Consider the following 255,507-nt stretch of genomic DNA (forward strand, 5'->3'; position numbering starts at 1 on the left):
GAAAGTCCATAATATTACATGGAGGGCTATTGGGGACAAGTTGAACCTATCTATCAGGTAGCTGCTCTTGTGGCAAGAGGCAAAAATATCAATTTCACTACCAAGAGACCACCTCTTCAATGCTATGAGTGTGGGGGTCCACATCGTGTAGCCAAGTGTCCTATTAGACTACAAAATAGTTGCACACTAATGCAAACCAATCAAGCGAGTACAACTACAATGCCGATACTCATGTGTACTCAATGTGACATAGATCATTTGATTGCCCAATGTCCTAATAAATCTAAATGCCTCAAAGATCAACTTAATCAAGGTTATTGAGGAGCCATCACAAAGTACACATGTGGTATCAGTAAATGTACTCACATGATCGATGCTCCAAAACCAAAATTATATTTTTGAAGAAAGAGACACAGCATCAATTGCCCAATCTCAGAAGAAGAAGAAAGAATAAAGGAAGAGATCACAAAAAGCTGTGAAGTCACACCCCAGTTCAAAGAACAACATAGGGACTGGTGATGACCCCGTGTATATGAACGACGTTGAAGAGGATTCTGATTCGGATGAGACCATGGAGACTAAAATGGTCACTAGGAAAGAAACAAACAAGGAAGATCATCATGAGCCACAATGGCCAGGACGCAACGAACCCAAGAAGAAGATAGGAACTTACCCAAACCCTATAGAGGAGATCGAGCGAATCAAGCAATTAATGAGTTTGGTGGACGAGACTGAAAGGGATCTAGAGCTGGCACCTAGGCAGTCTAGATTACAGACACAGTGTTCCCTATGCAAAATCAACCTCACAAAGACCATAGACCACTAGCAATACCTAGTGTCATCCAAGAAGAAAGTGACTTTAAGTCATCGGAAAGTGGGCGTACTCCCTTCTTGTTGGAGAGAATGTTTACAGAGGGATTACCTGACCCTATCCAAGAAATGGAGATCCCATCTTCTCCATGTCAAGGGATTGAAGCCCAAAAAGTACCGTTAAATATTGCCAAATTGATGGATTTCATGGCTTCAGAAGTTAGAACCACCATCATGTCTAAACTATATGGAGACCCCGAGCTATTCTTAGCTCTTTAAGCTTTCCTCAATGGAGAACTGAAAGTTGGGCTACCACAATTTGCACAGATGGATGGAGCTAGGGAGGTGCCAATAGAGGAGGAACACTTAGATCCACAACCCAACCTAGATGAGAAATCTATTGTTGAAATACCTGTTAACAAGCTGGGACAATACTTTGAAGGCGATGAATCCAATGCAACCATACCAATCACTACCAAGGGATTAACTTGAAGGGAATCCTTGATGGTGGCGCTGGGGTTAGCATTGTAGCTAAAATTTGATGGGAATCTATGGGAAGACCTCACCTTGGGACTACAAACATAGTGGTAAAGATGGCCAATGGGACTATTGTTAAACCTATTGGGATGCTAGAAGATCTCAAGATCAAGGTCCTTGGACACAAAATAAGGCATACCTTCATTGTTATGGATTTTTCCAAGTACACACTGTCATTTGAGATAATCTTAGGACGTTCTTTTATGAGAAAAGAAAAATGATGCATGATTGGTCTAAAAACCATGTCTCCTTGCAGTTCCAAGACTCTGTCATTCGAGTTGATCTTGTAACTGGTCTAGCACATCCTCTAGGAAGCAGATTTATAATTGATCATAGATCTGACACCACAATTCACTCGGCCCCATTGCAATATTGTTACACATGTAAAAAGGACACTGATATTGGTAAAGATTCCCCTTATATGGATGTCTACTGGGATGATTGAATCTGACAATGTGGATTGGGTCCACCTAGCAACAACCATACACACTTGGGGAAATAAGGGGACGACCTGGGTAACACCTGAGGGGGATGAAATTCCACAAATCGTACCTTTAAATATGATAAGAGCAATGCATATAACTTGTGGGGACCTACAAGGTGAAGGCTTGATTGACAATGAAACCAGTAGCGTCTCAAAAGACTATAGCTCACATGATTCGGATTTTGGATCATTAGTTGAACGCGACTCTGAGGATGAAGAATTTGAATTAAATATTGGTGCAAATATGGAAACGAGCCATACAAAGCCCAATAGTGTCCTAATTCACAATCTATCCTGGAGAGGAGAAGATACAAGAGCAATTCATCTAGTGACTCTTCACTAGAGGAAGGTCATAATCGAAAATTAGACAAGAGGAGTAAGCAATATAAGAGGCGACCATATCGAGCCAATGTATGTGCTAGGATAAATGAAAAAAAATCTAGCGCAGATGGATCGGTTATATGAGGGCATGTGATGCTCATCGGAAGTCGGTACATAATTGGGGTGAATGCCTTCAAAGCGTCATGTTGTGCAGTCCACAACCCATTGACATCGCACAACTAGAAGCTACAGAGAAGCCAAAGTTGAGCCGTATTGTAAGGAGACGACAAAAGCAAGGGCTAGCTCAACAACAAAAGGAAGCGGAAGAGAAAACACGGTCCATAGAACAACAAGATTGGAGTGTTTGCATTTCGTGTTATGGATTTTGGCTTAACTAATGCCCCTGCTACCTTCCAAAGATTAATTCACACTGTTTTTAGGAAATATTCGAGGGTGTTTTGCAAATGTTTCTTATTTGACCTTTGTGTTTGTTGAAGCCCCTACTGGAATCTATGATGAATTGCCCGATACTTCCCTGTTCCTAGTCGAGACCATGCCTGAATGGAGTGAGAATATTGTGACGGCAAGCCCACATGGATATAGCCGGAGGACATTTTTTAGGGGAACTAGCTGCTAGAAAGCAGGCTATTGGTGGCCTACCTTATTCAAGGATGCATCACTTTTTGCAAACGGGTGTGATGAATGCCAACGTTATAGGATCATACAACAAAAGGATAAGATGCCCTTACATGCTATTAAAGTGACTCAACCATTTGAAAAATGGGTTTAGACTTTGTAGGCCCAATTAGTCTGACAGCTCGTAACACTCCATCTTGATATATTATTGTTGCCACTGACTATGTGACAAAGTGGGTGAACGCCAAGGCAACATGCAAGGCTGATGCAAGGTCAATTGCTAAGTTTCTCTTTGAGAACATTATTACACGATTTGGTTGCCCCATTGAGATTGTGTGTGACAATGGTACTCGTTTCATAAATGGAGTGATAAAGGAACTCACGACATACTTCATGATAGCCCACCATAAGTCTACACCTTATTATCCACAAGCAACTGTCCAAGCTAAGAGCAATAACAAGACTTTAATTTCTATCTTGACCAAAACAAGAATCTCACCACACATATTGGGATTTGAAGCTGACATCAACTCTATGGGCTTATTTTACTGCTTACAAAGTGGCTATTGATTGTACACCATTCAAGATGGTATATGGCCAAGAAGCAGTTATGGCATGGGAGTTTGTAATTCCTAGTCTATGGGTAGCTTCACAAGAAGGTTGGGATGGTAACCCTTTAATTGAGCGTTTATATATCCTTGAGAGGTTAAATGAAGAAAGACAATTGGCTGTGCAAAATGCACTTGTGGAGAAAGATAGGAGAAAACAAAGGCTTCACCGTCATTTAAAGAACAAGGATATCAAGGTTGGGATAAAGTCCTTATGTATGGAGTTTGTAACGAGAAGAAAAAGTTGAAATATGTGAGAAAAGGACCATATAGAGTATGCGAAATCACCCCACAAGGTACCATTCGTGTGGAAACTCTTAATGAAGTTGAAACCATTTGATTCCTCAATGGGAGTAAATCTAAAAGATATTATGATCCTTTAAGCCAAGAGGAGCTACATTCCATCCATTTAAAAAAAGCAGCCAAGGAACAAGCAGTATTGAAAAAGATACAAGCTCAAGTTGAGGCCAAGGAGCTGCAGCAACATATAAGACGACTACGAGCAGCCAACCTTGGAGTTACATATGCATTTCAAGTTGAAACAGAGGATGATTGGTTGGACTATGGAACACCTCTACGATACTCTATTGAGTTAAATAACGCCTATGAGAAAGTGCTATATAATGACTTATTGGACACATACACGAAATATAATCTGTTGCCATATAGAGTGTGGTGTCAATTAGCAAAGCCATCTTTATTTGAGAGTACCATCCAAGTCAAGGGTATCAACAAGAAAAACACTATTGTTTTTGGAACCTGGCACACTTCTGTCAATTATGACAATGGGGTCGTAGCTCAAGACTTTTTGGTCATGCCTGCTAGAACTATGGAAGGCAATATAAACCTAGGACGCAAGTGGATGTTAGCGACCAAATGCACTATTGATTGGGGGACTGGGAGTGTCACAACACAGAAACCAACTCTTAGCCCTGCCACTCAAGCGATAGCCCCTGAGATATCACCTCCTAAGGGAGTACAACCCAAAACATTGCATATCCAAGAGGTTGAACCATCTGTATCTATAGACCAATCCTCTAGAGCTTCAACTTCTGTAGCTGAAACAAAGCACGAGACACACAAGAAAACATACAAATGGATCCCTAAAGCTTCTTTAGTGACCATTTTTTACACTAAAAAACAAAAAAGCCTTGTAAGAGACACTCCACTTGCTCCAAGAAATGTAAGAAAACATTGTGTTGGATTCCTAAACGACTATTGGAAATCCAAGGCTACTATGAAAGGAATGATCAAATCTAGGTGCCTCAATGTAAATTGTGTTCTTACCTGTCTATAGATCCATGTGAGTCAAATCCTATATCGATAAAGCCGATTGAAGACCGTGAGAAGGGAAAGATCACAAAATACTATACACCTGATTCGTAGCTAGTTTGGGTACCCAAGCGAGAACGACTTGTATCGCTCGACTCAAACATAGAAAAAAAAATGAAGCTTCTTGCTCTTCATGTAGTTCTTCTACCAGAACACAAACTTCTTCACAACTTCCACCCACCACCAAAAATGTACAAAAAAACAAGGAAAGAATAGCACCTCCCATTGTAAATTAATCACCTAAAACAACGTTTCAAGTAAAATCATGGGAGAGTACCTTACCACCCTTGCAACTAAATGAAACGCTTAGGGTGGTGAAAAACTATTGGTCAAAGTTTTCATCCATTACAGCTTGGAACAATTGGTTTCAAAGGTGACGATGTCGTTCCAAAAGGTATGATCTACCCAAAACAACGTTTCAAGTAAAATCATGGGAGAGTACCTTACCACCCTTGCAACTAAATGAAACGCTTAGGGTGGTGAAAAACTATTGGTCAAAGTTTTCATCCATTACAGCTTGGAACAATTGGTTTCAAAGGTGACGATGTCGTTCCAAAAGGTATGATCTACCCAAGGAAGGGGGAAGTGTTTGCTGACATCCATCATTCACTTTCTCCCCTCTTAACCTTCCTCCCTAACCTCTCAATCTCCCAATCTTGGGTAATGTATATATGTAGCCCTATACTAAAAGAAAAGTACAAGAGCAATAGCCACCAAACAAAAAGCTTGAAACCTACAAAACCTAGTACATGATCCAAAAATCATAATAACATACTATGCACAAGGACACGACCTTTTGACATGACCCTCATAATATTGGCACACTAACCATAATCTATCTGAGTATACAGATATGGCTAGTATGCTAGATTCATCCACTTCTACCTTGGGTGAGAAAAATTTTGAGGAATTAGAATGGTTGATACGTCTCTTGACCATGATTGATCCCTACTTAGTAGAGAACGTCTTTCTAATTGAAAAAGCTTACCCTTTTGAGCAAGATGACTATACACGCCTAGTGACATTCTTAGTGAACCTATGTGCATCTAATGATGAGGAAGATTTACATGATTACACGAATGGCGTGTATGGTCTCATTGATGATGACTTTATTGTTACCATATACATGTGGTAGTGATGTGTGTGAACACACTTAGGATCGCCAGGGCATTTTTCGCCTCTTTAGGAGGTTTTTTCCCCCGTGCATTGTATGTACGCCCATCATTCTAGGGCTATCTATCTTTCCACTGCACACTAAGTAACACATGTCTTGAACTTCCTTAGTCTTCTCCAAGCTGTTGTGTTTTCCTGCAACCCTAATTCTAACAATTGGTATCAGAGCAGGTTGCGTCCTCCTAAGCTTAGTTGCCAGCAGCTCTAGCACACGCTTGCTTACTTTCTCCAATTCCAATCTGCTCAAATTTTTTATTCTGGCTCATTTCGAGCTCCGTTTCCACTATATGCAGTACTGCGCAGGCTATTTTGTCATTTTGTGCAAAATTTATGTCAATGTCATTTTTTGCATAACAGGTCCCTTATAGTCTTCTACAGTTTGTGCTATATAGCACGTGTTGTTCCCGCTTTGTTTCTCCTCTTTTTGAGAAGTTTTCACATTAGGTGCAACGTTTACCATGGCTGACAATAGCACAGATGTGTTCAAGATGAAGGAGTACGAGCGGAAGTGCGACGCGAGAGAGAGTGCGAGAAGAAGAGCACAACGATATGGTGAACTCGCTCTACTGTAATGTGTAGAGCATAGTGAGTTCTTATTAGGTTTTTACAAAAGAATATGTGTACATACCTGGCAGCCCGCCCACTTACCTGGGCGACCACATTGGGCTTTATACCCCAACAACCTCCCACTTAAAGTCCAATGTGGTACTTTACGTGTGAGAGAAGCTACTATACAAGCTAATATACAAGAGATGTAGAGAAGTGATGTACTACCCTACACCTAACTGCTTGCGAAAATGCGCAAAGCTCTCTGAGGGAAGTCCTTTTGTAAGTAGATCAGCAGGATTTTCTATGGTGTGAACTTTGACAAGCTGAAGTTGCTTATCCTCGAGCATTTCCCCGATGAAATGATACTTCACATCCACATGCTTTGTCTTTGAGTGATAAACTGGATTGCCAGCCAATTGTATAGCACTTTGACTATCACAATATAACATAGGCATCTCTTCTTTGATTCCCAAATCTGTTACTAGTCGATTAAGCCAAATTGATTCTTTGCATGCCTCTGATGCTGCAACATATTCAGCCTCTGTAGTAGACTGAGTAACCCAATCTTGTAATCTAGAACGCCATGATACTGCTCCACCAGCCAATGTAAAAACATACCCTGACGTAGACCTTCGTTTGTCTAAGTCACCTGCATAATCTGAGTCTGTAAAACCCTTTACACTTAGCTCCTGACTCCCATAGCATATACGCATACTCTTTGTAGCTTTCAGGTATCTCAATATTCCTTTCACTGCCTCCCAATGTTTCTTGCCTTGGTTTGACATGTATCGACTTACTACTCCCACTGCAAATGCAATGTCTGGGCGAGTAGCAATCATTGCATACATCAAACTACCCACTGCAGACGCATATGGAATCTTATCCATTTCAGCCTTTTCTTCCTCAGACACAGGACAATCTTGTTTGCTAAGTTTCACATATGGTGGCAATGGAACACTCAATGCCTTTCCCTTCTCCATATTGAAACGTTGCAAAACCTTGTCAATATACTCTGTTTGAAATAACCAAATCAACTTCTTTGATCTATCTCTCTCAATGCGCATACCAAGTATATGACTTGCCTCACCCATGTCTTTCATGTCAAACGATTTTGCCATCTTTGACTTCAAAGCTGAAATTTCTTCCAAGTGCTTGCCAGCAATCAACATGTCATCCACATACAAAATAAGGATCAGCCAACTGCCATCCTTAGCCTTCTTTGTATATAGACAGTGATCGAACTCACTACGTTTGTAGCCTTGAGAAAGCATAAACTTGTGGAATTTATGGTACCATGCCCTCGGTGATTGTTTTAAGCCATAAAGACTCTTTAACAACTGGCATACCCAATCTTCCTTGCCTTTCTCAACAAACCCTTCTGGCTGCTGCATGTAAATTTCCACATCTAAATCACCATGCAAGAACGCTGTCTTGACATCCATTTGGTGCAACACCAAATCTAATATGGCAACCAATGCAAGAAAGCATCTCAATGTAGTCATCTTGACCACCGGAGAGAAGACTTCATCAAAGTCAATGCCTTGTTCTTGCTTAAAGCCCTTGGCAACAAGCCTTGCTTTGTACTTTGGCTGACTATCATGAGCGGTGATCTTATACCTGTAAAACCATTTACAAGGTAGAGCCTTTTTGCCCTGTGGTAATTTAACTAGCTTCCATGTCTTGTTTTTATGTAGAGCTGTCATCTCTGACTGCATGGCCAATTGCCAATTCCTGGAGTCCTTCATTTGCACTGCTTCCTTGTAACATGAAGGCTCATTGCAATCAGCCAACATGACATAGTTCATAGATGGAACAAACCTATCAGGAGGTCGCGTGATACATCCAGATCCACGCACAATAGGTGGCTCAGGCTCAGGCTCAGCCACAACCTGTGGTTCCACTCTATCCTGTCCTTGCTCCTCTTGAGCCCTGACATTTTGTCTTGCACGTGGAGGTCCATCTTCTTGGAAGACAACTCGTCTAATCTCCTCAACCCTCTCTGGTTTAGAATGATATTTGGATTCATTAAAGTGAACATCATTGCTGCGGACAACCTTTCTGGATTTGGGATCCCAAAGTCTGTACCCCATCTCACCAGAATTACCATAGCCTAGAAAGATGCACTTTCTACTCTTTGGCTCAAGTTTGTTCCTAAATTCCTTTGGAACGTGAGTATATGCCTCACAGCCAAAGACTCTGAGATGCTTGTATGAGGGCATTTTGCCTGACCATACCATCTCTGGCACTGAATCCTTCTGCAAAACCTTTCTAGGAGATCTATTTACAAGATGAACAGCTGTTGATACAGCTTCAGCCCAAAACCCATTTGGCAACTATGCATTAGACAACATACTTCTGACCTTCTCTTGTATGGTCCTATTCATCCTCTCAGCAACACCATTTTGAGGAGGATTGTAAGGAGCAGTAAGTTCACGTTTTATACCTTTTGACTCACAAAAGTCCTGAAAGGCCTTTGAAACATACTCTCCACCATTGTCAGTGCGTAAGCATTTAAGCTTCTTGCCACTCTGATTCTCCACAGGTGTCACAAACGTTTTGAAAACACTAAACGCTTCATCCTTGTGCTTGAGAAAGTAAACCCATACTTTCCTCGAGTAATCATCTATAAATGTCATAAAGTAAGAAGCTCCCCCTAGAGATAGGTTAGGCATAGGTCCACACAAATCACTATGAACAAGTGCCAACTGTGTATCTCTTCTACTGCTTCTATGCTTATGTGGCTGCTGTGTTTGCTTACCATACAGACAATGTTCACAGAATTCAAAATCATTAAATGAAAAGCCAGGAAAATAACCAGAACGAGACAAGATTTCCATTCCCTTCTTGGACATATGTCCTAACCGGCTATGCCACAAAGAAACGTTCGGCTGCTCGGTTACATTGATTACATTTTTAGAGACATTTGATACATAAATCATGTAAAGTCCTCCAGACTTTACTCCATGTGCTACTGTCATAGAGCCCTTGGATATCTTCCACATGTTCTATCCAAAAGTGGTGACGTAGCCAGCATCATCAAGTAAACCTGTGCTGATCAAGCTCTTTGTAATTGCGGGAACATGTCTCACATTCTTCAACGTGAAAGAAGAGCCATTCTGAAACTTCAATTGAACATCTCCAACACCTAAGATCTCACATGTCTGCCCATTGCCTAGCCGAACATGATCTTTAGTGGTCACATAAGAAGTAAACCACTCCTTGTTTGGAGACACATGAAGTGATGCTCCTAAGTCTATAATCCAGTCACTCAGTGCATTTCCATCAGATGTTGTAAGAAGAGCTGAGTCCATAGTATTCTTCAAGAAGTAGATGTCTCCTGACACTAGACTATCATCCTCTGCAACAGTGTTTGTCACATTTATTTCTTGAATCTTCACTAAGGACTTGTTCTTCTCACCATGGTCTTCAGCTTTCTCTTTGCCTTTTTCTGCTTTCCATTCTCTGCAGTCTCTTTTCATGTGACCCTTCTTGCCACAATGGTAGCATTCTATGTCACTCTTGCCTTTAGCACTGCGGGACTCGCTACGAGACTGATTCCTCTTTCCACCTTTGTACTTTTCTTTGGTCCTTCCCCTGACAACTAAGGCTGTTCCTTTGCCTTTGTCCATTGTCTTTCTATTGGTTTCTTCAGTAAGCAGACTTCCTTCTACACCTGCTATGTTCAAACCATCTGGAGGTGCAGAATTACTCAAAGCTGTGCGAAAAGTGTCCCAACTTTCCGGCAATGTGATCAACAGGAACATAGCTCTAACAGGTTCATCAAACTTGACACCTTGAGCTGACAACTGACTGTAGATGGTGTTGAATTCATTCAGATGATTGGACATAGGGGTCCCTTCTTTCATCTTCAAGTCAACAAGCTTCTTAAGCCAGTATACCTGTGAAGCTGCACTCTGCTTCTCATAAAGATCACTCAACTTTAACCATGCTTGATAAGCCGACATCTCGTCTGCTACATTGAAGTAAACGCTTTCTGCCAAAGTCAGCATAATGGTAGAAAGTGCCAATTCATCCATTTCGCTCCATTCCTCTTCGTCCATATCTTCTGGTTTTATCCCCTTGAGCTTTATAGGTTTTATCTGCTTCTTTTGTACCAACACGTGCCAAATATGCTGCTTCCACAATGGGAAATTGGTTCCATCCAGCTTCTTGATATTGTAAAGAGCAGTGTCTTGTGATCCAGCCATAGCTACGCTTCACAGTAGTTTACTTTTCTGGGAAAAATTCGGCAGAGTTTCCCCTGTAAACTGACCTCTGAACCAATATCAACCTGATGAACTAGTGGATGTTGCCTATAGTCTGTGTGTAGATGTGCCCGTGTCGTATGTGACATGCCTCCAAGAACTGTGAGCCGTCCTTCGATGTGTAGACAGCCACAAATCAACACTTTGGGAGTGTCGATATCCTCAGCACCTGCAGTCGTAGGCCGAAAACCCCAAATTTGCAGAGTCGGATCTGCACCCGCTGAGACCACGTAGTCGAAAATGGCTTGCGCAGACCTTTGTCGAAGCCGAACGGTGGCCGAGATGACCTCATAATGAAATTCTGACAACACCAAGCCCTACGGGCTTGCCCACGAGATTTGGGGCCGTGTCTTCGCCTGTCGAATTTCACTCCAATCTGAGTTGGTGACTCTAGCCTCCTGCAGTGCTGCCCCGAGCCTCGATCTGAGCTCTGATACCAGTTGAAGGAGTACGAGCGAAAGTGCGACGCGAGAGAGAGTGCGAGAAGAAGAGCACGACGATATGGTGAACTCGCTCTACTGTAATGTGTAGAGCATAGTGAGTTCTTATTAGGTTTTTACAAAAGAATATGTGTACATACCTGGCGGCCCGCCCACTTACCTGGGCGACCACATTGGGCTTTATACCCCAACACAAGATGTTTGCTGCTGAGGACAGATTGGATGGGGACAATTACCCTATGTGGGCTTACATGATGCAACATGTTCTTGTGTCAAAGGGCATCTAGAATATTGTGCAGGGCATTGATGTACGTCCTGGTTCTGAGGATATAGGCGATGTTGAGGATGTTGCAGGTCTTGCTGCAAGGATTGCTGTTGTTAGAGTTGTTTTGCCTATGGCAGAACAAGTTCATTGGGATGTAAAGGATGTGCAGGCTCATGTGTTGTCTGTGAAGCACACCATTACTTCTCACATTTGTCCAATGAAATCTGCAAAATAGGCTTGGGATATTCTGGTTTCTCTTTATGCAAGGCGCAATGAGGCAAAAATTGCATTGCTGCATAAAGAGCTGGAGTCAACGATTATGCATAAAGAAGATGATATGGACACTTTCCTTCGTGGTGTAAAGGATATCAATGAGAAACTTATTTTTATAGGTAAAGTCATTTCAGATAGTTCCCTTGTGCAGAATGATCTTGATGCCTTGCCAGACTCTTACCAGACTTTGCTAGTACTTGGAGACTCGTGACCCAAGGAAATCCTGAAGTTGTCAAGTTTGATACATTGTGCACATTGTTGTTGCAAGAGTCACTTTTCAGAAAAAACAGGACTAGACAGTGTGCGATTGAATAGGATTTTATTGCTGCTCAAAGAAAGGGTGGTAACAGCAATGCAATCACTTTTTATGGTTCTTTTATGAGTGGAAAATCACATGTTCCTCATGCTTCTATTGGCAACAATTCGTCTGGAAATTATGGTGATAAAGGCAAAAAGAAGATGCGTTGCCATTATTGTAAAGCTAATGATCACTTGATCAAGCAGTATCCTAAGTTGAAGGCCAAAGAAGCCAAGAAGAAAGAGGCTGGTTCCACTGTAAATGTTGGTTCCACTACAAATGTAGCTATTGTGGAGTCTTTTGTGAAAGGAGATTGTGATGTTGATGTTGATGCAGAATGGGATTTTAGTGCAAAGTGTACCTATAATCCTGATGTCCATGATGCATGCACGTCAATTGCTGTAGATTCACATGTGTGGTATTTTGATAGTGGTGCTACAAAGCACATTACCTCACATCGTGATTTGTTCACCTCTCTTGAGTCTGCCCCTCATGGCAATTCAGTTACTTGTGCCAACAATGCCTCTTATCCGGTTTAAGGAGTTGGAAAGATTGTGCATACTGCTGCAAATGGCAGTTCTTTCACACTTGTTGATGCACTTTATGTACCTGGGATCAAGAAGAATCTTTTGTCTATATTTGCACTTGCTACACTTGTTCGTGTAGTCAAATTTGTGGATGACAGATGTATAGTACATAATCTCAGTCTCGATGATGAAATTGTTGCATCTAGAATTTTATGTCGTGGGCTATATAAGGTCACTTTGTATGACAAGTGTGGGTAGAATTTTGCAAATGCAATTGTGGATTCAAAGGCTATTTCAGATACAAAACTTTGGCATGCACGTTTTGGTCATCTGAATTTTGCCAGTTTGCTGTGTTTGTAGAAATCTGATATGGTTGTTTCTTTGCCACCTCTTGAAGCACCTGTCAATACGTTTGTGAAGGATGTATTTTGGGTAAGATGGAGCGTTCTAAGTTTCCAAAGGATGGTTAAGTTAGGTCCACATGCAGGTTGCAGCTTCTGCATAGTGATGTTTGTGGGCCCATGAAACCTCCGTCCTTGGGCAATTACCTTTATTTCGTGACAATTTCCGGCTATGGCTGAAAATGTCTTGAAATGTACTATAGACACCCTTCGTTCTGATCAAGGGGGGGAATATATGTCTCATGAATTTAATGCATTTATGGCTAGTTGTGGGATAAAACACCACTGTACAGTGCCTTATACGCCTCAACAAAATGGTGTTGCTGAGAGGACCAACATGTCACTTATGGAAATGGCATGATGTACGGTCAAAACTTGAGCTTTGCCGCATTCTTTTTGGCTTGAGGCCATCATGTGTGCCCCTTATGTACTTAACAAGTGTCCTACGAAAGCATTGCAGTCCATTACTCCATATGAAGCATGGCATGATAGAAAGCCTTCTATTGAGCACACACGTGTTTTTAATTGTTTGGCATATGCTTTGGTGCCACAAACACAGCGCAAAAAATTGGATGATAAAACTATCAAATGTATTTTTGTTGGTTATAGTGTTGAAAGCAAAGGTTACAGGTTGTATCATCCCCAAACAAAGAGTATTCTGGTTTCCCGGGATGTAGTGTTTGTGGAAGATTCTGTTCAACCCTTGTTGTCATGTACTAGAGATAGGTATTGCAAGCTCACATGAAATTTATGACACTTTGTTGCCTCTTTTCAGTGGTGGAAGTTCGAATGTAAATTCCAATGAGGCAAATGTACAATCTATGGGGGTTTCTGAAAATGTTACAAATCAGCCTTTTATTGATGCAGATGTACATGATGTATTTGATGAGGAAAGGATTGAAAATAAGCAGGCTAAAGGTATGCCAAAATGGCTGGTGCATACATTGCGTGACAGTAAATTGGATGCACCTTTGTCTAGTCTCACTCATTCAGGCTCTTGCCATGCATCTTATGCATCGGATTATTATGCTTTGCCTATTTCTAGCTTACATGATGTTGAGGAACCTCTGTCTTTTGATGAAGCACAAAATTCAAAAAATTGAATGGCTGCCATGCAATCAAAATATGAGGCACTTATAGAAAATGACACATGGACTTTATGTGATTTGCCTCTTGGCAAAAAGGCCATTGGTACGAAGTGGGTTTACAAATTGAAATGGAAGCCGATGGTGAGATTGATCGCTATAAGGCTCGACTGGTTGCAAAGGGTTATGCACAACAAAAAGGCATAGACTATGAAGAGACTTTTGCTCCCACTTGTCGTATAACTATTGTGCGTTTTCTATGTGCATTGGCAGCTCACTTTGGTTGGGGTGTACATCAATTAGATATTGTTATTGCTTTCTTGAACGGTGACATATTTAAGGAAGTTCATGTAACGCAGCCTTCCGGTTTTGTCAAGAAAGGACACGAGGATAAGGTGTGTAAGGTGTGTTAAAGATGAATGTGACATCACCATCACTGACATATCAAGCCATCTCTCTAACATGTATCATACCCTCATCTGCATTAGGCATACATCTTCACCATTGCCTCATATTTCTAAAACAACGACACCTAATGTGCCCTATGTGACCGCAATGCTAACGACGCAAGTATCGACATGAATGAGACCTACGTCTCTCACGAGTCATCACTATCGACTTTGAAATGTCACATGTCTACTATATGGATGTCAAGAAACCAAACTATGGTGAGAAATCTTACAGAGTCCATTGGGAGGAATCTGACAGAGATTTTTGTCACACATCTCTGCTATATGAATGCCAAGAAACCAAATTATGGCGAGAAATCTTGGGAGAAATCTAACAGAGACTCTCTTGTAAATTGAGCAAAATCTCAATCATAAACCATGCCAAAGTGGCAACAAAGTGGGAGATCACTCAACCACTACATAATCATAACCATGATAAACGCATCAATCCAATGCTCACATATATGTAAATAGCTCTACAATAAGTATACAATGTAAAGTCCACAATTTGCAAGCATAAACGATGTCACTAAAGCAATTGATCCCAATCTAGGATAAACAACTCAACCAAGTGGTAAGCGCATAACCATATACGCAAGTACTGAGGAAACACGATGCTCAAAATGAATCCCATAAGAAAACTGCCTACAAAGATCTAACAATGGTTTAAAAACGAGCCTGTAATCTGTAGCCACACAAGCATATGCAACTCACACTCCTATGAGAGTGGATACAAGGAACATGAATTTGTGTCTGAAACTGACATGTCAAAGTAAAAGTTAAAACTCGATCACTGTCAAAGTGGAAGTCACACTTGACACTAAACCATTAGAGACTAAACTGCAAATAGACAAAAAGAATGGCAAGAAACTAGGAAAAAGCTAGGAGAGTTTCTCTTTTTGAACAAAATTTGAAAAATCTCACCAAAACCAAATAATTACTGAAAGCAGACACTAAGTGTCTCAATAGAAAAATCACATATGGTATACATAAAGTGCCAAAACCCTGCCAATGTAGCTCACTCTTGAACAAGCGGATCTATGGATAATTGTACATGTCCAATATACTTGTAAATTTGTGAATCTGATATCTACGAGTTGTATTAACTAGCTCACGTTGTATCGGCATTTGCATACATAGCATAAAACTACCCAAAACCGTGCTAGAAATGCCCTTTAAAGTAACCCACACCGTCATGTATGAGCACAATACTTGTGCCGCACAATTTGCAATAAAAAGAATGCAGTATGTGAGCAAAATGTTGTGATCTATCACACTACCTCGTCGATAAAAAAATCGGACACATAGAACAACCAGCCGCTTGTGGTCGTAAAGGTTATCTAGGAGCCGAAATCCCTCGTGCAAAATTGGCTCCAAAAGGGTATGTCGGAGCCATATGTGCCGGATGTATGCCACGAAGCAGAAAAGGGAGAATCTTCGAAGTCGAAATTGCCAAGGAGACAACGTTGGAGAGCCAATGCTGGTCTCTCTTTATGTGTCTCCTGCTAAGTCGAGCCTAGGATGCCGGGGAGAAATTGCTAGAGCAAAACCACTCCAAAATGGGTGTGAGAGGAGAGTTGTTTGGCAAGGCTATGTTGGAGGAAGGTAGCTGATGTCAAGGCTATGCAAGAGGAGAGCCAAAAATGTTGTCTCTCACTCTTGCTACATCAAAGTTGAGAAGAACGCTCGATGCTATCTTTCACTACTAGTGAAAGGGCGCCAAATCTCCAAGTCGGTGTCAAATCCAAGGAAAGATGGTCTTCAAAGCCAATCTGCTCCAAATATGCTGAGAGATGTATAAATCTCCCTAATGACAAAAAGAGCGTCAAAGGTCAAAAAACCAATAGTCGATGTCGTAGAGAGTGTCCTCACCGATGCCGGAACAGAGCCGAGAGTCGATGCCTCTCTCTCTCTCTCTCTCTCTCTCTCTCTCTCTCTCTCTCTCTCTCTCTCTCCCCCCCCCCCCCCCGCCCCATATGCCAAGGTCACCAAAAAGAGAAGTTGCCAAGAATCATAGAAGAGGCCAAAACTGAACGAACCCGAAGTCAGAAACCGAACAACGTCAATGTCGAGGAAGGTACATCGGAGGAGAGCCAAAAAAATGATATCTCTCAGTCTTGCTAGGTGGAGAGCCGCCGATGTCGGCTCCAAGAGTCTCTCTCTCTCTCTCTCTCTCTCTCTCTCTCTCTCTCTCTCTCTCTCTCTCTCTCTTTGATCCTCGCTCGCTCTATCTCACAAGTGTGTGTGTGTGTGTACCCTTGTCGAGAGCTCTCTTTCCGATGTCGAGAATCGGAGAGAAAACACACCCTTCTCCCAAGTTGTGCGTGTATGCGCGTGTGCACACACACTCCCTTTCTCTTCTTGTGTCGAGACTTTGTGTCATAAAATATAATATCTAATTAACCTAAATGATTTTCTCATATTAAATTGACCATTTAACGTGGGAGAATAAACGGGAACAAGAGTTAGAATATAGACATGTGCTTATGGATCTATCTTGACACGGGGCGAAAGTCAATGGGTCCAAATGAGAGATGGTATGTCAAAGAGCAATGCTAGCTAATGGAGCTTGAAAGACCTTAGAGTTAGCTTCATTAAAGACCTCCAAAGATTAGTGTTAAAAGTCCTTAGACCTAGGGCCTTAGGTTAAGCTAGGCCCATGCATTTGGTGTTTAATAATTAAGATGCTAGGCATGCTTGATGACTAAGGTCCTTGGCCAAGTTGACCCTCTACTTAAGTGTTCCAAAGTCAACAAGCAACCCTACAAAGGGGGGGGGGGGGAAGCCTACAAGCTAGGGGCATGAGAGAGAGAGAGAGAGAGAGAGAGAGAGAGAGAGAGAACCCATGCTCATGCTAAGCCTATACTTACTGACTAAGGTGCTTGAGAAGCTTCCCATGCTTGGAGGGTAAGGTACTTGAGGGGTTGAGTCAAAGAGATGCCCTACAAAGGAGGGGGTGAGCCCCAAAGCTAGGGGAAAGTTTGACCAACCTCTCAATCACCCAAAGGGAACCCCTTCCTCAAGGGCACAAGGACACATGTCAAGTTCCCCCTATGCTTAGCCACATGGGGTGGTTGAAAACTATTGGCTAGGCTAAAGAGGGGTCCAATGAGAATTTAGTTATTTAATTAATTGTCTAAATCATTTTCCAAGCCCTCTCTATCAAAGGGGAAAGGAGGTCACTTGTCCAAATGCTACCATGGTTGCTTGATATGCACTATGCATGTGATTGGCTAGGATTGCAAGGCTCCAATCAAATGCATGCTTTAGCTACAATGAGGGGTCGACCAAAGCAAGATGGGGGTATTCTTAGGGGGCTCTCTCTCTCTCTCTCACACACACACACACTCACATGCTCATTCTCACTTGGTGAAAGTGCAAGAACTCCATCTCCTTCTCCAAGCTTGCTGAGAAGTTGAGAGCCTACACCAGCACTCTTGGCTATGGAATGCAAATCCAACCAAGATCCATGCTTCAATGCGGCTCCCCCGTACAACTCCTTGATTCTATGAGTGTGCAGATGTGTGTGTGTGTGTGTGTGTGTGTGTGTGTGTGTGTGTTTGTGTGGTGCAAAAAAACGGAGAAAAGAAGATTCACAATGTGTGTGTGGAGCAAGCCTCTCGGGAGAAAAAGTGATAGTGCTCCTTATTTACGTATAAGGTAGAGGAGTCAGAAGCGAGACGGATGCCAGCAATATCACGCAACACCCCCCTAAAGAAGCACAATATTGCTTGGGTTGTTGGCTTACATAAGTTGATGTGGGGTCCTGCTATTCGTTGAAACCAAGGTTCAAACCCCGAGTGCGTGCGTCCCTGAATTGGCCTCATGCCCCCCCTAATGTCTTGACGATGTTTTTGCATTGAATAGCGTACCAATCTGTCACAAATGCTCTATGTGGCAGTAACTTTAGATCCACCTACATCATTTGAAACCTTGCTCATTGTGCATCTTTTGTGCCTCTTGCAACACAAAATTGACCATGGAGGGAGAAAATACAAGGTGCGCAAGTTGTTAGGGTAAGCCCAACTTGTGCACCACTATGGGAAAGCCCTCTAGCCACTTAGGAAAGGATAGATGATGACATGGCCCAATAGCAAAAGGATGAAACCCATTTAGCCAATGCTTGTAAAGCACCAAGCCTATAGTGGGGCTACTTTCTTATTAATCAATTGCACTTTGACTCTTATCAATTGTGTCTATACTCTCTCTCTCTATGCTTTTGATTTTGGCATAACATAACCCTAATCACCATCTCTCTAACCCTAACTCTAACACCATGGTTAAGCTAAGGCTTCATCCTCCATAGCCTAATGCTAATCATCGGTGATTAGGGAGTAAGCTTTCGAAACCACTAACCTATCAAGTGGTATCGATGGTTCATACCTAGGCCTAATCAATTTGCTCTCCTAGATCAGCGACATACTAATAATTACATTTCCGCACAAATTCAGTTATTGTCCCTCTTTATGCTCATTTTTCATCCCATTTTTGCATTAGCATTACTCTAGGTGCATTTCTCATTTGCTATTGGAACTTGTGTGTGTGTAAAGTGCTCATTGACACCATTTTGTAGAGCTATTGAATGCCCAAGGTTTGATCTTTCAATTTTATGTGTGAAATCTACATGTTTTTAGCCCCTAAATGAGTGAAGCTCTGCATTTTCTTTTTATTAGCACTTGATTCACCCCTCCAAAGTTAGGTGTGTGAGTGTGTATGAATCCCCGATAACTCAGACTTAATAATCTAATTTAGGAGGCCTCTCACAAGCAAACAAGCTTGCCTTGGTGGCTAGTGCACTATAAATAGTGTACTCATCGAAGTGGTGGAGGTTCAAAACATCGTGGCCTAATTTTGGTAACTAAGCATCTCGGGTGGACCTCACAATAGCAGTCAAACACGTTGTATACCTTGGCTGGGTCCGCAAAAGCCTATTTCCACGGCCATTGCCCACACGCGTGACATTGGACGCCAAAAGCTGCCTCCATTGTGCTTCATAACATCTTTCGGGTCTGGTGGGAATATAATCTTGCGAGCAAATCCCAAAGATTTAAAGCCCCCAAAGCGACAAGCCTCCGAAAAAAGGCCTCAGGTCAAGAGGGTCTTCCCACCACAACTTTCACTTTGAGCTTCACCTCTTTAGAGGTTATTCTCACGGACACTGTCTGCAGAATTCCTTAAGAAGAAACTCCCACACCTAGTGAGCAAAAAAAAATAAAAAAATTTGACAAAAGCTAAAGACTCTTTCCCATAGAAGTTTCCCCTGCCACTAATGTATATGCTTGCACACTTTCTCATGAATGAGACACATATGCACAATGCTCACTCCAAAACGTATGTAACACATGTGTATAAAGTCACTACACACACAATGTGAACCATTTTTGTAAAGTATGGAATGCATATGCACAAAAGCACAATGAGCACCGGATTAGACACTGCCATCAAAACAAATGGTAAGACCTTCCCGCACATGATGAGCACACACACTGGCATACACATGATGCACACCATTTTTGCAATGTATGTGTGCTTTGTACTATTGGAGATGGAGATTACATCCTCAACACAATGTACCAATGAAGATAAAGAAGAAGACAACAATGACATGAAGATAAAGACGACAACAACAAAATGAAGACAAAGCAAAATTTGATGATGACATTGACGAACAACTTTGCAGATTTGAAGAAGGAATCAATGACACGTTTGACCCTCTGACATGGAGGAAACTACATAAAAACCATTTGAAAGCACCTCATTTGTATTTTTACCTACCACCTAGTTGCCTACAAATCTCTAGAGGAGGTGCACACTTTGATCCTACACCCAACCGACAATTCTTTGGGGAGGATGTTGTGATTTTGGTCTTTCACCCAGTTGACAATTCTCTGAGGAGGACACCTTTGTATTTTGGGTGCTACATTTGACACTCACTGAAATGATGCCCATCTACACCAAAACACATGAAAGCTTTGTAAACCCCAAGTTTGGCTTAAGGGGGCGTATGCTAGGGTAAGCCCAACTTGTGGCACCACTATGGGAAAGCCCTCTAGCCACATGGGAAAGGATATATGATGACATGGTCCAATAGCAAAAGGAAAACGGACACCATGGTTAAGCTAAAGCTTCACCCTCCATAGCCTAATGCTAATCATGGATGATTAGGGAGTAAGCTTCAACAACCACTAACCCATCACAAGTTAGTCATCCTGCTCTACTGGCCCCTCTACGGTATGTATAATGAATAAGGGCAAGTGTGGTTAGTGGACAGTCGGACACCAGATGTCTGGCCTAAGCAAAGACACATCGCCTTTACCCCAACAAGGCTAGGTTTTGTCTTGGCAAGCTAAGGACTTTATGTTATCCTCTTGAATTGAGCGAGTGATAATTTTTTTTGATTGATTCGACAAAGGAATATGTTAACAATACCACTTGCATTCGACCTTTTCCAGTACACTTAATTATTCTTTAAAACGGATCACAAGAAAAGAAAGTTGAAGTGGTGCAAATAGAAGTCCACATTACCCACTAAAGTCTAAGTGAAAAGCAAAGTAGTTTCTATTTTTGGTACATACACACTACAAGTTTGACAGAGGAGAGAGAATACCAAAATTGGGTTGCTGTGAACACACACTATTGGTATCAATCACATTCTTGACATTCAAGGAGAAAGACGCTCCAAGAGCATCCTGACCCAAGTCTTGCCCCCTTTTAAAGCCAACGAATCAGCCAAAAACTTCATCAAAGCAAAGCTGCAAGGATATTTTGGCTCTTCAATTCTATACTTTGCTACGAATTCTCTTCTACACTACTTTTATTACTTCGCTCTAGCTTATTTATCTACTCATTGTCTTTCTACTAATGTATATCATATTCAATTGGCTAAAGAAAGAGGTGGAAGACAAATATTGAATCAAAATTGATCGATGGGGACCACTAGTACTTAGTATGGTGTCTCGTGCCGTTTCTTTGATCATTGTTTCAACCATTTACTTCATGTGTAATCATTTATTTATTGAATTGAGTTTTGTTGAAAATATTTGAGAAGGAACAAGGAGGCCAACAAATATCATAATTAGACTTACATAAGTGCATTTTTTTGTGAACACATCTCAAGGATCTCAATGGAGAGACTATGAGCACCACACTTGTAGATGCCCAATGTATTTTGAAGAAACAAGGGGGTGTTTCAATTTGTCTTTGAGAAGGGTTTATCTTCTTACCAGGGTGATGACAAGTGGTGCTCAAGACATTTACCCATAGAGCTTTGCCATCTAAGATAGAGGACTACCTGTAGACATAGAATACATGCAAGACCTACACAACAACCATTGGTCATGAGATTCCTGAGAGTTCCTACACAAGCGCCATCAATTTTTGAAGCACCCAGTAGGTCTCCCCAATCTCGGAAAAATAAAAATTCTTTCAAAACATCTCAAATGCATGAGTGAAAGGAGAGTCTAGGAAATGAAAAGCCTCGTGGAATTGGAAAGTCAAAGGACTTTTCATCTCTATATAAAGAAGTGTTCGACCCTAAAGTGTGAATTGATTCATTTATTTTTTTCTTCTTTACATTGCTTCTAGCGTTTTCTTTCCTTTAGAGCTTCTTTGCAGTATTCACTATCACAAGAAGATTTATAAATTTTCTCATGTAGGAAATCGAGGTCTTTTTCAGTGTTTTTCACTATCACAAGAAGATTTATAAATTTTCTCATGTAAGAAATCGAGGTCTTTTTCAGTGTTTTTCACTATCACAAGAAGATTTATAAATTTTCTCATGTAGGAAATCGAGGTCTTTTTCAGTGTTTTTTATACAATGCCTAACATCATAAGCTTCTGCTCGAGAGGCACTACATACCTAGCTAGGTATTATGCGTTGCCTCCCTCATAGAAGCTCATGATGTTGAGGTAAGTCACTATGAGAGAATTTGTCCAAAACTTCTTGTGTATGTAAATAGTGAATTTATTTCTTTTGAAACCATTAGGTATATTTGTGTTAGTAAGGAATAATTTTAATTTTATTGAGCTATTAGTAAGATAGTGGATGGGTATCTCCTAATTGCTCTAAAAAAAATAAAGTCAACCCATTTCTCATGAAGTGTCTTTGTAAGTTATTTTTACAAAGAATACAAATAAGAAACAAGAAAGAAGAGTATACAAAGAATGCATAGAAGAAACAAGAAAAGAAGAGAATGGAGCTTAGGCTTACCCTAAAGCCATCCCCTCATCAATATATCACACGTGCATGTTCAATGGAGCATACGCTTATCCTAAAGCCATCCCCTCATCACTATATCACACTCGCATGTTCAAATGCGATCAATGGTGGAGGAGACAAACGGGGGCAGGTCAATTGTTGGTTGTTAGAGCTGGCAGCAAGTAGGCATCCCCAATTCACAAATTTGCCTTGAATTTTCAAATCTGCCCGCATTTACATGACATACTCAAATCCTCTTCATTTCAATGAATGCAAGCGGGCATCGTGGTAAGAGCACATGGCTTATAGTGAGGAGGTCATGGGTTCAAGACGTGGGGCGCGGACCACCCCGTTTAACCTTGAATTTACATAATGTCTCAAATTTACAAATGTGCATCGGACGGCCTGAATTACTTAGGTGTAGATCCCATTTGAAATTGCCGATGTGAGATAGTGTGGAGGGGTCCCTTGACTCTCCAAGTACCACACAACTCTTGGGCTTTTATAAACTTCACACTTTGTAACCTTCACATTCATATTCAATTTTCCTTGTTTGCACAATTAAAAAGGATGAACATTTTTCCGAAATTGTGGAAACCTACTAGCACGGACATACTACTCTTATTTGGCTCGTTCCCCTTTTCATTTCATGGAATCTTTGGAGATTCCCCTTGCTCCATAAGGCAACAAAAATTGTATTCGAGGCCTAAGTAAAACCATTAGGCAACGATATTCGATCTCTAGTATTTGTAGATGCACTAAACCCATCTACGCTAACCAAGGCCCCCCCCCCCCCCCCCCCCCCCCCCCCCCCCAACACACACACACACACACACAGAGTCGCGCGTGAGAGATGACCGAGAAGTCTTCACGATAGTAAGCCGAGAGAGAGAAGAGAGCGAGAGGCAAGCATAGTAGGCACAGAGAGAGAGAGAGAGAGAGAGAGAGAGAGAGAGAGAGAGAGAGAGAGAGAGAACATAAAGAGAGGCCATATGGACTACCCCCTCCTACACACCTTCCTTCCCTTTTCTTTTGCTTATAAGCCCTTCCCCTTTTCTTTCCACACTAATACATCATTTTTTGAATTTTTATCTCGGCTGGTCAGCACATACTAGCTCCTTCATCTGTCATTAAATGCTACATCACTCCTCCGTTGGTGTTCTAACTTCTACGATCACTCCTATGACACATATTCTCACACATGAGGGCTTGTTTCCACGCTTCTCAAATGTGCACATTTGTGTGACGAGCCAAACATTTTCAACTCAAAACTTCACCCAAACCACAATGGGAAAAGTGCAGGCGTGAAATCAACATTTAAGATATGTCCAATCACCTATTTTGAGGCCTTTTATGTAGGGAGCATGGGACCTTGAGGCCTGAACGCTGATGGCCACAAATCTGAACATTTGGGCTTCGTGGAAACAGGCCCTGAGTTGCAGGTTTTTTTTGTTGTTGAAAAAAGTAGAAATTAAATTAGAATGAGCAGCATAAAATGATTTTAAAATTTACATTGATGGTTTTACATTTTACAATTCGTATATACGCTCGTCCCAGTCGCCTTCCCTCCAGTAGCAGTGTGTAGTACAGAACGGTACAGAGAATGGTGCTATTGAAGAAGCTTTAATGGGACAGCTGAGAGAGGGCACTGTTCTGTGCTAACCTCAGAGGCATCAAAATAACATGCGAGGTATGTTGTTTGTGTGCGTGTGCGTGCACAGAGAGAGAGAGAGAGAGAGAGAGAGAGAGAGAGAGCTCTGTTGGGCCAAACACTAATTTGCCGCAACGGGCAAGCAAACATACAGCAAAAATACTGAACAGTGGATAGGCCTCAGCAGGCAGCAAACAGTGCATAGCCTGTTGCCATGTTGCACTGCAAATAAGTTGAATCATGGCAAGGATTAGGGTTGCAAAGGCCGGTTCCGATACGACAGTGAACTAAAGCACTGGCAGTAAATTAATGACGTGGAGGTGGCTTGGCAGCAAGCGCCGGGCTATAGAAGCATCTGGGAGCAAGAAGTATGCGATAGGAGCAATAGAAGCTCGGCGTAGGGTTTCCCTCTCTACTCTCCCTCTCTCTCATTGTGTGTATGAGAGAGAGAGAGAGAGAGAGAGAGAGAGAGAGAGATTTCATTATTGTCCTCGGAGGTCAAATATGACCTATGGACCTCTTATTAGAAGAGTACATAGAGAATCATGACTAACGTGGATACAGCAAAATTGTGACATGTCACTTAGGGGAGGAAGAAGGTGAAGGTGGCTTGGGAGTTTTTGGAGCCTGAACTCAATGATGGCCTTGCCACCTTGATAGACAGCCCATTTATTGGCTGCTCGTGCTTCTCGAACCTTTTGAAGTTCTTGCTTGTCGACTTTGAGTTGGGCGGGGGTCAAGGTCTCACTTATCCATACTTAGCTGCCCTTGAGAAGTCATGCTTGTTGTAAAAGCGCTATACTCGCCTCTTTAGTCTTCAAGACCAAGATGCTTTGGTTGGTGCGTTTGTCATGGTGAACCTTCTCAATCGTGTCGGGGTCGAACTCGGTTGGGTGAATGGCCTAGTTGAGCTTGACTAGTGTCGAGGTGTAGTCGTCATTCTCTCCCCACCAAGTAGAGACCGATGCGCGGACAAAGAGTGCCAGTCCTTCCCGTCGGCGACGTTCTTGCATGCACTCTTCTACCTTGGAGGAGATGGCGACGGTTGCTTCATGAACTTGAGTGTCAAGGTTGGCCACGCTTGTGGTGAGGGTGTGTTCGACTTCCTTTGCCTTGGCGATAAGGTGGTCGTTATCGCTTGCTTTTCAGACTCCAAGGAGGAGAGACGCGTCTTTGGATCCACCCATGGGTGGGCACAAAAAGCCGTGTCCGCTTAATTGGAGAGAGAGAGCCGCCACTGCATCGCAACTTGGATAAGCCCAGGAAATGCCTTGTACTATGTAGGTCAAGAGAGCCAACACCGCTTGCTTGCTTGATGGGTGGACCGAATTCGTTTCTTGTGGGAAGAGACTCTTGTTTTCTTATTAGTGAATGGACGAAAGCCAGTGTCGAGCTTGACAAGGCAGGGCCGTCGAGGTCGGTGGCTGGAGTAGCGACACAGAACAAAGCCGTCCCTGCTCTACTTGTGGGAAAAGAGAGGATAATGGAAATATCCAGGGCAATGAAGAACAGAGCCTTTTGAGTCCGAGCCAAGGTGCATCGGAGCTGGGCTGGGCTCGAGGTCGCAGATCGTAGTAGAAGCAATGGAGCAAGAGCGCACATGAAGGGTGTGGCGTGGGAAAAGGTGGGCGGAGGCGGGGTTGTGAGGTGTTGAGGGCTCTCCCACAATGCTGCCTCCTCACCCCAGAAAGACTGATGAGATGATTAGAAAGTTCTGTCCGAGATCCACTGTATGAGGCCTTCTCTATTTTGGCAAAGTCGACGATGGAGAAGCGTAGAGTTAGGGAGAGAATATACGAGAGAGAACAAGAGAGAGTTTGCTGAACCAATAACTTGACAATGAACTAGATGATAATACAATGGAGGCAAAGGTGCACTTATATACTAATCTGGGATACCTCAAGTAACTCCCGTTACGAATTGCCCGACACACACCCATGTCAAATAAGTAAAATGAATACCGAAACGACAAAAAAACAATGGGATCACATCGGGCATTCACTTGAGATGCATAAACTTTAACACCCTCTCTGTAGCTCATAGTGGACATATGTAGGAAGACGAAGTCAATGAATAGGCTACCATGGAGACCCCAACAGAAGATCTCTGACTAGAAGGAGTATTGGATGCACCTTGGATTTGCTACCACCAACTTGTCATCTGAAAAGAATGCCATCTTTAGCACCGATTGCCCCATAGAAAGTTGAACATGTAGACCACACACTGTCCAAGAATACCCATTCAGGAACTGTGAACATATCACATCCAAGATTTTACAAGATAATGAACTTTTCAACACACGTTGTCTATAACCCGGCCAACAACAATGAATTGTGTGGTATATGTCATATTGATTCCTTGCCAGATGCAATGTGCTTTGAACTCCGACACATGGGTCCAAATCAAGTAATGGAAGCTCCAATTACCCCTCTCTGTTGCTCTTGTGCCTTTTTTTGGCTAAAGCATGTTGCAACCGTTGCCACATGTGCCATGCCAATTTGCTGGGTGCTCGTCCTCGTCAAGTTTGCCTTGCCTTTGTCCCTTCTCGACACTCGAGCCTTGCCCTTGGAGACTAGGACAACTTCCTCCTCCACGATAAAATAGATGAGGTTGTCAAAACCCAGCTTTTCCTTTGTGATTTGCAAGCGTAATGCCCTGGCTGTCGTCTCGTACTCCTCAACTTCATAACTAATAAGGCCGTTAACTGAGTACTAGTCAAAGCACTATTCATAAACGAGAGTTGATGTTGGATCACCCTAGCTGGTCGAGGCCATCGTCGAAACAATCTTCTGTCTTTGCCTTTGCTGCCAAAAACATTTCCCTTTGGCCTCTCATGGCAATGCGTTTCAAAACGACTTGCAAGTCCAAGACCACCAAACTGGTTCTGCTCTTGACATTTCAAAATCTAGTCCCCCCCCCCGCGGGCGTGCAGCGAACGTGGGAACATGCGTCTCAAGATGCAGTCGGGCTAGGCAGCAGGGTCTAGGCCGGTGGTCTGGCCGGAAGATGTCTCAAAATGCAAGAAGTAGAAGGCTCCAAGAGTTGCAACCGGCTGCAACAGATGGTGCGCCGAAGGGTAGGGCATTTCAAAACGTAAGGTGAAGTAGCTAGTTGACACTGCCCCGTTGAAATAGTGCTTTAAAACTGTGCCTAAAATACGTCAATGTGGAGGTCTCTGTTTCGTGAGAATTTTAAAATCCAGTTGTGGGAGGAACACAAGCACAATTCAATTACAGGGCGTCTAGAAAACACAATCTCCCAAAGCTCCTTCACTTCAACTGCTCCTCCTTTTCTTGTTGCTTCTTCTCCGCGTTAGTTCTTTCTCCCACTATTGAAGTGCACACTGCTATGATACCATGTTTGAGTCAACGAGTAAGGGAGAGAATACACGAGAGAGAGAGTTTGCTGAACCAACCAACTGGGCAATGAATTAGATGATAATCCAATGGAGGCAGATGTGCGATTATATACTAGAGTGGGGTACCTTAAGTACCCTTCTTAGAAATCGCCTGACCCATACCCATGTCAAATAAGCAAAATAAATACCTAAATGACAAAACAAATAATGGGATCACATTGGGTATTCACTTGAGATGCATATACTTTAACACAGTCTACCCTCTCAGTTTTTTAGGTCGGATTTTGGAGCTGTTTTTTCTTGACACAGGCTACTTCATGGTTCATCTATTTGATACCCAGTCGATGTAGGCATTACGGCAGCGTAGCTCCCATGAGCTCGGGTTCTCATATGGTGATCTTCACTCCCTTTGTAACAAACTTGGACACCCCAACTCTAGATTCTACCGCGATACATTAGAGATTCACTTTAAGACAGTTCACAAAAACGACATGGCCCGACGTAGTTCCATGCCCAGAGGTATTGGCCCCAAAGACTGGCGCCCCTTTCGGTATTTCTTTTTATATTAAGCCGTGTTCAAAGTACAAGAGAGAGTCGGCAGGCGCTCACTCTTAGACTCTGCGTCTAGATGCTCTGAGTAATGAGTGCCCAATCAACTTATTTATTGGTACAAGGGATGCCCAAAAGCAGAGCCCCAAAAATTTCATCTCAAACTCAAAAGCAGTAGTCTCCAAAAGCTTTAATGCTAAAAACGATAAATTCCATAAAGCAACTGGCTCCAAAAACTGCCAAAAAGCAGCCAGCGCAATTTCCGGAAATTTGTGCACTGCCACGTCAGCATGTCAGCACGTTTTGCGGAGAATGCCATGTTAGCAGTTAGCAAAATCTACGGGCATCCGTACAGTTTGCCTTGTCAGCCTGTCGGTGCATTTTACGGAATTGTGCCACATCAGTGGGGTATGTCCAGGTTGCCACGTCACCAGTTTGTGACATACCCCCTCTCGAAAGAATTGTAATTGCCTTCGATTACGCCTGCAAAAAACATACAGAGGCCATAAACTGTCTTAGTAGATACTGACTGTTAGTACCGACGCACGAGAGACAACACATCTAGCACATGTACCAATCGACAATCACATCACTTGACATCACAGAACATCACATGACAAATCACATTTAAATTCATGCCAAATCTTAGACCATGATTAATCGGCAACGTATTTAGTAATCACATCTAGATCCAGTTGGGACCTGACAGATGTCCGATTAAGTAATCCTTATTGCAATCATGTCTACAGAGATTTATGAGACCAAAATGCTGCAATCATTTCGTCTTTCAGTTCTTGCACTCAAACAAGACAAGTACAAATCAATTAGTATCATTTTCATTTTTGGGAATTCCAGTTCATAAAGCCATACAACAGAATATTGTCAGCCCAACAGTATCACTAAAACTTAAAGGGACATCAGTGACTCTATATCAAAAATTGGGGTAATCAGCGGAGCGATTCCCCTCTTGTGCAAGCCCGCTGCACCAGATTCACCCATGCTGAAATCGGGGTTTTATCATAGTAGACTATGCTGAACCAAATGCTTCAAGGTAAAGTTCCAAAATTTGAGGAGTATCTGCTAGGTCCTCCTCCACCATCCACTTCGCATCCAATGCAAGATAGTTCTTGAATTTAACCAAGAACCGCCTTATCACTTTACCTTTTATCTTTCTATCCTTGTGTGCCAAATATCTGCTCTAGAACGTGTATCTCCTCGCTTTCCTCCACTTTGGGTTGCTCATCTGGCTCCCCAATCATCGGGCACATCACCTTTAAAAGGCTTCAAGAGACTCACATGAAAAGCATTGTGAATCCTCCAAGTATCGGGCAGCTTCAGTCTAAAGAAGACATCATTTATCTTTTCTTTTATCTGGAAAGGGCCATAGTATCTTATGCTTAGCTTTGGAAAAAGCCACTCCTCGCAACTTATAAGTTGGTGGGTACTAGGAAATTAACTCAAAAGAGGCAAACTGGACACATGGCGGCTCCAGATGCATTTTGCAGATTTGCATGAAGAGGGGGCGTCCATTTCAAGACAGGGGGCTGATTAAGTGCTACAGTGTGTGTGAGTAGTGGGTGCATGTGATCACAGCTTTAATGGAAAGCTTGCCTTCTCCGTTGATCTATGTAGCGCGATGATTTGCTCTCGCGTATCTCTCTCCCCCCTTTGCACATATGGTAATGCCCCACTAGTTGGGCTTCTCAGATGACCATGTACGGTTCTGGGGGTTTTATGCGCGTTTGCCAAGGCAAGAGCCTTTTGTATAGGAACCTGATTAGCTAACTGCTAATCCCCTTCAGGTACGCACAGTTCCATCGCGAAGGAATGCGAAAACAAAGAGTTTTCTCGTGTGAAAACTCGTCCGATTTACAAGGGAACTGTCCCATTGCATGCGGGAGCACCTGAGACATGCGTAGGCGTGCTCGTTCCGCTCGAAACGGTCCAAAACAGAGAATTACAGCCTGATGTGTTTTTCTGCAGGTTTAGGGTTTTGTACCTAAACTGTAGGGAATCTCTAGGGGAGCCTCGAAAAGGCCTTGGGATGCGTCTACAGCGCAGGAGGCACCTAAAAGTGGCAAAACAGAAAATTACAGCATACTGAAATTGACCTGCAGCTCACTGGAAGCTTCCATACTGCAAGGGAAATTGTCCTTGACGTGTACTTTTGACCTATAGGGATATTTGGGTCGTTATGTTGGCGACATTGGGTCAAAAACCTGCGATTACAGCCATGGACAGGTTTGGACAGCTTGATGAGGGCTAGGTGCAAGGATTCGGATCGTTTATTTTGTTAGGGGAGCCTTGGGAAAGCATTGGGTGCTTGTACAGGCCATTTTGGAGAGATTTCCCGTGAGGAATCTTGTCTAATTCAAGGGGCAAGTGACCCTACAGGTGTGAGAGCTCTAGGCTACCCAGAAAAGTGATCGGCACGCAGATCGGAGCGCGAAACAAAGAATTCAACGAGCTGCAATTTCTCGCCAGGTTTTGCAAAGCGCTCTAAAGTGCGTGGAAAGTCAATGTTTGCTTGGGATTTTGTCCGTGGAGACTTCTACTGTGGTTATGTTGCCGAAATCGGGTTGGAGTAGAGGACTTTCAGCCCGATAAAAGTGCGACATCTTGTGGAAGTTTACAGGTTTTTCTCAAGTATAATAAGAATAAAGAAATACCGAAAGGGGCTCCAATCTTTGGAGCCAACAGGGTGTGGTTGTCTGCTTGGTAGCGCTCTAGTTGCCAGGCCGTGGTTTGTCTTGAAGTGTTGAATTATAATCACAGGCTTATTCGTGAAGTTTCTTAGTGCGTCTAAAGTAAAGTAAAGAATTTCGGGTGAAAGCCTGTAAGGTGCAGCGGAAGTGAATGTTGAACTTTGCTCAAGATGAGTGATCCGATCGTGCTCAAGGTTCCTTCTACTTATGGAAGGGAGATGCCTTCCGTTCTTTAATGAGAGAGTGCAATGGACACAAACAAAGTGAATGGACACTGTGCGTGAAGGTGCATGAGACTGAGAGATAGAGAGAGAAGAGAATACGACACCGGGAAGTTGTCAAACCCTCCTCTGAAGGCCCCACTCTCGATGGCGAGAATGGTCTACTATTGATTGCACAATTTGATACAATGGCTGATGCTATGAGTCTAGATGCTTGCTATGTCGAGGTCGACGGTGTGGACGACGACGATGAGACTAGGGCTGAAAACTGAATGCTTCGAATCGGTAACTGTTGCACCAAGTCGGGGGCTGATCTGCCACCTTGATGGCTGAAAAAAACGCTGCTTCCTATGGCTGAAAACGCTATTTCTTGTGGCTTGAAAACGCTGTTTCTTATGGCTTGAAAATGCTGGACAGCAAGCCTTTTTCCTGTCATTGATTCGCTGTCCAAAAACACTGATTTGCGGCCCCTTTTCCTTGCTGAATTAGCCTGCTGAAAAACGCCGGAAGTGCTGCTATAAAATGCTGGCAGAATTGCTCCTGGAAGCGCCTAGTGCAGGCTGAATTCGCTGATGCAAAAACACTTGTATGGCTGAAAAACGCCAGTCTGGATGGCTGAATCTGCAAGTTGTAAAAACGCTGATCTGGTTGATCAAAACGCTGGTCTTAGGGGATTCTTGTTCTTGCTGAGAATTGGCCTGTTGAGCAATGCTCCTGCTGCCTCTTCTGCTAGAAAGTGCTAACTTTGGTTTGCTCTTATATTATCTTAGCAAAATTGCCCTACCTAGTTCCCAACAAAAGTCACTTAATAAATAAGTGAAAAATGTCAAAAATAGGAAAAATAGTTTTAATGCACTGAAAATTCCCTTGATGGATTCTGATGGGAATGCTGACGATCATGCTGTGTGAAACTGAAGGATATGCATTTAATCTAAGTGTCTGGACATGCACGGTCTGCGAACAGACTCACAAAAGTGCCAGATCAATTCCTATTCTAGACTGACTTGACTGAACTGAACCCTAGTCATGCTGTAGCTTGTCCACGGACACATAGGGTTGGATGTGTCACGTGACATCTCCTCCTTTTCAAAGTGAGGTACTGGTAGTGAACTGTATGGCGTCGAGGGAATCGCCAACAACATCCGAAATCCTGGAAAGGACTCGTCGTCAGCCCGCTCTAATGTGTGGGTTGTGCGATACTTGAACTTCATAAAGGTCTGCAACGCTTGCTTCTTTGGGCCGCGCCGAAAGCGACACAAAATCATCTGTAGCTCCTTCAATGCTTCAACCTTGTCTATGGACGTAGGTCCACCTTCTTCAAGAATCTCCAAGGCTGAAAATTCCTGAAACCACTTCCAACACAAAAACATGAACATACCCATTCCAAGTAAAGTGGCTGGAAAAAATCTGGTCTTCTCAGAAGACTGTGCATGCAATGTAGATGAACAAATAGACGGAGTGCTAACCCGTTCACCACACACACACAAACAATGAGATCGAATCTTGTGTTTCTGATCTAAATCAATCACCTGTTGCAATTCACAACGGAAATGCCCATGCTTGGTGCTCATACTTTCATGTGCTCTTTCTACAACTGTGTCGTGCCAAGGAAGAGACATGGAATGTGACTTCCTTGAATGCATACTTTTTAGCTTTTCATGAACAATCCGCACACGTCCATGTTCATTCATGAGTGAAACGTGCTCAACGTACAATATGTCATGCCTAGGAAAAGGGATCACATAACGACGCTGACTAAAATACAGGAAACGATCACAAATGAAACACTCGAACAATGCGTGTTGACGAATGATTCGAACACATAGTACTTCCTGTAAGGGTTCTTTGGACCTAGGCTCGAGAGCCAAGATCGGTTCATCGTGTTTGATCGAATCTGCCTTGGGGAGGGGGGGTGTGGTGGACCTCGACTCGAAAGCCAAGATTGGTTCTTCGTGATTGATTGAATCTGCAACGAGGTTAGCTACACCAGAGAAGGTATCAACTAACACATCATCCTTGTGAACAATCACATCGTGGTCATACAAATCATCATGCTCGTGAGTAATCACATCTCGATCATGCAAATCATCATGCTTGTCATTGTTATCCAATTCATCATGCTCATCATTATTAATTAAATCATCATGCTTATCATCATCATGCAATTCGTGTGATCATGCTTTGGAGAAGACGAGATAGAGAGAGTCTCCTTCTCTTGAATTCGTTCAATCTTCACCTGCACATTAGAAATGAGAGATGGAGAATGAACAACTTGCTCTCCACGAATGACAATGGGAGAGTCACTTTTGGCATTGAAAGTGAACGTATTTTTCGCCCAACCAATGAGAGGGTTATGCTCACGAAACCATCGAATGCCCAAAATCATATCACATCCTGAGAGAGGAGAGACTAAAAATTTTCTACGGAAAGCAGCTTGTTGAATTGTAAAAACACATCAAGGCACTCTTTCGTGATGAGAGAGTCCATACCGGGAGCGAAGCCAGAGACCTCGAGAGGAGATTTTTGTCTAACCTCTAGGCGGGCTTTCTCAACAAGAGAGGGACTGATCACATCATGCATACTGCCTGGGAAAAACGTTGCCCCGTCATATGACAATAACATTTAATGAGAGGCTTATCAATGGGAGGGTCATGAGAAACTTGGGGCACACTCGTGTTCTCATTTATTGCATTGACAGAGGAAGTGGATTCTGTGGATTCTTTAGATTCATTCGATTCAAGTGTGACAATGAAAACAACGACCTTCCTTAGAATAAGTGCTTTGCTCTTTCGACGTGATGTATCCTCCTAAAATTCCATGTGCTACCTTTTCATCTGGAGTGAGCTTAGGTGTAGCAATTGTGTTAGCTTTACCCTTAGGTTCACTTTGAGAGTTCTTTTCTGAGAGACTATTGGAAGATTGGTTAGAAGAGTTACTGTTCTTACAATTTTACCGTTCTTACCGTTCTGAGGGTTCTGAGAAGTCTGAGAGGTACTTGTGGAAATCTTGTTTTCCTTAGGCTTTTCCTTGTTGTGCTTCATCTCCTGTGCGAGAGCAAACGCTACCGCCTTGTTGAGGTCGATTGGATCAAGCACCTTGACATCATACTTGATATACTCGTCCAATCCATAAAGGAATGCCTCCTTGCGCTCCGCATCCGATTTGCGTGATTGAGTGCCGAGCTGCAAAACACGATTAGAAAAAGACATAACTGGCATACCATTTTGCTCGAGACCGCGCCAATCGTCCTTCAATCGTGCTAGGTACTGTGGGGGCATAAACCGCGCCTTGAGCTTGTCATGGAAATCAGCCCAATTGAAGGAAAGGGGCGTGAATTCGTCGGCTTCCTCTATGTGCGCGGCTAATTGGGCCTCTTGCCATGCGTGGTACCAATTGATGGCATCACCGGCAAGGTACATAGCTGCCGTCAAAACCTTGCTATTTCTTGTCTTCTTAGTTGTCGCAAAATAAGCATTAAATTGATGCAACCAAGAATGAATAACCGTAGCATCCATCTTACCGTCATACTTACTGAACTGGAGCTTCTCTGTGACTGGGTTGTTGGAGTCCGAATCTCAGCTTGCGCCACTTGATGAGTTACCAACATCTTTTGCTGGCTCGGACTTCGAGGTGAGAGCCTCTTGGACCAGCTCTTTCATGCGTAGGTCCCTTTGCACTTCGCGTCTTTCTTCGGCTTCCAAGCGCGCTTGCTCAAGCCGCCTTTCTTTCTGCTTTTCTTTCTTTGCGTTCATCGCGCTTGCGTTCCAAGGCAATGGGAGTTGCTTCTTGTCGTGCCATCATGTCCATCATTGATTTCATCAAAGCCTCCATAGGATTTCGTGCAATCCCTGACGTAGATGGCGTAGGGGGAGGGTCAGGAAAACCTCCATGGTGAGGAAATTCTTCTTCACTACTCTCATGCCCATCACCTCCATGCGAAGTATCGATTCCGCTTTGGGTGATGACCATACACTGTGATCTTGGTTCTTAAGTTCACGAGGAACTTGGGTTCTTGTGGGTCTTGGGTTCTTGAGGTTCTTGAGGGTCTTGAGGTGCTTGAGAATCTTGAGGTTCTTCTTTCGCTTGCAATCTGTGTTAGAGAAGGATCTTCTCTTCACCCGAGTTCTGCTCTCTTCCGCGGGCGCACCCCTTGGCGGCCTTGCGCTCACACCAAGGTTGCTTTTTCCCACCTCACGTCGATTGGCCGGCCGCTAAGTGCACGGTCCGCTCTCAATGAGTGAAAAGAGGCACAAGGGGAGGCTGGACAAGCCCTTCTTTCTTGGGTTTCCTGTCACTCTTCAAAAACACGAATAGGAATCGACACGCCCAAGTGAACTTGGGTTCGTGCGACCTCAACAAGCAAAAAAAATTATGTGGTTCTTGTGGTTCTTTCCTTGAGTGATACAGAACACTGCCTAAGCTCTGATACCAATGTAAGGTGCAGCGGAAGTGAATGTTGAACTTTGCTCAAGATGAGTGATCTGATCGTTCTCAAGGTTCCTTTTACTTATGGAAGGGGGATGCCTTCCATTCTTTAATGAGAGAGTGCAATGGACACAAACAAAAGTGAATGGACACTGTGCATGAAGGTGCATGAGACTGAGAGATAGAGAGAGAAGAGAATACGACACCGGGAAGTTGTCAACCCTCCTCTGAAGGCCCCACTCTCGATGGCGAGAATGGTCTACTATTGATTGCACAATCTGATACAATGGCTGATGCTATGAGTCTAAATGCTTGCTATGTCGAGGTTGACGGTGTGGATGACGATGACGAGACTAGGGCTGAAAACTGAATGCTTCGAATCGGTAACTGTTGCACCAAGTCGGGGGCTGATCTGCTAACTTGATGGCTGAAAAAAACGCTGCTTCCTATGGCTGAAAACGCTGTTTCTTGTGGCTTGAAAAGGTTGACAGCAGGCCTTTTTCCCGTCGCTGATTTGCTGCCCAAAAACGCTGATTTGCTGCCCCTTTTCCTTGCTGAATTAGCCTGCTGAAAAACGTTGGAAGTGCTGTTGTAAAACGCTGGCAGAATTGCTCATGGAAGCGCCTAGTGCAGGCTAAATTCGTTGGTGCAAAAACACAGGTATGGCTGAAAAACGCCAAGCTGGATGGCTAAATCTGCAAGCTGTAAAAACACTGATCTGGTTGATCAAAACGCTGGTCTTAGGGGGTTCTTGTTCTTGCTGAGAATTGGCATGTTGAGCAATGCTCCTGCTACCTCTTCTGCCAGAAAGTGCTAACTCTGGTTTGCTCTTATATTATCTTAGCCAAATTGCCCTACCTAGTTCCCAACAAAAGTCACTTAATAAATAAGTGAAAAATGTCAAAAATAGGGAAAATAGCACTGGAAAATTCCCCCGATGGATTCTGATGGGAATGTTGATGATCATGTTGATGGTCATGCTGTGTGCAACCGGAGGATATGCATCTAATTTAAGTGTCTGGACATGCACGGTCTGCAAACAGACTCACAAAAGTGCCAGATCACTTCCTATTCGAGACTGACTTGACTGAACTGAACCCTGGTTTGTCCACGGACACATAGGGTTGGATGTGTCACGTGACAAAGCCAAAGCCCACCGGCGCACGGGTTGGTTTCATGGTTCCATTGCCGGGATATCAATCACTTTTTCCTCAAGAAGTGAGCCTCGGTTGTTTTGGGTAAAGACACAGAGTACAGGAATGCAGGATTACACTATGGCCGACAAAGGGAAGGGCATTATGGAAGAGGGTTTCTCTTCACAGGACATATAGGAAATTCCGCATGTTCGCCCTGCCAAAAATTGGTCAAATTAGGGCTGATTTTATGCTGCGTTTTAGGGTTTGCAAGTATGAACCAAGATGAGATAGGGAGAGGTCTCACGATGGTAGATTGGCCACTAGATCTCCTGCGGGAGTGATGTGGGTCTGCCAGGTGACACGCTGCTTGCGGATTCTCTGAGTCGATTGCTTGGATTCTTTGACGCATCGGTAAATCATATTGAAATTTGAGCTTACTTGGTCGTGGGTGGTACGTCACAGTGTTGTGGAATTATGCTCGTTTTGCGGAGGCAGCAGCCTTTTGCACACGTAAAAGTTAAGGGACTGGTTGCAAAGATGCTACTTGGTGAAGTTCAAGAACTCTCCATCTATGGATGCAAACTGGATGGAAGAGCATGAACTGTCAGAGTCACCAAATGTATTGCACCTTTACCTTGAGGCCTTTGGGTTACAGCCTATGTATGCCCCAACCCAACGTCTGCAAAGGAGGGGTAATGATAGAGCAAGCACATCAAATGTACTCATGGATTCAGTGCAATAGCAGTGTACATTGTTTGACAAAAGTATGAAGGTCTCATTAAGTCATTTGTACACATGTTTTGACAGTCATTCTTGCGGATACATGCGATGATTAAAGGGTGCTTACCACACAAGATCATCTATGGCATGTATATATGGCACGCAATCGAGGACGTTTGCGATTTTAAGAGGGTGGTATGTCACGAAGACGTGGCAATGGCTAACTTGAGTTGTTGGTTTCTTTCTGATGATTTTTGTTTAATTTTTGGGATCCTCTTTTTGAAGTTGCAAATGACTGGACATTGCGTGGCCAGTATGAAATGGCCAACGACCGAGAGTTTCACCTGCAGTCGGGAAGGGCAGGTCACCACAAGTTGGTCGGCTATTCGGCACTGGAATTCGAGTAGTAAAAGGGTGTCTAGGCTCTGTTCAAAGTCATTTAGGCCCCTCGCGACACTTATAAGTTGGTGGGTACTAGGAAATTAACTCAAAAGAGGCAAACTGGACACATGGCGGCTCCAGATGCATTTGCGAGATGCGCCCATTTCAAGAGAGGGGGCTGATTTCAGCCCATTAAGTGCTACAGTGTGTGTGAGTAGTGGGTGCAGGTGATTACAGCTTTAATGGAAAGCTTGCCTTCTCCCTTGCTCCATGTAGCGCGATGATTTGCTCTCGCGCGTCTCTCTCTCCCCTTTTCACATATGGTAATGCCCCACTAGTTGGGCTTCTCAGATGACCATGTACAGTTCTGGGGGTTTTATGCGCGTTTGCCAAGGCAAGAGCCTTTTGTACAGGAACCGGATTAGCTAATTGCTAATCCCCTTCAGGTACGCACAGTTCCATCGCAAAGGAATGTGAAAGCGGAGAGTTTTCTCACGTGAAAACTCGTCCGACTTACAGGGGAACTGTCCCATTGCATGCAAAGCACCTGAGACACGCGTAGGCGTGCTCGCTCCGCTCGAAACGGTCCAAAACAGAGAATTACAGCCTGCTGTGTTTTTCTGCAGGTTTAGGGCTTCGCACCTAAACTGTAGGGAATCGCTAGGGGAGCCTCGAGAAGGCCTTGGGATGCGTATACAGGGCAGGAGGCACCTAAAAGTGGCAAAACAGAAAATTACAGCATGCTGAAATTGACTTGCAGCTCACCGGAAAGCTTCCATACCGCAAGGGAAAGTGTCCTTGACGTGTACTTTTGACCTACAGGGATATTTGCGTCGTTATGTTGGCGAAATTGGGTCAAAAACGTGCAATTACAGCCATGGACAGGTTTGGACAGCTTGGTGAGGGCTAGGTGCAAGGGTTCGGATCGTTTATTTTGTCAGGGGAGCCTCGGGAAAGCAGTGGGGGCTTGTACAGGCCATTTTGGAGAGATTTCCCGCGAGGAATCTCGTCTCATTCAAGGGGCAAGTGACCCTACAAGTGCAAGAGCTCGAAAGCTACCCAGAAAAGTGATCGGCACGCAGATCAGAGTGCAAAACAGAGAATTCAGCAAGCTGCAATTTCTCGCTAGGTTTTGCAAAGCGCTCTAAAGTGCGTGGAAAGTCAATGTTTGCATGGGATTTTGTCTGTGGAGACGTCTACTGTGGTTATGTTGTCGAAATCGGGTTGGAGTAGAGGATTTTCAGCCCGATAAAAGTGGGACATCTTGTGGAAGTTTACAGGGTTTTCTCAAGTATAATAAGAATAAAGAAATACCGAAAGGGCGCCAGTCTTTGGGGCCAACAGGGTGTCGTCTGCTTGGTAGCATCTAGTTGCCAGGCAGTGGTTTGTCTTGAAGTGTTGAATTCCAATCACAGGCTTATTCGTGAAGTTTCTCTGTGTGTCTAAAGTAAAGTAAAGAATTTCGGGTGAAAGCGAAAGCCCATCGCCCCACGGGCCGGTTTCAATTTGTGCAATGAACAGTCTTGCTAAATGATCCGGCTTGACTGTTTTCTTCATTGGAATGAAGTGAGCTTGCTTGCTAAATCTATCGATGACAGTCCAAATGCCATCATGCCCATTCTGTGTCTTCGGGAGATAAAAAATGAAATACATAGCAATACTTTCCCAGGGGCGGGTGGGGATGGGTAAAGCCTGTAACAATCCTTGTGCTGTTAAACTTGACCTTCTAGCATACCAAGCAACTGCGTACAAAATCGTCCACATCCTTCTTGAGTCTCGGCCATAACAAGTAACGCTCCACACCTTTCAAGGTGGTGTCAATGCCGCGGTGACCGGTAAAAGGTGGACAATGGCATTCAGTTAGAACCTTTTCCCTCAACGGCTGTGTAACGCACAACATCGTTTTCTTGATCAAGTAGCCATCCCGTATGGAATATCCCGCTACTATCTCCCCATTCTGTATTCTAGTGAATACATCAGAAAAATCTGGATCTGTGGCGTATTGATCGACCATGTCCTTGAAGCTTCTATGGTCAATCGCGGAAATAGCCAAGACTAACGGCTTCCGGGACAAAGCATCTGTCACCAAGTTCTTCTGTCCTTGTACATGGACAATCTGGAAGTGAAACTGTGACAAGATGTTAGCTCACTGCATCTGCTTTTCCGAAAGCTGCTTCTGTGACAAGAAGTAGTGTAAACTCTGATGATCAGTGAAGATCGTAAAATTGGCTCCGAGTAGGTAATGTTGCCACTGAGTAAGAGCATGGATAACTGCCAAAAGCTCTTTCTCATAAATCTGTGCTGTCAATTTCGGCCTTGAAAACAATCGGCTCTCATAGGCAATGACATGGCTTTCTTGCGTTAAGACCGCACCCAGACTACGACCACAAGCATCACAATATACTTCGAATGACTTCTGCAAATCCGACAAAGTCAATATCAATCCCGTAGTCAATTTCTCTTTCAATGTCTGAAAGGCAGTCACCTCTGTGGGTCCCCACGAGAAGGGACTCCTTTCGGTGTCAAAATGTGCAAAGGAGAAGCGACCTTCGCAAATTTTCTAATGAACCGTGGGTAGTAAGAACATAAGCCCAAGAAGCTTCTAACTTCGTGAACATTCTTCAAATCGAGCCAATCACGTATAGTGTCAATCTTGACCATGTCCATCCATACTCCTGCTGCTGAGACGATGTGTCCCAAAAAGTGTATCTCCGGCAGGAAAAATTCGCTCTTCTTAGCATTGATAACTAACTTGTGATCTCGCAATGCCTGAAAGACCTGAAGCAGATGGTGTCTATGTTCTGCCTCATCCGTGGAGAAGACTATAACGTCATTAAAGAAAGTGCCAACAAAAGATCTGTACTCTCTGAAAATCCTATCCATCATTAGGTTGAAAGTCACTGGAGTATTGGTAAGGCCAAAAGGCATCACCAAAAATTCATATAAACTGAAATTTGTCCGAAAAGTTGTCTTGTAGACATCTCCTGGCGCGATTCTGATTTGATGATATCCGCTTTTCAAATCAATCCTGTTGAAACAAAAGGATCCTTGTAGTCGGTCAAGAATATCATTGATCCTCGGAATTGGAAATCTATTCTTGATGGTGATTTTATTGAGAGCTCTATAATCAATGCACATTCTCCAAGATCCGTCTTTCTTTAAAACCAACAACCACGGAGAGCAGTAAGGTGAAGTACTCGGCTGGATAAGACCCTTTTCCAAAAGATCTTTCACTTGGTTCATAATCTCTTTATTCTGGGCTTGGCTAACACGGTAAGGTGGCCGGTTCGGTGGTGTGCTTCCAGGTATCAGATCAATGGTATGATCCTCAAGACGAGATGGTGGCAACTCGCCTGGCAGGCCCTCAGAAAAGCAATCGGCATGAGTGTGGAGAAAATCTTGGCGTTCTTTTTCGAGGTCAAAACATATTCGACCTTCAATCATCATTCAGTTCTCTCCAGAAAATCGAGTAAAGAAACTAAATTTCATCAAGTACAATCTCTTTGTCCTTCATTTGTCAAAGTCGCTTTCTCAGCCCAATAGTCAACCACAGCGTGAGGAGGATGTCACAACCTTTGTAGAAGCCCTCGTGCCCTAAATACCCCTGACATTGCAAACAAAATTTGCCAATGATCGGTGTAATGGCAACATCCCATCCGGGTGCCGCTAGAACTGCCTTCGCTTGTGGCCGCAGCCTGTCGGGCGTAATTCCAAGTCGAGCAGCCAATTCAAGTGAAAAGAAGTTGGCCTTGGCTCCATCAAAGAAAAATGAGGGCTTTCTGATCTTTCACTTTGCCCCAAGGGCGACAAAGTTTTGTACTTTCGTTCATCTGATTTGATTCGGGCCCCACTCAATGTGGTACCAATTCTGCTTTCATCTGTCTTTTCTGTCACGTTCCTTTGCTGCTCTAAAACTCTCTAGCTTGTCTTCAGTCTGTTCTTGTTGTGCCTTTTTGGGGCACTTTGAGAAGATGTATCCAAGTTCCCTGCAACCAAAACACTTCCCCTCTTTGTAAGGTGCAACGGAAGGGAATGTTGAACTTTGCTCAAGATGAGTGCTCCGAACTGTGCTCAAGGGTTCCTTTTACTTACAGAAGGGAGAGCCTTCCGTTTCCTTTAATGAGAGAGTGCAATGGAAACAAACAAGTGGTGAACATTGTGAATGAAGGTGCTGAGACTGAGAGATAGAGAGAGAAGAATACGACACCAGAACGTTGTCAAACCCTCCTCCAAGGGCCCTTCTCTCGATGGTGAGAGAAGTCTATTCTATTGATTGCACAATCTGGTACAAGATGCTGATGCAAACGTAAGTGATGCTATGTCGATGTCGATGGTGAGGACGAGGATGATGACGCTAAGGCTGAAAACTGAATGCTGCGAATCTGCAATTGTGGCACCAAGGCGGGGCTGATTTGCGGTGGATGCCAAGGGCGGTAACTGCATGCAAAATACTGGGCTGAACTGAGGCTAAATCTGGAAATGAGTGGCTGTAGTGATGGCTGAAATTTGTTGCTTGAAAACGCTGGCTTACAGCTGTCTTCAAAACGCTGGCTGCTGTCTTCAAAAACGCTGCAATGCAAGGGCTGCAAAACGCTGAAGTTATGGCTTGCAATTGCTGAATTTAGGGTTGCAAGATCGCTGTCCAAGGCTGCTGAGAAAACGCTGAAATGCAGTGTTGAAACCGCTAGATTGTTGGCTGTGGAATCGCTGATGTCAAGCTATGAAAGCGCTGGCTGTAAAAATGCTGGTCTTAGGGGGGACTGAAAACGCTGGCTTCTTGCTGAAAAACGCCGGGCTTTCTGGTTCTTGCTCGAGAAGTTACCGGTTGAGCAATGCTCCTGCTGCCTCTTCTGCCAGAAAGTGCTAGCGCTAGGTTTCTATATATACAAACTTAGTAAATTTGCCCTACCTAGTTCCCAACAAAAGTAATTTAAAACATAATAAGTGAAAAATGTCAAAAATAGGGAAAATAGGTCTATGCAATGTAAAAATGCTCTTGATGGGTTTTGATGGAAATCTGATGATCATGCTGTGTGCAGAAAGAGGATATGCATCTATTCTAAGTGTTTGGACATGCACAGTCTGCGAACAAACTCACAAAAGTGCCAGATCACTTCCTAATCTAGGCTGACTGTCCCGGGACTCTTTCTCTTTCTACTTACATTGTGAGAGGTCTGTTGGGTTCTCTGAGTCAAGATCTCATCAATGGGGTAGGTCAAATTTCCCAAATGTATCGCGAAGCCCTGTTTCGCATGACCCATCAATTCTTGAATAGAATTCTACTTTTGTTCCAGGCAATAGTCTCGGATCTCTGTAGGGAGTCCGCAGCAAAACCACTCAATTTGTTCCTTAAAAGAGACCCTCTTAAACGAAGAGGTTGGTAGAGAAGAGTTCCAAAATCTCTCGCAACAAGCGTACAAAGAATCTCCCTTGGTCATCCGAAGATAATTCCAAGCGGTTTGTATATTTCGTTCGTACTCCTGAGTTAGCTAAGAAGAAATAAAGAGCCTTTTGAATTTCAACCATTTAAGTGGAGCTTCCTTTATCAGAAGAAGAGTGGACCACCATGTTCAAGCATTTCCCTTGAAGAAAGATGTAGCCCTCCTAATCTTGGAGTGTTCTGAGTAATGCCCTCCAGAGAAAGCTATGTCAAACTGCTGAATGAAGGCTAAAGCCCTCGGAGCATCGCGGAACCCAGAAAAGGATTCAAACTTAATCGATTGTCCACCTTCTTTGAATTCTTTTACTTTCTTGCTTTTATCTTCGAGAAAGTCATACGGGTTGGCTTTGTAAAAATGCTTCTTTTTTTGCATAAAACATGTGATCGTCGGAGTCCAAACTGTCCGAGGACGACTCCTTTGTAGAACTATCAGAAACTGGGCGAAATATGGGCTTCTTTGCCTTTTTCTTGTCCTTTCCAAAGCTTTGCTTTTTGCTTCGCTTTTTGCCTTTTCTGTCTTCCTCGCTCGAGTCAGAAGAGCTAGAAGAACTATAAGAAGAAGAAGAAGAAGAAGAACAGCAACAACAACTGGGTAGCTCTTCAAATCGTACACGCTTCTTCTGCTTTCTCGCCGATGCAAAAGAAGATTGATGACCCAAATAACCCGGGAAGTCAGTCTTCTTCTTGTGCTTTTTATCTTGCTTTTTGGATTTATTGTTTGCGTCCATAAGCCGGCTGACCTGTGTCTGAACCACCTCTTGTAATTCTTGCTCTGTAAACATCCTCGGAGAAGGAGGTTTCTTGATTGCAGTTTGATGGGTGGATTGTTGAGACAAAAAAATTGCAAATTTTGGATCCTTCGCAATTTTAATCATCTGCTTTGTTGCCTCATCAACATGCTGTCGATGGTCCATCTCTTCAATTTCGAACTGAGTAGGCCGAGGTGGCCCGTACTCTTCCTCTGTTTGATCATGCAAATCTTCTTCGTGATCTTTTTCCGCATTAGCAGATGTAGCAGAAGTAGATTGATTCTTGTTTTGGAATCCATAAATGCCGCGAGAAAAGGATTGGATTTCCCGGTAAAAGAGAAATCGGCCGCGCTCTGATACCACTGTAACAAACTTGGACACCCCAAGTCTAGATTCTACCACGACACACCAGAGATTCATTTTAAAACAGTTCACAAAAACAACACGCCCGGCGTAGTTCCATGCCCAAAGGTATTGGCCCCAAAGACTGGCACCCCTTTCGGTATTTCTTTTTATATTAATCTGTGTTCAAAGTACAAGAGAGAGTCGGCAAGCGCTCACTCTCGGACTCTGCGTCCAGATGCCCTGAGTAATGAGTGCCCAACCAACTTATTTATTGGTACAAGGGATGCCCATAAGCAGAGCCCCAAAAATCTCATCTCAAAATTAAAAAACAGTAGTCTCCAAAAGCTTTAATGCTAAAAACAATAATCCCCATAAAGCAACTGGCTCCAAAAACTGCCAAAAAGCAGTCAGCGCAATTTCCGGGAATCCGTACGTTGCCATGTCAGCATGTCAGCGTGTTTTGCGGAGAATGCCACGTCAGTAGTCAGCGGAATTTGCAGGCATCCATACAGTTTGCCACGTAAGCATATGGGCACATTTTATGGAGCTGTGCCACATCAGCAGGGTGTGTCCGGGCTGCCACGGGACCAGTTTGTGACACCCTTGGTATCTAGCATTCAATGTTGTTGAGTTTGAGCAGAGCCATGAGATCTTAGCTACCTTCTCTTTCCCTGCCATATGGCTTGAGTATCGTCCTTTATGACGCGAGCGCCATGCAGGTCAAGTTCTACGTTCTAGGATTCGAAGAGTTTCCAGATACCTTTGGTATGGTGTCTATTTGATAGACCCCTGTTACACACAACTGTCACTGCCATATGCTCTTGTGCACGAGACTGCTCACTTGGCTGTTGGGTGCGGACTCTAACATGCTGTCAGAGCATAGATCTGGTGCATTGTCTCCTGACAAGAGAATTGATATGGATTTCGGATGAGAAACTCTGCCACCGCATGATCACAAAGCATACGTAAGGCTTTTCTGAGGAGGGAACTGCACTCTAGAGAGGTCACCCAACATTGCCCTTGCTGCCCAGAAAAAACGCTAGGCGTGATCTGAAAAACGCCATGTAGCTGAGCAAAAACGCTACAAAGGGATCTCCTAGATGTCTGCCAGCCGTGGCGGATTAGCCCCCGAAGGGTGCCCCATGAGGGCACCGCTGGCTGGGTAAATTGCAGTGTCAAAGAGAGGTACCCCACCTGCTCCCTATATAGGGTATTAAGCTGGCTGCCCGACCCACTCCTCTAGCCCACGAAAATAGGAAGAAAAATAGAGGAAACATAGGGGAAGGGCACAAGATGCCCATAGGGCTCAAGGGAAAACTAGGGCATTGTTGGGAAAATGTACTTTGAGCCTGCACGAGCCCACATGGGCATGGAGTGAAAGCTACACATGACTGGAAGACCTCGACATGAGAAAACCTCCTCACTCTAGCCGGGCACAGCCACGAAATAGCCCTCACTCCCTACTACTTGTCTTTGGGATATATCGGGATTGACTTGACGAATCCAGAGAGATGTTATAACTCTAACAAACTGTTTGAATAGTCGTTATCGTTGCAATTAGTGCAAAGGTCTGGTCATAGTCTACTCCTAGTCTCTGAGAAAATTTCTTGGCATCAAGACGTCCCGTGTGCTTATCCAAAGACCAATCTATTATGTACTTTGTCTTGTAGACACACTTGGCCGCGAAACCCACTCCCATGTGTTATTCATCTTGATGGAATCAAGCTCTGCTTGCATGGCCTCCTTCCATTGCGGTTGTGCAAGGGCCTGTCACAAATTGCTGACTTGTCGACCATTGAAGACGAGAAGGGGGTTAGGAGAACTTAGGACATCCTGATCCTAACCCTAGCCAACCCGCAGATCCCGTCCAAGGGCCTAAAACCCTAGCAGAAGCAGAGGAAGAAGAAGAACTTACCAACTTACTAGAGATCGGCCGAGTGGCCTAATGATAAAATGGGTTAGGATTTTTACTTGCAGATCTTGGCCAAGGGGCCTAAAATCGTGGCACAAGGATTGTAAGAACTTACCAACTTACTGAAGATCAACAGAGTGGCCTAAAGACAACATGGATTAGAATTAAAAATCCTAAGCCTAACAACTTATAGATCATTGGCTGAGGGGCCTATACCCTAAATAATGTAGATTACACACACAAAGGCCAACTTTGCATAGCAAATGATGACATTGCAACGTTGTACAGACAGCCTTATGGGCGCTTGCTTTTGGACCAATAGCTTTTAGAAGTAGTGCTTTTAAAGTGAGATGCTTTTAGCAAGCCAAGGGTCTTTAAATAACTGTGTTGAGCACTCTCTGTGGCATTCTACCTTGTGGAGAAGCAGAGCGGAGCCAACCAGTTGTACCTTGTTGAAGCAATGTAAAGAAATATCGAAAGGGGTGCGAGAGTGTGGGGTCGTTGCAGTTTGGGAGTGGAACTCCGCCACTCCGTGTCGTGTGGATTCTCTCTCTCTTTTAGTTCAGTTCTTTGAAGTGCTAAAAGTAAGTTCTTTTTAGATGGCACGCGGTGCCGTCCCGTTACAGTGGTATCAGAGCTCCAGGTGTGTGCTTTTCTGAAAGCATATGAGTCCCACCAAGAAGACATAGAACAAGATGGTGCTTCTAGATTCTAGATAATTTTTTTTCCCCTTTTTAGGAGAGAAACCGGTCCTACATCAACCTATAGATGGAAGCTTTGGAGCGGGATGAAGAAGAAATGACAAAAGAAAAGGGAGTTGAAGAAACAGGAGTTCGGTTTTTACCTAAACAGCTCTAAAAACATGCTTATTGCAGATGCCTCTAATAATCTTTTCAACGATTGAGAATTTGGATATGCAACATAAGTTAAAGTTGATCTTCTTAACGACCCATAGTCATTGTGTCACGTGCACATGGCTCTGTGTGCCATGTGGACATGCATCGACTTCGAGAACCAATTTTCCACTTATCCCTAGATAGGAGTGTCTAGAATCCTAGGAGGATTAGTACCGGCAATTTTGTGAGCCTGTTCACAAGTCCGGACGAGTCCATTAGATTAGGTTTTCCAGTTTTGGAACCCTCTTGCATAAATGGATTGTACAAGTGTTTTGATAGGTGTTGATGGTCTGGTAGCAGAGCACTTCATCCATGCTAGAGATATGCTTGCAGCTCTCCTGGTTATGATGTTTAATCGAGTCATGTATGAAGGCTTTGCGAAGACTTGGAGTTTGTCTATGATTGTGCCTATTTTCAAGTCAGGAGCTCCCATGATTCCCACGAATTATCGCACCATCATGGTTGGTCACACATTAGCTAGGTTGTATACATCCGTTCTTGAGCTTGAGCTGAGTAGATGGGCAGAGCGAGAGGGCATAGGGGCACCAGGGCAAGCAGGTTTCAGGAGAGGTTTCTCCACTCTTGACCAGATTCTGACACTCAGAGCTATTATTGAGGATGGTAGACACCATGGCAAGAGGATCTATTGTAGCTTTGTGGATTTCTGCAAAGCTTTTGACACAGTGCCCAGAGCCAGACTTATACGCAGACTACAGGACGTGTGTGCCTACAGAGCTGATATGGGGGATTCTGACTCTATACAGGACAGTGATGGGGCGGGTACGCACCACTGAGGGAATGTCTGACATGGTCCACTCCACTATTGGAGTAAAGCAGGGATGCCCCCTATCCCGACTCTTTTTGCGATGTATGTGGATGGGACTATGTAGAGTGTCAAGGGGATAGGGGGGGAGAGCTAGCAGGGACATGGATTCTGTTGTTACTATACACTGATGATATTGTGCTGATTTCTGACTCTCTAGAGGGGATGCAACGTCATTTGGATGCTCTGCATACATTTGCTCGTGACAGTGGATTGTCTGTCAATCTAGGGAAAACCAAGGTTATGGTGTTTAACACCACACCACAGTGGGTCAGGAGGTCGGCACCCACATTTATGTATGGCTAGGAGACCGTGGAGTACACAGATGCATATACTTATCTTGGAGTAGTCTTCGGTGGACCGGTGTTTCACAAAGGAGAGCATGAGAGACTAGGCTGACAAGAGCATATGCAGCTTTGGGGGGACTGGAGAGGATGTGTTTGCAGGTTTAGTTTCAGGAACCACGAACAAAGCTTTGGATTTTTGACACTCTGGTGACTCCAGCTATGCTCTATGGAGTTCAGGTATGGGGACCCTCAGTAGACCACCATGGGAGATCTGGCAACATAGATGGATGGAGATATATGGAGAGGCCTCTGGTCTTTATGATCGCTCGGATGATTCGGGCTAAGGCCTCAGTACCACATGAGATAATCCGAGCCGAGCTAGCCGCCCCCCCCTCGTGGTGGAGGCATTGACGAGATCAGTATCCTTTATGCACGGTCTATGGGATCTCCTCAGAGACAGATACGCTCGGCTTGCCCTGGAGTCATCTCGACAACTAGCTCTACAAGGCGATGTAGCATGTTGGTATGGACAGATGACAACATGGTTTCAGTCGCATGGTCTCAACATGGATAGATTACCTCCGCTTCAATACTCCCTGGATGCACCCTCCCTGTGTCTCACACGGACAGAGATCACTAGACTCCTACGTTAGGATTTGATTCAGCTAAATACCAAGAGCACATGGATATAGCCAACACAGGAGTTGGGCACAAAGATGGCCTTCTACAGAGAGCATCTTCTCCAACTCACGGAGGACGGCTTTGTAACTAGGCCTGCATACATGGATACACATTTATCTCATGGGATAAGATGCGCTATTGGACAGATACGCACATCCTCATATGAGCTCCAGATCGAGACCGGTCGATTTCGAGGGGTGCCGGCAAGAGCTAGGATATGCCACCTATGTGACTTAGAGCCAGAGACAGAGTTGCACTACACGTCACTGTTGGACGTACTATGAGATAGGCGGCCGCTTCCACTGCCTGTTCAGAGAAGGGTTCGGACCTTTTTCTAGAGTCATGAGATACAAGGATCAGAGGTGTCTCGGATTGTTTGTGCTAGAGCTGCGTAGACTTAGGGAGAGCTTGCTGAGGACATCAGGGGAAAGACAGCCTCAGAGACGCATCACAGATTTCTTTACACTAGCCAGAGGAGAGCCAACGGAGCAGTCATTACAGCAGATCTTAGAGCCTACTCATACTAGAGGTACACTGCTTGAGCGAGCCACTGAGCTTGGCAGATCTAGACGTCCACGACCTCGGGGGGTCTCCCACTACCGACGAAGGCTGCAACAGAAGATACAGATCACTCTAGCTCGACATGCAAGACGCCCAACCAGAGTACTGACCATGGAGGAGGTCGATGAGATCCGACAGCGACCGATGAGAGATTTCATCTGAACCCACAAACCCCCCCCCCCCCCCCCCCCCCCCCCATTTCCCTTCTCCTTAGTGTCTTAGTGTTAGTTCTTTGTAACTTTCGAATTTCCGTACTCAGACATGGTATCAGATTCACCAATTGTAACTTTTTTGGTCTCATAGGTCATTTTGGCCTCTTGAAGACGTTAATATAACATTTCATTTCATTTCATTTCTCTCTCTTTGGTGTCTCATAGGTCATTTTGCAAAGCCTTTGAAGACGTTTAATATAACATTTCATTTCATTTCATTTGTGTGTGTGTGTGTGTGTGTGTGTGTGTGTGTGTGTGTTTGTCACCATGTATCGTCTTATTGTTGACAAACATGACTCTATAACGTGCACTTGTTTTTTTAATAGGTTGTAATTTTGGATCCCTAAATTAAATACAAAGTATGATATAGTGAAGTTTTTGTTCGAGTTGCAACCACGTTAATAATCTAGAGTTTTTATAGTGTTGCATATGCCCTATAACCTTGTAGTGTATTGAAATTTTCCCTAATGCTATTGTTTAGTGTCAGACTTCTGTATGGCTGAGCCTAACTTCGCATCTCCGGAGTCGGGGCAGAAACTTAGCATGCAGACCTCTGTGCTGAGGCAGGCTCACATGTATGTGTATGTGTGTTTGAACTTTGGTGGTGTTGAGTGCATTTGTTCATACCTGATTCTGCACCCACAATGGAGCAATGCTGACGCTAGTGGTGATGTAGTAGTGCTAATTATTTAGTCAATAATATGCATGACGGAGCTGATGCTAGTAGTCTCTCTGCATATTGCTCAATCCTAATGGTTCAATAGAGCAGAGAAATTGCTCATAGTTGATGGTGCTCACATAACCAAGATGAACTAATGACTCATTTAGGCCTGTGCACAATTATAAGCAGTTAATGAAAGATTTTCTGTTTTCAGGATGTAGGACGGTGTTATCAGCACGACATCAACTTCTTGTAAGGAAGTTTTCAGCTCCTACCGCTTCAGTAAACTTGGATTGGCATGAACTTTTTGAAGGACTTTTTGGAAAGTCCTTGCCAACCAGATCAAATGAAAAGCAGCCAATAGGGTCTGCAACATTTTTAACTGACATATTCAAAAAAGCAGTGCATAATAAAGCAGCCAAGAACAAATCCTCACAGCAGAGGCTTTCAATAGAAGATTTACAACTTTTTGATGATGTTGGACTGCCTCCAGTTTTTCAACATCTGATCAAAGACTTGAGCGTGGATCATGCTGTTCTGTTGTGCACTAAACTCCCTGCTAACTATCTCAACGCGGGAATCAACACGCTTATAAGTCTTTTATTAGAAAGGGTACAGCAAAATGATGCTGATGTCACAGATCAAGGTGTGCTTACAGATAGGATTTTTAAACTTGTTGAGCTCTCAAAAGGCAGGAACTGTTCTCTGTCAGAGGAAACAAGGCAAAGACTCCTGAAATGGCTTCCAAACAGTGGAAATACGCTGATGTGCCATAACATTTTGCAGGATTTGCCTCAAGCCAAGGACAGAGAGAAAATAACAAATGACCTTTCTATTGCTTTCGATTTAGTCGATCGAAATTACGTTCTTGGTAATGAACACATGCTTGATACGGTTTCATTTTTACTAGTTTTCCACCTTTTTACAAGTTCAAAGAGTTTTTTTATCAAGGAATTTCCTCGTGAATTATCAGTGACTATGCATGTTCAACAACACCCTCTTTCTGTCTTACAGACGCCGAATGCAGAAAAATAAGGGGGTTGCCCAACACTTTTGACAAGGTTGATTCTACAGACTTTACTACTAAAACAAGGCTGCTAGGTGTATTCTATGCGCTTGGAAAGTCTGCTTCTACAGGAAAAGGCAAAGACACTTTTATTGTGCTTGAGAAGCTTCAGCTGAAAGGTAGCAATCCTGTACATTGGCGATGATGCCAAATATTTTGCTTAGACTTTTAAGTAACTGTTAGTTTGTTCATGTGTTCGCTAAATATTTTTTATTGTTGAAAATAACTCTCCCCTTCTTGGTATAACAAACATGTTAAAGTTAATGTTTAGCACCTTCAAAACATTGCAATAGCCACTTATCTGAGCATTATGCAGCTTTCAGGTTTTCTGAAGACTAGACTGAAATATTTCAAAAAATTAAAACATGCCTTTTTCCCATAGCATTGTGGATTTCTTAAGGACTATACTGATTTTTGATCATGTTTGTACACATACCTTCAGCAGCTTTGAACCATGCCATTTTAAGTTGCACTTTGTCTAAAATGATATGTTGGATTTGATGCTTAGTGTCTTCAAAACATTGCAATAGCCACTTATCTGAGCATTATGCAACTTTCAGGTTTTTTGAAGCGCAGATTGAATTTTTTCAAAAGATTAAGACATGCCTTTTCCCCATGTATTCGGGATTTCTCAAGGACTAACTGATTTTTGATCATGCTTGTGTATATACCGTCAGCAGTTGCACTTTGTTCTAAAATGAAATGCTGGGTTTGAAGCATGTCATTTGCAGTTGCATTTTGTTGCAAACTGAAATGTTGGGTTTGAATATTGTAAAATTATCTTCAAATTTGTTTTGGACCTATCTTGTGCCAAACTGCTGGCTTCTGACAATGGCACTGCACCGAATTCAACAAATAATTAGGGTGGAAACTCCTAGTAATTGAAAGAGTTCAAAGCCACATGCGGAGGAGCAGGTTACAAAGTTACACTGAATGCAACAAATAATTATTTGTCGCACCGAATGCAACAAATAATTAGGGCGGAAACTCTGAGTAATTGAAAGAGTTCAAACCCACATGCAGAGGAGCAGGTTACAAAGTTGTCGATGCAGGGCTTAAAATCTGACTTATAAGCTAAAAGTGAAGCAATCAATCATATTCTCACCTTCTGAGCCCCAGAATTAGGTAATTTTAGTAGACATTGTGTGTGTAGTCAAAAGAGGGGGAAGTGCGGGTGCAAAGTGATTGAGTTAACTACAGTCTGTAGTGTCACACTTTTCCGATCAGAAGTTGCCCGCTAGATATGGAAAAAGAGGGAGAAGGGTATTTGGGGTCTGTATGGTATGCGATGTGGCACAGTCACGCTAACCGTTTTACTTCCCCACTGCCACCCATGCTACATGCATCACAGGTGAATTCGCAGTGTGCATCTTAGTGGAAGGCAGTGGTCCGCATTTAATGCTGAAGATTGCACAAGCAATCTTTCCCGTCCCCCACCTGCCCTGCAGGCCTCAGTCTTCCATGGTACTACCTCAACCAGCTGCTGCTTCTGTCTTCAAGCTCTACCTGCACAATAGTGATTCTATGGTATGGCGGCAGTTTCCTGATGCTTTGTGATTTATTCACGATTCAGTGACAAGTCTTGAGGCTTGCTGCATTGTGTGCAAGGTTGTTTACATTTTGCTGCAGATTTTCTGAAAGGGAACGCAGAGACTACCTCCAAGCATCATACTGTACTGTCTCCTTTTTAGGGAAGGCTGCTTTAGGGTTCAGTTAGAGACATCAGAATCTTGGAGCAAGTGAAAGAGGCACTTGCAGATAGAACCCTTTCGAGTGACACAGGGCATTCTGCTATTTGCACATACGGAGACATGATATAGAGCTCACTTGCTTGGGCGAGGGTCTTGCAGGGGCAGTGAAATTATGTGGAGTTCTCATTTGCTAGAGATTGGTAGGAGTGTTGGAGTTCTTTTAGGTGCGGGTGAGTGTCTGATGGTGACCACTACTCTTAAAAGGTTTTGTTCTTCATTTGGCTCTCAGGCTGCTGCTTTATCTGTTGGGAAGGAGGACATATGGCAGCTGCATGCACCCACTGCTCAGTACTCTAGGTACGTCAAAAAAGAAACGAGTGGGTGTCAAGTGCAGCGGAATTTGAGAATAAGGAGCCTGTGCTAAAATGGCCATAGAGGCCCCTTTTTCAACAAGGTCTTGTACAGGCACCAATCAGAGAGGGAGAACTCCAGGTGTGACAAACTAATAATGTGGCGGATGTACGGATGCATGCTGACGGGGTAGGCTGTACAGATGTGTCCTGACATGGTAGTTTGTACGGGTGCACTGCTGGCATGCACCTATATGACTGGGCAGCAGTGTATGGATGCTGGAGTGCTGATGTGGCAGCATCATCGCAGGTGCTTTTGGTGTGTGCCACCGTGGGACAAAGTCAACAAGTTGCATTTGCTGATTGAGTTGTTTGAGCAGTGAACTATAAATTAAAGGCCTAGGTGCTAGTTGTAACGAGATTCTGAGTGTGGTATCTGCAAGCAGAGCAGTTGTATTTTGTTAATCAATATGATAACATCATACTGCCAAGGGCGCCCAACTTGAGGGCCAATCTTTTTTGAGAGGAACTCAACATTTTGCAGTTTCAAGTCGCGTTTCAAGCCTTTTTTAGTTGATCACTGCTTGGCATGTGGAGCTCGCTCATCAACACTTGTCTTGTTCTCACATTACCAAGCAATCCAATCCAGCGACTGTTTTGGCTTTGCCCAATAGCGGAGTTCCGGAACCAGCATCTTGCAGACAAAGAAGAAGATCATAAATGGATAAAGAAGATGAAGACGATTTCTATGTGACAACGTGAAAGAGCGAGAGAAGAAGAAGACCTAAGAGATTTCTACAAAAGAATACCGTATTTTTGATACATATGCGATAGCAGATGATGAAGAACGAGAGTAGGAAGGATGTTTTACCATGTTATGATGGGTTTGGTTAGCGGTGACCACATGTCACCACATGCTGACCAGTGATAAAAGTGCATGATTGCGCGTGTAGAGCCATAGAAAATCATCTACAAATTGTTTCATGGTTAATTGTGTTTTCTTTAAATAGCATAACAAGCAAGCATTTTATTGCTTTTAAAAAAATAAATATTTTTCAAAAATCTCTCAAATGATTGAGAATTTGAAAAAGCTGCAGAAGCCATGTGATTCCCTCATTGAGCCCTATGCTTTATCGCGAATAGATCTCAATTTTTGGTCTCTTGAAGATTTAGGGTTTTCAACTGTAGAGTTTTCAGCATATGTTATACTTGCCATTTCTTGACACTTTTTGTTTGAAGCATATTTGTCAAGTGCACCGGAAGGGTTTAAGGATTTGAACTCAGATCTAGTACTTAGCACAAACACAAGGCTACTTTAATTCAGAGAACTGAATTAAACACAATGAGAGAGAGAGAGAGAAGAGAGATGAGTCATGACACCGCATGTTGGTTCCCAATCATTGAAACCGGCCTATAGACTCACTAAAGGGCGGTAGACTTTGGCTTTCACGCGATCTTTACTTTGATTAACTCTACCTACTTAATGACACAAAGGAACTTCGCGAATAAACGTGGAAATGGAATTCAACACTTCAAACAAACCACGGCTTGGCAGCTAGAGTGCTCCCAAGGAGACAGTGACACCGCATTGGCCCCAAAGGTTGGCGCCCTTTTTAGTATTTCGTCCAATTTCGGCAGCATAACTGCCGAAGGAGGCTTCACATCCAAAATCCCCATACCCTAGGTGACTTCCCGCGCGCATTAGAGCTCTTTGACAAACTTGGCGAGAAAATGCAGCACTCTGTTTTTCGCCTCTAAAATGCACCGGATCACTTGTTTTGCAGTTCCCTAGCTTCCACGAGGCTCTCGGGACTATTAGGGATTAAAAAGGGTCGAAACCCTAAACTTGCAAAAATACACAACAGGATGTAATTCACTGTTTCGGGCTCCGTTTTGCGTGCCGGTCGCATCCGTAGCAAGCCCTCGAGGTCCCGCACATGTAGGGCTACTTGCCCTTTGATTTGGATGAGATTTCTCGCGTGAAATCTCTCGAATCAACTGGTACCTACAGGGAACTAGAAACTAACTAATTCAGTACCTTCACAAGAGGCTCTTACCTCGACAATCGCGCATAAACCCACACAACTTTACATACAGATGACCTTGAGCTGGGTATCACGTTTCTGTATTCAAAAGGGGAGAGAGGTGCACGAGGGTGGAATCATCGTGCTACATAAAACAGAGGAGAAGGCAAGCTTTCCATTAAAGCTGTGGACTTGCACCCACTACTCACACACACACACACACACACACTGTAAGCTCACAATGAGGAAGAAGGCAGCCCCAATCAGCCCCAATCGATTTGGGCGTCCCCTCCCAACTGAGGTGTCTTGCAGATTTGATCCGGAGCTGCCATGTGTCCAGCTTGCCGTGTTGAGTTAAATTCCTAGCACCACCAACTTATAAAGTGTCGCGTGGGGCAGAAATGATCCCAGCCATCCTTTTACTATTTGGATTTGAGAGCTCGATTGGCTGGAGCAACTCGTGGCAACTTGACCTTCAGAGCTGCTGGGTGGAACTCTTGTAGCAGGGCTACAATGTCACTTCATAGGACAGGCAGACAGTTGGACAGTTAGTACAGTTGGTCTAGGCTGTTTCACACTGGACGGACCCTCTGGGCTGGGAGTGACACGTGGCAGTGGCAGGGTACCGACGGTGGTCTAGTGGACATCGTGGCCAGGTCACCACATGGCTGACATTTATGAGCCGTTGGTGGCCCTTTATGGTGGTACATATGAGTAGTCGTTTTGGGCCATTTCGATTATCTGGTACGTAGTCGTCTAGAGAGAGTCTTACATAGAGCACTGCTTCACCATCCCCGCACATCTGAGCCTCGACACCCCATTTGTACCTGTGAGTCCTGGGCTGGAGCTGAGTGTGCTGCCACGCCAGAATCTGTACATGGTTCTTTGAGCTAGTCGAGTCCACATGTTCTGGTCCACTGTTGTGTCTCTGTTGTTATCCATTGTTCCTGTGTTTCATTCTGTTTGAGAGAGTTTCCATTTGTTTGAGTGAGATTGTCACGCACATTGCACTGAGGGACACCCACACGGTAGAGAGCACGACACATTATCCGCGCTACAGGTGCTCTCATTTTGGCGATCACGGTGGGACCTCAACTGAAGTCTCACTCTGTTGAGTAGCTGGTTTCTTCGCTTCGCCTGTGCAGCCTGTTGGTCTGGTCCAGTTTCACCCTTGGCAGCTTAATCTAGCTGGTCTAGTCTCCCGCCTTGTTGGTCTGGTCCTCTCTCGCCCTGGTCCACCCAGTCCTAGTCCTGGTCTAGTCCTTCCTCGTCCTGGTCCATGCCAGTTGGTCTAGTCACTCGCCCTGGTCTAGTAGAGTCTAGACCAATGTTCAGCCAACTGAAGGTTGTCTTGCCCAAGTGAAGGTCTTCTTGCCCAAAGCTTGGTGGGGTTGGCGGTTACTGCATGACACATACAAGGAGGTCATTGGAGCGTCAGTGCACTACTGAGTCCTCTGAAGTACTACCACAGACGGCGTCAACCCTTGGTGCCCAGTAGAAGCATATTAACCCCATCACCTATACTTACTCATACGGCTACCTCCATTCCTTCGACCGGTTCTACATCCTCCAGGTCACCTTCTCCTGTAAGGCTCTCCCCCATTTTGTTACAGCAAGCTAGTGAACAACAGACTCAGGAGCAAGAGGCCATGGAGGAGCTCACAAGTGTTCTGGCAAAGGTGAACATCAAGTTCCCTATCTTTAAAGGTCTCTCCACAGAAGATGCAGACGACCATGCTCGGAGGTTTGTCTCTCTTTGCATAGGTCGTGGCCTCAACAGAGAAGACGCATACCTGGTGCTCTTTCCGTCCACCTTGGATGGTCTTGCAGATAAATGGTACAGTCAGTTTGTTGAAAACCACTTTACTACTTGGACCATGTGAAGACAGCAGTTCTGTGAAGCTTTCCGACCGGGGGATTATCAAGAGAAGATTCTAGATGAGTCGGCCAACCTGTTGCTCCAGCCCAAGGAGACATTTGCAGAGCTCATGACCAAAACAAAGTCCCTGGTCGCCAAGCTGCCTCAGCAACCAGGGGAATTCATGGTGAAGAAGTGGGTAGAGAAGGCTCTGCCTAAGACTTCGCAACAAAAGCTCAGAGAAAGTCTCCGTCCTGAAGCCAGTCTGGAGGACTTTGTTGCTACTGCTACTAGAATAGAGGGAGCAAGAAGGCAGTTCACTGACTCTCCTCAGTTAGATACTGCCCCTGTACTCGTGGACAGTCCATCAGACCCCTTGACTTCTTTACGAAGGGAACTGGAAGCCCTAAAGTTACAGCGGGCCCTTCAAGAAGAGAGATCCTTCTCTCTTAGACAGGAGAAGTCTCCACATCAAGAGGCTTATGATCAACTTAAAAGAGAGTTAGAAGAGCTCAGGTTTCAGCAGGAGACTAAGGCTATGGTATGGTGTAGTTCATGCCGCTCTCCAGGACACCCTCCACAAGACTGTCCCCTTCGCTCTTATTGCCACTTCTGCGAAAAATCGGGTCATGAAGATAAGGATTGCTACTATCTAAAGGGATTGCACAAAATACAGCAAAGTCTTGGTCCTACTCTCCAACAGGGATTAGCACTAGCATCTAACATGGTTTCCCACTACGGCCATCCCAACTACATGCCACCTTTGCTCAATACCCCTGCTGTCCAAGGTATGTCAAGTACTTTCCCGACTCAAAAGTTTTTATAATGCTAATGCCACCTCAACCCCTCAGAGCTTCTACACTTCAGCCTCCAACTCCATGCAGCAACCACCTCGTCCCCCGTTTCGTCCTTCCAATCGGCCCATACTCTGCTACAGATGCGGAGAATACGGGCATTATCAGAGCAAGTGTCCTTTACCTGAGGGGTCTCCTCTTTGTCGTCATTGCCCTGATTCGAAGGATTACTACAGTAAGGATTGTCCCACGCAAAGGGAATCCACGTCTTCAGGCTCGACTCAGAACCAACAAGAATTCACCTTCCCGAAGATAAACTTGATTACTGTGAACACCGTGCCTCAACCATCACCTGCTACTCATGTGGTTAAGCCACTGCAAGTGGAGGAGCCTGCTGGTGTCCTTACTCGGGCACAAAGAGCAGCTCTTGGTCTCAGTTTGTCCACAGGTCCACCTCACCAGTCCCCACTTCCTCAATCTGGTCTACCTGACCCAAAGGACGAGTCCTTCAAAATTGCTCAGAGCAAACCAACTTCTGTGTTATCTGACATTGATGGAGCCTTCTTGGAAGCAGTGGCTGACTTGGAATAGATTAAGGTCCCAAAGGGAGCCCAATTCGAAGGTGCCAAGCCCACAGCAGAAGCCATTTTGAAGAATCCTTTTCAGCAGGTGTCACTATACGACATGCTAAGGCTCGACGCAACACTCAGAAGTGACACCCTGTCAGTCATTCAGTCTCTGTACCCGGGGGTTGGGCCTAGTGGCGGGCACCTCCCTGTACAGCGCTCAAAGTCTTATTTGATTTCCTATCCAACTGCTCACCTCATCGATTATAAAAGTCCTCGTCTCACTGTATCTATTCTTGGGCACCGGCTATCCGGCGTCATCGTTGATGGTGGATCTGGAATCAATTTGATGCCCCAATTCACTATGATGTCCTTAGGTCTACAGCCTACCCGACCTGCTCCTTTCACTGTTACATTGGCCGATCAGAGAACAGTCTACCCAGTGGGCATAGTCGACAAGGTGCCTTTGAAGGTACAAGATTTCACTTTTAACTTGGATTTTGTTGTGGTTCGTCTTCCCCAGGTTGAGGGCGGATTTCCTTTGCTCATTGGAAGGCCATGGCTGCGACACACTAAAGCACTCCATGATTGGGGAAACGATGCAATGTGGATACATACTTCTGGCTCCCCGATGCAACCGATTCTTTTAGAAGGAGGTATGGATCCCGTGGTGCAGCAAGTTTCTTTGTCAATGGAAACCAACCTTGAACAAGAACAACCTACTACACCTGAAGGGTCAGACGAAGATCTGCTGGAGTGGTTAGAAGCTACCAAATCTATGCCGTGCTATGGAGTCTCTATTCACTCCTTGCCTAGAGGTACACCCTCTTCCATTGTTTCCACAGGAACTAACCCCAATGAGCCACCTGAGCCAGCTCAAAGGTTGAAGGCCATAGAAGTTACTCTGGATGCGCCCTCGGGGGAAGTCTTTGAATTTGGTGAGCCTATGGAGGAAAATAGAAGTGGGAAGAAATCTCCTCGATAGAAGTTCACCCAACATCAAAAATCAACCCCATTGGTGTCTGCTTCTCCCACAACAAAGCTCCCTTCACAGAGCTCGTCCTGCCTGATGAATTCCATTCTCTTTATAGTTGTCCTGCTCATGGTGGCTGCGCTCTGTAGCATCTCCTCTTTCAACTAGGGGACCATGGATTTCATCTACTGCCCTAGCCCCCCTACCCACCCCCTCTCTTACCTTCGCCCCTACCCTCCCCCTCTCTTACCCTCGCCCCTACCCACCCCCTTCACCCTCGCCCCTACCCTCCCCCCCTCGCCCCTACCCCTCTTCACCCTCGCCCCTACCCACCCCCTCCCCCCTTGCCCCTACCCTCCCCCTCCCTCGCCCCTACCCTCCCCACTCTCGCCCCTACCCACCCCCACCCCCTTCACCCTCGCCCCTACCCTCCCTCGCCCCTACCCATTCCTCACACACACTCGCCCCTATCCACCCCCTCCCTTCCACTTGCTCCTAACCAGCCCCCTATCTATGCTTCCCCACCCTCTCAGCCTCAGCATGTTTCCCCCCCACCCCGCAATTTTTCCCTCCCCACTCCGCATCATAGCTGACTCTCAACTTTCACTTGGTTGCCATCCTGGAGCAAGTTTTTCCTCACCCCACCCTGCATGATAAGATGGCTCGATGGTTGCCATCCTGTTGCTGTGAAGGCCTTTCTGTTCTGCCATCGTGATGGAGCTTAACCTTGTTTGCGGTGTTACTCGGGCTTATGGTCATCCCTCCTTTCGAGAAGAGTGTTGTTGCAAAAAGTGTGGCAAGGTTCATTTGCAACGGCAAGCATGGACCAGATCATTTTCCTATCACTATGGTTAGGGTAGATAAAGATGCGCTGGTATCTGAGCTTATCTCTTTGCTATAGAGTATCATTTTTTGCCAATTGGGATTCTTGGATTATGCAATCATACGGAGTCCCGCCTATTCAAAGCTGTAAACGTTTGCAAGCAGTGCAGTGTGTCTAAAGTCCACTTTTGGGCCTAGAACCTATTTCAAGAAAGATGTACAGATGCAGTACCTAATGTTTTCTTTCACAGTTTACTTCAGTATTCCTCTCACCGGGACGGTGAGCGGTCTTGTGGCGGGCAACCTGTAGTAGGGCTACAGTGTCACTTCACAGGACAGGCAGACAGTTGGACAGTTAGTACAGTTGGTCTAGGATGTTTCACACTAGACGGACCCTCTGGGCTGGGAGTGACACGTGGTAGTGGCAGGGTACCGACGGTGGTCTAGTGGACATCGTAGCTTGGTCACCACATGGCTGACATTTATGAGCCGTTGGTGGCCCTTTATGGTGGTACATATGAGTAGTCGTTTTGGGCCATTTCGATTATCTGGTACGTAGTCGTCTAGAGAGAGTCTTACATAGAGCACTGCTTCACCATCCCCGCACATCTGAGCCTCGACACCCCATTTGTACCTGTGAGTCCTGGGCTGGAGCTGAGTGTGCTGCCACGCCAGAATCTGTACATGGTTCTTTGAGCTAGTCGAGTCCACATGTTCTGGTCCACTGTTGTGTCTCTGTTGTTATCCATTGTTCCTGTGTTTCATTCTGTTTGAGAGAGTTTCCATTTGTTTGAGTGAGATTGTCACGCACATTGCACTGAGGGACACCCACACTGTAGAGAGCACGACACATTATCCGCGCTACAACTCTCGGCCATTGTACGTTTCACACTAGTTATACAATGTCCGACCATTTGTGACTTCAACAAGAGGGTTCAAAAATTAAATAAAAATCAAGGGAAAGAAACCAACAACTAAGGTTAGTGGTTGTCACAGCCTCGTCCCCTCTTGAAATCGTAATCATCCTCGATTACATACCAGATATACATGCCGTAGATGATTTAGTGTGGTTAGCACGCTTTTATCATCACATGTATCCACAAGAAAGGTCATGAAACATAGATACAAATGACTTAATGAAACCTCATACTTTTGTCATTTCTGTCTATTATAGAAGTGAGCATTATACCTTTAGCGTTTGTCGAGCAACGTACACTCCTATTGCACTTGTCACATGCACATCTAACCCTATCTGCATGTGGACAAGCTGTATCTATTTCTAGGGTTTAGGAAGCCTAGGAAGTGTTCTGGCACCTTTGTGAGCTTGTATGCGGGACGTGCATGTCCAGGCACTTAGAGTAGCTGCATACCCTTTGATTGCACAACCCATATCATTGGCATCAGTACCCAATATTCAGCATGACCATTTTCCACTGCAGGAACCCTTTTTTCCCAACTTTATGTGAAACACCTCTTATAGTCATTTATTTAATAAGTGACTTTTTGGCAATTATAAATCGTGGAGCCTCACAGATGCTGCTCGACCCAGCTTTATTCACGTATGTAGGTGACCCAGGGGGCGCCAATAGAAGCAGAAGACACGGAGGAGCACGAACCTCAGCGGTACCAAGCAGTACCTGCATGACCCAGATTTCTGCAGTGTTTTTCTCAACAAGAACATTACCGTTTTTGGATTTCAGCGATTTCAACCATCAGCTTTTTCAGATTTCAGTGATAGCCTCGCAGATTCCGCACCTGATACTTGTAGCAGAACCTCACCGGTCACCCCGTCACGGCAGATCCATCAGCGGTTTTCTGTTTTCAGCCCATAAAACGGCCAACGTTTTCAGTTTTCAGCCACCCTCGACTTCCTTAGCAACTGATCAGTCCGCACGATTCCGACCGCATTAGCTTACCTAGCGTTTTCAGATTTCCGGAGTTCAGCCCTTAGCCTCGTCGTCGTCGTCGTCGTTTTCATCGTCATCGTCGTCGACATCAACGTCGTCAAGTACCACAACATCTAGAACCATTGTACCAGACTTGTGCAATCTAAAGCAAATACCTCTCTAGCAATAGAGAGGGGGCTCCTTGGAGGGGGGTTTGGGACCCCATCTGGTGTCGTCTCTCTCTCTCTCTCTCTCTCTCTCTCTCTCTCTCTCGTAGCACTCTTATGCACTTTGCACTTACAGTTTTCCACTCTGTTTTGGTCATTGCACATTCTCTCTCTAAGTAGGGAAGGCTCTCCCTTCCGCTAAGTAAAAGGAACCTTGAGCACTCACCGATCACTCATCCTGAGCTTACACCATCATTCACTTCCATTGCACATTACATTGGTATCAGAGCTCCTTGGGAGTGTTCGGTATCATCACTCAAGGAAAGAAGCACAAAGAACCACAATTTGTTTTTTGCTTGTTGTGATCGCACGTAACCCAAGACTCCTTGGGCGTGTCGATCCCAGAAAAGAAGGGCTTGTCCAGCTTCCCCTCGTTCCTCTTTTTCACTCATTGAGAATGAACCTTGCACTTAGCGGCGAGCCAATCAACATGAGCTGGGAAAAAACAACCTTGGTGTGAGCGCAAGGCTGCCAAGGGGTACACCTGCAGGAAGGAGTTGAGCTTGGGTAAGAGAAAAGCCTTCTTAAACACAGATTGCAAGCCAAGAACCGCGAGTGCTCAAGAACCCTTAGAGCCCATAGTCGAGTACTCAAGAACCCCAAGACCCTGAGTAGTCAAGAACCTCAAGGACCCTCAAGAACCCAAGTACTCAAGAACCTTAAGAACCCCAGCACCCAAGAAACCCAAGTACCCAAAACCTCAGTGCATGGGCATCACCCGAAGTGGAATGGATAATTTGCGTGAAGGTGATGAGAGTGGAGTTGGAGTTGACGAAGTTTCTACACACGGAGGATTGTTCCCTGATCCTCCCCCATCCCCATCTACGCCACGGATTGCACCAAATTCTATGGAGGCTTTGGTCAATTTGATGATGGAGATGATGCTACAACAAGAGGCACAACGCGCCGCCATGGAAGAAAGAAGGGCAGCTATGGAATGCTGATGTTGAACCAACTCCCACCAGCTGTATGCAATGCTGATGTTGAGCCTTAGCAAGACTCTTGGTGAGGACATCTGCAGGGTTATCCTGTGTATGGATATTAGTCAAGGTGACTAGACCATCCTCCAATACCTGACGTATGAAGTGGTACCTCACATCTATGTGTTTGGTACACGCATGAAACATGGCAATTTTGGCTAAGTAGACAGCACTCTGGCTATCACAACCCAACACGGGTGTATGAGCAGGCATGCCAAGTTCTTTTGCAAGTCTGCCCAACTAAATGGCCTCCTTTGAAGCCTCGCTCAATGCCACAATTTTCTGCAACCTAGAACACCAAGAGACTGCACCACCAGCAATAGAAAATACATATCCATTGATAGATTTCTTGGTATCCATGTCACCTGCCATGTCGGCATCACAATATCCATGCAACTTTTAAGTCACTTTTTCCATAACAAATACACTTTGATTGTGTACCTTTCAAATGTCTCAGAATGCATTTGACAGCTTCCCAATGCGCTTTGCCAGGATTCGACATGTATCGACTAACAACTCCCATTGCATAAGCAATGTCGGAACGAGTGGCAACCATAGCATACATAAGAGAACCACAAGCTGATGCATAAGGGCTTCCCTTCATTGCTTTCAATGCCACCTAATCCTTTGGGCAATCTGCTTTGCTAAGCTTAGTGTATGAAGGTAAAGGTACTCCAAGAGGCTTAGCATCGGCCATATTTAATCTGTCAAGTACTTTTGCAATGTATCTTTCTTGAGATAAAAGCATCAATTTCAGCTTTCTATCTCTTTTAATACGCATGCCCAAAATATGCTCTGCATCACCCAAATCCTTCATAGCAAATGCTGAATTTAGCTTATGTTTCAGAGCATCAAGACTAGTCTTATGTTTCCCGGCAAGCAGCATGTCGTCAACATAGAGAACAAGTATGATGGGACTACCATCTTCATCCCTTTTCGTATACAAACAATGATCTACATGGCTGCGTTTAAAGCCTTGAGACAACATAAAAGTGTCAAACTTGTTATTCCACTGTCGTGATGATTGTCTCAAACCATACAGAGCCCTTTTCAGTTTGCATACAAATTCCTCACGTGTAGGAACTACAAAACCTTCAAGTTGTTTCATGTATATATCCTCTTCAATGTCACCATGCAAAAACACACTCTTTACATCCATTTGATTCAATTCCAAATCAAGCATCGCAACGAGAGCAAAAAGGACACGTAAAGTTGTAAGCTTTACAACAAGATAAAAGATTTCTTGAAAATCAATTCCTTCTTTCTGTGCATATTCTTTTGCAACCAATCTTGCCTTGTACTTGGGTTTTTCATCCACAATCTTAATCTTGTACACCCATCTGTTAGGAAGAGCCTTTCTCCCTTTAGGCAATGGCACAAGACCCCAAGTATCATTTACATACAAGGATTTCATTTCCTCTTGCATTGCAAGCTCCCACTTACTGCTTGTCTCACATGACTTAGCCTCTTTATAAGTAAGAGGTTCACCCTCATCTGTCAACATTACATGATCCAAAGAGGGGTTAAATCTCTGCAGATGCCTTCTCAAACGAGTTGACTTGCGTACCCAATGATCTACATTCTCAGGTAACGGTTCTACATCATAAGGCAACTCATTTTCAGCTCTATCATGTTGTTGAAAATCATTCAGCCAATTCAGGTGGCTGTCCATCTCATTAGGAGCATCAATATCATGTCCTACCTCTTCTGACTCAAGGTTAACCGGCTGATTATCAATTTCAGCTTGCGGTAATGCATCATGAGGCTCTTTTTCAACATCAATGGGTGACACGGAAGGCTGAAATTTGATTGTTTTCTTGTCAGCATCAGATTTTGTAGCATTCTTAAGCAATTTTGCCTCATTGAACACTACATCTCGGCTGCAAATTACCTTTCCAAACTTTGGTAACGACACTCTATAGCCCATTTCACCTTCTTCCCCATAGTTCTCAAGTCATTGCGTACATGAACGAAAGCTTTGCAGCCAAATACTCTCAAATGATCATAAGAGGCAGGTTTGCCAGACCAAACCTCCTCTGGAATGTCTTTTTTTAGCGTACTATTGTGAGAGCGATTGCAAATATGAACTGGAGTTTTCAATGCCTCCCCCCAAAACTCCTGGGAAAGATTAACGGTGGACAACATGCAACGCACTCTCACATAAAGAACGATTATACCTCTCAGCCACACCATTAGAAGACGGATTATAAGGGGCTGTCAACTCCCTTTTAATCCCATTTTCATCACAAAAATGCTGAAATTCAGCAGATACATGTTCTCCTCCATTGTCCGATTTGAGACATTTAAGCTTAGCACTCTTTTGAGTAGTGACAAAAGCATTGAAACTTCTTAAAGCATTTAAAGTCTCACTCTTACTTTTTAACAAATGCACCCATCCTTTCCTAGTACAGTCATCAATGAATGTAACAAAATACAATGCACCACCAAAAGACTTAACAGGTATAGTGCATACATCGGAGTGAATAAGATCAAGAGGATTAGCTTTGCGGGAGACATCAGAGTAATAAGAAGATTTCTTTTGCTTTCCATAAAGACAATCGTTACAAAAATCCAAGTTTTTTCCTTTTACATCAACCCTCTTCAGAGAGGAAAGCACATCAATACCCTTTTGGCTCATATGGCCAAGTCTCTTATGCCACAATTCCGTGTGTGAAGCAACTTCAGCAACAGCAAGAAACATACCAGGCAAAGCTTTGCATCGAAGATGGTACAGAGTACCTCTTTTAGACCCTTTTGAACAAGCATAGAGCCCTTAAGCAACTTCCATGAACCCCCAACAAAGATGGTAGTATAACGATGTGCACCTAACTGACAAACAGATAGTAAACTTTTCTTTATGCTTGGTACAAACCTGACATCATTCAACACAAGCTCTTGACCATTGTTAAGAGCCAAACGCATGGTACCCATTCCCTCAATGGTGCAAGCAAAATTATCAGCAAGGTACACCTTGTCATAATTGCCTGCAGCATATGTAGCAAAACACTCCAAAGATGGAGTCAGATTGAATGAAGCACCAGAGTCTACTATCCAAGATTGGGATAGGCCATCATTAGCACTAAGCAATGCATCAATGACATCTTTCTTCGAGATAAGCATGTCTTCTGCATTAGCTATCACCAAATCTGAGGGGCATGAAGCTGCAACCAAAATTTCCTCAACGTCTGACAACTTCTCAATGACCACACTAGAGGATACATTTGCATTCTCAGCATCCCTGGAGGAATCACCTGCTGATTTTTTTCCTTTTTTCTCATCTTTCTTCTTCTCTTGCGTTTCCTTCTTCCTTTTCTGCTCTTTCTTGAAATACCTGCAATCAGGTTTCTTGTGACCCTACGTTGATAACAAGCGACATCCTTATCCTTTTTCTTGCTCTTACTTCTATTTTGAGTCGTGTTGCCCGCATCACGCTTTTGATTTCTACCTCTTGCAGTAGTGTAGGCAGAATTTCCGTCTTCCCCAGTAGACTTGCATCTAATCTCTTCATTGAGAATAGACCCTCTCACACCGTCATACGTGAGGTGAGGCTGTTGCTCAAGGAGACAACCAATGTTTCCCAAGTATCTGGCAATGTCATAAGCAAGAAAATAGCTTTCAGCTTATCATCGAATTGCTGAAGCCCACTGTCCTCTGCAACTAACTCAACACACTTGTGAAAGCACTCAAATGCTCAGAAGCTGACTTCGAGTCATCAAGTTGCATATTCACAAACTTTCGCATCAAATGCACCTGGTTCACAGGCGTGGTGTTTTCATAATTGGACTTTAGCTTTTGCCATATTGCATAAGCAGAGTCCAAACGCTTGATGTCCGTCAAAATGTCATCATTGATAGCCATTTTGATGTAGGCCATAGCCTTTTCATTTAACCTGGCCCACTCTTCGTTAAACAAACGTGGTGGCTTATTCTATTGCAATGCATCTTCACAATCCTTCAAGAAAAGGATACCTTACATGCGTTCTTGCCAAAGATCGAAGCCTTGACCATCGAACCGTTTGATTTCCATCAAGCTTTTAGTGTCAGATGTAGAAGAGGAAGAAGCCATCTTAATTCAACCACAAGTGTGTATACAAGAGAGATGCAATAGGCTGAAAATTTTAACAATTAGTAGTAACCACAAAACTTTGCATACAAAGAGCCACAGTTTCTTTACATGAAACAATCCAAATCAAATTTCAGTTGAAATGTGAAATTTCAAGCACCTGTACTCAGCTTTTCACTCAATTTGTTGCGACAAACATCAATACATGTGATCCCACAACTTTGGTACACGTGCGTATTGCTGTTTTGACCTGTAATAACTTGTAAATCACCTGTTTTGACCTAAAAACAACCTGTTTTGGTAGTTTTGGTGACCTTTTCGACCTCGGAAGCAAGGGGCTTCGCGATGGAAGTGAAATTGATCGCGGGAGAGCAATTCCTTGATTGGTTAAAAGATGATTGACGTGGTCTTAAGCAAAATGGATCTCTTGTTATGTCTTTTTCTAACTGTATTTTGCAGATTGGCGTTCATTGCGCAAGTCGGATGCCAAACAAAACGAGGCTTTTTGGGTTAGATGAGTACCAAGGTCGACACGTACGATCGCGTACGACGGGTACACGTATGAAGACGTGCGGTACTAATCGAACTAAAAAAATTTAGATGTACGTTGACGTAACGTACGATGAAAAAAAAAATCATACGTCTTTTACACTACGAGAGAGACTAAACCAAGAAGTTTTCAAACTCACAAGTTAGAACATGATAGATCATATGAGTCATGACATAGATGTTAGTACTTAGTACTAAGTGCTTGCAACTTAACTCTTACAAGTTAGAACATAAAAGATCTGTACATGGACATTGGAAACGGCAATGTCCGAAAAAAAAGAATCATGATCTCCAAGTGCTGGCGGCCATAGTAGATCCGCTACCCGAGCCTCACCGCACATTGGTCATGGTTGTTTGAGCCAATGCAGCCACGGAACGTACGAGTCGTACGGTGTGGTACGGAACGTACGAATCGTTTCGTACGTCGTACGAGGACAACCCTGACGAGTACATCAAGTTTGATGTGCAAGTTTTCAACGTGATGGACTACGACGCCCTCAAAATTGCTCTGGCACAAGAAATGAAGCACAACAAAGGTAAGCCGAAGGAGAACAAGTCGAGTACCTCTCAAAATCAACCGAATGGTAAAACCATTGGTAAGCATGACGGTAATTCTTCTTCTCAATCTTCTTCTACACCTAGAGCACAAAACTCTCACAATGATGATAAAGGAAAGGCTTAAACTCGAGAAACCCCTAAGTTAACACCTGATGAAAAGCTGCTCAAGGTATTTTAGGAGGCAGGTTAACTTTTGAAGAACGAGCTGTCTGTCCAAAAGAAGAAAGATGTTTTGAATGTCACACTAAAGGTCACATTAAAAGAGTTTGTCCTAAGAAAGCACCAAAAGAACCCACAGAATCTCCTAAGAAGGGCAGCTAATGGAGCTTGAGCGTGAGCAAGCACGCATAGCGGCTGAAGAAAGAAGGGCAGCTAAAAACATTTTAAAGTTAATAATGTTTTGTTTTATTTAGTTTTGTTTCGTAGCAAACAAAGTGATTTAGTTAGTTTGTTTGTTTGTTTTTGTTTTTCTTTCTTTTCTTGTGTCCCTTGCTTTTATAGTTCTATGAGTGCTTTATTCCCTCTTATAATTCATGAGTTCAGACTTTTCTGAACTTATGAAGCTATATATATATATATATATATATATATATATATATATATATATATATAGAGCTTGAGCGTGAGCAAGCACGCGAGGCTCAACGCATAGCGGCCGAAGAAAAGCGGGACCCACAAAAGCACAAAGTGAATGTCCCCAGTTTCTCATGGTCACGTAGATAAGTCTCTCATGCAGTGTTATGGTCATTTGAATGGTCAACGCATTGTGATCTTGTTTGATGCGGGTAGTATGCATGATGTGATTAGTGACTCACTCGTGAAGAGCGCATCTTTAGAAGCTCTTCCCATAGATCCGATTGTGATCTCTGGATTTGCTCCTGGCATGCAGTCTTCTTTCACGTATGAATGTCATGATGTGACAGTGTTAGTTCAAAATGTCGGTTTTCGTCATAGATTTGTGGTTTCTCCTCTTAAAGGATGTAGTTTGATTTTTGGCATAAGTGGTCCATAGACTGATTGGAAAGAAAATACTCTCTCTCTCTCTCTCTGTCACAACAGAAGGAGCACCTCCCGTGGTTCTTCGCTGTGACAAGAACATTCCGTCTTTGCTTTTAATCTCTCACTCTCATGTTTTGACAGAGAATAAAACATGTAGTCTCATAGTTTCTCTCAGTACAGAGTCCCACAGTCTAGAAAAGAATGAGTCATTGCATGAAAAGAAATCTTTTGTTGTCATTCCTTCTCCAAAGTACGACACACATTTTTTGCATGATAGAACTGTGATTGTTCGTAAGGGTTATCAAGTCTCCAGTCTGTACTGAGTACACCTTGGGGTGACCATCAAGCTAGATGGTTCCAGTCTTGTGAGCAATTTGGTGGTTTGGATGATTGTGTTTCTAGTAAAGATAACCTCATTGCAAATACGATCAGTCACGCAGGACCGATCTTGGCTCTCGAGTCAAGGTCCAAAGAACCCATTCAGGAAGTATTTTTTCTTCACATGGTTAGTCAGTATGCATCGTTCGTGTTTTTCATTCGTGACTGTCTCTTGTATTTTCGCCACCGTCTTTATGCATGCCATATTGCACGATGCACATGATTCCATTACGGATGCGCATGGATGTATGCAAATCATTCTATAAAGATTAAGAGTTTGCATTCAAGGAATTCTCAATGTTTCACGATTTCCGTTTTGTCAGTCGGTTTTGCATGTTCATTCCTTGGCATGACATAGTTACACAAAAAGCGCGAGCATGATTGTCCATCAAGCATTGGCATTTCCGTATTGGGTTGCCACAATTGATAGCTTTATGTCAAAAAGTCAAGTTTTGATCGCACTTTTGGTATGTGTTTGGTGAATGGTTTGACACTCCGTCACATTGTTCATCTGCATGTCATGCATAGTCACTTAAGAATAGTCTTTTTTCAGTCACTCGATAAGGAACAAATATGTTTATGATTTTGTGTTTGAAGCGATTTCAGGAATAAATCCTCAATGGAGATTTCTGAAGAAGATGAACCGGAGATCATAGACGAAGTTGAAGCATAGGAGCTGTAGCAGATTATTCTGTATCGCTTTCCTTGCGGGCCAAAGAAGCAAGCATTGCAGACTTTCCTGAAGTTCAAGTATCGCGGGACCCACACGGTGGACCGGGCCGACGAAGACTTCTGCGCAGACTCCCAACAATTGTTGGTGGACAATATGGAAGCCATGCAGCTCGGTATCAATACCTCACCTTGAAAAGGGGGGATTCCACGTGCATATCTAACCGTATGTGCATGTGGACAAGTTGTATCTATTTCTAGGGTTTAGGAAGCCTAGGAAGTGTTCTAGCACCTTTGTGAGCCTGTATGTAGGACGTGCATGTCAAGGCACTTAGAGTAGTTGCATACCCTCTAATTGCACAACCCATGTCATTAGCATCAGTACCCAGTACTCAGCATGAGCATTTTCCACTGCAGGAACCCGTTTTTCTCAACTGCATATGAAACGCTAATAAGTGAGTTTTTGGCAATTATAAATCGTGGAACCTCATCAACCCAGCTTTATTCTCCTATATAGGTGACCTAGGGTGCGTCGGTAGAATCAAAAGACATGGAGGTGCACGAACCCCAGCGGTACCAAGCAGTACCCGCATGACCCAGATTCCTCCAACGTTTTTCTCAGCAAGAATCTTAGCGTTTTTGGATTTCAGCTATTTCAGCCATCAGTGTTTTCAGATTTCAGCGATAGCCTTGTAGATCCTGCACCAGATCCTCGTAGCAGAACCTCGCCGCAGTCATCCCGTCGCGGTAGACTCCAGATCCATCAGTGATTTCCGTTTTCAGCCCATGTATAAGGCTCTCTAGAAGTGGCTGGATCCTCAAACTCAGAGCATTGGTATGAATTTTGGTAGGCTGAGTTGAGGATGGTTATGGGGCGCCACTGTCGAATCTCATCCAAGGAGCCACCCTCCTTGGGAATGAGGTAGATCAGACCCTCACTCATGCTGTCATGCATCTCTCCTGTTTGCAAGATGTACTGAAAAGCACTATAGAGATCTGGGCCAAGCAAGTCCTAGTACTTCAAGAAAAAACTGGGAGTCAAGCCATCCTCATCTGGATAGCTACCACGGGGAAGTGCACCAGAGTTACCGGGGAACGCCCCCTAGCCCCCGTTCCGGCGTTCCGGGGGGCAGTTCCCTTCCCGAACGTTCCGAAACATCCCGGAACGTCTAACGTTCCAGGTGGCCAGTGCAAACCGGAATGGTCGTTCCGGAACGCCCCTGGAATGTTCCGGAATTCCCCTGGAACGGCCAACGGCTACAAACAAATTTGGCAAAAATTGAAAAAATTGAGGTAAATGTTTGGGCTTCTTTTTGAAGTGTGCAAGGCCTCAAGGATTCATAAAATGCACCCCCCTCCCCCTTTCTTTCCACAAGCTAATCCTCAAGGGTCAAGCTCTCTCCCTCTCACACTCTCAAGATCTCTCCCTCTCAAGACTCACTCTCTCAAGGCTCAAGGCTTCAAGCCTTCAAGCTCTCTTCCTCTCCCTCCCACTCTCTCAAATCTCTCCCTCTCCCTCTCACTCTCTCGAGTCTCTCCCTCTCACTCTCTCAAGCTCTCTCTCTCTCTCATCTTCATCTAGTCATAGCAAGGTTGAATGGTCTTCAAAATGAGTTTTTTGTGAGTATTAGAGTCAAAGCACTCTAATACTCCTTGTGTTTAAAGGAGCTAAAAAATGCACTATTTGGGTGTTTTTTAACCTCCCATTCCGCGCCGTTCCCGTTCCGGACCCCTAGCCGTTCCCCCGTTCCGCAGGGATCCCGTCGCCGTTCCCGTTCCGCGTTCCGGGTGAGCTGTGTGCAACTCCTCAAGCTAAAGTGGCAGCTCAAGCCTCTGACACATCTCCTTAGTCACAAGGCAAGGCATTTGTGTCCACACCTGCTCCCTGCATGCATCCTGATGCTCTGACTAAGGCTCTGCAGACAGTAGCTCACGGTAAAAGTCAGTAGCAACTGCACGCATGTCCTCTGGCTCAGAAGCAACTGACTCGTCGAGCCTCCTCAACTGACTGACCTTGGCATACGTATGCCGAGGTCCCACTGCCTCGAAGAAAGCACCAGTCACTTTGTCACCCACGTGTGTCCACTGAGATGCCTGTCGATAGAAAGCAAACTCATGGCACTGCTCCTCTGTGCTAACAAGCTTCTGGCGAGCCTGTTGTAGCTGCTCCTCCAACCAAGGAGTGTCTGGATGCTGCTCTTGCATCCTCTGCAAGGAAGCAACGTCCCGTTTGAGACGCTGCTGCTCCTCTCTCGCTGCAGCCAGGTGAGCCAAAGATTCATGGAGAAAGAAACGACTAATCTGAGCTAGTCCTAAGGCTACTCTGTCAGCACGAGAATCCTGCATGTCCAAGCTCTCTGTCCAAAGAGCCTCTACTCGCTCTCTGAATGCAAAGTCCAGCAAGACCCTCTCAGGGATGCGAAGCATCATGCTCCCCCTCCTCTGCTTGTCTGCCACTGTGAGGATCAGTGGTGCATGGTCCGAGAAGGAAGTCCCTGCCAGAATGCCAACTATCCCACCCGTCACTGAAATGGTCTCTAGTGTAGAAGCGATCTATCCGCGATAGATTCACTCCTCCCACTTTGCAGTCCGAACGAGAGAAGGCCAGGCTGTCTGGGGGCCTCAAAAAACTAGAGTACTGCCACACATCCGAGACCGTCAGAGTCATACAAAACCTCGCCCAAGCTACCAGGTTAACTCCATGCATAGTAGCATGGCTACACCAATCCTGTTAGAAGGGTCCTCCAACATGTTGAAGTCACCCCCTATGCACCAATGTTCTGCTTGCGGCAGAGACTCAGCAATCTGTGACCAAAACTCTGCTCGTGCACTCGCCACATTGGGCTGTCCCTCTCTCGCCAAGCAACTTGTGGCAAAGGCGTTGCCAAGAGATCTCCTAGCAGCCGGAGATGGCCCTGCCTCTTGGGTCGACTGTGGAACTGGAGCGGGAGGGGGGGGTGTAGGAGCAAGGGGAAGAGGGGGAGAAGAGGGGCGGGGGGGGGAGCAGCAAAGGTAGAGGGGCGAGGGGAAGAAGCGGCGGGAGCAGGAGGCGGGGGGGGGGATGATGAGGAGGGGGGGAACTCTGAGGGAGGAGGGGCTGTCGAGGGTGAAGCTGAGGTGGGGGCTGGAGCGAGGACCTCATCCTGCTCAAGAGGACCGAAACGGTTTCCCGTGGGAACCCACTGCTGCTAGGCAGGCTCCTGAGGACCACTCTGAGTGCCAGGCTGTCGTTGTGGCCCCTGCCGTCGTCGACCACGAACCTGCTGCCACCCCTCCTCCGTTGGAGCCCCGGGCTCGGAGGGTGGCTCTGCATGTGTGCTCTGTGTCTTTGCCTGTGGTTGCTGGCCAGCCCTTGTAGGCTGGGGCTGAGTCTGTGGTGTACGTCGAGGCCTCCTCCGTGGACAGGCCTTCGCAAGATGGCCCATCTGTCGACAAATGAAGCATTGGTTCGGGAGGCTCGAATACTCCACGCTCTGTCTAAACCAACCCCCACTCATCCGAGGCAGAAGAATGACCTTTGGGAGAGTGTGAGTGTCCCTAACCAGAACGCGAACTGAGGGAATGCTAGCCGTTGGCAGCTACTGAGGCTGTTGTGCGAGGTGTCTCCAGGACAGTCTCAATTGCTGAGCCTATCCTGGACAAAAGTGGTAGGTACTCCCTTTGCAAACCAGGAAAGCAGACGGAGATGGGGATGTCTGCCTCCTCTACCAGAACATCTGAAGTAGGGTCAAAACCATGTCTCCACTGTCGAAAGTGGGCTCGAGCTGCTCGGATGGTCAATGGACTCACGGTGATGACCTTGGACGCCATCTCGGGGGTCTCAAACTCAATCTGGAAAAAGAGTGGGTAAAGCAATTTCTCTGCAAAAGGACCCCAGCAAGCACTGTCAAAGAACCAGCACTGCCAGAGCCAATCGACAGAAGAACCTTGGCGTGAGAAAGGCAGAACGAAATGAGCCGGGGGGGGGGGGGGGGGGGGGGGGGGGGTTTCAGAGAGCAAAGAGAGGTGGGGGAAGGCGGGATAGGAAGCGCAGCGGGTGTGGGAGAGGGCAGCGGGTGACGGCAGCGAAAAGGGGGGCAGCGGGTGAAGTGGCAGCGGGTTGAGACCTCTTTCTTTGCATAGAGATATGGGCCGTCACACATGGTCATCTCCATCTTCGATGGAGAAGCCTCTTAAAGACGGGAACTTGATGTTGACCTTGGCCAAAAATTGTATGCAAGTAATCATCCGTAGGTGAGGGGGGTGAGGTGGGAGTCGGGGAGAGAGAGGCTGCAATAGGTCGTGGAGAGGGGGTTGGAGGTGGAGAGCTAGCACATGGACCCTCAGGTTATTGGGGTGGCAATTAGCTGTCATTGGGGGAGGAACGGCGAGCTGAGATGAGAGGAATGAGAGGTAATTGGGAATTTTGACTACCTTCTGTAACTACAGACCCATTTGCATATTAGCATGAGATGTCGCCTATAGTGGCTAGCTATCAAGAGGACACAAGAGCTAGCTACACGGATGGTGATACAAACGTTCCCTCTAATTGTGTATGAAGGACGCTCATCCTGTGAGTGCTTCTACTACAAACAAAATAGTTCCAACCTCAGCTCTTATGCTCAATTGTGGCTACTTGGGCGAGCTCTTCATGGTCCTGCTGATGTCTAAGTGGCTCATCATGGAGGATATACTGAAAAGTTTGTCCATATTAATTTCTAAAAATAGTAGCTCAAAATAAAGAAGACCCATTTGCATAATAGCATGAACTGTCACCCATAGTGGCTAGCCATCAAAAGGAGTAAGGGCCAGCCATATAGATGATGAGGCAAACGTTCCCTCTTGACTGTGTATGAAAACACTGATCCTGTGAATGCTTTTGCTACAAGCAAAAGAGTTCCAAACTCAACTCCAATGCTCACTTGTGGCACTGGAGCCGTACTCTTGATCATACTGCATATCATTGACGCTAGTGCTCTCCATGAATCTTCAGCCATCATAAGTATGATTCAACCTACAGGCTACTGTGCAATCTAGGTAAGTCCTCGTATTGGGACTGCATGTGGCGATGTAGATGTGACCAAAACATGGAACGACCACTCCTGCAACTGCATGAGTGAGCATATCCTCTATCGGTTCCCTAGACCTGTACATCTTCATGTCAGGCTGACGTTTCTGTCCTCTCTCATGGAGGACATGGCTCCAGTACTACCTCCTCCAAATTGATTTACAGGATCCGTTGAATTTAGAAGTTTTTTTTGGCATATATTGATCTGTGTGAGACAGACGTGTACACACATGCTTCTTCAGTTGTATCTACTTGGTGAATAATGTTTTAAGTTTTTATGCAGAGAGTTGTGTTATCTGCCTTAATTTTGTGTTGATTGAACATTTGAAGAAAACTTCTTTGCTAGCTGATGCCTGGTGAAGTTATTTCTTTTAGTGGCTTGTTGAACACTTTAACATGTTGTAGGAATGCCAGAGGATGATTTGAGGGAAATGATAGATTCATTCACAAAAGGATTTATGGAAATACATCCAGTATGATCTCAAAATTTGCATTTAAGTCAGCTTTTCTTTTTTTCCCTTCATTTCTGTCTTTTCGTTCTAACAGAGTTGCCTTCCAGAATTCTAGGGATATCAGGAGGGGTGTTGAAGTTTTTAAGAGGATTACCCAGTCACTAAAGTTAAACACGGTTGCTTCTTACAATATGCTGATTTCTCATTGTGCGAATCATGGGGAGGTAATTGATTGGCTAAGAAATCTCTAAAAGTTCAAAGTTTGATTGTTTGTTGAAAACACTCGTAGTTATTTCATTACCCTCTTTGAAGAACATAATCACTTTGAGGAGCAGCCTGATTTGAGCACTCTCAGAGAAGTAACATATGTCATCTCACATCACTTATTTATCTTTCAAATCCATCGCAAGGGTTCCTAATGGTTCACTCTGAGCAAGATGCTTTTCTGTCTGTCTTTGGCTGTTGTATTTAAATTCCAATTCTTAAAAAGCAGAAATTACTCCTGGTGCAACCAAGATAAGCAAGACCAAAGCAGTTCAGACACACGGATCTAGGTTTCAAGTATTCCACCTATTTACACATAAGTACAACCTCGTCCAGTTGTAAGTAGTGTTATTTGATTGTAAAGCCAAATAAGAACTTCTGTGAGGGAAATTCCTGTTAAGATCATCATTCCTCAGCTAGCAAATTTTAGTACACGGGCGAGGTATCTAAAAAGAGTGTTTTCTCATTTTCTGAAAGAAAACGTTTATTTAAACAATGTGACCAAATACTATCTAGGTGGAAAACTTCTGTTGAGGGACGTGACTGCACATTGTGCACAAAGGCATCATCCATTAATACCAAGACTATTTCCTCCTAGTGCATACCTGCAAAAGGTGTCTCTGTTTCAAACAAACCAAGTACTATTACCTGTGTCTTAATGTTGTTCTATTCTATAAAAGTCTTGTTTTCGGTTACATATTATAAGCTTAGAGTTTGATAAGAGTAAGCAGTATGCCAACCATGCAAAGACAGGTCAATTACCCATTTTTGCACTGTTGTCTAGTTTGGCTGTCTGTTAAGAGTTCCTGCTCTGCTGATGTTCTTCTTCTTGACCTGATTGCTCTTTATTTTGGCCTTTTGACTAGATTGACCTTTGCATAGATCTTATTCAGACCATGAAAGTTCGTGGATTGGAACCTTGTGCCTCAAGTTATGAACCGTTGATAATGTTTTTTGCCAAAACGCTTGAGATCTTCAAGGTGTGCCTTTTGAACCCATTCATGAAATATTTTTTGCCTTGCCACCATGGCTGAAATCAGTAACTTGTATAAGGTGGTGATGCACACTCCCGGTATGCATTAATGCCTGCTTGTCTTGATCAAAAAAATATGGATGGGTGAAATTTTTTCTATTCTATTTGGTATGCAGGCTCCTTTATTTGATCTGAGACATTAAGTAACAGAAAAGATTTGACAGAGTGAATAGATTGTAGTATTAATGTCTACATAATGCTAAATGGTCAAAAGCTACAAAATATCTGAATCATGATACAACTGTCTGACTAAAAGTACAGAGAAAATAGAAAGCCTATAAGTAGCACTCCAGAAAAAGTACTAATAAAGTTGGGATACAACTTAAGGCTGGGAAGTGAGGTTACAGAACCGGGAAGTAGAAAGAAAGGAAAAAAGAAAGCTTTATTAACGTCTATTTGAGGCCAAGGTTGGCCTATGAGACAAAATCCATAAATGTGTGTATCCTCTGGATATCCAAAAAAGGATAAAAATGCTGGAAAAAATTGATACAAACTGCTGGAGGTGGCTATGATAATCTCATCAGAGATGGAATGAGTACATGTGCATGTATAAGGAGGGGATGGAGCTCTATTTTTAGTGGATGTGAAAAACCTATATGCTAAGAGAGTACAACCATGATATGCAAAACTAGCTCCATCCGGTACCAAATTAGGGGCTAGTATATAACGCATAGGTGGGGTCGGAGAATGCTCGCTGTAGAGAGGATAGGGCTTGCTCTCTCTCTCTCTCTCTCTCTCTCTCTCTCTCTCTCTCTCTCTCTCTCGTTGAGCGACCCCAACATTCTTGTCCTTGCTAGCTCTTCCCAATATTTTGGCACAAGTTATGCAATGTAAGACACTTTGTCGATGATCTTTTTGTTCCTAACATTCCTTCTTTTCAAATTTCTATGTACTTGAATTCAAGTTCTGTAGGTGGAGGAATTTATCCTAAGGAGTTTTGTGAACGTTAGTTGTACCTCAAATAGTGATTGTTATGCCTTTTTAGACCTTGAGATATTTCAAATTCCCTTGGGTTTGGAAGTAGATATCTATGATAAACGCCGTGAACCAATGTAAATATCATCCGTATGCCTAACATTTCTTCGAACATCTCTTGTTCTGCTAAATATGGTGTCATTTGTTCTCAACTATTTAGATTTTCTCGTCTTCGTTCTAGTGAATGTGATTTTGTTGTTCAATCATGCCATCTTATCTCTTTACTTGTTGCAAAGGGTACTCATTCAAAGAATCATGAAAAATGTTCTTTCGTTTTTGCATCGTAGTAAAGTTATTTTCGATGTTTCTTCCTTTGGTATGTTCAAAACAATTAGTAGTGGGGAGCTTAAAAGGCCACTTAATTTTTAACTTAGTAACACACTAATTTGCTGTTTTGATCTTTAGTGATTTTAATATTTTTGCTCTTACTTGAGAATTACGATGGTTGAGTATGCCTATCACCCTCCAGAGGGTGATAGAAACTCAATTCGTTGGTTTTATAGAGTAAGGTCAAATCATGAATGAACTCTATGCAAATCTATACCTACTCTTGGGCAATGATGACTTGAGTAGGGATTTCATAAAAGTGGGGAGTTTTAAAGCCCACTTAAACATGGGCTTTTAAGCTCACGTAAATTTAATAAAAGTGGGGAGCTTAAAACACTCATTGTTTAACGTAGTAACACACTAGTTTGTTGTTTTGATCTTTAGTGCTTTTAGTATTTTCGCTCTTACTTGAGAAATACTAGCCTTTATTAATGTTGAGTATTCCCAACACCTCCAGAGGGTGATAGAAACTCAGTTTGTTGGTTTTATAGAGTATGTTCAAATCATGAATGAACTCTATGCAAACCTATACCTACTCTTGGGCAGTGATGACTTGAGTAGGGATGTCATAAAAGTGGGGAGCTTAAAAGCCCACTCATTGTTTAACTTAGTAACACACTAGTTTGTTGTTTTCATCTTGAGTGCTTTTACCATTTTCGCTCTTAGTTGTGAATTACTAGCCTTTATGATGGTTGAGCATGCCCATCACCTCTAGAGGGTAATAGAACTCAGTTCGTTGGCTTTATGGAGAACATTCAAATCATGAATGAACTCTATGGAAACCTACACATACTCTTGGGCACTGATCATGTGAGTAATAAGGATGCCATAGTTGCTATCAAGGGTATGCATGATAAAGGTGATAATCTTATTCTTCTTATTTGGAGAAGCAGCAAAGTTAAGGTTGCATATTGTGAAGTTTTGATCTTTGTACTACTTTGGTTATGTTTTGCATCTTCTAGGTAGGTTCGTAGTATTCAATTCTAGTATTTAGCTTACATTAGTATTTAAGATTTTTTTCTTTTAGAAGTTGTCCTGTGGAGTTTGTTTTCTAGGATTAAGTCTTTCTGATGTAGGCTAGTAAGCTTCTTTATTTTATTTTTCTTATTTTGTTTTCATTTAGTTTTGTTCAATAACAAATAAAGTGACTTAGTTTTTCCTTTTTGTGTTTTCTTGTTGTCCCTTGCTTTTGTATTTTTGTGAGTGTTTTATCCCATCTTGTAATTCGTAGTTTCAATCTATTCTAACCTTATGAAGCTATATTCAATGATCTAAGACACAGAGGAAAATTTTTTGCTATCCGCTATCTGCAATGGTTCAAAAAGATCCGTCTAGGGAAAGCGCTAGCCTTGATGAAGACATCCAATTTTGACTTTTTGTGAGAAAATAACAAGGATTAAAAAATCCCATGTTTGGACACTATATATGCTCTAAGTTCTACCTTGTCAAACTGTGAAACTCACGTTTTTGGGTTCAAGAAAATACTATATACCTGATGCTTCTCAAAGACCTTTTGTAGATAATCAAAATGATTCTCAATGCAAACAAGTACTTGGTTTCCTCTGGCTTGCACATGTTGTCTCACCCACACACATGTACAAGTGTTGGAGTAACTCAGCTGTCTGCGTGCGGCCCCAAAGGCCTTACAATGAACACACAACAGATTGTCTTTGTCACAAAATATTGACATGTCAAGCGACTGAAGACTTGAGCCGACTTGCAAATACTGGCTGAGGGGTCTAAAACCTAAGAGAAGAAGTAGAAGCAACAGAAGAAGTTTCACCAACTTAAAAAGTCTTGCAGTGGCCTTATTTTTCAAGAAGTTCCCACCAACTTATGGGACCCCGTCCGATGAAGTGCCTAGGGCTAATAAAATAAAGCAAGACCCACTCACACACAAAGAACACTTGCGTAGCAGCTGACGATGTTACAGGATAGTACAGACAACTCGGTTGTTCCGTTGACATGCGAACGTGGAAATTCCGTGATTTGCGCCGTTGATTGCTCACGTGGCAGGTGTACGGATTTTAGTAAGTTGCGTTGGCAGCTTTTCAACGCCAGCTTTTGGATCAGAAGCTTTGGAGTTTGAAGTTTTTCATTTAATCTGCATGCTTCCGCGTGAAGGTGCAGAGGACGGAGTACCGGCGTTGTACTGAGTTCAAGCAATATAAAGAAATACTGAAAGGGACGCCAAGGTTTGGGGCAAGTGATCTCTTGGGGTGGAACTCGGCCACTCCTCGTCTCATCTGTCGTGCATCTCTTGTAGTTTAGTTGTTTTGGAGCGTCTAAAGTCTGTTGAGTCTAATCTTTTCCGTTGGCATGTGGTGCCCTCCCGTTACAGTCTTCTTCGACGCTTCGAATGTGTGGTAGTGGAGTCCTTTGATGTTGAAAATTCAACAATAGTCTTTAAAAGCTCGCCTTCTCGTGAACAAGTCAACAACACTTTGTCATGTGTCTGTTTAGAGTGTTGACAACCTTCAATCCTTCATGGGAGCTTGCTTGGTCTCTCTCTTCACTAGAGAGACTAGAATGAGAGGGGAGAACTTCTTTGTTATAGGGACAGGCTCGCCATGGTTGAAAATGGAGAGATAGTAAGATGATGTTATAACTTGAGTTTAAGTAAGAATATGAGCTTCTACTAAAAGTAAAAATTTCTGAGCCATTCAGGGCGAGCAGACCGATCGCCATCTCATCATGGGATTGGGATTTCTGGCCTGCCCAAAGGACTGAGGCCTTAATGATACCTTCCCTTTTCCCTAATAAAAACGAAGAAGTTAATTTTCAAAAAATGTACAATTTTTTGATTGGTTGGTTGAAAGAGAAGACACTTATTACAAAGATAGACCTCAGAAGATACTCATTACAAGGATGGAAGACTTCAAGATTGCTAGTTTGTTGTAATAGTATCATGAATCATGATGAATACTTCATTATTTTTTTCCTCCGATTCGATTCGGATATCTTTGCATCCATCGGCTTCTCCATGTATCCCTGTGTCTCGCTCCACTGCTCTGCGCATCTCCCACATCTCAGCTCTGTGTGCATCCCCCAGCTCTCTCGCGAACAACCCTACGTCTCCTCCCATACTTACCCCTGGACCTTCGCCATGCGCTTGATACCCCCCTGCAGCCCCTTTGCTCACGACATCTCTGCCCGTCTTCTCTGTCACACCCTGCGCCGTCACTCGAGGCCTCTCCTGCAAACGATGTGCTCCTCTCCCACTATCATGAGGATGTGGCAACCACTAACCTTAGTTGCTGGTTTCTTTCCCTTGATCTTTCTTTAATTTTTGGGACTCTCTTTTTGAAGTCACAAATGGCCGAACATTGTGTGGCCAGTGTGAAACGGCCGACGGTCAAGAGTTTCACCCGTAGTTGGGAAGGCCAGGTGGTCACGAGATGGTCGGCGGGCCAGTCGTGTACACTAATCTCGAAGCCCTTTAGGCAACCCACAAGAATACTTCTTAATCTGCTATGTCACTGGCACAAACCTGTAGGAGGTTACTGAGAGCAATGCTTTACAAAATCTCCAATTGTACTCATGTAGGCTCTTGCAAGTAGCCACAGTGAGTTGGTTCCAATCCGTCATGACATCGGCTGCAAATTCATTTGAGAGCCACGCAGATGCAAACATTTTCTTGAAGTATACCCTTGTGGCGGGTGCCTATATCAACAGTGTCCTCCACCATGTAAGCGCATTGCCTTGCAAGAAAGTGGCAACTTTCCTAACCTTGGAGGCCTCTGTAAAATTCCCCCCTGCATAAGCTGTATCAAACTGCTAAAGGAAAGTAAGAGCCTTTGCCTTATCCTCAATGCCATTGAAAGTATCAAACTTTACAGTTGCACCACCTTCTTTGTAGGCTTTTGGCGTTTCCACTGCTCCCAAATTGTCATAGGGAATTGTTTGCAACATGGGCAATGTATAGGGATCATTGGTGCCCCTTGGCCATTGACATTTTGTGTCATTGGTGCCATATGTGGCTGCTGGTCGGACAACCAGCCATGCGAAAACTTCCTTGCGGCACCCCAAACTGGTCTGATTGCATTGAAACCCTTGATGCATGCCAATATTTCCATACATGGGGTTTGGCATCATGCCTTGCATACACCCGAACACTGTTCCTGGCATATATTGCTGGTTTCCAGGCGCATAATCAGTCATGCTCCAAGACACTGATCCACCCTCGAAATACCCAGGATGTACTGTGGGTGGTAAGAAAACATGTTGCATAGCTTGAAAATTGGTTCCCTGTCCATTTAATGCAACATGCGGACTCTGAAAGGTGGCTGGCTGAATTGGTAAAGCCTGTGGAATAGGCGTCCTAACCACTTGTGCGTGGACAAAAGGAACTTGTCTTGGAGCCCCACGTTACTCCGCAACATGTGAGTGCACTCCGGCCGGCTAGGACGCACAAGGGACCTAGGCTTGAGCCTCAAGAGTCTCAGCTGCATGAGAGAGTTGCCTTGTCTGTTGTGACACTGGTAGCGCTTGCAGAAATTCCATAAACCTAGGATTCTACACCAACCAAGAAAAGACATTCACAACGGCAACCAATTGTGTCTTGAATGCATCCTTGTCTAGTAGCCCAGTCATATACCCTTGACCTTGTGGAGCATTCAAATCAACAAAAGATAAAGACAGGGGTGCCCGTGAACTCTTGCCACGCTCAAACACTCCAGAAGGAACACCCTGTCTGTCCTGCGAAGAGGAACCCTCTTCCTTGGCATGGTTTGTCCTGCCAACCATAGTGTAATTCCAAATACTTGTGCTCTGTGTCTTCGCCGCAAACCAACCAAGACACTCTTTAAGGAAAAAGTGATGCTGTCTTGACGACGAAACTATGAAACCGGCCCATAGGGCCGTAGACTTTAGCTTTCACCCGATTCTTTACTTGAAAAACCTTACTCGAACTTTACGACAGAGGAACTTCACGAATTAACTTGTGACTAGAATTAATATTTCAAACAAACCATGGCTTGGCAGCTAGAGTGCTACCAAGCAAGCAGGGACACCCTATAGGCCCCAAAGAATGGCGCCCTTTTCGGTATTTCTTTATTTTTATAAAACATGAGATAAAACCTACAAAATCCTACAAGTTGTCCCACTTTTACCGGGCTGAAAATGGCCTACTCTATCCTGATTTCCGTAGCATAACCACATTAGGAGGCTTCAGAGATAAAATCCCCATGCCAAAGGTGACTTCTCCAGCACATACGAGCACTTTCCCAAAATTGGCGAGAATCTGCAGCACACTGAATTCTCTGTTTTCCGCCCCGAAAATGCACCAAATCACCCATACAACAATCCCATCGCTTCCCCGAAGCTCCTCGGGGTATTAGGGATCAATTAGGGTCAAAACCCTAAATCTGGAAAAATACTTAGCAGGTTGTATTTTACTGTTTTGGGCTCCGTTACGCGTGGCAGTCGCATCCGTAGCAGGACCTCATCCTCTCGCACCTGTAGGGCTACTTACCCTTTGGATCGAACGAGATTTCTCGTGTGAAATCTCTTCGAATTCACTTGTACCTGCGGGGGATTAGGAATTAGCTAATCCAGTACGTGGACAAGAGGGTATTGCCTCAGCATACGTGCATGAATCCACACAACTGTATATACAGATGGAAATCCCTTGAGCTAGGCATTACGATTTTGTATTCAAAGGGGAAGAGAGGTGCGCGAGAGCGGAATCATCAAGCTACATAAGACAAGGGAGAAGGCAAGCTTTCCATTAAAGCTGTGAGACCTGCATGCACTACTCACCCACACATTGTAAAGCACTTAATTATGCGTACGTGCAAGCGCGGTGCGGTGTGTGTGGGGAAGGGGAAGAGCACGAGATGTGGGTGGCGCAACCGTTGGAAATGACTCAAGTGAGTGAGGTGCTCCTTATTCTTATGTTTAGAAAGAATAAGGAAGTGTGTATACACAATGGGCAGGCGGCCGGACATCGGACATTCGGCCCCGGGCAAAGGCGTAGCATCTTTACCCCAACAATCTCCCACTTAAAGGCGATGCGCCAATGAGTGAGACCTACTAGCTAAACTACTAGTATGTACAAGAAACTAGGTGAGAGACTCTCTCAACCTATGCCCATTGGCTCACTGTCGATCTACACATAATCGTATCGGCTCTGGTGGTAGGCTAGTGTGCGTACCCACGCCAGAGCCTGCATGTCAATCCCGCAGAGTGAGCCAGTGGACATAGATTGAAAGAGTCTCTCACCTAGTTTCTTGCACATACTACTGTATGGTCTGCAAAGCTCCGCGAAGCGTCATGCTAGTGTCAGCCACCGTACGACTGACTATCCCTGTTGCAAATGCTCCCATTGCAGTTGCTAGGTTGGGTCTCGACACAAGTAGGTCGTACATGAGACGCCCGAACGCTGAAGAAATCTGCGCAAACATGGTTATCCTAGCCTCTCCTAGGCCATGTGCATGTACTGCATCATCAGGACTACTCATCACGTATGGATGTGTCACTCCCGACACAGGGGTAGCTACGTCCCTCTCATCCATAGGCAGAATTGTGTATCCTAGCATCAACTCTACAGCCTCTAGCATGAGCATGTCAAAAAACTCCATATCTGTCATCTGTATCTGTGTCTCTAGGAAGCAGATATGCTCTACCTCTAACTGCACCAACTCTGACAACATCTGTTGTCTCGTGCTAGAGCACTGCCGCTCTACCTCTGTCTCTATAGAGTCTACTTGTACGTCCTGCACAACTATATGCTCTGTCTCCGGAGCACGATGGAGATCACTGGCAAAAGAGACACGTCTCGTCTCTTGGTGAACGTATGCCAGCAACAAAACTGAGACTACGCCGTCTCGAACCTCAGACACATGCATAGGATGTACCAGGCCGTTGCGGGCTCCTTTGGCAATCACTAGTGATCCGCAGTGCATCTGGAAAGATTGCTCGATAAGCAGTATTTGACGCCAAAAGCTGCTAACTACCTCACTGAGATCAAACTCTATCTCAGCTCAGGAGCATAACGCACATGTTGTAGCGTGTAAGATGCACCACTGGGATAAGACAAACAAACGTCTTCTGCACCCTCTATGTCAAATGCCGAGAACCATCAGCAAGTGGCACACAACCAATCTCCCACTAGAAAAAGTGCTAAACCACTCACGACATGGTGTGACGTGGAAAGCAGGATTGCTATCTAGTAACCACTGTAGAGAAAGTGTGCTACCCATAGGCATATCTGTAAGAGGTACATCCGAGGCAAACATGACATCACCATCACTGGCATAGACTGCCACTGGAATTGCCTCTCTAAACTGTGTCAAAGCCGTATTTGCATGACGTATACAAATCCGTTGCTGTCTCATACGTCTGAAACAACGGTGCCTAATGTGCCCTGTGTGACCACAATGCCAACATTATACATATCGAAAAGAACGAGACCACCGTCTCTCACTGTCACGCTTATGTGCTGCCATAAGTGAATGCCAAAATGGCAACAAAAGTGAGAGGTAACTCCACCACTACACAATGCTCAAAAGCATCAATCGCATCAAAACTCGCGCTCACATATGCCTAAAAGCAACTCCACAATCTGCAAACTCTGCAAGCAAAACAACCTGGGACAAACTGCTCAACCGAGCGTAAATCGCATAACCATATACGGAAGTAGAGAGCAAACTAGCTCAAAACGCATCCCACAAGAGAAACTGTCTGCAAAAACTGCAAAAAACCTGTGAAACCTAAGATTAACAAAGTCTGTAGCCACACAAGCATACATAATCCTCACTCCTGCGAGAGTGGGTACAAAGAACATCAAACTGTGTCCAAACTGAGAAAACTTGTTAAAGTGAGAGTAAACACTTTGATCACTTTCAAAGTGGGAATATATCGACCACTGTACAAGATGGCATAACACTGCAAAATTTTATGGCGAGAAGACGGGGAAAAACGAACAGAATTTCCTTTGCAAAATGAGTCAAACTCAACGCAAATTGCAAGCCAAAAAATTGCAGATAACTGTCAGACTAGGAGTCAACTCGACCACTAAACTATCAGAGAGTAAACTGAGAATACGTGCAAACCATGGCGAGAATCTGGAAAAAGTCCGGTAGAATTTTTCCTAAAAACTGAGAAAAAACTCAAAAAATCTCACCAAATCGCATAAAGACAGACACTCAGTGTCTCAGTAAACAGATCCACAAAATGGTCTACATGCAATGCCAAAAAAGCATGGCAAACTGACTCACTCCTAACTGAGTGGCTCTATGGATGTGTACATCTCCAAAAACGCTGCAAACCTGTAAACAAAATGCATACATAGCATGAAATTGCACGAAACTATGCTAAAAAATCTCTCTAGAATGCCCCACATAGTCATACAATGCGCATAAAAGCGCATCCGGATGTGTAAAGATCCGAAAATCACATCCAAATCATCACTTGCATATGCAAAACAAGGTGATTTCTCTCTCAAATAGCACCACATTGTGCCATACATAGCCAAAGATGCAAACCGCATCACTCTCTACAATGTAGGAATCAAACTGCGAAAGTTTGATATGTCGAGATTTTTGACAGGCTGCTGCAGAAAATTCAGCGCTCAGAAATTGAAAATTTTGATATGACTAGCGCGTCGAGAACGTGCCAAAACCCAAGGTAGACTCTTGCATCACATATATTCGAGTCCGGGTGTGAGAAATATGCCAAAACCATCCGTTTTCGGTCCAATAATACAGCATAAACTTGCTGCTATTTCACATGCTGTAATTTTGATCAAAATTTCAGAAATTGGACATCACCATCGTGTCCGGAATGTGCCAAAACCCCAACCTAGACTTCTGGATCATATTCATCCGACTCTGTGTGACGGAGATATGCAAAAAACACTGTTTCGGGAGCCAAAAACAGCAAAAACGATCTGCAACACTTCTTGTTCCTGCTCTTTCTCTGCAAAATTCAGCAATGGCTTGCTGCACAAGCTCTATACAAGCTGAATATACATAACTAAGCTGAGATTTGACACCGTCGAGCCGTATCTACCGCCGCTGACCTCAAACCGCCATAGCCGAGCTTCGTCGCTTCCGTCTCATTCGGAAGCGGTCACGCATGTCGTTTGCCACCGTAGCTTTGATACCACTTGTGAGTGCGTGCGTGCGCGGTGAGGTGCATGCGGGGAAGGGAAAGAGCACAAGATCTGGGTGGAGCAACCTCTCGAAGTGACTCAAGTGAGTGAGGTGCTCCTTATTTTTATGTATAGAAAGAATAAGGAAGTGTATATGCACAGTGGGCGGGCGGGGCGTGCATCGGACGTCCGGCCCCGGGCAAAGGTGTAGCACCTTTACCCCAACATTAATGAAGAAGAGGTAGCCCCAAATCAGCCTTTTCTCTCCCAACTGAGTTGGCTTACGAATGGTCCCTGGTGCCGCCATGTGTCCAGTTAGCCTCTTTTGGTTTCATTCCTAGTACCCACCAACTTATAAAGTGTAGCTAGGGGCCTAAATGACTTTCAACTGAGTCTAGACACCCTTTTATTGTTGAGATTCCAGTGCACAATCAGCTTGAACTTGCAAAAAGTCTTGTCGTTCCTTCTCAAGATCGGACAAATTTGACGTTTTCTCATCTAACTCATGTAAGTAGATCGAGTCGCCCTTTAAATTACATCAAGAATTATATCTCTACCCTTTTTATTCTTCAAGGTTGCTTCCTTGGCTTGTACTCGACCACCACATTGTTCTTGTGGAACCAGGGGATTCCCAAAAGGATGTCACACGCCTCCAAAGGCATGATGTAAAAGTCCTCGTGCCCTAAATACCCTCGACAATGTAACCGAAGTTTTTCTATGACAGGTGTAATGGAAACATCCTATCCTGGTGCCCCTAGAGCTGCTCCAGCCGGTGGTCCCATTTTCTCTTCGCATAATTCCAAGTCGAGCGGGCAATTCAATCGAGATGAAGTTGGCCTTGGCTCCTCCGTCGAAGAAGATGAGGGCATCTTGATCCCGTACTTTGCCCCATGCTCCGTAGAGCTCAATACTTTCGTCCATTTGTTTAGGGTCGATCCCCACAAAATCTGCTATGAGCCTTACTTTTGTCTTCCTTTCTTTGCTCACTCTTCCAGTGCTTTGGAACTCTCTGGCTTGTCCTCATACTGTTCTTTAGGTGTTTTGTTGGGGAACCTTGCAAGTACATGCCTCTGTTCCTCACAACTGCAACATTCACCCTCTTTGTAATATTCGGCGCACTGCTCCACTGACAATTGAGAGCATGAAAGTTTCGTTTTCTATTGTTTTCCCTTCCTTTTGTTATCGTTGTTCGATTCTTGTACGGTCCAAATTGTTATTAATTTGTCTGTAGGGTACGTAAGAGTGCCTCCGTGCATTGCAAACCCTTGCTTGGCATGTCCCATTAGTTATTGCATGGACCCAAACTTCTGTAGCACACAATCTTGTATCTCTTTAGGTAGTCCACGACAAAATCGCTCAATTTACTGCTTGAAGGTTATTTTCTTGAAAGCAGAGGCCGGTAGAAAAGTGTCCCAAAGTCTTTGACAATAGGTATCTAGTGTGTCCTCCTTGGTGATCCTTAGATGATTCCAAGCTGTGATCATGTCGCGTGCGTATTCATGGGTGAGCCACAAGGGAGTAAAAACTCGCTTGAACCGTAGCCACTTCGTTGGTGCTTCCCACCGTAGAAGTAGGGTAGACCACCAAGTTTAGCGCTCCCCTTAAGGTAAGATGCCGCTCTCCGGACCTTGGAATGCTCTGAGTAGTGTCCTCCGCATTAAGCTATGTCAAACTATTGGATAAAAGCGAGGGCCTTGTGGGTATCTTTAAAGCCAAAAAATGTATCAACTTTATTGCTTGCCGGCCCATCCTCCTTGAAATCCTTGGGCTTCTTGTCCATATCCTCGAGAAAATAGTACTGGTAAGAAGAGAGTGGCTACCCTCACTGAGCTTATGGAAGTTGCCAACATTGGTCTTGCCTTGTTGAAGGGAGAGGACACTGGGTTTTCAGGCAACGTGAAAGGGGGTCAACAAAAGAAAAATTCCGCAAAGAAGCCATTTGTGAAAGTAACTCCTGAAGCGTCCCAGGGGTCAGAAAAGGCAAACAAAGGCAAATACTTAGTCGAGACGTGTCAAGGACATGCTAAGAAAAAGAAAAAGGAGCCTTTTGTGCGCAAGTTGCTCGAGGAAAAGAAGGCTTTAATGGCTGAGAACAAATGTTTCATATGTGAGCAGCCCGGTCACTTTGCTATACATTATCCACAAAGAAGAAGACCAGCTGATTCGGATGACAAAGAGGAGCCCAAACCCACGGCAGGTCTAGTGCCAAATATGGTGGGTGATAGGCCAAGTTCAGATGCCAGTGAGTTATGCAGAGCATGGGGTAAAGTTAGGGAAGAGATAACACTTATCTTCTTTGATCCAGGTGCTAAAGCAAACTTTGTCTCACTAGAATTGGCCATCAAAAGCTGAAGAGATGGGGTGCACAACAGCGGCAGAGTTGGCATGTCTTGGCTACTGAGAATGTGTTACACCTACCATTGGAAAGTTGCATGTGCATATCCAATCACATGTGGACATAGAGGAATTTTATATGATGTCACCGGAACCAAGTTTTTCAGCTATCGGGTCGCGAGTACAAGTAAACCTTTTTTTATATATATATATATATAGAGAGAGAGAGAGAGAGAAGAGAAGAGAAGAGAGCAGAAGAGAGAAGAGAGGAGAGAGGAGAGAGGAGAGAGAAGAGGAGAGGAGAGGAGGGGAGAGGAGAGGAGAGGAGAGGAGAAGAGAAGAGAAGAGAAGGGAAGAGAAGCGAAGAGAAGGGAAGAGAAGAGAAGAGGAAGAGGAGAGAAGAGAGAGAGAAGAGAAGAGAAGAGAAGAGGAAGAGGAAAGGAAGAGAAGAGAAGAGAAGAGAAGAGAAGAGAGAAGAGAAGAGAAGAGAAGAGGAGAGGAGAGGAGAGAAGAGAAGAGAAGAGAAGAGAGAAGAGAAGAGAAGAGAAGAGGAGAGGAGAGGAGAGAAGAGAAGAGAAGAGTTTGCTGTACTCTGCAACGATCTTTGTTGAAGGGATGTTGAATACTTTGTGGATATAGTAAGTGACTCTTGACTTTGAGAGAGAGAGAGAGAGAGAGAGAGAGAGAGAGAGAGAGAGAAATGAAATGAAATGTTATATTAACGTCTTCAAAAGGCCAAAGTGACCTATGAGACTAGGAAGTTACAATGCGGTGTATCTGATATCAAGTCAGATTAACAAAATAAATTAAAGTAGACTAGGGATAACAAGATATAAATACTGCGGAATCCTAAACTAAGCTGATAGGTGTGCAAGGCGAGAGGCGTGAAACGTGTGGATTGAGCTATACAATGTGTAGAGAATTTGGGAGGGAAGTAGAGATCTATCTGCATAGAGATCCATCTTCATCTGCACTCTGGACGACGAAAAAGTATGGCTCGAATCCTTTGCTGTAGCCTTCTTCGAAACTGTGTAGCTCCTCTTCTCCATCGGGGTCGTCTAGATCTCCCTAGCTCCAATGCACGGTCTATGAGAATGCCAGTAGTGCGGATAGACCTCTCCACTGTTGGTTGCTCCTCTGTCTGTTCTTCTGGGTGTTCAGTATCTAGTGTAAAGAAATCTGTGATCTGTCTCTGGGGTTGTCTCTCTTCAGCTCTCCTCAGTAAAGTTTCTCTATGCCTGTGTAGCTCAAGTAGATATAGCCCAAGACATCTCTGATCCTCATAACTCATGACCCTAGATAGTGGCCCGAAACCTTCTCTGAATAGACAATGAAAACGGCCTCGTATCTCATAGTACACTGTGCAATGACATATGTAATGTACCTCTTTCTCTGGCTCTAGATGGCATAAGCGGCATATCCTACTATCTGCTGGTGTCCCTCTGAATCTGCCAGTCTCAATCTCGAGCTGATGTGAGGACGTGCGTATCTGGCAAATGGCACATCGGACACCATGAGAAAGATGCTTGTCCATATAACTAGGTCGAATCACAAACCCATCCCCTGTGAGGTGGAGAAAATGCTCTCTATAGAACGCCGTCTTTGTGCCCAACTCATGTATCGGCTCTATCTATGTCCTCTTGGTGTCTAGCTGAATCAGATCCTTACGAATGAGTCTATTAATCTCTACCCGCGTCAAAGACCTCAAGGGTGCCTGTAGAGAGTATTGAAAAGGAGGCAACCTGTCCATGGTGAAGCCATGTGTCTGAAACCATGATGCCATCTTTGCATACCAGCATGATGTATCCCCATTAAGAGCTAATTGTCTGGAGGACTCTAGAGCCACCCTGGCATATCTGTCTCTGGTAGTATCCCACAGACTGTGTACAAAAGAAACTGATCTAGTAAGTGCCTCAATCACCATAGGGGGAGCAGCTAATTCCGCTCGAATGATATCATGTGGTACGGAAGCCTTGGCTCTAATAAGCCGAGAGATCATAGATACCAGGGGCTTCTCCATACGCCTCCAACCCTCCTGGCCTACAGAAGGTCCCCAAACCTGCACCCCATATAACATAGTAGAGGCAACCACAGTATCAAAGAGCCATAACTTTGTCCTAGGTTCCTGGAACTGAACCTGCGAACACATCCTCTCCATTCCTCCCAGAGCCGCACAAGCTCTGGTTAGTCTAGTCTCTGCCGCTCTTCTCAAGGAAAATCTCGGCCCAGTAAAGACTACCCCCAGGTAAGTGTATGCATCTGTATACTCCACCATCTCCTGACCATATTTGAAAGTAGGTACTGATCTCCTGACCCATTGCGGTGTGGTGCTAAACACCATAACCTTGGTTTTACCTAGGTTTACACACAATCCACTATCCTTTGCAAAACTGTGTAGTGCATCCAACTGTCGTTGCATACTTCTGGTGAGTCGGATATCAGCACAATATCATCAGCATATAGCAACAATGGGATCCACGTCCCTGCCAGCTGTGCACCTCTGTCACCCTTTCTGTCGATGTAATTAGACACCTCATCAACATACATACCAAAAAGAGTAGGAGACAATGGGCAGCCCTGTTTCACTCCAATAGTAGAGTGAACTAGATCAGATACCCCTTCCGGAGTGCGTACATGTCCTATCACTGATCTGTACAAAGCCATAATCCCCCAAATAACCTCTATGGGCACCCCCATCTCTTGTAATCTGCGCATCAATCGAGCTTTTGGTACCATGTCAAATGCTTTACGAAAATCCACAAAGCTACAGTAGATCCGTCTCCCATGTGCTCTGCTCTCCTCAATGATGGCCCTGAGTTTTAGAATATGATCAAGAGTGGAGAAACCCCTTCTGAAGCCGGCTTGACCTTTCGCTCGTACCCCCTCGCCCTCTGCCCAATTACTCAAGTGTTGCTCCAGGATAGATGCATACAACCGTGCCAATGTGTGTCCAACCATAATAGTGCGGTAGTTCCCGGGCTCTGTAGGGTCACCAGCCTTGAAGATGGGCACAATAGTAGACAACCTCCAAGTCTCAGGTAATCCCTCACACATGGCATGATTGAACAACACTGCGAGAACCTCCATCAGCATATCCCTGGCATGTATAAAGTGCTCCGGTACTAGACCGTCATGATCATATGCCTTTCCGGTCTTCATCCTGTCAATGGCCCTTTGTACCATCTCAGGAGTAAAGAAAGTGCTCGTAGCTGGGCAATGCTTGGTAGGGTCTGGAAGGGGTTCCTGTCTAAGGACCGTATATAATGATGTCGCATATTGGCCCCACATCTCAGGTGAAGTAATCACTGGGGGAGGGGAGCGTTAATGGAAGAGTCTCCATGCCTCTCCCGAGTCCCTGCTCAACAACATCTGATACAAGTCTCGCTCCATCTGAGCTAGGTAAGCTCGCTTCTTCCGTCGCATAAGGCGTCGGAAAGGAATCCGAGACTGTCTGTAAGTGATGCCTCCTAAAAGAAGACCCCTCTGAAGCTGGGCTCTCATCTCTCTGCACTCCTCATCATACCAACTATTCTGGGGCATGCTCCCAGAATGTCGTCTCTTGCCCGGCTGAGTGTGTGGGTATGCCACTGATGCAGCCCCATGCAGTGTCTTAGTCAGTAGAGTGGTGCACTCTTCCACTGAGAGGCATGTATCATTCGTGCCAGCTGTGCCTTCCAATAGACGATCCCAGATCTCCTCTGAATAAATGAAATCAGTCTCTGGTGTAAATGTATAGCGGGTGTGTGACCTGCCTCCTGATGTCTGGGTTGTACTATACTGAAATTTAACGGATAGTGTCAAGAGAGCATGATCTACTGCTATGCCCACTGGCCTGGCTCCCACTGTGAAGTCCTGAATGCAAGGGACAAAGCTCTGTTGTGTTAAGAGAGCATGATCTACTGCTATGCCCACTGGCCTGGCTCCCACTGTGAAGTCTCACCCGCATATAACTAGCATGATCATCTCTTCGTACAATATGCAGTAATGGTTGTAGTTCCTCTCTGAATAGCACTGCTACTCCTCCTGAGCCTCTACTCCCATGCTCAGATCTCGCATTTGTCCTGTGAGCTGTTTCCCATCTGTATCCCACCACATGTGGCATTACCTGTCCAGTGGCCTGATGAGTCTCTGAGAAGAACACAATATCCTTGTCTTTGAAACTCTCTTCAAATGCACCCACGTCCAATCTCATAGACCCATTACAATTCCAGGTAGCCATCTTCAGTGTGGTCCCATATGTCTCGCACCGTCATGCAGTACGCCGCTCTAAAATCACCACCCGTCCATCTCTGTAGAAGGCTATCTTTCCCTTCTCCCTTGCCGCTGTAATCTCTGGCATTACCTCTCTCAAATGTGCGAGCTGTGAGAGAGTCAGATCATCATCGAGGAAAATACCTGTCTTTTTGAGAGTAGGCCTCTTCCTCAAGAATTCCTTCTTCTCTTCCAACGAGGGGAAGCGTAGTATGAGAGCTCTCCCCTTTGAAGACTCTCTCGTGCCATCACTTTTCTTACCTACCCTCCATGCCTTTGTGTGCAAAGGCTTCTCCATCCCCATCATGGATGTAAGGCTTGTGACCTCTTTCTCCACATTGTTTATGTCCTTGAGACCGGTCACTCTCACATGCAATGTTCGCATCCGCCTTCTTTGTTCCTCTTCGAGAGTCATGTTGATAATCGTCGGTGTACAAGGAGTTTCTTGACCTTTCCCTTTCTTGGCGACCTCAATCCATTTTTCAGCCTCGTCCGCCTTTTTCTGTGTCCTTGTTATCATCTCCGCCCATGAAGATGTCTTTGCCACACTCAGTTTCTCTTCCTTTGTGATCATCCTTACTTGTTCCTTAATTTCCTTGATTTCATCTATTACCGAGGGTTGAAATTCGCCTTCCTCTAGTCCATTGCTTACTCTCTTAGCAAACTCCTGTTTAAGGGCTGAGACTTCTTTTTTGAGTGCCCGTATCTCGGCGTTTGGGTTCTCCTCTTTGAGGGCTAAGACTTCTTCTTTGAGTGTCCGTATTTCTGCTTTAAGGCTCTCTTTCTCCTTCTTCCATTGTGCGCCTTCATTGAAGACCATCTGAAGGAGGTTGGCCTTCTCCTTCCACCATCCTTCCATCTCTGTTTTCCACTCCTTCATTTCCCTCTCCATCAGCGCCATCCGCTTATTCGTGAGCATGAAGGTTGCCTTTGCTCTTGGCTTGCAAACAAGTGAGACATTGGCGGCTTCCGTGTCCTGTGCAGGGTCTTCTTCAAGTGTGACAGTTTGTGCAACATCCATCAAGCATTCATGGCCTTGACGTTGATCCATTACGGTGTGGCTCAGAGAATCATTTTCCATTATAAAATTATAAAATTCAAGCTGACCTGCCGGGGCTGCGCGCTCTGTACGTCCTCAGTCATTGCAGTCCGCCATGTGTTCAAAGATGGGTGCGCTGCTGCACAAAGAGAGGGATTAAAGTCCTGACCTTGCTCTTGCTGTGGTGCCGCGCGAACAGAGGGAGGCGGGGCTGCTGCTACAGTCCCGCGAGGGAGGTTGGGCTTGCTGCTACAGTCCCGAGAGAGAGAGAGAGAGAGAGAGAGAGAGAGAGAGAGAGAGAGAGAGAGAGAGAGAGAGAGAGAGAGAGAGCAGCCCCGGGGGGGGGCACGAGGGGTGGGGTGGGGGGGGGGGGGGGGGGGGGGGGGGGGCGGTTTGGGGGGGAGCGATAGGGGGGGGGGGGAGCGATAGGCGATAGAGTGAGGTGGGGGGGGCGAAATTTTGAAAAATTTAAAAAGTGGGGGGGGGGGGGGTGGGGGGGGGGGGGTGGGGGGGCGGGGGAAGTGGGCGATAGACTAAAGGCAATAAATCAAAACTTAAAAGGCTGAAAATTAGCCCGCGATAGACAAAAAGGGGGGGGGGGGGGGGGGGGGGGGGGGGGGGGATAGCGGGGGGGGGGGCGCGGGGGGGGGGGGGGGGGGGGGGGGGGGGGGGGGGCGGACAGCGCGAGAGATGAAATGAAATGAAATGTTAGCGGGAGCGTAGGGGAGGGGGGGCGATAGACAAAGCGGGGGGCAGTGCGAGAGAGAGAGAGAGAGAGAGAGAGAGAGAGAGAGAGAGAGAGAGAGAGAGAGAGAGTATGTTGGGTCCTAAGGGCTCCCTTGCTTTGTTGCCCGAGCAAGTACTTTCTTTCTTCTTGCACAATGCTGATACAATGATTCTAAATGTTGAGATGCTGATGCTAATGGGTACTAATGCTGGGTAGTGCTAATACTGAAGGGCACTGCTGTAGTGGAGGTATTGATGGGTACTGAGCGGTATTGCGAGGTACTGAGGTATTGATGGGTATTGCGGTACTGATGGGTTCTGTGTCGACGACGAGGTACTAATGGGTTCTATGTTTATGACAACGAGGAGGAGGAGGAGGTATTGTTGGGTTTTGTGGCTTATGCTGTGCTAGGCAAGGGCCGAGCCAAAGTACAAGGGGTGCTAGGTGTTGGGGTTCTGTGTCAATGACGAAGCTATGACTAAATGCCGGAAATGCTAGCGATGTCAATGGCTTGGTTTTGCAACGATGACGAGGCAAGGGGTTGAAATCTGATGGCGATCATGGCCTGAAAATGCTAGTTGTGTTGGGCTGAAAGCGCTCGTCCTTCTGGGCTGAAAACGCTGGTGAGAAAATGCCAAGGGCTGAATGCTGCTGCATGTGCTGCTTGGTACTTCTGCTACCCTGGGTCTTCAGCCTTTCATTGGCGCCCATAGGCTGCCTTTATAGGTGCTGAAAGCTGGGTCGAGCAAGGTCAAATCAGTCCCCCACGAGCAAGGAAATAATAGGCTGAAAATAACTTATTAGTAAATGGCATGCTAGTAGGTGGTACATGCCTACATGCTTTAGTGTTGTAGTGTGCAAAAGAGAGTATGTCACGAGGACGTGGCAAATGCTAACCTTAGTTGTTGGTTTCTTTCCAATGATTTTTGTTTTATTTTTGAGACCCTCTTTTTGAAGTTGCAAATGGTCGGACATTGCATGACCAATGTGAACGGTAGTTTCACCCGCAGATGGGAAGTTGGTCGGCATTGGAATTCGTATAGTAAGAGGGTGTCTAGGCTCAGTCAAGGTCCTCCCGTCGCACTTAGCAAGTTGGTGGATACTAGGAAGTGAATTCAATAAAGGCACAAAGCCAAGGTGGGATCACCAAAGGAAAGTATCTACCAGTTGGGTCACATTGCAATGCGGTCTCAATGGGGATAGATGGTCAGAAGACCAGTGGGAGCCCAACGGAAGCATCTCCTAAAATTTAGGGAACTGCTATTTTGGGCCACGAAATGTGTTCGCGTCATAAACTTCGGAATGACAAGGGGAACATTTTACAACTCTGCCGCAAAGTCAACTGGCCAACCAGTTGGGAGATTTTTAGGTGGCAACCCCGAAACGGGAAAATGCTTGTAATCGTGCCAAGTGGCACATTCCTGTGCACTTTCCTCATGTAGAAAAATGGGCGCTGAATTTTGTAGCTGGGGGGCTCATTTGTGAAACCGGTCACAGGTTAAGAGCTATGGAGTGCTTGCTTTTCTCTCTATGTACAATGTGGTGCTAGGAGTGATAACCTACACACTACACACTGCTCTCTCTCTCCCCCACGTGCAGTTATGTCATGCCCCACAAGAGGGCTCCTCATTTGACTGATGTACAACTGTGTGGTTTCATGCTTTTGTGCTGAGGCAAGAGCCTCCTTGAGCAGGAACAGGAGTAGCTAATTGCTACTCCAAAGCAGGCACCGGTGAGAGTCATAACCTCACCAAACAGGTGCGTTTTCAGTGCTGTGTACGTGCTATTTTTGGATTGTTTTGCAGCCGCCATGATGCCAGAATCATTGGGAACCGTGTCCCATTGTTAGACGACAGTTCGGGGGCTGTTTAGGGCTGAAAACAGAGGAAAAACCAGTAAATACAGCGTGCTGAATTTACTGGTTTTTGGGCAGGAATCAGAGGGTTTATGCTAGTAGAAGAGAGTCTTGGCAAGGGAATTGGTTTCGGGCAGGTTTTGGGATTGTTATGCTGCCGAAATTTTTCCAGAACAAGTGGTATCTAGCGGGATACAATTAAAGGATTCCTAGGACTCTTCTTTGCAATTTACCATCCTAAAGAAAAAAGAAATACTGAAAGGGACGCCAATTTTGGGGCCTACAGGTTGTCGGCATCTGCTCGGAGCATTCTAGCTTCCGAGTCGTGTGTGTACTTAAGTGTTAATTCCCGTCGCAGGTTCCTTTTGCAAAGTGCTCTGTGTGTGTGTCTAAAGTAAAGAATTTCGGGTGAAAGCCAAAGCCTACCGCCCCACGGACAGGTTTCATGGTTCCGTTGCCGGGCCATTCACTTTTCCTCAAAGAGTGAGCCTCGGTTGTTTTGGGTAAAGACACAGAGTACAGGAATGCGGGATTACACTATGGCCGACAAAGGGAAGGGCATTATGGAAGAGGGTTCCTCTTCGAAGGACAGACAAGAAACTCCTATGGTCTTCGAGATTGGCGAGAGCTCACGGCCACGTCAGTCTGTACCTCCTGTTGATGTGAATGTCCCTCCAATATAGGGCTTTATAATTGGGCAAGTTGAGGATGATGCGTTCAGGACTCAGTTAGTTGCCGCGGTGAATGTGTTTTCGCAATTGGTGCAGAACCCAAGGTTTATGGAGTTCTTGCAAGTGCCACCAGTGGAACGGCAAAATAGGCAACCCACAGCGCGAACAGAGCGTGTTGAGGCTCAAGCCCAAGTACTTCATGCGACTCAACAGGATAGGGAACACTCGCAAAGGATGGTGTTTGAATGGATCTCGCAAAGGTTGAAGCTATCAAAACATGGCCAGACTTGAAGACTGTGCACGATGTCAGAAGCTTCTTGGGATTGTGCTCCTACTATAAAAGGGTTATGAGGAATCTTGCAGAGATAGCATCACCACTTCATGCTTTGCAAAAGAAAGAGGTCACTTTCAGATGGACCCAAAAAGAGATTTCAGCTTTTAGCCTCTTAAAGGAAAAGTTGACTTCAGATCCAGTAATTGTTTTGCGAGATCTCAGGAAGTCATTTGTGGTCCAGTGTGACGCGCGTGTGGCAGTAGCATTGGAGCAGTGCTAATGCAAGATGGACGGGTAGTAGCTTACGAAAGCCAAATTTTGCAAGAGAGGACTATGCAAGTCTATGAGAAAGAGCTCTTGGCCGTGATTCATGCGCTTTCTAGCTGGAAGCACTACCTCTTAGGTACTGATTTTGTTGTCCAAACAGACCATCAGACCTTGTAATACTTCTTGACACAGTCAAAGTTATCCGAAAAGCATATGTGATGGGCAAACATTCTTTCTATGTTCCACTTCCAGATTATGCATGTGGAAGGCAAGAAGAATGTCGTGGCTGATGCGTTATCAAGGAAGCCACAAATTTCAGCTGTGTCAATTCCTTATCATCATCAGTTAGATGAAATGAAGGAACAGTATGCTACTGATGTAGATTTTGCAAGGATCTTTGAACAGTTGCAAGAGGGGCAACATCATGAGCTCTACCTCCTCAGAGATGGTTTTATGATGATGCATGGCAGACTTTGTGTCACTAGGCCATTGCGACATAAGGTCATTGAAGAGAGTCATGTCCCACCGTATGCAGGGCATCGTGGTATTGATGCGACAGTTAAAGCGGTAGAGACATTTTGCTATTGGCCTACCCTGAGGAGAGATGTGGATGCCTTTGTGCAAGCATGCATAATTTGCCAAAAGGTCAAGTTTGACAGGCAAAAGGCAACATGGTTGCTACAACCACTGCCGATTCCGGATAAGCCATGGGAAAGCATTGCTATGGACTTTATCTTTGATCTTCCAAGAACGCCAACAGGGAATGAAGGTATATGGACCATTATTAGTAGGTTCAGCAAGCAGGCCCATTTTATCCCTATCAAGAAGAAGATAAAATATGATCAAATGGCAACGTTATATATGTACAATGTGTTCAAGTACCATGGTATGCCACAATCGATTATCAGTGATCGTGATCCTCGGATGACAAGTTTGTTTTCGAGAGGAATGTTTGAGAACATGGGTACTACGCTCAAGTTCTCGTCTTCGTTTCATCCACAAACTGATGGACAGTCAGAAGAGGCTAGTTCTACTGTCTTAGATCTGTTGAAATGCTATGTGTCAGATAATAAGGGCAAGTGAGAACAGTATTTACCTATGCTTGAGTATGCGTACAATTATCAATAATATAGTGCATTCGTCGACTGGCAAGGCACCTTTCAAGATTGTTGAAGGCAGCAAAAAAGTTCATCCCAATTTGCATACAAAGGACAAGATCTTTGAGGCAGATCGATATGTTGAGAATATGGATGAAATGTATAAGAAAATTAAAGTTGCCTTCGAGAAGACTTAGGCAAAATAGAAAAAGGCTGCTGATTGTCACCGTCGTGAATTGTTGTTATCACCTGGTGATTGGGTTCTCTTAAGGTTCGAAAAGGCAAGGTTAAAGAAGATGAAGGGCAAGGAACGGCTGTTTCCTAAGCTCAGCATGCGTTACTATGGACCTTTTCAAGTGCTTGACAAGATCAGCGATGTGGCTTACAGGTTGAAATTGCCTGATGCATGGAAGATTCATAATGCGTTCCATGTGAGTCTTCTAAGACCCTTCGTGGGTGATGTGCTTGAAGATATGCCAGATGAGGATCAGTCAAAAGTTGAGGTACATGATGAGATCCTGGCACCTGAGCAAATTTTGGCACATAAGGACAGAAAAGTTAAAGGACAGGTTGCAAGACGCTACTTGGTGAAGTTCAAGAACTATACCCCTATGGATGCAAAGTGGATGGAAGAGCATGAACTGTCAGAGTCACCAAATGTATTGCAGCTATACCTTGAAGCCTTTGAGTTACAGCCTACCGATGCCCCAACCCAACATGTGCAAAGGAGGGGTAATGATAGGGCTAGCACATCAAATGTACATATGAATTCAGTGTAATAGATGGAAATGACAAAAGTATGAAGGCCTCATCAAGTCATTTGTATCTATATGTTACGACCTTTCTTGCGGATACATGCGATGATAAAAAACTGCTAACAACACAAGATCATCAGTGGCGTGTATTTATGGTATGCAATTGAGGACATTTGCGATTTCAAGAGGGGGGTATGTCACGAGGACGTGGCAACTGCTAACCTTAGTTGTTGGTTTCTTTCCAATGATTTTTGGTTTATTTTTGAGACCCTCTTTTTGAAGTTGCAAATGGTCGGACATTGCATGGCCAATGTGAACGGTAGTTTCACCCGCAGACGGGAAGTTGGTCGGCACTAGAAATCGTATAGTAAGAGGGTGTCTAGGCTCAGTCGAGATCATGTAGGTCCCTCCGTCGCACTTAGCAAGTTGGTGGATACTAGGAAGTGAACTCAATAAAGGCACAAAGCCAAGGTGAGATCACCAAAGGAAAGTATCTGATAGTTGGGCCACATTGCACTTTTTGATGCGGTCCCAATGGGGATAGATGGTCAGAAGACCAATGGGAGCCCAACGGAAGCATCTCCTAAAATTTAGGAAACTGCTATTTTGGGCCATGAAATGTGTTGGTGTCATTACCTTCGGAATGACAAGGGGAACATTTTACAACTTTGCTGCAAAGTCAATTGGCCAACCAGTCGGGAGATTTTTAGGCGGCAACCCCGAAATGGGAAAATGAATGTGATCGCGCCAAGTGGCACATTTCTGTGCACTTTCCTCTTATGGGCGCTGAATTTTGTAGCTGGGAGGGCTCATTTGTGAAACCGGTCACAGGTTAAGAGCTATGGAGTGCTTGCTTTCCTCTCTATGTATAGTGTGGTGCTAGGAGTGATGACTTGCACACTACACACTACTCTCTCTCCCCTACGTGCAGTTATGTCATGCCCCACAAGAGGGCTCCTCATTTGATTGATGTACAGCTCTGTGGTTTATGCTTTTGTGCTGCGGCAAGAACCTCCTTGAGCAGGAACAGGAGTAGCTAATTGCTACTCCAAAGTAGGCACCGGTGAGGGTCATAACCTCACCAAACAGGTGCATTTTCAGCACTGTACGTGCTGTTTTTGGACTGTTTTGCAGCCGCCATGATGCCAGAATTATTGGGAACCGTGCCCCACTATTAGACGACAGTTCGGGGGACTGTTTAGGGCTGAAAACAGAGGAAAAACCAGTAAATACAGCGTGCTGATTTTACTGGTTTTTGGCAGGAATCAGAGTGTTTATGCCGGTAGAAGCGAGTTCCAGCAAGGGAATTGGTTTCGGGCAGGTTTGGGGCTGTTATGTTGCTGAAATTTTACCAGAACAGGTCGTATCTAGTGGGATACAGTTAAAGGATTCCTAGGACTCTTCTTTGCAATTTACCCTCCTAAAGATAGCATGATCATCAACATTACCATCAGAAGTCGGCTCGTTGCTGCTCCTGCGCGTCCCCCTCCCCCCCCCGCCTGCTCCTGCTCCCCCGCGCCATAGCCCCCCCTTCGCCCTCGCCCTCGCGCTGCCCCTGTTGCGCGCTGCCCCCTGCCTGCGCGCTGTTGAGCTTACACCCAGCCTGTGCGCAACCCAGCCAGAGTGCAGCCCCGCCCGCTGCCCCCCCTATTGTTCGCTGCCCGCTGCCCTCGCCGCTCCGGCCCCTTATCCTCCCCTCCCCCCCCCCCTCTCCCCTCCGAAGGCCTCGTTTGAATTGCCTGGCAGTGAATTCTCAGTTGGTTTCTCCTTGCCGAGCTCTCAAGCGTTAGCCTTCTCGTCCGCCCTTCTCCTTCATAGCAGCAGACACTAATGGAGGCTCATGCTCCACCCCAGAGGGACTCCTCCGAAGCCCCCTCGCCCGACACCGCTGAGCCCACCATTCGTCTTGCTCTTTCACCGACAGAGCAAGCGAGCCTAGCCGCAGAGGTAGAGCGTCTGCAAGCGACCTCGGTCATTTGCAAGATTCTCGGCACCTGACCCAGCAGAGGAGAGGTGCGTGACCTTCTCCAGGCCCGCCTTCTCGCAGAGGTGGGCAAGATCTTGGATGTCCAGATTCTCGGACGGGGGTACTACCAGATCGAGTTCGAGACCTCCGAGATGGCTTCCAAGGTCATAGCTATGAGTCCACTGGCCATCCGAGCATCACGCGCCCACTTTCGACAGTGGCGACATGGTTTTGACCCGACTTTGGATGTGCTAGTAGAGGAGGCAGACATTCCCATCTCAGTCTGCTTTCCGGGGTTACGGAGGGATTGGCTCCGCCATCGGGACTGTCTTGGAGACACCTCGTACGGCAACATCAGTAGCTGCCAAGGCGGCTGGCATCCCCTCAGTTCGAGTTTTGGTCAGAGATATCCACACGCTCCCGAAGGTCATCCTTCTGCCTCGGGTGAGTGGGGGTTGGTTTAGACAGAGTGTGGAGTACTCGGGTCTTCCGAACCAGTGCTTCATTTGCAGACAGATGGGCCACCTAGCGAAGGCCTGTCCACGAAGGAGGCCACGACCTGCACCTCCGCCTCAGCCCCAGCCTGCCAAGGCTGGGCCACAGCCACAGCCAGCGGCACAGCGCACAGATTCAGAGTCACCCTCCGAGCCTGGGGCTCCAGCAGAGGAGGGGTGGCAGGAGGCCCGTGGCCGTCGACGCCAGGGGCCACAGCGAGAGCCTGACACTCAGAGTGGCCCTCAGGTGCCTACTCAGCAGCAGTGGGTTCCCACGGGGAACTGCTTTGGTCCTCTTGAGCAGGAGGAGCCCCCTACGCTAGCCTCCACCTCCGCTTCACCCTTGCCAGCCGCCCCCCCTTCAGAGTTCCCCTCCTCCTCCTCATCCCCCCCCCCGCCCTCTGCTCCCGTCCACTCCCCACCTCGCCCCTCCTCCTCTTTCGCCCCACCCCGCTTTTCCTCCCCCCCGCCCCCTCCAGCTTCCTACCCCCCCCCCCTTCCTGCTCCAATTCCAGAGTCGACTCAGGAGACTGGTCCCTCGCCGGCGGCTAGGAGATCTCTTGGCAGCGCCTTTGCCACGAGTCGCCTAGCGAGAGAGGGTCAGCCCTTCTTGCGGCCCCCTCTCCAGATTCAGACATCTTCCCTTACAGCTATCCCTCGTGGTCTGACGAGCATTGACCTCCGACGCCACTGGGATTTCTTCGACTACGGGTTCACTCGCTTTCTCGGCAATTCCGCAGCAGACCACGAGGCAACCTGCTTCAGGGTCCATGCTTTGTTCCTCGCCGCTAGGGGGACAGAGGCCTTGGACTCAGCAGTTGGTTTCTCCTTCCCCCTCTGTGGTAGGACCGAGACAGAGTGGTCCCTCGATTCAGTGGTGGGATGGTTGCATACACAGGTTCTCGAGTTCTCTCACCACATGGGAGAACTTGGCGTTACAAATTTACTGCAGACGTTGTGGCCACTGGCCAAGTTTGCGGTGACACCCCCAGACTCAGCAGGATGTAGGCACATTGTGGTGTAGTTTTTTGATGATACGCAGTGTTTGCCTTGCTATGTATACATTCATGAGGACTCCTGGACAGAGGAGGTTGCTTTACGCACGGCTCGCTCTGCTTGGGCTTTGACTAGGCACTCACTACAGTCTCGCCTATCTAGAGGACGCTCGAATGCGGATTACTCCCCATCCAAGCCAACCTCGAAGATAGCCCGTCTTGCTGCTGCGGCAGCATCTGTTCTCTCTCGCTCCCCATGAGGATCGTCTCGTGGAACGTGCAGGGACTAGGTGGGCCTCAGTTTCAGCGACAGTGGGGCCGATTGCGTCAGGAGCTTCAACGTTGCCTTGTGGGAGGAGAGATTGATCTCCTTATGCTACAGGAGCACCATCTGTCTGAGAGCCGCATTCGGCGATGTGGTCAGATTTTGCGTGGACGATATGATACCTTTTGGTCAGCTGCTTTTGGACCTGGAGGCATCCAGGATGGGGTATGTATGACTATTGCGGACTCATTGCAGCAGGCCATTGTGGGCAGAGGGATTATTGTGCTAGGCAGGGCTCAGTGGATTACTACGCAGGTTCAGGGTGGCCTTGTGGGCTTGCTGAACATCTATGCGCCCAATGTGGCGAGTTCTCGTGCAGAGTTTTGGTCACAGATTGTTGAGTCTTTGCCACAGGCTGACCATTGGTGTGTAGGGGGGGACTTCAACATGTTGGAGGACCCTTCTGACAGGATTGGAGGCAGCCATGCTACTGTGCATGGAGTCGAGCTAGCAGCTTGGGAGAGGTTGTGTATGACTTTGAGGATCTCGGATACATGGCAGCACTCTGGCTTTGTGAGGCATCCAGAGAGTCTTGCCTTCTCTAGGTCGGACCGCAGAGTGCGTGGAGTGAATCTATCGCGGATAGATCGCTTCTACACTAGTGACCACTTCAGTGAATTGGGGGGATCAGTGGGCATCCTGGCAGGGACATCCTTCTCGGACCATGCACGAGTGATCCTGACAGTGGCAGACAGGCAGAGGAGTGTGAGCACGATGCTTCGCATCCCAGAGTGGGTCTTGTTGGACTCAACACTCAGAGAGAGGGTAGAGGCTCTTTGGACAGAGGGCATGGACAGCCAGGCTCTACCTACAGACAGAGTGGCCTTAGGCCTAGCTCAGCTTAGCCACTTTTTTCTCCAGGAGTCTCTGGCTCGACGGGCTGCAGCGAGAGAGGAGGAGCAGCGTCTCAGACGAGGCATTGCTTCACTACAGAGGATGCAGGAGCAGCATCCAGACAGTCCATGGTTGGAGGACCAGTTACAGCAGGCTCGACAGGAGCTTGCTTGCACAGAGGAGAGGCGTCATGAGTTCGCCTTTCACCGACAGGTATCTCAGTGGACTCAGGTGGGTGACAGAGTGACAGGTGCTCTTTTTGAGAGAGTGGGACTTCGGCACTCACATGCCAAGGTCAATCAGTTGAGGAGACCCGATGGGTCAGTTGTTTGTGAGCCAGAGGATATGCGTGCAGTTGCTACTGACTTTTACCGTGAGTTACTGTCGGTTGAGCCCGAGTCAGAGCGGTAGGATGCATGCAGAGAGCAGGTTTGGGCACAGATGCCTTGTCTTGTGACTGAGGAGATGCGCCAGGGACTAGAGATGTCTCTTCAGCTTGAGGAGCTGCACACGGCTCTTAGGGCCCTACCTCGTGGTAGCTGTCCAGGTGAGGATGGGCTGACTCCCAGTTTCTTCTTGGAGTACTGGGACCTGCTTGGCCCAGATCTTTGTAGTGCCTTTCAGTACATTCTGCACACAAGAGTGATGCCGGATAGCATGAGTGAGGGCTTGATTTACCTCATTCCAAAGGAGGGTGGCTCCTTGGATGAGATTCGACAGTGGCGCTCCATCACCATCCTCAACTCAGCCTACAAAATTCTTGCCAAGGCTCTGAGTTTGAGGATTCAGCCACTTTTGGAGAGCCTTATACATAGGACTCAGACAGGTTTTTTCAAGGAACGCAGTAGTCTTGACAACATCTTCACTTTCTTGGAGGCTTCTGCCGTGGCACGGCTCCGTGAGGAGGACCTTGTGATTCTTCTTCTCGATTTTGAGAAGGCATACGACAGAGTTGATTGGGACTTTCTAGAGGGCACTCTACGCAAGATGGGTTTCTCAGATGCTTGGATCAGAGGGGTGTCAGCTTTGTACAGACAGGCTCACAGTCAGGTGCTTTTGGCAGGAGGTAGAGGTGAGCGCTTCATGCTCACACGATCTGTCAAACAGGGTTGTCCTCTTGCCCCCTTTCTCTTTCTGTTCTATGCGGAGGCGATGAGCAGATTTTTGGTGTCACAGCAGGTTGGTCCGAGGGGCTTAGCACTCCCTATACGGGGAGATGAGCTTCTGGACGCTGAGTTTGCCGACGACTCAGCCTTGTACTTAGAGGGCCAGGAGGCCAATCTACACAGATGTGAGCAGGCTTTGGAGACCTTCTGCTGTGCATCGGGCGCACTGATCAACTGGAGAAAGACAGTGGCTTTCTCGGTTGGCAGTGCTCCTGTGCCAGATTGGATGCCAGGAGAGGGTTTCAGGTGGATTCCTCCAGGGACTGCAGTTCGGTACTTGGGTTGTCAGGCTGGTTTGGACTTGTCCTCCGAGCAGCAGATTGCTCCTCTTCTCCTGTCCATCAAGAGAAAGCTATAACATTGGAGCTCAGCACGACTTTCGCTGGCTGGTAGAGTAGTAGTTGCCAACCAGGTGTTGTTGGCGACTATGTGGTACATCACTTCTTGCTGGATCTTCTGGAGTTCTTGTATCAGCCAGGTAGAGAGGTTGATCAGGAACTTCCTTTGGTCAGGTCGTGACACTCAGATTGCCCGAGCCAAGGTGGCTTGGTCGGTCATCACACTTCCTTGTTCTCAGGGAGGGCTTGGGATCATTGATCCAGCACAGTAGAGCAGAGCCCTTCTTGGGAAGTTCGTCGTCAGAGGACTTCTTCCAGGCGACTAGCCTTGGAAGGAGTTCTTGCTACAGAGGCTTCGTGCGAGGGTGCCTCAGTCAGGAGGCCCTTGGCAACCTTCGGCCAGATGGATCTTTACAGAGTTGCGCTGAGTTGGTTTGAGCAGGAGACTGGAGGACCGATTCGCTGTGAGTCTGCTTCGATCTTGGGAGCTCTTACGGCGTGGCCTAGAGCAGAGACAACCGACGTGCACGGAGGAGCGTCTACGGCAGCCCCTCGTCTGGAACCCCATGGTTAGCACTCAGAGAGGCCACTTGGTTGGGAGTCGGCCTCATGTTTCTTGGGGTCCCATGGCAGCAGGTCCAGCGCGTTCTCTAGGTGACTGGCTTGAGTTCACAGGTTTGTCTGAGGAGGTGCAGGGTCCAGCTACAGGGCATGAGAGGGGTGCAGAGCATGTGTCAGGACATCTCAGAGTCAGTTCTAGCAGAGTGGCTCACGTCTCTCAAGCAAGTAGCACCCCGGTGGATGGGAGCCTTCACACGACTGGAGGTTCTCATTTCAGTCAGGGCCTGCTCAGAGATTGTCCCAGCCCTGTTCTTCGAGCTTCAGGGTGGGGGACGATTACAGCGAGTTGCAGTAGAGGCCCCGCAGGTAGCAGAGTGTTGTTTTCAGAGGATCCTAGTTGTGGGCATCTGTGGGAGGACTTGCGTCATAGACCCTGACCCAACAGCTCTTGAGATTGGACACTGGAGGCTATGGGCTTGGGAGTGTTGTCCACTGGCACGAGTACAATGGGATCCTAGTGAGTGGCTATGGAGGGACCCTTTCTCTTCTGCAGACCGCCCAGGAGGCCCCTTCTTTCAGTACACTGTTCGGCTTGGACGTCATATACTTGCAGCACAGAGAGAGCCCCCCCCCCGCTGCAGCACGTCATTGGCAGGAGAAGGGCCTCACAGTCGAGTTCTTGGCAGCCTTTTGGCAGAGGCTGTGGGACGCCAGACAGCCGAGGCGCGTCACTTTGTTCCAGTGGCTAGTTGCACACAGAGCCACATCAGTAGGGAGCTGGCTTGTGCATAGTGGTCTCTCGGCCGCATGTGCAGCCTGTGACCAGTTGGTGGAGAGTCAGCGTCACTGTCTTTGGGACTGTCCCTCGGCCCAGCAGGTGTGGCTACGAGTTCTTCGGCTGATGCCTGCCCTCTCGACGGCTCGACAGTACACTTGGGGGGCAGCGGCTTGGTCCACCCTCACGGGCCCGACACTTCAGTTTGAGCTATCTTCCACCAGCAGGATGATAGTGATGCAGGGGGGACGACCTACACTCCAGCCTGCTACAGAGCTTACTCCACAGGAGTGGTGTAGCGAGAGAGAGAGGAGTGTTGGGAGCTCATCAGTGGCCTAGCTCTCTAGTTCATCTGGCGGGCCCGTTGTTTCCGCATCTTTGAGGCTCGCCTTGTGCCACCAGCAGAGACTGTTCGTGACTTTTGGCTAGAGCTGATCCATACTCTGAGAGGACAGCTCGAGGGACTACAAGGCAGCTCCAACCGCATGCGGGAGCGCCGCGAGGCTTTCCTTCGAATCTGGCGCCCTGGGCCTTTCTACACCATAGTCCAGGGGGTGCTTAGATGGCACTACTGTCCACCTGTGTGGCTCTTCCCTTCTCCCATTTCTTGATTTAGCCTCATTGTATATATGCTGTTTTTTCATTGGGAGAGTCTCCCCATCATGCTTGCTGTAGCCCTCTCCTGCAGAGGTGGATGTAGCCCTATGGGCAGTTTTCAGTAACTAATAGAAGGATCTTTTTCTCGAAAAAAAATAAAATTTACCCTCCTAAAGAATAAAGAAATACTGAAAGGGGCGCCCATTTTGGGGCCTACATGTTGTCGGCGTCTGCTCGAAGCATTCTAGCTTCCGAGCCCGTGTGTGTACTTAAGTGTTAATTCCCGTCGCAGGTTCCTTTTGCAAAGTGCTCTCTGTGTGTGTCTAAAGTAAAGAATTTTGGGTGAAAGCCAAAGCCTACCGCCCCACGGGCTGGTTTCAGAGTATGCAACTATAACCGGCCAGGACATGCACGTTTTGCTAGACGCTCACAATGTGCCAGGCTAGGTCCTAAGCTAAGACTCATGCTAGACTGTAGCAGAAGCATGTCTACGTAGCGCAAGTGAAGTGCGCACGTGACATCCCCTCTTGTTAAAGGTGAGGCACAATTGCCACACTTCTATCTTTGGATGCTTTTTGAACTTCTGATGCTTGTGGATGCATAAGTCGATGAAAACTTTTCCACACCTGTGTATACTGCGGATGTAGGTCTACTGCGATGTAGGTAGCCTTATTACGGTCGTAAAATACCATCCTTGATATTGGCTATGCCTTGCGAGCAAGTATTGACCACTTGAATAGTCCTCTTGTGCAAACATTGCGGGTGAAGCTGAAAGGTAAGGTTGCTCGAAGGTATTTTTAAGGGTTACATGTGGACGAGAGTGGATGCACGCTACATGCGAATGCGAATGCAAATGCTAATGAGGGCTATGGATCCTGTCTCCAACTCCTTCCATATCCGCCTAGGAGGCAAGTAGACCTTGGTACTAATGATCTGGATTTTCGTGTATCCGATGTTGATCTTCCTTCAAAGACATAGCGATGAAGACCGGAGCTAATAAGTCCGAGATCGGGACTGAAAGCTTCTTTGAGAAAAAATTTGAGAGGTTCTTTTGGGTTCCTTGGGTAATTTGGTTCTTGTGGTTGTGCTTGGGTCCTCTAGGTTCTTTCCTTGAGTTCGCGAAGCCGAAGCGTGCACGACGAACAGAGTCTTGATACCAATGTCAACTGCGGCGGAAGTGTTTAGGAATTTAACCCGGATCTAGTACTCGGCACAAACACAGGGACACTTAACTTCACTTGAAAGAATTGAATTGAATTGAGAGAGAGAGAGAGAGAGAGAGAGAGAGAGAGAGAGAGAGAGAGAGAGAGAGTATGTTGGGTCCCAAACCCTCAAGGGCCCCCTTGCTCTGTTGCTAGAGCAAGTACTTTCTTTATTCTTGCACAATGCTGATACAATGATGCTAAATGCTGAGATGCTGATGCTATGGGTAGTGATGCTATTGATGCTGGGTACTGCTAGTAGTGAAGGGCATTGTGTGGGTACAAGGGTTGTGGAAGTAGTGATGGGTAACTGATGGATACTGAGGGGTACAGCGGGTACTGAGGTACTGCAGTACTGATGGGTTTTGTGTCGATGACAATGAAGACGAGGAGGAGGTACTGATGGGTTCTGTGCTGACGATGATGACGAGGTACTGATGGGTTCTATGTTGACGAGGCGATGACAACGATGAGGTACTGATGGGTTCTGTGGATCCTTATGAGGTACGAAGTACAAGGGGTGCTAGGTGCTAGGTGCTAGGTACGGACGATGGCGATGTCGATGATGACGGCAGCGACGAAGCTATGGCTAGATGCCAGAAATGCTAGCGATGTCAATGGCTTGGTTTTGCAACCATGACGAGGCTAGGAGCTGAAATCTGATGGCGATCATGGCCTGAAAACGCTGGCTGTTCTGGGCTGAAAGCGCTGGTCCTTCTGGGCTGAAAACTCTGGTGAGAAAACGCCAAGGGTTGAATGGTGCTGCAGTTCCTGCTTGATACTTCTGCTGCCTTGGGTCTTCTGCCTTCCATTGGCATCCATAGGCTTCCTTTATAGGTGCTGAAAGCTGGTTTGAGCAGGGTCAAATCAGTCCCCCACGAGCAAGGAAATAATAGGCTGAAAACTACAGAGTTACATTATGGTGAATCTGATACAAGGTCTAGATAAAAAGAAAGAAAGAAAGAAACTAACTAAACAGGAACACTACTAGAGTTGTAAAAGGCGGGTATCAAGAGCTTGAGAGATACATATACAAAAAGTGGGTGTATATCACAGAGTACAGATACAAAATGGTGGATATGTGTATCAAAATCTAGAGATGGCTCGCATCGGTCGCTGCATAATCATGTCCATGTCCTCCATGGTGAGAGTCCGCACATGGCATCTCCCATGTCTCGCCAACATAGATCTAATCCTTTGTTGGAGCCTCCTCCATTGATGGGAGCATCCCCTCATCTTGGGCCTCCTACCATGCCTTCGTTTCTACATGGATTTGTTAGGCGAATAGGATGAACAAAGATTTCTCTCACCCTTGTAGGGGAAGAGTTCCAAGCAGTACTCTTTGGGAACTCACATGTAGATGGCAAGCATGTACGGGCTTGGATACACTTCTGACTATAGCTACAGAGCTCTATTCAAACTTGCCCACTGGATTGCTGATTTCTAAGGTTATGCGTGAATTTTCAGAGTAGATTTGTTCATGGACTAACTCAAGATGTACTCCTCTCATGAGCGGTACGCGGTTGGCACCAGTTGCAATTGAGGAGGTACGTAATTCTTTAAGTGGTACTAATGGTGCTTCTCGTCCTAGGCATGATGGTAGGAAGTTCTTTCTTGAACATGGGGATGTATTGCACATGCCTGTACTACCAGATTTTTAACACGTATTTGGCACTTGCCAGATGCCCTTCTCACTTACATCGGGCCTCATTGCTCTATCGCTCTTCTCTTTTCTATGTATACGGTCATTGCTTGGATGATGACTGCATGATTGCGACCTTCTTGCCAGACGTACTACATGCATCTCATACATGCTTTGGGGATTGTCGTATTCTGGTATATTTACCACTTTTTTATAAAACAATAGAGTGGGCTTGGCAGTTTTGACAGACTTTGCCGATTCTCCCTGTGGATTTTGAGAAGGCACATGATAGAGTTGATTCGGGATTTTTTAGAGAGCACCTTGCTTAGGATGGGCTTTCGTGTTAAAGGGCTTACAGGTTTTCAGCTTTTGGAGTGTAGACATGATCCGGATTTTGTGGGACCTTCCTTTCATTTTCTACTCTCTGTATGGCCGTCCATCGTCTTTTTGTGGTCCCGGTGAGCTTGGTCTTGAGCTGCTCAAGCTCCTATTGACGCCTTGGGTGCCATCCGCCCATCACAATTCAAGCTGGTTCTCTTGGGGTATTTTCGAGGAGGAAAAGTGTGAACACAAGTCCCATTTTTTCACAAAAAAGGGTAGGGCCGTTAATTGGTGCGATGTTTTTCTGGGGGAGGGGAGGTGATCACATCTCGTGACATGTTTGTGGTAGTAGATTTTGTAGTAGTGGTGGTGGTGGTGGCGGCACAACATAAGCATTTGTTGGCAGCCTGTTATGTGTCTTTCTTGTAAAACCTTTTAACAAACATCTATGTATCCTTTTAACAAAATTTATGTTGATAATTTGACATGAAAATCATTTCATGGTTTTAAACTACGACAATGTTTTTATTGTTGTACAGGCAGAGGATATTTTACACGTTATGAAGCTTAGTGGTATGCAGCCCAGTGTTAAATCATATGAATCTCTTATTGGAGCCCATGCAAAAGCAGACAATGTACTCCATTTGATTCTTGTACATCTTAGTTTTTTTGGGTGAAATATTTTTGCTTGTTTGTTGTGTTTGATTATGAAGGATGATGCTTGTTGTTTTGCTTAGTCTTTCCCTTGATATTGATGAGTTTATACTGGGCACAGTTTGTACGAGCATTCAACTTAATTGAAGACATACCTTGCGAGGATCTAACAGCACAGGCCTACACACCAATTATCCATGCATATGGGATGAAGGTACTTTCGATTAACTTGAAGGTATCAAGGCAATAGAGGGATTTTGTAGCTGTCAATGATTGTGTGGTTGCAAGGGAAGAACAGTGCAACAGACATTTGTTTTAATGCATCTTGTAAATTTGCAAAAAAGAGTCGAGCATTTGTGTTGTATTGTGATGTACCAACCATTGAATATTTTTTATTGGATGAGATACTTCTCGGAAACCAATGACCGAGGATATGAATGAGAAAACTAATTGTCCCTTCGAATGTTCCTCGGAATGACCCTCGGAAATTTTTGAGCTAACTTGAGTTGTTTTGCAGATATGCTGTAATCGTGAACAATTACTGTCTTTCAAGAAGGGGGATGTCACAAACTGCTCCCAAGTCACTAAAGAATGGAGCCAACGTTCAGATTCCGGCCGAGGGGCCTAAACCCCAAGTGAAGAAGCAGAAGCAACATAAAAAGTTTAACCAAATTGCAAAGTCTTGCCGAGAGGCTTATTTTTTAAAGAGAAGTTCCCGCCAACCTATGGGACCCCCTTCCGATGGGGCCCAAGTGACCCAAAGACATTAAAGTAAAGCGTGCGCGCGCACGCACACACACACACACACACACTCAATTGCTTGGCGAGTTGACGTGGCAGCAATTCGAAGTCCCAAATTTTGCGCTGACATAGTTGTACGGATTTCCGGATTTTACGCTGACATGTTGACCTCACAAACTTGTACGGATTTTCGCATTTTACGTTCAGTGCTAGCGTGCCAGAGCTGTACGGATTTTTGCTTTTGCGTTGGCAAGTTTTGGGCATCTGCTTTCTGACCAGATGCTTATGAGTTTATAGCTTTCATGTAAACCGCTTTTCATAGGCCAAGGGCCTAAAAATATGAGCCAAGACTCATTCTCTAGCATGCTCCGCCAGAGGTGCAGAGGATGGAGTACCGGCGTTGTACAAAGTTCAAGTAATATAAAGAAATACGGAAAGGGGTGCCAAGGTTTGGGGCCAGTGCTCTCTATGGTGGAATCCCGCCACTCCGTGTCGTGTGTGCTCTCTCTCTCTTTCAGTTCAGTTTTTAGTGAAGTGCTAAAAGTCTATTCAGTCTGTTCTTTTCCATTGGCACGTGGTGTCCGTCCCGTGACACATGACCATCCCCACAAGGCAGTACATCCACATAGCATGCAATTCACAAAATCACACGCTAAATTCACACTGAATACCATTTTTCAATCATTCAATCTACCCAACTCATCTGATTAAGAACTCTTGATGCACCTAGATCAATGTGCAGTCATCTCATCCTTCCGGAACTCTTGATGCACTCACAACACTATCAAGTTATCTAACAGTACACACATGAAAGAGCACATGTTAACCAAGGAAATTTCCAATTCAATGTACATATGTTTATAAAGTCATTCCAAAACATACTGTTAGCCTGCCAATATCCCTATCATCTCAAAGAGAAATTAGTGACTATAGGCAATCTGTGACAAAGAAGTGGAGTGGCTCCCTTCTTGTGCAATTTGGACGGCACTAGATTCAACCTGCTGATTCATCGGTAACTTTTGGCATAGGCACTTCTAATATTCAAGAAGCTTCCAAGTACAGCTGAAACTGAAGAGAATGTGCAATGCTCTCCTCCCCCATCCACTTTGCATGGAGAGCGAACAAGTGCCCTTGACCAAATTATTTGGTGGACCTAGCTTACCTTTCTGTTCTTTTCTTGTGTCTTTTGACTTGTTTGTTGCCTTGCTAACCTCCCCTGTCCATTGCACTTCTGTCTGAATCGTCGGAATTCTCTCATTAACCATCAGTAGGTCCCTTCCTTGTCAGAACTCTAGGATGCACTTTTAGTTGATTCCCTTACTTCTTTGGAATCCTTTAGACATTCTTTATTACTTAGAGTGAATTGCAGAAGTACAAGAGGGTTTTTCATTGTTGAAAACTAATTCCACAACCAAACCCAAATCTCATGATAACTAATCCCATGGAACCAAAATTATAGCGAATTTCAAGGTTGCCTCTTGACTAGCTATGTGTGCATCTACTTCATTCAATGACCCCAAGCCAATGTCTGTGCTCTCGCTTTCATCACCATGAAGATCATTGTCATCAAGGTCCTTTGTGGCTGACATAGAGCTCACTTGATCATTGCATAGAGGATCATGAGCCCTAGATCCTCTTCCTTTTCTTTGAGAGGCTCTCCTAATTGCTGGACTACACAAAAGTTTTCAAAAAAAAAAAACAACCTCTTTAATCACTAATGACAATCGTATTTTACACATTTATCATGTGAGTCACTACACTCATTGTAATCAACACACTCATTCTATGTTGAAAGCCAAGCATGAGGTAAAGTCTAGCTATGAGCAAGCTGTGATAACAAAACAATAGCATATCACGGTTCAGAGGATTGTGACTTTGACATAAAGATTTGTATGGACCACCTTACTTGGGTGAGTGAGTCTGTGAGTGGCCGAACAATGCAATGATCAGATGCGCCTATAACCTCGACGCAGAAACCCTAGCCCTAAAACGCGTCACATATCGCGTTCTAAAATCAAAGGAATCGTCCTCGTTTGCACGAAACACCAAAAGAGAGAACTTTTTAATTTCTTAGGCAATTATGTTCACTAGTGCAATGATGACTTATGCATGAGAAAAAGAAATATTCTTTGAATTGGCAAAGAACATCATACTTCAAAAATATGGACAGTATGTCAGTAAAATATCTTAGGATCTCATTAGAGAGCAAGGTCCCTATTGATGTCTCTTTGGATGTGATCGTTCATCGAAAGTATGTGGAGAGTCACCAAAGTGAACAGCTACCTCCGGATATGACGGAAGCATGCCATCGGCCATCCCATGTGAAAAGTTCATCATGTTATTGTTTATTATCACATCAACCCAAAGGCTTCTTTATAGAGCTATATCAGATCGTCATAATCTGTGAGTTCTTCCAAATTCATCCATTGTTCCCTCCCCCCTTCCTCAAAATCCTCTCGTGGCCTCATCACGGCGGAGTCTGGGGATGTCTCTGAATTTTCGGGGGGCATCTTCAAACAGATGGCCTTGGGAACGTGTTCGTGCTGAGTGACGGAACCCTTACCTCCGTTACCTTTAACCACCCCACTTTCCACCCTAGCCCGACCGCCGACTTCTCCCCCTCCGGTTGCTTACACCACGGATGGGCAACATCATCATTATTAAAATTTTCACCTTCTTCGGCGTGCAAGATTCTCATAATGCCCTAAAATTCTTCCAATAGTTTGACGTCTTATACAACAATGCGAATTTCACGGAAGAATCCAAGTTATTCAGAATCACCTCGTTTCTTAAAGGTAGTGCTTTGACATGGTGGGCTGCCCTCACCAAGAAGCCTCTGACTCCTAAGATCTGGGTTGATTTCAAACTAGCCTTCTACCCGAGTTTTCTTGATGACACATTTGAAGTCGACATACTTGCAGATTGGTCAGGACTGAGGATGTACCCCTCCGATACTCTTGCAACTTACAACCAACTATTTTGGGATGCAGATCTACCGGTATCTTTTTAGAGAGACCACTTTTGCAGAATAGATCAACAGTATACAGCCTGTCTACCTTTTTCCGTGTGGGACTACTAAATAGGAAAAGTAGTCTCCAATGTGTAGCAATTAATGTCCCATGCCAGACTTGGTTATCACATCATGAGGAAGGAATTACTTTTCCTACACCCCCCACCACGGAATCCAAATGCCTGCAATCCCACGTTCTTCGCTCAACAACAACCATCTTCGGGCTCTTCCCAGACCTTTGGTCATCGTTTTCAACAATTAACTCATCAACAGATGGCCGAATACAGGACTCAAGGCGGAAGCTACAAGTGTCATCGCGTCGGCCACACCTACAGGGTTTGTAACCAAAGAAACCCCCTTGCCCCATGTAATAATATTGCTGTCAAACGAGTGAACCCCCAGGATAACACCGCCGCCAATAACAACAACAACAACAAGCCTCAGCTTTCAATAGGATTGATTCCAGATCAAGTCGGCAAGCTTAGGCATGATGGATCAGAGGAACCTTGTAGAGCATAAGGGCATCAACAACAACAAGAAGCCTCGCCTTTGAGGCCAACGCGTCTTGGCTCAGACAACTTGCAGACAGGAGACTCGATAAGAGCGCAAAGGACGAGGTTCAGGAGGAGTGGCAGTCTTATTCAGGGAGGAGCTACAGTCTCTGATACATATAGTTCGGAGGGATGAGCATGCGAGGTATATGTGGGTGAGACTGAAGGCAGAGACATGCAGATATCTCTACATTGCTATTTGCTATTTTCCTCCTAGTACGTCAGTATATGCATCACCTGAAGGACAATCCCCCTTCTCTATTTTAGACGATGATATATGGGAGTTTTCCAGAGACGGCGACATTATTATCTTGGGGGATTTCAATGCTAGGACTGCCCTCCACCAGACAGTATTCTATGATACCTCAAAGGAGTTGATGCGGGATCTTGATATTACAGAAATGGGCCTGTCTAGATTATCACATGAGGAGCACACTGAGTATGGCAGATACTTGATTGATATGGGGACTGCACATGGATTTTCTTTTTGAATGGCCTGCAGAAATTCCCTGCAACTGGTGGTTTTACATGCTTTCCACATCGGCATGGCGCTAGTACAGTGGATAATGCTATGGAAAAGCTAGGACTCATTCCTTCCTTTCAGGATTTCGTGGTGGGAACTAGACCGGTTGGGGTAGCAGTCAATCATGCTATCTTGTGTTTTACTCTTATCGTTCCAGTTCAACACAGCTCCATTGGGAGAGGCCTCCACACATACTCGGTATACCTTCACGAGGGAGACGGATCACGTGTACACTCATGAGATATACAGGCAGCTATGCACTCTCGAGCCAGGACGACCACTAGATGAGCTCACCCAAATTCTGACACAGATACTACATGATGCAGCATCAGAGGCATATCCCCACAGCCAGCCTACACGCAGACGATCTGGGAGCATGCCTCAGAACAGTTGGTATGATGAGGAGTGCAGAGAGAAGAGGATTAGATTACAAAGAGAGGTGCTCATGGGTACTACTTCCGCTGCCTAGTGCGACGAAAGAAGAGGGCTTACCTATCTCAATTAGAGCGTGATCTGTATCAATTGTTTATGAGTCATGACTCTAGTGAGGCGTGGAGGCTTTTCAATGAGCACTCTCCACCGCCAGCCATCACTTCCACAGAGACATGGGGGGAATATGCTACATCTCTCTATACAGCATCGGGGCCGCCACTTGTGCCTTACCCTCCAGAGGCATGCCCAGAAACATGTACTTTCTTTACTGCTGAGAGGGTAAGGAAAGCCATTGACAAGATGAAGACAGGAAGAGCACAGGATCATGATGGTCTGGTAGCAGATCACTTTATCCATGCCAGAGATATGCTTGTAGAGCCTCTTGCTATGATGTTTAATAGAGCCATGTATGAGGGTTTCCCTGAGACTTGGAGTATGTCCAATATTGTGCCTATCTTCAAGTCGGGAGACCCTATGCTTTCCGGGAATTACCGAACCATCATGGTTGGTCACACTCTAGCTAGGCTATATGCATCGATTCTTGAGCATGAGTTAAGTGGATGGGCAGAGAGAGAGGGCATACGGGCAACAGGACAGGCAGGGTTCAGGAGAGGTTTCTCCACCACTGACCAGATTTTGACACTCGGAGCCATTATTGAGGGTAGACACCGTGGCAGGAGGATATATTGTAGCTTTGTGGATTTCCGCAAAGCCTTTGATACAGTGCCACGAGCCAGACTCATACGCAGATTGCAAGACATGGAGGTGCCCACAGAGCTGATCTAGGGGATCTTAGCTTTATACAGGACAGTGGTAGGATAGGTACGCACTACTCAGGGCATGTTCGACATGGTTCACTCCACCATTGGGGTGAAGCAGGGTTGTCCCCTATCTCCGACTCTCTATGGGATATATGTAGATGAGTTTTTAGATTATGTACATACAGAGGGTGATAGAGGTGCTCAGCTTGCAGGGACATGGATTCTGTTGCTATTATATGCTGATGATATTGTGTTGATCTCCGATTCTCCAGAAGGGATGCAGCGTCATTTGGATGCACTGCATGTATTTGCACGGGACAGTGGATTGTCTGTGAACCTTGGTAAGACCAAGGTAATGGTGTTTAACACCACGGCGCAGTGGGTAAGGAGGTCCGCCCCCACTTTTACATATGGTCGAGAGACTGTGGAGTATGCAGATACATACACTTATCTTGGGGCGGTTTTCAGTGGTCGAGTATTTTCCCTCAGGCGTGCAGTTAATACGCGACTGACCAGAGCCTATTCACCATTGGGGAGACTTGAGAGGATATGTTCACAGGTTCAATTCCAAGAACCTAGGACAAAGCTTTGGCTCTTTGACACTTTGGTCACGTCGGCCATGCTGTACGGAGTGGAGATATGGGGCCCCTCAACTGATCATCATAGCAGAGTTGGCAGAACTGATGGATAGAGATGTATGGAGAAGCCATTGGTGTCTATGATTTCTTGGATAATTAGGGCCAAGGCCTCAGTACCACATGACATTGTTAGGGCAGAGCTCGCTGCTCCTCCATCGGTAGTGGAGGCACTCACTTGATCAGTTTCATTTATGCATAGCACTTGGGCTCTCCCTAGAGACAGATATGCTCGATTAGCACTAGAGTCTTCGCAAAAGCTGGCATTGTAGGGAGATGGATCATGTTGGTATGCGGAGATGGCATCTTGGTTTCATTTACATGGCTTTAGTATGGACCGGCTACCCCCATTTCAGTACTCTTTGGATGCACCCTCCATCCCCCTCACAAGGGCAGAGATTACCAGGCTCATCAGACAGGACTTGATTCAGGTGGATACAAATAGGACATAGATACAACCTACACATGAGCTAGGTACGAAGATGACTTTCTATAGAGAGCACCTTCTCCAACTCACAGAGGATGGTTTTGTGATCAGACAAGGATACATGGATACTCATCTATCCCACTGGATACGATGTGCTATTGGTCAGATACACACATCCTCACATCAGCTAGAGATCGAGACAAACAGATTTAGAGGAGTACCTACTGAGTCCAGGATTTGTCAGGTGTGCCAAATAGAGCCAGAGACAGAGCTACATTACATATGTCACTGCCCAGTATACTATGAGATACGAGGCCGCTTTCACTGTCTATTCAGAGAGGGTTTTGGGCCACTTTCTAGAGTCATGAGATATCAGGATCAGAGATGCCTTGGATTATACTTACTGGAGATTCGCAAACACAGAGAGGACTCTTGAAGAGGGGCACAATGAGAGAGATCCAACGACAGTGGAAGATCACAAGTTTCTTTCAGTCACAGACAGAGGAGTTCGAGCAGCCCTCACAGCATAACAACACCAGAGGCATCAGAGGCATACTGCTTGATCGAGCGATAGAGTTGGGGCGGTCCTCTCGCCCACGGATGAGAGGGCCCTCTCGATATCGGCGCAGATTGCGACAGAGGATCCATACCATGTTGGCACGACATAGGAGCCATCCTGGATACTGATGTATTTGTATATGATGCCTCAACTATGAGAGAGCTCCATTGTATCAGCTCACCCTTTGTCTTCCCTTTGTATCAGCTTTCACCCCACCCCTACCCACTATTTTCTTTTCAGTTCTTTGTACTTTTTGTACCCAGACCTGGTATTAGATTCATCACATGTAACCTTTTGGTCTCATAGGTCATTTTGGCCTTTTGAAGACGTTAATATTACATTTCATTTAATTTCTGTGTGTGTGTGTGTGTGTGTTATTCAAGGGATTTGAAGTGCTAGAGTCTCGCGAAGTGTGAAGTTTACAGTTATTTCTGTGTTTCCTTCCAATCCCTCACCGGAAGATCCAATCGTGTTCTTCCCCTTAGTCTTGAGAGTGCTATTTGTGTAGAAGAAAGATGGATCTTGGAGAATGTGCATCGATTGCTGGACTCTTCATAAGATTACCAGCAAGAACAAGTTTCCAATACTCAGGTTCGATGATGTACTTGACAGATCGCGGGGTGCTACTTCTTTCAATTGGATCAATCTTAAGAGTGGCTATTATGAGATCAAGATCGCTGTTGGAGAGATATACAAGACCATGTTCAAGACATCCTTTGGATTGTAGGAGTGTTGGACATGATCTTTAGAGCCTTTGGGTTCTTTGATGACATCATTTTTCTCTCTAAGTTCGAGTAGATCATAGCGAGCATGTGTCACGAGTGTCTAGAGGGATGAGGGAACAAAGATTGGTGATCAACGGAAAGAAGTGCGAGTTCTACTGGGAGAAATACACTTCTTGGGACATATTGTTTCGTTTGAGGGTGTTAGTATGGATCAAGCCAAGGTTGATGCTATTCGCAATTGGCCTACATTGCTGAATGTACATGATGTCAGGAGCTTCTTGGGCTTATGTTCTTACCATTGGCGCTTCATCAGGAGCTTTGCGGAGATAGCTTGGCTGTTGCACGCCATTACTCAAAAAGTTTCCATTCACTTGGGGACCTACACAGATTGCAGCATTTGAGTTACTCAAACCGAAGTTGACTACGGAATGTGTGTTGATACTACAAGATTTGCAGTAGCCTTTTCAGGTTTATTGTGATGCTTGTGGGAGTTTAAGAGCGATCTTGATGCACGACAGCCATTTAGTTGCCTATGAGGGTCGGATGCTTTTGAAGATTGCGAGGGTGGCACAGGCTCATAAGAGGAAACTCTTAGCTGTGGTACATGCTTTGAGCTAGTGGACGAATTACTTGCTTAGTGCAAACCTTACAATGTATATGGATCCCAGCTGAAGTTGTCAAAGAAGCGGGTGAGATGGGTGAACCATGGAAGTTTCTGTTTAATATATGAATGCCCATATGGTACAAATATGGCGTATGCTATGACCTCACTGTATGACTGTACGATACAACATTAGACAATATGAAATGGTGCTATATTAAAACAAACAGTATATGAATGTAAACCGTATGATACGAATTGTAATACTATGTATTTTCCCGTACGAAACTATACCGTACTTTACCGTACAACAGTACGTTGACAACCTTGGGGTGAGCATCCTGTCGTTGTTTTGTTTTCCAATCCTGTATTTAAGGGCAACAAGAATGTGGTTGCAGATGCTTTATCTCGCAAGCCACAGATATTCGTTCTGACAACAGTGCTCGATCATGACTCTGATGAGATGCGAGAGTAGTTTGCATTAGATCCAAATGCTTGGAGATATTCAAGAGAGTACAGAGTGGGGAGGCAGAGATATTCTCTCAAGAATGGTTATTTGATGCAGACAGCCATGTTATGTGTTACACGGCCTTTGAGAGGTCTATAAAACAAGTTTGTAAAGCAGCTTCTTTACAAGGTCCATAGCCTTTAAATATGAGGCAAGGGGTGAGCCATAATTACTCAGCTAAGATCATGAAGTCTCAAGGCATCGAGCCTTGGATGCTGCTCTTATGTCTTGAGGGCTCAAAGTGCAGTACAATCATGCTATATGCAGATTTTACTATCTCCATCAATGTAGTGCTGAATGGGAGTTTTTATGTGCATGATCTCTCTGTGATGGACTAGGGAGCTGTCTCCCAGAGTTAGTATTAATTTGAGAGCTCCTCTTGCAATATCCAACTGTATATGGATGTTGGAGGGTGGCTAGGGTTGTCTCTTGGGAGTAGGAGGGTTGCAAATCTTGGCCCTTGTTTTAATCTAGGGTTAGATCATTAAATTTATGTGTAATTTAGGTAAGACTCTTTCATGTTTGTGTAGGTTAGTTTCAAGTTTACATTGCCCCACAGGGACAGGACTTTGGATTCAGATTAGATCGTCATGTTACGTCAGTCACAGGTTGCTTGTGGTAAGCTTAATTTCAATTGGCTGAGTCTGCCCTTGATCTCAGAAACTCAGTGCACTGGGCTTTGTGTTGATGTATGCTCCTCTGTGTGTGTGTGTGGGTGTGGCTGGTGTATTTAGGAGCATATGTTAGTACGACGTTAGTGGGGATGTCGTGGTATTTAGTCAATACTATGCATGATGGAGCTGATGGTTATATTGTCTCGTGGGTGACTACCATGGGTCTATAGCTTGCACTTTCCTTAAAGGGTGAATCAATGCTTATCCTAGATTCATCTAGGTATATTAATTTCAATTGGAAAATACAAACATAGTGAGTTTGTACAAAAATGCTTCTAGTTTCTCAGTAGAGAAATCCCAGTATCTGTCAAGCTAGTAGCTAGCATTAAAAATGCAACGTGAGACGTTGTTGGGCTATTTGAAATATTTTGCAGTGATTTAAGGGGTTATACAAAGCGCTGGAGTGAAGCTGCCAGTTGACTTCTATCCTGTATTGTCAGCTGCTCCTGCTCTTATTTTTTTGAGCATGCTTTCTCAACACAACCTATTCATTTTGATACAGGGACAGGTTTTACAGGCTTTGTCCGTGCTCCAGAAAATGAAAAGGAAGAATGTCAAGCCAGTTGGTGCGAACTTCTCAAGCTTGATTCATGCTTGTGCACTCAGAAAGAACAGCAAAGGGGCAGAGAAGGTCATCTTCTGATTATAAGCGCTGAGTGTCTTGAGCAGTCTGTGGGTTTGCCATGCCTTTGAGTCTTAATACATAAATGAAAAATAAAAGGATTTATATTACTATTTAGACAAACTTCACATTTAGAGCAACTTGGAACAACATCATGCACTTGCGGGAGGCAGTTGGGACCAGGTACATAGTGTCTGCCAGGCAGCTTAGAAAGGGAGTCCTGGATTTAAATCTCCAGTAGGACTTATATTACTACATACTATTTAGACAAACTTCACATATAGAGCAACTTGGAACAACATAATGCACTTGCCGGAGGCAGTTGGACCAGGTACATAGTGTCTGCCAGGCAGCTTAGAAAGGAAGTCCTGGATTTGTATCTCTGGTAGGAGGCAGGTCGTATTCTCTGGTAGTTAAATTATTGTGTTCTACTTGAGTATAGTTTAACACCTTGCAAAGAGAGGCTAGGCTTGCTGTTTTCTTCTTTCCATAGCAATCCTGGCTTTTATTGTTGTCGAGAAAAGTGATTGCTGATTACTTGTATGAGGGTTTTTCTTACCAGCTAATCAGAATGTAAAATGTATGGTGTCAGTTCAAACAATGTTGAATCCCTTTGTATCTTGGTTATTCCTACTCACTGATGGAAAAACAAATTCCTGACAGGTTTTCGATCTGTATTCGAAGGAATACCAATGTTCTGAAGCAGATAAGCAAAAGGTGATGGCTGCAATGCTTCGAGTGTATGCTGGCTGTGGAGACTCGGAACAGCTTAAAAAGGTTGAGTTATGTTCTGTTCTGTTATCGTGCTAGACAGACCTCAAATGTGCTGCTTGCATAATCTTTTTGTCTGCGATTCGAGCTTTGGGAAGTTGAGTGATGTGTACTGCTTCTTTTATTGTGATGCTTATGAGTAGTATGATGTCTTGTTGTCTGCCTGCAAATGTCTGAGGACTTGTAGGTCATCTCTCTCTCTCTCTCTCTCTCTCTCAAAGTTGCTACCTGGAATTTTAATGGATCTATGCGTCTTGATGTGGGTGCTTTTGACGAGAGTTTTACCGGGAGAGACATCATCTTCTACTCTGAGACACATCAGGCCCCTGGGCAGTCCCCAGAATAGTTGGTATGATGAGGAGTGCAGAGAGATGAGAGCCCAGCTTCAGAGGGATCTTCTTTTAGGAGTCATCACTTACAGACATTCTCGGATTGCTTTCCGATGCCTTGTGCGACGGAAGAAGCGAGCTTACCTAACTCCGATGGAGCAAGACTTATATCAGATGTTCTTGAGTAGGGACTCGGGAGAGGCATGGCGACTCTTCCATGAGCTCTCCCCTCCCCCAGTGATTACTTCACCTGATGTGTGGGGCCAATATGCGACATCATTATATACGGTTCCTTGACAGGAACCCCTCCATACCCTACCAAGCCTTGCCCAGCTACGAGCACTTTCTTTACACCTGAGATGGTACAAAGGGCCATCGACAGGATGAGGACCGTGAAGGCATATGATCATGACGATCTAGTAGCGGAGCACTTTATACATGCCAAGGATATACTGATGGAGGTTCTCGCAGTGTTGTTCAATCGTGCCATGTGTGAGGGATTACCTGAGACATGGAGGTTGTCTAATATTGTGCCCATCTTCAAGGCTGGTGACCCTACAGAGCCTGGGAACTACCGCACTATTATGGTTGGACACACATTGGCACGGTTGTATGCATCTATTCTGGAGCAATTCTTGAGTAATTGGGCAGAGGGCGAGGGTGTACGAGCAAAGGGTCAGACCGGCTTCAAGAGGGGTTTCTCCACTCTTGATCATATTCTGACACTCAGGGCCATCATTGAGGAGGGCAGAGCACATGGGAGACGGATATATTGTAGCTTTGTGGATTTTCGCAAAGCATTTGACATGGTACCAAGAGCTCGATTGATGCGCAAACTACAGGAGATGGGGGTGCCCATAGAGGTGATTTGGTGGATTATGGCTTTGTACAGATCAGTGATGGGACATGTACGCACTCCGGAAGGGGTATCTGATTTAGTTCACTCTACTATTGGAGTGGAACAGGGCTGCCCATTGTCTCCTACTCTATTTGGTATGTATGTTGATGACGTGTCTGATTACATTGACAGAGAGGGTGACAGGGGTGTCCAGCTGGCAGGGACGTGGATCCCATTTGTTGCTATATGCTGATGATATTGTGCTGATATTTGACTCACCAGAAGGTATGCAACGAGATTTGGATGCACTACGCAGTTTTGCAGAGCATACTGGATTGTGTGTAAACCTAGGTAAATCCAAGGTTATGGTGTTTAACACCACACCGCAATGGGTCAGGTGATCAGTACCTACTTTTAAATATGGTCAGGAGAATGTGGAGTATACAGATGCATACACTTACCTCGGGATAGTCTTTACTGGGCCGAAAAAGTATGGCTCGAATCCTTTGCTGTAGCCTCCTTAGAGACTAGACTAACTAGAGCTGGTGCGGCTCTGGGAGAAATGGAGAGGATGTGTTTGCAGGTTCAGTTCCAGGAACCTAGGACAAAGTTATGGCTCTTTGATACTTTGGTTGCCTCTACTATGTTATATGGGGTGCAGGTTTGGGGACCTTTTGTAGGCCAGGATGGTTGGAGGCGTATGGAAAAGCCCCAGGTATCTATGATCTCTCGGCTGATTAGAGCCAAGGCTTCCGTACCGCATGATATCATTCGAGCGGAATTAGTTGCCCCCCCTATGGAGATTGAGGCGCTTACCAGATCAGTCTCCTTTGTGCACAGTCTGTGGGATACTACCAGAGACAGATATGCCAGGGTGGCTCTAGAGTCCTCTAGACAATTAGCTTTTAATGGGGATACATCATGCTGGTATGCATAGATGGCATCATGGTTTCAGACACATGGTCATGAGTTATGAGGATCAGAGATGTCTTGGGCTATTTCTACTTGAGTTACACAGGCATAGAGAAACTTTACTGAGGAGAGCTGAAGAGAGACAACCCCAGAGAGGATCATAGGTTTCTTTACACTAGATATTGTACACCCAGAAGAATAGACAGAGGAGCAGCCAACAGTGGAGAGGTCTGCCCGCACTACTAGCATTCTCATAGACCGAGCATTGGAGCTAGGGGGATCTAGATAACCCCGATGGAGAAGAGGAGCTACACAGTTTCGAAGGAGGCTACAGCAAAGGATTCGAGCCATACTTTTTCGTCGTCCAGAGTGCAGATGAAGATGGATCTCTATGAAGATGGATCTCTACTTCCGTCCCATATTGTCTACACATTGTACTGCTTAGTTCACAGATTTCACGCCTTTCACCTTTCACACCTATCAGCTTAGTTTAGGATTCCGCATTATTTATATCTTGTTATCCTAGTTTAATTTATTTTGTTAATCTGACTTTGTATCAGATACACTGCATTGTAACTTTCTGGTCTCATAGGTCACTTTGGCCTTTTGAAGAAGTTAATATAACATTTCATTTCTCTCTCTCTCTCTCTCACAAAGTTGCTACCTGGAATTTTAATGGATCTATGTGTTTTGATGTGGGTGCTTTTGACGAGAGTTTTACCGGGAGAGACATCATCTTCTACTCTGAGACACATCAGGCCCTTGGGCAGTCTATGCCTCACATTTGTGGATACAGATGGGAGACAGTTTGTAGACAGGAAACACGATCAGAGCACAAAGGGCGGGGCTCAAGAAGAGTGGCAGTGTTATTCAGGGAGGAGTTGCAACCATTGATACATATAGCTCGTAGGGATGAACAAGCTAGGTACATGTGGGTGAGATTGAGAGCAGAGATTGGTAGATATCTATACATTTCCATTTGCTACTTTCCCCCGAGTACGTTAGTATATGCACCACCCAGAGGATAGTCCCCCTTCTCTATTTTGGATGATGACATATGTGAATTCTCTAGAGATGGTGACATTATCATTCTAGGGGACTTCAATGCTAGGACTGCACATCATCAGACGGTATTTTATGATACTTCAGAGGAGATGTTGAGAGAGCTGGATGTTGCAGAGACGGGACTATCCAGGATATCACAGGATGGAGAACATACTGAGTATGGATGGCACTTGATAGACATGGGGACTGCACATGAATTGGCCATCTTGAATGGCCTACAGATATTTCCCGCTGCGGGAGACTTCACATGCTTACCACACAGACATGGAGCCAACATGATAGATTATGTCATGGCACAGCCGAGCCTCATCTCCAGTATCAAGGATCTCATAGGTGGGCCCAGACTTGTGGAGGTGGCAGTGAATCATGCTATTGTGTCGCTGACCACCTCTTTCCAGTTGAGTGTAGCACACATTCCACGAGTAGCAGCCCCTACTCGCTACACCTTCATGCGAGAGACGGATTCTGTATACATAGACAGGATTTATAGACGCCTATCCACTGAGGAGCAAGACGACCTCTGGAGGAGCTTATTACTATACAGACACAGACATTACATGATGCAACAACAGAGGCATACCCACACACACAGCCTGAGCAAAGATGTCGTTCTGGGAGCATGCCTCAGAACAACTGGTATGATGAGGAATGCCGTCAGACTAGAGCTAGACTTCAGAGGGAAGTGCTTTTGGGGGACATCACACACAGACAGTCACAGATTGACTTCCGACGCCTAGTGCGACCATATCTTGACACTCAGGGCCATCATCGAGGAGGGCAGATCCCGTGGGAGGCGGATCTATTGTAGCTTTGTGGACTTCCGCAAAGCATTTGACACAGTACCCAGACCTAGACTGATGCATAGATTACAGAATATGGGAGTACCAACATAGCTCATTTGGTGGATCATGGCACTGTACAGATCAGTAGTAGGGCATGTACGCACCTCAAAGGGTCTATCTACACCGGTTCACTCCACTATTGGGGTGAAGCAGGGATGCCGGCTCTCTCCTACTCTATTTGGTATGTATGTGGATGAGGTTTCTGACTACATTGAGAGAGATGGTGATAGAGGTACACCGTTGGCAGGGACATGGATTCCGCTATTGTTATATGCTGATGATATTGTGTTGATCTCCGACTCGCCGGAGGGGATGCAACGTCACTTGGATGCTTTGCATAGGTTTGCCCGTGAGAGTGGCTTGTTTGTCAACCGTGGTAAAACCAACGTCATGGTATTTAATACCACCCCACAGTGGATCAGGAGGTCAGCGCCCACATTCACATATGGCAGGAGACAGTGGAATATACAGATGCTTACATGTACCTTGGAGTGGTTTTTAGTGAACCAGCTTTTTCTTTGAGGAGAGCAGCCAAAGCCCATTCGGCATTGGGGAGACTGGAGAGTTCATGGGTTCAGTTTCAGGAGCCTCGAACGAAGCTCTGGCTCTTTGACACTTTGGTGGCTTCTGTATTGCTCTATAGAGCTGAGATATGGGGGCCTTCATTGGATCATCACGGGAGAACAGGTCGTAGTGATGGATGGGGGGACATGGAGAAGCCTCTGGTCTCCATGATCTCGCAGCTCATTAGAGCCAAGGCTTCAGTACCACGTGCCATTATCCAAGCAGAGCTACCTGGCCCCCCACTAGTACTTGAGGCGCTCACCATATCTGTTTCCTTCATACGCCGCTTGTGGAAACTTACCCAGAGACAGATACGCCCACCTTGCACTTCTGACAGTTAGCCAGGCACGGAGGCACAGCATGTTGGTATGGGGAGATGACGTTATGGCTCGAGGCACATGGATTCAATATAGACAGATGCCCCCCTTCTAGTACTCACTGGATGCACCCTCTTTGACTCTTACACAGTTCGAGACCACCAGGCTCATCCGCCAGGACCTGATTCAGCTAGACACCAAGAGAACATGGGTACAGCACAGGAGTTTGGCACGAAGATGGCTTTCTACAGAGAGCATCTTCTCCAGCTTACGGCGGACGGTTTTGTGACGAGGCCCAGATACATGGACACCCACTTGTCTCATGGGATACGGTGTGCTATTGGCCAGATACGCACATCTTCACACCAGCTGTGGATCGAGACTGGGAGATACAGCGGAGTGCCAGCAGAGGCCAGGACATGCACCCTGTGTGACATGGAGCCTGAGACAGAGTTACACTACACATGCCATCTTCTCCAGCTTACGGCGGACGGTTTTGTGACGAGGCCCAGATACATGGACACCCACTTGTCTCATGGGATACGGTGTGCTATTGGCCAGATACGCACATCTTCACACTAGCTGTGGATCGAGGCTGGGAGATACAACGGAGTGCCAGCAGAGGCCATGACATGCACCCTGTGGGACATGAAGCCTGAGACGGAGTTACACTACACATGCCATTGCGCCATCTACTACGAGATACGAGGCCGCTTCCACTGCTTGTTTAAAGAGGGCTTTGGACCACTCTCCGGAGTCATGAGGTACGAGGATCAGAGATTCCTGTGTTAGGTTCAAGCCCTTGTCGGTATGCCACTCCTTATGAAGCATGCAGGCAGGTTCATTTAAAATTGGAGTTTGCATGGCATGGCCACCTTTTATTATGTAAAAAACAAAGGAATGCAAAGAAGCGTGTTATTTTTGTCTCCTTGCTGTGTCGACTCTCTCCTCTCTCGCTCGTTTTGCTCTGCACGCCTCCAAGCCATGGCAGTTCTTCGCCATCATCCACCTTAGCTTCGCTCTCAACCCCTGGTATCAGAGCTTGCCTTCTTGGCTCTGTTTGGCATCAACCACGGCTCAGTTCAACAACGTGGGAGCAGCCGCTTATGCGGAGAGGAGGAGGATATCGACCTGCTTCATATTCGTCGAAGTCGCCCTCAACGTGGTCGCCCTGTCTTTCTGATGACACTTCGACTCAGTCTCCCCTGCTAGAACGCCACCTACAGTCCACCACGATCTTCCTCGCCAACTTCTGTATGCGCTGCTATAGAGAGAGCCCGCTTTGCTTTTGTGTTCATATTTTATTAAAGTGGCCCTTATTTTGAGCCTCAAGAGAACTACTATAGCTTTTACGTATCAACAAAGATAGCAGGATTTGCTAACAAGCAGCTATGGACTACAGGAAGGTCCGAGATCAAACTGTTTCCACGGACTATGAGGATACGAGGCGCTCAAGCACACAGGATATCCCTAAGAAGCTGGACGACGAATACGAAGTTACAATACCTTTGGTCTCAAGTGTTAAAGAGGTGAATGCAATTTGTAGAGAATGGAAACGCAAGTCAATGGTCACATTCGCTCTTACAATTTTGACAAGCTCACAAGGTATTTTGATTGCGTGGTCAAAAAGGACAGGAGGCTATGACTACAGTGTTACATCTGCCAATTTCATGGTAGAGCTACTTAAAGGCCTCATCTCAGTAGGAGCCTTGTTTAAGATTTGGCGCAAGGATGGCCGGGTCACTGAAGATAAGAGGCTAAGGGTATTGTACAAGATTTTCTTGAAAAGGAGATTGACCCCCATACAGTGGGCCGCATATGCTCTTCTTGGGTTGGGCTGCCAACTGCACAATTGAATTCTTTGTCTAAGCATGTTTTGCAAACACCTTTTAAAGGGTGGGCCATGGCAATTGTCATGGCATTACTTAGTGGTTTTGCAGGTGTGTATACCGAGGTCATAATTAAAAAGCGACCTTCACACAATATCAATGTGCAAAACTTCTGGCTCTATTTATTTGGCATTGTTTTCAATGCATTTGCCATTTTAACACAAGATTTTGATGCCATCGTGAAAAAGGGATTTTTAATGGATATATGACTATAACTGTATGCATGATCACTAATCATGCCTTCAGTGGAATTGGGGTTTCAATGGTTATGGAGTGTGCAGATAACATCGTCAAGGTGTTCTCAACTTCTATAGCTATACTTCTAACCGTTGTCATTTCAATGATTCTTTTTAGATCAACTCCTTTCATGTTTTTCCTAGTCAAAATAAATTGTAGGGGTTATAGACACTGCCACACATAAGTGGTAAGACCTCCCAAAAATATTTGTTCTCAGCCCATTTGTGTTGCGCTTCTCATGAGGTTATTGGGTACACCTTAAACCCAAGGTTTGGCAGTGAACCAAAAACTCCACTCATTGGTAGCTAATTTTTTCACCTACACCCTATCTGTTCAAGGGGGGGTTTAGTATCATAGCACCAGGTTATGGATACACCAAAAATCCTTGGTTGTGAGAGAACCTAAAACTCACGGTTGACGAGTACACCAAAAACTCGAGGTATCATGAGAGTGGCCTGTCTAGTTCGAGCTTGGGGGGGGGGATTGTTAGGTTCAAGCCCTTGTCGGTATGCTACTCCTTATGAAGCATGCAGGCAGGTTCAATTAAAATTGGAGTTTGCATGGCATGGCCACCTTTTATATTATAAGCTTTTTTAAACAAAGGAATGCAAAGAAGCGTGTTATTTTGTCTCCTTGCTGTATCGACTCTCTCCTCTATTGCTCGTTCTGCTCTGCATGCCTCCAAGCCATGGCAGTTCTTCGCCATTATCCACCTTAGATTCGCTCTCAACAGCGTGGGTTTGTTTCTGCTCGAGCTGCGCAGACACAGAGAGAGCCTGATGAGAGGAGAGGCTAGCCAGTCTCAGAGACACATCACAGACTTCTTTAGAGCAGACACTAGACACCCAGAGGAGCTACTACCACAGCAGATCTTGCTGCCTCACACGAGAGGTACACTGATCAATCGAGCGACTAAGCTCAGGAGATCGAGACGCCCACGACTGCGGAGCACTACACAACATCGACGAAGGCTACATCAGAGGATTCGGATCACTTTGGCCCGACATGCTCGACGTTCGGTCAGATTGCTGTCCATGGAGGAGATTGATTAGATCCGCCAGCGACCGATGTTGGATCTCTTGTGACTTGTGATTTAGCTACCCCCAGGTAGCTGCTTAGTTCACACCTACCAGTTTAGGATCCCATAGTACTTCAATTTTATCATTTTGTCATTTCATTTTGTTACTCTGACTTTTGTTGCTCTGGCCTCATAGGTCATTTTGGCCTTTTGAAGACGTTAATATAACATTTCATCTGTGTGTGTGTGTGTGTGTGTGTGTGTGTGTGTGTGTGTGTGTGTGTGTGTGTGTGTGTGTGTGTGTGTGTGTGTGTGTGTGTGTGTGTGTGTGTGTGGAGAGCTCGTCTCCTCACACCAAAGGCACACTGATCGACCGAGCGACCAAGCTAGGGAGATCCAAACGTTGACGATTGCGGAGGACTACCGGCTACATCAGAGGATTCGGATCACTTTGGCCCAACATGCACGACGCTCGGTCAAGCTATTGACCATGGAGGAGATTGATGAGATCTGCCAGCGACTAATGCTGGATCTTTTGTAATTGAGCTATCCCACCTATTTTCTTAGCTCACACCTAGCAATTTAGGATTCCATAGTATTTTATTTGGTCATTTTTTGTTACTCTGACTTTGAATCAGATCCACCAGATTGTAACTTTGTGGTCATAGGTCACTTTGGCCCTTTGAAGACGTTAATATAACATTTCATTTCATGGCTCTCTCCATTGACAGAATGAGGACTGGGAGAGCATATGATCATGATGGCTTAGTGACTGAGCATTTCATGCATGCCAGAGATCTACTAGCAGAGCTTCTAGCAGTTATGTTTAACCGTGCCATGTGTGAGGGCTTACCTGATACTTGGGGCCTTTCTACGATTGTACCCATCTTCAAGTCAGGAGACCCTATGGAGCCTGGGAATTATCGCACTATCATGATTGGACACACATTGGCACGGTTGTACACATCCATTCTTGAGCAGCAGCTGAGTAGATGGGCAGAGAGGTAAGGGATACCTGCAGCTGGGCAGGCAGGTTTCAGGAGAGGCTGGGCAGACATGGGAGACGGATCTATTGTAGCTTTGTGGACTTCCGCAAAGCATTTGACATGGTACCCAGAGCTAGATTGATGCGCAGATTACAGGAGATGGGAGTACCCGTAGAGCTCATTTGGGGGATCATGGCATTATATAGGTCAGTAGTGGGGCATGTACGTAGCTCAGAGGGTTTGTCCGCACCGGTTCACTCCACTATTGTTGTGAAGCAAGGCTGCCCGCTCTCTCCTACTCTATTTGGTATGTATGTGAATGAGGTTGGTGACTACATTGAGAGAGATGGTGATAGAGGTGCATAGCTAGTAGGGACATGGATTCCACTATTGCTCTATGCTGATGATATTGTGTTGATCTCCGACTCTCCAGAGGGGATGCAACTTCACTTGGATGCTCTACATAGATTTGCCCACGAAAGTGGTTTGTCTGTCAACCTTGGTAAAGCCAAGGTCATGGTATTTAATACCACCCCACAGTGGATCAGGAGGTCAGCGCCCGCATTCACATACGGCTAGGAGACGGTGGAGTATACAAATGCTTACACTTACCTTGGAGTGGTTTTTAGTGGACCAGCATTTTCACTGAGGAGAGCAGCAGAGACTAGATTGACCAGAGACCATGCAGCATTGGGCAGATTGGAGAGGATGTGTTCACAGGTTCAGTTTCAGGAGCCTTGGACGAAGCTCTGGCTATTTGACACTTTAGTGGCGTCTGCATTGCTCTATGGAGCTGAGATATGGGGACCTTCATTGGATCATCACGGGAGGACAGGTCGCACTGATGGGTGGGGGGACATGGAGAAGCCTTTGGTGTCTATAATCTCGCGGCTCATTAGAGCCAAGGCTTCAGTACCGCGTGCCATTATCCGAGCAGAGCTAGCTGCTCCCCCACTAGTAGTCGAGGCGCTTACCAGATCTGTCTCCTTCACACACCGCATGTGGGAACTTCCCAGAGACAGATATGCCCGCCTTGCACTTGAGTCCTCTCGACAGTTAGCCATGCAGGGAGATACAGCATGCTGATATGGTGAAATGACATCATGGTTTCAGGCGCATGGGTTCAGCATAGACAGATTGCCCCCCTTCCAGTACTCATTAGAGGCACCCTCTCTGACTCTTACACAGTCCGAGATCACCAGGCTCATCTGACAGGACTTGGCTCAACTAGACGTCAGGAGGACATGGATATAGCCAGCAACAAGAGCTGGGCACGAAGATGGCTTTCTACAGAGAGCATCTTCTCCAGCTTACAGAGGACGGTTTTGTGATGAGGCCCAGATACATGGACACTCACTTGTCTCATGGGATACGATGTGCTATTGGCCAGATACGCACATCCTCACACCAGTTGCGGATCGAGATTGGAGATACAGTGGAGTACCAGCAGAGGCCAGGACATGCCCCCTGTGTGGCATGGAGCCAAAGACAGAGTTGCACTACACATGCCACTGCCCCGTCTACTACAAGATATGAGGCCGCTTCCACTACTTGTTCATAGAGGGCTTTGGACCACTCTCCAGAGTCATGCAGTACGAGGATCAGAGATGCTTGGGTTTTGTTTCTACTCGAGCTGTGCCGACACAGAGAGAGCTTAATGAGAGGACAGGCTAGCCAGTCGCAGAGACACATCACAGACTTCTTTAGAGCAGACACTGGACACCTGGAGGAGCCACTACCGCAGCAGAGCTCGTCGCCTCACACCAGAGGTCGACCGGGCGACCGAGCTAGGGAGATCCAGACACCCACGACTGCGGAGGACTACACAGCATCGACAGAGGCTGCATCAGAGGCTTCGGATCACTTTGGCCCGACATGCACGACGCCCGGTCAGACTACTGACCGTGGAGGAGATTGATGAGATCCGCCAGTGACCGATGTTGGATCTCTTGTGATTTAGCTGCCCCAGCTAGCTGCTCTGCCCCATTCACACCTAGCAGTCCAGGATTCCATAGTATATTTGTTTTGTCATTTTGTCATTTTGTTACTCTGACTTTGTATCAGATCCACCACATTGTAACTTTTTGGTCTCATAGGTCACTTTGGCCTTTTGAAGACGTTAATATAACATTTCATTTCATTTCTCTCTCTCTCTCTCTCTCTCTCTCTCTCTCTCTCTCTCTCTATATATATATATATATATATATATATATATATATATATATATATATATATATATATATATATATATATATATATATATATATATATATATATATAGAGAGAGAGAGAGAGAGAGAGAGAGAGAGAGAGAGAGAGAGAGAGAGCAAATTGATGCACAGATTGCAGGAGTTTGGAGTGCATGTAGAGCTCATATGGGGCATCATGGCCTTGTAGAGGACAGTTACAGGACGAGTGTGTATGCCCCAGGGGATGTCATAGATTATTCACTTCACTATTGGGGTGAAACAGGGTTGCCCACTATTCCCGAGTCTTTTTGGCATGTATATGGATGGGGATTCAAATTACATATAGAGGGAGGGTGACAGATGAGCATAAATGGTAGAGACATGGATACCCCTATTACTGTCAGAGAACCTACACATAGAGGATTCATATAGAGGCAGTTTTTATAGAGGGACTACTGGGGATGGTCCACAGCAGGTTACCCAATGACACCCTTATTAGGGCATCCTTCTTCATCGAGCCATCCGCTCCTGATGCTTGACGATGCGAGGATCTTTATATCGTAGACAAGGTCCACATTGGAGGCTACGGAGCATTATTGAGTGAAATCGAGTTCCCCCCCCCCCCGAGAGCAGACTATCGAGGACATTGAGGCCATGTTGTAGAGACCCATGAGAGAGTCCATGGGATGATCACCATTTGTATAAAATGTAAATTCTCAATTGTACACATCATTAGCCCTCATGATTGTACCCATATGTTTTGAGATGATGTATAACGTGATGATGATAATTGATGAGGATGTAGGGTAGACTTTTTTTTTTCCCTAAGAAAAAGATCCTTCTATTAAATAATAAAAGAGCCAATGAAAAAGTGAGATATGTACGACGATGGCTAAACCAGCATATGGGAGGAGGAAACCACCACACAGGTGGCTGGTAGTCCCATCTAGGAGCCCCATGGACTAACGTCAACATGAGGGGAGACTCTCCCAATGAAAAAGTGAGATATAAACAACAAAGGCTAAATCAGGAAATTGAGGAGAAAACAACTTCAGAGGGGGCGAGTAGTGCCATCTAGGAGTCCCATGGACCATTGTGTAGAAATTCCCTGTACGCCAAAGCCGTAGGAATGCCTTCCGGCGCTCTCGCATACAGTCGGATCTGCCCTGCAGCCTCTCACTCTGACCTCGAAGTGTATGGATCAGCTCTAGCCATATATCTCGTACAGTCTCCAACAGTGGGATGGGGCGGGCATCGAAGATACGGAAGCAATGGGCTCACCATATGAACGAGAGAGTCTCGCTGCAGATAAGCTCCCAACAAAACTCTCTATCATTGCTCCACTCCTGAGGCGTAAGCTCTGTGGCAGGCTGGAGTGTAGGCCAGCCCTCTTATATCACAATCATCCTCCTGGCTGAGCACAACTTAAAACGAAGTGCTGGGCCCGTAAGGGTTGACCAAGCAACCATTCCAAGTGTATTGCCTATCTGATGACAATGCTGAACCTGCTGTGCCTTGGGGCAGTCTCATAGACAATGCCTCTGTAAGTCAAGTGGGTCAAGGGCTAGAAGAATCTTGAGTATTCCAAAAGAAAGACAATTGTCAAGACACTTGTTACATGTGTAAGGACATTGCCAAGGACAAAGGCAATTCACTTTTTTTCCTTTTTACAAAAGGTAAGACAATTGAGACATGTAAGGACATTTGTCAAAGATAATTTATCTTTTTAAACAAGTGGCAAGGGACTAGTGATAATGCTACCACATAACCTCCTTATTCAAGAGGCAAGTTCATCTATAAAAACAACCTCTTTTCCGTCATTTTGGAGATCACCTTATTGCTGAAATTATTTTCTAAATCTCAGTCCAAGAAGCCTCTATATTGCCATCACCATTGTCCTCTCTCTCTCTCTCTCTCTCTCTCTCTCTCTCTCTCTCTCTCTCTCTCTCTCTCTCTCTCTCTCTCATCAGACAGAGGGGAGACAGTCGCAGCTCACAGACTTCTTTCAGAGGATTGCCGCCCCTCCCTCACCAGACACTCAGAGGGGAGTGACACTCCCACAGGCGGAGGTGAGCCGAGCTAGACGACGACCACGAGTCACAGGCTACAGGGGCGCGAGCTCCCACCACCGACAGATCGAGGAGATCCGAGCCCGGGAGCGCCGTGCCACTGAGGAGCGAGTGGCTCAGATGAGGGCCGACCCGACAGCTTTCATCCAGGTAGCCTTGGCACCAGACCCGCCCATGTACCACATCTTACATCCCCCCATTAGTACAAGATGGAGCTAGATAGCTTGATGCATTCTCATGATTGTACTACCTTGAGCATACAGACATGCATATACCCCTAGAGATAGAGCTCCATCCCTCCTCAGATACTCCACTACCTACATTCAGTTCAGTTTTGTATCAGTTTTGTTTCATTTGTCTTTCCGATAGACGGATGACATACACACCATGTACATTTGATTTGTCTCATAGGCCGATTTCGGCCTGACATAGACGTTAAAAATCTTTCTTTCTTTCTTTCTTTCTTTCTCTCTCTTCAGATGAGATGCTTCAGATGAGATGCTTAGAGAGTTGGATGTGGGTGAGCTGGGGTTTGACAGATGCTCACATGACAGAGAGCAGACTGAGTATGGGAGATACCTCACGGAGATGACGACTACACATGGGCTAGCCATACTTAATGGCTTACAGCGGTTTCCTGGAGCAGCAGGCTTCACATGCTTTCCACACAGACATGGGGCCAGTACAGTGGACTATGTTATGACACAGCCGAGCTTTATTCCTTGTATTCAGGATTTCACAGTGGGAACCAGACCAGTGGGCGTAGCAGTGGATCATGCTCTCTTGACACTGTCCGTATCTTTTCAGTTTAGTACAGCCCAGAAATCAGGAGGCAGGTCACACACCCGTTATACATTTACACCAGAGACTGACTCGGTTTATACAGAGGCGATCTGGGATCGTCTATGCACAGTCGCTCCAGGCCTCTCAGTAGAGGAGTGCACTACTTTACTGACTGAGACACTACATGATGCAGCATCAGAGGCATACCCACACACTCAACCGGATCGGAGGCGACATTCTCGGAGCATGCCCCAGAACAGTTGGTATGATGAGGAGTGCAGAGAGATGAGAGCCCAGCTTCAGAGGGATCTTCATTTAGGAGTCATCACCTACAGACAGTCGCGGATTGCTTTCCGGCGCCTTGTGCGAAAGAAGAAACGAGCTTACCTGGCCCAGATGGAGCGAGACTTGTATCAGTTGTTCTTGAGTAGAGACTCAGGCGAGGCATGGCGACTCTTCCATGAGCACTCCCCTCCCCCAGTGATTACTTCTCCTGATGTGTGGGGCCAGTATGCGACATCGTTATATACGGTTCCTGGGCAGGATCCCCTTCCAGATCCTACAGAGCCATGTCCACCTACGAGCACCTTCTTTACCACTGAGATGGTAAAGAGAGCCATTGACAGGATGAGGACCAGGAGGGCTTACGATCATGACGGTCTAGTAGCGGAGCACTTTATACATGCTAGGGATATGCTGATGGAGGTTCTTGCAGTGTTGTTCAATCGTGCCATGTGTGAGGGATTACCTGAGACTTGGAGGTTGTCTACTATTGTGCCTATATTCAAGGCAGGTGATCCTACAGAGCCTGGAAATTACCGCACTATTATGGTTGGACACACACTGGCACGATTGTATGCATCCATTATTGAGCAGCAGTTGAGTAACTGGGCAGAGGGTGAGGGTGTACGGGCAAAGGGACAGGCAGGTTTCAGGAGGGGTTTCTCCACTCTTGACCATATTCTGACACTCAGAGCTATCATTGAGGAGGGCAGGTCACATGGGAGACGGATTTATTGTAGCTTTGTGGATTTCCGCAAAGCATTTGACATGGTACCGAGAGCTCGACTGATGCGCAGACTGCAGGAGATGGGGGTGCCCACAGTGTTGATTTGGGGGATTATGGCTTTATACAGATCAGTGATGGGACATGTACGCACCCCAGAGGGGATATCTGACTTAGTTCACTCCACTATCGGGGTGAAACAGGGTTGCCCATTGTCTCCTACTCTATTTGGTATGTATGTTGATGAGGTGTCTGATTACATTGACAGAGAGGGTGATAGAGGTGCCCAGCTGGCAGGGACGTGGATCCCATTGTTGTTATATGTCTTGATCTCTGACTCACCAGAGGGTATGCTGATGATATTGTCTTGATCTCTGACTCACCAGAGGGTATGCAGCGACAGTTGGATGCATTACACAGTTTTGCAGAGGATAGTGGATTGTCTGTAAACCTTGGTAAAACCAAGGTCATGGTGTTTAACACCACACCGCAGTGGATCAGGAGATTGGCACCGACCTTCACGTATGGTCAAGAGATTGTGGAGTATACAGATGCATACACTTACCTTGGGATAGTCTTCACTGGGCCGAGGTTTTCTTTGGGGAGAGCAGCAGAGACTAGACTGACCAGAGCTTATGCGGCCTTGGGAGGCTTGGAGAGGATGTGTTCGCAGGTTCAGTTCCAGGAACCTCGGACAAAGTTATGGCTCTTTGATACTTTAGTAGCCTCAGCTATGATGTATGGGGTACAGGTATGGGGACCTTCTGTACACCAGGATGGTTGGAGACGTATGGAGAGGCCCTTGGTATCTATGATCTCCCGATTGATTAGAGCCAAGGCCTCCGTACCTCACGCGATCATTCGAGCAGAGCTAGCTGCCCCCCCCATGGAGATTGAGGCGCTTACCAGATCAGTGTCCTTTGTGCACAGCCTATGGGATACTACTAGAGACAGATATGCTAGACTGGCCCTTGAGTCTTCCAGACAGTTAGCTTTACAGGGGGACACTTCATGCTGGTATGCACAGATGACTTCATGGTTTCAGACGCATGGCTTCACCATGGACAAGTTGCCCCCTTTCCAGTATTCTCTTCAGGCACCCTCGCTGTCTCTTACACGGGTGGAGATCACTAGACTCATTCGTCAGGACCTGATCCAGCTCAACACCAGGAGGACATGGATAGAGCCGCCTCAGGAGTTGAGCACGAAGATGGCTTTCTATAGAGAGCATCTTCTCCACCTCACAGGAGATGGGTTTGTGATTCGACCCAGCTACATGGACACACATATGTCTCATGGTTTGCGTTGTGCCATTGGTCAGATACGCACATCCTCACATCAGCTCGAGATTGAGACTGGTAGATTCAGAGGGATACCAGCAGACAGCAGGATATGCCGATTATGCCAGAGAGAGCCAGAGACAGAGTTGCACTACATATGTCATTGCACAGTGTTCTATGAGATACGGGGGCGTTTCCACTGCTTATTCAGAGAGGGTTTTGGTCCTCTATCTAGGGTCATGAGTTATGAGGATCAGAGATGTCTTGGACTATATCTACTTGAGTTACACAGGTGTAGAGACACTTTACTGGGGAGAGCTAGAGAGAGGCAGTCCCAGAGACACATTACAGATTTCTTTTCACTAGATATGGGACAGCCAGAGGAGCAGCCACCATTGCAGAGCTCGTCCCACACTCATTCGACCACTACTGGCACTCTCATCGACCGAGCATTAGAGCTACAGAGATACAGACGACCGCGACTGAGGAGAGGAGCTACACAGCATCGACGGAGACTACAACAGAAGATTCGAGCCATACTCTCTCGACATCCAGAGTGCAGATGAGGATGGATCCTCACCATTTCTTCCATCTTTGTTTCACACACTGTTACATCCAGTTTACCGGGTACCTATTGTATCAGCTGATACACCCACGTAGTTTTAGATTGTAGTAGTAGTAGTAGTATTTTGTTCCACTTCTAGTTCTTTTCTAGTTCTTTTGTACCCAGACATGGTATTAGATTCACTATTTTGTAACTGATTGGTCTCATAGGTCATTTTGGCCTTTTGAAGACGTTAATATAACATTTCATTTCATTTCTCTCTCTCTCTCTCTCTCTCTCTCTCTCTCTCTCTCTCTCTCTCTGTGACACAATGACACCAAGCATGAGCTACCATGAAAATAGTGCGGATTGGAATGCCCTTAGATTCTCTTAGGCTTCAGCCCCTCGGCCTGAAACGTCATATACTATTACCTTCTCTGCAAGAAGATTTTCTAGAACAAGCTATAATGAAGATGGAAGATCGGCATTTTGACTTTTGCATGTAAGACATTGAAATCCTCAGCTTATAAATAGGCCTTTTGTCTAAGAGCCTCGGCATTGGCATCCTCTTTGGTTTCTTAGCTTTTAAATAGGCCTTTCATCTAAGAGCCTCATGTGAAATTCTTTTCTTCATTTTGTTTGCACTGCCTTACACAATAAAAAGGGGTGTATGCATAGGACATGTCAGCCTGTGTACAAAAGAAAACTTTGCTTTGCTATTCCTACCTTTGTTTAATTTTCCCCCTGTAGAGCCTATAATCTCTCTCTCTCTCTCTCTCTCTCTCTCTCTCTCTCTCTCTCTCTCTCTCTCTCTGAGGTTCAGCAGGCCGCATGCTGGATTGAGCAGTGTCGACTGTGTGTTGGCCTGAGTAACACGCAAAAGGAGCAGAGAGCAAGTGATGACCACGTGTTGAGCAGGAGATACGCAGCAAGGGAGTTTTCTCTATGAGGATGGACCAACCAGATGAGTTGGATGATACAAGTAGCTTCGTCACTCCACAAAAAATGCAAGCAACTTTCAAGCGGAGGAACAGAGAAAGTATACTCTCGCCAGGTTCTTTACGGGCAGGAAAAACCATCAGAGTCGAGGATGATGTATTAAGGAAAGAATTCAAGTAATGATTAAATCAGAGCTCAGCTTTATGAGAGATGATATTAGGAAAGAGATGTATGCAAATGCGGATAACTATAAGAATTCTATGTATGCAGATATGAGGAAAGAATTGGATGAAGCGATGCTTGGTAAACATGATGAGATGTACGCATCCTTGAAAGGGGAGATGCAGAATTTAGTGCGGGCAGAAGTGAATGTTATGGAATGTATTATGCAGAAAAAATTAGATGAGGCAATTGCAAGCTTTGATGCCTGGAAAACAAATGTGGAAAAGTGCATAAAGGAAAAGGATGCAGTGATTGAAGAGCTTAAAGGGGAGCTTGCAGCTTGCAAGATTATGCCCAAAATGGAGAGGGAAACTCAGCCTTCGATGTTGAAGGAGCTTGAGGAAATTAAGGAGCAAGTGGAAACTTTGCGCAAAGGGGAAGAGCAAAATTCGAAAGCGGCCTCTTCATGGGCGGAGCGCCTTTTTAAAACACAAGAGAAGGTTGACGAAGCAGAAAAATGGATTGTGGGTGCAAAGAAAAGGAAGGCCCAGATGCGAGAAGCCGTACAGACTTCTACCATCATCAATATGACCATTGAAGAGGAACAGAAGAGGAAGAATAGAGCCTTGCGTGTGCGTATTACAAGTATCAAAGACACTGGAAATGTAGAGGATGAAGTGAAGGAACTCTTGCAACGCATGGGCATCCCGGAACCTACACATACAGGTGCTTGGAGAGTAGGAAAGAAGGGAATTGATGGAAAGGGAAATGTCAAAGAGAAAGCACTTCTTTTGCGATTCCCAACTATGGAATCAAGGAAGGAATTCCTAAAGAAGAGACCACCACTTAAGAACACAGAGATATTTATGGGGGATGACCTTACTTTGGCACAAATAACACATATGCAAGAGTTGATGCCAGAGATTAAGGCAACAAGGGAGAAAGGAAAAATTGCATTTTATAGAGGAGGGAAAGTAGTGGTTTTGGAAAAGCGCACAGCATTACGGTGCGAGACCTTTGGGACCACACTCCGGATGGCGGCATGGAATTGTAATGGTTCTTGTAGGTTGGATGTGAGTGCTTTTGAGGATAGCTTCAGAGATAGAGACATTGTCTTTTACTCAGAAACGCATTTGATGTCTGGACAGTTGATGCCACGTGTGACTGGTTATTTATGGGAAACAGCTTGTAGACCAGATGCTAGATCCTAGCACGGGAGCCGGGGTTCAGGAGGTGTAGCTGTCTTATTCAAGGAGGAATTGCAGCCGCTATTACAGATAGTTCGAAGAGATGACCAGGCGAGATACATGTGGGTGAGACTAAGAGCTGAGACGGGCAGATTCTTATATATTGCTATATGTTACTTTCCCCCTAGTACTTTAGTCTATGCCTCACCCAGAGGACAATCTCCTTTCTCTATACTTGATGATGAGATATGGGAGTTTTCTAGAGATGGAGATATCATTCTCCTGGGAGACTTTAATGCCAGGACGGCCAACTCCCAAACGGTATTCTATGATACTTCAGAGGAGATACTCAGAGAAGTGAATATTTCGGAGATGGGGCTTGACAGACACTCAACAGATAGGGAGCATACAGAGTATGGGAGATATCTCATGGAGATGACGGCTATGCATGGTTTGGCCATACTTAATGGAATAGAGATTTTTCCTTCTTCTAGGGGATTTACATGCTTTCCGCACAGACATGGGGCTAGTACAGTGGATTATGTCATGACTTCACCGAGCTTCATTTCTAGTATTCAGGATCTTAGTGTGGGATCTAGACCTGTTGGAATAGTAGTGGACCATGCTCTTGACTTTTTCAGTCTCCCTCCAGTACAGTGCTTCTCAGACACCACAAAGGATTGCACACACACGATATGCTTTTACACCAGAGACCGACTCGGTGTATGTAGAGGAGATTTACAGATGGATGTGGGCAGCCGAGCCAGTTTATACTGTGGAGGAGATTACTACTCTATTGACTGAGATCTTGCATGGGGCAGCAACAACAGAGGCATACCCACATACTTGACCAGATCAGAGAAGACGTTCTGGGAGAATACCTCAAAATAGTTGGTATGATGATGAGTGCAGAGAGATGAGAGCTCAGATTCAGCGCGAGCTTGTACTTGGGGTGATCACATATAAACAGTCTCGGATTGCTCTTCGGCGTCTAGTACGACGGAAGAAGCGGGCCTTTTTAGCCTAGTTGGAACGTGATTTGTATCAACTCTTTTTGAGTCGAGATTCAGGGGAGGCCTGGCGTTTCTTCCATGAGCACTCCCCCCCTCCAGTGATTACTTTTCCCGAAATTTGGGGTCAGTATGCAGCATCATTATATACAATACCAGGGCAACCGCCTCTACCAGCCCCCCCAGAGCCATGCCCAGACACCAGTACCTTCTTTACCACTAAGATGGTGAAGAAGGCCATTGACAGGATGAAGACTAGGAGAGCATATGATCATGATGGTTTGGTCGCAGAGCACTTGATACATGCTAGAGATTTATTGTCAGAGGTTCTTGCGCGGTTGTTTAACCGGGTCATGTGTGAGGGACTGCCCAGGTCTTGGAGTTTATCTACTATTGTACCTCTCTTTAAAGCAGGGGATCCCAAGGTACCAGGGAATTACCGTACTATTTTGGTAGGGCACACATTAGCACGGTTGTATGCGTCCATCCTGGAGCAGCAACTGAGTAAATGGGCAGAAAATGAGGGCATATGAGCAGCAGGACAGGCTGGATTCAGGAGGGGTTTCTCCACCTTGGACCATATTCTTACACTCAGAGCCATTATTGAGGAGGGTAGGGCACATGGGAGACGGATGTATTGTTGCTTTGTGGATTTCCGCAAAGCATTCGACACAGTACCGAGAGCCAGATTGATGCGCAGGTTACAGGAGTTGAGAGTGCCCACAGAGATCATTTGGGGGATCATGGCTTTATACAGCTTAGTGATTTGCCACGTACGCACTCCTGAGGGGATTTCTGACATTGTGCATTCCACTATTGGTGTGAAGCAGGGGTGTCCTCTATCCCCTACACTATTTGGTATGTATGTAGATGAGGTTTTTGTTTACATTGACAGAGAAGGCGACAGAGGTGCTCAGCTAGCAGGGACATGGATCCCTTTGTTACTATATGTTGATGATATTGTGTTGATATCAGAGTCACGAGAGGGCATGCAGAGACAGTTGGATGCATTACACAACTTTGCGGAGGATAGTAGACTGTCTGTGAACCTTGGTAAAACCAAGGTTATGGTGTTTAACACTACTCCGCAGTGGGTCAGGAGATCAGCACCTACACTCGTATATGGTCAGGACACTGTGGAATACACAGATGCATATACATATCTTGGGGTGGTATTCTCGGGACCGAGGTTTGCTCTGAGGAGAGCAGCAGAGACTAGACTGTCTAGAGCATATGCAGCACTGGGAGGGCTAGAGAGGATGTGTTCGCAGGTTCAGTTTCAGGAACCACGAACAAAGCTATGGCTTTTTGATACTTTGGTTACTTCAGCTATGCTTTATGGAGTACCAAGTGTGGGGACCATCTGTGGATCATGACAGGTGGAGGAACATGGAGAGGCCCTTGGTATCTATGATCTCTCGGATGATTAGAGCCAAGTCCTCCGTACCACATGCGATTATTCGAGCGGAGCTAGCAGCCCCTCCTATAGAGATTGAGGCTATTACCAGATCAGTGTCCTTTTTGCACAGCCTATGGGATACACGTGGAGGCAGATACGCTAGATTGGCTTTGGAGTCTTCTAGACAGTTAGCGACGCAGGGAGACACATCATGTTGGTATGTGCAGATGACCTCTTGGTTTCAGAGGCATGGTTTCAGCCTAGATAGACTGCCTCCTTTTCAGTATTCCCTAGATGCACCTTCACTACCAGTCACACGGACGGAGATCACTAGACTTATTCGTCAGGATCTTATACAGTTGGACACCAGGAGGACATGGGTAGAGCCAGTGCAGGAGTTGGGCACGAAGATGGCTTTCTACAAGGAGCATCTTCTCCAACTCTCGGGAGATGGGTTTGTGATTCGTCCGAGCTACATGGACACTCATCTGTCTCATAGTTTGCGATGTGCTATAGGTCAGATCTGGACATCCTCGCACCATTTGGAGATTGAGACGGGCAGATTCAGAGGGATACCACCGGAGAGCAGGATATGTAAATTATGCGGTACCGAGCCAGAGACAGAGTTACATTACATATGCCATTGCACTATGTATTATGAGATACGAGGGCGCTTCCATTGCTTATTCAAGGAGGGCTTTGGACCCCTAGATAGAGTCATGAAGTATGAGGATCAGAGATGCCTTGGCTTATATCTACTTGAGCTACAGCGGCATAGGGATAGTCTGTTGAGGAAACATGGGACACGACAGTCACAGAGACCGATCACAGATTTCTTTGGATCGGGAAAGCCAGGAGAGCAGCCACCAACGCAGAGTTGTGCCCGCGTGCATACCAGAGGCACCCTCATTGACAGGGCGATTGAGCTTGGGAGATCGAGGCGACCACGACCGAGACACGGGAGCACACTCCATCGACGGAGACTTCAGCAGAGGATCAGGGACATCCTAGCACGACATCCGGGTGTCATTGAGAACTTACTCTACACTTCATTTTCATCGTCACTACTCACTTCTCATTTTTATTTTTTGCATTCAGTACCTTTGTACTTTTGTATTCAGACATTGTACTAGTTTCACCACTTTGTATCAGCTAGTCTCATAGGTCATTTTGGCCTTTTGAAGACGTTAATATATCATATCATATCATATCTCTCTCTCTCAAGCTCTGCATGCTACCTCTCTCTCTACGTGCTACCTCTTTGTCTCATTCAAGCTTATGTGAGGAAGATATTGTAGCAGGCGACAGTGTCACTTTCACAGGACACACAGTTAGTACAGTTGGTCTGGTCTGGTTCACATTGGATGGACTCTCTCTGGGCAGTACACGTGGCAGGGATACGATAGTGGCTCTAGTGGACATCGTGGCCAGGTCACCACCATGATGGCTGGCATTTATGAGCCGTTGGTGGCTCTTTATGGTTGTACATATGAGGAGTAGCTATTGGGTCATGATTATCATCTTCTTCATATATGGTCCAACGTTGTCGTCTAGAGTAAGGAGTCTATACACAGCACGTCTTCACCATCCTTGCACATCTGAGCCTCGACACCGCCATTGTACCTGTGAGTCCTAGGCTGGAGCTGAGTGTGTTGCCACGCCAGAGTCTATATCGGTTCTTTGAGATAGTCGAGTCATATGTTCTGGTCTGCTATTGTGTCTCTGTGAGATCAATTCTTATCTATTGTTCCTTGTTTTCAGTCTGTTTGAGTGAGATTGTTGCGCACATTGCACTGAGGAGCACCCACTGTAGAGAGCACGACACATTATCCGCGCTACAGGTGCTCTTATTTTTGGCACGCCCGGTGGGACCTCAATTGAAGTCTCACTCTTTGTTGAGGTACAAATTGAGAAGCTAGCTGGTTTTTACCTAGCTTCGCCTACTTTGCCTTGCACTGTGCAGCCTACTGGTCTAGTCCTCTCTCGCCTTGGTCCAATTGGTCTGGTCCTCTCTCACCCTGGTCCAACTGGTCTCGTACTGGTCTCGTCCAGCTCTCGTCCTGGTCTAGGCCTTCCTTGTCCGTGGTCTAGTCCTTCCTCGTCCCTGGTCCAGCCTGGTGGTCTAGTCACTTGCCTTGGTCTAGTAGAGGCTAGACCTGTGTTCAGCCAGTTAAAGGTCTTCTTGCCCAGAGCTTGGTTGGGTTTGTGGTCGCTGCATGACACATATAAGGCGGTCATTAGAGCGTCAAAACGCACTACTGAGTCCTTTGAAGTACTACAACACAAGACGACCCTTGGTACCTAGTAGAAGTCCACCAACCTCATCACACATACCTCCACATACGGTATCACCCATTCCTCCATCCGGCTCCACATCTTCCAGGTCACCTTCCCCAGTAAAGCTCTCTCCTATTTTGTTACAGGAGGCTATTGAGCAACGGGCTCCTGAGCAAGAGGCCATGGAGGCGTTGACCAGTGTTTTGGCCAAGGTAAACATCAAGTTTCCTACTTTCAAGGGACTCTCCTTAGAAGATGTAGACGACCATGCACGGAGGTTTGTATCTCTCTGTAGAGGTCGTGGTCTTAATAGAGAAGATACTTATTTGGTGTTGTTTCCATCAACATTGGATGGCTTAGCAGATAAATGGTACAGTCAGTTTGCAAAGAACCATTTTGCAACTTGCGCAGCTTTAAGACAACAGTTTTGTGTAGCATTCATGCCAGGTGACTATCAGTAAAAGGTTTTGGATGAGTTGGCCAACATGGTGCTCCAGCCAGAGGAGACTTTTGCAAAACTCATGACTAAAACCAAGTCTCTGGTTGCCAAGCTTCCTCAGCAACCAGGGGAATTTATGGTAAAGAAGTGGGTGGAGAAGGCTCTTCCCAAAACTTCCCAGCAAAAACTCCGAGAGAGTCTCCGACCTGACGCAAATCTGAAGGAGTTTGTCACGGTTGCTACTAGGATAGAGGGAGCTAGGAAGCTGTTCACCAACTCCCCTCATGTAGTAACCACCTCGGTGTTTTCGAAAAGTCCTTATGATCCGTTAACTTCTTTACGCAGGGAATTGGAAGCCCTAAAGTTACAACGAGCTCTTCAAGAGGAGAAATCAATCTCCCTCAGACAGGAGAAGCTCCCACATCACGATGCTTTGGATCAAATAAAGAGAGAGCTAGAAGAGCTTAGGTCTCAGCAGGAGACTAAGGCTATGGTATGGTGCAGCTCATGCTACTCTCCAGGACACCCTCCCAAGGACTGTCCCCTTCGGGTTTACTGCCACTTCTGTGAAAAGTCTGGACATGAGGACAAGGACTGCTAGTACCTAAAGGGATTGCGACAAATACAGCAAAGTCTTTGTCTTATTCTTCAACAAGGGCCAGCACCTGCATAGAACATGGTTTCTCCCTATGGCCATCCACACCATATGCCACCTTTGCTGACAGCCCCTCCTATGCAAGGTATGCAAAGTACTTTTCCGTCTCAGAGCTTTTATCATACCCATGCTCCCTCATCATGTCAAACCTTGCCTCCACCTCCAACTCCATGCACCAGGAGCAAGGACCACCTCGCCCTGCGACTCACCCATTGAATCGGCCCATTTTGTGCTACAGATGCGGGGAATATGGACATTACCAAAGCAAATGTCCCCTGCCAGAAGGGTCCCCTCCCTGCCGTCATTGCCCTGAAACGAAGGATCACTACAGTAAGGATTGCCCTAAACTTGTGCATCCACGGCTTCGAACCCAAGTCAAAGCCAAAACGAGTTTACCTTTCCCAAGCTCAATCTGATAGCAGTTAGCACCGTTCCTCAGCTGTCCCCTTCTACCCACGTGGTTTCCCCTCAAAATAAGCTGCAGTTGGTAGAGGAGCCATCGGGTGTCCTCACTCGTGCCCAGAGAGCTGCCCTCGGTCTTAGTATTCCAACACGTTCAACTCCCCCACACATTCTCCCAATAGTGGATACCCTGCCTTCAGATGGTGACAAGCCATCACCCAATGGCAAGCAAGAATCCAAATCTTTGCTCTCCGATCTTGATGAAGCTTTCTTGTAAGCAGTTTCCGATCTACAGAAGATCAAGGTATCAGAGAAACAACAGGTAGAAAAAGAGAAGCTTACAGCAGAGACAATCTTGAAGAACACCTTCCAACAAGTGTCCCTCTATGACATGCTGCGACTAGATGCGAGTTTTAGAAGTGACATTCTTGCTGTTATTCAGTCACTTTACCCTGGAGCAGGTCCTAGTGGCGGGCACCTCCCAGTGCGACCATCAGAGTCCTATATGATATCCAATCCCGCTGCTCCACTCACTGATTATAGAAGCCCTCGCCTGACAGTGTTCGTCTTGGGTCGGCAATTTTCAGGAGTAATTGTGGATGGTGGATCTGGCATCAATATGATGCCTGAGTTCACTATGATGGCTTTAGGCCTGTAGCCTACTCAACCTTCCCCTTTCACAGTAACATTGGCCGACCAGAGGACAGTATACCTTGTGGGCATAGAGGAAAAGGTGCCTCTGCAGGTACAAAATTTTACTTTTAGTTTGGATTTTGTTGTGGTTCGTCTCCCACAGGTGGAGGGCGGATTTCCCTTGCTCATCGGTAGACCATGGTTGCAACACACTAAAGCACTTCATGATTGGGGAAACGATGCCATGTGGATACATACTCCTGGCTCCCCGATGCAACCAGAAGGAGGCATGGATCCCGTCGTGCAACATAGTTCTTTGTCCCTAGCAACCAGCCTCAAATTGGAATAGGCTACTCCACGTGACGGGTCAGATGAGGATCTGTTGGAGTGGTTGGATGCTACCAAATCTATCCCTTGGTATGGAGTCTCTATTCACTCTTTGCTTGAAGTTACACCATCTTCCAATGTTTCCACAGTAAACAAACCTAATGAGCTACCTGAGCCAGCTCAAAGGTTGAAGGTCACAAAGAATACTCCTCATGCGCCCTTGGTGGAAGCCTTTGAATTTGGTGAGCCTATGAAGAATCATAGAAGCGGAAAGAAATCCCCTCTACAGGAGTTCACCCCCCTTCACCATCAGCCCCATCAGCCCTAGTGTCTGCTTCTCAAACCAGAACAAAGCTCTCCTCTGCGTCTAGCGAACTCCCTTCGCAGAGCTTCCTCAAGACGGGATACAACCAAAAAGATGTTGATTTCAAGCGTGATAAATTCCTTGTTCATGCACATGATATCTCTCTGCTCCATGTCATTCCAGCCTCACCATTCACTACTCCTACCCACCCCCTCCCTTTGCCCTCGCCCCTACCCACCCCCTCCCTTCCTTGGCTCCCATCTAGCCCTCCCCACCCCTCCCAGCCATGGGACCTGGTTGCCATCCTGTTGCAGTAAATTCTTTGCATTCTGCCATCACGATGGAGCTTAACCTTAATTGCGGTATTACTCAAGCTTCTGGTCATCGCTCTTTTCGAGCAACTTCATCTGCAAGCGTGGACCAGGTCATTTTCCTCTCACTATGGTTATGGAGGATAAAGATGCGCTGGACCCAAACTGAGCATATCTCTTTGCTGTGGAGCCTCAGTCTGTTTTGCCAATTGGGATTCTTGGACTATGCAATCATATTGGGTTCCTGTCTATTCAAAGGCTTAAGGCGTTTGCAAGCAGTGCAGTGTTTTTAACTCCACTTTTGAGGCATGTAAGGTCATGGTTGGCCTAGCACCTGCTTCAAGAAAGACGGACAGATGCGGCACCTAGTGGTTTTCTTTCAAGTTTTTTCAGTATTTCCTCTCACCGGGATGGTGAGCGGTCTTGTGGTAGGCAACGTGTAGCAGGCTACAGTGTCACTTTCACAGGACAGTTATTACAGTTGGTCTGGTCTGGTTCACACTGGACGGACTCTCTCGGCTAGGCAGCGACATGCGGCAGGGATACGACGGTGGTTCTAGTGGACATCGTGGCTAAGTCACCACCATCACTCCGTCTGGAGATAGACTTAGATGGCTGACATTTATGAGCCGTTGGTGGCTCTTTATGGTTGTACATATGAGTCGTAGCGGTTGGGTCATCGGTATCTTCTTCTTCATATATGGTCCAGCATCATCGTCTTGGGTAGCGAGTCTATACACAGCACGTCTTCACCATCCCTGCACCTCTGAGCCTCAACACCCCCATTGTACCTGTGAGTCCTGGGCTGGAGCTGAGTGTGCTACCACGCCAGAGTCTGTATCGGTTCTTTGAGATAGTCGAGTCATATGTTCTGGTCTGCTGTTGTGTCTCTGTGAGATCAGTTGTTATCTATTGTTCCTTGTTTTCAGTCTGTTTGAGTGAGATTGTCGCGCAGATTGCACTGAGGAGCACCCACTGTAGAGAGCACGACACATTATCCGCGCTACAGACATTGGAGTTGTTGACCTAATATAGGTATTTTTAGGAGTACCGTTTAAAGAGTCTACTGCCTGGTTTTGCTAGTCTTTATCTTTCATATAGTGGTTGTATCCTGATCAGAATTTTTCAACGAACTGTCTGTCTATCATAAGCGCACTGTGATATGAGAGCCCTTGGTGAACTTGACACCCTTTGAAATCTCGATTATCATCTTCTTCATACATGGTCCAGCGTCGTCGTCTAGAGTAAGGAGTCTATACACACAGCACGTCTTCACCATCCCTGCACGTCTGAGCCTCGACACCCCCATTGTACCTGTGAGTCCTGGGCTGGAGCTGAGTGTGCTGCCACGCCGGAGTCTGTATCGGTTCTTTGAGATAGTCGAGTCATATGTTCTGGTCTGCTGTTGTGTCTCTGTGAGATCAGTTGTTATCTATTGTTCCTTGTTTTCAGTCTGTTTGAGTGAGATTGTCGCGCACATTGCATTGAGGAGCACCCACTGTAGAGAGCACGACACCTTATCCGCGCTACAAACATTGGAGTTGTTTACCTAATAAAGGTATTTTTAGGAGTACCGTTTAAAGAGTCTGCTGCCTGGTTTTGCTAGTCATTATCTTTCATATTAGTGATGGTATCCTGATCAGAATTTTTCAACAAACTGTCTGTCTATAATAAGCGCACTCTGATATGAGAGTCCTTGGTGAACTTGACACCCTTTGATATCTCGATGTGGCATGACTACATTTTTTACATATAAGAAGGCAGATGACATGTTGTATAACATGTGGGATTCCTGAGATAGTGTGTGGGTTCAGGCTCTATTACTTATGTAACATAATCTTCACCAACCAAAACCTGTTTTGCTGGATCAGCTTCTTATTGACAGCTATAGAGCAATGCGTACTATTAAGTATGTCTAGGAGAAGGGCTAAGGTATGTCCAGAAGCTGATGAATGAAATCTGGAAGGTTATGGATTGGTAATGCTGACCTACTATGCCATTATGCTAACCGAATATGATTTATGATACATGGCTATACCTCTCCAACCATGGCCTTATTGATAAAACCCTGTTAACATATATAATCGTGCTTGCTATTTGTCTGACTGGACTCATACGTTTGAGAGAATGGCTTACTCCTCTGGGAGTGATATGGATGCATACCTGATACCTATAGGCCACGCTAATGTTCTTTGAGCCTTTATAGGACCATAGTCCTGTAAGGGGGTCAATTGAAACATAATTATAATGAGTAGATGGACTATTTGTCTTCAATATCTTTCAAGCAACAACATTTAGTGGTCTGAAATTGAGGTCTTGGGTTTGATTACAAGACATTGATGTGGCATGATGCTGTTTTGGTATGTTGAATTTCCAGAAGTATGTATGTCTCTGCAGATAGCTTTTGAAAATTAGATGAGAGTATGTACCTTCTTGGTTGCTATGTCACAGTTTGCCTCTGCACTTTTGGTTGACGTATAATTGTTTCCTGATGTGTAATAAATACCTTTGGAACTTAAAGAAGGTATTTGGAGTCCCTAACTGATTCAAAAGTAGATGTATCTGATCTCTTGTTTTTTTGGCAGATGATGGCATCCACTGATATAAATGTTTTAGCCACGCGTAAGGCAAAATCTTCAATATTGAAAGGTTTCAGTGAAACTGGAAGAAATGAAGAAGCATTAAGAGTTTACAATGAGATCAGAAACGAAGGAGGTTATCCTGAGCCTATGGAATTTCGCACCTTACTTGTAAGTTTTCAGGTTTAGTTATGCCCATTTTGCTCATTCGATATGAAGATCGTAAGTTGTTGCAACATTGGATCTCTACAAACACCTTAGTGCCTCCCAAAAGATGCATAGAGTCACGAAAATAGTGAAATGTAGCAACACATGCTTACTCTTTTGTGATTCTGGTAAAGATAGCGAAAAAACGCAGACTCTTTGTTCGTGGTAACCAATGATGACTACTTTGAACATTTTGCTGAAGAATGAAAATCATGTGCTTAACGTGTGGACCTTATGGGTAATTGCTGAGGCACATAAAGAGCTTTCCATTTGTCATGATGAGCTGTGGATATTCTTACAGAGAGGTGGAAGCAAGAAGAAACGAAACGGGAAAACCATTTATCCTTGCATATGATGATAGGTTTGTGCACATAGGTTTATGATCAGAGCATGAACATGATCTTCCAGAAGTGGAGAAAACTGAAGGCACCATCAGTACTGAAAGGGTGTCAATCTTTCCATAGTAAAGCCATGCAACTGAAACCAGGCTGACATCTGTGCATGTCAACATTTCGAGTCTTCCCCTCGGCTAAACATGGTTTGATTTAGCCCTTTGATTAAGCCTAATTTCTAAAGTTTCTATGGTTTTCAAAAATTCAATAAAATTCAAGGGAATAAACCAACAAATAAAGTTAGTGGTTGTCACGACCTCGTAACACCTACCGCACCAACCCTTACTGCCCTCGTAGCTCCCTCTCTTGGCCTTCCTATACGTTCCGGGGCAAGACACTCCTTAGCAACTCAGGGATCTCTTGGCAGTGCTTTTGCTACGAGTCGATTGGCTCGGGAGGGGGGCTGCCTTTTGTGAGGACACCGCTTTTGGTGCAAGCTTCTCCTTTTACAACAATCCCGTACGGGCGGACCAGTTTCAACATTCACCGACAATGGGACTTCTTCAACCACAACTTTACACGGTTTCTTGGCGACCCATCCCTTGACCTCGAGGCGGCGTGTTTAGGAGTGCATGTTCTCTAACTTATGGAAGGATTTTTTCTTGGGAAAAAAAAGGTGTAGCAGTGTCTAAGGGCATGCAAGCTGCAAAAGAGAGGGTGTTATAGTGGATAGGTGTGTGTGTGTGCGTGTGTGTGTGTCTGAGGGCAACGAAGCTAAGAGCGGTTGAGTGTGTAGGAGTCTATGTGGCTGAGCAAAAAGGGCCATTAGCAGGTAGCCTTGTGCGCGGCAAGCTGAACGTCGGGCGATATGGGGCAAGGGTGAGAGTCTTGCAACAGGGGCTGCAAGACGAGGGCAATAGCAGCGGCAGCAGCGAATGGCTGCTCTCTTCGTGTGTGTGTGTGTGTGTGTGTGTGTGTGTGTGTGTACGCTCATTCAACAGCCCAAGCTGATGTTTAAAGTGTTTTAGTTGATTGAGAAAGTTAGAACATCGAGTAGAGGGCTCAGCGGGGTCGGGCGTCACTCTCAGATGACGAAAAGGCCTAGTCTTTCATCCTTGTCTGCGTTGCAAATGTGTGTATATGCTGGGTGAGTGTGTGTGTGTGTGTGTGTGTGGAGGTGTGTGTGTGTGTGTGTGTGTGTGTGTGTGTTTAGTGACATGGTGGTGTGTGTGTGAAAGTTCCTGCGCGTGAGAAGTTCCTGCTCTGTTGCGAACATTCCTGCGCACTGCTGCAGCCCACTGCACCTGCGCCAGTGGGAGTATGTGAGTGTGTGTGCGTGCGTGTGTGTGGGCAAGAGATTCCTGCACCTTCCTCAGCTTTTGGGCGCCCCTCAGACTGCGTGGCTTGCTCGTCCGTGACCTCCAGCAGTCTGTCCCTGCGTAGCTTAACCCTATTGTGGGCTCGCCCCCCGTCAGCCTTGTGCGACCTGCTGCATCCTGAGCGCCAGGCGTACTACAGTCAGTGTAGTCAGTGCAGGTCGTAACAGTTCGATTATACAGGCTCTAAAATTTGCACAGTTTGCGATTGTATAGATAGCCCATAACAGTTCGATTTTACAGGCTCTAAATTTGCTCAGTTTGCACTTGTACAGGCTTTTATCATGCAAGATGTATATCTTCTGTGGCTGATGTATATATCTCTGTGGCCTATTTGAATAGATAAAAAACAAAATACAAAAAATCTTTCGTTTTGGTTTGGGACGCGGTCCGATTGCTGCATGTCAGAGTTCCAGTGTGTTTTTAAGTGTCGTAAAGCCATGGATAACGTTTTCGAGACTGCATCTGAAATCAAAAGCTGTCTGTATGAAGACTTCGAAGAAGCCCGAAAAGCCTGGAATGGTCAGGCACTTGCCCTTGAGGTGCAAATTGCAATACAGGACCTTATGGATCCAGTAGCACAATACGCCAAGAATGCGGTCATCTTGTTTTTCCCGGGCAAAATACCAATTGCGTAGGATTACGACAATGGGTTGATTTCCTTCTTAAACGCCAGGCTATCCGAGGCGTTTATTTTGGTGCTCAGGGTTTCTATGAGGTTTTACTGGCAGACACTGAAGCTAGAAACCTTTTGCTGGAGATGTCTCCGCTCTTTTTTGGCACGCAGATGACTCATGTTCTACCGTGGTCACTTACGAAGGACTATCAAAGTCTTATCCGTCACAAATGTCCAGTGTGGGTGGAAATAGTTGATTTTCCTTGCACATGGAGGCATTTTCTTCCGTTGCTGGCTACTCAACTTGGCAAGGTAATTTGCCCTCCGAAATTGGATGCGAATACCAATAGGTTTTGCATTCTTTGGGATACGAACAAGCATACCCCGGATGGAATTATGGTGGATTCAAGGGATCCATGGGTTGGCAAGTGTCCTTTTAAACTCAAATGAGAAAAATTTGCAAACTCTTGTTTCCGATGTGGTAGATTTGGTCACATGCAATATGAATGTCCTGAACCAGTTCTACAGCCTCCTCTTTCGGCTGTTCCTGCTTCTGCCCTTGCCCCTGTTTAGGAAAATCTGTTGGTGAAGCTAAATTGAATGGAGTTTCTACTATGAAGGTGATTCCCAATGTAAACTAAGGGAAAACACAAAATCCGCAGTCTGCTAATGTTGGGAATGTAAATGCAGGGAAAGGCAAGAATGTTGGGTCAGGTGATGTTAGCTCATGGGCGGTGCCAAAAAAGAGAGTGAAAATTCGTATTCCAACCCCCTCTCGTAATTATGTTTCTCTGGTTGATGCCAACAAGAATGTATCGTTTAAGTAGCTTCCTTGCAATGACAATCGCACGTTGATTGGAAAAAGCGATGCATTTATTCAAGGATGTGCTTTTGGGCGAGGCTTCCACCTCTTAGGCAGATTCTATGGACAAGTCTCTTGTTTTCACTCAGCGAATGGGTTTTGGTATGGATGTGGTGGATGGAGATGTCCATATGGGCATCTCGACTTGATCCTTGTGTCTCTCACCGATGTACATATGATTTCTAATGCACAGTTCCATTAAATGCACTACATACAATGTGCATGGGTTATGTAACCTTGACAAATGGCGATTGACCTGGCACTATGTACATACATGTAGGGCAGATATAGTAGTTTTGCAAGAACACAATCAGCATGACTTTGCTAGCCAGTGTTCTTATTTTGCTGGTTATTGGATTGCATATGCTGGTTTGCAAGACTATTCAGGTTTATTGATGCTGGTTCGGCATGAGCTTCAGCCAGCCCTCTTGTACAATGATCCGCAGGACCGCTGGATGGTAGTTCAATGCCTGATGAACGGTCAGGTTTATGAATTTGGAGGTGTTTATGCGCATACAGCATCTGGGCAAAGGGTTGCTCTATGGCAAGACATCTCTTCTCATTTATGGACTTCAAATGCATTCCTTTGTGGTGATTTTAATAATACCCCTGCTATGGATGATAGCACCACAAGTACTTCACACATTTTGTCTGCGGAAAGGCTAGAATGGGATAATCTGTTTGCTGTGACTCCGATGATTGATGTATGGCGGCATTTGCACCCAAATGCCCCTGGATTTACTTTTCAGCATGTTGCTCACTCTTCTTATCGAGCGCGGTTGGATCGATGGTATTTGCTTAACCTACAACAATATGAGGATTTTGTATGTGAGGTCAGTATCGATTACACTTTATAGTTATCTGATCATTACCTTGTTTTGTTGAATGTGAGTTTTGGGCAGTCTCGTTGTGATCGACCTCTTTCTAGGAAACGTCTACTACATATTAACAATGCTTATCTCACTCATGCGGCCTTTCGTGACATGATTTCTGATATTATTTCCCCGCTTCTTGCTCACATGCATTTTGATCTTGATGCTACATGGTATCGCTTTGTTATGAGGGTGCAAAGTGTCATTTATGACTATGGCACGCATTACATACATTGCACTCAGGGGGATGTTAAGGATGCGAAGCAAGCTTGTCAACAGTTGCAAATGTTGGCTGATTTGCGGCCTTTGTCTGACTCTTAGATGTCGGAGTTGTGCGAAGCTTGTGTGTGTATTCAGCATAATGACAAGCGTAAACTTGCTAAATGGCAAACGCGTGCCTGTCAACAGGCTTTCATGGATAAAGGCTGTGCTTCGAAGCAATTTTTCAAGCATTTGCATCATGCGGGGGTCTCGCAAGCAATCAAGCGGGTTATGCTTCCCCCAAGTGTTTGGACTTCTTCAAAGCAAGAACTTGCTGATGCCATGGCTTTGCATTATCGACAGGTATTTGCTGCTCCTTCTCAGGCATCCTCGGTCGCTTGCCATGCGCGTCAATTGATGCTTTCCTTTGTTCATCCGATCATATCCTCGCAGGATGCATGTTGCCTTGAGGACCCGTTCACTGACTCGGGATTGCATAGTGCGTTACTTGCTTTGGGCCGTTGGCGGTCTCCCGGTTGGGATGGGCTTACTGTGGAATTCTTCCTCTCCTTTTGGGAGGGTCTTGAATTTCCATTGCTTTTCATGATTAATGCAACATGGCAAAAATAGGATTTGCCTCTATCTTGGAAAGAAGGTTTACTTAAATTGCTGCCTAAGCAAGCGCTTTGCGAGCGATTCTCTCACTGGCGCCCGATTACTTTGATGTCGTTGATTTACAAGATATTGGCTAAGATGCTGGTGCACCGCATTAAGGATCATCTTTTTGCAGGACTCCATCAGGCTCAATATGGTTTCATTCCACGTCGTCAAATTTTGGACAATTTGGCTAATGTTATGATCGGCATGGAGTATACTAAGTATACTCATCAGGATGTGTTGGTTATGCAAGTTGATATTGAAAAGGCCTTTGACACTGTACAGTGGGATTTCATTGCTGCCACGAAGAGGTGCCTAGGGTTTGGTCCTAAAATTGCCAATGTGGTTTATTTCTTGTATGCATGTAGCACGTCTTCGGGAATCTTGGAAGGCGAATTAACAGAATCCTGGCCTCTTCGTTGTTCGGTCAGGTAGGTTGCCCCCTTACTGCTTTGTTGTATGCTATAGCCACTCACCCGCTATTGATTTATCTTGATCACTTGACCTCGGTTGAGCGTCTTCATGGTTTGCAGCTACCTTCGGGTCGTACCTTTGTTGGCGAGGCTTACGCAGATGATTCGTTGTTTATGCCTCGTAATCAAAAGGCTGATGTCGGAGTGATTATGGAAGCATTGAAACTTTTTGGCATTGCGGCTAGGTTTAAAGTCAACTTTTGTAAATCGAAGCTTCTGCCTCTTCGTTCTTGTGATTGGCCCAGTCTATTGTGGCCAGGTGAGATTATTTCTCCAAATGTAATTACTAGGCATTTGGGTTATCCAATTGGATGGAATGTCACTCATTCTTAGAAAGTGGATTGGGTTATGCAACGATTGAAAGTCAAATTGCACTACTAGAAGTTATCCACTTTGCCATTGCATGTTCGTCTGCGAATTGTTCAAAGTATCCTGTTGGCTTATGTTCAGTTCTTTTTGCCACTGATGCATTGGCCTTGTCGTTGCCTTGATTCTTTTATCTCGGACATTATGTCCCATTTGTGGCGGACCCATGCACAGAAAAAAGGCTTGCGCTTGATGTCTATGGGAAAGCTTTGCACTCCTAGGCGCATGGATGGCCTTAACATTTTGGATTTGCGCAGGCATGTTCTTGCTCGGAAAGCTACATTGTTGCCTACACTTGCGCAGCAAATTCAGCTTTGGACTCTTATGTTTGCACACCTTGGTCAGCATGTTGTTACTTCCTCTTTTGGCCATTGGCAACCATCTATCTAGGAGGTGGTTTTCGGCAAAATGGAAGGGTACATTCTTGGATGTCCTCTTGCTTCCACTTTAGTGTCTGCCTGGAAAGAGGTTCCGATTCATCTTTCATGGAATCCTTGGCAGGAAGCTGATTCGATTCGTTTGGAGAGTCTCCATTGGAGCCGAGCATTTTCTCTTACTCTGGTCGACCGCTCCCCTCGCCAGGCTTATTTTCTCTCAGGCCGTGGCATTCGTGTGGTTGAGGATGTCGTCGATGAGGCTGGATATACTTTTGAGTTCCCCTATGCCGCTTGCCGTTTTGGATTGGGCATGCATTACCGTCAGTTTTGGAGAGAACTTTAAAGTATGTTGCATGACTTTTACCACTTTCACCTTTACCTGATGGTGATAGCATGTCTGATTGGGCTCTTCGGGGTACGCCTTTTCGGGATATTTCTGCGGGTCAAATTTATGCTCTTCTGCTACCACTATCTTGGCTTGCTGATCATTGCAATGCCCTTTGGCACATGCACAAATCTGATCTTTGGTGGAGGAAGCTTCTCTCTGCCTTGTGGAAAAGTCACTTGCCGTTGAAGGAGCGACTCTTTCTTTGACGTTGTTTGCTTGGAGTGCTTCCTGTTGGCACTTTTCTTAGGGCACGTCATATTCGCTCTTCCTCTTGCGTCCGTTGCTCCACTGCAAAAGAGGATATTTATCATTTGTTGTGGGATTGCTGCATTACTAGAGACTTCCTTCGCCGTGTATCAGCCTGTATGCGGCTCTGCTTTCCTGGGTTTGTTTTTCACAAAAGGTTCTGGGTATTTGGTATTTTCTCACCGACACTACAGCGTTTTGCGGTCTTCTTTATGTGGGTCAGATACTGGGCTTATTGGACCCTGTGGAGTCAGCGTAATGCTTACATGTTTCATCATGCTCATGCAGACCCGTTCCCACTCTTCAAGATTTTCCTTAGGCAATCGTTACAGTTTGTCTTGGAAGTTGGTGATATCACTGCAGAGATACATCGGCTTTCCTATGAATGTTTCTAGCTACGCTGTACAGCTGAGTAGTTCTGTGTTCTTCCCCTTGCATATTACCCTTTTGGTGGTTTTCCTCGCTTTGAGGTTTCCCACTAGTAAATTAATCAAATAGATTTACAAAAAAAAGTGTGTGTGTGTGTGTGTGTATGTGGTGGAGCAGCAGCAACCCTGTGCTCTCATGGTCACACATTTGTGTACGCACATTGTCACCCCAGTTTTTGGTCATTGGCAACCGACTTATTGGGATGTTTTTGGGAAGCTTGAAGGACATATTCCTGGATGTCCCTTTACTTCTTCTCTCATTGTTGATTGGAAGGTTGTCACTTCGCATTTGGCTTGGAATGGTCGACTATCGGTTGTGGGTAACTCTCTTCGTTTGGAGAGTCTGCATTGGAGCAGGGCTCAACAGTCTCCTCGCCAAGCATATTTTCTTGCCCAAAAAGGAATTTGTCAGGTGCATCAGGTGCTTGATGACTCGGGTTATGTTCTTTCGTTCGTTGATGCAGTGTCCCGCTTTCGGTTGGGTCCTCACTATTCTTCTCTCTAGCCGGAAATTCAAGGGATGCTTGCTGATCACTTACCCATTCCTCCTTTGGATGTGGACTCTCGCTTCTCCGATTGGAATCTGGCTACTACGAGATTGGAGTGCATCTCAGCTGGCAGTGTATATGCCATCCTTCAGCCTGATAAATGGATTGTGCATCATGGTAATCAGCTGTGGTTGCTCTCCGAGTCATCCTTGTGGTGGCAACACACAGTGTCTCGTATTTGGCAAAGTCATCTCCCTTTGAAGGAACGTGTTTTCTTGTGGCGTTGCTTGGTGGGAGCTCTACCTGTTGGCAGTGTGTTACATGCTCGGCATATTGCACCTTCCCACTGCCCCAGATGCCTTGAAGCTGAGGAGACCGTGCCACACTTACTAGCGTTGTCGCCACTCCAGAGCCTTCATTCGGCAAGTGTCGACTGCTCTTCGGCTGCGTTTTCCTTCCGGCTCTTTTCACGGGCGCTTTTGGCTCTTTGGGGTGCTTCAGTCACCGCATTCCCAGTTTGCGGTGTTCACCTGGGTCAGATTTTGGACTTTGTGGGCCATCTGGCACCACAAGAACTCCTTAATGTTCCAAGGCACTTATGTTGACCCCTCCCCCTATTTCAAATCATCTCTTGGTCAAGCACTACATTTTGCTTATGACGCTGGAGACATCACTCTTGATGCCTATAGGATTTACTTTGACTGTTTCTAGCTTTCGGAGCCTTACAGTGTTCCGCTAAAAAGTGTGTGTGTGCACGTGTGCGTGTGTTAGCTATCCCCAAACTATATCAGGCACGTGCTTATCACTATAGTTGGAGTCAAAGAAATGAACAGAACCTCCAATCCAGTCTTGATAATTTGAAGGGGCTATTCTATGTTTCAGTATCAACAAATATAGGCATCGATAAGGTGCGATGTGATTGCTGCATCCTCTCTTAATGAGGTGGTTGTAATAATGCTGACTTGGTGAATGGCTCTTCCAAGGTTGTTCACATTTGATGTATGGGACAATCTGTACGTTCTGCTCTGTACCATGAACTAGTATGTTTTGTTCAGGACCATTTTTTATGTGTTTGGGCTCTAGCCTTATTAGTCCTTCATCCCAATAAGCTCTTTTCCTTGGTGTTTTTTCTTTAGAGACTAGAATCTAGGCTAAACTAACAAGCTTTCTAACTTTTATCATACGCAACATCCACATTACGCTAAAATTTTGTACCATTAGTACTGCAGGTCTTCGTACATGTGCTGATGGTACATGACCGTACGTGTCAACCTTGAGCTCTTTAGAAAAAGAGGCCTTGATAGTATGGGCAAAAAAGCATTGTTTTCCGAATACATTTGAAAGCAGCATGCTTGTCTTGCAGCATAGATGAGTTTTTGCACACAGACATCTGCTGGTATGGTCAGCAGATACTTGATCTGCATTAAAGGAAGTACATGCACTAAACTTCGTCATTTTGATGCAAATTAATAGCCTGCCTTTTGAGATCACCTTCAATATTATGGCATGCGCAGTCAGGAGACAAATTGTGAACGCTGTTGGCATATGTTAAGGATACCTGTCATTGTTTGTTCAGCTTCTCAAGAAAACTTGGCTTAAATAGATTCAAAGGCATTAAATAGGCTTGCTTTGATCTAGCTCTGCTGTAGACGGCATCCAGTTTCCATGATTTGCTTGTGTTGCTAATGTTTGACACACATTGCACAAGAGCTAAAAATTTACCTGTGGGTAAATCTACCTTACTGGTTTTCATGTTTATAACAATCTGTTTTCTGGCTTAACCTGTGGTGCAGCAAAGCTTAGGTAATGCCGGCGAGCTAGACCAGCTATTGGCCTTATTTGAACCCTTTAGGAAGTTGGTGCAAGGCAGAAGTCGAGTAATTCAGGAAGAGATGATGAGCGTTGCTTGCTCCCACATCGTCCATGCTTTGATTTCACACAATCATTTGGAGTATGTCTCATATCCTTAACTATTACTGCTTGGCACCGTGAAATAGCATCTTAGTTAATATCTCGAAACTGTTAGCTTCACCTCTTATCAAATGAAGAATCCACTTAAGTAGGAGTCGGCTTCGTTTTTACTTAACACTAATGAAACGCTTCAAATAATGTTGAGTTGCGTAGGGACTAATGTGTGCTAACACCTGCCGAGAGAGAGAGAGAGAGAGAGAGAGAGAGAGAGAGAGAGAGAGAGAGAGAGAGTTATGGTGTTTAACACCACACCGCAGTGGGTTAGGAGATCGGCACCTACATTTGCTTATGGCCAGGATACAGTAGAGTACACAGATGCATACACATACCTTGGTGTGGTATTTACAGGACCGAAGTTTACTCTTAAGAAAGCAGCGGATGCTAGATTGTCCAGAGCCTCTGCGGCCTTGGGAGGGTTGGAGAGGATGTGTTCACAAGTGCAGTTTCAGGAACCACGAACAAAACTTTGGCTCTTTGATACTGTGGTGGCTTCGGCTATGCTTTATGGGGTCCAGATTTGGGGACCATCTGTGGATCAGGATAATTGGAAGTCAATGGAGAGACCTTTGGTATCTATGATTTCCCGAATGATTAGAGCCAAGGCCTCCGTACCACACGCGATTACTCGAGCGGAACTAGCTGCCCCTCCGATAGAAATTGAAGCTCTTACCCGAGCAGTGTCCTTTATACATGGTTTGTGGGATACAAATAATTGCTGATATACTAGATTGGCCCTCGAATCCTCTCGACAATTAGCAATGAAAGGAGATACATCATGCTGGTATGCGCAACTGTCCTTGTGGTTTCAGAGACACGGGTTCAGTATGGAAAGATTACCCCCCTTCCAATACTCTCTTGAGGCTCCATCACTGGCAATCACACGAACGGAGATTAATAAAATCATCCGCGAGGATCTTATACAGTTGGACACCAAGAGGACATGGGTAGACCCTACACAAGAATTGGGCACGAAGATGGCCGACTACAAAGAAAACTTCCTACAGCTATCTGAAGATGGATTTGTGATTCGCCCGAGCTACATGGATACCCACCTGTCTCATGGTTTGAGATGTGCTATTGGTCAGATTCGTACATCCTCACATCAGCTGGAAATTGAATTTGGCAGATTTAGGGGAATCCCACCTGAGAGCAAAATTTGCAAGTTATGCGGAATGGAGCCGGAGACAAAATTACATTACATATGTCACTGCACGTAAACTATGAGATACGTGGGCGTTTCCATTGCCTATTTAAAGAAGGCTTTGGACCTCTAGATAGAGTCGTGCAATACCAAGATCAAAGGTGCTTAGGCTTGTACCTACTAGAACTACATCGGCACAGGGATAATCTAATGAGAAGACAAAGAGCACTACAGCCTCAGAGGCAGATCACAGATTTCTTCAGATCGAGAGAAGCAGGAATGGAAGGAGAAGCAAGAGGCCAGCAGCGAGCACAAAGGAGTACCCACATTCATACCAAAGGCACCCTCATTGACAGGGCGATCGAGCTTAGGAAATCGAGACGACCACGACCGAGATGCAGAAGCACACTTCACCGGAGGAGACTACAACAAAGGATTAGAAGCATTCTAGCCAGACACCTAGAATGCTCCTAAGAAGTTTATCTGTATTTAGTTTTTCGCATTTATTTTCACACTTTCACACTTTTCAGACATTGTAACAAATTCACCACTTTTGTATCAGCTTGGTCTCATAGGTCACTCTGGCCTTTTGAAGACGTTAATACAACATTTCATTTCATTTCATTTCTCTCTCAAGGAGGTCACTATACTCGTATCACAAGATCTGTCTTAGTTGGATACCCAAAGAACGTCGATACAGCAGAGTAATAGGGAATGGGCGGAACGGGGCCCTCCCATTCCCAGAACGCGTTCCCAAGCTGGGCACTTCCTCGGAACGGAGACAAGGCTGTTTCCTTCTCAGGCATAACCGGAACTTCAATCGGAATGCGGAACGAGAGCATCCGGAACTTGAAAAATGTGACAGCTCTTTTGGACTATTGGGGGGGATCGGGTGGATTGTGAAAAATGTGAAAAATGTGGCTGTTTGGGGCAGCTCTTTTGGACTATTGGGGGGGATCGGGTGGATTGGGAAGGTCCTTCCCATCCCCTCCTATATAAAAAGGGCCTTTAAACCCCCTCCCTCAAGCTTTCAACTTCACCCTGTCCCTCTCCCCCTCCCTCGAGGCTTCAAACCTCAAGGCTCAAGGCCTCAAGCTCCATCACTCTCAAGTTCTCAACCTCACCCTCTCCCTCTCCCTCAAAATCTCTCTCCCTCTCCCTTGGACCTCAAGGCTCCAAGCCTTCATTGAAGTTCAAGCCTCAAGAACCAAGCTCCATCCCTCCCTCAAGGCTCGTTCTCAAGTCTAAAGCTCCAATTGGCATCCCTCCCTCGTGTAAGCCTTAAGCATTATTGATAAGCGTGTCTAAGTAGAATGCAAATAGCATTCTACTTGGACTAACGGGTGTGTGTGGCTCTCTACGTTGAATCCAACTTAATTTAGGTTAGATGAGGGGATGCTCCCATCGCCGGAGGAGGTCGCAGGAGAAGATCAAATCTTTATTGGCAAGACATGGAAGACAACCTGTGCAGACTCTCACCATGGAGGGCATCGACATGATCATGCACCAATTGATGCGAGCCATCCCCTAATTTTGATACAAACTTATCGACCATTTTGTATCAGTTCTTTGAGATACACACCCACATTTTGTATATGTACCCCTTAGGCTCTTGATGCCCACCTTTTTACAGCTCTAGTAGTGTTTCTATTTAGTTAGTTTCTTTCTTTTATCCAGACCTTGTATCAGATTCACCATGATGTAACTCTTTGGTCTCATAGGTCATTTTGGCCTTTAGAAGATGTTAATATTACATTCTCTCTCTCTCTCTCTCTCTCTCTCTCTCTCTCTCTCTCTCTCTCTCTTCAAGAACCACGAACAAGAGCTATGGCTCTTTGATACTTTGGTTGCTTCAGCTATGCTTTATGGGGTCCAGGTTTGGGGACCATCTATGAATCATGACAGTTGGAGGAACATGGAGAGACCCTTAGATTTTATGATATCCCGGATGATTAGATCCAAGGCCTCCGTACCACATGCGATTATTCGAGCGGAGGTAGCCGCCCCTCCTATAGAGATTGAGGCTCTTACCAGATCATTGTCCTTTATGCACAGTCTATGGGATACACATAGAGATAGATATACTAGATTGGCTCTTGAGTCCTCTAGACAGTTAGCGATGCAGGGAGACGCATCATGTTGGTATGCGCAGATGACCTCATGGTTTCAGAGGCATGGTCTCAGCATGGATAGATTGCCTCCCTTTCAGTATTCTTTGGATGCACCCTCCCTGCCAGTCACACGGACGGAGATCACTAGACTCATTCGTCAAGATCTTATACAGTTGGACACCAGAAGGAAATGGGTAGAGCCGATGCAAGAGTTGGGCACGAAGATGGCTTTCTACAAAGAGCATCTTCTTCAACTTTCGGGAGATGGGTTTGTGACTCGTCCGAGCTACATGGACACTCATTTGTCTCATGGTCTGCGATGTGCTATTGGTCAGATTCGCACATCCTCACACCAGCTGGAGATTGAGACGGGTAGATTCAGAGGGATACCACCGGAGTCTAGGATATGCCAGCTATGCGGTAGAGAGCCGGAGACAAAGCTACACTACATATGCCACTGCACTATGTATTATGAGATACGAGGGCGCTTCCATTGCTTATTCAGGGAGGGTTTTGGACCCCTAGATAGAGTCATGAGGTATCAGGATCAGAGGTGCCTTGGCTTATATCTACTTGAGCTACACGGACATAGAGATAGTCTGCTGAGGAGACATGGAGTACGACAATCACAGAGACAGATCACAGATTTCTTTGGATCGAGGGAGCCAGGAGACCAACCACCAACACAGGGTTGTATCCGCATTCATACCAGAGGCACCCTCATTGACAAGGAAACTAAGCTCGGGAGATCGAGACGACCACGACCGAGACAGAGGAGCACACTCCATCGACGGAGACTCCAGCAGAAGATCAGAGGCATTCTAGCACGACACCCAGATTGTCATTGAGGGCTTATTCTACATTTTCACATTTCACACTTCATTTTCAGTTTTCATTTTTTACATTCAGTACTTTTTGTACTTGTACTTCAGACATTGTATTAGATTCACCACTTTGTATCTGATGGTCTCATAGGTCATTTTGGCCTTTTGAAGACGTTAATATATCATTTCATTTCATTTCTCTATGAGACTGATAGATTCAGAGGGATACCAGCAGACAACCGTTTATGCTAGCTAGAGCCAGAGACAGAGCTACATTACATATGTCATTGCACAGTGTACTATGAGATTCGGGGCCGTTTCCACTGCTTATTCAGTGAGGGTTTCGGTCCTCTCTAGGGTCATGAGTTATGAGGATCAGAGATGTCTTGGGCTATATCTACTTGAGTTACACAAATATAGCGACAGTTTACTGGGAAGAGCTAGAGAGGGACAGTCCCAGAGACGGATTACAGATTTCTTTTCACTAGATATGGGATAGCCAGAGGAGCAGCCATCACTGCAGAACTCCGCCCACACTCATTCGACCACTACTGGCACTCTCATCGACCGAGCACTAGAGGCTACGGAGATCCAAACGGCCATGATTGAGGAGAGGGGCTACACAGCATCGACGGAGACTACAGCAGAGGATACGAGCCATACTCTCTCGACATCCAGAGTGCAGATGAGGATGCATTCTAGTAGTAGTAGTAGTATTTTTGTTCTAGTCTTTTGTACTCAGACATGGTACAGTTTTGTCTCATAGGTCATTTTGGCCTTTTGAAGACATTAATATAACATTTCATTTCATCTCTCTCTCTCTCTCTCTCTCTCTCTCTCTCTCTCTCTCTCTCTCTCTCTCTCTCTCTCTCAAGAATTGCACGAACGACAAAAACGCTCAAAGAACATCGTCATTCGTGGAATCAAGGAGGAAAGCATGGAAACACCCCAATCTCTTGCAGTTGCTATTGAAGATTTTTTTGCTACACACTTTGGCATGTCAGGAATCATGGCTTATGGTGCACATCGAGTTGGAAAACAAGGAGTCCCTCGCTCGGGAGAAAGACCTATTGTATGTACCATGGCTGATGAGGTAAAGAGAAAGATCATCCTTAACAATGGTTGGATCTACCTCAAAGGAATAGGTTGTAATGTATATGAGGATCGCACTCTTATGCAACAAAATGTACGTCGCAAAGCATATGAGGAAAGAAGCAAGAAGGTTAAGGTATCACCTCAAGAAGAAAAGCCACTTAAGGAGGATGCAAGTCCACCCAACAAATAGGGACACATGATCTATGAGACCAACTCACGCTTGCGAATAAGCTTTTGGAATTGTAACGGGTATCCATGGAATGCGGGAATTGGCATTGATGAGCTTACCAATGACTCTGATGTGATACTTCTTGTCGAAACATGGGAGCATGATGCGCAACGAATTCTTGGATTTGACAAATACGATGCATTCTTTGATGTGGGCCAAAAATGCAAAGCAACGAAGAGGCCAAGGAGGCGTAGCATGTATGACCAAAAAGGGTTTGAAAGATGTTTCCATTGTCAAAGAAGATAAGTATAAACGCTACTTATGGCTGAAAATCAGCCCACTAAATGGTCAAGTCATGTTTGTGGCCGGTTGCTACATTCCTCACTATGACTCCAACTTTTATGCCTGCTTGAATATGGATAGAGATCAGCCCTTTGTTGAACTAGAGGAAGACATTGCTCATTACAAGGATCAAGGTGAAGTCATTGTTTTTGGAGACATGAATGCTCGCACAAATATGTTACAACACGACACACAACAAGTAGACATGCCGCATATCTCAAGAAGAATGGATGACTCATAGATGTATAATCGAAGTTCTAATGATGCAAAAGAAGTGGATCACTATGGAAAGTCACTTCTACATATGTGCAATAGTACCGGAATGCTCATTGCAAATGGTGTATCTCTATGGCAAGGCACCAATGACTTTACATGTAGAAAGCACAACGGTGCTAGCGTGATTGACTATATGTTGTTCTCGGAAGCCACTCTAGAATGCATACAAAGCTTTACACTTGGTAAATGGAATCCGGAATCGGATCATAGGATGTTATGTATTGACCTCAAGTGTGGTACACGGCCCGAGCATGTAGCCTCCAATCATGATGTGAATCATTTGTACCTACGTCTAGACTTCAAACGAGCACTTATATATGCTGATATGGTGGACCAAATGTTAAGCATGATAGAGCATCAAGAGAGCCTAACATTAGAATGCAAGTGGAAAGTTTTCAAAGAAGTAATTTTCTCTTGTGCGAAGGAATGCTTTTCGGTGAAACACATGTCTTGCAAAAGGTCTAAGAAGGGTAGCACCAAGAAGAAATGGTTTGACATGGAATGTAGTCAAGCCCAAAAACACTTGCTAAGATTGGCTGTAATCAAAGACAAAGAAGTTTACTTGGAATGTTCACACACATACAAAGCACTTGTTCAAAAGAAGAGGAGAAGGTGGGAAGTCGAAAAACAACTTCTTTTAGCACAAGAGAAAGCACATGCATGTGGCAAGTTTTGGCAAAATCTAAAAGGCAAGCGCGTTGAGAGCTTTGGTGACTTGACTCTTGAGGATATGTATATGCATTGTAAGAACCTCTATGAGCAACCCAATGTTGATAAGATGGAGTGTTGTAGCTCCCTTCCGTTTATGTCTCCCTTCTTTACCATTGAAGATGTATGGCGCGCGCTTGAGAAACTTGCTACTCGCAAGGCAGGTGACCTTCAAGGTGTCAAGGCTGAAATGATTAAATGGACAAGCAAGAAAACACGATATTGGATATGCGATATGTTTAACCTTGCACTTCAGTATAACATGCCTCATGATTGGAGTGCAAATTGGATCAAACCTTTGCACAAAGGAGGAGATGTAAACAATGTGAACAACTATCGCACTATAATGGTTGGTTCTTTAATGGCAAAGTTATTTGGATGTATCATGGAGATGAAGATAAGTGAATGGGCTGAAAAGAATGGCAAACGTGCACTTGGCCAAGCAGGTTTTCGAAAGCATCATAGCACTATTGATCACCTTGTCACTCTTCGAGTTCTTATGGAAGCGTCTCGATTGAAAGGAAAAAAGTTGTATTGTTGCTTTGTGGATTTCAAGAAAGCTTTTGACATAGTACCGCGAGGAAATCTTTGGAGACGTATGAAAAGCCTTCAAGTGCCGAGAGAATTTATGCATGCAGTCTTTCGCATCTACCAAAAAGTGATATGTCGATTACGTATGGGAGATGGAATTTCAGAATTTTTTGCAAGCACTATTGGTGTCAAACAAGGATACCCACTTTCCCCAATCCTCTTTGGGCTACTCATTGATGAATTGGAATGCATGGTTCTTGACTTTATGCAGCAAGAAGGCATAGAAGAGATTAAGATTGGAAATGCGGTGATCATGCTTTTGCTTTATGCCGATGATGTAGTGCTCTTGGCACATACCTTAGAAGATGCACAAAAGCTTATGAGTGTCTTGGAACGCTTTTGCCTACATAGCGGGCTGATCGTGAATGGATCCAAAACCAAGGTTATGCTTGTAAAGACCCTCAATGATGAAAATCCATGCATTGTATATAACAATGAGAAACTTGAAGTGGTAGATCACTTCAAGTACCTTGGCCTTGAGGTTCCATCCAATCATAAATGGAAGGATTGTGCAATGCGTCGCTTGGAAGCCGGAAAGAGGGCGTATTATGCATTTGAGAACATGTGCAATGCATGAGAGATCAAGTGTTGGGCTCCCAAAAAGTACCTCTTTGACACATTGGTGACACCGGTGCTTCTTTATGGAGTGGAGGTGTGGGGTGGAAGCATCGGGAAGTCTACTCGGAAAGAGTTTGAGAATGTCCAAAAGCGTTTTCTCACCAACTTTCTTCAAGTCAAGACACAAACACCCTACATGCTCTTACTTCTTGAGTCCGGATTGCTTCCTATTGAGGTCTTGGGCATGCAAAGGGTTGTGGAGTACATGCGTAAGACACAACGTAGCCCTTTGCATCGACTTCCTAAAATCGCATATGAAGCAAGTCAAATGGTGTACGGGGTACAAGTATGGGGACCTTCTGTAGGCCAGGATGGTTGGAGACGTATGGAGAGGCCCTTGGTATCTATGATCTCCCGATTGATTAGAGCCAAGGCCTCCGTACCTCACGCGATCATTCGAGCAGAGCTAGCTGTCCCCCCCATGGAGATTGAGGCGCTTACCAGATCAGTGTCCTTTGTGCACAGCCTATGGGATACTACTAGAGACAGATATGCTAGACTGGCCCTTGAGTCTTCCAGACAGTTAGCTCTACAGGGGGACACTTCATGCTGGTATGCACAGATGACTTCATGGTTTCAAACACATGGCTTCACCATGGACAGGTTGCCCCCTTTCCAGTATTCTCTTCAGGCACCCTCGCTGTCTCTTACACGGGTGGAGATCACTAGACTCATTCGTCAGGACCTGATCCAGCTCAACACCAGGAGGACATGGATAGAGCCGCCTCAGGAGTTGAGCACGAAGATGGCTTTCTATAGAGAGCATCTTCTCCACCTCACAGGAGATGGGTTTGTGATTCGACCCAGCTACATGGACACACATATGTCTCATGGTTTGCGTTGTGCCATTGGTCAGATACGCACATCCTCACATCAGCTCGAGATTGAGATTGGTAGATTCAGAGGGATACCAGCAGACAGCAGGATATGCCGATTATGCCAGAGAGAGCCAGAGACAGAGTTGCACTACATATGTCATTGCACAGTGTTCTATGAGATACGGGGGCGTTTCCACTGCTTATTCAGAGAGGGTTTTGGTCCTCTATCTAGGGTCATGAGTTATGAGGATCAGAGATGTCTTGGACTATATCTACTTGAGTTACACAGGTATAGAGACACTTTACTGGGGAGAGCTAGAGAGAGGCAGTCCCAGAGACACATTACAGATTTCTTTTCACTAGATATGGGACAGCCAGAGGAGCAGCCACCACTGCAGAGCTCGTCCCACACTCATTCGACCACTACTGGCACTCTCATCGACCGAGCATTGGAGCTACAGAGATACAGACGACCGCGACTGAGGAGATTAGCTACACAGCATCGACAGAGACTACAACAGAAGATTCGAGCCATACTCTCTCGACATCTAGAGTGCAGATGAGGATGGATCCTCACCATTTCTTCCATCTTTGTTTCACACACTGTTACATCCAGTTTACCGGGTACCTATTGTATCAGCTGCTACACCCACGTAGTTTTAGATTGTAGTAGTAGTAGTAGTATTTTGTTCCACTTCTAGTTCTTTTCTAGTTCTTTTGTACCCAGACATGGTATTAGATTCACTATTTTGTAACTGATTGGTCTCATAGGTCATTTTGGCCTTTTGAAGACGTTAATATAACATTTCATTTCATTTCTCTCTCTCTCTCTCTCTCTCTCTCTCTCTCTCTCTCTCTCTCTCTCTCTCTCTCTCTCTCTCTCTCTCAGTGAAACAAACAAGCAAGAAAGATGGCGGCGCACTTCATGGTCACAAGCTAGAGGATGACAGCCATTGAAAGAGAGTTGAAAGAATTCAAAGTTCACATGGAAGAGTGGAACAAAGAGAAGAGCTCACTTCTTGAATGGAAAAAGAGCGAGGAAAAGGCGAGGGAATTAGAGCGCAAAGAGTTCCGGGCTGAAATTCAAGCTCTAAAAGGTAATATCTCAGCCCTTTGGAAGGAACTTGCCGAAACTAAAGAGAGAGGACGCCTTAAAGATGGAGAAATTCAGCCATCAATGATAGATGAGCTAAATATTATACGAGCGCAAGTCAAAGAGATAAAGGAGGAAGGAGAAAAGAAGACCTTATGGGTGGAGGTTCTCTCCAAAACGCAAAAGAAAGTGGAAGAGGCTGAAAAGTGGATTGAAGTTGTCAAGAAGGGGAAGGGCAAGGACATTCTGGCTACACCCGACATCATCAACAAGACACTTGAAGAGGAACAACAAAGAACGGTACGCCCTCTACACGTGAGAGTGACCGGCCTAAAAGATTCAAATAAGGTGGACCAAGAGGTGAAGAGCCTCATGTCAATGATGGGGGTGGAGAAGCCCTTGCACACACAAGCTTGGAGAGTGGGCAAGAAGAACGAAGGTAATGGGGAGAGTTCAAAAGAACGGGCTCTCATTTTGCGCTTTCCCTCCATGGAAGAAAAGAAAGACCTTTTAAAGAAGAGGCCAACCCTCAAGAAAACATGTATCTTCTTAGGAGATGACCTTACCCTCTCACAGCTTGCACATATGAGAGAGGTCATGCCGGAGATTAGAAAGACCTTTTAAAGAAGAGGCCAATCCTCAAGAAAACAGGTATCTTTTTAGGAGATGACCTTACCCTCTCACAGCTTGCACATATGAGAGAGGTCATACCGGAGATTAGAGCAGCCTTTTACAGAGATGGGCAAGTAGTGATTATAGAGCACTGCTCTACATGACTGTGCGAGACCTATGGGACCACTCTCAGGATGGCGGTTTGGAACTGTAATGGTTCGTATAGACTTGAGAGCCTTTGAGGACAGCTTCAGAGACAGAGACATTGTTTTGTAGTCAGAGACTCATCAGGCTTCAGGACAGTTGATGCCGCATATATCAAGATACAGATGGGAGACAGCTTGCCGGACATGCACCAGATCTGAGCATGGGACTAGAGGATCAGGAGGTGTAGCAGTCCTTTTCAAAGAGGAGCTCCAGCCACTATTGCACATAGTTCAGAGAGATGATTAGGCCAGATACATGTGGGTGAGGCCGAGGGCAGAGACTAGACGTTTCTTGTACATTGCCATATGCTATTTTCCTCCCAGCACTTCAGTATATGCTTCACCCAGAGGACAGTCTCCTTACTCTATACTTGATGATGATATTTGGGAGTTTTCCAGGGATGGAGACATCATACTATTGGGGGATTTCAATGTCCGTACAGGCAGTTCACAGACGGTTTTCTATGACACCTCAGAGGAGATGCTCAGAGAGCTAGAGCCAGAGGAGATGGGGCTTGAGAGATGCTCACACGACAGAGTGCATACAGAGTATGGGAGATACCTCAAGGAGATGACGACCACTCACAGTTTAGCCATACTGAATGGCTTACCGCCCTTCCCATCATCTGCAGGTTTTACTTGTTTTCCACACATACATGGGGCCAGTCTTGTAGACTATGTTCTGACACATCCGAGCTTCATCTCTCACATTCAGGATTTTACAGTGGGGCCCAGGCATGTTGGGATAGCAGTAGATCATGCACTTTTGACATTATCAATCTCCTTTAAGTACAATACATCTGAAGCCTCACGGGGTGGTAGACATCCACGCTATACTTTTACACCAGAGACTGACTCAGTCTATGCAGAGGAGATACGTAGACTTTTATGCACATCAGAGCCATTATACACAGTGGAGGAGATCACGTCTATGCTGACAGTGACATTACATGGGGCAGCGACAGAGGCATACCCACACAGTCAGCCCGGTCAGAGAAGTCGTTCTGGGCACATGCCTAAGAATAGCTGGTATGATGAGGAGTGTCGACAAAGGAGAGCTCAGGTACAACGGGAGCTGCATTGGGAGTGATCACCTATAGACAGTCTCGTATTGCTGTACGACGACTAGTACGACAGAAGAAGCGAGCTTTCTTGGTCCAGATGGAGCAGGATTTATATCAGCTCTGCCTTCGCAGAGATTCAGGAGAGGCTTGGCGTCTATTCCATGAGCAGTCTCCCCCACCAGTGATTACCTCTATAGAGATATGGGGGCAGTATGCAGCATCTTTATATATTGTACCTGGACAGGCACCACTACGAGATCCACCACAGCCATGTCCGGCTACGAGCACCTTCTTTACCACTAAGATGGTAAAGGAGGCCATTGACAGGATGAAGACCAGACGGGCACAGGATCATGGGGGTTTGGTAGCAACGCACATTATATATGTTGGGGACTTGTTGGCAGAGATGCTTGGACGGTTGTTCAACCGTGTCATGTGTGAGGGCTTTCCTAAGTCTTGGAGATTGTCTACTATTGTACCTATCTTCAAGACAGGAGACCCCACAGTGCCGGGGAATTACCGTACTATCATGGTTGGACACACATTGGCATGGTTGTATGCATCCATCGTTGAGCATAGGCTGAGTAGTTGGGCAGATAGTATGGGCATACGGGCACCTGGACAGGCTGGTTTCAGGAGGGGTTTCTCCACACTGGATCATGTCTTTACACTCAGAGCTGTTATTGAGGAGGGTCGAGCACATGGTAGACGGATATATTGCAGCTTGGTGGACTTCTGCAAATCTTTTGACACAGTACTGCGGGCTTGATTGATGCGTTGACTCATGGAATTGGGGGAACCTACAGAGCTGATATGGGGGATTATGTCATTGTACAGTTCAGTGATGGGTCATGTACGCATCCCAAAGGGGATATTTGACATAGTTCACTCCACTCTCGGAGTGAAAGAGGGATGCCCATTGTCCTCTACTTTATTTGGTATGTATGTTGACGAGGTCTGTGATTATATTGACAAAGGAGGAGATAGAGGTGCTCAGTTTGCAGGGACATGGATTCCTCTTTCATTGTATGCTGACGATATCGTGTTGATATCAGACTCACCAGAGGGTATGCAGAGACATTTGGACGCATTGCATAGTTTTGCAAGGGATAGTGGATTGTCTGTCAACCTTGATAAAACCAAGGTCATGGTATTTAATACCACGCCATAGTGGATCAGGAGATCAGCACCTACATTCACATATGGTCAGGACAGTATGGAGTACACTGATGCATACACATATCTTGGGACGGTCTTTAGTGGACCGAGGTTCACATTGAGAGTGGCAGCAGACAAATGATCGACTCGTGCCTATGCAGCCCTAGGCGGTTTAGAGAGGATTTGTTCGCAGGTTCAGTTCCAGGAACCTCGAACAAAGCTCTGGCTCTTCGACACTTTGGTCGCTTCAGTTATGCACTACGGGGTTCAGGTATGGGGACCATTTGTTGGCACTGGTGAATGGAGTAATATGAAGAGGCCCTTGGTATCTATGATTTCTAGGCTGATTAGAACCAAGGCCTCAGTTCCACATCACATCATACAAGCGGAACTGGCTGCCCCACCTATGGAGATTGAGGCACTTACCAAATCAGTATCATTTGTACACAGCTTATGGGACACCACCAGGGACAGATATGCTAGGCTTGCTCTTGAGTCGTCCAGACAGCTAGCATTACAAGGAGATACATCATGTTGGTATGCACAGATGAGCTCATGGTTTCGGAGACATGGTTTCAGCATGGACAAGCTGCCCCCTTTCTAGTATTCTCTTGATGCACCATCTTTGGCTCTTATACGGATGGAGATTACTAGACTCATTCTTAGGATCTTATCCAATTTGATACCAAGAGGACATGGATAGAGCCATCACGGGAGTTGGGTACGAAGAGGGCTTTCTATAGAGAGCATCTTCTCCATCTCACGACAGACGGATTTGTCACACGGCCCAGCTACATGGACACACATCTATCTACGATGTGCCATAGGCCAGATACGCACATCTTCACACTAGCTTGGGATTGAGACAAGTAGATTCAGAGGCATACCAGCAAATAGTAGGATATGTCAGTTATGCCATGCAGAGCCAGAGACAAAGCTTCACTACATATGTCACTGCACAGTCTACTTTGAGATACGGGGACGCTTTCACTGCTTATTCAGAGATGGTTTTGACTTGTTAGATAGAGTCGTGAGATATCAGGATCAGAGATGTCTCGGATTATTTTTACTTGAGATACAGAGGCATAGAGACTCTCTATTGAGAGGGCAAAGACAGAGATAGTCCCAGAGACGCATCTCAGATTTCTTCAGTCCGAGTACCACAGAGGCAAAGGGGCCACCACTACCACAGAGCTCAGTTCCCACCCAGACATACACCAGTGGTACTCTCATTGACCGAGCTATAGAGTTGGGGAGATCGAGACGACCACGACTGAGGAGGGGTGCCACGCAGTATTGGCAGAGGATCCACAGGATTCTAGCACGACACCTAGAGTGTCCATCGGGATAGACTTCATGCTATGCTATATTGTATCATGGTGACACTTATCCCCATTTTGTACCTTTGTGGCATTATACCATTGCTCAGCTTACCAGCCACCCATAGGAATCGGTAGCACTCCTATCTCAATTTCTAGTTTGTAGTTTTCTTTGTTTGTACCCAGAATTGGTACTAGACTCACCATTGTAATCAGTTTGGTCTCGTAGGTCATTTTGGCCTTTTGTAGACATTAATATATCATTTCATTTCATTTCATTTCTCTCTCACAAATAGTGCAGCTTGTGACAAAGGAAAATGTGACGTCCTCTTGACAGCTGCAAGAAAAACACGTCGACACATACTGGCCAACTCCTCTAGAGACATCTGGATATCTCCATGAACTAACCTCAGGATTTTCAGTCACCTTTTGATATGCATCGTTACTGGGGGTTTTGGCATAATTGGACCACCAAGAATGCCGTTAATTTTTATGGTACAAATGGTGCTCAACAGCATGGATTCAGGTTGAGAGGTAATATGCTTTGAAATTTCATGTTTCTATGCTCACCACTGCTGCGGTCTTTTTCGTGACAAACGCATGGGTCTTGAAGAGGACCTACACATAGAGGAGATCACTACTTTTCACAGAGAGGGACTACTCAGGATGGCCCACCACAAGTTACCCAGCGACACCCTCATGGGGGCATCCTTCTTGATCGAGCCATCTAGCGTCGCCACTCATGACACCGGAGGACGCAAGGATCTTGAGATTGTAGACAAGGTCACATCAAAGGCTACAGAGTATTATTGAGTGACATCAGAAACCCCCCCCCCCCCCCAATCCGAGAGCTCACTATGGAGGGCATTGAGGCCATATTTAAAGACCTATGAGAGTTCATGGGATGATCACCTTTGTATACTTTCTCCATTGTACACATCATTAGCCCTCATATGATTGTACCTCCTCATATGTTTTGAGATTATATAGTATGAGCTCATGATGGTGGTGATGATGAGGATGTAGGGTAGGTTAACATACCTACCCACTCTAGGTACCTTCAACTATTTTTATTTCTATTCTCCCAAAACATTGTACAAAAGTCACACATCGATGTAACCTTTTGGTCTCATAGGTTATTTTGGCTTTTGAAGACATTAATATAACATTTCATCTCTCTCTCTCTCTCTCTCTCTCTCTCTCTCTCTCTATATATATATATATATATATATATATATATATATATATATATATATATATATATATATATATATATATATATATATATCTCTAGGATTCCGCAGTATTTATATTTTGTTATCCTAGTGTAATTTAATTTGTTAATCTGACTTTGTATCAAATACACCGCATTGTAACTTTCTGGTCTCATAGGTCACTTTGGCCTTTTGAAGACGTTAATATAACATTTCATTTCATTTCTCTCTCTCTCAAAGTGTAGATAAGGATGGATTTTAGTTGTAGTATCTTTGTTCTAGTTCTTTTGTACCTAGACATGGTATCAGATTCACTATTTTGTAACAGATTGGCCTCATAGGTCATTTTGGCCTTTTGAAGACGTTAATATAACATTTCATTTCATTTCTCTCTCCCCCCCCCCCTCCCAAGAGGGTATGCAACGACATTTGGATGCATTACATAGCTTTGCAGAGGATAGTGGATTGTCTGTAAACCTTGGTAAAACCAAGGTTATGGTGTTTAACACCACATCGCAGTGAATCGAGAGATCAGCACCTACATTCACTTATGGTCAAGAGACTGCATATTACACAAATGCATACACTTATCTTCATTGGGCCAAGGTTTTCTTTGAAAAGAGCAGCAAAGACTAGACTGACCAGAGCGTAGGCGGCCTTGGGAGGATTGGAGAGGATGTATTTGCAAGCCTAGTGGTCTCGTACGGTCCCGTACATTTTGTACGCGTACGATGATGTGTGGTACTAAACGAACTAAAAAGAAGTAAGATGTATGACAATGCGTTACGTACGTTTGAAATAAAAAAACAAATAATTCTTAAGTCTAAGTCCTAGGCCTTTGCATTATGTAGTATGTACTATGTACATAGATGATAGAATCCAATGTGGCTAAAGTTGCTAAACAAGCTTGAAATTGCACTCCAAAACAGCTCCAAAAGCTATCCCAAACGGTCAATGGTCAACAGTAAAAAAATTCCCAACGATTACAAAAAGCAACCGTACAGAACAAACACAACAAACGGTACAGGACGGGATCTGCTCGACAGAACGAGACGTCCCGTACGTCAAACGAGAACTACCCTGTTTGCAAGTTCATTTCCAGGAACCCCGAACAAAGCTCTGGCTCTTTGATACCTTGGTAGCTTTAGCTATGCCCTATGGGGTTCAAGTTTGGGGTCAGGATGGGTGGAGAGGTATGGAGAGTTCCTTGGTATCTACGATCTCTCGACTGATTAGAGCCAAGGCCTCCATGCCTCACGAGATCATTAGAGCGGAATTAGCAATCCCCCCTATGGAGATGGAGGCGTTTACACGATCAATCTCCTATATGCACAGCTTATGGGATACTACCAGAGACAGATGCCAGATTGGCCCTTGAGTCCTCCAGAGAGTTAACTTTACAAGGGGACACATCATGCTGGTATGCACAGATGTCATCATGGTTCTAGATACATAGCTTCAGAATGAACAGCTTTCCCCCCTTCCAGTACTCCCTTGATGCACCATCGTTGTCTCTTACACGGGTGGAGATTACTAGACTCATTTGCCAGGACTGAACCCAGTTAGACATGAGGAGAACATGGTTAGAGCCGACACATGAGTTGGGCACGAAGACTATAGAGAGCATCTTTTCCAACTCACATGGGATGGGTTTGTGACGACCCAGCTATATGGATACACATCTATCTCATGGGTTACGATGTGGCATTATTCAGATACGGACATCTTCACACAAGATTGAGATTGAGACCGGTAGATTCAAAGGGATACCAACAGCTAGCAAAATATGCCACGTATGGCATATGCCATACAGAGCTAGAGACGGAGATGCATTATATATGTCAGTGCACACTGTATTACGAGGTACGGGGCCGCTTCCACTGTCGGGCTTCGGACCCTTCACTAGAGTCATGAGCTACTAGGATGAGAGATGTCTTGGACTGTATCTACTTGAGTTACACAAACACAGAGATAGTTGAGTGAGGAGATGTGGAGAGAGACAATCCCAAAGACAGATTACTGATTTCTTCACACCATACACTGGACAGATAGAGGAGCAGCCACCACTGTAAAGCTCAGCTCATTCTCACACCCGCGGTGCTCTCATTGACTGAGCATTTGGGGAGATTGAGACGCCCACGACCAAGGAGAGGAGCTTCAGAGCATTGAGACAAAGACTACAGTAGAGGATTCGAGCCATATTATCTCGACATCCAGAGTACATATGAGGATGGATTCATCACCCATTATATCACCCTCTTGATTGGGCACCCATTGTATCAGTGGTCACACATATCCCACACAGTTCCAGCTAGTAGCACTTCTAGGTTCATTTCAATATCTCTTCTTCTTTTGTATCCAGACATGGTATCAATTCACGAGTTTGTAACGAATTGGTTCATAGGTCATTTTGGCCTTTTGAAGACATTAATATATCTTTTCATTTCTCTCTCTCTCTCTCTCTCTCTCTCTCTCTCTCTCTCTCTCTCTCTCTCTCTCTCTCTCAGAGCCCAGTCAGTACAGCGGATCTCAGAGTCCACCCATACCAGAGGTACGTTGCTTGATCGAGCCACTGAGCTAGGCAAATCTAGATGCCCACGACCTCGGGGGGTCTCCTACCATCGACGAAGGCTGCAACAGAAGATACAGATCACTCTAGCTCGACAGGCAAGACGCCCAACTAGAGTACTGACCATGGAGGAGGTTGATGAGGTTCGACAACGACCGATGAGGGATTTCATCTAAACCCAGCAACCCCTCCCCGCTGCATATCGTCTCAATCCCGAATCAGCTTCAGGTTTATTTTCCTTCCTCAGGGTTCTAGTGTTTAGTTCTTAGTAAGTCTAGTTCTTTTCTTTTAGTTTCATACTCAGACATGATATCAGATTCACAGTTGTAACTTTTTGGTCTCATAGGTCATTTCGGCCTTTTGAAGACGTTAATATGTATGATCTCACGCTTGCTCCGCAGCAAGAAGACAGTGCCACATGACATTATTAGAGCCGAGCTCGCCACACCACCCATGGTGGTAGAGGCACTATTCCAGACAGTCCGCTTCATCCAGAGGATGAGAGAGCTACCTCCTGACAGACTTACTCGTAGAGCATTTGAGGCAGCTATACAGCTATCAGAGAGTGGGCATGAGAGAGCATGGTACTCACAGGTCAGAGCATGGTTTGAGGGACACGGTCTTGACATGGAGAGCCTACCACCTTTCCAGTACGACCCCCACTCACCATATGTTCACCTCTCTCGCAGTGAGAGGAACTTGGTACTGAGACAGGATCTGTGGCAGCTATACACTAGGAGAGTCTGGGAGTCACCTGGCTTGGGGACGAGGATGTCAGATTACAGAGACCAGTTTCTCACCATATTGTCTGGGGGGTTCATACAGAGACCACGCTACATGGACACATATATGCCACATAGCTCACGGGTGGCGATTGGTCAGCTGAGAGTGGCTTCACACAGGTTAGAGATTGAGATCGGGAGACATACTGGTGTCCCCAGGGAGGAGCGCGTCTGCAGAGCCTGCACAGAGGAGGTGGAGAGTGAGGAGCACTTTGTATGTAGATGCAGAGCATACACTGAGATCAGAGGCAGGTATGAGGCCCTATTCAGAGGACAGCCCACTCTCCGAGAGATCATGGACTCTCGGGATCAGAGACAGCTCGGACGGTTCTTACTAGAGATACAGAGCCATCGGGACACACTACTACAGCCACACACAGCTACACAGACAGAGGGGAGACAGTCGCAGCTCACAGACTTCTTTCAGAGGATTACCGCCCCTCCCCCACCAGACACTCAGAGGGGAGTGACACTCCCACAGGCGGAGGTGAGCTGAGCTAGACAACGACCACGAGTCACAAGCTACAAGGGCGCGCGCTCCCACCACCGACAGATCGAGGAGATCCGAGCCCGGGAGTGCCGTGCCACTGAGGAGCGAGTGGCCCAGATGAGGGCCGACCCGACAGCTTTCATCCGGGCAGCCTTGGCACCAGACCCGCCCATGTACCACATCTTACATCCCCCCATTAGTACAGGATGGAGCTAGATAGCTTGATGCATTCTCATGATTGTACTACCTTGAGCATATAGACATGCATATACCCCTAGAGATAGAGCTCCATCCCTCCTCAGATACCCCACTACCTACATTCAGTTCAGTTTTGTATCAGTTTTGTTTCATTTGTCTTTCCGATAGACGGATGACATACACACCATGTACATTTGATTTGTCTCATAGGCCGATTTCGGCCTGACATAGACGTTAAAAATCTTTCTTTCTTTCTTTCTTTCTTTCTGTGTGTGTGTGTGTGTGTGTGTGTGTGTGTGTGTGTGTGTGTAGCAAAAGAAGGGGGGGCTTGGTACCCTTTTGTATTATGTAATCAAACTTACGAGCCCCCTTTACATCAGCCCGTATGCTCACGGAATATAATGCATTTGATAGTGAAAAAACCTTTGGAATATCCAACAACCACAAACCATAGGGGAAAAACTACCAGTGATACAAAGTTACAAAAGATGGGTGATACTACAAAGGCTAGAAGAGAGTAAAGGAAGAAAATAGTAGAGAGTTGAAGCATAAAAATGCCACCCAGACATCGACTGGAGGTCGAAAACTACACCAAAGCAATGCATAAGATATAGTGCATCCCAGCAGAAAAACATCACCATTGCAAGTCGACTCTGCACCAAACATCCGGGAGAGAGATGGCCTCTAGCCATCCCAAGCATATCAATAGGGCTGTGACATTCTTCAACTTATAGAAGAAGCTGAAGACAAGGCAAAACCACCTAAGTCCTGCACCGCACTAAACCTCCCATCCACCGGTTACACATCTGGATCCAACAAACAAGGAAAAACAACAAAATAAGCAGCATGCAGAAACCCATGCAAGCACTCTAACACACGCCCCGCACACGAGCGCACACACATACACAAGAAAATACAAGATGAGCATACCACACGTACACTTCACGCAAAAGAAAATTGGCAAGCAGATTATGCACAGAACGTGCAGAAAACATGGAACTGAAAGAAGAAACTCTTGTAGAAATCAAGATGAAGCAAGAAACAAAACATCACAGGTAGACAGATCCAAAGACGATACCTGCAGGACAAGGCAAAGAGGAGGGGAGGGGCTGAGGAACTTTGTTGGGTTTGCTATGGTTGTGAAGATTGTCCCCTCCTGCAAGGAGTGTGTCTTTGTTGTCACCTTCTAGGGAGATCCCTCACTGAATGACCCATCTCATGACATCTAAGGCGTTGATTCGGTCTCGTGTAACCACGATTCTCTACAAGTGTAGCTCCCCTTTCCACTCAATAGTAATGGTAGTTGGAAATTGTGGGAGGGATGGTAGCTACCTTTATAGATGGCACAAATGTTTGGGTCAGTACTGAGCACATGAATGGTATGCAAAAAATAGAACCCAACTACATCAACATGTCTGGCAACCAAAACCATGTAGTCTGCTCTGGAAAAGTATTTTTTACAAGATATTTGAGACATGGCATTTGTTGTCGAAAGCAGCTTATGTAGAGTCTTGGTGCCACAAGTGTAGAAAAATGAATCCCTCCTCAAAAGTGAGAGGAGTGTGACTGACGGCCCTAGAGGCAAGCTCTTGTGACAAGAAAATAGCAATGAAAGTACCTCTTCCTAGAGGATGACGTCCTCCGTTGTGCCTTCATCCGAAGCCGCTACATTGCACTTCAACCACTCTCGGTTCTTGACCTGAGCATAGGTGCAACCGACGACACCTCTTTTAGAGAACCTTGATACGTTGCGATCTTGTACTTTAGATCCTATGAGATGACAAAAGATGGTGCCATAATACTCAACAGAGTAGAGCCTGCTGAGAAACGACAAATTCCCAATCCCAACACTTTGCCAAGACTCATTCCTTCCTTTCAGGATTTCATGGTGGGAACTAGGCGGGTTGGGGTAGCAATCGATCATGGTATCTTGTCTTTCACTCTATCTTTCTAGTTCAGCACAGCTCCATTGGGAGAGGTCTCCACACATACTCGGTATACCTTCACGAGGGAGACGGATCACGTCTACACTGATGAGATATACAGGCAGCTATGCACTCAGGAGCTAGGACGGCCACTAGATGAGCTCACCTAGATTCTGATAGAGACGCTCCATGATGCAGCATCAGAGGCATATGCCCACAGCCAGCCTACACGCAAACAATATGGGAGCATGCCTCAGAACAGTTGGTATGATGAGAAGTGTAGACAGACGAGGATCAGATTACAGAGAGAGGTGCGCATGGGTACTACTACACATAGACAGTCACGGAGTATCTTTCTCTGCCTAGTGCGACGAAAGAAGAGGGCTTACCTATCCCTTGGTGTCTATGATTTCTCGGATGATTAGGGCCAAGGCCTCAGTACCCCATGACATTGTTAGGGCGGAGTCCGCTGCTCCTCCATTGGTAGTGGAGGCTCGCACAGGATTAGTTTCATTTATGCATAGCACTTGGGCTCTCCCTAGAGACAGATATGCTTGATTAGCACTAGAGTCTCCACGACAGCTTGCATTGCAGGGAGATAGATCATGTTGGTATGCAGAGATGGCATCTTGATTTCAGTTACATGGCTTTATTATGGATCAACTAACCCCATTTCAGTACTCTTTGGATGCACCCTCCATCTCCCTCTCTAGGGCAGAGATTACTAGGCTCATCAGACAGTACTTGATTCAATTGCATACGAAGAGGACATGGATATAGCCTACACATGAGTTGGGTACGAAGATGGCTTTCTATAGAGAGCATCTTTTCGAGCTTACTGAGGATGGTTTTGTGATCTGACCAGAATACATGGATACTCATCTATCCGACGGAATACAATGTGCTATTGTTCAGATACGCACATCCTAACATCAGCTAGAGATCGAGACATGTAGATTTAGAGGAGTACCCGCTGAGTCTAGGATTTGTCAGGTGTGCCAGATAGAGCCCGAGATAGAGCTACATTACATGTCAAATATACTATGAGATACGAGGCCGCTTTCACTGTCTATTCAGAGAGGGTTTTGGACCACTTTCTAGAGTCATGAGATACCAGGATCAGAGATGCCTCGGAGTATACTTACTGGAGATTCGCAGACACAGAGAGGACCTCTTGAAGAGGGGCATAATGAGAGAGATCCAGTGACAGCGACAGATTACAGATTTCTTTCAGTCACGGACAGAGGAGTTCAAGCAGCCCCCACAACATAGCAGCACAAGAGGCACCAGAAGGATACTGCTTGATTGGGCAATAGAGTTGGTCCGGTCGCCCACGGATGAGGGGGCCCTCTCGACATCGACGCAGATTGCGATAGAGGATCCATACCATACTGGCGCGACATAGGAGTGCCTACCTTGGAGGACATTGAATCTATATAGCCTTTTGGATACTGATGTATATGTATATGATGCCTCAACTGTCAGAGAGCTCCATTGTATCAACTCACCCTTTGTATTCCCTTTGTATCAGCTTTCACCCCACCCCTACCTACTATTTTCTTTTCAGTTCTTTGTACTTTTTGTACCCAGACCTGGTATTAGATTCACCACATGTAACCTTTTGGTCTCATAGGTCATTTTGGCCTTTTGAAGACGTTAATATTACATTTCATTTCATCATCTCTCTCTCTCTCTCTCTCTCTCTCTCTCTCTCTCTCTCTCTCTCTCTCTCTCTCTCTCTCTCTCTGTGTGTGTGTGTGTGTGTGTGTGTGTGTGTGTGCACCGAGCATTGGAGCTACGGAGATCCGGACAGCCATGATTGAAAAGAGGGGCTACACAGCACATCGACGGAGACTACAACAGAGGATCCGAGCCATACTCTCTCGACATCCAGAGTGCAACACAAGTCAAAGAAATAAAGGAGGAAGGAGAAAAGAAGACCTCATGGGTGGAGGTTCTCTCCAAAACACAAAAGAAGGTGGAAGAGGCTGAAAAGTGGATTGAAGTTGTCAAGAAGGGGAAGGGCAAGGACATTCCGACTACACCCGACATCATCAACAAGACACTTGAAGAGGAACAACGAAGAAGGGTATGCGCTCTACACGTGAGAGTGACCGGCCTAAAAGATTCAAATAAGGTGGACCAAGAGGTGAAGAGCCTCATGTCAATGATGGAGGTAGAGAAGCCCTCGCACACACAAGCTTGGAGAGTGGGCAAGGAAAATGAAGGTAATGGGGAGAGTTCAAAAGAACTGGCTCTCATTTTGCGCTTTCCCTCCATGGAAGAAAAGAAAGACTTTTTAAAGAAGAGGCCAACCCTCAAGAAAACGGGTATCTTTTTAGGAGATGACCTTACCCTCTCACAGCTTGCACATATGAGAGAGGTCATGCCGGAGATTATAGTAGCAAGGGAGAAGGGAAAGTTAGCCTTCTACAGAAATGGACGAGTAGTGATTACAGAGCACCGCTCTACACGACGGAGAGAGACCTATGGGACCACTCTCAGGATGGCGGTTTGGAACTGTAATGGTTCGTATAGACTTGATGTGGGGGCCTTTGAGGACAGCTTCAGAGACAGAGACATTGTTTTCTACTCAGAGACTCATTTGGCTCCGGGACAGTTGATGCCGCATATATCACGATACAAATTGGAGACAGCTTGCCGGACATGCACCAAATCTGAGCATGGGACTAGAGGGTGAGGAGGTGTAGTAGTTCTTTTCAGAGAGGAGCTCCAGCCAGTACTGCACATAGTTCGGAGAGATAATCAAGCCAGATACTTGTGGGTGAGGATGAGGGCAGAGACTGGACGTTTCTTGTACATCGCCATATGCTATTTTCCTCCCAGCACTTCAGTATATGCTTCACCCAGAGGACAGTCTCCTTACTCTGTACTTGATGATGATATCTGGGAGTTTTCCAGGGATGGAGACATCATACTTTTGGGGGTTTTCAATGCCGGTACAGGCAGTTCACATACGGTTTTTTGTGACACCTCAAAGGAGATGCTCAGAGAGCTAGAGCCAGAGGAGATGGGGCTTGAGAGATGCTCACACAACAGAGAGCATACAGAGTATGGAAGATACCTCAGGGAGATGACGACTACTCACAGTTTAGCCATACTCAATGGCTTACCGACTTTCCCATCGTCTACAGGTTTTACTTGTTTTCCACAGAGACATGGGTCCAGTGTTGTAGACTATGTTCTGACACATCCGAGCTTTATCTCTCACATTCTGGATTTCACAGTGGGGCCCAGGCATGTTGGGATAGCAGTAGATCATGCACTTATGACATTATCAGTCTCCTTTGAGTAGAATACATCTCAGGCCTCAGGGGGTGGTAGACATCCACGCTGTACTTCTACACCAGAGACTGACTCAGTCTATGCAAAGGAGATACGTAGACTTTTATGCACATCAGAGCCAGTGTACACAGTGAGGAGATCACATCTATGGTGACAGTGACATTACATGGGGCAGCGACAGAGGCATACCCACACACTCAGCCTGGTCAGAGACGTCGTTCTGGGCACATGCCTAAGAACAGCTGGTATGATGAGGAGTGTCGACAGAGGAGAGCTCAGGTACAACGGGAGCTGCATTGGGAGTGATCACCTATAGACAGTCTCGTATTGCTACACGACGACTAGTACAACAGAAGAAGCGAGCTTTCTTGGTCCAGATGGAGCAGGATTTATATCAGCTCTGCCTTAGCAGAGATTCAGGAGAGGCTTGGCGTCTATTCCATGAGCAGTCTCCCCCACCAGTGATTACCTCTATAGAGATATGGGGGCAGTATGCAGCATCTTTATATATTGTACCTGGACAGGCACCACTACGAGATCCACCACAGCCATGTCCGGCTACGAGCACCTTCTTTACCACTAAGATGGTAAAGGAGGCCATTGACAGGATGAAGACCAGACGGGCACAGGATCATGGGGGTTTGGTAGCAACGCACATTATATATGTTGGGGACTTGTTGGCAGAGATGCTTGCACTGTTGTTCAACCGTGTCATGTGTGAGGGCTTTCTTGAGTCTTGGAGATTGTCTACTATTGTACCTATCTTCAAGACAGGAGACCCCACAGTGCCGGGGAATTACTGTAGTATCATGGTTGGACACACATTGGCACGGTTGTATGCATCCATCCTTGAGCATAGGCTAAGCAGTTCGGCAGAGATTATGGGCATACGGGCACCTGGACAGGCTGGGTTCAGGAGGGGTTTCTCCACACTGGATCATGTCTTTACACTCAGAGTTATCATTGAGGAGGGTCGAGCACATGGTAGACGGATATATTGCAGCTTTGTGGACTTCCGCAAAGCTTTTGACACAGTACCGAGGGCCAGATTGATGCGCCGACTTATGGAATTGGGGGTACTCACAGAGCTGATATGGGGGATTATGGCATTGTACAGTTCAGTGATGGGTCATGTACGCACACCAGAGGGGATATCTAACATAGTTCACTCCACTATTGGGGTGAAACAGGGATGCCCATTGTCCTCTACTTTATTTGGTATGTATGTTGATGAGGTCTCTGATTATATTGACAGAGGAGGAGATAGAGGTGATCAGCTTGCAGGGACATGGATCCCTCTTCTATTGTATGCTGACGATATTGTGTTGATATCAGACTCACCAGAGGGTATGCAGAGACATTTGGACGCATTGCATAGTTTTGCAAGGGATAGTGGATTGTCTGTCAACCTTGGTAAAACCAAGGTTATGGTATTTAATACCACGCCACAGTGGGTTAGGAGATCAGCACCTACATTCACATATGGTCAGGACAGTATGGAGTACACTGATGCATACACATATCTCGGGGTGGTCTTTAGTGGACGGAGGTTCACACTGAAAGTGGCAGTAGACACTAGATTGACTGGTGCCTATGCAGCCCTAGGCAGTTTAGAGAGGATTTGTTCGCAGGTTTAGTTCTAGGAACCTCGAACAAAACTCTGGCTCTTCGACACTTTGGTCGCTTCAGTTATGCACTACGGGGTTCAAGTTTGGGGACCGTCTGTTGACAGTGCTGGATGGAGTAATATGGAGAGGCCCTTGGTATCTATGATTTCTAGGCTGATTAGAGCCAAGGCCTCAGTTCCACATGACATCATACGAGCGGAGCTGGCTGCCCCACCTATGCAGGTTGAGGCACTTACCAGATCAGTATCATTTGTACACAGCTTATGGGACACCACTAGGGATAGATATGCTAGACTTGCTCTTGAGTCATCCAGACAGCTGGCATTACAGGGAGATACATCATGTTGGTATGCACAGATGAGCTCATGGTTTCAAAGGCATGGTTTTAGCACGTATGGAGATTACTAGACTCATTCGGCTATCCGGCTTGATACGAGGAGGACATGGATAGAGCCATCACGGGAGTTGGGTACGAAGAGGGCTTTCTATAGAGAGCATCTTCTCCATCTCACGACAGACGGTTTTGTCACACGGCCCAGCTACATGGACACACATCTATCTCATGGGTTACGATGTGCCATAGGCCAGATTCGCACATCTTCACACCAGCTTGGGATTGAGACAGGTAGATTCAGAGGCATACCAGTAGACAATAGGATATGACAGTTATGCCATGCAGAGCCAGAGACAGAGTTTCACTACATATGTCACTGCACAGTCTACTATGAGATACGGGGACGCTTTCATTGTTTATTCAGAGATGGTTTTGACTCGTTAGATAGAATCATGAGATATCAGGATCAAAGATGTCTCGGATTATTTCTACTTGAGATACAGAGACATAGAGACTCTCTATTGAGAGGGCATAGACAGAGAGTCCCAGAGACGCATCTCAGATTTCTTCAGTACGAGTACCACAAAGGCAGAGGGGACACCACCATCACAGAGCTCGGTTCCCACCCATACACACACCAGTGGTACTCTCATTGACCAAGCTATATAGTTGGGGAGATCGGGACGACCGCGACTGAGGAGGGGAGCCACGCAACACCGGAGGAGATTGCGTCAGAGGATCCACAGGATTCTAGCACGACACCTAGAGTGTCTTTTAGGATAGGCTTCATGCTATTGCTATATTGTATCATGGTGACACTTATCCCCACTTTGTACCTTTGTGGCATGATACTATTGCTCAGCTTACCAGCCACCCATAGGAGTCGGTAGCACTCCTATCTCAGTTTTTAGTTTGTAGTTTTCTTTGTTTGTACGCAAACGTGGTACTAGACTCATCATTGTAATCAGTTTGGTCTCATAGGTCATTTTGGCCTTTTGTAGACATTAATATATCATTTCATCTCTCTCTCTCTCTCTCTTAAAGAGATTTTAAGCCTTAAGGTAAATTTTAAGTTTGCCCTATTCTCAGTCCCTCACCCTAGTACCCTAGTACCCTACCCCACATTTGTGGCTCGGGTTCGATGGATCCGCCCACTGAAGGGGAAGGGCCGGGTGTAGATAGCTACACCACCCCAAAAAAAAACAACAACTACATTTAAACTGAGAAACATAGATACTGTACTATCACCGGGATCCTTACGAGTGGGGAAAACCTCCAGGATACATGATGAACTAATGATGGAAAATGTCCAGGTGATGCTCAAATCAGAGCTAAACTATATGAGGGATAACATCAAGAAGGAAATGCACGCGAGCGCTGAGAGCTACAGGAACTCAATGTATGGAGACATGATGAGAGAACTAAGGAGAGAGATCCGGGGGATACAGAATGAGGAGATTCAGATCTTGAAAACGGAATTACGAAACCTAATCAAGGCCGAAGTAAATGTAATAGAATGCGTTATGCAAAAGAAACTCGATGAGGCAATAGCAAGTTTTGAAGCATGGAGAACAAATATGGAAAAGCACATGGGGGAAAAAGATGCAATAATCAAGGAGCTAAAAGGAGAACTTGCGGCTTGCAAATCTGCAACTAAGGAGAAGGGAGACGACCAACCTTCGGTGCTGAAGAAGCTCGAGGACATGAAGGATCAAATGAAAGCTCTACGGGAAGGAGATGAACAAAAATCGAAAACGGCATCTTCATGGGCGGAACGTCTTTTTAAGACACAAGAAAAGGTTGATGAAGCAGAGAAATGGATTGAGGATGCGAAGAAAGGGAAGGCCTAGATGCTCGAGACCACACCTACTTCTACCATTATTAATATGACCATTGAGGAAGAGCAGAAAAGGAAGAATCGGGCTCTGCATGTGCGGGTCACAAGAGTCAAAGACAAAGAGAATGTAGATGAAGAAGTGAAGGAACTGCTACAACGCATGGGCATCACAGAGCCTACTCACACAAGTGCATGGAGAGTGGGCAAGAAAGGAATCGATGAGAAGGAAAACGTAAAGGATAGGGCACTTATTCTCCACTTCCCAAATATAGAAAGAAGGAAAGAATTTCTAAAGAAGAGGCCAACTCTTAAAAAAACCGGTATTTTCCTGGGAGATGACCTTACATTGGCACAAGTGGCACACATGCAAGAGTTGATGCCAGAGATCAGGGCAGCAAGAGAAAAGGGGAAAATCGCCTTTTATAGAGGAGGGAAAATAGTGGTTCTGGAAAAGCGCTCAGCATGACGGTGCGAGACCTATGGGGCGACGCTCCGGATAGCGGCGTGGAATTGTAATGGATCATATAGGTAGATGTAGGTGCCTTTGAAGACAGCTTTAGGGACAGAGACATAGTTTTCTACTCAGAGACACACCAGATACCGGGACAGCGTATGCCACATGTGAAGGGATATATTTATGGGAAACAGCTGGTCGACCAGACAAGAGATCTCTACGGGGTAGCCGGGGTTCAGGAGGAGTAGCAGTCTTATTTAAAGAGGAGCTGAAACCACTACTACAAATTATCAGGAAAGATGAGCAAGCAAGGTATATGTGGGTGAGAATGAGAGCCGAGACAGGTAGATTTCTATATATGGCTATATGCTACTTCCCTCCAAGTACCTCAGTCTACTCCTCACCTAAAGGACAGTCCCCTTTCTCCATATTGAATAATGACATATGGGAGTTCTCTAGAGATGGAGACATTGTTCTCTTAGGAGACTTTAATGCCAGAACGGCCAACTCTCAAGCAGTATTCTATGATACTTTTGAGGAAATGCTCAGAGAAGTGGATTTATCACAGAGGGGGCTTACTAGAAACTCACAGGATAAAGAACACACTGAATATGGGAGACATCTCATGGAGATTGCAACTATACATGGTCTGGCCATACTTAATGGTCTAGAGAATTTCCCGTTATTTGGGGGATTCACATGCTTCCCGCACAGGCATGGGGCCAGTACAGTGGATTATGTCATGACTTCACCAAGCTTTATTTCTAGTATGGAGGACTTTAAGGTGGGACCCAGACCGGTTGGGATTGCAGTGGATCATGCTCTCTTGACGTTATCAATCTCCTTCCAATACAATGCCTCTCAAGTACAAAAGGAAGAAGACACACACAAGATATACTTTCACGCCAGAGACTGATTCAGTCTATGTGGAAAAGATCTATAATAGGATGTGGGCAGCCGAGCCAATATATACTGTAGAGGAGATTACTTCTCAGTTAACAGAGATACTACATGGAGCAGCACAAGAGGCATACCCACATACTCAACCTGATCAAAAGAGAGGATCTGGGAACATGCCTCAAAACAGTTGGTATGACGAGGAATGCAAAGAGACGAGAACCCAGGTCCAGAAAGAACTTACACTTGGGATCATCACATATAAGCAGTCTCGGATTGCTCTTCGGCATATAGTACGTCGCAAGAAAAGGGCATTTTTAGCCAAACTGGAGAAGGATTTATATCAGCTCTTCTTGAGTCAGGACTCACATGAGGCCTGGCGCTTATTTCACGAGCACTCACCGCCTCCGACGATTACTTCTCCTGAGATTTGGGGTCAATATGTAACATCATTATATATGGTATATGGACAGCCTCCATTACCAGATCCGCTAGAGCCATGCCCTGCTACTAGTACTTTCTTTACTACGGAAATGGTGAAAAAAGCCATTGATAAGATGAAGACGAGAAGAGCATATGATCATGATGGTTTAGTAGCAGAACATCTGATCCATGCCAGGGATCTACTTTCAGAAGTCCTTGCTCGTCTGGTTAATCGGGTCATGTGTGAAGGATTACCAGAATCTTGAAAATTATCTACTATCGTACCTATTTTCAAGTCAAGGGATCCTATGATACCCGGGAACTACCATACCATTATGGTAGGTCACACATTGACCCGACTGTACGCATCCATTCTTGAACAAAAATTGAGTAGATGGGCAGAGAATGAGGGCGTAAGGGGGCCCCAAGGAGATTATTTGGGGGATCATGGCCCCCAAGGGCTAGATCTTATACAGTTGGATACTAAGAGGACATGGGTAGACCCTACACAAGAATTGGGCACGAAGATGGCCGACTACAAAGAAAACTTCCTACAGCTATCTAAAGATGGATTTGTGATTCGCCCGAGCTACATGGATACCCACCTGTCTCATGGTTTGAGATGTGCTATTGGTCAGATTCGTACATCCTCACACCAGTTGGAAATTGAATTTCGCAGATTTAGGGGAATCCCACCTGAGAGCAGAATTTGCAAGTTATGCGGAATGGAGCCGGAGACAGAATTACACTACATATGCCACTGCACAGTATACTATGAGATACGTGGGCGTTTCCATTGCCTATTTAAAGAAGGCTTTGGACCTCTAGATAGAATCATGCAATACCAAGATCAAAGATGCTTAGGCTTGTACCTACTGGAACTACATCGGCACAGGGATAATCTAATGAGAAGACAAAGAGCACTACAGCCTCAGAGGCAGATCACAGATTTCTTCGGATCGAGAGAAGCAGGAGTGGAAGGAGAAGCAAGAGGCCAGCAGCCAGCACAAAGGAGTACCCACATTCATACCAAAGGCACCCTAATTGACAGAGCAATTGAGCTTAGGAAATCAAGACGACCACGACCAAGATGTAGAAGCACACTTCACCAGAGGAGACTACAACAAAGGATTAGAAGCATTCTAGCCAGACACCCAGAATGCTCCTAAGAAGTTTATTTAATACTTTGTATTTAGTTTTCACATTTATTTTCACATTTTCACACTTAGTACTTTAGTACTAAGGTACCCAGACATTGTAACAGATTCACCACTTTTGTATCAGTTTGGTCTCATAGGTCATTCTGGCCTTTTGAAGACGTTAATATAACATTTCATTTCATTTCTCTCTCTCTCTCTCTCTCTCTCTCTCTCTCTCTCTCTCTCTCTCTTCCAGGAACCTAGGACAAAATTATGGCTCTTTGATACTGTGGTTGCCTCTACTATGTTATATGGGGTGCAGGTTTGGGGACCTTCTGTAGGCCAGGATGGTTGGAGGCGTATGGAGAAGCCCCTGGTATCTATGATCTCTCGGTTGATTAGAGCCAAGGCTTCTGTACCGCATGATATCATTCAAGCGGAATTAGCTGCCCCCCCCTATGGAGATTGAGGCGCTTACCAGATCAATCTCCTTTGTACACAGTCTGTGGGATACTACCAGAGACAGATATGCCAGAGTGGCTCTAGAGTCCTCCAAACAATTAGCTCTTAATGGGGATACATCATGCTGGTATGCACAGATTGCATCATGGTTTCAGACACATGGCTTCACCATGGACAGGTTGCCTCCTTTTCAATACTCTGTACAGGCACCCTTGAGGTCTTTGACGCGGGTAGAGATTAATAGACTCATTCGTGAGGATCTGATCGAGCTGGACACGAGGAGGACCTGGATAGAGCCGATATAGGAGTTGGACACAAAGATGGCTTTCTATAGAGACCATCTTCTCCACTTCACGGAGGATCGGTTTGTGATTCGACCTAGCTATATGGATACACATCTTTCTCATGGTTTGCGTTGTGCCATTGGCTAGATACGCACGTCCTCACATCAGCTCGAGATTGAGACTGGCAGATTCAGAGGGACACCAGCAGATAGCAGGATATGCCGCTTATGCCATCTAGAGCCAGAGAAAGAGGTACATTACATATGTCACTGCTCAGTGTACTATGAGATACAAGGCTGTTTTCATTGTCTATTCAGAGAAGGTTTTGGGCCTCTATCTAGGGTCATGAGTCATGAGGATCAGAGATGTCTTGGGCTATATCTACTTGAGTTACACAGGCATAGAGAAACTTTACTGAGGAGAGCTGAAGAGAGACAAACCTAGAGACAGATCACGGATGTCTTTACACTAGATATTGTACACCCAGAAGAACAGACAGAGGAGCAGCCAACAGTGGAGAGGTCTGCCCGCACTACTGGCATTCTCATAGACCGAGCATTGGAGCTAGGGAGATCTAGACGACCCCGATGGAGAAGAGGAGCTACACAGTTTCGAAGGAGGCTACAGCAAAGGATTCGAGCCATACTTTTTCGTCGTCTAGAGTGCAGATGAAGATGGATCTCTATGAAGATGGATTCTCTACTTCCCTCCCATATTGTCTACACATTGTACTGCTTAGTTCACACATTTCACGCCTTTCACCTTTCACACCTATCAGCTTAGTTTAGGATTCCGTAGTATTTATATTCTGTTATCCTAGTTTAATTTATTTTGTTAATCTGACTTTGTATCAGATACACCGCATTGTAACTTTCTGGTCTCATAGGTCATTTTGGCCTTTTGAAGACGTTAACATAACATTTCATTTCATCTCTCTCTCTCTCTCTCTCTCTCTCTCTCTCTCTCTCTCTCTCTCTCTCTCTCTCTCGTCCGTGATCTAGCCATCCGAGCTAGCTGCTTAGTTCACACCTAGCAGTTTAGGATTCCATAGTATTTTATTTTGTCATTTTGTCATCTTGTTACTCTGACTTTGTATCAGATCCACCACATTGTAACTTTCTGGTCTCATAGGTCACTTTGGCCTTGAAGACGTTAATATAACATTTCATTTCATGTCATTTCTCTCTCTCTCTCTCTCTCTCTCTCTCTCTCTCTCTCTCTCTCTCTCTCTCTCTCTCTCACACACACACACACACATGACGTATATTTTGGCTTTGAAAAACTCCTCTTAAATGGTTTTATCAAGCCAAAACTCAAAATAAAGAATTGTGACTGTATTTCTGTTACTTGCATGTAGGGGAGCATTGATATTTTTGCAGAAGGTTCAGCTGGAAGATGCGGGCGATGTAGAAACACTGTGCTCGAAGGTATACCAATGTTCTTTGCTCTACTCTTGTATTGCCAAAGACATTTTTAGTGATTCAACGCTCTGAAAATTATGGTCCTTCCATTGAAGGTTTTCATTGAGGGAGAGATTGCTGTTCCCAACCGTGTGCACCTGTCCTTGAAGGATAAGCTTCAGTTTTTGGAAGCTATGCGAGAGAAGCTTAGAATTCAACCAACAAGGCTAGCCTATGAGTCTCTTCTACAAAGTTGTGCCAAGGAGAAAGATGCGTATCATGCTGAAGCTGTTCTGCTCATGATGAGATCCGATAGACTACAATTAAACATGTTCACATACATGATGTAAGCTCCTTCGCACTCTTTTCTTTTGTTTTGATATAGTCTGAGTGTTCCGTCAATTCACACATTTGACAATAGTTAACACAGTTAGCTCACTTAAGAGAGCCCAAGTTTGCTGTGTCTTTTTTCTTTCCCCATAACAAAGGCTGTTATGGGATTGATCATCAGAGTTTGTGATTGAGATTGATCATCAGAGTTTTGGTTACTTCTTGCCACAAACGAAGATTTTCGACAAATAGATTCAGTGGCCAACATTCTTTCTCGCTTTCGCTTTCACATTGTACATGTGAAATTTACTAATTATCGGTGGCCAACCCACTTTCTTGATGACCTCAGGCCGCTTCAGTTACGATTGCCACATCCTGAGTTAGATTTCTTGGAGGATATAGCAACACAAGCACCCGGAGGAGATCGGGCAGTTCCCGGCCACCCAGCGTGCTCAGCCCCTCTCGGGCGTGAAGGGGATCTTGGAGATTCTTAGGAATCGGAGCACAAAAGTTTGGATCTGCAGACAGACAGTCAGATTTTCATGGTGAGCAAGAGATCCAAAGGGATCTGCAGGGAAATTGAATGTACACACACACACACACGTTGCCCTTGTGAGCCCGGGACAGTGAGCTTGAAGCTAATTGAGCTCGTGAGCAGTAAGAAGTCAAAGGCTGGTAGCATAGCAAAGCAGTGCGGAGCTGCAAGGAAGCTTTGAAAAGCTTGGAACCTTGGAGTTGGCACCTAGGAGCCAACTCAACCAAACAGGCAATCGGGCTTGATTGCGCAAATTTCGGGCAGCAGCAGAGAACAAGCCAAGGCAAGGCTTGAATTGAGTTGTTTTGAGTGTGAGCAGAGAGCAGTGCACAGTACTTATCAGCAAAAGGGGGACTGCGTGCAGGCGGACTGCAGAGCTCGCAGGAAAGGGTCGACCACACACACACTCAATTCGTCAATGGGCAGAGGCTTTCAACTGCAGCAAAGGAGGGTAACTAAGCCCAAGACAGCGAGCACAAGCAGGTTTAAATTCTGCAGCGCTGGGAGCAAGAGAAAGCAGGCAGTGCTGGGAGCTTTGAATTCTTGGAGTGTGTGTGTGTAGATACACACACACACATAGATAGCGGAATTTGAATTATTGGGTAAACATCGAAGGAAGCATAGAGGGGGAATTCAATATAGAAGACGGAGCTTGTGCAAGGAGCACTCAGAGGTGCTTGGCAAGGCGGCGAAGCTCGGCACACACACACCCCTTCAGCCCGTCGCCGTTGCTCTGACAGATGGCAGAAACCCGTCAGTCTCGTCAGTTTCCAAAATGATTTTTTTAATCTTTTTTATTTCAACCTTTGTGTGAAAGAGTGGGTTCCCACGCCCCACCCCGACTATGCCAATGACGGACACTAAGTGTCCAGTGGCAGTCTATGCCAGTGACGGTGATGTCACATTTGCCTTTAGCGTTCCTCCTGATTACATGTCTTTGAGCAGTGACACTTCTCCACGTTGGTTGCTAGATGAGGATGCAGTTTCCATGTCACACCGCATCGTGACTGGTTTAGCACCTTCTTTAGTGGGAGTTTTGGTTGTCTACACTTGGTCGATGGTTCGGTGTTTGATATAGAGAGTGCAGGAGACATTTGTTTGTCTTTGCCGAGTGGTGCGTCATACACACTATGGCATGTGCGCTATGTTCCTCAACTGAGACAGAGCTTGATCTCAGTGAGACAGTTAGCAGACTTTGGTTGTCAAGTACTGCTTAGAGAGCAGTCTTTTCAGATGCATTGTGGTTCATTAGTGATTGTCAGAGGAGCCTGCAGCGGCTTGGTATATCCTGTGCATGTGTCTGAAGTTCGAGATGGCGTAGTGTCGATTTTGTTGTTGGCATAGATAGAGCGGCAGTGCTCTAGTGAGATACAGCAGGTGTTGTCAAACTTTGTGGAGGTAGAGGTAAAGCAAGTTTGCTCCTTAGAGACACAGGTATAGCTGATAGATATGGAGTTCTTTGATATGCTCATGTTAGAGGCTGATGAGTTGGTACCAGGAGGAACAGTTTTGCCTATGGGTGAGAGGGACGTAGCTTCCTCAATGTCGGTGTTGACACATCCATACGCGATTGGTAGTTATGAGGATGTAGTGATTGCAGATAGCGCAGGGTAGGCGAGTACAGCCAGGTTTGCGCAAATTTCGTCAGCGTTTGGGCGTCTCATGTTCGACTTGTTAGTGTTGAGGCCCGATCTAGTAGCTGTAGTGGGAGCAATTGCAGCAGGGGTTGTCAGTCGTGCGATGGCTAACACTAGCATGATGTATAGTGGAGTTTTGCAGACCATACAAAGTAGTCTGCGGGATTTACATGCAGGCTCTAGCGTGGGTACGCACACTCACCTACCGGTGCATCGCCTTTAAGTGGGAGATTGTTGGGGTAAAGGCGCTATGCCTTTGCCCGGGGCCGAACATCCGGTGTTTGGTCGCCCACCCACGTGTACATGCCCTTATTCATTGTACATATATGAATAATGAGCACCTCAGTCATAACTTGCTAGAGGTTGCTCCACCCACACGGTCTCGTGCTTCTCTCCTTCCCCACATGCACCGCACCGCGCGCGCACTCACAGGTTCTTTCTATTCCTTTGAAGACTCTTGTCCTGTTGAGGTGGACACTGGCTTGTCCGTAGGATAGGTGAATGACCCGGCATGCATACCAAAACCTTGCTTTGCATGTCCCATGAGTCTCTGAATGGAGTCAGACTTCCATTGTAGACAATATCGTCGAATCTCTTTTGGCAAACCACAGTAAAATTGCTCAATCTTGTCTCAATCTGGTCCTTCAAAGCGGCCCTCCAAAACAAGGAAACTAGCAAATAGACATCCCAAAACCTCTGGCAACCACCTGCTGCGAATTGGTGTCAAACATGAGTGGCAGCCCATGAGATCAAGTGGGGTGCAGGATGGTTCGGGAGCGAAGAGGGGAGTCCAAGGCGGGAACTACATCAAACAATGTTGTTTCCTGAATTCCATCACTTGATTCCTCTTTTTATCCCCCAGTTCCTTTAATGCTACATTTAATTACCTTAATTCTCCCCCATTGCAAATACTTATGGGATCCCCAGGGTCAGTTAAGATTTTTTATATTTGTCCTTGCAAAAGATGTCTAGGATGTGTATCGTTCATCCCATTCGTGATCTCTATTTTCATGGTTTGCTAGCTGAAAGGTATCGAATTCATCGCTGATGAACAATTCAAGAGGTGTAGTTTAAGGACACTGGTAGCAAAAGTCAATGCATGGATATCTTCACAAGGACGTATCATGGACTTGTAGCTGTTAATGACCATTGCAACGTCTTTGGGGCTTTCGGGTACGATGAGGTCATTGATGATGAGGATGGTGAAGCTCATTGGTAGACTATTCTAAGTGCCTTGGACTCTGGGGCGATCACTTTTCAAAAGGTGTACTATACCACAGAGGTTAACCAAAGAGGATTTTAGATAGTCAAGAATTGTATACTTAATGTAGCATTAGAAGGGGGATGAGGTTTTTTAAAAGACACCCACAGTCTAAATATGCATGTATATAGAGGTTTTATTAATTATCTCTTGAACACACGTGATATAAATGGCTTTTGATGAGTGACAGCCCGGGCCTTGGATCTACTGAGGTATAGAAGAGCTTATCCTCAAGAAGTTCATTGTTTTATCTCAGCATGTGGCTTCAAAGTTGTAGATTTGATTATCAAATGTCTTACACTTACCTCCCCGACTTTAAACTTCTTGTATCTGAAAAGTTTTTACCATGATTCTATCATGCAGAATTCTCAGGATTATTGTTTCTACCGGCGACAAGGAAAAGGTGACCGTATTGCTCTCTGAAATGAATCAAACAATGCAAGTCAATGGATTAGCGGACAAGCACGTAAAGATGATTATTAAGAAAATTCTGAAAAGTGGGAATTTTGATTATTGATAGAGTAAACTATATCAACAATGGGACATTTAGCCAATGAGAAATATATGATGTCCATTCTTTCCTCTCTTCTTGTTTTACAATTTATTTGCCAACAGGAAAAGCTTCTTCTTCTTCTTCTTAGTGTTGGGGTGTGTTCCAATCTCCCTTTCTGAAGTTAGGGTTCCAAACAGGAAAAATCAGGCTTCTTCTTCGTCTTCTTAGTGTTGGCTGTGTTCCAATCTCCCTTTCTGAAGTAAGGGTCCTTGCATGTGTATTCGAAAAGATTTTTGGTTTTATGAAGCGCTTGAGGTTGTGTGAATGTTATGACAATCTTAGGTAATTTTCCCGTCTTTAGCATATTTTGATGTCTACATGTGATAGAAGTGGTGGAGTTTGTATTGATGTAGGGTGTTTAGTGTGTTCGTTTGAGTTCACCTTGTTGCAGACTTCATTAGTGACACCATTTATTAGTTTGGTGCAATGAGGCTTGGCAAAAGCTGCTACTATGCTTGGAAGTTTAGAATACCTATTTCAAAGGACTTAAAAACTATAAGAATTGCATTGAGGTAACCAAAAATCATTGATGTTTTTTTTTAATATATAAATCATTGCTTTGTTGATGTCTTATCTCCATTTGTCTAAATAGAATGCCATGAGTGGAAGAAGAGACGGTTTGTTGTGTGTGAGATTTCTTAAGCCATTCATGTTTAATTCTCCATTCACGTCAGTAGAGCACCATGAGTGAATGAGCAAGTTTGCCATGTCGTGCATTCCCTCAAACCATTTAGATTTTTCTCCATTCTTATGAGTAGGGTAGGGTGAGTGAAAATTCAAAGATTTTGTGGCATGGTGCAATCCTCAAAACAAATAACAGGATGTGGCGTTTGTTATTATGTTGTCTTGGTTCCTTTCTTTTTAAAATTACTCGAGGCACATTATTAAGAACCTATACTTAACCTTCATAAGTAGTGCTTTGTTGGTAAGTAGTAATTGAGGTGCATTGTGAACATAAATCTAAATGAGCTATACCCTCTCTTGAAAACTTTCATTGTTTACCTATTGATTTGACCTTATGTTGAGAATTAACCTTGGTTCCTCTCCAAATCTTGAAAACAAAATTGCACTCCATAAGGTAGAGTGTTCAATGCTAACACACATTGGCTATATCTCATGCGAGTGCTTGATGTGCATGCTTAGGGGCTATAGGAGAATCTTGGGATTTCACGAAACATTGATATTATTTTTTGTTTCAGTGCTATTGTTTTCCAATGCTTGCATCTCTTGTTATGTATACTATAGGGTCAAGCGCAATGGAATCTTAGCCATCTTGGAATTGGTCTTCTTTTATATGCTTGCATTTGATTCCTCTCCAACTCTTGAACACACAATTGCACTTCATTATGTAGAGCGTTCAGTGCTAACACACATTGGCTATATCTCATGCTAGTGCTTGGTGTGCATGCTTAGTGGCTATATGAGAATCTTGGGATTTATGGGAACATTGATATGAGACTCTGGTGTTACTTTTTGTTTTAGTGCGCTTGTTTTCTTCCAATGCTTGCTTCTCTTGTTATGTATGCTATAGGGTCAAATGCAATGGAATCTTAGCTATCTTGGAAATGTTCTTCTTGTATATGATTGTATTTGATTTCTCTCCAATTTTTGAACACACAATTGCACTTCATAAGGTAGAGCATTCAGTGTTAACACACATTGGCTATATCTCGTGCTAGTGCTTGATGTGCATGTTAGAGGAGCTATAGGAGGATCTTGGGATTTATGGGAACATTGATATGAGACTCTGGTATTACTTAATGTTTCATTGTGTTTGTTTTCTTCCAATGCTTGTTTCTCTTGTTATGTATGCTATAACGCAATGGAATCTTAGCCATCTTGGAATGCGACAATGATTCTTCATCTCAAAATGGGTATGATCAACTACCTTAGTTCTTTGGCAAGAGGGACCTTCAAATGTAGTGATTGCAAGATGTTTTCTTTGGGTGGCTATCAGGAAGTAGTATTAGATAAGGTATGGTTTACTTCTTCCAACCTTGACAAGATCTTCATGCACTCAATAACCTTCAAACCTTGGTCACATTTATACATCTCTTTCATTCTGTTTTGAATTACATCAATCTTTGCTTGACAGGGTCTTCTACCATATGGCCCACACATATGCCCTACAATAAGATTTGTTCACTCCCAACACTCACTTTTTCCCAACACAAGGATCCACTATGTACTTACAATCAATACTATTCTCATCCATATTGATGCCAAAACGAGGATTTCAAGCTCTTCCCTATTCTTCTCCTTCCCAAGCCTCCAAGCCACCTAGATATAACACTACTCAACTTTAATACCTCCTCCTAGAGGTCCTTGCTAGTCCCACCAAAGTTGCCAAAACCTTGTGGAGGGAGTATGAAAAAAGCAGCCAATTCTAGGCACAAGAATCAACTACAAGGAAGTACATTGAAGCGAGAGGGAAGATGTTGGCATATGCATTCACCAATGTGGACACAAATAAGGCTAAGATTGCAAAGGCATAGCCAAAGTGCCATGATTATTGGGTCAAGTGTCTGGTTTATATTAGAGCTACCGTGTAGATGAATTCAACAAGCCGGCAAAGGGGGGAGTCAATCTTTGGGATGGTTGGCCTTTATGTTTGTGAACTTGGACAAGGACAGCGATGTTGTAGAAAGAAATCGGGATGAGTTTATGAAGATTACAAAGTAGAAAAGGTCCATAATAACATCTCCACTAATGATTTGAAAATGGTCTAACATTATTGATGAATACATATGTAGCATAGCTCACGTTTCTTGCATGAGCCATACGCCAGATTTGTCAACAAATCACAATGCCACAGGTAATGATTCTAGTTCTAGACTCTCAAGCAAGGACCAAGGCTCCACATTGAGCTCACACCTTGGGAGAGTTTGAAAAGTGTAGGATGATTCCCTCATTCAATTAACACAGTGTGGCAAAGACTTGGTGAAAGAGCTTAAAGAGTCCCCACAGCAAAATGGAAGCACTAGTCACAAAAGCTGAAAATTTTATTGGCTTTGCACAAGAAAACATTATATGCCTTTTTCCGTGTAAGAAGGAAACAAGTAGTTGTCGAAAACTTTAAAGTATGATGAGGATCATCCATCCACCTTTCAATAAGTACTAAGTATTGTTACAAGTCATGAATTCAATTTGATTAAGGCTAACCATTGCCAAACATAGTTGTTGTAGCTCTTAATAAGTATTGTTGGTTACAATAAGTATGTTTCCTTGTTCTCTTATGACTTTTCATGAATTCCATAAACATTTTTTTTTTTTATTCTTGTCTATGTGGTTGTGAGTTTTCCATCTCTACTTTGTGACCATAGCAAAAATAGCTCACTTGTTGAGTTTTTTTGCACTACTGTGAAAAACAATGACAATCAACGTGCTGGTTGATTTTTTAGGTTAGTTTATTCATGTCTTATGGTTTGCTAATCAAGTGAAACAATTTAACAATTCTACCGATTTTATTATTGGGTTTTACGTAAACTCAACATACATGTTGCTTGTGGGTTTTTCATATTCGTGTCTTCGATCCATGTCTTATTTTGCGTGCAAGAATTTGATAGCTACATTGGTTGTTGTGTTGTTTGTCTTATTGTAAGCAATCAAAAAAATGATTCTCTCGTTTTTGGCTCATGTTGACATGGCTAATGTTTACGAATTTCTATATGGATAAAGGCATGTATTATATTCCTTTATATTATTGGAAATAGTTTCATATTCACACCAACTATAACATGTGTCCTTCAACATCTTAAATTCATCCAAGTTAGAAGAGAGACTTCATATCATGAGACTTGTTGAAACCTTTCACAACCTGGCATCTGAACTTGATTTTTGGCCCCCACTTCCATTGCAAGAAAATGCGATGGATTGCAATGTAGCCCAGCTGCCGGGTACTTTCCTTTGGTAATCCCACCTTGGCATTGTGCCTTTATTGAGTTCCCTTCCTAGCATCCACCAACTTGCTAAGTGCGACAGGGGGACCTACATGATCTTGAACTGAGTCTAGACATCCTCTTACTATACGAGTTCCAATGCCGACCAACTTCCCATCTACGGGTGAAACTACTGTTCACATTGGCCATACAATTTATAACCATTTGCAACTTCAAAAAGAGTGTCTCAAAAATTAAACAAAAACCATCGGAAAGAAACCAACAACTAAGGTTAGCAGTTGCCACGTCCTCGTGACATAGTTAACAGGTGCCACGTCCTCGTGAAAGGGCCTCTGCTTCTAGAAAATTAAAACAAATGCTAGGTGTAGCTAGACAGATAATCAGATAGTCATGCAAGCTACACATTGCTCTCTTGGATGCGCTTGGAAGTGCACATTGTGTGTGAGCTCTATGCAAGTGTGGTGATGTTTTCTTCATTCAATATTCTTGCTATATATAAAAGGCTCTAGTGCTTGAAATATTGACCATCACTCATGTGTTCAATAGTGCAAAAGGGGACACCTAGACCGTTTGAACCACATCAACTATGACCACTACTTGAGTGTGACATGGGCCTTAAAACACCTTTTTATTTACTTGAATAAGACACATACATATAATATATGCATGTACAAATCCACAAGAATTACTTATGTGAATCCCATTAAAAAACAAGCAAGTCGTTCAATGACCAACTTCTTACAATAAGGCAAACAACCTGACAAGCAATGTAGTTTTCGTATGCTTGCCAACGATTAGCAAATCAAATAAGACACGGATCAAAGACATAAATATAGAAAGCCCACAAGAAATATGTATGTTGACTCCATGCAAAAACATCTATAAATTCAATAGAGTTGTTAGATTGTTACACCTGATTAGCAAGCCATATACAATGGGGACATATAAGACATGAATAAACCAACCATGAAAATTGCCAAATGTGTGGATTGTCAATGTTTCTTATGCTAGTGCATGATAAAAATCTGCAAGTAACATAGCTGGTAGCTTTTGGCTCTGACCACAAAGTAGCAATTGAAGACTTTCACAAGACCAGGTAGACAAAACTGAACAAAACTTTGTTTATGGAACTAGTGAAAAGTCATGAGAGAACAAGGAAACGTACTTATTGTATCCAGAAAGACTTATCAAGAGCTACAAGTACAAATCAATAACTATAAAATGGATGAAACTAACAAAAATCTATAACTATAAAATGGATGATCTTGATCATATTATTATTTTCCACCAACAAGTTGCTTTAGTCCTTCTTAGATGGGAAAGGTGTCCAACATTCTTTTGTAAATTCAAGAAACTTTTTAAACTTTCGTGAGTAATGCTTACATCTTGTCCTCGATCTCTTAGTCAGGTGGATGAGGGAATCATCCTACACTTTTCAAAGTGTTCTAGAGCATAAGCACGATGCGGAGCCTTGGTCCTTGCTTGAGAGACAAGAATCGTCACATTTGGCACTATGATATACAAACAAAGTTGACGCATGTCTCGGGCAAGAAACATGATCTATGCTACGCATGTACTCATCAACAATGTCAAACCATTTGCAAGGCCTTAAATTATCATTAGCAAAGATGTTGTTATGGGCCTAGTCTGCTTTGTAATCCTTATAGACTCATCCCCACCTCTTTCTACATAGTTCACTATCCTTGTCAAAATCCATGAACATGGATCCCAACTTCAATGCCACCTTGCTCCCAAGATTGACTCCCTGCTTTGATGGTTTGTCAAATTTGTTGTGCATGACATCTCATATGTGAGCCGGGTGCTCAACCCAATAGTCATGCCACTTTGACTTTTTTCTTTGCACCCTTAGCTTCATTTTTGTCCATGTGACTTGATGCATACACCAACTTCTTCCATGTCTTTGAGGCACCTCTTCGTAGTTGACTATCATGCCAAAAATTGGTTGCTTTTGTCGTCCTCCCACTGCAAGGTTTTGATAGCTTTGATGGCACGAGAAATGGACCTCTAGGTGGAGGTGGAGTTGAGTTGTATTGCAAGTGGGTGGCTTGGGAAGGAGGATATTGGCTCCATGGATGAGGGAAGTGAAAAAATTAAGGAGCTCGAAATCCTCCTCCTTGCCAGGCCTAGCATTGACATGGAGGATCCTCCCACCGCTTGGCTGAGAACAAAATTGTGAGATTGGAAGTACATAGGGTACCCCAGTGCTAATAACAATGCATGATAGTCATCTAAAGACATCATCCCTATAACTTCTACATTTGGAGTTGTGCCGAAGAAATAAGTTGACTAATGATGCAACATATGAATCATTGGCATATTGGAGAATAGTTGAGAATCGATTGTAATTTGACCTTAGAGCACACAAACCAAGATAAGCATACCCTAGATGAAAACAAACACACTGACTCTGAAAGTAATCCCAAAAATCTCATACGCTAGAATAGCAATTCTCACCTAAGGTCATGTCATAAGGCAGACAATAGCAAAGGCATAAGAGAATGGAATCATGCATTTAGAGGTCTATTCAAAACACACCTCGATTTTTCTATTCACAAACAAATCAATCATCACGGAGGCTAAGTGTTGTTTCTTAATTGTGTGTCTCCACAAATAGTAATTCTCAAAAAAACAAAATAACAAAGGCTTCATCTTGGTATTTATTTACAAAAATGGACCATGCCACTCCCCTTTGTATGTTAATCGTGCTACTCTCTCATAGGATGGAGAAAATGACCCAATTTTTTTGAGGAATGCATGACATAGCAAACCCTCTCGATCACTCATGCTGCTCTACTCACATAAATGGACAATTAAGCACCAATATTATGAGGAATTTGACACACATATTGAACCACCCTCTATTCTTTCACCCATGAAAATTCTATCACACGTAGCAAAGCTTTAATTTACTCACCCATGCTCCTCTATTCATGAAAAGTGGAAACCATCATTAAATCTTTGAGTGTATTGTCCTCATAGTATTATTTATGTTCATGAGAATTTCCTATGTAGTTTGCTAGCATGATAGTCTTGAGTGCCAAGCATGTCAAGTTTGTAAATAAAAACAATGCCTTTCAATATACAAAAGAGCAAAGGGGAGTGGAGAAGATACTTGGTAGAACCCAGAAATTGCTATCTTTGATGGTGCAAGTTCGGAAAGCTACTATAGTACACGGCCAAAAAGTTTATAATGAATCCATGGAAGGCATTTGAGGAGGTGTTGGTGACCACACTTTCTTACAATTAGTTGTGTATTGCTATGGTTGGGAGTGGGTAACAATGTGCTAGTGATGCCAACCACAACAAGGCACACCAGGCAAGAACTTTTTCCTCGTCCACCACTTCATATGACAAAAGAAGTGTAAGGAAAACATTTTATTGGTTAAGAGAATCATGCACAATGGTCAAGCACCCTTGTTTGACATGGGCCTTACTCTTTAGGTGATAAAATTTGAGAGTCGTTATTAGTAACAACAAGAAAATATGTTACATGTCACTATTGTAGCCATATGCAAGCTATTTCTTCTTTTTTTGGATTTGAGTGTTGAAAATGATTATATGAGGGATTCCGAGAAGGCAATGTAAGATCTAAACATGTGAGGCTTGTGAGTAGTGAATCGCATACACCTTGTGTATCTAGAGGCACTTTCCTTCGTCTAGCAAAGCGTGCAAACTTACAACCAATTCACAAGAAACGTGCATAATCTAGCTACTTCAAGTCCTTTGCACCTACATATAGTATAATCATAGGAGAATATTGATTTTCAATAAAATGAGACTCAATCTCTTCTTAGAAAATGGTAGTACTTTACTTTGTAGCTGCTTTGCATGTATCTGGAATCAAATTAGATTTTTAACTTCTTAGCAAATGGTAGTACTTTACTTTATAGTTGCTTTGCATGTATGTGGAATCAAATTAAATTTTTAACTGGTTTCTACACTTCCCAAGAGTGGCCCTCATAAAATTTGTGGATGAAAGTGCTTATTTTATTATTTCAATAAAATATAGCTTGATTTCTTTCCAAATGATGGTTTAGTTGAAGCTCCTCACAATGGGAACTTGCATATTGTGACAATTGCATGCTTGGCAAAATGTATTGTGATCCCTTTCTACACGATGGTTTAGTGAGAGTTTCCCCAAAATTGCAACTTGTGCATAGATCATCTTTTGGCAATCGCTTGTATGTTACGATTATGTTTTGTAATGACTATTACTACATCCATTCATGAAACCATCCATGTACCCTATAGTCCCTATAGTCTAACCAAATTCTGAATGAGAACGTTCAATTCAAGAGAGAAATTAGAGATCTGAGAGTAACTATTCCATAATAAAGATTTGATTATCGCTCCTTCATGCACAAGTAAGCATCAAGTAAATAGGAAATATCGTAGAGCAATAAGTGAGCATTGCTTAATTAGCTAATCCACATGAGCATAAAGGAACCCAAGGATTCATATTCATCATCTCTTTCACATGAGATTCACTGCCGTGGTGAGTGAGTCTCAATGAGTCTTGTTCTTTACCTGTTACAAGCTGCTTTGTATGCCTAGGGTTTTGTTTATTGTATTTCCAATCACCTAAGGCCTTTAGGGTTCCCTTGCTAATTGTATCTGCTACTTAGCTGTATTAATGCACATTTGGATCACAACTTGGAACTCCCAAATAGCCAAACTACACCAAATAGCATCTCATATGGCAAAGCCAATTGGAAATATATAATGAGAGGCCATATCCGCAAATTGTCTTTCCGAGTCTTATTTCATCTTTGCATCCATCCTTAGTATGTCCTTGCTCTATGCTTGAGACATTGTGATATTTGACCATTGCATTCTTGGAATTTATCATTCCCTCCTTTTTGGCATTGTTGAAAAGTGTTGATAGATGTTGAAATATTACCTTTTGAGGTTCAAGATCATTGACAAAAAGAGGGGGCTTTGAAGTGGTGTCCGTTATAGCAATAAATTGGCCATTATTACGATGACCATTTATTATGGTTGAATATGTGCAAGAATATTAAAACTAGAAAGTAACTATGCTATCTAGGATCTTTGATACTTGGACAATTAATGGGTCATATCTTCTGGGAAAAATGTGCCTATGGTATAAGCACATATGAAAGAATTATATGGATATGTTAAGCAAGTCAAGTTCTTTTTAAGACATAATTGATATGGGTAGGGTTAAGGCTCAGTAAAGATGCATCACCTTAAGGTTTTGGGGTATGTGCATGAATAATATTGGTATGAGAAACCTCACATTGAAGGAGTTTTTACATAGTGTTCAGCAGTGGTATCAAAGCCAAGTTTCTTGTTTGTTGAGTGTAAAAGCTAGCTTTTAAGCAAGAGGCTCGCAAGTTGAGCAAAAGACTGGTTAGCATGCAAAAAGCTGGTGCTTTGGGCATCATGTTGGCTAGCAAGTAAAGTAGGACATGTAGGCACCAAGGAGGATGTTGGAAGAGATGGTGTGTATTTCTTGATCACAAATGTTGGAAGAAATACATCTTCTCCTTGATCACATGCGCATTTTTGGTTGTTTAGCTTATCGAGATATTGTATTTGTAGAAGATTTTATTCAACCTTTGTTATCATGTACCAAAGACACTAATGTAAGCTCACATGACATTTATGGCACTTTGTTAAGGGTGGAAACTTAAATGTAAATTCCAATGAGGCAAATATACATGTTCTTGGGGTTTTTGAAAATGTCATGAATTAGCCTATTATTGATCCAGATGTACATGATGTACTTGATGTGGAAAGGTTTGAGAATGAAGAAACTAGGGGTATGCCAAAATGGCTAGTGAATACTTTTTGTGACAGTAAATTGGATGCACCTATGTCTAGTCCTACAGCTCATTCAGGTTCTCCCCATGCATCATATGCGTCAGATGGTTATGCTTTGGTTGTTTCTTGTTTGTGTGATGAAGAGGAACCTCTTTCTTTCAATGAAGCATGGAATTCAAAAAATTGGATGGCTGCAATGCAAATAGAATACAATGCACAGAGAGAATGAAACATGGACTTTATCTTATTTTCCTTTTGGCAAAAAGGCCATTGGTAAGACGTTGATTTATAAGTTGAATTGTAAGCTAGATGGTGATATTAATTGCTAAAAGGATAGACTGTTGCAAAAGGTTGTGCATAGGCAAAAGCCATTGACTATGTTTTCTCCCACTTGTCGTATGACTATTGTTTGTTTCCTAAGTGCATAGGCAACTCAATTTGGATGGAATGTACATCAATCAGCAATTGTTATTGCTTTCTTGAATGGTGATATATTTGAGGAATTATATGTAATGTAGCCTCGGGGTTTTGCCAAGAAAGGACAAGAAACAAAAGTGTGCAAATACAAGAAAGCTTTGTATGGGCAGTCTCTTCGTGCTTGATATGAGAAAGCTGACACTCATTTGGTTCAACTTTATGTCCTTGGACACTTTTGTGTCCTCTTAACTCACCAATGTCCTAAAATTATTACTTGAGATGCCAAGGAGGTTCTAAAATGCTCTATATCCAAAAAGCTAGCTTATAACCTAAGAAAAACTTGGAATTTTTTGGGGCTAGTGAGTCCACCTTTAGAGTTGGGTTTGAATAACATTTTTAAACCTAACTTAAACCAAAAAGCGTTTGATGATCCTAAAACACAAGTTAGTGACCTCTAAAGTGTTGCATAGATAGCATAGGTAGTTCTAAAGTTATTTTCATGCTTCTAAAAAATGGAAAGCCTGTGTATTAGAAGGTTTTTCCACATAAAGTGTGGTGTTATCTTTGAGCGAAAGTAAGGACTTATGCAAACACATACATATGATAATAGTATTTGGCTTTTTCCCAAAATCCTCAAAGGACACTCTTATGTTACCAAACTGGTGTTAAAAGGATCTTTCACTACTTGAGTGGCACTTTATATCTTGGAGCCAGTTGTGAAGCTGAGTACAAGGTAGCCTTCATAGATACGCTTGAGTGTATGGCTTGGATACTTTGATGTCTTATGTCTGATTTGGGTGTTGGATAGGACACTGCCAACACCATCTACACTGATATTCAAAGCACGTTGACAGTTGCAAGGAACTCAGTTTTTCATGCTTGCACAAGGCACAATGAGTTGCATTATCACTATGTTGTGGAGAGACTCTTAGCAGGAGAGATTAACTTGGCTTATGTGTCGACACAAAACAACCTTGCAGATCTGTTCACAAAGACATTTCCTTGTGACAAGTTCAAAGCTTTCCGCAAATCTTTGGGCTTGCTTCCCTTTGTGGGTTGATCATGTCCTTAGGGCATGTCACAAGGCAATACACTTTGTGCTAGCTCTCGTTCACCGCATCAACTCTCAGAGGGGATTGTTACCATATATATGGTAGTGATGTGTGTGAACATATTTAGGACCATCAAGCCACTTTTTCCCTCACTAGGAGGTTTTTTCGCCCATTAATTGTATATATGCCCATCACTCTAGGTCTTTTTCCCTCACTAGAAGGTTTTTTCCCCCGTGCATTTTATATACACCCATCACTCTAGGGCTAACTTATCCCTCTATTTGCATACTAAGCAACATACTCTCGACTGTGTACCTTGAGTTTCTTCATCTTCTCCAGGTTTTGTGTGTCTAAAAATGCAGAAGTAAAAAAAAACCAGTATATAGTATCTCGCTGCTAGAGACAGAAAAAAGTTATTGTTATGCAACAATTAGTCAAGCAGAACCCCTAATAGAGGTCCCTCCTACAAGGGGGCCTAAAGGCATGAAGTCATATAACCAAAAATAACCTAAAATTTTGTCAAAGGTCCCTTAAAGTTCAAGAAACCAATACTAGAAACCTACATTAGAAAAAATCAGAGCATATGCTCCCCATAAAACCTTTAATGAGATTCAAACTTGGTTAAAATAGGCCTTTTATTTGCTTAAATCTTTAAATAAGATAAGGAGACAAAGTAAGCCAATTTAAGGATAGCATCCTTATATCTCATAAATAGTAGTGTATCTACTTGTGGTGTGGAAGCTTCTTCCTCATTCTCCTTCTACTTACTTTTTGTCATGGCAAACTCAAGTACACAGACCAACTCAATGCAAAAAAAACAAAAATTAACATGGACTAAGGAGCACCACAACAAAGGAGTAGGATCTTTGTGCAACTTTATAATGATTGGAGGGTGAGGGAAGATTCTACTATATCCATAGTCTAAGCGTGGACGTAATTTTTTGTTGAGCATTTTTTGAGGAGCGTTTTTTTGGAATCCGGCGAGGAGATTCCAAAAAGATTCTTTCTCCCTTCTCAACTTTATTCTCTCTCTTACTCCTCTCTCTCTCTCTCTCTCTCTCTCTCTCTCTCTCTCTCTCGTATGTGTGTGCTTTGCCGATGTGTGTGTTAAGAAAAAGTGGTAAATGGTTCTATCACTATACCACCCAAGCTTCTTCGTCTCCATCATCATCTGATTCTCTCTCTCTCTCTCTCTCTCTCTCTCTCTCTCTCTCTCTCTCTCTCTCTCTCTCTCAAACATTCATTATTTATAAATCTCTCTCTCTCTCTCTATCCTCTCACTCATACATGTGACTTGTCTTCTCAAATGTTGTGATATATGTTGGGCAACCAGATTAACCACCAATGTGACAATGATACTGTGTGTTGTGCATACAACATTCATAGCATATACATTGTTGAGAATGTAATTGGCGTGCACATCGTTGATGGGATCAACAAGGGGAAGGGGTTGAACACATTGATTGCGTTGTCCGCGATTTCCCCTAGGCATGGTAAATATGTGAATGAGAGAAAATTAAAGGAATAACTTTAGAAAATAGATACTTAATTAGAGTGACTTACGCATGAATGAATGAATGAAACTAGTGTTCTTTTGGTATTTATAAAAAAACCCCAAGCGTCTTTACTTCAAAGGTCATTTGCACCATGTCCTCCGTAATATTTTCACTTAGAATATTACAAAGAAAAAAAAATTACTAAAAGAATAACCACCATTGATTGACTTGCCTTCAAAAATTAAACATAGTTACCAAAAAAAACATAGTGGCAAGCACAACATAGCAGATTGTGCAAAGATTAAAACATGGTATGATCAACCAGTAAGTTCAAATGTGACATTACATAGAGAATAAGTTTATATAGAGTAATCAATACAAGTCGAGATTTGGGTTCCCGATGGCCGTAAATCCTGTGGGGGTTGCGCTACTGGGGCATGTGCAGGTGGGGGCTCCCTGGGCAGTGTAGGAAATAGTGGTCGATACACAAGTCGCACCCGTCCAAGCCGCTAATCACGCTCCATTTTGCCAGAGTGTGAGAGAGACCCAATCAAACATTGGATCACTTGACGGCACTTGTAATACATAAATACCATGCAAAAGAAGATTGAGTGAGTACTTATCAAGTTCAAAGTGGATGCCAAAGTGTCATAAGCTCATTCAAAAAAAATCTTTGGATCCATGATAGCCTTCCGTAGATAGCATACATCAGCAAGTCTTGCGAGATGTATTGGGACTACCCCAACACTTATAATTTCTACCATTTGTGCGTCAAAGTGAGCCGAAACTTTGTCAAACGCAAAATTTCATGAAATGTTAGGTACCATAATTTTGTTGTTGTCAAAACAAGCATTTGTTTGTGGTGGCATTTCTTACCTAGTGAAAAGGAGTCAAGTGGTTCGGGTGGCCGAATAGAAACTGGGTGGCTTCCCTCGCTTTACCTAGTAGCAATGGATATGGTTTGCTCGAGGCCCCGAGATCTCGAAGCTTCGGAAGGATTAGATCTCCGTGACTCCAAGTGACGTTTGAATCACCTTGCTCATAATCTGACCCGCCACCTTCATGTTCTCTCCTTTCACTTTGAAACTCCTCCAAGAACTCTGAAAAATTGATGATGACTGGTCGTCCTCTCTTCTTACCTTGCTTAGGTCTGTCCACTTTAATTTTTGGGCTTCGACGTCCCTTGGTCGTGCTAGGGAAAATGGCATCGGTTGGAAGCTGATTGATGGTAACACTTTCGCTTTTGCCCTTACACTTAACCTTCCGCTTTTGCCCTTACCCTTAACCTTCTTCTACAATGTTGCAAGTCCAAAAGAAAGTGAGGACACTATAGCAAACTAAACACATTAGTTGAACAAGAAAAACATTACTTATCGTTGTATGCTTCAGCTTCGTCTTCGAGAAATTTGCCATCAGTATAGTCCAAAAACCATGGACAGTCTCTCCACATTTCCCTTACCATGGAGCTTCTCTCCATCCAATTGTCATGATAGAGACCGCTCTCTTCTCTCTCAGACTCCACCCACGCATCGCTATAATGCTCGGGGTATGGACTGTGAACACCTATATTAAGGATGTCCAACCACCATCTACAAAAAACAAGAGGAATAACTCTACCATTCATAACACATGATTTTAATATTGTATAGTTCAATACCTGTATAGCATGTGTCGGACAGTACAAGCGAAATGCAACTGCTCCTCTGCGTTTTGGGTTAGCTCGTATGGTTTGCTTCCACCATACAAAATCCTTGCAAAAGTGCTTTTGTCAAAAAGCTTGTAGTGCATCGCCAAGAGACATGCCTCAATGATGTGCATGTAGCTTCTTTAACGTGGAGTTCTCAGCCTCCATCTTCTCGGCCACACCCAATACACTCTGCACATTAAGTATCAGTAATGTGGCACAATTATATAAGACCCCAAACTCTAGTGTTAGTACGTCCACCTTTCAAGCTGCCACCAATATACATGCATTATCAACCATTGTGAGAAGGACTTCTCCTGCGTCAAAATAGATGCCTCCACTAACAACACATCGCCCTTGGCCAATATATCAATCACGCAATATTTTTTTCTGCAATTTATCATTGGATAACATTCTTAATGAATTAAAGAGAACAAATATTGCTTTCAAAAGCAGATAGTACTTACTTCAAAGGACTAATCCGTACTCGTGCAACCTCGGAGACTCTGAAGGGGGTCATTTTACAACCCTTCTCTCCCCAACCCACAAAAGAGATGCATTTTTGGAAAAAAAATATGTTCCATTCTCCAGATTGGCTATGACTGCTATCTCTATCCCTTCCGCACAAAAAAGTTATCGGTCTCTTTCACAGCCAAGCCTTGTAATCATCTTCGTGCATGTGGTACTCTCTACTCCCCTTCACTGGTAAACTTTGAGTTTTCAGTCGATACATTGCATCAAACTCTCTCCGCAATACAAATTGCCAAATCAAACTGGTTTCCAAGAAAAACCCCATGTGTTTACCTAACGTATGTATATTGTAAATTTAGAATTACCTTCGACAGTAGTTGCGCTAGCAAAGACATAGGTAGTTTAAGCCATTTTGAATTGTTCATTGTTGTCCCACGAAGTGCCCTATAAGCTTTCACCCTATCTTCTTCATTGAATTTGTCCAATAAGGATTGTGGGTCCGCGAGCGCTAATTGTTGCATCATATCTTGTACGCAGTGGTGTGAGGCACATGGATTCGTGTCACCTAGTTTTAAAGGAAACATTATACTAACAATTGATAATATCAAGTGCACCAATAGAAGTGTGAAGTTAACTTACTTGTTCATCACGCCGAGCACCAATAGAAATTCCGCCATCTCCGCAAGGTCGCACTTCACAATCGTGCACTCAACCTTTGGTCTAGAGAATTCATCCAACTGCTCTCGCAATGCCCAATCTTTCCACACATGGAGACGGTGGTTGCCGCCCCATACAATGAACATTTTCTCCTCCATGTGAGAGAGTTCGGGAATGTCTCTAGTTTGGTCATCGAATGTGGTCGACATCACTAACTCTAAACGTAAGTGCCACGCCTATCGAATGGCATAGGATCTTGTCCGAGAAAAGCTTTGGACACAAAGAAGCGAGCCATCGTGGGCCGGTAACCTCTTTCAGCTACAAAGATCGTTAGTTCTGCCACACAATCATCATTCGTTCTAATGGCTGAGTTGGCCAAAAGATGACGAAGAGGCATGTGAAGCAACAAGTGATTATATGGCACAACATGTGCATCAATCCAACCCGATGAGATGTGGCCATCAACCAAGGATCAAAGGAATCGGTAAGAGGATCATTATTCATGTTTTTTGCAAGGATGGTCGTCGATTTGATTGCACCCCTTGAAGGAGGCACTTGCATCGTCGTCAAAACGGACGCTCCAACCACGGAACCACTCTCTTGAGTGGTGTACAGAGGAATTTCTTCTTGGGCGATTTGAATCGTTGTTTCTTCTTGGCGGTCCACGTCTTTGGACTGTTTTCTTGTTAAAATTAGCATTTTGTTTGTTAATTAGGATGCATATTGCTTCCAAAGAAATGATGAAAGGTGAAAGTAAGAGAAGAGGCTTGAAGGTGTGAAAAGAAGGTTTAAGAGAAATGAAATAAGATAAAGTAGGAGGAGAAGGTTTGGAAATGTGTGAGCCAATGGAAAAAAAAGGATTTTGTTTTCAAAGAGATACAGATCACTAACTCTTAAGAAAGAGGAGAAGTGTGATCAAGGGGAAGGGGGGGGAGGGTCCAAGGGGGCGAGGCATGGCGGGGGCCAACGCGGGCAAGGGGGCGTGCATTGGGCAAGGGCGGACATGGACACTGGCAGGAGGGGCGAGGGCAAGGGTCAATGACGGCAAATAGGGGCCGCGTCCATGTGGCAGTCCACGTGGATTGCGAGCGACCAACGTGGCGCCTGCATGGTCGAGAGAGAGAGAGAGAGAGAGAGAGAGAGAGAGAGGGGGGGGGGGGGGGGGGGGGGGGGGGGGGGGGGGGGGGGGGGGGGATGGTTCACATGGGGAAAGAGAGAGGGGGGAATAGGAGGTGGTTCACACACACACACACACACACACACAGGGAGAGAGAGGGAGAGAGGGGGCGATTCACACGGGGAGAGAGAGAAAGAGGGGGGATGGGGGGTGGTTCACACAGGGAGAGAGAGAGAGAGAGAGAGAGAGAGAGAGAGAGTGATGGGGGGCGATTCACACGGGAAAGAGACGCACACACAGAGAGAGAGAGAGAGAGAGATAGAGAGATGGGGGGGGGGGGATGGGGGCCGGTTCACACAGGGAAAGAGAGAGAGAGAGAGAGAGAGAGAGGGGGGGGGGGATGTTGGGGTAAACGCGCTACGCTTTTTCCTGGGGCCGGAAGTCTAGTGCCTTGCCACCCGTCCACTGTGTATACACACTGCCTTATTCTTTCTATACATAAGAATAAGGAATACCTCACTCTCTTGAGGTAGGATCTTCTTGATAAGGCATCTGGCTTACCTTGTTGATGGCCAATTCTATAAGAGATAAGAAATCAAACCTTGATAGGATACCACTCCACCTGGCTTGGCGCCGATTCAAGACGCGGGATGCCATGAAGTATTCCAAATTCTTGTGATCTGTATAGACAGTGATCTTATGAGGAGCTCCTTCAAGTAGGTGACGCCAAGTGTCGAAGGAGTCGATGATTGCTAAGAGCTCTTTGTCATGGATTTCATAATTGATTTCTGCAGCTGAGAACTTGCGGGAATGAAAAGCCACAGGACGTACTCGACCATCCTCTCCTACTTGGGATAGAATAGTGCCAAGGGCAAAATCTGAAGCGTCCGTTTCTAGTATGAAAGGCTTTGTAGGATCTACGTAAATTAGAATCGGTGCGGTCGTGAAAGCTTGCTTGAGAGTCTCAAATGCTTTCACGGCCTCTGAGTCCCAGACAAACTTACTATGTCCTGTCAACCTTGTGAGTGATGTAACCACCTTGGAGTATCCCCATATAAAGATACGATAAAAATTTGCAAATCCGAGGAAACATTGAACATCTCTTACCGAGGTGGGTGTCTCCCAATCAAGGATGGTTTGAACCTTCTTTGGATCCATGGAGATTCCCTTTTCAGAAATTACATAACCAAGAAATTCTACCTTAGATTGATGAAAAGAGCACTTCTCCAACTTTGCATATAACCCTGATGCACGAAGCTTTTCAAGCACTAATCGCACATGGTGCTCATGCTCTTCTTGATCCTTGGAAAATATCAAGATATCATCCAAATATATTACCACAAAATAATCCAAATACTCCCAAAAGATATCGTTCATTAAATGTTGAAAAACAGTTGGGGCATTTGTGAGGCCAAACGGCATGATGGTATATTTAAAGTGGCTATACCTTGTGCGAAAGGTTGTCTTCGATTCATCACCTTCTTTGATTATGACTAGGTTGTAAGCACCACGAAGGTCTATTTTTGTAAATATTCTTGCCTTGCCAAGGCGCTCAAGAAGCTCTGGGATCAAGGGAAGGGGATAGCGATTCTTGATGGTGATCTTGTTCAGGCCCCTATAATCCACGCACATCTGGAGAGTTCCGTCCTTCTTTTTTACAAAGAGTATTGGAGCTCCTGCTCGGGACTTTGAATGTCGTATGAACCCCTTAGCAAGATTCTCATCAATATTTTTTTGTAATTCTACCAATTCATCTTGAGATAACTTGTATATTGGGCCAAAAGGGGGTTGGGTTCCTTCTTGAAGCTCTATAACACAATCATAGGGTCGATGCTCTTGTAAGAGGTCTGCATTCTTCTTCTCAAAAACATCATTGTAATCTTGATATTGACGTGGCAATACCTCCATGATTTTTGTTGTCGACGTGTCGGTTGGTGTTGCAAATATCAAGAAAGTTGGATACTTTTTGGCTGCACGCACGAAGACCTTGGCTCCAAGATATATAGGCCTATTATGCCTTCCTTTCTTCTTTTGGACTTTTCGTGGTTCAATTCTCCGAGCCCTCCAATCGATGTTAGGATTGTAATTCAAACCATGGTAGCCCAATAACAATTGGACTGCTTGGGCTTTGTATAATATTGAACGCTATGCTTGAAACATGCTCCTTCAATGTCACTTCTATGGGGTGAGTTTCATACCTGACATCCTCTGAAGCGAGGGGATGACCATCAATGACTTCTACAGTTGCTGGATTAGACTTATCCACAAGTGGTATGCCTTGTTCTTTTGCAAATTGTTTGTCCATGAAGCACGCCGTTGCGCCTGAATCTAGTAATGCTTCACAATCCATGTGCCTACCCGACATGTGGATCTTGACTGGTAGCATAAAACTTGAAGTGAAATCAGCGGGAAGAAAGAGACCTTTTTTTTCTTGTCTTTTGTCCAACCGGTCGGTCTCTATTGGGGTTGGACGTCCATGTTTTCCGAACACGTTGAGGCCATTGCACCATGAACCTTCATCCTTCTCTTCCTTGGACACTGTTGAACTATGTGCCCCTGCTCTCCGCAATACATACATAAGCCATTAATGCGTCGCCTTTGCTTCTCCTGGGCTGAGAGAGGTTGAAACCGTGCTGAATCAATTTGCATGGGCTCAACGCTTGACTCATGGCCCTGTTGAGGTGTGTAGCCATTATGTGTCACTTCTGTTTGGGATCGCAATGTTGCCACAAGACGCCTCTCTTGTCTCCTCTCAAATAGTCGATTATCACATTCTATTGCTTGAGAGATGAACTCGCTTAGTGTGTGAACCTTTGGCATAGTCAATAAAAGATCTTTTACGTCATCATTTAATCCCCACCGAAATTGGTTAATGAAATATTCCTCATGCCAAGTCAGATCACAAGTGAGCTGTTGAAATTCGGATGCATAGACGGATGTAGGTCTTGATCCTTGGCGGAGATTTCTAAGTTTGGTTTCAGCAACCCTTGCTCTATCAGTATCCCCAAAGGTTGCAGAGAACTCCCGCACAAAAGCTTCAAAGTCATGAAGAAGAGGAGATTCTTTTTCAAGTAAGGGAGCAAACCGAGAGAGAGCTGTACCCGAGAGGAGGGTCCCAATAAGACCTACTTGAGAGGCCTCATATGGATAACGCTCTCGTTGCATTTGAATGAAGAGACGCACTTGTTAGAGAAAACCTCTAAACTTTGATCTAGTCCCATCAAATTTTTCAGGCATGCTGACCTTCGTCTCCTTCTTATGTTGTTGAGAATAGCTGAATCTTGCAGCTTGTGCTTGATGTGTGCTTGTCTCTTGAAGCTCTTGAATTTGATGTTGAAGATCTTGCAACACCGGTCCGAAGATTAGGGGTTGCCCTGCTTGAAGTTGAGTGTTACTCTCGCGAAGTTCTTGTAACTGAGCTTGGATGCTTTGCAATGCGTTGGTGAGACCTTCCATCGTCGGCTCCATGATGGCTTGAGAAGATTAAGAGATGGTAGTCTTGCCAAACTGTTATGAGCGCGTATAGAGCTAGAAGAGAGCGGGAGGAGGCGCTCACAATATACAAGAACTTGGGACTTGATGATAAGCTTAATCTTGATTACAAGACTTAATACTTTATTAAGAGAGCTAGATATAAGACTTGGATTACATGACTTGAGTACAAGACAAGGCTTGATTGCAAGGACAAGACTTGAACATAAGACAAGAACTAGAAGAGGGTTTTCCTCATAGGAGCCTCACAACTGGTGTTGGCAAGACTGAGGGGCTTGTGGCCCAAGACCCCTATTTATACTAGTGCTTGAGGAGATTACTTGAGGAGGTTAGAACTTTCTAGGTTCTTCTTGAGGAGGTTAGAATCTTCTAGAACCTTTTTTATTCTTCTTCAACTTTCTAGAGCTTTCCAAAAACTTCTAGATTCTTTCGGAATCTTCTCCAAGCTTCTAGAAACTTCTTGATCCTTCTAGTTCTTCTAGAACCTTTTAGATCCTTCTTCAACTTTCTAGATCTTTCCAAAAACTTCTAGATTCTTCCAAAATCTTCTCCAAGATTCTAGAAACTTCTAGAATCTCCTTTATACTTTTAGTACCTTCTAGAATCTTCTACATCCTTCTAGAGCCTTCTAGTGATGATGTAGGCAGCGACTGATTCTCAAGCATCCATGACAAGAAAGGCATACCAGTGGATTGCCAAAATGCAAGAAAGGATTGCGAAAGGATACGATGAAGGTATATAACACTATTTTGTTTTTTTCTTGTTATTTTTTGTCGTATGTCTTATACTATGCACCTTTAGAACTATGATTTTACTAACTTGCTTGGTCCACAATACCGAAAATAGTCAAGAAAGTACAAAGGAGTTGAAGGAGAGCAAGAAGATTAAGAAGAGGGGGCTCTAGTGATCAAGAAAAAAGCAACGATGGCTCCATATATTTGGAAGGAAAAAAGGAGAAGTCAATAATAACAATGTCATTACTCCGGTATGATGTAAATTGTTTTAATAAATGCGTCAAATCACGGTGTTTTTAATCAGTCATATTGCGATCATTGCATTGTTTTGTTATAGCTGCTATGTATGAGCAACATTCGCTCGCCAATAAAGGCTTCACGAATAGTCATGGGTGATTGTGACAAGCCACTGGAGAGGATGGAAAAGGTAATGCTCAAGCTTGTTATTGACTTTGAAAGCATGCCTTTTTGTTTACTTTAACGTTCTCAATGGATGTCAATTCATCGTTAAAAGTTCGAAAGATGAGTGAGAGTAAGATACTTATCGATGTTTCTTCTCCGTCGGTGTCCATGGGGCTTTCACCCGCAAAAAACACAAGGTATGAAACTAGAATTAGTAACAAAAATGATTTGCTATCTTTTTTGGATACGGTTATTATGAGTATGATACTTGCATAGGTCATCTACAAAAAAGATTGTCCATTTACATTCCGAGCTGTACGGGCTCGAGGTTCACAATGATTCAAATCCTGCAAAGAACATAGCAACAAAAAAAGCTTCTTCTTGTAGTATGGCTCTATTTGTATCGTGAGATCTCTGTTACATATCTATTTATATATGTTTCAAAGCATTACTTTGTTTTTTAAGTGTAATTGGGACTTTTGTTTATGTTAGATGGCTTGAGGATGCTCTTGATGGCGAGGCTTTAACTGAGTGTGGTTTATATGATACCTTGTGGTATTCATTTATGCAGACCACTCCTACTAAAAGAGCTGTGCGTAATTACTATGGTCGAGTTGATCTTTCTACACGAGTTTTTACATTCTTTCCTGTTGTTGATGAATAAGTCATTCTTGAGCGGTTCTCCAAGTTTATTTCCGTTTTGGTATTGGGATTTCTACGCAATGTTATACAATTTTTATTGGTTCTAGAGATCATTGAACATTAGTTTTGTTCTTTAATTGCCACTTGTGTCCAATTGGACATCTACCAAAGGACAAGAACGCAATTCTCTTCTTTGATTCGCTTCATTGCGCCACTCAATCGATACATCTGGCCTATCAAGAGGTATGATGCTTTGGATGACTCCATTTGCTATTGAGATGATCTTATGCTTATGCACGGTTTCTCTTACGTTGTTTTTTTTTTTCTGCAAGCATAGAGTTTTGCTCCGTATTACTCACCACCATTGTTTGCACGTGACAATCCTTGGGGTGACTAAGCTCCATTCTTAGTTGATGATGTGTTGCATAAGCTGAAAAATGTTGCAAAACTCTATGCTCGTAGAAGGAAAAAAAACAACGTAAGAGAAGCACTGCATAAACATAAGATGATCTCAATAGCATAAAATGGAGTCATCCAAAGCATCATAACTCTTGATATGCGAGATGTATCAATTAAGTGAACGCAATGAGAATTAATCAAAGAAGAAAATTGCGCTCTTGTCCTTTGGCAGATGTCCAATTGGGCACAAGTGGCAATTGAAGAACAAAACTAATGTCCAATGATCCCTAGAACCAATAAAAATTGTATAACATTGTGTAGAAAGTCTGATACCAAAACAAAAATAAGTTTGGAGAACCGCTCAAGAATGACTTACTCATCAACAACAGGAAAGAATGTAAACACTCGTGTAAAAAGATCAACTCGACCATAGTAATTACGCACATCTCTTTCAATAGGAGTGGTTTGCATAAATGAATACCACAAGGTATCAATAAACCACACTCGGTTTAAAACCTCGTTATCAAGAGTGTCCTCAAGTCATCTAACATAACCAAAAGTCCCACTTACACTTAAAAAATAAAGAGAGGTCTCACAATACAAATAGAACCATACTACGAAGATAAACTTTTTTTATTGCTATGTTCTTTGGAAGATTTGAATCATAGTGAACCTCAAGCCCATACAACTCAAAATATAAATGGATAATCTTTTTCGTAGATAATATATGCAAGTATCACGCTCATAATGACCGTATCCAAAAAAGATAGCAAATCCTTTTGTTACTAATTATAGTTTCATACCTTGTGTTTTTTTCCGGTGAAAGCCCCATGGACGCCAACGGAGAAGGAACATCAATATGTATCTTACTCTCACTCATCTTTCGAACTTTTAACTATGAATTGACCTCCATTGAGAACGTTAAAATAAACAAAAAGGCATACTTTCAAAGTTAATAACAAGCTTGAGCATTACCTTTTTCATCCTCTCCGCTGGCTTGTCACAATCACCCATGATTTTTTGTGAAGCCTTTGTTGGCGAGCGAACATTGCTCATACATAGAAGCAATAAAAAAACAATGTAATGATCTCAATATGATTGATAACAAACACTGTGATTTGACGCATTTGTTAAACAATTTGCATCATACCGGAGTAATGGCATTGTTATTATTGACTTTTCCCTTTTTCCCTTCCAAATATATGGAGCCATCGTTGCTTTTTTCTTGATTACTAGAGCCCCCTCTTCTTAATCTTCTTGCTCTCCTTTGTACTTTCTTGACTATCTTTGGTATTGTGGACCAAGCAAGTTAGTAAAATCATCATTCTAAAGGTGCATAGTACAATACATGCGACGAAAAATAAACATAAAAAAATAAAATAGTGTTATACCATTTCATCGTACCCTTTCGCAATCCTTTCTTGCATTTTGGCAATCTGCTTCAGTATGCCTTTCTCCCACTCCGCCATTTCTTCTTCCAGATATTGCACTCTCCATTTTAAGGTATTTTGTCATTAAGAGAACTAAAAAACCATCTCTTATCTTTCCCATCTTCTAAATCTTTACGATGCTTTTGTCTTGTGAGCTTCACGTGTTTCGATGCTTTGAAATCGAGTTTTTGCTTGTCTATGTGACTGTGACTCGGCTGGCAATGGGATGCATTGGCTATCTTGGGGTCATCTTACGACTCTAATATTGATTCCAAGGCCATGCTTCTCTTGGATATGTCGAATGATATCGACACATTTATCACATGCTATACCTCATTGTGGACATTCCTTCGTTACATGGCAATAGCGCACAAGGACACTATCTTTACCTCTAATAGCCGCTGCATGTCACATGATTGCCGAGAGGGGTTCTTCTGATTGCCCACATACCTTCATTGATCTTTTGTTCCAAAACACAAAACTTCATCTTCTCTTTGGAATTCTCACTCCCATCTACTACCCCTGAATCTTTCGTGAAAACGATCTTCCTTGGCCTTCCGTGTGTTGTGCGGTCTTGTGTTTGTACTCTAGCCTATGTGTCGATTCATCATCAACATCAATCGCGAGGGCCATCAATCGCAATCGATGGCCCTCGCTTTTGCCGAATGGTTTCTTTGTCTCCTTCAAGAGGGGTGCGAGCCTTATACATGGGTGTTCCAGATGTAGCCTCATTTACTACTCTTATCATTTGTGCTGGACTAGATGAAACTCTTTCCTTGAACCTCTCTAGTGGAGGACCCTTTCCAATATGTTTACCTTGAGAGTAAGAAACTGCCTTCGTGCTTTGTAGTATTGCATTTGCCATATCTGAAGTACATGCGTCATACAATGAGATTTTTTTTTGGAACCCTTTGCCTGCAAGCCAGCTACCATGCTTGCTCTCAGCCAAGTTGATTCTTGGAGTGTTTGCCCCATCAACACTTCCCTCTATTGTTGTCATGATGCTCCCTTAATGTGCAATACGCACCTCCCACCAACTCAACCAAGAGTCCATTGCAGGGATGTTTTTATCGATGCAATTTTCATTTTGCCACCATTGTCGAAGCAGACGAGACTCCACTGCAGTTGCCCCTTAGAGGGGGCTAGACGCCACTTTTCGTGCATGTCTTTGTGAATTTGTTGATATGCAGAGACAATGTACTTTGTGGTGTGTGCCACCATGCTTTGTTTCCAAAGAAAAACACAAGGTCACTCTTGATGTTGTAGAAAATTGTCTTTGTCACCATTGAACACAGTGGAAGTTGCATTCCAATTGGCTTGAGCTTCGTCCGCCATGAATCCATGGAAATCCGCTCTCTCACATCCATGTCCCTCCATAACTTCATTTATGTACTACCAAAAAAGAATTTGTGCTTCCATGTCTTCCTCTTTCATCTCACAAGTTGCAACAGTGAGGAGATCGTGCATACTGCAAAATAAGACAAGGACATTAGTAAACATGTTGTTGGTTGTTTCTCAAGATATGCCAAACTTTTGAAATATATTCCTAAGACAACAAATCCTGGATCGTAAACGTGGCATGCCATGGTCGCTCAATCTACCACTCGGTAAGTGTGATCAAACTGCACCCAAGCGTGCCGAAGTTCTCCAGGTCCACTTCGTTGCATTCGATTAACCAAATCCAATCTAGATGCAAGACCGACTATAGATATCTTGAACACAAAGCACCGCTCCCCTTCCGCTCCTTGCCCGGAAAACCTGCTTTGTGGAAAAAATCATATGTGCAATCTTTTTTTAGCCACAGCAAGGAGTCCACACCAAAGCTCTCCTTTGTTGGGCCCATTCCTAGTTGCAGCCACGGACCTTTGAAACCTGTATTTCAGAGTTAATTACTTTGAAATATTATGTCCAAACAAGAGAAACATGTAAGCATCCTCACCAATTGTCCTCCACCAAGGGACCCATTGTCTCAGCAACATTTAGAAATTCTTGCTCACCCAAGACATGGCTAGAGCCCCCCTCTTGCATCAAAGTTGTTGTCACAATTTCCTTTTCCATGCACATTTGTTTTGCGTGCATGTTTAAAACTCGTGCAACCATTTTTTTTTGTTTTATCGATGAGTCCTTTTGACGACCCATCCCTCATGTCATGTTGATGAGTTCCTTGATGTACCATTACTTTGAAATATTATGTCCAAACAAGAGAAACATGTAAGCATCCTCACCAATTGTCCTCCACCAAGGGACCCATTGTCTCAGCAACATTTAGAAATTCTTGCTCACCCAAGACATGGCTAGAGCCCCCCTCTTGCATCAAAGTTGTTGTCACAATTTCCTTTTCCATGCACATTTGTACATTTGTTTTGAGTGCATGTAGAACTCGTGCAACCATTTTTTTTTGTTTTATCGATGAGTCCTTTTGACGACCCATCCCTCATGTCATGTTGATGAGTTCCTTGATGTACCATTAATCTTCTCATGCTCTCAACTGTTGGCATGATATTATATACGAAGCAATCACATGTACGCAAACAAATGGGCGGTTGACCGCAATAGTGGCAAGTAAGCTTGCCACCAAGTCCATCGCAGAACTCGCCCATGCAAGGTAACTTTAGCATGCTGCCATTGAAATGTGTTGTGTTTGAATTCCCAAAATGAACCAACTTGGAACAAATTTCATTGAGATATTTTAGAGCACCTGCACACTGACTTTTGCGACACACTCCAAGAAATGCGGTATTTGAGGTTTGCGGTTTAGTCCAATGGTGTGGATCATACTTATGTTCCATAGCATCCATTAGATGAACCTTTCCTATGGTCGATGGAAACTCAAACACCATGTTACCATTGTACACCTCCAACACTTGTTTGATTTTCACTATCTTAAAAAGAAGCTTTGTCAAGGTGTTGGCCTTTGTCATTGCATTAAAAAATAACAAAATACTATTTGTACTGCTTACCTCAATAGACTTTTGCAATGCTTTCTCTCCAAAGAGTTGTTCCTTTTTCGGTCTAGCAAGGTCTATGTAGGGAACATCCACCAATGGAGCGGCCATGCCACTTGAATTTGAGGCTGTGTCATCTTCGACCAGCACCACAAACTTTGTAGAGAGAGATTCGTTCACAACATAAAACTCCTCTCCCAAGTGAATGCTTGTTCTCTCCATTGACACTGTCAACTTTTCACTCCCAATGTTGGACGGATACGCCACAACGGATGTCAGCAGAGCGAGAACTCACCTAACATGTAATGTCAGCTAAGGACGAAGCTCGACCCGCAGGCGCGTGGAAGCAAGCATAAGGTGTCAACCTACACTCGACCGACTCCTAACTAATTCCTACAGAGGTCTCTATCAATTGTCTAAGTCACAGCCTTCAAGAGTGCATAAGAGGAAACTTCCTACAACACTTTCTAGAGCCGAACACCCATCACACAATCTCAAAACACCATAGAACTTGAAGGAGACCCTACTAATACCAATAGGTCACTCTCCCTAAGGTCTATGAACCAAAATCCCAACCCAAAACACCCGGTGCAGAGACACGTAGGATGTCTGGCCGAAATTTGTAGGTCTTCGTTTCCGAAATCTAAAGTGCCTAATGTGTAGTTCTACTCAATGTGAATGCATGGATATGCTGCAATGCGAAATCGGACAACGTATACTCACCCAAACATCCGATAAAGCTCGTAGAAGGAGCTCGCAAGACCGGACCGTACGCGCGCAATGTAGGTATCGGCGCGTAGCTCTTGTCAGGGGCAACACGCTGCACTTCTCCGCACTCAATTCTGACCACCGGAGCACACGTAGCGTCAAGATGAAGCTCACACTCCCTCTCTCGTACACAGTACGCTCACTCACAGACTTCAAACTTTTTTTTTTTTTAATGACAAAAAGGTTTTTTCATTAAGGTCAAAAAGTGGTATATATACCTTACAATTTCTCAAACCCTAAAGTTCCAAAATCAACCATCTACTCAATCTAACTATCAAAACTGGGATACAATCTGGAAACTTCTATAAGTCCCAATAATTACAAGGTGAAAAATCTGGTCTTCCTTAATGAATGAATAATTACAAAAAATAAGAGTCCTCCAAGTAGTTACTGCCGTGGAGTGCGTCCAGCTTCTAACACCCAACCATGACAATTGCATGAAAAGTAGTAAATGTTTGTTGCACAACATGCTCTAGTAGATATACAACCCCAAAGATAATCTTTCCATTTGTAAAGGGAAAAGCACTTTCAAAAGAAGGGAAGACTATAGTGCATGACATGATAGTGGAGTAAAAAAGATAAGCAAGAGATTGAAAGTGTTTAATTGTGTTTAGAGAATTTAAGAGCATTTTATATTGATCTTAGTAGTTATTAGTAATATTTAATAATTTTTAAAATCCATATTAAAATCTTTTTTTTTTCATTGCCCTCTCCTGCTCTCTCTCTCTCTCTCTCTCTCTCTCTCTCTCTCTCTCTCTCTCTCTCCGTCTCTCCGTGTCCCATCCCTTGTGAGTGCACGTGTACACGGATGCGTGCGTGCGTGCGCGGTGCGGTGTGTGCGGAGAAGGGGAGAAGCAAGAGACAGTGTGGGTGGAGCAACCTCAAGAAGTAACTCAAGTGAGTGAGGTGCTCCTTATTCTTATGTATAGAAAGAATAAGGAAGTGTGTATACACAGTGGACGGATAGCCTGACACCGAACATCCGGTCCTAAGCAAAGGCGTAGCGCCTTTACCCCAACAATCTCCCACTTAAAGGCGATGCATTGATAAGTGAGACCTACTAGCTAAACTACTAGTATGTACAAGAAACTAGGTGAGAGACTATCTCAATCTATGCCCATTGGCTCACTCTGTCGATCTACACACAGTCGTATCGGCTCTGGTGGCAGGCAAGTGTGCATACCCACGCTAGAGCCTGCATGTAAATCCCACAGACAACTCTGTATGGTCTGCAAAGCTCCACAAAGCATCATGCTAGTGTCAGCCATCGTACGCCTGACTATCCCTGCTGCAAATACTGCCACTGCAGCTGCTAGGTCGGGTCTTGACACAAGTAGGTCATACATGAGACGCCCGAACACTGAAGAAATCTGTGCAAACATGACTGTCCTAGCCTCTCCTGCGCTATGTGCATGTACTGCATCATCAGGACTACTCATCGCATATGGATGTGTCATTGCCAACACTGGGATAGCTATGTCCCTCTCATCCATAGGTGCAACTGTGTATCCTGGCATCAACTCATTAGCTTCTAGCATGAGCATGTCAAAAAACTCCATATCTGTCATCTGTGTCTGTGTCTCTAGGGAGCAAACCTACTCTACCTCTGGCTGCACAAACTCTGACAACACATGTTGTGTCGTGCTAGAGCACTGCCGCTCTACCTCTGTCTCTATAGAGTCTACCAGCATGTCGTGCATAGCTATATGCTGTGTCTCCTGAGCATGATGGAGATTACTAGCAAAAGAGACACGTCTCGTCTCTCGGTGAACACGTCCCAACAATAAAACTGAGACTACGTCATCTCCAACCTCGAATACATGTATAGGATATACCAGGCTACTGCGGGCTCCTCTGCTGGCAATCACAAGTGATCCACAATGCATCTGGAAAGACTACTCGCTAAGCAGTATAGCCAAAAGCTGCTAATTGTCTCACTGAGATCAAACTCTATTTAAGATGAGGAAGATAACGCACATGCCGTAGCGTGTACGATGCACCATTGGGCAAAGACAAAGAAACGTCTCATGCACCCTCTATGTCAAATGCCGCGAACCATCAGCAAGTTGCACACAACCAAGTCTCCGACTAGAAAAAGTGCTAAACCACTCACGACGTGGTGTGATGTGGAAAGCAGCATCGCTATCTAGTAACCACTGTGGAGATAGTGTGCTACCCATAGGCATATCTGCAAGAGATACACTCGAGGCAAACATGACATCATCGTCACTGGCATAGACTACCACTAAAATTGCCTCTCCTGTGTCAAAGTCGTATCTGCATCACGCATACATCTTCGTTGTTGTCTCATACGTCTGAAACAACGGCGCCTAATGTGCCCTGTGTGACCACAATGCCAACATCGTACATATCGGCAAGAACGAGACCGTCGTCTCTCACTGTCACACATATTTGTTGCCATAAGTGAAAGCCAAAATGGCAATAAAAGTGGGAGATCTCGACCACTACACAATGCTCAAAATCATGAACAAACGCATTAAAACTGATGCTCACATATGCACATAAAACAGCTCCACAATCTGCAAACTATGCAAGAGCACAACCTGGGACAAACTACTCAATCGAGCATAAAGCGCAACCATATACGCAAGTAGAAAGCAAACTAGCTCAAAACGCATCCCATAAGAGGAACTGCTTGCAAAAAATTACAAAAAACTATGAAACATGTGACTAACAAAGGTCTGTAGCCACACAAGCATACACAATCCTCACTCTTGCGAGAGTGGGTACAAGAACACCAAACTGTTGTCCAAACTGACAAAACCTGTCAAAAGTGAGAGTAAACACTCAATCATTGCAAGAGTGGTAGTCTAGCTCGACCATTAAACCATCAAAGAGCAAACTGCGAATATACATAAACCATGGCGAGAATCTGGAAAAATCTGGCATAGTTTCCCCTGAAAACTAAGCAAAACTCAAAAAACTCACAAAATACGCATGAAAATACACACTCAGTGTCTAAGTAGAAAAATTTACAAATGGCATATATAGCAACTGTCAAAACTGTGGCAAAACAACTCACTCTTGACCGAGTGGCTCTATGGATGTATACTTGTCCAAAAACACATGTAAACCTATGAACCTGCTACCTGCGAGCTATGGCTAGCTCAAATTGTATCCGCATAATGCATACAGAGCATGAAACTATACAAGACCATGTAAAAACTGCTCTCTAGTGCTCCACACAATCGTACAATGTGCATAAAACCGCATCCGAATGTGTAAAGATCCGAAAGTCACATCCCAAAGCATCACTTCCATACGCAAAAACAAAGTGAATTCTCTCTCAAATAGCACCACATTGTGCCATATATAGCCAAAGATGCAAACCGCATCACTCTCTACAATGTAGGAATCAAACTGCGAAAGTTTGATATGCCGAGATTTTTGACAGGTTGCTGCAAAAAATTCAACACTAAGAATTTCAAAATTTTGATATGACCAACACATCGGGAACATGCCAAAATCCCAGGGTAGACTCCTGGATCACATATATCCGAGTCCAGGTGTGAGAAGTTAGCCAAAAACATCCGTTTTCGATCCAAAAAAGCAGCATAAACTTGTTGTTGTTGCACCTGTTGTAATTATGATCAAAATTTCAAAAAAAATAACATCACCATCACGTCCAAAATGTGCCAAAACCCCAACCTAAACTGGTGGATCATATTCATTCTACTCCGTTTGACGGAGATATAAAAAAACATTGTTTCGGGAGCCAAAAACAGCAAAAACAAGCTACAATACTTCTTGTTCCTGCTCTTTTTCTATAAAATTCAGTAATTGCTTGCTACACAAGCTCTATACAAGCCGAATACACATGACTAAGCTGAGATCTGACGCCATCGAGCCGTATCCGCTGCCATCGAGCTTAAGCCGCCATAGCCGAGCTCCATCGCTTCTGTCTCGCCGAGAAGCCATCGCGTGTGACTTCGCTGACGTAGCTCTGATACCACTTGGGAGTGCACGTATGTGCGGATGCATACGTGTGTGTGAGGAAGGGGAGAAGCAAGAGACGGTGTGGGTGGAGCAACCTTAGGAAGTATCCATCCCTTGCCCATTCCAAGCAAACCATGGTCATCCATCTCCATGGACTTCATTGTAGAGCTACCCTTGTCACAAGGGGTGACTCCATTTTAGGAGTTGTGGATCGGTTTACAAAAATGGCACACTTCATTCCAACCACTAAAACCATCACCGGCGAAGGTACGGCCAAACTCTTTCTACAGTATATCTATTGTTATCACGGATTACCGGATGACATAGTTTCTGATCGAGGCCCACAATTCATCTCTAGCTTTTGGAAAAGCTTATTCAAGCTACTCGGAGTACAAATCAACCTCTCCTCAGCCAATCACCCACAAAGTGATGGACAAATAGAGAGAGCAAATAAAGTTTTGGAATAGTATCTCAGTTGTACTATCAATTATCACCAGGATAATTGGGTAGAGCTCCTACCGCTAGCAGAATTATCCTATAACAACAGTTTTCATGCCTTCACCCGTTACACTCCATTCTTTGCCAATTATGGTCAACATCCCAAACAGGATATCCACAGACACCATCAAGTCAAGAATCCAGCTGCTATTCATCTTACACAACAATTATCTGCAATTCACAAAGAACTTACAATTCATATCAAAGAAGCTCAATCCAAGTATAAGGAAAGAGCATATCTCTATCGCATGCAGCATCCAAAATACAAAGAAGGGGATAAAGTGTGGCTCCTCCGACGTGATCTGCGTTCATCTCGTCCTTGTCAAAAGCTTGATTATCAAAGGCTTGGGCCGTTTACAATTATCCGTCAAGTCAATCCAGTCACCTATCGACTCCGATTGCCCTCATCCATGAAAATCCATCCGGTCTTTCATGTCTCAGTCCTAGAACCTTGTCACATGTCTAAGATCCCAGGAAGAGCCCTACAGGCACCTCCTCCGGTTGAGATTCAAGGACATGATGAATATGAGGTCGAGAAAGTCCTAGATTCTTGAGTTTCGCATGGCAGGTTACAGTACTTGGTGCATTGGAAAGGCTATGATGTCAGTGAACGAACCTGGGAACCACCACACAATCTTCAGCATGCATCTCGCAAAGTCCAAGAGTTCCATCAACAGTATCCATGGAAGCTCCAGTCAACGAACACCACTGCTCCTCGTGGAACTCGTCGCTAGAGGAGGGGGTAATGTCATGGATGCTTGAGAGTCAGTCGCTACCTGCATCATCGCCTGTGTCATCGCCTACATCATCACTAGAAGGCTCTAGAAGAATCTAGAAGGATGTAGAAGATTGTTAACCCTCACCGCTCACGGACGCCCTATCACCTACAAGACGGACGTTGTAACCTACGGCGGACATTGTATTATTTATTTGGTAGAGTCAGGTACCGGGCTTGTCGGTCCAATAGGAAAAGGGTAAGAGTGATCGCCGATGAGAGGCGCACTCTAACTGGAACATTCAAGGGATTAGTTGGCTAAGCATGGGCGCCCAAGTGTGAATGGGATGAGCTCATATAAAAGTCAACTAAACCTAAAATTTACTCATTCTCTCATTTGTACAATAGAAGAGTGCTCTTGCTCCATCTCCTTCTTCTTCTTCTTCATCTCTTTGTGTGTGTGTGTGTGAGAGACAGAGAGAGTGAGAGAGGAGAGAGAGGGAGTGTGTGGGCGATCGAGCATTACGAAGGCACGACGGCGGCGAGGCGGTTGAGCACGGCATAGCGGCGTCTCCCTCTTCTTCGCGGTGAGGAATCCTCCATGAAGCAAGCGTAGAGCGGTGAGTGACACACCATCGCCTTCTTTGAGCTTATTAGTTTAGGCTTGTTGTGTGCTTGGAGCCATTTGTGGCTCGCACACAGTGTATCGGCAAGTTCCTTGCATTGACACGTGCGACATACGCGCACATTTTTGGCGCCATTGTCGGGGAATGCCATACGTGAAGCTCGAGTAGCACTCTGTGCTTCTCCGTGGTGCAATTTCTATTGTAGGAAAGGTAAGGAAGGAGTGTGTGTGTGTGTGTTGAGAAGAGGGATTTGGTGTTATACTGTGTGTTTTTTTTATTAATGGAGTTTTCAAAGGTTCTGTGTTTATTCTCTATGTATTAAGATAGTTAGTTTTCTTTGTTAATAGAGATTTCAAAGGTTCTATGTTTATTCTCTGTGTATTAAGGTAGTTAGTTTTCTATGTACAGTAAGTAGGAAGTAGATTAGTGAGAGTTAATAGAGTGTGTTAGTGTGTAAGGTGTATTAGTTAGAAGTAGGTAGATAGAGTGTGTGTGTGCTCTCGCGCAGGCCGCGGTGACCTTATCCTTAAAATAAAAATAAATAAAAATTAAAAAAAATTAAAGGTAGGACCGGGATCGAAAATATCTCCCAGACCCAAGCCCAAGCTCATGCTCAGGCCTAGGCCTCAGTCGCCTTTTAAAAAAAATGAATTTTAGCTTCACACGTAGCTAAAAATCGATTTTTTAAGGACCAACGGAACGTCAGATGCCCGAAAATTGTGTTCTAAAGCACATAGCGACCCTCTAAGTGATACGCTCCTTTCGAGCTATCACACACTTTAATCAAAAAAATCAAACATTAAAAAAACGTAAAAAACACGAGTGAAAACGGACGCTTAAAAAAGGTAAGCGATTAACCTTCGAGGTTATCCGCCGACACTTGTAGGGCGCCCAAATCACATGTATCTACGCTCTGGTCGTGTGCTAGAGTCCGAACAACTAGCTAGTGCTTCGATTTACGGGGGTACTCACTGTCCTTCCACGCTAGGGTCTAGGCCCTCGACGGGGACCCAAGGTAGTGCAACCCAAGACCCAAATATAGCAGCTAGCGACTCTTCCTCTGACTACGATATTATGGAAGAGCATCTTACACAAAGCCCCGGGGGAACAAATGAAACCGTACCTAGTTGGGCCCAACAACCTGGAACTAGTGTTTTTAGCCGTTTGATGGAAACTTTTAGTAGAGCTACGTGCTCTGAACCAACGGCTAGTGAAGTAAACGAAGGGGGTGGGGAAGTAGAATCACCATTCACATCTCCTGTAGACCCCACACTCCCTCAGAGTGTCCACGTGGACATTCTACCTACCTCATTTAATGAGGGCCCTACCGAGCTAACACCCTCCAAAGTCGCCTCTAAGGTAGCGGTGACTAAAAGTCAAAACACGGGAAGCAACATTGCATCCACCTCACGGCAACCCTCTAGTACACCAAGTTTGGACAGGGTATTTCTCAATGAAAATTGGGAATATGACCTACACATGGAGACTTTGACCGACCTATACATGGGCTACACATACCATGTGGGTTGGTTAGAAGTTGTACAATCCACATCTAGTGCCACTAGTCTAGAGAAACAACAACACATGATCTGCAATGTCATCCATAGGATTATCCAGTCCGAGAGGAAAAATCGAGGAATAAACATACCTTCGATGGGTCCTATGCGATTTTTAGACACGGGCAAAGGAAAACAACCCACTCTATCACAAATGGAGACTCCCCCAGTGAGTCCCATCGATCCCCCATATGTTGTTTCGCCAGGGGTCTCAATGCAATCTGAGCCTACAAGTGATAGCTTTACTTTTCCAAGTCTAGCTCATCTTTCCCTGGATGACACCACGGATACCATGCCTACCCCAATGATGGGCATGCCAAGAAACACACCATGGACCTCGTTTGTTAGTAAAGCACCACTACATGGTAGCTCAATGGCTACAACAGTACCTACAAGTGTGTACCAATCGTATGCACCTATGGGTCATCACACTCATGTAGTCCCAACCCCTCCCATTGTTTCAACTACCTGTGCTCCACAACCACAATACACAAGTTCTTATTTCCATGGGACTATACCGGCTAGCATTAGCATGTCACATCCGACGTCTGCTATGCCTAGGGCCACTCATATGAACTATGGACCACCACATGGCACAACATCGTACCCAAAGTGGAACCCAAGGGCTTCCTATGTGCCAAGCCCAATGCCAATACCTACTCCCTACTCCACATGTAGTCTCTGGAGCGCCTTCACCCACGGTGCCTGCTCACTTAGGTGAACACGCCTGATAGAGAGCCTAGAAGTAAGGCAGTACAAATAGCCAAGCTCACACAAAAATTTAGTGGAGACGGGGATGTGAGAAAGCATATCGAAGTGTTTGAACAAATATGCTATTCTCTAGGAGAACACAATGACCTACATAAGAGCAATGCTTTAAGCCTAACCTTAAGTGGAAAGGCTGGGGATTGGTATAGAACCCTAAGGGTGGAAGAAAAAACGATTTACCCTACTCTTAGGATACTGTTCTTAAAAGAATACATACGAGAGGGAGTACTTTGGGGTGTAGCCTCTCAGCTCCAGAAAGCCCAACGAGAGGAAGGAGAGTCGGTGAGAGACTTTATAAGTCACTTGAAGCATTTGAATTCTCGTTGTAATCCAAATGAGCGCTTCAACAATAACCAATTGCTTGATAGATTCATTAGGGGATTACGACATGAGGGTATCTACAATGGCCTAGTCATTAGAGGTATCACCACTTGGGAAGCAGTCACCACCAATGCGATCCAATTGGAGGATAATTTAATGATTCAAGGAGAAAGAGTGTCTGTTGAGCCTAAATCTATTAGCTCACAAGCATTGGGGCATCAGCCAATGACCCTAAAGCCTATTGCTAAGGAGCCAAAGATATCTGAGATGACTTTAGCAGATCTCACCAAGGCTATTCAAGAGAGTCTTAGAGACAATCGTGCTCAGCAAAACAATCATATGTATCCAAGAAGGGAGCAACAATGGTGCTCAGTATGCTATGGACCGCATAGTACCAGTGAATGCCCTACTTTTAGAGTAAAATTCAATGGGAACTGCAATGCATGTGGAAGGTATGGTCATCAAGCTAAGGATTGCATAGTAATTAAGCGCACGATGGCCAATAGACCAACCTTAGCATGGACAGACACACCTCGAGTGCCTGCATTGATGCCGGCCCCACCTCTTGAACAAACATCACAACATATGGTCCCTAGGGCCCAAAATGTTGTTCAAACAACACCCTTACCACCTCCAGTGCTAGGACCGCAACCACCACATCCGAGAATCACTTCTGTGGATCAAGTGGGTTGTGAGTCATCTATTTCTTGTTTGGAAGGCTATGAGGAAGATATAGATCCTAATATCGCCTATGGGATGGATGTGCTTGAAGAAAGTCCACAATACTACATGGAGGACTATTGGGGACAAGTCAAACCTGTATATCAAGTAGCTGCTCTTGCGGCAAGAGGCCAAAATATCAATTACACCGCTAAGAGACCACCTCTTCAATGCTATGAGTGTGGAGGTCCACATCGTGTAGCCGAGTGTCCTATTAGGCTACAAAAGAACGCCACACTAATGCAAACCAATCAAGCGAGCACGTCTACAATGCCGATACTCATGTGTAATCGATGTGGCATAGATCATTTGATTGCCCAATGTCCAAATAATCCAAATGCACCGAAGATCACACCATTAAACTTGATTGAAGTTACCGAGGAGCCATCACCAAGTACACCCGTGGTACCAGTAAACGTACTCACATGATCGATGCTCCAAAAACAAAATTATATTCTTGAGGAAAGAGACACGGCATCAATTGCCCAATCTCAGAAAAAGGAAAACACGAAGAAAGAGATCGCAAAAAGCAGCGAAGTCAGACCCCAGTTCAAAGACCAACATAGGGACTGGTGACGACCCCATATATATGAACGACGCTGAAGAAGATTCTGATTCATGTGAAACCATGGAGACCAAAACGACCACTAACATAGAAACCAACAAGGAAGATCTTCATGAGCCACAATGGCCAGGATCCAAAAAGAAGATAGGAACTTATCCAAACCCTATAGAGGAGATCGAGCGAGTCAAGCAATTAAGGAGTTTGGTAGAAGATACCCAAAGGGATCTAGAACCAGCACCTAGGAAGATCCAGATTACAGACATCGTGTTCCCTATGCAACAACAACCTTACCAAGTCCATAGACCCTTGGACATACCTAGTGTCATCCAAGAAGAAAGTGACTTAAAGTCATGGGAAAGTGGGTGTACTCACTTCTTGATGGAAAGAATGTTTAGAGAGGGACTACCTGATCCTATCGAAGAAATGGAGATCCCATCTTCCCCACGTCAAGGGACTCAAGGCCAAAAGGTGCTGTTAAACATTGCCAAATTGATAGATTTCATGTCTTCAGAAGTTAGAACCACCATCATGTCCAAACTATATAAAGACCCCGAGCTAGTCTCAGCTCTTCGAGCCTTCCTCAATGGAGAACTGAAGTTTGGGCTACCACAATTTACACAGATGGATGGAGCTGGGGAGATGCCAATAGAGGAGGAATACATAGATCCACAACCCAACCTAGATGAGAACCTTGTTATAGAAATACCTGTTAACAAGTTGGGACAATACTTTGAGGGTGATGAATCTAATGCGACTATACCAATCACTACTAAGGGATTAACTGTGAAGGGAATCCTTGATGGTGGCGTTGGGGTTAGCATTGTGACTAAAAATTGCTTGGAAACTATGGGAAGACCTCACCTTGCGACCACAACCATAGTAGTGAAGATGGCCAATGGGTCTATTGTTAAACCTATTGGGATGCTAGAAGATCTCAAGATCAAGGTCTTTGGACATAAAATAAGAGTTACCTTCATTGTTATGGATTTCTCCAAACACACTATGGCATCGGAGATGATCTTAGGACGTCCTTTCATGAGGGAAGCAAAAATGGTACATGGCTGGTCTAAAAACCATGTCTACTTGCAGTTCCAAGATTCTATCATTCGAGTGGATCTTGTGACGGGACGAGCACATCCTCTAGGAAATAGGTTTATAATTGATCATAGATCTGACACCACAGTTCACTCGGCCCCATTGCAGTATTGCTACACGTGTAAAGCGGACACTGATGTTGGGGAAGATTCTCCTTACATGGATGTACTACCTGGGATGACTGAGTCAGACAATGTGGATTGGGTCCACCTAGTAGCAACCATAGACACTTGGGGAAATACGGGGACGACCTGGGTAACACCTGAGGGGGATGAAATGCCCGTACCTTTAAATATGCTACAAGTAGTGCATATAGCTTCTGACAAGACTCATCCTCATCTAACAAAGAAAACATACAAGTGGGTCCCTAAAGCTTCTTTAGCGACCATAGCTAGTGCTAAAAAACAGAAGCCTCGTAAGAAACATCCCACTCGCTCTAAGAAAAGTAAAAAAACGTGGCGTTGGATTCCTAAACGACTATTGGAAGCCCAAGGCTACTATCAAGGAAATGATCAAATCTGGGTGCCAAAACGTAAATTGTATTCTTACCTGTCACCTGACCCATGTGAGCCCAATCCCGTAGCTCCAAAACAAATCAACGATTGTGGAAAGAAAAAAATCACAAAATGCTACACACCCACTCCCGAGCTAGTTTGGGTACCGAAGAAAGAACAATTTGTTCCACCTAGCTCAGGAAGGGGGGAGTCCCATGAAGCTTCTAGCTCCTCATGTAATGTATCCATAGAGGTAAAAGCTTCTCCATAGCCTCCACCTACAATAGTAGACCTCCATAAAGCTACAAAGGCATCCACACTTCCCAGTGTTCAAGAATCACCTGATGAACCACTTCAAGTCCGATCCTGGGAGAGTACCTTACCACCCTTGCAACTTGACGAGGCACCTAAGGTAATATAAAACTACTGGCAAAAATCCTCACCTATTACCAACTGGAACGATTGGTTTCAAAGGGTGACGAGCACATTTCAAACGATATGATCTACCCAAGGAAGGGGGGAATGTTTGCTGACAGTCATCATTCACTCACTCCCCTCTCAACCTTGTTTCCCTGACCTCTCAATCACCAATCTTAGGGAATGTATATATATAAAGCCTTATACTCACAAAAAAATAAAAAAATAAAGAGCAAGAGCAATTAGCAAACAAGTATGCACAATAAAAGTCAAAACATTGACTCAGACCTACACATTCACATCCGGTACATTAAAACAGAAACCTATGTCATAAAATACCTTTGATCCCCATCACTCGAGTGATGGAGGGTAGGTACGATTAATACAATAGGAGTGTTTCTGTTTTAGAGTTGAGTGATTAGCAAAGTTCTTTTTTCCCACTGATGTGCCTCCTAGAGGTATTCCTTGTGTTTCCTAGTGTGTACAGGAGCGTGTTGCTGTTGTTAGGATTTGGACCTTCATGGAATCTTTATCTCGACTCACTCTTCAAATCAAGCGCGACCATCGACACAAACAGGTGTTTCTTGTCCATTAGCATTGCCCCTTATCTTTGTTGCATCTATGATTGTCTGCTTTGATTGTGATTGGTAGCATAATATCCAGCACATTTGCTTAGTATCAAACATTAAATTCAATGTAATTTTTTGTCATAGTCACTTGTCTAGATTTAAAAGTCAAGCAGTCCGACTAAGCTAGTTTGACCAAGTTAGGTGTTAGAGATCTTCTCTTAATATCATGGGGAATGCCTTCCTAGTAATCAATGGTTACTTAGGTTCTTACCGATTTAGGCAGCATTGTGTGAAATGTACTAGGGCTTTCTAGTGGGCTGTCCCTATTGACCTTTAGCTTAAGTATTATAAAGGGAGTTTACTAGTGTGATGAGCCTGGAGAGGTGTATCAGTGTTATATGACCCTCCAAAGTTACAAAATTAAAATGATGAAAATGAACAAACAAAAAATCAAAGTTCCACAATGTAAAATCTTAAGATGGAAGAGAAATCTCAGCTTGATTTGGTACTTCACTCACATGTATCGCCTATGGTACTAGAGCCCTAGAGGTTCCCAGCGTGGGCGCTTTTCCTTGAAAAGCAAAAAACCCAAGGCATACAAAATAAGCACACACATCAAAATTGAATCATTGTGAAAAGACTTTGGGGGGTCAAAGAAAAGGTAATCAGTCAGGCAATGATTTCATGAGAAATTCCTTTTATCGTAGCTTAACTACAAGGTCTTCTAGGTATAGCCTCTAGTCAGCCCTCGAACATGAAATACTTGGCTCTTGCGATTAAACAGCTTAATTGACCAGAGAAAATTAAGAAGCTTACCCATGGTATTAATAGTCGATCTCTAGTGCCTTTCGACCGTTAAATTAGCGACCACAGACTTGTTTAATTTTTTACCTTTACATCTGTTTATGCATTTAATTACATTGCAATTTAATGTTTATTGCTGACAACTTGTTTAAAATTCTGTTACCAATCAATTTGTCTGCCTAAAACTGCATATACTTTTTAATCACTTATGAGAATGCAATTACTGTGCCAATGTTGTTTGATTTTGCAGTGACTGAAGAAGGCTAAGGACATTCATCTCAAATGCTCTTCCACCTCGACGAACAAGCTTCAACTCAATAGCTTCCAAGGACGGAATCTACATCAGGAAGGGGGGCATGTTAACCCTCACAGCTCACGGACACCCTATCACCTACGAGACGGACGTTGTAACATACGGCGGACATTGTATTATTTATTTGGTAGAGTCAGGTACCGGGCTTGTCGGTCCAATAGGAAAAGGGTAAGAGTGATCGCCGACAAGAGGCGCACTCTAACTGGAACATTCAAGGGATTAGTTGGCTAAGCATGGGCGCCCAAGTGTGAATGGGACAAGCTCATATAAAAGTCAACTAAACCTAAAATTCACTCATTCTCTCATTTGTGCAATAGAAGAGTGCTCTTACTCCATCTCCTTCTTCTTCTTCTTCATCTCTTTGTGTGTGTGTGTGTGTGTGTGTGTGTGAGAGAGAGAGAGTGAGAGAGGAGAGAGAGGGAGTGTGTGGGCGATCGAGCATTACGAAGGCACGACGGCGGCAAGGCGGTTGAGCGCGGCGTAGCGGCGTCTCCCTCTTCTTCGCGGCGAGGAATCCTCCATGAAGTAAGCGTAGAGTGGTGAGTGACACACCATCGCCTTCTTTGAGCTTACTAGTTTAGGCTTGTTGTGTGCTTGGAGCCGTTTGTGGCTCGCACACGGTGTATCGGCAAGTTCCTTGCATTGACACGTGCGACATACGTGCACAAAGATTCTAGAAGGTTCTAAAAGTATAAAGAAGATTCTAGAAACTTGGAGAAGATTCCGAAAGAATCTAGAAGTTTCTGGAAAGCTCTAGAAAGTTGAAGAAGGATCTAGAAGGTTCTAGAAGAACTAGAAGGATCAAGAAGTTTCTAAAAGCTTGGAGAAGATTCCGAAAGAATCTAGAAGTTTTTGGAAAGCTCTAGAAAGTTGAAGAAGAATCAAGAAGGTTCTAGAAGATTCTAACCTCCTTAAGAAGAACCTAGAAAGTTCTAACCTCCTCAAGTAACCTCCTCAAGCACTAGTATAAATAGGGGTCTTGGGCCACAAGCCCCTCAGTCTTGCCAACACCAGTTATGAGGCTCCTACGAGGAAAACCCTCTTCTACTTCTTGTCTTACGTTCAAGTCTTGTCCTTGCAATCAAGACTTGTCTTGTACTCAAGTCATGTAATCCAAGTCTTATATCTAGCTCTCTTAATAAAGTATTAAATCTAGTAATCAAGATTAAGCTTATCATCAATTCTCAAGTTATTGTATATTGTGAGCGCCTCCTCCCGCTCTCTTGTAGCTCTATACGTGCTCATAACATTTCTCCCACTCCGTCATTTCTTCTTTCAAATATTGCACTCTCCATTCCTCGTAAGGTATTTTGTCATTAAGAGAACTAAAAGACCATCTCTTATCTGTTCCATCTTCTAAATCTTTACGATGCTTTTGTCTTGTGAGCTTTACACGCATTTCGATGCTTTGAAATCGAGTTGTTGCTTGTTTATGTGACCGTGACTTGGTTGGCAATGGGATGCGTTGGCTATCCTTGGGTCAACTTACGGCTCTATGAGGAATGTCGATTGTGAGGCCTTGCTTCTCTTGGATATGTCGAATGATATCGACACGTTTATCCCATGCTTTACCCCATGGTGGACTTTCTTTTGCTACACGGAAATAGCACACAAGGACACCATCCTTACCTCTAATATCCTCAATGTAATAAGGGCAAACCTATGCATCACAACGTGTTCTCTCTCTCTCTCTCTCTCTCTCTCTCTCTCTCTCTCTCTCTCTCTCTCTCTCCATATCCTCAAATGTGGAGCTTACCATTGCTAATAGGTGACTTGTGTTTTGGACACAAGCCTCTTTGCTTGATGAAGCTCCATTAACCCCTTTGCCACGACGCTTTTCATTCAGGTCTCTTGTATTTTTTGAAAATTTTCCCATTGTATATGGCCCCTTCTAACTAACAATACAATCCATGAACGAAAATGGCTAGAAACATCATTAAGAGCTAGATATATGCCCATAACAAAGGCAAGTATGACCAACATACCTCATCCAAGAGTGCTCTGAGTGCTTGCCAATCCTCTTCAATTTCAAAAACGGTCAGTCATTGATTAAAAGACCGGCATGCTGAATCTCCTTGATTCCTAAATGAGGGAATGTGCGTCAAGACGCCTGCGTACCTCCTTTGACCTTTTGTTGGACGGGCCAATCGAATGTAGCACGTGTGTGTAAGAGAGAGACAGAAAGTGAAAGAGTGATCGTGGGCTAGGGCTAGCGTCGATTGAAAGCCTAAAAGGACCCAAGCCCTTCACGACACAAATCCCTAAACCCAAGGCGCGTGTGTGTGGCCGGCAGCAACCCAAGCCGCCTTCCCTCTCACCGCAGCACCATAGTGACAATTCAGAACCCCCTCGCACTGATGCAAGGCGTAGACGACGTGGCTACTCGCCTGCTCTCGCCACTCATGTGCCCTGCGCAGGTTATAGTCCCCCGCTCTAACAAAACAAGTGAAAAAAAAGTGATAAAATCACGAGGCCTGCCATATACATAACAACTAAAAGTTGGTTTCGCGGGAAAGACCAACACTCCAACACAAGACAACACAAGAGAAATTTTCAAAATACCCTTCAAATTTCAAACATTCCCAAAATATCCTTGTATGTATTTTGGTTGGATTGTTCAAGATTTTCGAATCTTTGTTCCTTTTTGACAATGGAGATCCGTTTGTGTGTGTTCTGCATGCAATGCAAGGTCACAAATTACGTCACCAAAAAGGTAATTGTCTAAAAATAATGAAGCGATTCATCTCCAAAACCTACATCACCAACCCAAAATTCTAGTTTTTGCAGCTTGCGTGATAGACAATCAGTCTGCTTATGAAAACTTGCAAAAATTTTATTTTTGGAGAAACTTACAACCATGGGCATGTTGGAAAATTTGAAGGACATTTAAAGAATTTATGACAAAATATTGGGAGTATTTTGGGAATTTTTGAAATTTGAGGGGAATTATAAGAATTTCCACAAATTAGAGGGGTATTTTGGTTATTTTGCCTAAAATTTAAGTTTAAATCTCTCTATCTCTCTCTCTCTCTCTCTCTCTCTCCCCCTCCTACCATGCACACAAACACACATAACCATGAATACAAGGATTATATATTTGTGTCAAATTTGCAAACACACACAAGTAAAAAAAGGCTGTCATATCTGCTATTAGAAAAAGGCTTCTATTTTGTACTTATGTTGTAATAATTTATAGGATTCAAACCATGACACCAAAAACTATGAAGCCAAGAGGTTCATCCATCATGAGTCAGACTTCTCAATAGTCTTCGTGAAATTTTAAACACGTGGTTATTTTACCACCGAGACCTTTTGGAGCAATTAAAGAAGGCATAACTTCAATTGTTTGAGAAGTTGCACTAAAAATTGGTTATAAATTCTCGCCAGACAATAAAAAATTGAGCGGCAGATAAACTGGCGCAGATAAAAAGACATATGTCTGACAGTGAGTGACGAGAATTTATTATTTGCACCAGTATATAATTGGTTATTTGCAGATAATAAAGGCATAACTTCAATTGTTTGAGAAGTTGCAGGAAGGCATAACTTCAATTGTTTGTTTGTATTATACTATTATGTGACCCGCGCATTGCTGCGGCCAAAGAAACATCGTTACTAATCTTGTAGGGATATCTTCTCTTCCAAGTGAAACATTATCAATACTCTATTCCTACATGTATATTCTATTGCATTTCTAAAAGTAACTCATTACACAACCTCTTGAAGATTCTAACAAACATAAATATATGTAAGATTATACAAAGCATTCTTTGATACCAAGCTTGGGAGCTTCTCATAGACATTGTTTTCATAAGATGCTAGCCCTTGTTCAAAAAACTTAGGAGTGCTCTACTTCTATTGTGGGGGGGAGAGAGAGAGAGAGAGAGAGAGAGAGAGAGTCTCCTCCTTCTTGTGTATCTTGGTTTAGCAATGCTACCAATGTTGATTATATAGATTAGGTAAGTTAGCATGGTATGAAGAGAGCCGTTTGGAATCAATGTAACAATAAAGCTTTTTTTTTAAATGGAGTGCGTTCTAGAATTGGTTTCAACAATAGGAACACATTATCTCTCTACTCCACTCTCTTACTTACTTCTATCCTTGCGTCTTTCTTATGAGCAAGACATGATAGAAGTGTACATCATAACTTCTTGTATCGCAAGAAGACCATCTTTCCCTTGGTCTACCTAGAGTTGACAAAAGTGCTACCAAGTCGAGAAGTATAAACTGGGTAAGCCAACAAGTTTTTAAAGATGAAGGCCCATAATTTCTACAATGTGTAATTATGAAACTATTCATGTCTAAGAGTAGAGTTGTGAAAATATAAGGGCTCATAGTTTCCAATGTACCAAAAACACTTCAAGTTTCAGAGAGATGAGATGACGCTCTTTTAATATTAAGAATGTGATTACATCTATGCTGTTCTCTAGATGCTTCTCTTGGATCTCTATCTATGTTCACAAGCATGGTAATGGTTTACGTCATCACCAAATCACAACAATACATAAGCATCTTAGTATGATAAGGTGCACACTATTTGTTCATGTACACTTTCACATAATTTGCATCTTAAAATGTGATAGAAATGAAAGCAAAGTAAGGTTGCTCGATTGTTTATTTTTGTGGGAGTTTTGGCCATCATGCTCAACTGAAGGACGTGGTGTAAAATTGAGGTTGTGATTAAAATCATGCATGCCATTGATCTCTATCTATCTTTATCCTCTAATTACAAAACCATATTCCTCTTTGAGAGAGCAGATTGTATTCGACCAGCTTGAGCATGTTTCCTTGCGCACAATCTATACTATATCAACCATTTGGCTTAATTGTTGCTCTATTAAATGTGTGATTGAACATTGAGGCAATGTAGGACAACCTCTTTTTGTGTACACATTATGTTCCTTGAAAATTTGAGAATATGAGTATCATACCCTAGTTGAGTACACACACACACACACACACACACACACACACACATGTATATATGTGTATTTGTGTGTGTGTGTGTGTGTGTGTGTGTGTATATATATATATGTATGTATGTATGTATGTATGTATGTACATATATATATTCTTATATCAAAGATTTGTCACATAGGTCTTGAAGCCTCTTGTTGTTGTTATAGTACAATAACTATGACATTCAAAACTTTTATGCTCCCTTCATGCCCCCCCCCCCCCAAACTCTCTCTCTCTCTCTCTCTCTCTCTCTCTCTCTCTCTCTCTCTCTCTCTCACACACACACACACACACACACACACACACACGTATTAGATGGATAGCAGTTTTCATGGAGCTCATGGGTGCATACACATATGACTTGCCATCGTGGTATAGTAGTTGAAAAATTGGCAGTGCGGTTGAAGTGATGACCTCAAGTCAATGCATGAAAATGATGAGCAAACTTCTATTTTCAATCTCTGTAAAGAAAAGTATAGATGGCTATGATTGGTCTCTCTCTCTCTCTCTCTCTCTCTCTCTCTCTCTCTCTCTCTCTCTCTCTCTCAGGTCTTGAACTTGAGACCATCGAATAGATCTTTGAGATCTCATTGGATCGCTCCTACAACATTTTTAATTCTTCTTTTTTCAAGACGCGCGCGCGTGTGTGTGTGTGTGTGTGTGTGTGTGTGAGAGAGAGAGAGAGAGAGAGAGAGAGAGAGAGTTGGAAGATGAAACAAAAATAACTTTATTCTCACCCAAGTTGCCAAATATATCTTCTGGGATTGTTCCTATGGGATTAAAAAATTTATTATTATTATTATTATTCTTCTTTCTCTCTCTCTCTCTCTCTCTCTCTCTCTCTCTCTCTCTCTCTCTCTCTCTCTCTCGCTCTCTTTTGACCATAACTTGCTCATCCGAACTCTGATTTAGGTGATCTATAGCCTCAATCGAAGAGCACGAAGCCCTCTACGCATTGATGTAAAGACAGAATTTTTCTGTGTAATGGAAGGCTCTGCTGTAACAGCATCTCAGAACTGAAAAAACTGTCAAAACTTTGCGTTTTTGTTGCCGACTTGAAGGCAATGTCAGACAGCTTCTCTGAATCCGAAAGCGAGGAAACCAAAGAGCTCGTAGGTGTGTGCTAGGCCGCTTTGTAGAAGCGCTAGCGTCTTTTTATTAACTGTACGTGAGTTGATAAAGTCAATTCGGACTGCTTGCTTGCATTAACAATCCACCTAGCCATCGGCGTGGTAAGCGCCATAGTGACCCATAGGGCAATCCCAACGCAAACCGTAGACACCCTGGAAATGTTTTTTGCGTTATTTCAAAAAAACTCGCAAGGGTGGAAAAGCCACACTCGCCATGGAGAATGATGCAAAATCTCCAAGGAATTTGGATGCTAATCCAACCACATCGTCTACAACAACGGAAGCAATGATCATGGCTTACTTGATCTCGTTACAAGAAACCGTCAACAAGCAAGGTGAAGAGTTGCGCGCATTTGCAATGGAGAATGGTACTTTAAGAGTTCTCGTTGTGGAGAATGAGCACCTCAAGAAGGTTCTTGAAATGCAAACAACACGCTTGATGCATCTTGAGAATGAAGTTCAAGAATGTAAACGCTCTCTTGTGAACATGAATGTAGTGAAAGAGCACTTGAGCAAAGTTGAGAGTGATCATGTATTGAAAGAGGAAACGATAGATACAATACGACATGATGTATGTGAGATGAGAAATGCATCCAAATCATGGGCTGATATATGTAAGGATAATGTGGTTTCTACATCTCCTATCACGCAAGCCGTTGTCCAAGCAAAGAATGTAGAGAATGTGGACACTCAAGAATTGCAAGAACGACAAAAACGCTCAAAGAACATCGTCATTCGTGGAATCAAGGAGGAAAGCATGGAAACACCCCAATCTCTTGCGGTTGCTATTGAAGAGTTTTTTGCTACACACTTTGGCATGTCAGGAATCATGGCTTATGGTGCACATCGAGTTGGAAAACAAGGAGTCCCTCGCTCGGGAGAAAGACCTATTGTATGTACCATGGCTGATGAGGTAAAGAGAAAGATCATCCTTGACAATGGTTGGATCTACCTCAAAGGAACGGGTTGTAATGTATATGAGGATCGCACTCTTATGCAACAAAATGTACGTCGCAAAGCATACGAGGAAAGAAGCAAGAAGGTTAAGGTATCATCTCAAGAAGAAAAGTCACTTGAGGAGGATGCAAGTCCACCCAACAAATAGGGACACATGATCTATGAGACCAACTCACGCTTGCGAATAAGCTTTTGGAATTGTAACGGGTATCCATGGAATGCGGGAATTGGCATTGATGAGCTTACCAATGACTCCGATGTGATACTTCTTGTCGAAACATGGGAGCATGATGCGCAACGAATTCTTGGATTTGACAAATACGATGTACATTCTTTGATGTGGGCCAAAAATGCAAAGCAACGAAGAGGCCAAGGAGGCGTAGCATGTATGACCAAAAAGGGTTTGAAAGATGTTTCCATTGTCAAAGAAGATAAGTATAAACGCTACTTATGGCTGAAAATCAGCCCACCAAATGGTCAAGTCATGTTTGTGGCCGGCTGCTACATTCCTCACTATGACTCCAACTTTTATGCTCGCTTGAATATGGATAGAGATCAGCCCTTTGTTGAACTAGAGGAAGACATTGCTCATTACAAGGATCAAGGTGAAGTCATTGTTTTTGGAGACATGAATGCTCGCACAAATATGTTACAACACGACACACAACAAGTCGACATGCCGCATGTATCAAGAAGAGTGGATGACTCATACATGTATAATCGAAGTTCTAATGATGCAAAAGAAGTGGATCACTATGGAAAGTCACTTCTACATATGTGCAATAGTACCGGAATGCTCATTGCAAATGGTGTATCTCTATGGCAAGGCACCAATGACTTTACATGTAGAAAGCACAATGGTGCTAGCGTGATTGACTATATGTTGTTCTCAGAAGCCACTCTAGAATGCATACAAAGCTTTACACTTGGTGAATGGAATCCGGAATCGGATCATAGGATGTTATGTATTGACCTCAAGTGTGGTAAACGGCCCGAGCATGTAGCCTCCAATCATGATGTGAATCATTTGTACCTACGTCTAGACATCAAACGAGCACTTATATATGCTGATATGGTGGACCAAATGTTAAGCATGATAGAGCATCAAGGGAGCCCAACATTAGAATGCAAGTGGAAAGTTTTCAAAGAAGTAATTTTCTCTTGTGCGAAGGAATGCTTTTCGGTGAAACACATGTCTTGCAAAAGGTCTAAGAAGGGTAGCACCAAGAAGAAATGGTTTGACATGGAATGTAGTCAAGCCCGAAAACACTTGCTAAGATTGGATGCATTCAAAGACAAGGAAGTTTACTTGAAATGTTCACACACATACAAAGCACTTGTTCAAAAGAAGAGGAGAAGGTGGGAAGTCGAAAAACAACTTCTTTTAGCACAAGAGAAAGCACATGCATGTGGCAAGTTTTGGCAAAATCTAAAAGGCAAGCGCGTTGAGAGCTTTGGTGACTTGACTCTTGAGGATATGTATATGCATTGTAAGAACCTCTATGAGCAACCCAATGTTGATAAGATGGAGGGTTGTAGCTCCCTTCCATTTATGTCTCCCTTCTTTACCATTGAAGATGTATGCCGCGCGCTTGAGAAACTTGCTACTCGCAAGGTAGGTGACCTTCAAGGTGTCAAAGCTGAAATGATTAAATGGACAAGCAAAAAAACACGATATTGGATATGCGATATGTTTAACCTTGCACTTCAGTATGGCATGCCTCATGATTGGAGTGCAAATTGGATCAAACCTTTGCACAAAGGAGGAGATGTAAACAATGTGAACAACTATCGCACTATAATGGTTGGTTCTTTGATGGCAAAGTTATTTGGATGTATCATGGAGATGAAGATAAGTGAATGGGCTGAAAAGAATGGCAAACGTGCGCTTGGCCAAGCAGGTTTTCGAAAGCATCATAGCACTATTGATCACCTTATCACTCTTCGAGTTCTTATGGAAGCGTCTCGATTGAAAGGAAAAAAGTTGTATTGTTGCTTTGTGGATTTCAAGAAAGCTTTTGACATGGTACCGCGAGGAAATCTTTGGAGACGTATGCAAAGCCTTCAAGTGCCGAGAGAATTTATGCATGCAGTCTTTCGCATCTACCAAAAAGTGATATGTCGATTACGTATGGGAGATGGAATTTCAGAATTTTTTGCAAGCACTATTGGTGTCAAACAAGGATGCCCACTTTCCCCAACCCTCTTTGGGCTACTCATTGATGAATTGGAATACATGGTTCTTGATTTTATGCAGCAAGAAGGCATAGAAGAGGTTAAGATTGGAAATGCTGTGATCATGCTTTTGCTTTATGCCGATGATGTAGTGCTCTTGGCACATACCTTAGAAGATGCACAAAAGCTTATGAGTGTCTTGGAACGCTTTTGCCTACATAGCGGGCAGATCGTGAATGGATCCAAAACCAAGGTTATGCTTGTAAAGACCCTCAATGACGAAAATCCATGCATTGTATACAACAATGAGAAACTTGAAGTGGTAGATCACTTCAAGTACCTTGGCCTTGAGGTTCCATCCAATCATAAATGGAAGGATTGTGCAATGCGTCGCTTGGAAGCCGGAAAGAGGGCTTATTATGCATTTGAGAACATGTGCAATGCAGGAGAGATCAAGTGTTGGGCTCTCAAAAAGTACCTCTTTGACACATTGGTGACACCGGTGCTTCTTTATGGAGTGGAGGTGTGGGGTGGAAGCATCGGGAAGTCTACTTGGAAAGAGTTTGAGAATGTCCAAAAGCGTTTTCTCACCAACTTTCTCAAAGTCAAGACACAAACACCCTACATGCTCTTACTTCTTGAGTCCGGATCGCTTCCCATTGAGGTCTTGGGCATGGAAAGGGTTGTGGAGTACATGCGTAAGACACAACGTAGCCCTTTGCATCGACTTCCTAGAATCGCATATGAAGCAAGTCAAAAGGTTCAAAAGACATGCAAGAGCAAAATACTAAGTTCGGGGTGGATGCTTGATATCAAGAAATGGTTTGGAAGATGGGATGCATGTCACTTGGTCAAGGATGCGTCGATCGACTCCCAAGTTAATGAGGCCTTCTTACAACGCCAATGTATCATGGCTTGGGAGAAATCCGGAGGTTCTCGCTTCAGCCATTACACCACACACGTTGCCCCAAACTACAAATCTCTCTTCTTCTCAGAACGAGGTAACCGAACCCATTCCTACATCCTTGAGCCCATCCCGTTGAGTGCGATCCGCTCTATTGCCTCCATTCGTCTTAGCTCCCATTCTCTACGCTGCGAGACAGGACGTTGGGGCACTGGCGAGGAGTGTCATCGACTTTGCACCTTATGCCCTCGTCAAGTGCGAGAGAGTGAGTACCACACACTACTTGAGTGCTCAGCTTTTGACCACATTAGGTCCTCTTTTCCCCATATATTCAGCCATGAGCTCTCCCTACATACCTTCCTCTCCCAACCACGATGTGGACTCTCTATTGCGATGCTCATTTCAGCCATTTTTGAGCATCGAGAGTCACTTATGAACTCCACTCACACCACGTGACATGTTCATTTGGTCCCATAGGTCATATTTGACCTCCCAGGACGATAATAGAACTATCTAACTATCTATCTATCTATCTCTCTCTCTCCCCTTTTCATAGATATTCAAGTGTTAAAAACTTGCTGTGTAACTTTAGCGTCTTTTTTAGATTATTCTTACACCCTTAAACATTTTATTATCTCTTTCTCCTCTTTTTGCTCCTACTTGCTGCGTCATTTGTTCGACGCTAAGACATTTTTCTCTATGTGTATGTGTGTGTGTGTATGTGGGGTTGATTTTCGATAGGCACCTTTGCCTATCAAAATTCAGAGAATTTAATGATTTTAAAGCATTTTCCACGATTTAACTCTTAAAAACAAAAAGGACAAATATATCCAAGAACTGGTAAAAGGCACCATAACTGAGCAATCTCTCTCCCTATTTGGGGTGCCAATGAGAGGGTTGATTTTTGTTGGCCATTATATTTATTTTCTATGGGTGAAAAATGTTAGCTACCCTTTTAAAAATACACTACTACTCTAAGATAACCATATTATCTTGGAAATTTGACTTGACGTGTCACAAAATATAAATTTTGTATATCACACGCCTTCAAGGACTATTTTAAACTCCTTCTCTGTAAATTTTTGACAAACAATTCAATCTATATTAAAAAAAATTCAATTACATTTTATGGTATCTTTTTTAATCTAAAACTGTGAGAAACAAAAAAACCCTTCTGCAGTACTCACTTGATAGTCACATAAATATTAAGTAACCCTCTGAGAAATTTGAAGGGCTTGAAGGGTGTCCTTGGTGAGACGGAGCCCCATGAGCTCGAAAGGAAAATCTCTCTCTCTCTCTCTCTCTCTCTCTCTCTCTCTCTCTCTCTCTCTCTCTAAGGTCTTGAACTTGAGACCATCGAATAGATCTTTGAGATCTCATTGGATCGCTCCTACAACATTTTAAATTCTTTCTTTTTCAAGACATGTGCGTGCGCGTCTCTCTCTCTCTCTCTCTCTCTCTTTCTCGTACACGTGCACGCACACACATGCAATGCGACTCTCTCTCTCTCTCTCTCTCTCTCTCTCTAAGGTCTCGGACTTGAGACCATCGAATAGATCTTTGAGATCTCATTGGATCTCTCCTACAACATTTTAAATTCTTTCTTTTTCAAGACATGTGCGTGTGCACGTGCGTGTGTGTTTGTGTGTGTGTGTGTGTGTGTGTGTGAGAGAGAGAGAGAGAGAGAGAGAGAGAGAGAGAGAGAGAGAGAGAGAGAGAGAGAAGATGAAACAAAAATAACTTTATTCTCACCCAAGTTGCCATATATATCTTCTGGGAATGTTCCTATGGGATTAAAAATTTTTTTATTATTATTATTATTCTCTCTCTCTCTCTCTCTCTCTCTCTCCTTCTCCTTTCCATAGATATTCAACTGTTAAAGACTTAGATCACGTGCGCTCAAGGACTATTTTAAACTCCTTGTCTGTGAATTTTTTACAAACAATTCAATTTATATAAAAAAATATAATTACATTTTATGGTATTTTTTTGTATGTGAAAATGTGTGAGAAAAAAAAAACCCTTTTGTTGTACTTACGTGATAGTTGCATATATATTAAGTGACCCCCCCGAGAAATTTGAAGGGCTTGAAGGGTGTCCTTGGTTAAACGGAACCCTATGAGCTTGAAAGAAATCTCTCTCTCTCTCTCTCTCTCTCTCGTGCGCACGTGCACGTACATGGACACACAAGCAATGTCTCTCTCTCTCTCTCTCTCTCTCTCTCTCTCTCTCTCTCTCAAACATGGATAACTACTTCTTCATTTGCATGCATTTTCTCAAAGTGAAACTACCTCAAGTCGACACCACATGAGTTGTTTACTTTCTTTTTCAATCTCTTTAAAGAAATAAAAAGTTTTTTAAAAAATAAGATCAGTATTGGTCTTGAGGAAAACCTCTTGAAAACAAAAAGACAAAGAAATCTTAGAAAATTAAATTCTCATTAAATAATAAAATCTCCACTAAATTTATCTCCTTGATGTTATGTGCATTTTAACCAATACACTTATTCTTTGTAGAGTTATTCTTTGTAGAGGAGAAAGTATTTGACTTTTTATGACTAAAGCACTTTCTACTACCAAAGAAAAAGAAATTCTTTTGATTTTACATTCTGGCAAAAGCTGAAAAGCTTCTTACAATCTTACTCTCCCTTTTGCATTTTAGAGAGGTTTTCTCTGAAGTGAAGCAGCGAGTGACACATGGAGGGTCTCT

The 255,507-nt window shown here is 44.5% G+C and overlaps 1 protein-coding gene and 2 pseudogenes across 2 annotated transcripts; 2 read left to right on the forward strand and 1 right to left on the reverse strand.

Moving 5' to 3' along the window:
- Positions 1-24,003: 24,003 nt before the first annotated feature.
- LOC147455589 (uncharacterized) lies at positions 24,004-201,918 on the forward strand. 2 transcript variants are annotated; one of them, XM_086514336.1, is made up of 16 exons: positions 24,004-24,092; positions 24,208-24,340; positions 50,578-51,234; positions 51,378-51,548; positions 76,268-76,335; positions 76,422-76,538; positions 77,445-77,558; positions 113,033-113,128; positions 113,269-113,361; positions 123,797-123,925; positions 124,580-124,693; positions 154,186-154,350; positions 163,862-164,019; positions 197,484-197,553; positions 197,643-197,872; positions 201,051-201,574. In XM_086514336.1, exons 2-16 carry the CDS (start codon positions 24,334-24,336, stop codon positions 201,052-201,054), a joined length of 2,193 nt encoding a protein of 730 aa, XP_086370462.1. In that variant the 5' UTR covers positions 24,004-24,092; positions 24,208-24,333; the 3' UTR covers positions 201,055-201,574. The 2 variants fall into 2 exon arrangements, with proteins under 2 accessions (XP_086370462.1, XP_086370461.1); XM_086514335.1 differs by lacking the exon at positions 201,051-201,574 and adding an exon at positions 201,653-201,918 and having other exon boundaries at positions 24,006-24,092.
- Positions 91,121-92,616, reverse strand: LOC147455590 (uncharacterized; annotated as a pseudogene).
- LOC147455591 (CMP-sialic acid transporter 2 pseudogene) lies at positions 130,824-131,864 on the forward strand (annotated as a pseudogene).
- Positions 201,919-255,507: the final 53,589 nt, after the last annotated feature.

The sequence above is a fragment of the Adiantum capillus-veneris genome, chromosome 6 (assembly GCF_014529385.1).
Source record: "Adiantum capillus-veneris isolate H3 chromosome 6, ASM1452938v2, whole genome shotgun sequence".
Lineage (NCBI taxonomy): Eukaryota > Viridiplantae > Streptophyta > Polypodiopsida > Polypodiales > Pteridaceae > Adiantum > Adiantum capillus-veneris.

Coding starts and splice junctions, on each gene's coding strand:
- LOC147455589 (XM_086514335.1), top strand. Junction 113,129..113,268: donor CCCATGCAAAAGCAGACAAT/GTACTCCATTTG, acceptor TACTGGGCACAG/TTTGTACGAGCATTCAACTT. Junction 154,351..163,861: donor TGGAATTTCGCACCTTACTT/GTAAGTTTTCAG, acceptor CCTGTGGTGCAG/CAAAGCTTAGGTAATGCCGG.